Here is a 283,174-nt window from a genome sequence, read left to right on the forward strand (position 1 = left end):
TTTGCCTTTAATACTTGTAAGCATTCACTAAAGAAGAAATTTAAATGTACGAAGTCTAATTGTTTTAATATTGATATGATGAACTACCTTATTACGAACAAATACCTGTCATTTTAGTATCATTACTTGGGATTATGGAAAAATATTCAACATATACGTCACGTTTTTTCTTGGTCCAGCATGGCTTCTATTAGAAGGGTCGTGGGTTCGAATTCCCGTCACGCCAAATATGCGGAGGCGTTATAATGTGAGTGTCAATTCCACTATTCCTTAGTAAAAGAGTAGCCCAAGAGTTGGCGGTGGGTGGTGATGAGTAGCTGCCTTACCTCTAGTCTTACACTGCTAAATTAGAGACAGCTAGCTCAAAGAGCCCCAGTGTAGCTTTGCGCGAAATTCAGTTGCAAAACGTTTTGTTTTTTTTTGTGATTTAATCTTTCCGTGCAAAAAATTTAAACGTAGAATATAATTATACCTTGTAAAATCAAAACAACTAAATTCAATACTATTAAAATGTTTGAAAAGTAGTTATATAAATGTTACATAGTTTACAATAATGCGATTGAAATATTACCATATTTTAATAAATATATTTCAAATTACTACAACCTAGTAATACTATAAAACCACTTTAAATGCGACAAACTCGATTTGAATACACCAGAATTTAAAATTTTTCTTTGTAGGTACTTCCGACATGCTCCCCAGTGGCACAGCGGGATGTCTACGCAATAAACTGAGTTTTGATATCCATGGTGGGCAAAGCAGAGATAGCCCTTTCTGTAGCTTTGTGCTCAAAAACATCAACTTCTGACACATTTCGATCTCTACAAAATACGTTCTTAAAAGTGACTCCACCTTGTGTTAAACCGTAATCACAAGGCTTTGTAAAAAGGGTTTCACTTTACAGTAATTAGTTGCTACATCACTTTACAAAGAGGCTCCACTTTGTGCTTTGTCAAGAAATTAAATCCCAGAAAAAGAGCCTTCACTGTGCATTGAATTGTGATTACAATGTCAAGGAAAAAGGTCTTCACTTTGCACTAAATTATAACTTAATCGTGATTACAGTGCTCAGGAAAGGGGCTTTTCTTTTATGATAAGTGATGAAAACAATTCTCAGAAAAATGGTCTTATCTTTATTCTAAATCCTATTAAGCTCTTCAGAAAATAGAGCCTCCATTTTGAATTAAATGATGGCTACATAGCCTAGAAAATGAGACTTAACTTTAGTCTAAATGGTGAGTATAGAGTCTAAAAAATATGACTCTCCTTTGTATAAAATCGTGACTAGAGTATCCTGAAATAGGAACTCCACTTTTTTGTTTTATTATTACTACAACACAAATAACGTATGGTGAAAAAATTGTTTCTGATCAGTGGCGCTATTAATTGTTATGCGTACCGGTAAGTAAAAAACAGACGGTAAAAATTTAAAATGATACGATTTTTTGTTGTAAGCTCTAAATGTGCTCTCATGATCTACATTTTTTTTGTAGCTAAATAATCATAAAGTAGATCACTAGTACCTGGAGTTATCTTTGCTCCATGTGACAATCGTAAAGCAATCTTGTATAAATATTAACGTACGATATAATACAACTTTCAATGAAATGTTAGAAAACATTAATGACTGAACTATGCTACAGAAAGTAACATCTTAAATGAATATATCATGTTCCAAATTATAATCTTATACAACTTTTTAAAACATTGTATGATGTGAAATGTGTTTTATAGCAGAATGAGACATATATTAACTGGATATCACAATAGTTTTTTAATCGTATGTTAACTAACTTGAAAACACGCACAAAATAAATTTAAGAAGCATTATTTAGAAATATTTCTAAATTGTGTGAGAATTTACTCATTTAAGTGATTAAAGCGCCGTCCTTATCTCCCTTTGTATATTGAAATGTTTAGAAACGTCCTTTACTTTTTAAATGTGATATAATTTAGATTATATTCGAAATATTATTTCTTGATAACATTGTTCTAGGAACTAGTGCCCAGCATGGCCAGGTGGGTTAAGGCATTCGACTCGTAATCCGAGGGTCGCGGGTTCGAATCCCGGACACACAAATACATGCTCGCCCTTTCAGCCGTGGAGGCGTTATAATGTTACGGTCAATACCACTATTCGTTGGTAAAAGAGTAGCCCAAGAGTTGGCGGTGAGTGGTGATGACTAGCTGCCTTCCCTCTAGTCTTACACTGCCAAATTAGAGACGGCTAGCACAGATAGTCCTCGAGTAGCTTTGTGCGAAATTCAAAACACACAAAAAACAAAACATCTGGAAATTAATGCTTGAATACCCACGTATACTAACTACCACCCACTTTTCTTTAATTAAATCATAATAAATATAAATTAAATAAAGAAAATTTTATGGCTGTATATATGGTATTTAAGATATTAATTTCCATAACAACGTTATCAACAAATAATATTTTGAATATAATCTAAATTATATTATATTTAAAAAGTAAAGGACATTTCTAAATATCTCATTACACAATGAAAGACAAGAGTGGCGCTTTAATCGCATAAATGAGTAAAGATGGCTGTGCAGGATGAGTTGGTGTTATTAGAACGTGTGTTTCTTCGAATTGGAGCTGCAGAAACCGACGAACAGTTGCAAAACGCACTTGCTAAGTTTTTACCACCCGTTTTGCTGAAACTTTCAAGCCCTCAAGAAGGCGTTCGTAAGAAGGTTATGGAACTTTTAGTTCACATAAACAAGCGGTTAAAATCTCGACCTCTAGTTCAGCTTCCTGTTGAAGGATTGTTACTTCAGTACCAAGATCCTGCTGCTACGTCTTTTATTGTTAACTTTACCATAATTTACATCAAAATGGGTTACCCCCGGCTTGAAATCAATAAGCAGATCGAAATGTTATCAGGTTTACTTAGCAGTTTAGAAAACAAACCAGAAATGCATCAAGATAGTATCTTATTGATGTTGATGCCTGTATTACCCCATGTAACGATACCAAGTGATGCAGAAAAGTGCAAGGTTCTGTTTGGACTGAGAGATAAACCAAAGGTAGCAAAACTACTACTGGATTATCTTTTGGACTTTCTTTTGATTCCCTATGGATTTGCAAGATCCAGTTCAGCTACTACCCATTCAGGGGAAACTAGTACTCCTCCTCCTGGTTTGAGTGAGCATGCACTGAAACGTACAGTTGGAGATGAAGCAATGCCCCCTGAAAACCTTGAGAAAATTAAATTGGGAGCAGTGAGATTTTTAGCATGTGGTGTGTACCCAGAACAAGATATAGTTGTTCACTTGATTGTGGCTGCTTCAGATACTCGTCATAGTGTGGCTAGCATCGCTGATCAAGAACTCCGGAAGATATCCGGTGTTGTTGACTGGAATGATACATCATTAGCAGATAATTTATTTTCTTTGTTTCTAGGCTCAAATTATATCAGAGACAAAAAATCAACAGTGAAACCTGAACACAAGCGATCACCTACTAACACTCGCATTCGTCTCAAAATTTTTCCTAACATCTTGAAATCATCCACAGCCTCCACTCAATTCCCAGGAGCTGTTCAAATTGTTTTTGATGCATTATTTGGTAACAACACTAATGTGAAATTGAAGTCTATGGCAGTGCAGTTTGTTAATTCAATATGTAACAACTGCACTGAAAAGCAAATTTTGCCAGTTGGAAAAGTACTTATTTCAGGCATGCAGAAACTGATAGCAGATCCAAATGAAGATTCTAAGATACGTAATCAAGCATATGTTGCAGTTGGTATGCTGGGGATGAAACTTCCACATCTTATCACTGAAGATTTAAACATTGTTAATTCCTTTTTCGATGCACTTGTAAATGAAGATCAAGATGGCAAGATTGCTATTCAGGAATCACTTGGACTTCTGTCTAAGGCATTTTGTAATCTGGAACCAAGTCTGCGTGGTATCATGGAAGCCCTTATAATGTCCAAAATAGAAAGCCCTGTAAGTCAGGTAAGACTGATAGCTGTGAATTATGCAGCATCAATTTTTGACGATGATCACATTCCTTCACAGTACATTTTAATGTTGGCTGCAGGTGATTCAAAAGATGAGATACGAACCGAAGCAAGGAAGATATTGCGATCACTAAGAAAAGGGGAAAAAAAACTTCCACCATTTCCAGATGTTGTTCATTACATCACTAAGAAAGCAGATCAAAGAATGAAAACAAAAGACAAATATGTTGTAGGAAAAACTTCTATGGCCTTTAATCCTGAAACATATTTAGAAATGCTGCTGTATTTAAGAAGATGTCTAGTAAGCAGTGCTGATGTTCCTAAAGAGCTACAGTTTGATGATATAGATCAAGAGCAATCACCATACATTTCAAAGTATATAAGAAGACTATTTCTTTCAAATACTGATAAAGAGAGTAATGCTGTGAACAGCTACATAGCCTTAAACAAGCAGTATTTACAAGCTTTTGCTGATGCACATGTTGTTTACATTCTTTTAGAAGTTGTTGCTGGTGTTCCAGACATCTTACCGAAAGAGTTTGCTGCTCACATGTCTTTGGTTAAAAGTCTAATGATGTCAGCTAAAGAAGATGTGAGAGAACATTCGGCCAAACTGTTTGCTGTTATTATTGCTCATGATAGTGAAAATGTATTTGTGAACTCTGTTGAGGAGCTTTTAAAAAATCTGAACAACAACAATCTGGAATCTCAGCATGGTTCTTTGATAAGTTTGGGGTATGCTATTGGGTTTTGGTTTCAGCAGATGAAAACACATGCCAATTATGCTGCTAAGAAAGAGGAATTTATGAAAATTGTATACAAAACTGTATCGACAATGTTGTCATACTTGAAAAATAACAATTTCCTGTTGACATCAGCAGTTTGTCTTGGAATTGGTGAGATTGGAAGAAATGGTCCTTTGCATACTTATTTTGAAATGTCAGGTGCGTCACAAAGTGATGTTAGTTCTACAAATATTGATGGAAAATTAGAAAGTAAGTTATCAGTCAAAGAGCTTGGAGACATTGCATGTTCAGAAAAATATCCTGTTAAGTGCAGAGAGCGTGCAATTCAAGCTTTAGGATACATTTGTGTTGGTGATCCTACATTTCCACATTGTAGGCTAATCATGGAAAAGCTTCTTCAAGTTGCTTTCGAGAAATCAGATGTAGACCTTCATTTTACAGTAGGAGATGCTTTGTGTTGTGCAGTACTTGGGCCCTCCTCCTCAGCTGCAAGGAACTTTTGGGTTGAACTGAAAGACGATTTCAGGTCTAAAGAAACAATGTTGAAAGAAGAAGAAATGAAATGGGTTATTAAAGAAATACTAAACAAGTTTGTCATTCATACAAAACCTGCTGTTAGACAGGCTTCTGCAGTTTGGTTGATTAGTATTTTGAAAGACTGTGGAAACCACAGCATTGTCAAATCATCTTTTAAAAGTATACAGAATGCTCTATTAAATTTGCTTGCTGACAACAGTGAGATTACTCAAGATATTGCATCTAAAGGTTTAAACCTTATATATGAACTGGGAGAGGAGAAAGATAAGAATGAACTTGTAAATCTTCTCCTGGAAACTTTGACTTCAGGCAGAAAATCTGTTGTTGCTGTATCAGATGACACTAAATTGTTTGAAGAAGGAATTTTGGGTAAATCACCAACAGGAGGTGGGATCAGTACTTACAAGGAACTTTGTTCTTTGGCATCAGACTTGAACCAACCAGATCTTGTGTACAAATTTATGCACTTGGCTAATCATCATACTCTCTGGAATTCAAGAAAAGGTGCTGCTTTTGGGTTTGGGAAGATTGCAGAAAAGGCTGGAAAACAGTTGTCAGAACACTTGTCTAAAATTGTTCCAAAATTGTACAGATATCAATTTGATCCAAATACTGCTACCAGACAATCATTCATAACCATCTGGAATTCGGTTGTTTCTGAGCCACAAAAAACAATAGATCTTTATCTGGCAACAATTCTTGATGACCTGTTAGAGAACTTGACCAATCCCCAGTGGCGTGTGAGGGAATCAAGCTGTTATGCTGTTAGTGATTTGATGAGAGGTCGAGATTTAACGGAGGTTATTGGTTACTTACCGTCTTTGTGGGAAACTTTGTTTCTGGTAAGAGATGACATCAAAGAATCAGTGCGGAATGCTGCTGAATCAGCTCTTAAGGTTCTTAGCAAAGTTTCAGTGAAGCTTTGTGATTCTACTAGTGGAAAAACAGGGGAACAAGCTTTACAATTAATTATTATGTGTTTGGTCAAGAAGGGATTATGTAGTCGAGTGTCAGAAGTCAGAAGTGTAAGTCTTTTGACAATTGTTCAGGTGAGCAAGAATGCTGGTCCTTTGTTAAAACCACATATACCATTATTAGTGATATCACTGCTAGAAGCTATCAGTGATCTTGAACCTGAGGCAGTAAATTATCTTAGTGTTAAGTTGGGATCAGAACAAGATACTCAAGAGAAGATAGATAATGCACGTATTGCAGCTTCACGGTCCTCACCAATGATGGAGACTGTGAATCACTGTGTGCAGTATATAGATAAACAAGTCATGGAAGAGTTAGTTCCAAGGCTGGTCGATTTAATTCGTAGTTCAGTCGGGTTAGGTACTAAAACAGGATGTTCACATTTAATATCAAATCTTACTTTCCAGTGTCCGAGGGAATTAGAGCCATATGCTGGAAAACTACTGGCAGCATTTCTTAATGGACTCGGGGATAGAAATGCTGCTGTTAGAAAAAGTTATGGAAGTGCTATTGGTCATCTCGTTAAAGTTGCTAAAGACAGCAGTGTAGAAAAAGTATTGGTGAAAATCCACAATCTGTATCTTGAAAAGGAAGAAGCCCCAGCAAGGTCAGCATGTGGGTACACTGTTCAAGCAATGGCAAAATACAGTCCTGACGTACTTCGTGCACATAGTTCTCAAGTTTTACCATTAGTGTTCCTGGCAATGTTTGAAAAAGCATACAAAGGAGAGAAAAAAGCTGATGTTTCCAATCCATGGGAAGAAGTCTGGCTGGAATTTACCACAGGATATGAAACTGCAATTCGTTTATATTTAACTGAAATAGTAAGTCTAATTCAAAAAGGCTTAGAATCTCAGTCATGGCTTATGAAAGAACAAGCAGCCACAGCTGTTGCAATGATGGCAACAAAACTAGGAGGAATGTTAAAACAGCCTTATCTTGGAATTTTGCTGAAGACTTTATTATCTGGACTGTCAGGAAGGACGTGGACAGGAAAAGAGTCACTAATGAATGCATTATCTTTGATTTGTGTCAATTCAATGGATAAAATCTCAGAAACTGAAGATGAAATTTCTGTTTATCAGATTATTCAAGTTTTAGTGAAAGAATGTAAAAAAGAAAATTTAAAATATAAGGAAGCAGCTATAAAAAGTTTAGCAGCAGTCTTGGAAAAACATCAGTTGGACTATTTTAGTGATCTCTACAATATCTTGGTACCCATTCTGGAAAAGAACAGTAGTTACTCTCAGAATAATCAACATAGCAGTAGTGAGGAAGAAGACAGTAGGGAAAACTTTAATTTCCAGATTGTAGCATTTGAAGCATTAGGACATGCATGGCCTTCTGTTCCTGAAACTCAGAAAAAATACCAGACTTCTTTCTGTCATCTTATGACATCTAACTTTCCAGTTAGCACATGGAAAGTGCAGCTGTCAATCTTGAAGGCATTAAATTGTTTTATCAAGAATACTGTTTTACAAAATGAAATAGTGGAGAATGATAGAAGCAGTCCATTCTCTCCTTCAGTGGTTGAACAGATTCTGAAAGTTGTGTCATCAGCTTTTAGTGTGGTGAAGTACAGTACTTTGAGAATGGAAGCTCTGGAGGTGACAGAGAAGCTGTTATTGAAGATAAATAAGGATGATTTAAACCCTGAAAGTGTTAAACATCTCTGCAGATCTTTGACTTCTCTCATAGAAAACTGTAGTCCAGCAATGAAGGAAAAGGCTTCAAAAATTCTTATAACTCTTAAATGAAGCACAAAAAGTGCTCAGAAATACGTGTGCTGACCCTATTATAGTATATACTTGTCATCTATGATTATTTCTGTACCATAACAAAGCACATAAACATCTAAAAACTTGATATTCCAAAAGTCTACACTAGTTCATTTCATGTAAAGATGTGACGAATATAAACTATTTACTGCATTCATTAAATGTATGAATTGTATAGTGTTCTGTGATATTATGGTACTTTAAAATAATAATTTTATGTAGGTAAGATTTGAAGACTTATGTTTCGAATTACTCAAAATATTAACTGTTCAAATTTGTGTGAACTTCAATAACTCATGAAAATTTTAATCTAACATATTTGTTAATAATTACAGTTGATTCTCCACAAAGTATGTTTGTTAGTTTACTTCTAGAGGTCAGTGGAAGTCCTATTCATAAACACAATAGCTTCTGCTTCACTAAAGTTACCTAGTTTTTAATTTCTAGGAACTATTTCCATTTAACTTAAATACTTGAAATTAGTGAGAAAACTGATGTTATACTTTCATTGAACATTCTGTAAGATATTAATTTGCAAGAAGTGTAATGTACAGTTTTGGATTGTTTTTGATATTAGTAAAATTGCTTCTCAAAAAGGAACATTCTCTTTGTTATTGATTTTTTACACAGGTTTATTAAAATATCCAAATGAATTGTAAACACAGTGCCAGAATAATGAAAAAACAAGTGAAACTTCATCTCTGTGCCATAACTAGGCTTAATCCTGGTTCATTAATTTAGCTAAGTTGTTATAAACATGTATACAAAGTAACAGTAAGCAAGTTAGTTACTTTAAAGGAAAGTAAAATAAACATATTCAGTGTAATGGATAGTGTTAAACAGTTTGCTTAATATAATGGAAATAATTTAGTTACAGTAATGGAAAGCGATAGTAGATGTTTGATATAAAAGAGCTTATTTTATAAAAAGTAGTGTTTATTATAATGGGGAATAGTCACAAACACTATGTTAATAAAACAGGTTGATAGATATAAAGGGAAGTTTTTATAAATATTCTTAGTTTACGTAATTGGACATTGTGGTAAAGAAGTTGGTTACTGTAATGGAAAGTAGTAGAAAACAGATTTAATATAATGGGACTTAGTGATAAAAAGTTTAACTAATGTAACTATGAGTCATAGTAAAAAAGCTGGTTACAGATTGATTAATAAAATGGAAACACAGTGATGAAAATGTTGGCCAATATAATTATAAGTAGTGATAAACTAGACTGCTTAAAATATTCTAAGGTGGCGGTAACATCAACCCATTTTAATGACTTAGGTTTAGCCTAATTTGAATCCGTTTTTAGATCTACAACTGTAAATAAAGGTATTCTGAATGAACGTGAATTTAACAACCCTTGTTTGGATGGTTAGTAAGAAACAATATTAAAATTATAAATAAAAATTATAATTTCGAGGTGATTATATTTCTTTAATTAAAACAATTCATAAATATAAGAATTGCAAAAAGTTAACGTGATTATATTTTTACTCTTGAAACAAAAAATTCATGGGTAACTGAAACAGGTGCCTTGATAGAAAACTTTAGCTTTCTACAAAATTAATGTTATTTATTTGAGTTTAACAGGAGTACTGTTTTACATCTTTCGTGTTACATCTATAAGATTGTATACCATACATAAAATGTGATAATGTATAACCTACAGAATATTTTATATCGTATATATTATTAAGTTGTTATTTCATTATTCTGGTAAAATCACATTTATATCAGTAGGTTAGATCCTATATTAGGAAACTTTCCAGCTTTTAAAAACATTTTCTGCATTTCAAATATTCAACAAGATGTTATATGCACGCTGTTGAATCTTTATCTCTTACTGCGAGTACTATTACTAGAAAATCATAAGTTCATAGGTGGTTAAACTTAACGTGAATTATAGTTTGTTTTCGCAATATTATAGCAGTATTATTTTGCTCAAGAACTTTTGGTCTGTGCCATTGTAAAATATGTTTTTTGATTACACGATATGTACACTGATAACACGAATAAAGGGTTAGCGATAATTTTAGAGGCTAAAATCTAGGATTGGATTGTTTATGGTAAATAGGATTGAGAATCATTGGGTAACCTTATGCTAAATCAAATAGACTGAAAGCTATTACCTTCCCTACTTACATTTATTCTATTAAATGACAAGTTTTCAAATGTTTTTTTCCAATAAATTTAACATTATAATAACAGCACTTGAAGTATTAGATTTGTAAGATTACATTATTAGTATGAAATCAGGTATTCAATGTCAAAAAATAGAAAATAGTATACCTAAAAGCACAGTATTTAGCTATTTATAAAAAATAACTGTTTTCTACCCTAAGTAGGTGCGAGTGAAAATCTAAGCAAGAACAGGTATCTGTATTCCCTGAAATAAATAGTAAATAGAGGCCTACGTTTTTTAAACTGTTTGCGTTTTATCTAATTAAAAGTTCTTCCTAAAACTGAAAGTATTTTGAAGACATTTCATACCTGTTTTTTTGTGAGTGTTTAGACTTTTGTTTGGGGAGGTTTCTAAGTAAACAATATATATGTGCAGTTTTTATAACTAATTAAACCATTTTGTTGTTATGTAGAACTGTGACGTGTTTTGAAACACGATTTTACTTGTAATCTCACAGTGTTGTGCGACACGTCTTTTAAATACGAAACTATTTAGCTCGACAGTTTTAATCAAGAAAACTACTTTAATTGAATATGGAATAAGATCTGAATCACGTTAAAGTATATTGTTTAAAACCGCTATTTTTTTGTACATTTATATGAAAAGTGGCGCGTCTTCAGTGTATGATGCTTTATGAAATAAACAATAATTGGCTAATCATATTTTTTAGAGGTTTCCCCATTTGTTGCCTGACTGTTATTGGTCAAGATAGTTGTGTTGATCTTTACTATTGTTTGTTTGTTTGTTTTGAATTTCGTACAAAGCTACATGAGGGCTATCTGCACTCGCCGTTCCTAATTTAGCAGTGTACCACTAGAGGGAATGCAGCTAGTCATCAACACCCACCGCCAACTCTTGGGCTACTCTTTTAGCAAAGAATAGTGGGATTGAACGTAACATTATAACGCCCCCACGGCTTAAAGAGCGAGCATGTTTGGATTCGAACCCGCGACCCTCGGATTACGAGTCGAACGCCTTAACACGCTTGGCCATGCCGAGCCTAGCAAGCTTACTCATCCTTACAGCCGTAGGAGCTTTGTAATATTATGGTCAATCCCAGTATTTGTTGGTAAAAAAGTAGCCCAAGAGTTGGCGGTGGATGGTGATGACTAAATGTCTTCCCTCTAGTCCTACACTGCTAAATTAGAAACGGCTAGCGCTCATGTAGCTTTGCGCGAAATAAAAAAATAACAACAAACGGCTTTACGTTTTCTTTGTTGTTTCTAATTTCACATCTCATTCTTTCAATTTTCTGTTTTTTTATTCTAAATATTTTCTTAATAATTTCATCTTCTCGATTAATGCTTTTCTGTCCATCCTTGACGGTCAGTAAATTACTTAAATTTGCCAATGATACTAAAAAGGCTTTTAAAATAAAACTACATATTAAACTTTAAATACAACTAAAAGTTAACTTTTTTTTAGACAGAAATGTAGCAGCAGTCAAAAGCATTAAAAAAGTAAAACAAATAACCAAACATTAATACATGTATAACTAATAACGTTTAAAATAAACTCGAACATTTTCAATCATGTTAAAAGCGTATACTTGTTCAAAAGATTTACTTTGGCAACATTACATGTACATGTAAAAAGAAAACATACAATAAGAAATAAAAGCAAAATGCCAAGTTGTATACATTAATTTTAATTAAAGCATACAAGTCTGGTCAAGGCGTTGCTTTTACTCACCTTGAACCCTAATAACAAATCTTCGAGAGCAGCTTTCGCTTAAAGGCATTTTTTCCAGTTATAAGTTTAATATTAGTTTTTGGTGTGAATTACTTATAGCTTGTATTACATCTACGGTCTTGGTCGTTGGCAAAACTATTGCCTAGTAGTGATTATCCTGCAAGGTGGTGCCATCTAGTAGTCGCCAAACTGACTCAGCTTTCATTTCAGACATTACAAAATAAATACACATTGGCAGAATTCAGCTAAAGTAAGACATTTCTTCTTATATTCTCACTAGCAATGAGTAATATCCGTATTTGTTAATATCTTTATTGCTACAAACTCAGTGAAGTACATTGGCCACGTGACCCTAAAGTTTCCATACTACTCTTTTAACATGTTTATATGTCTTTACAACATTTTCTAGCGTTTAGTAAACATTCCGATTTCTTTTCTATAAACAAAAACAAACTTTGCCTGAGAATATGTATGAAGTCAGTGTTGACTGTTTTACGTGCAAAGTGATTTTCCTATCAATATTAAAAATACTCTTCATCGTGTGAAAAATTTTAAATTTCATTTGGTTGATCTCTTAAAAACCTCATAGATAAATGTCAAACATTTTGTTTTCGGGGAAACTGCATTCTATTTGTTATTTTCTCTCCCCTAACTTTATAGAGGGTCGTCCAGTTTCACGGACCTCATAGTCACCATAAAACTTTAAAGGTTGAAAAATGCGAAATAAGCTGAGTAGTACTGTTGTAGCCTCTTTAGTATTTCCAACGAACTTACAAACTGCTTTCCATGAGAATTTCTACCTCTATCTTTTTCACTTCTTTTTTACTAAGTTTATTTCCCTCTTAGCAGTTGAAGCAGAAAAATGTCGATCGTAAATCAATGAATTACCAGTTCTGTCATTAGACTATTTACGTCGGTTGCAGAAAAGAGCATATGGTACAGTTACCAAAACTTTTTTATAGAATTTATCATAACCCTCAAAGCTCAATGGGAAATAATTTATTGTCTTGTTTATAGTACAGTGGTTGTAGTGATAAGTGTCTAACGTCAAAGAAAAGTGCGAGAATATATTTATGTTAAGGGTTTATGTGAAGTCCGACCTCATCCTATAAAGTTGGTAGGTATTTGGATATTAATTATCCTCTTAGGGTGTTCGGAATTTACTGGTGTAGGTGTACAAAGTGTGTAAGTGTTTATGAACGTGTGTATATATATATATATATATATGAGCAACTCATTGTAATGCCACCCTCGACTAGGGGATTGACTACTTGTTTGAATGTCGAAGTCTTCAAGTATTTCCATTTCTCTGGACCCACAACATCTGCAGCACCTCAGCCAAGTCAAACATGGTCCCAGAACTTGCAATGGAGAGGCTTTGGCCAACACCACAGGTTCCTATGAGTAAAACCAAGTAGATTTCGCTCCTAGTGTTCAAAGGTGCAGCTAAATAATATCTGGACCATTTATGAAATGCTGTAAGTAGGTAAATATATGGAATGTTTGGATTCAAACACCAAATCCTGAGCTTAGATTGTCCATCTCTAATTTCCATTGACAATTTGAACAAGGTGTAGTTGAGTTGTGGCACAGCTTCAACTCAGTAAAGAAATGAATAATCCATTGAGTCAAACATAAAGTTTAGTAAAGGAAGATTACCAAGGAACTGGCTGCTTGTGGAGATGGTCTGTTATGTAGTAATATGGAAACAGTAATTAAAGAGAAACATTTGATGTGACTATTCCTGAGAAGGAAATCCTTCTCAGATACGTTCATTATGCTGACGATGAACCAGAAACCAATATTTCTGTGCTACAAAGCAACCACACTCGTTGCCGTCAACTTATCCACTGGTTGATAAATTGGCACTGATATGTTAGCATGGACAACATGGTTTGGAGCACCAAAAGAGATCCACATGGATAAGTGAAGTAACATAAAAAGTTTATTTTACGCTGGGGTTTATAAAGTGTTATGTTTCACAGAGATTAGCACTTTGCCTTATCACGCCCAGTCACATGGTTTAGCCGAAGAAATAATACAAACCAAATACATGCTTGCCACATTCGTGATTCCCAGCTAAACCAACTTAGAGGAATGCTTACTGTACATTATGATGACATACAGGGTAACTGAAGAGATGGCTATACGCTAAGCTATTTGCTAAACATATGCATGCAGGTGTAAAATACTACTTCCTGTTGGTGTGATGAATAGTTCCCCCACATGAACAAGGCATACTAAATATTTCACTGAAATCCACATAATAGTTCAATTTTTATTATTCAGTGCACATAAATATGCTCATTAAGAACTTCAAAAAGCAACTCGATGCTAGAAGACAAGATATTTAAAAAATTGATACATCAGTGTAAAGACTGAGCCAGCGTCCATTTTGATTGGTCCATCCCTTGAACTTTGACAGATTAGCCTGTCAATTTATAGGCAAAAATATATACATGTTATGAGGCTCCTTGAAAAGCTGCAGGATAGTTGTTTAATTATGAAGTTAAGGCAATCGGAATAGGTAAATATAATACATAGTAAGTAACAATTTGTATAACTAAAAATGGTAGCTAAAAATTTCAAAATTTAGCTTAGCTGAAAGATGCTTTTTAACACTACTTCTGAGCTATCAGATGGTATTCAATGGTATCGTGTATGAACTACATTTGTGACTGCCACTTGATTTTCTTCATAAGCTAGAATGGTCATGTAGTTGACAAATAAATGACTGAAAGGTCATGACAACCCCTTGATTTCTGAACAACTGATTGAATTTCCTAATCATTCACTTGATCTGGCTGATTGGCAAGATCAAGTGGTACATGTCACGTCATCTTTGAGAGTTATTTTCAAATTTTAATTAGACAATTTTGTCATCATTTAATTCAATAAAACAGGCAAAATAATTTAGTTTATAATTTTTATTTTAATATTACATTGCTTAGTTTATATTTTATTATGCCTACCCTGCAACGTTTATAGTAGTAACGAATTAGAAACTCCAGCTTCACATATTTATAAACTACAAAATAAAACAAGAAATTCATCTTCTTTATTTACTGAAGTACCAATATCTTTTTGAAACCTTCAAGGTCAGCAATGCCCGCCCACTACACCATTCTTTCGAAACCTTTTATTAACTCAAGCTTACTTCCATTAAATAGATGGTTATAATCTGTACTCGAAATGGAGAGTAATATGAGGTGTACCCCCACTTTTCTAATTTTTGAATACTTCTATTTCTTGTGTATCTTGATTATTAATTCCAAATAAAGAAAAACATTATCACTTCGAGCACTATAACCAATAGAAAGCGTACATTCCAAACTACGTAAATCTGACAGTTATTTGTAATTGGCTTGTGTCTTGCTGGTAAATTTGAAGTCTATTTGGTGAATAATTGTTCTGAACAGAAATGGATTTTTTTAATCCACATATAGATTGGTTAAAAAGCCAAATAAATTACAGTGGTTTTATGTGCACCAGTATAGTAATATGATAATTGTTTTGGTATTCTAAGATACGTCTTTTAAATCTGTAAAAATGAATCTCTCTTTCCCTTCCTTTTGAGAGAATAAGGGAGGCTAACAGCGAGTATGATACACGAATAGAAAATAGTTTTGTAATGTCGTAACTTCTAGACATCATTGTCTTTCTCTATAATTTTTATTTGTTGTTTTATGTTTTAAGAAAGCATAACTGAAAATTAACCGTTTAGTGGTATATAGTAATGATATATATATTTATTTAATTACTTATATACAGCATTTAGGTCATTCCCCAAATAAAATAACAAGGGTTGTAACCTCGATTTGCCAATGGAGAAAACTGATGCCAATCTTCATGTACAAAGTGAAAATGTACAACTATTTTTCACACAGGCAGAAAAGGCGTTACTTCAAGCGAATGACACAGAACAACAAATAGCTAGATTAAGAGAAACATTTTATTTTGAAATAAGGAGGTAGAAAACACATGGTATGCCTTTGTACTATATAGTCCGGCATAGCCAGGTGATCAAGGTACTTGATTCATAATCTGAGGGTCGCAGGTTCGAATCCCCGTCATACCAAATATGCTCGCTCTTTCAGCCATGGGGGCGTTATAATGTGACGGTCAGTACCACTATTCGTTGGTAAAAGAGCAGCCTAAGAGCTGGCGGTGGGTGGTGTTGACTAGCAGCCTTTCCTCTAGTCTTACACTGCTAAATTAGGGACGGCTAGCGCAGATAGCTCTCGAGTAGATTTGCACGAAATTCAAAACAAACCGAACTTAAGCCTAGTAAATGTTCACTTTCTACACGTGGAGGTGACTAAAAATGACAGTTTTAATGTATTTTACACTTAGGTTATCATTATTTCAGAAAAAGGTGTTATTACATTTTGTTTTAACCGTGTTATTCATTCTACTCAATGACGCATAACACGGATGTTACAGAGGTGACAAGTATAACGTATTCTTTAGACTTGCACTTAAAACAAAAACTTGGAATTAGGGGCATGAAGCAAAAAGGCTTTATCAGAATGTTTCCATTTGGGAAAATAAGAATCGGGTAAGCTTATCTAAAGTGATAAAAACTAAAAATACAAAAAGTGCGAGCGTTTGACAGTTTGCGTCCTTGTGGTATTTCCAGGATAAAACCTACTAGTCTTACACTACTAAATTAGGAACGGCTAGTGCAGATAGCGAGTAGTTTTGCGCGAAATTTATCTATTTATCGATTTATCCTGTCATATCTACCTGTCACATTCTCTCTTTTAAAATTTTCCAAAATGTTTCCATGATGTCCACCCTCGTACTTATAATTAATAGAAAGCCTATATTTCAACCAATCAACTGCCATATTTTTTAGAACTCAGAGTTTGTTCGTTGTTTCGTTTTGAATTTTGCGCAAAGCTACTCGAGGGCTATCTGTGCTAGCCGTCCCTAATTTAGCAGTGTACCACTAGAGGGAAGGCAGCTAGTCATCACCACCCACCGCCAGCTCTTAGGCTGCTCTTTTACCAACGAATAGTGGTACTGACCGTCACATTATAACGCCCCATGGCTGAAAGGGCGAGCATGTTTGGTGCGACCGGGATTCGAACCCGCGACCCTCAACTTACGAACGCCTAAACCGACCTGGCCATGCCGGGCCAGAACTCAGAGAGCTAGAAAAATCGTGACAGTTACACAAAATGTTCAACCTTTTTTTTTTACATTACTCCACTACAGATTTTTTTTTCCTTGCAGAACCTATGAAACCAGCGCATGGAACTTGCAATGGGATATCTATGCATTTCCTGAACTTGGGAATCTAACCCCGGGTTTTAGCGTTGTAAATCTGTAAATTTACCGCTGACCAACTGGGGACAGTTATAAATGTAAAACGTAGTATAATACAGAAGTAAAGAGTGATTATTAGAATTACACAAACAGTGGCATGGCGAAGCGCGTAAGGCGTGCGACTCGTAATCCGAGGGTCGCGGGTTCGCGCCCGAGTCGCGCTAAACATGCTCGCCCTCCCAGCCGTGAGGGCGTATAATGTTACGGTCAATCCCACTATTCGTTGGTAAAAGAGTAGCCCAAAAGTTAGCGGTGGGTTGTGATGACTAGCTGCCTTCCCTCTAGTCTTACACTGCTAAATTAGGGACGGCTAGCACAGATAGTCCTCGAGTAGCTTTGTGCGAAATTCCAAAAAACAAACAAACACAAACAGTGTAAAGTCAGACATTCGGTCTTGAATTCTTCTTACAGTACAAGTCTGCAGAAATAGAATAAACATGTTTACTAAAGTAGAAAAAGTAAGACCAATGAGTATGAAAGACAATAATTTTAAAAAAAGGAAAACGGTGAAAGCTTGTTGACAGGGTAGATATTTCCAACTGAAGAGAAAAGACTATAATTTCTTTTAGCGTCAGTAGCTTGAGAGGAAGTACTGCATCCAACGGATGCTGTCTCATGCTGATTGGCTGCTTCAAAAGAGGGGATAATGCCATCAAAGATGACGAGGTCATAATTCCAAGTTCTGTCTTCAGCACAGGCGACAAAGTTAGATTACATACTTCACAAAGTAGAGAACGTATTTTTAGTCTGCCATGAGTCATATAATACATGTCTTACCATGTCGATAAATAATTAACAAAATCGTCCTAACAGGGACGCTTAAAACAAATTCATTTATAATTAATTCATCCTAAAGAGGATGCTTAACACTAATTTATCGGTTAAATAAATCTCCTTTTCTGAAAGGACTTTATCCTAATGAGGTGGTTAAAAATTTTCAGCGATATAGTAAAGTGTCAAAAACAATATTTAAAGTAGCGTGATCATAATTATACATGTTTTACCATACACATAATATATATGTGTAGGTTTAACTCATCCTAAAAACGGCTATATCATTCAGTAATTAAAATTTTTTACTCTATACATTAATGTACATCGTCAATAAAACGTTTATTATACAATCATAATTTTATTTATTTGTAACAAAATAATTTACACATGTTTTACAAAGGTGGACTTTCACATATTTCAATTATTATTATTACCATAAGATTTTAACAAGTATACTGTGACAGTACTTCTAAAAGTAACTAGTATATAGGTTTGATTATGTTACCTGTGCTAAAGATAATGAATGATTGACTTACCTCTCCCAGTTTCTATGAGATATAGCTATTTATTACTGATAAATACACATAAAACTTGTGAAATTATGAAATACATAACTTCTTTGAATATTCTTTCGGACACTTAATGCTTCATAAACCATGTATAACTAATAATCGCCCTACAGCTAAATGAATGACTTACTGCTTACCAATATTTAAAATAATCTTCAGACTGTGGGCGTTTTCTTATAGCAAAACCACAGCGGGCTATCTACTAAGCCCACCGAAGGGAATTAAACTCCTGATTTTAACGTTGTAAATCCGTAAACACACCGCTGTACTAGCAGGGGCCATTCATACTGTCCCTCATGAAACACACATACAAATTTCTACATGTTATTTATATTATACCATCATAAAAGTAATGAGCCATATTTGAACATGGACATAGAGAGTTATTGCGACAACGCGTAATCAAATATACAGCTTTCTTTTACAGTACCTTGGAGATACTGATGTCACCAACAATACAGTTTATTATGTGTGATGTCACCAACAATACAGTTTATTATGTGTGATGTCACCAACAATACAGTTTTTTATGTGTGATGTCATTGAAGGACATCGACGATCTTGGTTAGGAAATATAGAAGTTCAGAAAAAATCGTTAGCTTAGAAGTGTCAAACCATAATCCTGTTTAACTTCATTTCACACACATACAATCTGGATGCAAAATTATAAAGGTCACTAAGTGGTCACACAGACGCATAGAGTACACAAACTCACTATTGAAACACTGACGTCATTATTGTTTATACTTGAAACAGGTTGAGAAGAAAAGGTGATCATCATAGTCAGAACTGTTTGATATGCAGAGCCACAGACTGTCTTGGTTAAGAAAATATACAAAATTAGAAAAACCATAGGATTTGTATGACCGACCTTATTTCACAATAACTGGCAAGATATTCCAATGACCAAGTGTTTGGTGACATGAATTATATAATTTATTGTTTGACATATACATGTTTAACATCAGTCACTACAATTATTTTATAATAAAAATATTCACTTTTGCAAATTTCTCGATATAATCAATTAGACCATAAAATATATTCAATACACAATGTATTCAGTAATGAACTCTACATATATAGATTATATTTTCATTAATGAAATTTCTTTATGTAACATTTAAGTTAATCAGAACGTTTCAGTCCATTTAGAATAAAATGAAAGTTCTAGTTAAATATGATACAGAGACAATCAGCTGTGTGAAAGAATGAATATTTTGTAGAACTACACAGTTAGTTCAAACACGAAATAATTAAAGTTTTGATAGCAATTCTGTGTTTGTAACAAAAACATTAGTTAATATAATAATTTTATAATATAATCTTTGATTAATATTCACTTTACACGAGTAATCAAAGTTTTCTTTATTTTAAAAATATTTGAAAACTAAATCAGTCATGCACTTTACTTACAGTTTAAAACTGACCTCAAATATACAAACCAAGACTCGTAAACTGCTAACCAAACATTAGGGAAAGTTTAATGCCACACATATGACGGTGTAAATAACACAAACATATTAAAGACATATAGACAGGGAACATTACAAAAATAATATGTATTACAAAAAACAACAACAATCGTTTATACAAAATGGGCAAACAACCTAGAAATTCTATTTCAAATTTCTTATTATAAAATATAATACATATCTTTAATCTCACGCTGTATAAATCCAGTATATTTACAATCCAAATAAGCTTTACGTCCATTATACTAAGTTTCGATCGAGAACCCGCATATTTCTCCTTTAAATATAACATACAAACTTAGATAAGCTTGTTTGTTTGTTTTGAATTTCGCGCAAAGCTACTCGAGGGCTATCTGCGCTAGCCGTTCCTAATTTAGCAGTGTAAGACTAGAGGGAAGGCAGCTAGTCATCACCACCCACCGCCAGCTCTTGGGCTACTCTTTTACCAACGAATAGTGGTTGACTGGAGAGCATAATTGGTGCGACCCGGATTCGAACCCGCGACCATCGGATTACGAGCCCGAACGCCTTAACACACTTGGCCATGGCGGGCCCGTTAGATAAGTTGTCTTAACTTCTTGTAGGTGTAATAATTTAAGCGCAGAAAGAAGTGTCGGTATCGTCCATCTTGCACTTTAGGCCGTTTTCATCTGACATTGAGAGTATGGAATACATAGATTATTCAGTGTTTCACAAATGATACATGTTATTTGAATGAGACAGTAATTATAATATAAACAATATTAGTCCTACCACTAAATATAATATATTAGCGACTTACTGTTTACTAATATTTAAAATATTAGAACTTTCAGACTGGCTAAAGGTAAGACTAATAGAAAATCGCACACATACAATATGGAAACAAGAATTACAAAAGTCAGATACAACCAGTGTTGTCACCGACGTCAAGACAATATTGTTTGGAGGGTGTTACGTGGTCACACGTACAGTGTTGAGCTGTGAGATATTTCAACTTTATCAGTCAATGAACTTCGCTCATTAATCACATTGAAAATAATATTACATGTTCCTTTCTACATTTTTCAAAACATTATATACATTTAAACTTCGTTGTTTTTCAAATATACAAAAAATCACTGTTGTTATAATTTTACAATATATTTAATAATGAACTCTACATACGTACCTTATACTCTATAATTAAAATTTAATTACTGAAATTTAAAAGTTATTTACATAACGTTCAAATGATTGATTTATTACTCAGCATAGATTATTACACACTGTGTCCGAAAAGCTATCAGTGTTTTAGTCCGTTTAGAATAAAACGTAAGTTTTGTTTAAACATTCGACATTTATACTTTCGGAAAATTTTCATTAAAATGAAAGTTAATTATATCACATTGTTGCTATCGAGATACTGCTCTATACTTACGTAGTTATTATAGTAAGTATATTTTTTTAAACATTCAGACATAACGATACAAAAAACAGAGTAATGACACACATGAGAAATGTTATTTCTCAATTGAGAGTCTATTTCGCAATACACAGCTGAACCTGGAATCTCGACTATATATAAACAGCTCTCAATTCATATATATAAAAATCCTGTACCTTCCATCACTAGTAATCAGAACGATGCAGTTCTATTACATGTAAGAAAGTAAGACGAACCAGTCTTTAAATGTAAGTATATCGTTACATAGATTTCTTAGCTTATAAATCTAATTTCTGTGTTTCTTTGACATAGTAATGATCATTTTGACCATAATAAATAAAGTTGATGTGATTTACTGTTTTATATTTTAGACTATTGTAAAGAAAAACAAATGTTGTTTACAGTAACGAAAGGTTAAATAGGTCACATTCAGCAGCGAAGAACTAGTAAAACAGGAAAAAAAAACAACTACATTTAGGTTCCTGTACTATTATTCAACATGAAGAAACATCTAATTCATCTAATGGCTATCACATTGGGAATGATTGTTACATTACCCTATCCACTTACAAGAATAATTTGGATGTTTATATTACACAGTTCAAGGACTTTGGAAAAGAAAAACTATATCCAACCGAGGAAGGTATCAACAGAATAAGAGATTTTTAAACAGTGGATTTCAAGTAGTAGTGGTGTCTTTCAGAGCAAAACTGAATAATATTTTCATCTAGAAAGACAGAATCGTATAATACGTGTTACATGTGATAATAATGTTCCCTCAACGCTGTTTACGTATCGATTTGATTATCATGTTATTGATGTGTTATCTTATAAAACTTATAAAATTCCCAATAGCATAATTTATGTACAAAAACGTCTCGTGTTGATATTTATTTAAATAGTATACTTCATAATGAAAACATAACTGAATAACTAGGCTGTGTACCTTAATTTACAACTAATAAAGAAAGAAATCAACGATTTTACAGAAGCACATCATTCTTGTAGCACACTAATTCATGAAATCAATGTTAATAAGAATGAATATTTATTGGTCAGTCTATAATCAAGTAGTCATAGTTATCAAATAAACTATCTCAGATACTATAAAGAAAGACTTTAACCAAGAATTATCAAATATTATATCTTTGAAAACATAATCTTTCAAGAAAAAAACAAAAAAATATCGAAAGTAGCACAATTTAACCAGGAGTTATCATATAGTATGTCCTTGAAAAAAGAACAAACAAAATATGTATAGTAACAGTTTAATCAATAGTTATAATATACCTTTGAAGTAAGAACAAACGAAATATGTAAAGTAACACTTTAACCATGAAAACCTGCGCAAAATACAACATGCGCATAGTCGTCCGTAATTCTGAATCGACAGAATAGAAGAAAACTTGTCAAAGCACCCGCCACATTGCACGTAACAATCTTAGCACTTATGTTTTCAGCAGAAATAGAAGAAAAAAGAACGCAAAAAATATATAAATGATTTATATATTCAATAATTTATTTCTTAATGTTATTTGTACCGCCTATTTGTAAGCTTTCAAATGTACATCATGCATACAGCCATTATGTTACGTCCATGCCTGTTAAAATATTTACTTGTTTTTTTTTAAATAGACATTTTTTATACACAAAAACTAGAAAAAAAGGTGCCAAACTGGAAATAAAGTTTCACAATAAACATGTCTTAAGTTACATACTGAAGCTATAAATTCTTATAACGTTGAAACGTACGGGATATCAAGGATCTCAGAGGGAGCCACCGTCTTGAAATAGATTATTTGAATAATCAGCCTTTTGTTTGTTTGTTTTTTTCTGAATTTCGCGCAAAGCTACGCGAGGGCTATCTGCACTAGCCGTCCCTAATTTAGCAGTGTAAGACTAGAGGGAAGGCAGCTAGTCTTCACCACTTACCGCCAACTCCTGGGTTACTCTTTTACCAACGAATAGTGGGATTGATCGTTAATTATAAAACCTCCACTGCTGAAAGGATACGACGTAGATTCGAACCCGCGACCCTCAATTTACGAGTCGAACGCCTTAACCCACCTGGCCATGCTGGGTCTAATCAGTCTTTCACTTCGACGTACATTGATTGTTTCATTTGAGGTAAGAAGTGCTTGATATAAGACGTTGAGAATCCAAATAGATGAAGGTAAGCTGTACAGTACAAAAATGTCGAGATAGAAATAACATATACTAAAAACACAATGAAAGACAAGATAATCTAGGAACAATATTTCAAACGAGTCTTTCCTGGTAGCATCCTATTTTGTTTTATCTCATTTACTTTTGTTTGTTTTTTCATTACATCTCTTACTACCAGCCTCTCTTATAAGAATTATCCTTTTTATTGTTTCAAACACTCACTCAACATATTACCTCACACTTTTTTTTTTTGCTTGGCGCTTCCAATTCCATCTTAACATGTTAAAAAACATTCCATTGCAACTGCTTTCTGGTATGCAAAGTAATTGAAGCAACCTAGAGCACAAGTTTAGACTTATCACATTCCCCTTTCTTATTTGGAAAAACTGTTCAGTCAGTTTTTTTATTCCTGACAAAGAAAAAAGTTCCTTATATTTCCAAAATACCCGTCTCAAACAATGGTCATCAATACTGTTGTTTTTGTAGAGGGCGTAAACTCGAATGCTACTGATTTATACGAATATAATATTTTAATTAGTGTTTGCTAATATCGCGAATGACCGCCTACCACTTTACACTACGTAATTTTAGCTTAGATGCACCAAAATGAATATTATAACATTGTACTATTCATATTTTCCTTGATAGTACCACTGGAAAGCAGAGGCTGGTTTTACTGTTCTGATATCTTGGTACCTTAAGTGCAATTTCTCCATGCAGACCTATTTACGATCAAATTTAAAATAAACTTTCAACACTAAAGAAAAAAACGTCCAACTATGCCAAATGTCCGTTAAATTCTTAATTAGGACATAAAGGAGATGCCATTATTGCAAAATAACTTTTAGCGCTTTTTAAAATTAGCAACCCGGCTACAGGTAAAATAGGCCTAGTAGTTAAGCTATTTATTCCCCAAAACGTGAAATCCTACAGAAAACTTACAGCAAATTATTAAATAAATCTCACGTCATAGGGACGACTATACATCACCTTTTCTTTCTAGAAATAGCACTAAAACATTTATTTAGTTGCCAAACAAAACAAGGCTCATGAAAAAACACTCCTTCCATAGATAAGGACACTCTTCATTTTATAATTTGCCTCTAGTGGCTCAGCTGTACGTCTGTAGATTTATGATGCTAAAGAATCACATTTCGATACCCGTTGTTAGCACAGTACAAACAGCTCATCGTGAAGTTTTTGCGCTTAGCTACAACAAAACCACTCTATAATCGGTTCTCTTGTAGCCAGCAACTAAAAAATTTAACTTAAATGTAGAGAAACAAGCACGGAAGCGAAGACAGAAATAATTCTATTCAACTCAAAACTTACTTCACTTAAAACTGTATTTAGTCTTAAACTATATCAAAATTTGATTTTTGGAACAATGACTTATACAAATAAATCTACTTTAACGCTTCTTATAAATACTTCACTTTGATTATTAAAAAAATATTTTTAAATGGCGGTGACAGTAAAAACGAAACAAAGCTCATTTTCAGAGTAGAAAAATATGTCTAATTCGTAAAAGGCTTACCCCAAGACCATCACGAAGTATATAGACTCTATATTATAGAGGATAACAGTTGGTGTGTTTTTTTTCAACATTTTGTTCAACCACAGCACTCTACAGTAGAATCTAAATAATTAGAAATTATTCTCAAATTACAACTCACTCACTGAAACTGAAAATCAAAAAATAAAAGAACATTTACATTAAAAGTTAATGATGGCTGAGAAACAAGAGATGTTGGTTTTCGTAATCCTACCTTCTGCGTGTACCAATTAGCGGAGGCCTAAACAACCAAGTGAACGAGAGTAAAAATCTTGATATTAGCTGGTGACGCACAAAATGTTTGAAACTTACAAATAAAAAATGTTTATTTTAAATGTACTTCAGCGTCGATTAGACATTTGAAATAGTTTAACCTTACTCGCTAAACAGTTTCACGTCCTCAGAAGTAACCTATTGCAAAAAAAAATTGAGCAAATATCAAAATATCATTTTCACCAACAAAGAGTTTCCCTTGCGGCTTAATGATAAACTGAAGTGTTACCATGTAAGAATTTGAACATCGAATCGCCAGTGGCTGAACAGTCAGACTTGAAAGTTTATAATATCAGAATTAGAAGTTCAATCTGAGCAGTTAATCATTTATGTAGGTTTGTTTTAAATCAGACTTGTCAAAAATATATGTTCAAGAATCATGCGATAAAAAACGAAGTAGATGGTAAAATGTATGCCTGATATGTTTATCTATGTTATTAGGTTTGATATTTATAATACCAATAAAAATTATGTATTATTTAAAATTTTATGTCACAAAGTAAGCCCCAAAAACTAGTTTACCTTTAGTCTTGCTCTTAAAATAGGTCCGATATGGCCAGGTGGGGGTTTAGGCGTTCGACTCGTAATCTGAAGGTCGCGAGTTCCAATCCCCGTCACACCAAACATGCTTGCCCTTTCAGTCGTGGGAGCATTATAATGTGACCATCAATCTCACTATTCAGTGATGTCGAGAAAACCCACTTGTAGAGAAATATATATGCAAAAACGGCTCGTTTGGGTTCTAGAAAATATTTTACATAGAAGAGCGAACAACGTTTCGACCTTCTTCGGTCATCGTCAGGTTCAATATTTTCTCAACCCAAACGAGCCGTTTTTGCATATATATAATCCCACTATTCGTTGGTAAAAGAGTAGCTCAAGAGTTGGCGGTGGGTGGTGATGAGTAACTGCCTTCCCTCTAGTCTTACACTGCTAAATTAGGGACGGCTAGCACAGATAGCCCTCGTGTTGCTTTGCGCGAAATTCCAAAACAATTACATCTTATTCATTTACAGATCATTACCAACATAAGTATTTTATTGGTTCCCCTATGCTAAACTTTGTTTTGTGAAGTAATATTTTATCTCCTACAAGATTCTAACAGTTCCCAATCAGTTATCAAATATAGGAAACTAGGGAGTTTTTAAGTGTGAATGACAGAATCTCGTATTCTGCACCTATCACATGACACTTTGATGGAACCTGTAATATTTTGTTTCACGTAATTTTAGTAAATTAATTAGCGCCCACAAAAGAACAAAAACCAGGTGAAATTATTTTTCTTTGTTGGTAATTGAGCACAAAGCTACACAATGGGCTATCTGTGTTCTGCCCAGCATGAGTGTTGAAACCTGGTTTCTCGTGATATAAGTCCGCAGGTATGAAGCTGTGCCTCTGGGGGCATGAAACTATGTGTTTCAACAATTGTAGTCAGTCTTAAACACGGCATTTTTAATACCAGAAAAATGTATGTCATCCTGGTCCCCCGCTAGTACAGCGGTAAGTCTACGGATTTACAACGCTAAAATCAGGGGCTAGATTCCCCTCGGTGGGCTCAGCAGATAGCCCGATGTGGCTTTGCTGTAAGAAAACACTCACCTACATCCCGATAGGGTTTCTCAAAACACACTTGTTACGGAAGTTATCGCACCATTTCTCTTCTGATTGAATTAAAAGACTAGTTGCTATTTGTCACTTGAATATCAATATAAGTATTTTATAAACGTTCCCACCTTCAAGTTGATTTTAAAATTTATTTTTATAGACTGATTGCCCAACATGAACCCAGAAGGGAGAAAACAAAAACAGTGGCTAGTCTGTGTTGAATGTACTTGTAATCGTAAGTATTCGTGTCTACAAAAACTTCTTGTTCCCACGTGATTATGTGAAACAATCACAACTGCTGAGTACTGAAAAAAATGTTATATATTCTTCAGAGATACTCTAGCTGTTTGTATGCAGAGTTACTCTGCTAGAAACCGGATTTTGATCCTGTAGTGGACAGAGCACAGATAATGCTTGGTATCGTGTATAAAATAGTTATATTTATTGAAAAAGAAATTAATTTTTTTTATAAAGAGTATTACTTGAAGACAAATAAAGCAGTTTTTGTAACAATAATGGGTCAGGCGTGACTTATTTATCTACGTAGCAAGCTGGTTCTTAAGTAACACATCCAAATATAAGGAATTTTTTAGTGTTATTTACTGTAGATGATACAAAAGCATGCTCGGAGCCACAATTTCATACTTTGTTAGATCATCCGAACTGATAAAAAGTATAAAATCAACCCTAATATCCAAGTAGAAGCCACTTTCATAAATAATTTATGGTGTAGTTTAATACAATGTATTATGGTTAAGCCTACTATACTATTGTTTGTGTTTTATGTATAACTAGCGATACATGTAGAGCACCTTCAATGAGTTTGTGTTTTGTGTATTAGTAACTATGTGTGGGCCCGGCATGGCTAGGTGGTTATGGATCCACTCGTAATCCGAGGGTCGCGGGTTCGAATTCCCATCACACCAAACATGTTCACCCTTTCAGCTGTGGGGACGTTATAATGTGACAATCAATCCCACTATTTATTGGTAAAAGAGTAGCCCAAGAGTTGGCGGTGGGTGGTGATGACTAGCTGCCTTCCCTCTAGTGTTATACTGCTAAATTAGGGACGGCTAGTGCAGATAGCCCTCGTGTAGCTTTGTGCGAAATTCAAAAAACAAAACAAACAAACAAGTATGTGTAAGTTTGTGTTTTCCTTACGTAGTAGTGTTACTAATAAATTATAAGAATTCTCTGATGGTCAGTCTTAAATCTTACTGTTTTTAATATTAAACTTAATACCTCGGCAGAAGTTAAAATTTGTTCAGAGTCTTTAGCATAATTAACATGATTAATTCTCATCGAATATATTTCTGAATTACAGAAAAATTATTGAATATTCTGGAACACTCATGATTTAGGCCTAGAAATCTACAAAGTGCCGACACTGTCTTGAATGCAGATTGGAGGTCAGCGAACTTTCAAGAATCGAACTTTCCAAAGAGGATGTGATAGCACTCACGTGCGAAAGTTTTTACAGTCTAGAAGTTTCTAGAGTTCTATGATAGTATACAAATCTCGCTGAGGATGGTGTGAAGTTAATACTTTGTACGAAGATCTAACCAACTGCTTAAAGTCATCACACTCGAGCTCTTAACAAATTTGAAATTGTGTGTGATGTTTAAAAACAAACTGTAATTGTATTTTACGATGAACTTGGACTTTCTAAGGCATAATTGTATCAAGAAATTCTTGATTCTGACTAGGCCAGTTAATGTTTATTATTTTAGTAATTATGTCAACATTGATTCATAATTGTGTAAATATTGTTAGACTAATAATTCTTTAAACATCATCACTGTAAAATTATTTATTAAATGTGTAAATAAATATTATTGCAAAGTTGCTTTGTAGTTTTTACAGGTGTCACGATCGCTAATTTCTACCGTAACAGTTTTATGCATAGAAACCTATGTGAAACCCATTTACCGAGTTTGTTTTGTTTATATCAGGTAGGCGATAACACTGCCTATGTATGAATAACTTGGATTGTTACTATCTTGTTTGTGCTGTTTTTGAATAATTAATATTAGCCATTCTTACATTTACTTTGTTTTTTTAACTTTTGTTTCACTTGTAAATATCGTTCTATGTAGGTCACTTTTACTGAGTTCGTGTTTTGTGAATAAATAACGGCCCATATATGGCACCTTTACTGAGTCTATGTTTTATGTAAGTTTAAACAATAAACACATTGTTTGATATTCGTAAATGAATATCAAAACCTCGAGTAACAATTTACGTAAAAATTATGACACTGTTTTACTCTACAGATTGTGAAAACAAATAGTAGCAACAATATTCATTAGCCTTCAACTACAGGTGCACACGAACCAAGAGACTAGATGAAAACCACGTGACTTTTATTGTGTGAACGTACAGTCAGATTTGACTGTCACGCTTATAACTCACCTATGGTCTAAAGTGCAGTGCGCGAATTTTTAAAATTATCATTTTATTTTTCTGCAGTCAGGGCACAAAGTAGAGAAGTGCGTCGTGGTCGAATCATTTCAGTAGGAAAAATTTGTATTTCTAGAAATTTCTTTAAAACGTTAATCGTTTATTAATCCATGTGGTAGAAGTCAATATTTATGATGATACCATAATTTACAGTATATATATATATGTGTTTAATATACTTCTTGCTTTAGAACAGAAGTCTTGTGTAATTTAAGATGATTTGAAATGTTTTTTCTACCATTAGCTTCCTATTAAAAACAACGTTCTGCTATATTTCTCTCTCTTTTTCTGGTGTCTCAAAATCACACGAAATTTATGTTTAACTGATTTTGTTCTCATATTTAAATAATAGTCAGTTGTATTTCTTAAATTAATCATTTTGTATCACTGAAAAGGAAAGTGGCTTATAATGTCTTCAGAATTTTAAACTTTTGGGTATTACAAATATATAGTCCAGACATGGCCATTTGGTTGGGGCTGATCTGAGGACCGAAGGTTTGAATACCCGTCCCATCAAATAAGCTGGCCCTTTCAGACTTGGGGCTGTTATGATATACGGTTAATAATCCTATCCGTTAGTACAAGAGTAGCTCAAGAATTGGCGGTGGATAGTGAGTGAGTTGCCTTCCTTCTAGTTTTGCACTGCTAAATTAGAGACGGTTAGCGTAGTTATCCTCCGTGTCGCTTTGCGTGAAATATGAAACCAAACAGTTATAATACGCTGTATCCTGCACGTCTGGAACTAAATGTAGGAAAATTTAGATTTAAACTTTTTTTATTATGACGGTTGGTACCTCGGTTGGACAGTGGTAAGTCTTCGGATTTACAACGCTAACAACAGGGTTTCCATTCCTCTCACTGGATACGGCAGATCGCCCGCTGTGATTTTGCTCCGAGAAAAAAACACAGACACAGAAGTTTTGGTTTTTTGAAATAGCGATTGATCTTTTAATTTCACATAAGTAAGTAAATATCTATCGTTTTCAGTTTACTTACTGATTATATAAACATTTTTTAATTATTGTCAAAGATGTAACTTGTCACAAAACAATCACTTTATATGGTTTAAAACGCCCTCTGGAGGTGGTGCTGCAGGCTAACTGATTGTCCTCCTTCCTAGTGAATCCCACTATTCGTTGGTAAAAGAGTAGCCCAAGAGTTGGCAGTGGGTGGTGGTGACTGGCTGCCTTCCCTCTAGTCTTACACTGTTAAATGAAGTACGGCTAGCACAGATAGACCTCGAGTAGCTTTGCGAGAAATTCAAAAAAAACAAACAAACAAACAACAACCTCTGGTCAGTACAAAACTAAAAACAGCTCTATCTGATTTCTAAGAGATTCTGAACTGGCCACTCAACTCGCGTGCGCATCAGATAAATCGCATTCATTTTTTTTCCAAATATGTTTATTATGTAAACAACTGTGAGACATTTTTGTTTGAACGTACAATTCATCAATCGTTGTTCTTTAGCTTTCAAATCAACATATTGGTGTGACTTTTTAATTAGGTTCTTTGATTTGACATTTGACAAGTATAAAATATTACGTTTTTTTTCAACATTTATTAATTTACTACATGAAAGTTTTAGAGTTCCTCAATTTGCAAACACGGAAGAGCATTTACGAACGTTTAGAAATCCAGGATTTCGTTTCACCATTAGTTGAAAACCGAAACTTTAACAAAAGCCATACAATGGTCTTTTTTTTTTTCCTGCTGTTATTGTCACCGGATACCATTCTCTAATTCCTTTTTTTTTTACGTCACGACAAGCAAATCCCATTTGTTTTATGTTCTAGCGTCTTAACACACGCTAAGAGCTGCGAGAAGACAGTTCAAAACAGTGCTGTACATGAGGTAAGATTCTCTCATGTTTGCAATACGATACGTAATGGAGATAGGCATGCATGTATAAAACGCACGCACGTACAGCAACCATATCAGATTCTTTATGTTTGTTGAAGAAAATAGGCTTAAATTTACCCATATGTACATACCATTGAAGGTCTTGGGTAAAGTAATATATGTATTTTAGAGACAAACATTGCATTTTAATTTTATTTAGGAGCTGATTTACGTTAACCAAACATAAAGTTTTATGATTTTTCATATTAAAGGAAGAATTGGTTTGTTGTCAAACAAACACAATGTGATTTGAACTTAATAAAAATATATTGATATTTTCCTGAAGGATGTGAAAGTAGAACACCTTGTAGAAATTTGAGTAGAAATCCACAGCTAAACTCAAAACTATCCTCTAACAACTTTTTCTCAACATATTGAGTGTAAGAAACGAAACACCTCTAAACGTAAGTTACAAATAAAATTATTCAATACAAGACTTCTTTAAATAATTATTATTTATGGATGTAACAGTAGAAAGACAGAGAGACAAAGGAACAGTCACGTTACTGTTATAAAATAATTCTTCCAGACTCTTATAAAAACATTTTTATGTGCGAATAAAAACCAAAACAAAAACATATAAGCTCGTTCTATCTATTAGAAAGAGTTCCAGCGTGAAAACTCCCTTCTTACGTAACTTTAAATTAACATTTAGCAAAAGACAAGACCAGAGCCTTATTTAAAATCATTTCATTAGTTTCGAGTGAAATTTCGGGTCTTTAACTAGCACTAGAGTAAGCCGAAATAAAACGTGTTGCTGGAGCCATTTTTTAACCTTTTATTAAACCATTGAAATATTACCACATATGTAACCACAGAGAAAGTAAATCACGCTAATGAAGTCTTAGTCAACCAACAGAGTTAGATAATTAAACGTCTCCTACTAAATGGTCCTAAAGTAAATAAACTGAAGTAAAAACATGCTTTAAAGTGAAATGTTCTTTTCTTACGTAACGATAGCGAAATCTGAAGTAAAAGTATATTGTGAAGTTCAGGCAAAGATACACGAGGGCTATCTGCGATAACTGATTAGTGAAGGACAAGAATGAAGGCACTTAGTCAACCCCACCCACCACTAGCTCCGAAATACCCACAAATAGTGTGATGGACCGTAACTTATAACGACCCCACGTCTAAAGAGGCCAACAATATTAGTGGGACAGGGATTCAAACCCGCGACCCTAAGATTGCGCGTCGAACTCCCCTAACCGCCTTGCCATACTGGGTCTTGTTAATGTATTTTCAAATTAAACCTTTTATGCATATCGAGACAAGGTTGAAGTGAAAGACGCCATGAAAGTCAAGGAAACCTTATTAAAAACGATGAAGTTAGTTTATTTAATTATTTTCAGTACATTTTATCTAGTTCAGCTCACATCTAGTCTAGAAGCCTATCAGTAACGTAGCTCCGAACAGTTAATTTCCTGCCAAAAAAATCTCCTAAGTTTCTTACTTCTGTATATGCGATAAAAAATGGCTGAATTTCTTCATCACAACTTGCTAATTTCCTGTTCCTTATTCATCTTCTTGCTTGTTGGTTTCCGATTAAAAGTTTTCAATTTGATAAAAGATTGAAACCTAAAGCAATTTTTAACTAATTTCAGGAAACTGACACGGAACTGTCTGTATTCGTTGAAAAAAGTCACGTGATTTGATCTATACTAGGAAAATAAAGTATACTTAAGCAAGTGACATTTCGTAAGTGTATTTTCAGATTATTTGCTCGAAGGAAAACTGAAGGCCGCTGGAAGGGGTCAGTTTTTTTTTGCCACTCGCGCCATTTTATAATAGTGTGTTGACCGTCAGTCAGTAGACATTAAAATGATGTCACATAAGGAACCCTTAACGTTGCATTTTGTACTTTTGGTTTTATTTACTTTTGAGACAGGACACTTTTGAGGATCTTGCAAAAGTACATTTATACAACTATTGTAGTAAAATAATGTTATTTTTAAATACTTAACAATAAAAGCATAATTGAAAATGTTACTTGATGTTCAAACAGTAGCGTTATTGAGGCTTTATATAAACTTGTACTGTGCATCAGTGTTTATATTACGAGTCATTTCAAAAATTGTCTACCTGTTTTACTATTATTATGTGTAAGGATAAGTTGAAGGCGCTAGTGTGTATATGTATGGCAAAATATTGAGGTGTCAGGCCTGTTATCCGGAGTGAAACAAAACTACAGTTAAAAGCACTTGAAGTTTGTTGTTGTAGACGAATGCTAAAAGATAATCTACATATACAAAAATACCATTGAAAAATATCGTAACGTACAAAAACAAAAAGACGACTACTGGGTATATATAGGAAAAGAAAGCTGATCTGCAGTTAGGGAGTATAATTACATCTGAGGGAGAGTTGGCAAAAACCTGTTGGTTAATATAGAAGAAAGAGATTGAAGCAAGTAGATACTCATCTGTCTAAACCACATTAGAATAAAAATTAGAGAAGACAAACTTGAATTAGGAATGTTAGTGTATGTAGTGATGAAAAAAAGATCAAAGAAGAACCATAATCGTGAACATTTAAAATCTGAGAAGACACCATGATTGATCGATATATACGTTACATAAGGTCGTGGTTACTTAAGATAGATTATACAACTGACTGCCTATTTTATCAGTGTACTGGCCGGGGAGGAGATTTGGTAATGCACTGGATTACTGGAGTTAGGAGATGAAATTTCAACTTTTCTTCTTTTTTTTTTCCTTTTTTTTCTCCAGTTTTTATCGAATTTGTCATATTTACTTGCATCACACAATTGATCTGACCAGTTTTTCGGAAATACGTTTTTGTTGTTTTTGTTTTTTTGTAATTTTAGTTGCCATAATATTTGCGACTGGCTCAGAGTCATCGTTGTCCAAAAGGATGGCAGCCCTTAAGGTAAGACCATCAACTGGATGTATTTACAAAACCATGCAAGGTAAAGTCAAATGAGGAAGCTGATAAGAGAAGCTTCACATATATTGGCAGAATGTCAACCACATCTGTAAAAATGGCAACTCTGAAAGGTCTTCAGCGATATTCAGAGGCAATTAGACTACGAGTTGAACATGGTGCCGTATGGTGTAGTTAAGCGTAGCAAACGATAAAGAATCAGAAGTACAGCAAACAACTACAGGGTTTTCGGAAAGTCACTGTGCAGTTTTGTAATCATATTTTATTCAGTCTATTTTAAGCCAGCAACTGATATTGGTGTTTAGAAACAAAATAAGAAGGATCCAAGCCTGTATTGATGCCAACGGGGGTCACTTTCAACATTGTTTATAACTGTCATTCATATTTACCTCGTGAATTCTATATTGAAACATGTCTGTTAATAAATATATAAATGCACAGTGACTTTCCAAACACCCTGTAGTTTAGTGATAAGGTTAGTAAAGAAATTTTATTTCATCTCCTGCTAGGTACTTGATCTTCACACGACCCATGTGGGATAATCACTCGTGGCAATTCAACTTATTTTGTCCCTTTTTATTAGTATGTTTTATTTATATTCACTTTTTCTTTCCTCACCTGCAATCAGCTATTCTCCCACACACGCGTTGCAAATGACAAATACTACTTTTAAATGTTGGACATTATGGACTTGAAATCCCATATTTGCTCATGATCGTTATATCATACTTTCAATTTGACACGCAAGTCTTACCAGAAAAAGTTAGATCTCATAGATGGTGTGTCCTAATTATGCAGACACCTCTTCTCCTAAGATATAGTGCACCATTTCCACTCTGATCTTTGGATACTTGTTTTATTTATCACACACCCACACACATAGATATACACGAAACTATACAATTTAGCCTTATGTATTTGAAATAAAAGGCCAGGTGGATAAGGCACTCGACTCGTAATTTGAGGGTCGCGGGTTCGAATCCCCTTTATACCAAGCATGCTTGCCCTTCAGCCGAGGAGGACGTTATAATGTGACGGTCAATCCCACTATTCGTTGATAAAAGAGTAGCCCAAGAGTTGGCAGTGGGTGGTGATGACTAGCTGCCTTCTCTTTAGTCATACACTACTAAATTAGGGACGGCTAGTGCAGATAGTCCCCAAGTACCTTTGCGCGAAATTCAAAACAAACCAAACCACTTGAAATAAAAAAGTCATCACAGTTAATATTGTTGTATTTCCCACTCGTTCATTTAGCCCATAAAGTTAGCATAACTACTGTTTTATACATGTGTGTGTGTGATTGCTTACGATATATAAAGACAATGTTATTGATATAAATAATATATTCGTAACACAATAATCTAACTTTCAGTTTTTAGTATGTTTCACAGGATACAGCATTTTGCAATGTAAACTTAGATCGAATTTCTGTCATATTTTCACTTTGTCTCTGAAAATTCGGCAGTAAAACCATGTTTTATGGGCGTTAATGGACCAGTGATTTTGTCTTGTTTTTCTCTCCAATAAACCACCATAAAGAGCTATTGCTCTGGAACTAAACACATAATTCGCTCTCCGTGAACTTCTTACATTTCACATCTAGGCCAAATTTCCTGGAGCTTTAATCACAGACAGACGAGTCCAACTGATCTTATCCAACGTTCAATCGATCACAATAAAAGCAACTGCATCTGCGCAGTAGACACAGTGTGTAGTGCGCTCGTTTGGTCGCAGTCAATCCGGTGATTCTCACTGCTCGAGTTAACATAGTGAGTCGAAAAAAAAGAAGTCTTAGTTTTAATGTTTGACTTAAAGCATGATCTCCTAACGTTTACACCGAGATTGAATGTGGGTCACGTATTTTTTTTTCAAGAATACCCGCCCTCGCATAGAATGTTGCGGTAACAAACTCTGATGGCAATTTTTAGTCCTGCAGCTTGCCTGTCTTTTTTCGGGGCAGAGACACGTCTTGATCTCAGGTCGATCATAGCGGCCCTTTTACACAGGAAACATGTTTCGAGTACCGTTGATGTTGCTCTTCATTTTCATCTACATCAGCTGGACCATCCAGGTAGCCGCAGTGACTCTTCCTCTTTTGGCTGTCTTCCCGTCAGATTCTGCATCCTTACTTGGCCAAGCTCTTCGACGGAAAATGGGTGAAGTTGAAAATCGCTTGGCAAAGAGAAACTTCACTTTCCTAACCAGCTGGGTGGCATTGCCAAATGACACAGAAAAAGTGATAAACGAGTCGTGCCAAATAATAGAAAGTGTCCAACCTCTTCTGGTGTTGAATTTTCTAAACAGACCCTTTTCGTTTTTTCTATCATTGATTGCTGGTTATACCGGGATTGCGGAGATTGGCTATGCATTACAGTACAGTGACCAAGCATCTCAGGTAGGTTTGAAGTAGTTGTTGGTGGACATAACTCTGATTTGTGGTTTACTAGTCGTTAAAACAGGAGTGTTAGAATAAATGTATTCAGTCTTGAAAGATGTACGAATATAAAGAAATAAAAAAAGTCTTATTTTGATAAGATATGTCTGAAGAGCAAAACTTTCATCAGGAAACCGGATAAACACTTTATTGTAAAGCTGATTACAAACTTGGACTCTTTGATTCCTTTATGTGTTAGCCTACTGTTTATAATCAACAAAGATATTTTTGTAAGTCTGATGTAAAAATTAGCGACCTTAAAGGACATTGTTTAGTAATTATAAAGAGTTGCAAATAAAAATAGAATAAATGTTGACTTACAATGGTTAACGTCGAGCTTCAATATTAAATATATTGAAATAATATAGCCTTTATTAGATACATCGAAGTGGAAGTCATTTTAAGTATGGTTTGATTAAAATTTTTATTGTTATTTTTTACTTGTCTAAAAATATACCAGAAAATTTAAGAAAATCGTGGTTGAAAAACAAGGAAAGAAGTAGGTTTAGCACTTTCTCACACTCTTAACTCAAGCTATGATAATTTGGTTTTAACCAACAGTACTGAAATTTGACGGAAAATTAAAATTTCTTTAACATTCTAATTTGGGGTCTGGCATGGCGAGGTGGGTTAAAGCGTTCGACTCGTAATCTGAGGGTCGCGGGTTCGAATCCCCGTCACACTAAACATGCTCGCTCTTTCAGCCGTGGGGGTGTTATAATGTAAAGGTCAATCCCATTATTCGTTGGTAAAAGAGTAGTCCAAGAGTTAGCGGTGGGTGGTGATGACTAGCTGCCTTTCCTGTAGCCTTGCATTGCTTTATTAGGGACGGCTAGAGCAGATAGCTCTCGAGTAGCTTTGAACGAAATTCAAAACAAACAAACATTCCAATTAAGAGGTAATAGAAATAAAGGTTGTTGTGGAGATTCCAGTTTGACTGTACTATCTTAGATATAAAGATTGATTTAAAAATATAATTATTGAGACCAAAACTCAAATATATTAGATCTAAAGGTCAGTAATAAAGTGCAAGTGTTGAGACTATAGCTTGAATATATTAGATTAGACTCGCTTCTCCTTATCGGGTTTTTGGTCTTGTAGATGTAAAGTTTTGTTCGTTTGTTTTGAATTTCGCGCAAAGCTACACTAGGACTAATTGCGCTAGCCGTCTCTAATTTAGTAGTGCAGGACTAGAGTGAAGGCAGCTAGTTATCACCACCCACTGCCAACTCTTGGTCTATTTTTTTACCAACGAACAGTGGGATTGATATTCACTATTAATGCCCTCACGACTGAAAGGGCGAATATGTTTGGTGTGACGGGGATTCAAACTCGCGACCTTCAGATTGAGAGTCGAATACCATAACCACCTGCCCATGAAGACTGGTATACAAATACCGATGTTAACCCCAGGTAGAATCTACCACCTTTCGTATTCCACAGATTGATGTATCCCACTTAAAAAAGAAACTTTGCAGTTAAATTAAAGATAAAATAATTGAAACTCAATGGACCTGTATAGCTCACAGCCTAATGATTTAACACATAAATCATTTGTCAGAGTCAAATAAGCCTAACCTGAACGAGGAGTTTTTTTTTCATTATTACTAAAGTTGTAATATAAATAATAATAATATGTTCTGATCAAACACCCCTGAGGCCCGGCATGGCCAGGTGGTTAAGGCATTCAACTTGTAATCCAAGGGTCGCGAGTTCGAATCCCCGTCACACCAAACATGCTCGCCCTTTTAGCCGTGGGAGCGTTATAATGTGACGGTCAATCCCACTATTCGTTGGCAAAAAAGTAGCCCAAGAGTTGGCGGTGGGTGGTGATGATTAGCTGTCTTCACTCTAGTCTTACACTGCTGACTTAGGGACGGCTAGCATAGATAGCCCTCGAGTAGTTTTGTGCGAAATTCAAAAACAAACAAACAAACAAACTAGTACAAGTTGTATATTGTTACTGCTTTAATAACGTAAAGGTTATCAGGCCATTGATTTCGTCACGGATTTGAATCCTCATCCCACCAAACATGCTCACCTTTATAATGTAATGGTCAATCCCAGAATTCTTTGGTAAAAGAGTAGCCAAAGAGTTGCGGGGGGTTGTGATGGCTAGCTGCCCTCTCTCTAGTCTTTCACTGCTAAATTAGAGACGGCTAGCGCTGTTAGCCCTTGTGTAGCTTTGGGCGAAATTCAAACCAAAACATTGATTTCGATAATAATTATTATCGTGATGGATCTGTAGATTTCTTAATATAACTGATTTTGCATATTCCAATCACATTCGCAGTTTTGAGGGCTCGAGTGAAAAGACTAATGCAATTAAAGTATAATTTAAAATAAGATAAAGGTTTTACGGCACATTTTCTCGACACATGTTGCAATCGTTCACTTTAAGAAAACCGAAGTTGGAAGTTTAATTTATTATTCATAATATCTTTCTTGTGTTTAAACAATGAAAGAAAAAAGCTGCAGCACGTTAGAAATATTTCCATATTTCATATGCGTGCATTATTTTGCACATATGTGTATTATAACCGTAATTTTTAAGCTAAAACAAAGCACACCAAAAATAAACCAAATACGCTGCATTTAAAAAAAAAAATGATCATAGGGTACAAGCTACAACGTGGGATTATGAAATGTATTCCAGGTTTTGGAGGTGACTTAAGAAGTATGACCCGCATTGCGGTGGGGATACACCGTCTATCAGGCTTAACCTCCAATAAGCTAGTCTCACATAAGAAATAGACGCAGTGAGACTAGAAATTAGGAGAGCGAGATGTGGGTGCTCAAGCCCACAACGTCTCACATCTATATCACCCTGCAGACAGTTGTGGGAAAGTGACTGCTCTCCCAAGTTAATATAAGAATAATAAAAAGATAAACATAAAAAATAAGGAAATGAGGTACTATCTCTTGAAGTTAGCATTCCTGTTCCCAAAATGGTAGATGCACAAATTAACACGACATTGAACCATATCACTATACTAAGTTTACTGTGACTGTCGTGCTTTTATATGCTGTTCAAGGTGTACATCCGCATAAAGTAGTGCCAAGTTCTTAAATGACTTTATTTTAACTAAAAATAATTATTTGTAGTTTTAGTAACTTTATTTACTTTATATTTCACTATAATATATCAATACATATATGTTGATATAACAACATTGTACCACTTTTCAGACTAAATTAGGATACACTGTGTGTAGACCATTTTGACTGCCTATTAGAATTTTATCTTCTGATCGTCCGTGAAATCTAAGGCATATGTGATTTAGTTCTTAGATATATCTCAGGGCAGCTGTAAGCTATAGAAATGTCACCTAGCGTTAAGCTCGTATTGGTAATCGTGCAAGTGCTAAACTTTTCTGATATGGATTCTCCAAAGTTATATTAATCGGTTATCTTTTCTAATTATGTAATTGTTATACACTCGTCACTCAGAACTATCTCTCTTTCTGCCACTTGTATGTGTGTGTGTTTGATTCTGTCTGGTATTAACACTGAAAAAAAACAAAAACAGTACTGGTCATTCCGACGTGTGCATAACAATTCTTGTCGCAAAATGATATTGGTCAACCATTATTTGTGCAGATCTGTTCTTTCTAAAGAACAGTAAGGGTCAGCGTGACCTTGTTATTGCTGGAGGATAGTATCGGTTGGTCATGCCGTGTTAGGTTTGTTCTTATTGGAGGTATTACTGGCTAGCCATGGTTTGCGCAGATGTGTTCGTTTTAGACAATAGCGGTGTTCAGCCATGATACATGCAGATTTGTTCTTATTATAAATTGTTATTTTTTATGAGAGTTCTAGAATTTATATGTAGTTCTTAGATATTTGTTACTCCTGATATATACTGTTAAATCCGATGGACTGATATACGTATATCCAAAGTACACATTTCTTTAACATCCAGCAATATAACATCACTCGAGCTAAATCTCAGTGTGATACGCGTCTTGACTTGTCACCAAACACTCTGTCGGTACACATCCAAAATCATTAGCGTACTTAGCTATCCAGTGACGAAACTCTAATTTGTATGTGTCGCAGCAGGATATCTGGACGTCCATATACTTCGTTCGAATTAGACCAGTCGTGCGCACGTGACAAATCCATGCGATGCTCACGAATCATAAGATACCATTCGTTTCCACTAGGCAGTATGTTACGCTAGTTAACCACTGCAATTACACGTTCGTATTTGACATAACATCTCTGTAATTGTCTTTTTCATAACCACATCTTTGCTGTATACTGTTACCTAGTTAAGTAGACTAGCTGAATCATGACAAAGTTAAAAGCCATCAGATTTGTCTCTCTAATACGTCATCTAACCTACCGTTTATGCCGTAGAGTTAGAACCATACGCGTCGGCAGAAACAAGGAATCAGTGCGTAAGCATTGATTCTCTGCGAGTGTGTGGTGTATTATACTAATCGACACGAGGCTTAAGTTTTAGTTTTAAAATGACTATTTGCTGGAATTATTTTTGAAAGGAATGAGCCAGAGAAGTTATCTACTTTTTGCCGTTCCAAAACTGCGCTTAACTTATACGTTTGTTAATTTATTTAATATGCAGAAAATCTAACATTTGAAATTCTTGAACCAAAGTCGAGTACGATACGAGACCTAAACAAATGTTGCCATGGCAACATTCAATGCAGTTTATGTGATATGTAACGTGTGACTACATCCCGCAACATACGCGGTGAAAGGGCACGCACTATTTGTTTCGTTTTCTCCTCATAAATGCACGTACACACGTGACTCTAAAAGTCGTACATTTAAAATAATCAAAAAGCCCTAATCTTCTTTTGTAGCTTAACTAAGAAGTTATAGTTAATTCATCTTATAATTTTCATAAGTACCGAAAATGCTACAAAGCTACATCAATATTTTGTTTGTGATATTTTCGTTAATTATGAGATTAATAGTCTAAAGATGTATGCGTTGCGTCCGAAACTACGGGTTCGTTTCCTAAACAGTGAATTTATTGATACATTTCTTATCTCTTTTGGTATACAAAGTTTAAAATAAAGCCTCCTTGACAATTTCCATGTTTTTGTATGTGTTCATGAACACAATTTAGGCTCGGCCAAGCGTGTTAAGGCGTTCGACTCGTATTCCGAAAGTGACGGGTTCAAATCCCGGTCGCACCAAACATGCTCGCCCTTTCAGCCGTGGTCAATAATATGACGGTCAATCCCACTATTTGTTGGTAAAAGAGTAGTCCAAGAGTTGGCGGTGGGTGGTGATCACTAGCTGCCTTCCCTCTAGCCTTATATTGCTAAATTAGGGACGGCTAGCGCAGATAGCCCTCGAGTAGCTTAGCGCGAAACTCAAAATAACAAACAATGGACACAATTTTTTTCTTGAACTGCAGTAAGTTTTTGTTTTTTATTTTAAACGAAGAAACACATCTGCCCACATTTTAATACATCGTTAAAACATTTTTGTGTCAATTTTTTACGAGTCCAGAATATTTTAGGACTTTTTTAGAGTGTATCTCTTGCGTTGACGATTAGAAATATTGCAGAAATTTGTGTCTAGAAACAATAAGCTTGGTAATTTTTTTAATTTTTTTATCATCTCAAAAACAACATATGATGTTATGTTCGCAAAACAAAAAGTTCATTTACTGAAATTTTTATATAAAAACCCAAAGAATTTATTTGGAAATATAATATGTTTGTTTTTCAATGTCTTTCCTCCATCAAAAACAGCGGAAAGTCCGTTGTGCAGCTCTACACTAAAGCAAACATACAAAAATGAATGTCCAAGAGCAAATGCATATTATTTCTTTATTTTTCTTGTGTAAAAAAACGATGTCTGAAAACATGAACAAACGTGAAAAACTTTGAATGTCCACGAGCAAAGAACCTATCAAGGATGTTTGTTTCCATGTTCGAGAACAAAGAGCTATTTTCTGACCATATTAAAAAATGCTTTTTATATCCTGTGCCTACTTATAAAAGTCCAAAGATGTTTTTTTGAAGATAACAAAACATTTTATAATCGTAAACGAGGCGGCTTAAGACGAAAATGTTATTGCTCATTATAAGCAATAGAAAAATGAATAATCAATTATGTATCCTACAGTTTTTAAGATTGTGGACTTTCGATAACATACATAAAAACTAATCAATGTTTATGCATCCAGAATAAAATCGTCTCTTGTCGTATAGAGGGTATGCTACGCTTCTTCTATTTTGGGATCAACGGTTGGAGATATTTCAAATATATAATTTCTAGTTATGTTGGACTTAGACCAAACTCCCCAGACACTCCGAATAAGCCTCATAGCTCAGAGTAATAATTCTGCTTCATGATATAATTCCCTTCTAATGGTTTAATACTAAGTAGTAAATTCGATAAGTAAATGTTCATTTTAAGTTCGTTAACTGATCTGCACATATTTATCAAAAGGATTCAGGTAAACCATTAACTGTTGTAATTCTACGTAAGACGAGTGAATTATAGCTAAAGCTGCGAAGTTTATACCATTAACAGTAGTTTTCAGTATATGGAACAACTCGCTCGAACTGTAACTTCTTTTTAATAAAGAATTCATCAGTTTCATTTCTCCATCTCTTGAAATCTCAAACATTAGAGAGACTATCCAGACCCCAGAAGATCTTTCATACTGTCTTTTCTACTGGCAAAAGGATCTTTATTCTAGATAAACAATATATAGCTTGGAGTTGAAAAACTATAACATTTTAATTAAATGCTGGGTGAAGGTCACATGCTCAGAGTAATATATGTGTGGTACAAAAATATAGAAGTTGAAGAGCTGGGACAGGTTTAGTTGGAAATTGTAATTTCTAAAAGTGAGGTAGTTTACGTTCAGTGTTTAGAACAAACAAAAAAGACGTCTTAACAGCTGTGAGCTTCCGTTTATGAGAATGTAACGATTCATTTAATTATTGTGTGTGTATATATATATGTGAAAGATATTTTTTGAATTAAACAGTTGGTTCTCTGCATAACATTCAACAATTAATTCGAGAAAATGTCATGAAATTATTTGTACACCTAAATTAACTTAGGTTACTATACGGTGAAGTAAAATACAATCAAAACCATGTAGATAATTCAATTAATTGTTGGAATAACCAAAGACAAGCATTATCTGAATATTGTATAGTTTGGTTGCGATCAGGTGAGTTACAAAAAAAATAAAATTTTATTTCTTATTTTCTAATATATATATGCGTATTTTCACTTTCATTTAAATCAGTAGGTGACGAGAAGAAGATAGAATATTTTTAGTTTTTGACGATGCAGACAGAAAGACTTAGATGTGTTCCACCAGTAGAAGTGTAGACCGCTTTAACTTTTATCGTTCTTAAAGACACTGAGAAAATAATTTTACAGTTTGAAACAGAATTACGTGAAAAACAAACAAACAATAACAAAAATATCGCTGCTTTATTTTCAGAGTTAGGGTTAAAAAGATGATAGAGGGTAAGTATGGAGAGATTAATCGTGTATATGTGTATTCAAAAACTATCAAAATAACACTTTTGTGTAACACACCCGAAAGTGTGTAAGTAAAGGGATATTGTTATAGTAGACGCTCCAGACTACGCATAAATGTAAACGGAAAAAGTAATAGGCGATAAAAATCGATATTTTGGACATTTCGTATCACGTTATCTTTCCTCCGCTGTAGATCTAAGAAACCATGCTTTCATGAGAAAAAAACGAACAATCGTTGAAAAACTAAATAATAAAAAAACCCCAGAGGGAACAATTTTTGTAACTAAATTAATAAATATGGCACAAATTACTCCAATCTAACCCGAATATTTGAGTTATGGCTGTAACACAATAAAGAGGGAATAAGTTGTTATGATATATTAACACTTTCTCGAACTGTTTACAAAGAAACATAAATAAGTGGAACAAACAAATGTTCGAGATTGTCGTGACAAAACTGCATTAGTAGATTTTAACGCTTTGAGCATTGAACCTATATGGTTGGACACAACAGTCTCAACTTGTTTAACAAAGGGAAAGATCACATGCACATAGTAATGTGGTATTCAAATTGCTATCAGTTACTTAACGCCATAAACCCAAATTTTTTGTGGAAACATTTGTAAATCAACAAAAACCGACAGTACATAAACGAACAGATCTACCAGCCACTACAACTGTATGGTGTAATGAATTTATGAGTTTTCAAGATATTAATGAAAACTTTATTTCCTAATATTATTTTATTTTGTGACTCCTGCACGTGCCATAAAATTATTCTCACTTTATAAAATAACACGTGGTCCGCGTATGACTCCTGCAAAGTGCTCCTTGCGTTGGTGTCATGAGTATATTATAAGACTGACCACCATGAGATGGTGGTGTGCGCTATAGGCCATCTACCTTCCCTTTATCACTTCAAGGTTATATTCAATTACGCATGTAGTATAAATTTTTTTTTTTCAGAGAAAAGCGTATTGTGACAAGTACGTCGCATAATATTATGCAGCGAGAATGAGAGACAGCACACAGATACACTGGATACATAAGATATATGGATAGGTAGGGACTTACGGGCCACCCTGTATTTTACGAAACACAAGTATCTTGATTATTGTTGCCAACTGGGCTTTCGAGAATCTTACCCTAAAAGTTTATAAATCCATATTACACTCTTTCTTTGTATATTATAAACCTCCGAAATTGATAACTCTGATATATGCTTATTAATCGGGAAACTATTGATATTTGATCAGGAACTTTTATAGAGTTCGAACATTACGAAATGTTTAACCTAATGAAATAATTTCGTACCTTAGTATTTCTACCAGGATATTAGATATATTCGTTGGCGGTCTGGCACGGGCAGGTGGTTAGGGCGTTCGACTCGTAATCTCAGGGTCGTGGGTTCGAATCCCCGTCACGCCAAACATGCTTGCTCTTTCAGCAGTGTAGGCGTTATAATGTGATGGTCAATCCCGTTTTATGCGTTGGTAAAAGAGTAGCCCAAGATTTGGTGTTGGGTAGTGGTGATTAGCGTCCTTCCGTACAGTTTAACACTGCTAAATTAGGGTCGGAAAAAAAGTCAGCTTGTAAACTGCGTAAGACCAGCCAAGAAGAGAGAGCTAGTTACTAATCGAAGAGTAACAATATCAACTCAGAATTATTTTGCTCATCGTGAACCGTGAATAAAACAATCAGTTACAGACCAGATACAAGAGTCACTATTGTTTATAAGACCACCAAATGAACCAGTTCAAGAGGACTGGGCTGTAGTTTATCAAATCGTTGCTCCCAAAGCATATTGTTCTGAAAGATTGAAAGTTGATTGTCAACAAGACGTTTGATAAAATGGTGAGACATTTATTTTGGGCAAGATTATTCAATTTTTATAAAGTTTATCATACCTATCAACTGGTCGGTAAACCTAACCAGAAAATTCCCGTTGCTTCTTTGAAACCTCTCCCAGCTTTTGAAGAACCCTTCAGTCGTATGGTTATTGATTTTGTTTAGCCAATAGGAAAACATTTGAGTTTAAATGCTTTCCCCTGCTATGCAATTTTATGATTATAAAATTATTTGTATTGATTATATTATATACTGTCAGGATTCTTTATGTTGTATAATTCTTTCACAATGTATTATTTCTAATGAATTGTTCACATTGTGTATGTATGTATAATATCTTAGTGTGTGTTTTTCTTATAGCAAAGCCACATTGGGCCATCTGATGAGTCCACCGAGGGGGATCGAACCGTTGATTCTTAGCGTGCGATCATTCTCAAATACAGTAAAGAAAAAATAATTACATTCATAAAATGAATAACTGTGTACTTGATAATATCAATGAACGAAACTTCATACCACCACTAAAAACTAATGAACGAAACTTCATACCACCACTAAAAACTAATGAACGAACTTCATACCAACACTAAAAACTAATGAACGAAACTTCATACCACCACTAAAATCTAATGAACGAAACTTCATACCACCACTAAAAACTAATGAACGAAACTTCATACCACCACTAAAAACTAATGAACGAAACTTCATACCACCACTAAAAACTAATGAACGAAACTTCATACCATCACTAAAAACTAATGAACGAAACTTCATACCATCACTAAAAACTAATGAACGAAACTTCATACCATCACTAAAAACTAATGAACGAAACTTCATACCACCACTAAAAACTAGTGAACGAACTTCATACCACCACTAAAAAAACTAATGAACGAAACTTCATACCACCACTAAAACTAATGAACGAAACTTCATACCATCACTAAAAACTAATGAACGAAACTTCATACCATCACTAAAAACTAATGAACGAAACTTCATACCACCACTAAAAACTAATGAACGAAACTTCGTACCATCACTAAAAACTAATGAACGAAACTTCATACCACCACTAAAATCTAATGAACGAAACTTCATACCACCACTAAAAACTAATGAACGAAACTTCATACCACCACTAAAAACTAATGAACGAAACTTCATACCACCACTAAAAACTAATGAACGAAACTTCATACCATCACTAAAAACTAATGAACGAAACTTCATACCATCACTAAAAACTAATGAACGAAACTTCATACCATCACTAAAAACTAATGAACGAAACTTCATACCACCACTAAAAACTAGTGAACGAACTTCATACCACCACTAAAAACTAATGAACGAAACTTCATACCACCACTAAAAACTAATGAACGAAACTTCATACCATCACTAAAAACTAATGAACGAAACTTCATACCATCACTAAAAACTAATGAACGAAACTTCATACCACCACTAAAAACTAATGAACGAAACTTCATACCATCACTAAAAACTAATGAACGAAACTTCATACCACCACTAAAAACTAATGAACGAAACTTCATACCACCACTAAAAACTAATCTCACTTACTGTAAAAGCTGTATATTCTAAAAATATAATGCTACGATTTGTGCCTAAAGAGTATAAAACTCATATAAATATTACATACACATTACCGTTGTAACGGGGTAACTGGATATCTTTGGTTTGCTTAGCCAGTTTGTGCTGATAAGCATTGAATAGGCGATACTACAATGCACAACAAAGGGTACAGCCGAACAGAGAGAGCATTAGACCTCTACGTCACAGGTTCTCTTTTCAATTTTACACCTGGTGAGAATGAACTGAAATCTGTAACATATATATATATAATATATATATAGAATGTACAGAATAGGCCGTTCATCTGCGTTGAATAAGTGAAACATACATGAACTTACCATTGAGTGATAACTACCAGCACTCTGAATAAATTCGTATACTAATTGAAAATTCATGTTTCGTGGTGTTTATCAAATATCACAATTATATTATCTGTTTCTCCGTTGTTAATCAGAAAGCCCAGCGAGACTAATCACCACTGTATCTAGTTTAGCTGCTGTTCTGTAATGAAACCACAGAGTTTGTTGTACTAATCACCACTGTATCTAGTTCAGCTGCTGTTCAGTAATGAAACCGTAGAGTCTGTTCTACTAATCACCACTGTATCTAGTTTAGGTGCAGTCTCAAACCATAGAGTCTGTTGTACTAATCACCACTGTAACTACTTTAGCTGCTGTTCAGTAATGAAACCATAGAGTTTGTTGTACTAATCACCTGTGTAGCTAGTTTAGTTGCTGTTCAGTAATGAAACCGTAGAGTCTGTTCTACTAATAACCACTGTATCTAGTTTAGCTGCTGTTCAGTAATGAAACCGTAGAGTCTGTTTTACTAATCACTACTGTAACTAGTTTAGCTGCTGTTCAGTAATGAAACCAGAGAGTCTGTTGTACTGGTCACATCTGTAACTAGTTTAGCTGCTGTTCAGTAATGAAACCAGAGAGTCTGTTGTACTGGTCACATCTGTAACTAGTTTAGCTGCTGTACAGTAATGAAACTATACAATCTGTTGTACTAATCACAACTGTAACTAGTTTAGGTGCAATACAGTGCTAAAACCAGGGACGTAGATTCTGGGGGGATGGGGGACAAATCCCTCCTTCATTTTAGATGGGGGTATGATGCATACAATCATTCCCCTACAGTTTGGTCTGTTAAATTGTTTTATTGCATAACAGGCCTACAAATTGTGTGTTTGTTCTTGTGATTCTCGTGTTCTTACCAATAGAATTACATAATTAGGCCTAGATGTAGGCTTTTTGAGTAGCCGAAATGTTCATCTTTAATATAGGCGTGCTTCTAAGCTTTTCGATCTAAGCGATAGTTCGTAAGTATCAGTCAGTAGGTTTAAGTATACATACAAGTGCTTGCAAGCACTATCACAGAATCTACCTACGTTTTGTACGTAGTGTAAAATTAAGTAAAATTTTGATCACAACAGATTGAACAGAGCATGAAATTCGAAAATATTACTCCCAAGCGTAAACTCCTGTGATCTAGATCTGGCAGGCCATTTGTATATTGTGCGGTTTTCCTACGCCATTTGTTCTTATGCATGTCAAGCCGGTTTTATTGTCGAACGCCTTACTCTCCTTAGCTGCCGAAGTCGCTGATCATAGTGTATGTTTAGTGTACAGTTAACGACAGGCTCGGGCCGCTCGGATCTAGACGCGCCCTACATCACCCCCCTCCGCTCCCTTTAGTCTGAGCCTCGATTTTACAACAGGGCTCATTAGACCTGTGTTTGTGGCCCTCATTAATCCATGAAATTTCAAATTATCACCGCCCTCTAATAAAGAGCTGGTGCTTTATGGTAAAAGAACAATATATTTTCTTATCATAGATAGTAAAAATATTATATTTTCTTGTATAATTAGAACACAAAAGGAGCGATTTCAACGGTCTGAAGCCTCTACTCGAATTGTATTGCTAGTTTTGTTTAGGTGTTTTTATTTAATAGACGTGCTTATAGACATTATAACACAACGTGTTTGACTTTTGATGAGCTTTAACAGGAATATAATATATTTGTGATTGTTTAAGTATTTTTCGAGACACTTGCAAACACTTGTGTTGTAACTAGCACACATTATTGTCCCAGCGATGTCCAGGCGGTCAGTCGGCTCGGTAGTCACTGTGAGGTTCGCGCGTTCGACTTAAACACAGAGTACAGTTCAGCCCGTTTCCTCCCACAGCTAAATTTCCGTTTCATAGGATCTATAGATCCCAGCCCTGAAAAGAGGTCCGTTACATTAGTTCATAAATTTTATATGTTTAATGTCCAGTTTATCAGTGTCATGAGTCTTAACCATGTCAGCGTACTGTGTTTACATCTCTCTGCTCCCTTCACTTTGAAATCATACCAGGTAATTCTTCGGACGCTTGTGAATGTTGTGCTGAACCTTTTCCCTTCATTCTTCGTTTTCTCTCCGGCTCGCCGGCCTGCTTCTCAGCTGTTTCCTGATGCTCCTCACTTAGATACACAAATCAGTCATCTTCAAGGTTATCAGTGACCATTGCTCTTGATAAATAACTAACAAGCCACTCCAATTCACTTAATCATCTCCGTGATCAGTTGACTAATTTATTTTTGCCTTGTGTGGGGTGAAGAAAAACAATAGTTTCTGACCGCCCCTGGTTATTTTTCGTTCACATTTGGAGAACGAAATGATAATTTAACCTAAATACCTATCAAGTATTTCCTTCCTTCCTTCCTACTTCCATTATGTTCTATCTTCGTTCATTGTACGTTAGAGTTTTTCAATAAAGACTGTATTTTAGCTTGTTGAGTCATCTGGGAAACAGATTCCAATTATGACAAGCAAGCGTCCGAAACTTTCCGATATTAGACAGTTTTACAAGCCAGTTACTAGTACTACAAGTGACAATGTAGATGTAGATAATCCAACAACCTCAAGCAGAGGAATAGAAACTTGCCATACAGAGGAAATACCATGTTCATCGGAGGACGAGTCTGAAAATGCTTGTGCAACTATTGCACATCATGAACCACCAGATAGTTGTGAAACAAGTTTGTGCAGTAATGAAAAATCTGACATTCCACAGATACAGTGTGAAAAGTCATATCATCCAGAAGCACAACTAATACCACACAGAAAGCAAAATCTCAAAATATCAACTTCCAGGGCAAGTGGTTTGATGAGTTCCCATGGCTGCACTTCGACAATCAGACTCAAAAAGTCATATACTTTCATTGTGCCAAGGCAGAAAATAGAGGCCTTTTTACAGGGAAATTGGAGAGGCCAGTGGAGTATACCTTCATATCCACCGGTTTTTTGCAACTGGAAAAAGGCAAAACAGAAATTCAACGAACACCAATCCTCCTCTCAGCACAGATTTGCTATACCTCCAGAAGGTTCATTTGATGTAACTCCAGTGATTGTCCAGCTATATGATGGAAAAAGGAAGCAGCAGGAAGATTGCAAAAGAAATCTAGCCAAACTATTCAGAAGTTTACGTTTCTTACTGCGTCAAGGTTTAGCATTACGTGGACACACTGATACGGAGAGGAACTACCTGCAGTTAATGAAGCTTCTGAAAGAGGAAGATCCTGAAGTGACGACCTACTTGTCAAAGAAAACCACATTCACATCACCCCAGGCTCGGAATGAAATAATGGATGTGTTCAGCCATCAAATACTGAGGAACATAGCACACGAAATGCAGCAAGTAAATTTTTGCATTAATGGTTGATGGCACTCAAGATGTTACAGGTGCCGAACAGGAAGCAATATGTGTACGATACGTAGATGAGAACCTTGACGTCCATGAGACATTTCTTGGTTTGTACAATGTTTCCAATACATCTGGTGAAACAATATCATCGACCATACTTGATGTACTGACTTGACTTAATTTACCACAGTCACGATTAAGAGCACAAACGTATGATGAAGCCGCTAACATAAGTGGTGCTTACAGTGGATGCCAGGCAAAAGTAAAAGAGAAGCAACCGTCAGCTTTGTTTTTTCACTGCGGAGCACACAAGGCTAATTTAATAATGTAACATGCAGTTGAAGGTTGTGAATGTGTTCGAGATTCTATCCAGTGGGTACATGAACTTGGTGTCTTGCTTCAGAGGTCAGGCAAATACAAGACAATCTTTGAAAGTATTGTATCGTCAGACAGCCACGATGGTCCAGTTAAATACATCCGCCCACTGTGTCCAACACGCTGGTTGTGCCGCCTATCTGCAATTACACGTGCTAATGATCCCTACAGTGACATTGTTGATTCTTTGTCTGAATTAGCAAATGAAAAATCAGATGTAGCAGTGAAAGCACGAGGTTTGCTGGACAGATTTGACAAAGGAAAGACAGTTTTAGGATTGTTGATGGCTCAGTATCCATTAGCTGCATTAGAGGAACTAAACCATGCATTCCAAGCACAATCAGCGACAGTATCTGACATGATTGAAGCATCTGCAATGACAGTTGAGCAATTGCGGGAATTGCGAACAGAGGAAAATTACAAGATATTTGATGAAGCTGAGAAAAAGGTAACTTCTCTAGATCTGGTGCCTATTGAATTACCACGCATTCGCAGACTCCCCAGAAGGATCACAGGTAATGGCTCAGCACACCATTCTGCAACAGCTAGAGATTACTACAGAAGCCAATATTTTGAGTTTGTGGATAAAATCATAGAACATCGGACCACTAGATTCAATGCATACAACAATGACTTAGGCAATACCTAGCACTTGAGAACATGATCACATCTGGCAAGATTGACAACTCGGTTATAAACTTCTATCCAGAAGTCTCTGCACAACGGCTCGAGTTTCAGTTGCCCATGTTCAAAGGAACAACAACAGCAGTATCTCTGAAAGATGCGAAGGATGCTTACTGTAAAATGCATAAAACAACCAGCAGATGTTTAGTGAAGTGTTTCTTCTCATGAAAATTTTGCTTGTATGTCCAGTATCCAGCTGCGAATGTGAACGCAGCTTTTCTCATTAAGACGGTTGAAGACGTGGTTAAGGTCAACTATGTCTCAGTGCCGCCTCAACCATGTGGCAGTTTGTCACACTCACAAAGATGAGGTCGACAAGATAAATATAGAAGAGCTTATGAAAGAATTCATAAACAGATCATCACAAAGGAGGATTACGTTTGGGAACATGTAGACTAGAGGACTAAATGAATCTTACTTCAATGAAAAGTATGTGCTACATTGTACTGATGTGTAATTTTCAAGAGTTCGCAAAAACATTTTAATTATTTTTATCAAACAACATGAACAGTTTTTCAGTATATATAAACTTATCAAGGGTAATTACTAGTTTTATTAATATTTGAAACCGTAATTTATGCAATGAAAGTTATTAGTAACCTTGTCAAGTGTAATGGCCATCTTTTATACTGTGCAGTGTGCAGGAATAACTTCATGTGGCAGTTAATTTATGACACATTTGTCTTTATTCTATTAACATTTTGAAAACTGTTCACAACACCTCACTCATACAAACCTACATGGAAACCTTGAAGTATCGTGGCAACAAGATTACTCTATGACTGCATGTTTACAGCTTTCAGGCTCATGTAATCAGATATTACCAATTTGTAAATTGAACAGTCCACATAAGTGGTTGCAAAAATCAACCCCCCCATCGGGTGTAAAAAAAATCTACGCCCCTGGCTCAAACCAAAGGGTCTGTTGTACTAATCACCACTGTACCTAGTTTAGCTGCTGTACAGTGCTGAAACCATAGAGTCTGTTGTACTAGTCACCACAGTAACTTGTTTAGCTGCTGTACAGTGCTGAAACCATAGAGTCTGTTGTACTAGTCACCACAGTAACTTGTTTAGCTGCTGTACAGTGCTGAAACCATAGAGTCTGTTGTTCTAACCTCCACAGTAACTAGATTAGCTGCTGTACAGTAATGAAACCATACAGTAGGTTGTACTAACCTCCACAGTAACTTGTTTAGCTGCTGTACAGTGCTGAAACCATAGAGACTGTTGTACGAGTCACCACAGTAACTTGTTTAGCTGCTGTACAGTGCTGAAACCATAGAGAATGTTGTACTAACCTCCACAGTAACTAGTTTAGCTGCTGTACAGTAATGAAACCATAGAGTCTGCTGTACTAATCTCCACAGTAACTTGTTTAGCTGCTGTACAGTGCTGAAACCATAGAGACTGTTGTACTAACCTCCACAGTAACTTGTTTAGCTGCTGTACAGTGCTGAAACCATAGAGTCTGTTGTACTAGTCACCACAGTAACTAGATTAGCTGCTGTACAGTAATGAAACCATACAGTAGGTTGTACTAACCTCCACAGTAACTTGTTTAGCTGCTGTACAGTGCTGAAACCATAGAGAATGTTGTACTAACCTCCACAGTAACTAGTTTAGCTGCTGTACAGTAATGAAACCATAGAGTCTGCTGTACTAACCTCCACAGTAACTTGTTTAGCTGCTGTACAGTGCTGAAACCATAGAGACTATTGTACTAACCTCCACAGTAACTTGTTTAGCTGCTGTACAGTGCTGAAACCATAGAGACTGTTGTACTAGTCACCACAGTAACTTGTTTAGCTGCTGTACAGTGCTGAAACCATAGAGTCTGTTGTACTAGTCACTACAGTAACTTGTTTAGCTGCTGTACAGTGCTGAAACCATAGAGACTGTTGTACTAGTCACCACAGTAACTTGTTTAGCTGCTGTACAGTGCTGAAACCATAGAGACTGTTGTACTAACCTCCACAGTAACTTGTTTAGCTGTTGTACAGTGCTGAAACCATAGAGTCTGTTGTACTAGTCACCACAGTAACTTGTTTAGCTGCTGTACAGTGCTGAAACCATAGAGACTGTTGTACTAATCTCTACAGTAACTAGTTTAGCTGCTGTACAGTGCTGAAACCATAGAGTCTGTTGTACTAACCTCCACAGTAACTTGTTTAGCTGCTGTACAGTGCTGAAACCATAGAGACTATTGTACTAACCTCCACAGTAACTTGTTTAGCTGCTGTACAGTGCTGAAACCATAGAGACTGTTGTACTAGTCACTACAGTAACTTGTTTAGCTGCTGTACAGTGCTGAAACCATAGAGACTGTTGTACTAGTCACCACAGTAACTTGTTTAGCTGCTGTACAGTGCTGAAACCATAGAGACTGTTGTACTAACCTCCACAGTAACTTGTTTAGCTGTTGTACAGTGCTGAAACCATAGAGTCTGTTGTACTAGTCACCACAGTAACTTGTTTAGCTGCTGTACAGTGCTGAAACCATAGAGACTGTTGTACTAGTCACCACAGTAACTAGATTAGCTGCTGTACAGTAATGAAACCATACAGTAGGTTGTACTAACCTCCACAGTAACTTGTTTAGCTGCTGTACAGTGCTGAAACCATAGAGAATGTTGTACTAACCTCCACAGTAACTAGTTTAGCTGCTGTACAGTAATGAAACCATAGAGTCTGCTGTACTAACCTCCACAGTAACTTGTTTAGCTGCTGTACAGTGCTGAAACCATAGAGACTATTGTACTAACCTCCACAGTAACTTGTAACTTGTTTAGCTGCTGTACAGTGCTGAAACCATAGAGTCTGTTGTACTAGTCACTACAGTAACTTGTTTAGCTGCTGTACAGTGCTGAAACCATAGAGACTGTTGTACTAGTCACCACAGTAACTTGTTTAGCTGCTGTACAGTGCTGAAACCATAGAGACTGTTGTACTAACCTCCACAGTAACTTGTTTAGCTGTTGTACAGTGCTGAAACCATAGAGTCTGTTGTACTAGTCACCACAGTAACTTGTTTAGCTGCTGTACAGTGCTGAAACCATAGAGACTGTTGTACTAATCTCTACAGTAACTAGTTTAGCTGCTGTACAGTGCTGAAACCATAGAGTCTGTTGTACTAGTCACCACAGTAACTTGTTTAGCTGCTGTACAGTGCTGAAACCATAGAGACTGTTGTACAAATCTCTACAGTAACTAGTTTAGCTGCTGTACAGTAATGAAACCATAGCGTCTGTTGTACTAGTACTATTTTAACCAGAATATAAATTGTATTTTATTCACCATCGTGAACCGATATTTTTATTATACTTAAAGAATATGTGCTACTGGTTTATTCTGTGAAAAGTGTTGAACCGAATGACAGCTTGGAGTAGATATTTTTCTCTAGTATTTTAGAACGGTTTTTCAAATGAATAAATCTTAAGAAATTTCATTCTGTCATTATTTAGATTTTTGAGGACCAATGATGAAAAGTAGATAATCTTCAGCTGTTTTCTCTCCAAGAGATAGTGACTAAAATTGGTGTTTTGTTTCTTTACTTTGTAAGGTTGATGGTTATAGATGTAGTTTATTGGATACTAGCTGGAGTACCCGTACCCTAAATGGAAAATTATTACTTTCTTGAATAAAAAGATTATCTCATGACAGTAAAAGTTGCTTGCTTCTCTTATACGTAATTCTTAATAGTTCCAGAAAAGAGAAAACGTCCATACTAACCGTTGAACGCAAAACTGAAAATTTGTATGTAACTTTCCGTGGATCCAGCAAACCTTCATGACAATTCTGATGAAGATCCGTCTGCAGGTGTTGAAGTGGTGGTAAAAACCGCACAAGGCAAAACTGGAAATTTGCCTGTAGTTCTGTATTTACTTAATGAACGTCCAAACTAATTTTGGTGAAGATCCATCTACACCCTGCGAAGTAGTTACATGAACGTACAACAGATAGCACTATTACATTTATATACTGGAATCCTCAATCTCCATTCAAATCGCGAAAATATAGAATATCATAATAATCATATTCAATATTACAACTTTGATCCACAAAATTTCAGCAAAAGCTGTATGAACTTGTGTTGGAAACAGTGTCCTTCCTTCATTTATTACCTGGGTGAATTTGTTAAACTACAGTTTAGTATGCAGAGAGTGAATATACATACTCTTACTGCTTAAATATTTGGTACACTCGTAACTCTGATTACTACGAGATACAAGAAAATTCCAAAATTAATGAAATATTTACAAAAAAATAAAAAAATAAAATGTATCTTAGGACATACGCTCTTTCGTTGTTATGAGTTGGTAAGTCAACGGTAAGTTTAGGAGCTTACAACGCTATAATCCGGTGTTCGATTCCCACTTATAACCTACTGTAGCTATGTACTAAAACAAACTGGCATGATTTAAACAATAATAAATAGACTTTATGAAAAATAAATAAGATTATTTAAATTTCCATAATTTTGTATTAAATAAAAACAATCTCTCAGCTAAACTGTATTCTGTTCGTTCTGGAAAACAATTCATTATTGTAAGACAACAGTAGAACTTTCTAAAGGTATAATCCTCCAATGTCCGTAGTACCGTCTTCTGTTTACGAAATTCATATGCTTATCTTATTGAGTTTTTACTTTGATTAACGCTTTTCAGAAATACATGAAAATGAGAAGTTGTCGTTTTTTTGTTTTCCACTGGTTTCGTGCGATAATCCGTTGGAACTCCAAACGTTTCGTCTTTTATTAGCCTTTGTATTAGAAATAAACTCTATTAGATTTGATAACTCTTGAACTGAAAAATCAATTCATAGATCACAAAAAGAAAGTTCTAGAAGAGTTGTCATATATGAACCGAAAGCACTCAACGACTTTCTCGTTTGAAAGCTAAAGTGTAAAAATAATTTATTATTGTATTGTGATTTTTCGTAAAACAAAATTGAGCGTATTCGAGATCAGGTTATACGTATTATATTTCAGTTGAAATAAAAGATGTTTGAGTGAAAGACACGTTTTTTGTAGCTAACTTTTCTGTGTTTCAAAATCTTAGCAAAAATTTGCACAGAGCATTCACTAATTTTCAACTGGTAGACTAAAAGAGAGGTAAAAATTTGCACAGAGCATTCACTAATTTTCAACTGGTAGACTAAAAGAGAGGTAAAAATCTGCACAGAGCATTCACTAATTTTCAACTGATAGACTAAAAGAGAGGTATGTAGTATATAGCATCCACCGCCAAACCTTTAATTACTTTTGTCTGAACGCATATTCCATTTGATCTTCGTTATTATAACGCTTTCACGGCTACTGAGTGCGTTTTTGTGTCAATTGGCGATGAACCTTGCATCATTATATTCACAGTCTAAACACCCTAATCACTGCTCTGCACAAAGCCTTTTCAATTCATCTTATCACATCTTCACGAGAAATAACAATATTTAACGCGAGTAAATATAAAAAAAGATAATTAAACCTTATCCAATTTATCTGAATAGCAACTTGTATTTCATGTTACGTGCGCAGTTGAAAAAATAAAACCAGTAGAATTACCAAGTGTCACAGAATATAAAAATTAAGCAGACAAAAAATACATAACTTTGTTTGTTTTTTTAAATAAGAAGAATTATTGTATTCATATAATCACATCCTAGGGCTTTATTTTGAGCTGAGCGAGGCATTGTAGTTATCGTGCAAGCCTTTGTATAAGAAGGTCTGAGTTTTGTTTTTTGAATTTCGCGCAAAGCTACTCGAGAGCTGTCTGCGTTAGCCGACCGTAATTTTGCAGTGTAAGACTAGAGGGAAGGCAGCTAGTCATCACCACCCACCGCCAACTCTTGGGCTACTCTTTTACCAACAAATAGTGGGATTGACTGTCACATTATAATGCCCCCACGGTTGAAAGGGCGAGCCTTTTTGGTGCGACCGGGATTCGAACCCGGGATTATAACGCTCCCACGACTGAAAGAGCAAGCAAGTTTGGTGCGACGGATATTCGAACCCGCGACCCTCAGGTTACGAGTCGAACACCTTAACCCACCTGGCCATGCCAGGCCTTCGTATTAGAAAGTCCGAGGTTCGAGGTACTGAATATCCTTGGTAATTTCTGGTATGGACATATTATAAATGTGATATTCGATCCCGCTATTAGTTTTCAGAAGCCAGATACAGCTCTCTCGGCGGTGGGTACTGTTTACTGCCCGCTCTCCCACTTGTTATTAATTCAAAATTACAGACAAACGGCTACATCGTGGTTGGTTTTTGAAATGACAGTTTAGCCCTTTCACGTCTAAGGTACTTTCGAGGTTAAAAATACCAATACCCAGTCACTTTGGTCTGTCACATCTTTAGTATTGGTTTACATCGGGTCCAGGCGCGATTGGTAAATAATGTAATCTATAATGAAAACATTTAATTGCTAATAAAATAAAAAAAGATGACATGCCCCTATCTTTCTCCAATAAATTACGTTTATGTTTATATAAGTGATATTAAATACACACTGCTGAAAAAAAGTCACAAATTGAATTCATCAGTTACCATCATTTAGCGAGACTGACTGAGGCTGGTTCTTCAAGTGTAATTCAAACATTCAAAACATGTCTGATAAATAGTGAAAATATAGTCTACATGCAGCAGTTTCAGTTGTTATAAAACAGGAAATAAAAATCACGTTTTGCATCTAACGCACAATTGTTTCTTTAAAAATCATAAATAAATAAAAAAGAGTTGAATACAACAATTAGCACTAGCGAGTACAAATTGTTAGAATGGAGTACAGGACTCAATTTCGAATTTTAAGAGTAAAAATTAAACGTTAAAAACATTCTATCTAATAGTTAAGGGTAACTTAATACCAACTTAGCTCTAAGTCTAACTATTTCCAATAAAACTAAGTTTCTGCTTATTTAAGTTGTTTATAAACTCTCTACGTATCACCCTTTCAAGTTATAGGAGTTGCAGGGGTTATAGGAGTTGAATAACAACTTGTATTTCATGTTTCATGTTTTCAAAGTGCTCAGCACTTCTTATCCTCAACTACATTTTAGACGTTTGTTTGGGAGCACTTCACTGTAGTTATTCACTGATCAGGGGCGTAGATCCTGGGGTAGGATGGTGGGATACATCCCCCCTTCATTGTATGGTGCATACAATAATTCCCCTATACAGTTTGGTCTGTTGAATTGTTTCATTGCATCACAGGCCTACAAATTGTGTTTGGTCTTATGATTCTCGTGTTTTTACCAATAGAATTACATAATTAGGCCTAGATATAGGCTTTTTCAGTAGCCGAAATGTACATCTTTAATAAGGGCGTGCTTCTAAGCTTTTCTATCTAAGCGATAGTTCATAAGTATTAGTCAGTAGGCCTAAGTATACATGCAAGGCTTGCAAGCACTATCACAGAATCTACATACGTCTTGTACGTAGTGTAAGATTAAGTAAAAGTTTCATCACAACAGATTGAACAGTTCACATAAGTGATTGCAAAAATCCTACCCCCCATCGGGTGTAAAAAATCTACGCCCCTGTCACTGATCAATATAATATAGTTTTTGTGTGATAATAATTAGTCAAACGATTAAAAATATATCACTTTTGTGTTTTCCAACGATCATCAATGTATTTTTATAAAACAACGACCGTTTTAAAAACTACTGTTTGCAGCCCCTACACAAATGAAAGTCAAAAAATAGACGCGAGAAAATTTTATTAAATAGTTTGTTTATAATTAAGTTCAAAATTACACAATAGACTATATATATATATATATGTCCTGTCCCCTATCGGTATCAAAACCTTCTTTCTAGCATTGTAAATCCGCAGACCTTGTGCTGTGCCATTGGAGAGCTGAGAGAGGGAGGCACTAAAAATAGGAGAAGAAATGAACAATTATTTCAGGTAAACTGGAATAAAATATCAGTTTGTTTCCAAACAGTTAACAAGTATCGACAACAGCAAGTGTGAAAAAAGACTTGTAATATAGAGTTATCTCTCTATATATATGTGTTTGGGTATATAGATTTGTACACCCGGGAGGGTCAGGCACACTAGACCTCTTTCTCCTTTTGTTAGAGTGGACTTGTTAGTATATTTAAAGTAAATACATAAGAGTCAGAGTGGTAAGCATAACTTATATAGAGTTAAGAAACTGTTTGTTTAATTTTTGAATTTTGCGCAAAGCTACTCGAGGGCTATCTGTATTAGTCGTCCCTAATTTAGCAGTGTAACACTAGAGAGAAGTCAGTTAGTCATCACCATCCATCGCCAACTCTTGGGCTACTCTTTTACCAACGAATAGTGAGATTGACCATCACATTATAACGCCTCCACGGCTGAAAGAACGAGCATGTTTGGTGTGACGGAGATTTGAACCCGCGGCCCTCGGATTACGAGTCAAGTGCCCTAACCACCTGGTCATGCCGGGAGTAGTTGAGAAATGAACGAATAAAATACTGAGTTATGGAAAAATAAAAATAAAGAGCAGAACTTAGAATGAAGAGGGTTAGAGGGTTGTAAGAGTAAAATAAAATATTATAAAAAGTGTTTTATATCTAAGTATTTGAATAATAAGACCCTTAAAAGGGAGAGAGATAATTATAATTATCAAACTTAGCAAACAGCTATCAGGAAAACTCAGAACGTAGGCAATTAGGACATTTAATAAAATTCCTGATTTCATCATGAGAGTGGATTCAAATTCCGCCCGTTTTTGGGTTTCATTTTTGTTCATCAGAACTGTGCTACAAAATATCAACATGTACCACAAAACGTTGGGGTAGAATCGCGATGTTACATGTTATTTTATATACAAGTTATAAGAAGACTGAATTTGTGTTCAAGAAGAAATAACTTAGAAAAATTAAACATGGAATATAGAACAAGCATTTAGTAAGAGGTTCAACGTGGGAACATACATGAAACATAGAGGTTCAACGTGGAAACATACATGGAACATAGAGGTTCAACGTGGAAACATACATGGAACATAGAGGTTCAACGTGGAAACATTCATGGAACATAGAGTTTCAACGTGGAAACATATATGAAACATAGAAATGAGCAATGTTAATGGAAAATTATTTGTACACAGAGAAAAAGACTACGGGCCGAGTAAATACATTAAAGTTTAGGCTTTCTGTAAGACCTAAGAGGAAATCAACCCTGATGCAGAAAATTTGAAAATAAAAATTACGTCTATGGTATTTTGAGTTGTATTTCACTCACCACTGCGAACCTGTATTTATATAGAATACAAAGAATGAATAGCACTGGTTCTACTGATATATTCTTCTGAATTATTCAGCGGACAAGCAGTTCGAAATACTAGAAATAAATGTTAAGCTCAATCTATCATTTGATTCACTACTTGTCATTGAGTTATATCAGTTTGGAGGAAGCCCACCCCTCATCAGTAACTCTTGACAAATGGAAGAAACAACAACAAAATATGCTAAAAATGCATTGTAATAAGATCACAGTAAAAACAAATATCGCAAGTGGTATATCGAATGACAAATTAGATTTCATATTTATTGTTGTTATTTTTAACAAAATTCGTGTTCCATTTGACGGACAGGTATTTACTACAGGATAATCTGTTTCTGTAAACAAAGTAGATTTACACCCAGTCATGTTTTATGTATTGAATGATTAAAAAGTAGTGGTTTACTGTATAGAAATATATCTGATCTGGGTTAAGACGTTCGACTCGTAATCCGAGGGTCGCGGGTTCGAATTCCCGTCGTACCAAACATGCTCGCCCTTTCAGCCGTGGGGACGTTATAATGTGACAGTCAATCCCACTATTCATTAGTAAAAGAGTAGCCCAAGAGATGGCGGTGGGTGGTGAAGACTTGCTGCCTTCTCTCTAATCTTAACTGCTAAATTCGGGACGGCTAGCACAGATAGCCCTCGAGTAGCTTTGTGCGAAATTAAAAAAACAAACAAACAAATATATGTGATCAGCTTGAAACACGACAATTCGACTCCGAAATAATCACGTTGATTGGGCAGAATATAAATTGGCATATAACATTGATTTTGATGAAAGTAGAGAAATTGGATGGGTAGTTGTCAGAACGTAAGAGCAAAGCAAATACCAGGATATAGAAGTTCCAAAATAAAGACTGATTATCTAAAAATTCTACACAAATAATATTACAACAAATATTCACAATTCAATTCAAAATAAGTAAACAGAATATGAACAAAAAATTTGATTCATTCGATAGAAAACCAGGTTAATAAATAAGCATTATAAATTGATTGGTTATTTGAAACTAAACACAAAGCTGCACAATGGGCCATTTGTGATTTGTCTACCACAGGTATCGAAGCCCGGTTTCTGGCAGTTTAAGTCCGCAGACATACCGCTGTATTACTGTGTGGAGGCGTTAGGAAGGATAAATAGATAATGAAAGATACTACAAAATACTATTCGGTAAAGAAAAATTCACGTGGAAAAAATGAAGTTGATAAAAGGATAGGTCATTTCATAACAATTAAAGCTCTCAATACTCATTAGTTAAAAAGAAAATATGAAAATTATGAACACAGGAGAAGGATGAATTATTGTCATATTTTAATAATTCGCAGAAGCGTCGCTGAGCATTGGCACACGTGACCCGTTTTCCAATACTGTTTGGTAGTGCCCCAAATCCCCAGTTGGTTCTTGAAAAATCATAATGGAAATTCGTGATCAATATCACACTGAAAATCCCCGTCACACCAAACATGCTCGTCCTTTCAGCTGTGGGGGTGTTATAAAGTAACAATCAATCCCACAATTCGTTGGTAAAAGAGTAGCCCAAGAGTTGACGGTGGGTGGTGATGACTAGCTGTCTTTCCTCTCGTCCTACACTGCAAAAATAGAGACGGCTAGCTCAGATAGCTCTTTGTGTAGCTTCGCGCGAAATTCAAAAACCAAAACTACTGTAATGGGCTTTGACTGCATGAATTTGGATTCTACGCCTGATAAACAAGCAGATGATTTAGATAGAACTTCTAAGGTAGCCAATGCATTGTTTGCGTGACAAATGTTTGAAATAAGTAAGGTAAGCCTAATCTTTCTACGGTTTAAATAGAAACAATAATGTTTTTAATACTTTAGGTCTTATGTTAAATAAAGACAAAACTAAAGTACTGTGTATAGGAAGACCAATAAACATCTCACATAATGATGAAATTATTAATTAAGAAATATTTATATAAAATTTATCGTAAAAGTAATCACCTTAATAAGTTTAACATACTATAGGTAAAACAATATAAAATGCATTACTTTAAAAATGCAACTGAAAATTGTCTGCCATACAAATCTCAGGTATTATTTTAACAAAAAGTCTTTTGTGTTTGAACGTTTTACTTAAAACTATGATTGAATAAAACATCAAATGTATTTAGATCGTTTTCAAACAATGTCTGTAAAAACTGTTTCCTTGTCGGTGTGAAAGGAATAGTATTTTAACATTTGGTCTGTTTGTTTGTTTATTTTTTATTTCGCGCAAAGCTACTCGAGGGCTATCTGCGCTAGCCGTCCCTAATTTAGCAGTGTAAGACTGGAGGGAACGCAGCTAGTTATTACCACCCACCGCCAACTCTTGGGCTACTCTTTTTACCAACAAATAGTGGGATTGACCGTCATATTATAACGCCCCCACGGCTGAAAGGGGGAGCATGTTTGGTGCATCGGGATTCGAACCCACGACCCTCGGATCACGAGTCGAACGCCTTAACACGCTTGGCCATGCCGGTCCATTAACATTTGGTGTTTTCAACTTAAACCCCGTTCTAATCCCCGTCGCACCAAACATGCTCGTCCTTTCAGCCGTGGAAATGTTATAATGTGATGGTCAATCCCACTATTCGTTGGTAAAAGAGTAGCCCAAGAGTTGGCGGTGGGTGGTGATGTCTAGCTGCCTTCCCTCTTGTCTTACATTGTTAACTTAGAGACGGCTAGCGCAGATATCCCTCGAATAGCTTTGCATGAAATTAAAACAAACAAACAAATAACTTAAACGGCATCTCTTTACGACACGCCACCTAAACAGCCAGGCCAGAAACCCTTGTGGTTTAGGCATAGTTAGGATAGTTAGACGTCCCAGTTGTGCCGGGACAGTCACATTTGTTTCTGTAAGTTGTCTTATTATGTTGAGGAATTTCTTGAAATGCACAAAACCTCCAGTCTTTATTTTTATAATAAAGACATCAAACTATCTATCACATCGAATCACAAATGTAATAGGCCTACTTGCTAATTGTTGTAACACGTGCTTTTCCTTTCGCCAAAATATCTCGTAAGCTCCATCTTTTCGTGGAGAGAAACCGATGCCTGCACAGATTTTATTAGTTAGCACAGCACATATAGCTCATTTTGTAGCTTGTGCTTAATATCTAATTAAGATCCTAGAAACTACAAATTCAAATTTGGTAGCTATAAAATTGAGACATTCTAAGGATAATTTGAAAATAATGGAAGACTTAATAGGAAAATGAAACTCCAGGTAATCGTTTCTGTATCCAGTGTTGATTCTAAAATGTGTCTAAGCCTTTAATGTAAGCTAATAGGAATATCGAGTTTTAGCTAAAATCGATGAACAACTGCTTTCTTGAAGCGCTTTAACTGTAAATGTATAACTTTCCAAACAAAAGAAACACTTTAGAGATCAATCACATTAATTAATTATCGATTGTTTTAAATGAGGTTGAGTAAAGAATAATATTTAAAGTAATAAACATTTTCTTGTAGTTAGAAATCAATAAATTTGGGTCGATTTTATTGGCAATATATTTAATGAAGATGTGGAATAAAATTATGATGAGCTTTATCTTTGAGCTATATGATGAATATGATACAAACGGAATAAGATTTGAAAACAAAGGGCTTCTCGAAGTATTTATATCTTTTCAAACATTTTCCATTTGTTTTCTTCTTGGAAAGATTTTAAGTGTAAAGATTGTTAGAGATTGGTTTTAAACAAACTTTATGTGTTTTAAACAAGCTTTATGTGTTATACAACAAACTTTATGTGTTTTAAACAAGCTTTAGGTGTTTTAAACAAACTTTATGTGTTTTAAACAAGCTTTATGTGTTTTAAACAAGCTTTATGTGTTTTAAACAAACTTTATGTGTTTTAAACAAGCTTTATGTGTTTTAAACAAGATTTATGTGTTTTAAACAAACTTTGTGTTTTAAACAAGCTTTATGTGTTTTAAACAAACTTTATGTGTTTTAAACAAACTTTATAAGTTTTAAACAAACTTTATGTGTTTTAAACAAGCTTTATGTGTTATACAACAAACTTTATGTGTTTTAAACAAACTTTATGTGTTTTAAACAAGCTTTATGTGTTATACAACAAACTTTATGTGTTTTAAACAAGCTTTAGGTGTTTTAAACAAACTTTATGTGTTTTAAACAAACTTTATGTGTTTTAAACAAGCTTTAGGTGTTTTAAACAAACTTTATGTGTTTTAAACAAGCTTTATGTGTTTTAAACAAGCTTTATGTGTTTTAAACAAGCTTTATGTGTTTTAAACAAACTTTATGTGTTTTAAACAAGCTTTATGTGTTTTAAACAAACTTTATGTGTTTTAAACACGCTTTATGTGTTTTAAACAAACTTTATGTGTTTTAAACACGCTTTATGTGTTTTAAACAAACTTTATACGTTTTAAACAAACTTTATGTGTTTTAAACAAGCTTTATGTGTTTTAAACAAGCTTTATGTGTTTTAAATAACCTCTATGTGTTTTAAACAAGCTTTATGTGTTTTAAACAAGCTTTATGTGTTTTAAACAAGCTTTATGTGTTTTAAACAAACTTTATGTGTTTTAAACAAGCTTTATGTGTTATACAACAAACTTTATGTGTTTTAAACAAGCTTTAGGTGTTTTAAACAAACTTTATGTGTTTTAAACAAACTTTATGTGTTTTAAACAAGCTTTAGGTGTTTTAAACAAACTTTATGTGTTTTAAACAAGCTTTATGTGTTTTAAACAAGCTTTATGTGTTTTAAACAAACTTTATGTGTTTTAAACAAGCTTTATGTGTTTTAAACAAGCTTTATGTGTTTTAAACAAACTTTGTGTTTTAAACAAGCTTTATGTGTTTTAAACAAACTTTATGTGTTTTAAACAAACTTTATACGTTTTAAACAAACTTTATGTGTTTTAAACAAGCTTTATGTGTTTTAAACAAGCTTTATGTGTTTTAAATAACCTTTATGTGTTTTAAACAAGCTTTATGTGTTTTAAACAAGCTTTATGTGTTTTAAACAAACTTTATGTGTTTTAAACAAGCTTTATGTGTTATACAATAAACTATTTCACATAAGAAAGCAAAGTTAAGACAGAAATTTCGTAATAATATATAACCGTTTCTACTTTTCTTTCACGCCCGGTATGGCCAGGCGATTAAGGCACTCAACTCGTAATCTGAGGGTCGTGGGTTCGAATTCCGATGCACCAAACATGCTTCTCCTTTCAGTCGTGGGGGCGTTATAGTGTAACAGTCAATCCTATTATTCGTTGGTAAAAGAGTAGCCCAAGAGTTGGCGGTGGGTGGTGATGACTAGCTGCCTTCCCTCTGGTCTTACACTGCTAAATTATGGACGGCTAGAGCAGATAGCCCTTGTATAGCTTTTCCGAAATTCAAAACTAGCCAAGCCATACTATTTTTCAAGTGATACATCCACTCATGAGTCTTGAGTTGGATTTTAAATCTGGTAGACGGTGTGTCACTGCTGGTGTGTTAGTTCTACACCTCTACTGATATATTTCCCATTACAGAATAATTCTCTTCTTTTTCTTACTATGTGGTTTGTATTTGATCGAAATTTAATGTCAACAAAGGAGTGATGGCGCTGTTGTTTTATGTCGCCTTTTGTTTAGGTGGTAAATTTAATATAACTGTTATGGTAGCTTAAAATGTGGACGGACATGGCTTAGTAGTTAACATATTGAGCTGCAGTCAAAAATCCGGTGTTTACTGTGCGCTGTCGCTGATCGCGTTCCACTCTATCGTATGTAGGTATGGTATAACAGTAACAGTCAATCGCGTTATTCGGTTCAAAGCCAGAAAATTCCACGTTAGTGACAACTACACCTGAATCTTAGAGGTCTCTAACCGTTTAACCCATCTGTCCCAATAACTTTGATTATATAAATATGGACTTATAACAGGCTTCTGTTATAAGCTAGCGCAGATAGTTCTCGTGTAACTTTGTGTGAAATTCAAAACAAACAAACAAACAACTGGTTTGAAAATCATGTTACCAACTTTATATTACAGATTAATTGTTTGGTATTAACAACATAAGAATGAACTAGTCATATTGATAAATATAGTATTTATGGCCTGGTGGTAAGGGCGCTCAAATCTGTACACTTCCGGTTCGAATGCCCGTCACTAAACATGCTCGTTCTTTCAGCCGTTGACGTGTTGTAATGTTAAGGTTAATTCCATTTTTGTTGGAAAAGAAAGGCCCAAGAGTTGACAATGGATGGTGATGACTAGTTGCCTTCCCTTTAGTCTATCACTGCTGAATTAGGGACGGCTGGTACAAAAGTTAAACCAAATATTAAAAAAACAACAAATGTATTATTTTGGATAGTAAAATCACGTAAAACAAATATGTATTTTTTTTACGTAGAGAAATATATTTGTATATATATACTTAGTGGTATCGGCAATAAATGATAAAAAACAATATCTAAACACGTCCCCCAGTGACATAGCAAGCAGTATGTCTGCACACTCACGTCCCTAGAAGCCGAGTTTCGATACCTGTGGTGGGCAGAGCATAGGTAACCCGTTTTGCAGCTTTGTGTTTAATTTTAAACAAACAAACAAACAATCTAAATAATATAATTTTTTTTTCAGTGTCGTATCTGTTTGAATTTCTTTCCACATTTATTCAACTAACTCTGTAAATCGTTTGTTTGTTTTTGAACTTCGCCCAAAGCTAAAGGAGGACTATCTGCGCTCGTCGTTCCTAATTTAGCAGTGTAATACTGGAGAGAAGGCAGCTAGTCATCATCACCTACCGTCAACTTCTGGACTACTTTTTTACCAATAAATAGTGGGATTAACCGTACACCATAACTCTCCCACGACTGAAATAGCGAGCATGTTTGGTGTGACGGGGATTCAAACCCTATTGCGAGTCGCGCACCCTAACCACCTGGCCAGGCCGGGCCTAACTGCCTAAAAAGAATTACTTAACTTTAATTCTTATCATATATAGATGTAATGTATAGTGTAAAGAGTTCCTCTTTTTTAACATATATTTTTTCTAATTTGTCAAATCAGTTATTCAGAATAAATTGTTTGAACTTTGGGGGTTTCATAGAATCTTAGCTCCAGCCTGCCCTTTTGATTGATATAGTTTCTTTAAAAAAACAAGAAGCAAGACAAGGAAAGTGGGTGTTCGAAAGACGCCACTGTGTCACGAGGAAACAAAAAATTAAAAGATCAATATTTCTAGACAGAAATAAAACGATATTCTGAATAAAGAGTTGAAACCAAACATCTGAAGTTCTACAGATAATATTTTGTATCTAAACTCTTACGTTTCATAATTTCAGTTTATATTTTCTTTTGAAGGTAAAGTTAGCTTGATTAATAAACCTTTGTACAACAAAACAAAAAAATAACAACCTATGTTTCCTACAAATTTTAATCTTATGCAATGTTCTAAAAATCCAAATATAAGACTTTAAATCATTGTGGAGTTACTAAAAAAAACACAACAAAAACAACCCATAATTCTTTCATTTAAAGTCCCTGAAAAGTTTTAAAATGGTTTTTGAAAACTTGGTGAAAAATATTCAAAATCAATATGTGAAAACTACTGACAAGATTTTGAATTAGAATCTGAAATAAAATTTGATTGTGACCGAGTAAAGTGCGCATGTGCGAGTGATATATATATTGTTACAAAATTAAGATCCGCATGTTTAATGTTTGACACAGAGAAATATCTAAAAAAATATGACTTTTTTTTCTGTGTCCGCATAATCAAGTAACTACGTAAGAGGAATTACTTAACCTCAATTGTTAGCGTATGTGATGGCCAAGCAATGAGCAGGTGGTCAGGGCACTCGACTAGCAGTTTGAGGGTCGCTGGTTCGAATTTCCGCCACCCCAAATATGATAACCTTTTCAGCAATGGTGGCGTTAGTATGTTTCGGTCAATTCCACTATTCGTTGAGAAAAAGAGTAGCCCCAGAGTTGGCGGTAGGTGGTGATGACTAGCTGTCTTTCCTCTATTATTACCTACCCTGTTGAATTAGGAGTGCTAGCGCAAATATTACTGGTGTAGCTTTGCGCGAAATTCTAAAGCAACAGAAAAAAACCTATATGGAAGTAATATATAGTGTAAAAGGTGTTTAGTGGTGAATTTCAACTTCTCCGTTTATTTCACATCTGGCTAATTAAACAGTAGAACTCAACATATTTCAACAATTAATAAAAATCAATTTCATAAAATAAAGATGAGGTAGGGATGAACTGTAACTAAAAAATTAATTATTTTGTTATGCATTAATCCAGATGTTAATAATGCTATAAAGTCTTAAAATGGCTAATTCCCATGAACTTGTAACATTGACTTAGTGGTTATTTTTGTATGATTTTATGTATTCATTTCTCCCTTGTCTTTGTACTTTTGCCACTACCATAGTACATCATCCTTATTTTTCAGATTATTTACAACTTGCTTCCATTCTTTCTTTCCAAACAACACCAGTGAATATTCTACAGTGAATGTCAGTTGCTTTGAAAGCAGCAGTTTTAGCCTGACGTGATGGGTTGTCTTGATGGACCTCATGTGCTTGACGTTAGTGAAACATTACACTGCTTCTGCACTCCCATGTTAAAATGCAACATTTCGGTGTGTAAATCATCACAACAAGTTTAGTAAATGTTGAGCTAGCCCTTGTGACATCAGGATCAGAATAATCGACAACATTAAGAGCCATAGTCATCAACCATGGTAGTTTTTAAAGAAATGACTCAGTTTGATACATGCAAAAAATTGAGACAGTCCATAACATTTTATATTTCGTTGACGAAACAATATCGCTTGGCTTTTACGTAATTTTCATTATGCTATACGTAGTTTTTCTTTCTTTCTGAAAAACAAGAGATATCTTCGTTACAAATATTTGAGTTAAGTATGTGGGTCATTCAAATTCAATAGCCAGATTTCAAATGAACTTTACGTTGTAAAATAGTCTTTTTTTTAATGTGCACTTTTCAAAACGGATTTAATTCATTCATATATCAGAATCAATAATTTTACTTTTCTTTCGAATGTTAAACAGAGTTGGAAAGAGCTACCTGTAAAAAAGACATTTACATCGGCAGACAAAAAACTGCTAATTTAGTCAAGATAACAAATACGGACACCTCCCTTTAATAATGTTCTAAAAGTAATATTTAACTGTTAAGTGAGTTATTAGGACATAATTATTCTGTATACGTATACAGAGGACATTATAAATTTACTAGTTGAGGAGCAAACAGGGCACTTAATGTATGAAGATTAATCAAGTGTTTGGGAGCAGACAGGGCACTTAACTCATGAAAATTAATCAAGTGTTTAGGAGCAGATAGGACACTTAACTCATGAAGATTAATCAAGTGTTTAGGAGCAGACAGGGCACTTAACTCATGAAGATTAATCAAGTGTTTGGGAGCAGACAGGGCACTTAACTCATGAAGATTAATCAAGTGTTTAGGAGCAGACAGGGCACTTAACTCATGAAGATTAATCAAGTGTTTAGGAGCAGACAGGATACTTAACTTATGAAGATTACTAAGAGTGAAACGTTTTGAATTACTGATATAAATATCTAATTTATTATTATTGAAGTTATTTGAACTAAACAACAGAATAATAAAATATAATACTTTCATGTTCTTGTTTACATTACAGTTTAATTCTATATGTCTAAATAAATATGATTAGCGAACTTGCTTATGAAACTTGTTGAGAAAAAAACATTTGAAACTAAGAGAAGTGATATAAGAACTGTAATGACTCATTATGACCAATGAAGATAGTTGAAAACTGCTGTTCAAGGACTAAGAAATAGGCCTAGTAACGATAATTGCATGAGCTATTGTATGACACATAAGTTTAAACAGATAACTATCTCACCTTTCTCCGTAAATGTAGACAGTATGACGTAATTATTGATGGATTTCATGTCAAACTACTTATCAACAGCCACGATGTCAAAATCTAACTCAGTAACTTAATAAAACCGCATTACAAGATAGAATCAAATACCAACACGTAAGTAAAAAACAGACACGAAATAACATTAACTGTCTATATCTAAAGATAAATATAACAAACGATATTACCTCTCTCAAAATACTCATAGCTAATTAGACTTTTTTAAAAACAAAAACACTAAGCAAGTTCTCATGAAGAAAGTAAATTTACTCACTTAAACTCACGATAATAAACTCAAGTGAAGGATGCCCTTCAGAGTAACTGTACTAAATAAAAAAAAAAAATCATTGTTGTTCTCAAATATGACAAAATACCCACCCCAGATGTAGTTACAGCAACAGAAGACACACCTTAACAGAATATTACAAAGTAGCCAAAAAACAAACAACCACGAAACGTACTATATCCTCATTACAGAACCACCCTACTGGAAACACTAGAAACACTGTAACTGTTCTACCAGTAAACTGAAGTAATGCTACTGTAGTCATAGAAAAAAATGAATACAGTATACAGCTCTGAACTCCAGTTAAAGATGGCTGCTACAAGACTGATAACAGTAAAATGTAACGAGGAAATCATTAACAAGCTCTTCTAAAACGAAATATCAGACACCTAACGGTGCATTACACCTACTGATTTCACTTCACACTTACCTACAAGTGTTCACCTTAACTAATTATATTGTGGACATAATATGATCATTAACTTGCAGAGTATTCTAATATGGGAAACAACTCGGTCAGCTTTATAAATACCATCAAAACAACTTCACAAGATACAATAACCAGTTTTTATGTAGCTAATTTCTTCATGCCCTGGTGGTTAGAGCATTTGAATCGCAAACTGTGGGTGGCAGGATCAAATTATGTTAACGAACATACTCACCTTTGTGTCATGAGGGTGTTTCAATGGTACAACCAATCTAACTATTTGTTAGTTAAGAGTAGCCAAACACGCTCACCCTTTCAGTCGTGGGACTATTGTAATGTGACGATCAATCCCATTATTTGTTGGTAAAAAAGTAGCCCAAGAATTGGCAGTGGGTGGTGATGACTAGCTGCCTTTCCCCTAGTCTTACATTACTAAATTAGAGACGGCTAGCGCAGACAGCCCTCGTGTAGTTTTGCGCGAAATTCAAAACAAACCAAAACTAAACCGTTTTCCTTCTAGTGCTTAATTTCAAAATTACGGATGGCTAGCGCAGATATCCCTCAAGTAGCTTTACATGAAAATTCAATAAACACACGAACAAATTTGTTCGCTAACGTATTAGCTCAATATTACAGATACTCACCCAACTGACAGCCTCCACGATAATAGAACTCAGAACTGTTTGTATCAATTAAACGTGCTTCCAACAACAACAACAAAATACTACCAATAAGAAGGCCTAACGCTGGGTTCATCCCTATCAACAGTAATTAGTCGTCTCTTAAAGAAACATTTAGAAAGTAACGAGAAAACAACACTCATCACTGCAAGTATCCTTCACATTGGATGACTTGAACACTTGCTAAAAAACAAAATGAAGAAAACAACTCTCATCACTGCAAGTATCCTTCACATTGGATGACTTGAACACTTGCTAAAAAACAAAATGAAGAAAACAAACACTGAGAATAAGAAGGAAAAAACTGTATACGACCCCCAGTGGCACAGCGGAATGTCTACGGACTTATACTGTTAGAAACCGGATTTTGATGCCCGCTGTGGACATAGCACAGATACTCCTTTGTGTGACTTGTGCTTAATAACAAACAACAAAGCAAAACTGCATTACATGTAACCGGCCCTGCATGACTAGGTGATTAGGGTGCTCGACTTGTAATTTGAGGGTCGCGGGTTCAAATCCCCGTCACACAAAATACGCTCGCTCTTTCAGCCGTGGGGGCATTGTAATGTGGTGGTCAACCACCCTATTCGTTGGTAAAAGAGTAGCCCAAGAGTTGGCTATGAGTGGTGATGACTAGCTGTTTTCCCTCCGGTCTTACACTGTTAAATTAGGAACGGCTAGTGCAGATAGCCCTCATGTAGCCTTGAGCGAAATTAGAAAAGAAACAAACAAATACATGTAACTGTGTTTCCTATTTCAAAATATTATAACTACAAAGTATTCTCTAAAGGTATGTGAATGGTATACATTCAGAGCAGTATACAAAGCCACAACATAAATACGATCGCAAAGTATTCCACACCAAACTATATAAAAACCCATTAAAGAACAAAAACACTGTTTACAACGTGTCTTTCACGATACTCTAGGAGAACAAAATACAAGATGTCCGAAAATGAATATACAAAAATAAAGTTGAATAACTTTATCGTTAGTTGAGATAACAACAAAAATTAAATATAAAGACAAGTAGTAGATTTGTAAGTTTCAGTCGTAATACTTAATGGACTTCTACATGTCTTCCATAATTCACTTTAATTAGTCTTATTTGCATTAAAATTCTGATAAAACATTTTCTAACACAGCACTAGGGATGGATAACATAGTATCATGAATTTGATGTTTCATTTTTTTAAATGTCGTTTGGTTTCTTATGATTGTCTTTTGTTTTCAAAAAGTCCTTGTGTGGGCTATTTTATAGGTCCTTCTCTACCAGTCCAACGCTCTGGAAAAGTATGGTTTAAAAACTCTTTCAAAATTTGAGCAAAATGTGGTAGCGCTCCATTCTGTTGGAAGATAGCTCACCATAACAAGCCAGGAGTTTCTCTGAGTTCTGAAATAAAGAAATTTTGTAACATGTGTAGATACGAAATTCCAGTAACAGTTTGTTCGTCAAAAACAAGAACAAAACAAAAATAAAGTAAACAAAACAAAACTTCCAAGATTTTGTATTTACATTCAATTGTCGTTGTTATATCAAATAACAATAAAGTTATTCAACTATATTTTTGGTATATTCGTTTTCAGACACCCCTGTATCAACAACAGTCAGAGGGTAAAAACATCGAATACTCTGCAGTATTATAAACCATTATGCTAAAGATCACAGAATAAAATTAGATAACCCTAAAGTAATAACATAAAAATTACACATTATGTTACAGATCACAGAATAAAATTAGATAACTCTAAAGTAATAGGATAGAAATCACACAACAAAAAAATTAAAGTAGCCTTTTTTTACATTCAGCTAACTGATAACATCTATGAACAAACAAGATGTTATTACAACCCCGGAAGAATACTACGAGGTATCCCAGAAAGACACGAAATGTATATCTCTTATAGAACATTTAGAAATTAACGCTTTTAAAACAGTTATAAAATTGCTAAAAAGAAGAAAACAGCACTCATCACTGCAAATATCCTTCATGATGGATGATTTAACACTTGCTAAAAAATGAAGAAAACAAGCACCGAGAATAAGAAGAGAAACAACTGTATGCGTCCCCTAGTGTCAGACGTTTGGTGACAGGGTTTGATCCCGTGGCTTGCGATTCAAGCTCCCTAACCACCAGGACATGAAAAATGAAGTGCACTATCAACGTTCATTATTGTACCTTGTGAAGTTGTTTTGATAGGATTGGATTATATTGTTGTCTTCTGATGTTTGATATCGTAGAACTGAAAATGTTTTTTTATTTAATATCACAACGTTGGAACATGTTTTTTTTTTTTAATCATTAGTATCATAGTAAAAGCAGAATGCCCGTCTTGAAACTATTCAAACAGTTACTCAGTTTTAGTATATCTAAGGGTTTAGTTGTTTTGATTGTTAGTACTGAGCAGAATATTTAATATTTAATTCAGATTTTCATTATTGTAAATGTTTTTTTATATATATCTGTTATTCTTCTAACTTTCAATATCATGGTATTGGATTACATTGTTGAGTCTTCTGACGTTTTACATTTTGGAACTGAAGCATGTCTTTTGTTTTCTTAATTTAATAGCACAACACTGGAACATGTTTTATTCATTCTTCTATTGTTTAGCATCATAGTATTGGATTATATTGTTCTGTACTAAGTTTTTTATTTTTCTAGAATAACTTGTTTATATATACAGCTTATATAATCGCTGTGTTTGTTGTGTACCAGCCGAACTGATGAGCTCTGTATTGAGGGGGAAAACGTCGTCGGCAATGAACAGGAGAGACATAGTGTTGTTGAAATACTCTTCTTTTTTTTTTCGAAAAACCTTGCGAGACTGAATAAAGAATGTAGTGTTAGAAATATAATAGGTTTTATACCAATATCTTATGACACGCATAATTAATTGTAATAATGCTTCAACAGCTAAGAAATGGTTTAAACACCATAAAAGTCATTGTAACAAACAATTTATATAAATAATGTTCCAATGACTCGCTTCCCAATTTTCTTGGGGTTCTCCAGTTTGCCCCACATCTAAAATTTGGCATCTGATTTATAGATCCGCCCTGAATGATCCGAAGTCGGATATCGGCCATTGATTTTGTGATATTTACGCACTTCGGTTGCACGTTCTTGGTTTTTTCGGCTTGTTTGTTACCACAACGTCATTACGAGTATCATTTGTATCAACACGAATTTCTTTATTTTTTATCCTTTTTACTGTCTATTTATATTTTTATATTTTAATAAAATTTTATCCTTTTTTATTTTTTTTTTACTTTTTTTTCAGATTTGCTCGGGTTGCTCGATCTAATTCTCCAATCAAGAGTGGGGCGAAGAGAAAGTATCTTTCTGAGCACCCCACGGTTATCCCTAGTTCCTTAGGGGACTGGAAATTTTAATCTGAAACAACTGTCAGTATTTTGTTTGTTTGAATCCGTACACCTCCGACTAACCCTTTCTCGCTGATCAAATTCCCAAAAGTTTACAAAGACTACCCACACACTTCAAGTGGTCCCACCAGCTGGGCCTTCCTTCTTCTTCACGTTAACTATGCCCTGACTGACCCCAAGTCTCGGCCCAACATCGGCCGTTGATTTTGTGATATTCACAAGTATCGGATGCACGTTGTTGGCTTTTCGCTCATTTTTGCTTGCTTACTATCACGATTTCAATATCATAATTTTCATCATTAGTTTTTATTTTATTTCATGACTGTTTTTTTTTAGGGGGGTCGCCTGATCTAATTCGTAATCCAGGAGTGGGGTGAACATAAAGTACTTTTCTGAGCAAACCCGGTTATCTCTATTTTCAACCCAAGGGGACAGAGATATTCAAACTGAAACACCTGTTAGTATTTTGGCTTTTATATTTTGCTGTGTTTGCAACCGCAGACATGCCGCTGTTTATGAAGCTATATTTCAAGCCTACAACCGAAAACGCATTACAGTAGCGGCATTTCTGGACGTTGAGCGTTCGTTCGATTCTGTTTAACAGGATTCCCTTCTATATACATTTTCACAGATTAATATTCCTACAATATTCATACGTTAGATAACTGGATTTCTTCGAAATAGTGTAGTCAGTATTAAAATTACTAACGTTTTCTCGGAATAGCTTCATTTGGAAGAAGGTGTACATTAAGGGTCAGTCATCAGTCCACTACTTTGCATAATTTTTGAAAATGAGATACCGTTCCCCAAGCTAAATGGAACACAGAGAGCACGTCAAGACGCCCAGTAGCCGAGGCACGTAAACTACAGACAGTCGCTAGTGCAGTCACTGGCTGGTGCAATTTGTGGTGTGTCGTTCTCAACGCACAAAAACACGGACCATAACATTTTATAGATGCCTCAAATGAAAAAAGAATAAAAAATCCCAAGTCCGACTGTATCTACACAATACGGAAGTAATATTCACAAAACGTATAAAGTTCCTAAGCGTCACCTTCAATCGAAACCTAACATGGAGAACAGATATTTAAAACGTCAGCACTAGAATAAGCCAAAGATTATATTATCTTATAAGAATCGGGGTTTTCTAAAAGGTTACTCCCCAGCCACTATGCAAAATGCGCATACGACCTATCGCGGAATATGGCAATATGGTCCTATGTAACATGTCAGATAATTTATCCAGTAAACTCGAAGTACATTAAAACACAGCCCTAATAATAGCATACAGACTATTAATACAAACTCCTGTTTCATATCTTGCCAACGTTGACGACATCCAAAACATTAAAGACAGAACAATGCAACTTGTTAATAGAAATTCACTAACTCAAGAATTCTCAGCTGCCCAATACACATGACAAACTCATATGTCTCCCCTGAATCTAATTAACACAACAAACCCTCAACCACGATAATGATACAAGTTGTGATCAGTTCATAACACCATTAGTGATTTAACCCAAATATAATTTTGTTTTCAACAAAGGCACTGCTCGGATAGAGTATTCGGCGTCCGAACAGTGAAAGTAGGTATTCTCCAGGTACTCCCGTTTCCCACCATATCAGATCTGTGGCATTGGATCTAATGATTTGTTTGTTTGTTTGTTTGGAAATTTCGCACAAAGCTACTCGAGGGCTATCTGTGCTAGCCGTCCCTAATTTAGCAGTGTAAGACTAGAGGGAAGGCAGCTAGTCATCACCACCCACCGCCAACTCTTGGGCTACTCTTTACCAACGAATAGTGGGATTGACCGTCACATTATACACCCCACGATGTTTAGAGCGACGCGGGCGCGAACCCGCGACCCTCGGATTACGAGTCGCACGCCTTGCGCCAGGATCTAATGATCCCAGCCGCCCTGAAGGACCAAAATTCCAAAATCGCCCATTGATTTTGTGACGGACGTCGGGGCTTGCCGTCGGTTTTCCCACTACTGCTTACTTATCTAAAGCTATTATTAAATAAAGTCCATTAAATTATTACCATTATTCTAAAAATTATTGTTATTATTTTTTATTATGTATATATATATATATATATATACTTATATCATCACCACGGGCGGGGTAAAGAGAAATAATACTTCTGAGTACCCCTGATAATATATAATTTTGAACTTTAGCTTGAGGTCAGATAATTTTAAACCGAAACTACTACCACTCTCTGCTCTGCTGCTGCATTTGTTTGTACCAGTCGGATTTATTAAGCTATGTATAGAGAAAAACGCATTGTCAGCAATGGATATGAGGGATATAGAGTTGTTGAAATACTATAATGGGTTCTTCCTTTCATTGAAAATCCCTAAGTGGCTATATGAACAATGTAGTAGGCCTAATACTTACGATAAATATAATTAATTAAGATTAAATATTACCTCGAAGTGTAGGCTAAGCATATATGTAACTATTACTGTCTTGAAAGTACGACGAGTATTTGTTATCCTACATTTTCATATTAATAACTGGGCTATCTGCTGGGCCCAACGAGGGGAATCGAACCCCTACTTTTAGCGTTGTAAATCCGAAGACATACCACTGTACTAACGGGGCGCGTATTAATAACTAATAGTGTTTTTCTTCAACAGTCTTGTTACTAACCGCACTGCCAAAGTAAGAAGCGATTTCCTTGTTTGTTTAAAACTTCGGAAAACGCAATATAATCGTCTTGTAAATTCCTTTAACGGCTGTATTTTACCCAAAAGTAAAACGCCAGAATCCACGTCGTCCTCCTGGTTGTTCGCCATCTGTCTTTCTCTGATCAATATCGATTACTTTTTGCTGGTTGTTTACGTACTCGTTAATATTCTCCGTTCCATGTAGCTTTTTAACTTCCAAGCTCAAGAAACATAATTAAAGACAGGAAACCGTATTCTACACTCTTTCAAGCTTTTAAAAAATAACATAATGGGACTAAAAGCTAGCCATGAGTTTGTAAGGAGCATCGATAGCTGTGTAAACACCTTGTAGCTAGCTAGCCTACACCATGAAATAACTTCAATGCGGATTTCAGCCATTCCTAAGATGCGTGTCTTATATAAAATTTTACTGTTTATTTTCGTCGTTATTCTTAGTAATTATCGGATTTTATCGTTTTCAAAGTTTTTCTTATTGTTTCTTATTAAGCACAAAGCAACAAAAAGGGCTATCTGTACTTTGCCCTTCAACCCGGTTTCCAGTAATATAAGTTCACAAAAATACCCCTGTGCCACTGAGGGGCTATTTTTAAAGTATATGAATATACATTTATTATTTTAAACTACAATTTAAAGTGAACGTGGATCTTTGTATATCCTCTAATCATTTGTCTTTTATAAAAATGTTCTTTACTAAACCGTTTTCGTGTTGCAACACAGACAACACTTCAGTATTTCTCCTAAATTTACGCTATATCCGAGGTAAATCTTTATATGTATGCGTAGATTAATTACAAGATTTCTCGACCATACATCACGTCAAGAAGTTTCATTTCGTGATGTAATGTAACCTCGTTGAGCTGGCACGAGCGCAGATCATTCAGCTACAAAAGCCTTCATATCAAACCCAGTGAAAAGTGAAATAGAATTTTAAGAGAAAAGAGAGATATAATGTATAGAATATGTGATCTTTATAATTCTATTACATTAAACAAAATTTGCGCTGCGAAAAATTCAGGAAATAGAGTCAACTGTTGTAGTCGCCATTTTATATTTTGATAATTTACCAAAAACTTAAACGTTTATTAACTTTGGTTATTTCTTTTATTGATTACTTTTATTGATTATTCTCGGTATTCTGTAATTTTAAAAATTACGTAAACATCTACCTAGTGATTTATTTATTTATTTATGAATTTGAGGCAAAACTAGTCGACTACAGACCCTAATGTTGAAGTAATTAGAAAAATGAAAGACGCCAGTTGAGGTGTCACTAATCAACCCCAACTTTTAGGCCACTGTTACCAACAAATAGTGAAATTGATCATCAAACTATGACGCTCTCACATAGGCGTAAACATGTTCCAATATATGATTCATATCCGTGGCTCTCAGATTGCATGTTGAGTGCTGTAATTATCAAGCCATTCTGATGATTAAAATATAAGTGTCTGAACTGGAAAAACCAGTTGTTTTTCATGGTATTTTTAGATTTTTTTCTAATCAGGTTTTCTATGAGTAGTAGCATTGTTTACTGGTCGCTCTAAACGTCTTTAAAAAATGCTGACAAATGATCAAATAGTGAACATAGTGTCTTGTTTTCTATCAGGTATCGTTTTATCAACCAAATCCTACTAAAAAAATTCAAGTAACAGATTTACTTAGTGACGAAACGATCAAACCAAGTAATAGCAGTAATATGTCCTAAGAAGATTATTGAACAATTATTTAAAAAAAAGAACACCTAAAAACACACGCCTACTAAACAAAAGCAAGATCTATGCTTCAGGATACTAGGAATTTTCATAGCAGTAATATTTTTATCGGTTTTGGATTTAGGTAACTATTTCTTTTTTTCAGGACGTCAACCCTTTCTACATCTCTCTAGATCCTTCGGTAACGGACTTAGCCGATGCAGTTTTCGAGTTTCTTCTTTTTTGTGATTGGTATGACGTTGTACTTGTAGCAGACGACGGAGAGATTGGTTCCACCCTTGTTCGCTACCTCCGGAAGCGCCTAAACACACCTCCATGGCGCCCTTTAACATTCATTTCTCTTCAAAGAACTTTGGAGGAGCGTGAAATACTGGGCAAATTAGATAAAATCACAGAAGGATATAGTCGGGTTATTCTCCTATATTGTGATGACGTCACGACTCTAAGAGTGCTCAGAATCGCTGAGAAACTAAATTTATTGAGTAACAAGTTTATTTGGATTGTACTGGAAGACAGTGTTAGCTTTGAGCAGAATCACATTGGTTCCTATCCGTCCGGTTTGTTGGCTTTCCGGCTCAGACCAATGACAGTAAGGCCTGATGACGTGTTGGCAGCAGTAAATGCTTTAGAAAGAACTCTAGAAAATGTGGGTACAAGTCCTTTTGAGAAAGATCTCGGGAGTGTATCTTTTGCCTTGAGCTGTTCCTATCCTTCGAATGATGAACATAATGTGTTTACTCGGGAAGCACACAGGTATGTTATAGAACATTTAATTAATAGTTAATCACGAACGAAAGTGTATGTTTGTGTGTGCACACATAACTTGATACCTGTAAAACATTGTTGTTTATTTCATATATGTAGTTACACTGGATATTTTAGGCACTACTAAGAGTGCTAAACATAGTTACTTACAAATGGTCAAATATATCATTAATTATACTAAAGCGAGAACGAAATCTTTAAAAAAAAAACGTGTTGGCAACCGGTATCTACAGAGTGAGGATTAAGTTAAATAATTCTTAACAATCAGTTGTTTACACTTAATATTATATATTTATCACTATATTTTGCTGTTCATTCCTCAACACTTTTCTCAAGAGAAAATATTAATAAAACTATTTCTTGTTGTTGTTGTTTTTGAGGAGGGGTGGAGAGTGCAAGCCTATAGTTTGAAATCGAGTTATACTAATGGGGTAATTTTGATGTAGAATGTAAAGTGAAGTAAACTTGCAGAAAGCCCCTGAAAAACAGCAACGTTGTTCTGAGCAAGTTAGTCCGAGGAACTAATACAGTGGGATTCAAATTTGGAAAGGCTAATAGATCATTGCTATTTTCATGAAATATTCCACCGCCAATAGAGGGATTGGCATGTTTCGGAGGCTACTATACTCGATTCGTAATCTGTGAATTCAAATTCCGTCACCGAACATGCGCTTTTTTTAAGCCGTGGGACGTTATAACGTTCAATCAATCCCACTTTTTGTTGTTAAAGAGTAGCTCAGTAGGTAACGGTGGTTGGTTAACTACACGCCTTTCCTCTAGCCTATCACTTGTAAATTAGGGACTGCTAGGGCAGATATCTCTTGTATAGTTTTGCAAGAAATTCAACAAAACAAACAAACAATCAGTAGAATAATTAATAAGATAAGTATCTAGAGATAAGCCTCACTGAAGTACTTTACAAGATTAGAGATATTAAATATCTAGAGATAAGCCTCACTGAAGTACTTTACAAGATTAGAGACAGTAAATATCTGGAGATAAACCTCACTGAAGTACTTCACAAGATTAGAGACAGTAAATATCTGGAGATAAGCCTCACTGAAGTACTTTACAAGATTAGATATAGTAAATATCTGGAGATAAACTTTATTGAAATGCTATAAATATTAACTGATATTAGATATAGAATATAATTCTGACAGACGGTTATTAAAATGCTATAGAATAATAGTGATAGTAAATAACCTGAGATAAGCTTCACTGAAGTGCTCTATAAGATAATCCTAAACGATTATAATTGATAAATTTAACAAAATTAATAAATATTAAGTATCGGCAAATAAACATAGCACACAGAGCAATAAGATACTTTACAAGCTAAGGGGATGAATAATCCTGACAAACAGTTATTAATCTGGTTACCGAAACTAACAGTAATTGTATTTTGAGAGTCAAATTTGACAAACCATCCGAAAGACTGGTCGTTTTCACATGCGTGTCATATTTAGATTTTTTAAAATATTTTCTTAAAAAACACAGCTAACAAAGCTTTTACAATGGGTAAAAATTGTTAAACTAGTTAAAAATTAGTTATAATTACTAATTTTCTTATTTATTCCTAAAGAAAAAAAAACATTATTGAAACATTGTCACTTCATATATAATTTTATCTGTATTATCCAGTTTTATGGTTGTTGTTTTTTTTTATGCGTTTTTCGGAATGTGTGTTCAGGACCCCTTTATGTGTACGTGAATAACAATTAACACCTTTTGTGATGAGCATTGTTGGCTCAGTGACGTAACGTTCCATAAACATTTTCTGACTGTTTGCTGAACGAAATTGTATAATTGAACCTAAATATATGTAATAAGAGGTAAACCTAAAGCGTTAGCCATGCTAATGTTAACCTAAAAACCCTGAAGGCTTTTTTTAAAATAGATGTTGTTGTGACACATAACAAGAAATAACAACCTTTTCAAAACAAATCAAGTATTTTGAAAAAAAAAATTATCTGAAGGGATATAAAATACTTTGAATATTACTGGTTATTTAAAGTTATTATTTGCCGATTTATTAATCACAGCCAGTCGTAGAGAATGTTATTTTTTTCTGTTTCTTCATTTTGTACCTCAACTGTATTTCTTCGTATTTCTCAACAACAAGAATGTTATTCCTGATTAAAAGTAGCAAGAACATTATAATTTCTAGTTTAGTAAGTTGACGGAAAAGAGAAATTGGTATATTAAATACAAACAGAGACATCTTTTTTTACAAGACGTAACAGAATAAGTTCAGAATGTTCTTCAGTAAGTCATAAATAAATATGCTGGGTGTGGGACGCTCAGATATGGTGGTTGATGCATATAAAAAGCAATTATATGCCTATATTTTTTTTACCTGACTCAAACAAAGCCAGTGAAATACAATTATTATAAAGATTCTTATTGATTGATTTCAATAAATTCGTTATTAAAATGTTGCACGTGGATAACTTTAAATATTTTCATTAATAAAGGAAGAAAGAATATTAAATTCTATTTTCCTCATTTATAAGTCGTAAGTGAATGTTTGGGTTCGATCTATTATGACGAATTGTCCTATTTTGATAATATTTTCAAAACGAGACCCAAAACTGGAGTGTTTTCGAATGGTTGACTATTCTTATTCAGGAGAATAAATGGTTATGTTTAATGAGTGTGATGAAATATATAGGTTCAGATGTAGATGTCACGTAAACCGGATGTTCAGCATGAGTTGGCCTTGAGAACGAACCATAACTCCAGGTTCATCATACAATTCATTGGTAAAAGAGTAGCTCAAGAGTTGGCGGTGGGTGTTGATAATTAGCTGCCTTCTCTCTAGTTTTACACTGCTAAATCAGGGACGGCTAGCGCGGAATGCCCTCGTGTATCTTTGCGCGAAATTGAAAACAAACACAAAATCCAATATTCTTTTGCAGAAGCCACGAGTTCCTTTGGAAATTTCGCCGCAGTATCTTTGCTTCTGAACCAACAAAAGAAGACAGGGAGTCAACAGCGTTCAACGCCAGTCTTGGACTGCCGTTATCTCTTTGACCTTTACTCTCACAACGCATCCTAGGCCCCAAAGTGCGGAGCGCTCTTATTTGCGGGCACGAGCTGCTATATAGTTCCGGCGCACCAAACATTTAGCCACGCCCAACCTTTAAGTAAAATGGGCAGTTTCTGTTGTTACTTAAACCTGTTTTAAAAAATATCTTTTAAAGATCATAGTAACAGTGCAAATCTTTCAATGAATATTTTACAGTACAAAAACAACGAAGACAGAAACGTATTTCTTAAAACTGAAGTTGTTTTATAATCTTATACTCTCCAAACAAAAGTGATCGAAATACAACTGTCACATAATTAACCCCATGGTGAATGATTTAAAATTAAAGTTAAAGCAATGTTCGATACTCGGTGTTAGCTATTACCACAAGGAAACGAAAGAGAGTGAATCTGTTTATTGGTTGATATAGTAGACCAATTTAGCATGCAGAGTGTAAACATATCCTAAAAAGAAACAGTTGATGGTAGTGTCTTTAAAACATACCTACTCTGTTTCTGTTGTTTGTAACATTCATTTAATTTGAATAACTCTAAACATCGTATTATAAGTATCGTATCAGAAAATTATTTTATTTTCAATGCCTAACGGCCTAATAAATCGTAGCTTATTCCTGTTTAGGCCAGACATGGCCAGGTGGGTTAAAGCGTTCGACTCGTAATCTGAGGGTTGTGGGTTCGAATCTCCGTCGCACCAAACATGCTCGCCCTTCCAGACGTGGGGGCGTTATAATGTTACGGTCAATCCCACTATTCGTTGATAAAAGAGTAGCACAAGAGTTGGTGATGGGTGGTGATGACTAGTTGCCTTCCCTCTAGTCTTACACTGCTAAATTAAGGACGGCTAGCGCAGATAGCTCTCGTGTAGCTTTGCACGAAATTCAAAAACAAACAGACAAATATTCCTATTTATTTTTACGTGTTAAATAGTGTTCGAGGTAAAGACTTGCACAACATGGCGCATCGTGAAAAATACGAAACTGTCTTTAATATCAACATCACGTACTCTTAAGACGCGGTACGTTATAAAGAAGACGCGCGTTTGTTGGAATAAGCAACGCGTGCAATTGTAAATAATCGATATTTTTTGATGTTTTAGTTTGTATATCAATATTAAACTAAGTAAAACTTGTACTTAAACTCTGCTCTAAGGTTGTTAATATATCCGAAACTTGCCCAAATTGATGTGTACAAAAATATTTTTTTCGTTAATTATTATTGGTTGCTTGTTTCTTTGAAATTAAGTACAAAGCTATCTGTGCTCAGCCTACCACGGTTATCGAAAACCGGCTTTTTTAGCGGTGTGAGTCCGCAGACATGCCGCTGTGCCACTTGGGTGTGTATGTTTACTTTTTCCTGATAAACGACGAGTGACAGGAACGACATTGTTCCCAGGGTATTATAGCGACTGAATGTTTTATTTCTTTCACATAAAGTTGTGTAAGAAAGTACCAGACTAACAATATTGTAGAATCATGCACAAATTACAAAATGACTAGCTTACATTTTTATTTTAGAAAATATTTCGAAAATCAGTGTTTCATTTCGGATTCAACATGAAAAGAAGCTATGTTCACTGTCGCTAGAATTTTCGCGCAATAACTTGCAATGACAACCATTATGAATTAAGCTAATTAATTTGAGCACCAGAACAGTACTTAATAATCAATATTGGTGTTGATGGGACGAAAGGGTTAGCTATTGTTGACGTAATAAGGGTATGCACATAACGATTAGTTTGGTTTGTTTTGAATTTCGCGCAAAGCTACACGAGCTGTCTATAATTTAACATTGTGAGACTGGAGGGAATGAAGGCAGCTAGTCAGCACCACCCACCGCCAACTCTTGGACTACTCTTTTACTAACGAATAGTGGGATTGACCATCATAGTATAACGCCCCCACGGCTAAAAGGGCGAGCATGTTTGGTGTGACGAGGATTCGAACCTGCGACCGTCGGATTACTAGTCGCGCGCCGTAACCACCTGGCCGTGCCAGGGCCTGTACAGCTGCAAAACTAGAATAAAGCGCTGTAGTGTTGTAATTTTATAAGTTATAGTTCTTGATTTTTAATTTTTTTTTTTTTAGAATTATCGCACGAAGTTACGCGATGGTCATCTTCACAAAACAATCCCAACTTCTGAGCTGACAGACAAAGGGAAGAAAGCTGGTTAATAGCACCAGCCGCCTGACTGGATTGTAAGATTTGTATATCACACTTAGAGCCGTGTTCTCTCGAGACTATCAATTCGAGCCCCTAACTAGATTAGCAGACAGTCTGAGGGCTTATAACTCTAAAAATTATGTTTCGATACCTGCGGTGGGCAGAACGCAAATAGCCCATTTCGTAGCTTCGTGCTTAAGAGTAAACAAATGAACACTTCACAGGTAGAGAGAGACAATTATTGCAGACATTCTCGTGTCACTTTGCGTGAAATTCAGCTAATCGATTTACATTATAAAATGGGTGGAAATATAATTCAAGTTAAAAATGAATTTCATAGCACTTAATACAGTTTAACTTCACTAGACATTGAGCTTCAACAGTTAGTATTACAGTTGTAATAATTATTAATTTGGCAGAGAGAAACCACACTTTTTGAATAATAATAATTCATTGGTTAAGTAGAAGGTTTTAGCTGAAATAAATGCTTTGCGCGAAATTCAAAACAAACAAAAAAAATGAGGCAACTGTTTTATTCATTAATGTTGACGAAACAAGAAGTTATGCTCTATCATAGGTCGTATTGAATATCCCACAAAGGCAGAAATATGACATTGGCGCAAACATGAGACACCACTACAAGAGCGTGTGACCTAGAATTTTGCAATTAAATAAACTTTGCACTATGTGGTGCTGTAAATTCTTGTAATTGTCCAAAAACAGTATCTAATATTTCTTAAGAGAATATATGATATTTTTGAGACATCAAAAATCTGATTGGTTATCCTGAATTATTTTGGGGATGTCTCTCTCAAGTCCCGAGTACGTGTACGACAGTGAAGCAACTGAAAGTGTAATAAACAATGAACTAGTAAAGTCGAGCACGCGACGCTATGACACTACTGACTGTTGCATTTGTTGAGAAGAGAGTTCAAAGTTGAAAATAATTGATCTGAGGTCGTCCACCTTTTAAGAGCATCTCACAAAGTTGTCGGAGAACTCGTAATAAGATTAATTAAAAACTAAATTGTCACATTTTAATAACTATATACAATAAATATGCGATAACTTATATTCATAAGTAAAACAAATTTCTCAATATTGTTTCTCAAATTCTTAACTATCATGCAGGGGTCTACAGTTTATGAATCTCAAGAAGAGCTAATCTATTTTTCTTTTTTTGTAAGCTAGTAATGCAAAAAGCATTTTAAAAAACAACAAAAGACCTAAAACATTGTTCTTATAAATTACGATTAACTTTTAGTATAACCACAAATACATAAAAAAAACATTACACTTGTATAACCGTAACTGAAAGATGCGTGTTATATACCAAAGCTAAATAGGGATATTTGCCGTGTTCACCGAGAGTTGTTTCTTGTTTTTCGCACAAAGCTACTCGAGGGCTATCTGTGCTAGCCGTCCCTCATTTAGTAGTGTAAGACTAGAGGGAAGGCAGCTAGTTATCACCACCCACCGCCAACTCTTGGGCTACTCTTTTACCAACGAATAGTGGGATTGACCGTAACATTATAACGCCCCCACGGCTGAAAGGGCGAGCATGTTTGGTGCGACCGGGATTTGAACCCGCGACCCTCGGATTACGAGTCGCACGCCTTAACCCACTTGGCCATGCCGGGCCTTTCACCGAGAAAAAACGAGCCTCTGAATTTAATTATGTAAATCTGAAGACTTACCGCTGTTTCACTGACAGCCATATGGTATAAGTTAACATTGCACAGTTTTCTTCACATAAGATGGCCATAGATCATAGTTGTATATTCAAAATAAAATCAATGTATAATACTATAACCGGTAGAGATAGCTAGCACTCTAGCTGTGTAACCAGAATAAGACAACACTGTAGCAATATAGCAAGATTAAATAGCTAAAATCATGGTTGAATAACTAATCATCGGATAAATCATTTATAGGTTCAGAATCAAACAATATACATAAATTATAGCTCTATAAACAAAATAGAATATTTGAAATCGCTTTGTATAACCAAGTGAGTTGGGATAACAACGAACATACTGTAGAAGTTATACATCAGAGTTTCTTCGACTGCACCTTTTTTGTTCCTTTCAAAATTTTCACCCTTGGTATCATCACAGCTATTTAAGTGTTTATTATTTTATTAAATTAACTTGTTTTAAAAGGCTTTTGAAAATGTACTAGTGAGACATAATGTACAAGTTTGAAGGTTTTTGTCCACGTGTATTTTGATAAAAAATGTGTGCGTTTTTTTGTTATAAATTGGTAATGTTTATTATACTTCGACAATTTATTTTCTACAGGTCTCTGAAACGTGAATTAACATCTAAGAGATTTTTACAAGGGAACACAAACAGCTACAACTCAAACATATTTCCGGTGTTTGACATACTGAATCTAGTACATTCTATGGGTGGCTGGAAAGTCCTGGGAAATGTAAGTGCTTCATCCGTCCATCTAGATACCGTCCTTTGGCTAGGAGCACAGAGAACAGCTTCTTGGCCTCTAGGAAAGCAAAGGTTCCGGGTGGTCACTGCCTTTGCCCCGCCGTTTGTTCAAGAGTCCACGAGAGTAAGCAGTGGCAGTTGTCTGATGGGAACACCGTGCTTACAGGTGACCACAAATCGCAAAGAGGAACTGGTAACAATCTTCGCCGACTACGCTCAAGGTAAATCTGAAGGCATCCGGTACAACATTACCTGTTGTGCAGGAATTACCATGGACCTACTAACCGACATAGCTCGTGACTTGCACTTCGACTACGACTTGTATCTAGTATCCGACGGAATGTTCGGCACCAACAGAGGGAAAGGATGGAACGGAATAACCGCGGACTTGATCAGCGGCGCTGCCCACCTGACCTTTTCATCGTACAGCGTCAATAGCCTCACTATTCAGGATGTGGACTTCACCGTCCCGTACTTTCACTCGGGGGTGTCATGCCTGGCACCTTCTAAATTGCACGCAGTTCCACTGTCTGCCTTTTTGGAGCCTTTTAGTATCCAACTTTGGGTAGCTATATTTGTTAGCCTGAATGTTACTGCTATTGTTGCAGCTATCTATGAATGGGTAAGTCCGTTCGGTCTGAACCCATGGGGCAGACAACGTGTCAAGAATTTCAGTTTAGCCTCAGCTCTTTGGGTCATGTGGTCCTTACTCTTTAGCCACCTCGTGGCCTTTAAAGCTCCCAAATCCTGGCCCAATAAGGTACTTATTAACGTGTGGGGCTGCTTCAGCGTCATATTCCTTGCCAGCTATACAGCTAAGTACGCGGCCCTCTTTGCAGGACTGTTCTTTCAACTACGTGTGGATGACTTATACGATTCCAACGTAAGTACAAGCTTTAAAACGTTACTGTTTATTGATAATTAAAGCTCAGATATTTTAACCACGTTCTGGTTCTTATAACTTAAACGTGACTTCTGTGTTAAATATTTTATTCAAAGCACCTGATGTATTTGGAATGTTTGATTTTGATTTATATTTGTAGATTGATAATATGTGTAATCACATGTCAACGTATTCTAACTAAACCAGTACAGTTTAAAACGACACAACTTACTTCGTTCCATAAAAGCAAAACAATACTGTCACACGTATTAGAAAGTAAAGTGAAGTCTGCCGTTGTTAAATAAATGAAAGTAACAAATTATATTTGAAAAATAAAATATTAATAATACATAAACAATTAATGGACGTTAAACTATTAAGTTACATGAATCGACTAAAGCTGTATGTAGTCCATCAGCAACTCCTACGTTAAATAAAGACTAAAAGCAACCGCATTCGACGCTCGACAATTAAAGTCTCGACTTATTCAAGTAATCTAGTAATTAATATTTTTCTGCATGGCAAGACGGTTAAAGCACTCGACTTGTAATCCGAGGATAGCGGGTTCGAAACCCTGTCGCATCAAACATGCTCGCCTTTTCAGCCTTCGGCACGTTATAATGTGACGGTCACTCCCACTGTTCGTTAGTAAAAGAATAGCTCAAGAGTTGACGGTGGTGGTGATGAGTAGCCGCCTTCCCTCTAGTCTTACACTGCTAAATTAGGGACAGCTAGCGCAGATAACCCTCGTGTAGCTTTACGCGAAAAACACACAATATTTTTTTGCATTTACCTAAACCTAATCCTGCATAGCTCGCACGTCGATCGAGCGTTTTCCACAGCAACTGCTGATAAAGCACTTTTATTTTTAACTACTTAAACTATATATCTAAGTCAGCCGTTGGCAGTTCATAAAGATGACGTGGAAGTCAAGCTGAACAAGCTCAGCTGCGGTTCGTTATCAATATCTTCATGTTACTTGGAAAGTAATCTCAACTGTAAGCCGATAGTCCTTGCCTTCCCTCTAGCGTTACACTGCTAAATTAGTGACGGCTAGCGCAGATAGCCCTCGTGTAGCTTTGCGCGAAATTCTAAAAAAAACCAAAAAAACAGAACTGTTGGACAGCGGTAAACACTTAATGCTTAAGTTAGTTAGTAAAGAACATAAACGCATTTCCACAACATGCAAAGAAATTTAGTTGTCTCTAATCTTACGGAAGTTCTTTGAAAGCAGTAACAAAGAGTCCGGCATAACAAGTTTTCTCTACTATTACGATAACTATCAATTGAAATGTCTAAGAAACGCTTCCGTTACTTCAATGATGGCCAATGTTCGATTAGTTCTGTTCTGCTTTAAGTCAATGAAGGTTACTATTTACAATAACGTTTGATAACTAGTGGTAGTACCTGAGTTAACACTGGAAGAATCACAACAGCTGTAATGTAGTAATCCGCTAAGTTGTTTCTTCTTCTTTCTACATCTTTTCTTTTTTCGTCGAATGAATACATCTTTAACTTTTTATTTCTGACGATTTGCAACTGTTTAACAATTTGAATTTAACTTACAGAAATATTTTTCATAATGGTAAAATTTTGTTAATTAACTAACGTTAAGATGACTAAATTGTTACTCATTTCCAGTTATTTCAAACAGCAAGCACGTGCTCATTTTAGTAGACTTCACACTTGTGAGAACCAATAAGCTATATACATAGATCTTAAAGATGAGCGCCTATAGCAGACACTTTCGCTTGGCATGGGCAGATGGGTAAGGGTTCTGACTCCTAATCTGTGAACCGCGAGATCGAACCCCGTTTATAATATGACGCTTAATCCCACTTGTCGTTGGTAAAGAGTTAGCCTAAGTCTTGACGGTAGTTAACCTTGATGACGAAAACCCACTTGAAGTAAAAATGTATTCCAAAGATTGCTGGTATGGATATTAAAACTTTAATTAAAGAACAACAATGTTAATCTGAAGATGACCTAAGAGGTCAAATCGTTGCCTCTATTTTATTTTCATTAAATTTTTAATACCTAAACCAGCCGTCTTTAGAATACATTTTGAAGATAGTTAGTATTGACTAGCTGCCTTCCCTCTGGTCTATAACCAAAGTCAAACTTAGGGACGGATAGCGCAGATAATCCTCGTATCTTTTTGCGCGAAATTCAACTGCCATTTCTTGATCTACATTTTACCAACGAATAGTGCGATTGACCATAATACAATAACGCCCCCACGGTTAAAAGGAGAGCATGTTCGCTGGCAGGATTCGAGTGTCCTAACAACCAGCTCGTGATGTCAGTAGGAAACAAATGTATACTTCAAGAACTTTGACACCTTTCGGAACTATCTGACATAAAAGACTATTATTAGAAAATTTCAAAAGAATATCCCATAACACGCAGTGTAATATTTTGGGCTCGGCATGACCAGGTGGGTTAAGGCGTTCGACTCGTAATCTGAGGGTCGTGGGTTTGAATCCCGATCACACCAAACATGCTCGCCCTTTCAGCCGTGTAGGCGTTATAATGTGTCGGTCAATCCCACTATTTGTTGGTAAAAGAATAGCCAAAGAGTTGGCGGTGGGTGGTGATGACTAGCTGCCTTCTCTCTAGTCTTACATTGTTAAATTCGGGACGGCTAGCGCAGATAGCCCTTGTGCAGCTTTGCCCGAAATTCAAAAAACAAACAAACTGTAATTTTTTTGAACATGTACCATAACGCCATTTTTTAATTAATATAAGTAAACTATTTCAGTTACTAAACCAGCGAACCAGTACAGTTCAAGGAAGTGCAGCCGAAGGTTACGTATTCCGAGAGTACCCCCGACTTTGGGAACACATAAAAAAATACGAAGTCGAAACAATAGAAGATGGACTGGAAAAACTCAGGTGAAAAGGGAAATCGATTTTTAACATATCGCTAATTAGAAGCACACATAACAAAGTTATTGAAATATCTACATAAGTACTTTGTTTTTAACATAATAATTAAAACACCTAAATATAATTTGTAACGTTTAAAGTATCAACTGAAACTTGATAATAATTAACTTAGTAACTTTAGTTATAAAGACAGTTCAGTTTGGTTAAAATTTATCCCACTTTTATTTTTATTCTTTTGCGTGTGTGTGTCTCATAGTTTTCTAAACAAATAAGTATAGAAATAGAAATTTGTTCTCTAGTGGGACGGCGGTAAGTCTTCGGATTTATAACGCGAAAATCAGCAGTTCAATTCCTCCTGGTGGACACAGCAGATAGCCTGATGTGACTATACTATAAGAAAAATACAGACACTACGAGCTGTTTTTAATAACAAATTGTCATCAACATAAATGTTGTTTCATTTTCATCTCTAGGTATATGTTTTATCTACTCTTCTTTTGCCGAGGTTTCAGAATATTTAAAAACTGAGAACTAAGTGTTTAGCTCCATGCTGAGGCCTTCATTAGTTCTATATCTTGGAAGAGGATATCTCGTATGATTGTTTTTTTTTTTAATTTCGCACAAAGCTACTCGAGGGCTATTTGTGCTAGCCGTCCCTAATTTAGCAGTGTAAGACTAGAGGGAAGGCAACTAGTCATCACCACCCACCGCCAACTCTTGGGCTACTCTTTTACCAACGAATAGTGGGATTGAACGTAACATTATAACGTCCCCACGGCTGAAAGGGCGAGCATGTTTGGCGGGACGAGGATGCGGCCCCGCGACCCTCAGATTACGAATCGCACGTCTTAACACGCTTGGCCATGCCGGGCCTATTTCGTATGACACTAGCGTAGCCGTAAAGAGTGTTTCAGCTGTAATGAATTTTAATTAATTATCGTGAATGTTGTGCTGTTTTTGAAAGAAAAATAAAACGGGGGACTCCACCTGGATTCCAAAATGTCGACTCAAAATTAAGAAAAAATAGCAGAAAAAATTCGCAGAATTCCTGTCTAGATATTGAACACATGACCAAAACTCTTTAAAATAAGAACTGTTCTTCTGTTGGAAGCACGTTCAATAAAACAAAAGAAAAAAAATACCGCTGATCCTAATTTTACGATGTTCTTTCCTTAGAAGAGTCTTTTGGAATCTCTTAAATATTGGTATAAAATACATAGAATATTGGCATTGCTATAGAATTTTAGAAACTAACAATGATTCTGTAACTGATATTTCATTGTGCTCGTCCGGTATTAAACAATAACAATTTGTACATTTTAAAGTTTACATTCAAAGACGTTATAATCACTAAGTTTCCACTGTAGCATGACTCTACCATTAGTTTCTGTCTTCTTGTAATATTATGGTATTTATGTTAAATGTATTATTTACTCTGTATATGTGTAGTTCGCACCTAACGTATGGTTGAGGAAGCAGATAAGTTGATTTTGTTCTGAGCTTCTTATATTCCTTAGTAATTATCGAAGTGGATACTACTTGATAATACATTTTAGAACCGGCAAAGATATTGAGCAATAATGTACGTTGTAAATTATGTTGGCAGCATTGTCCTTCAGTGGTTGTTCAGGTGATATCTAGAGATAGTAATAAGAATGGCCATTCACGTGGTAGCGTTAGTCACCCTTTGTTAGTTTGTTTGGACCATCATTTTAAGTGAGAAGAGTCCAAAGATTAACAATTTAAAATAAAAACTATCCAGACAGTGGGTTGTCTGTCAAATTTAATATTATAGGCAGTACATACACACTGTATTTATGTATTATAAACACTATGCATTTAGTTTTTCTTTTCTTTCCAGTCTCAATTATTTGATTTTACATCGTTTCAGTTCGTAAGAGACATAGCATTGCTCTGCAAACTAAAGCTTAAATGAATCACCTGTAATCTGTCTTATCTACCCAATATAGCTCTAATGTTAATCTCATTTAAATACGTCACACCACACACTACCTATATGTATCTAAGTTTGCGGTAAGCATATAATATCTTATTTTTTCATAGAACAAAAGGAAAAAACTAGGAAGTAATCTTATAAATAATCATTATTAACCATTTTAAAGATTCAGTATAACAGTGGGTTAACTCTTATAAATGTAATTTGGTACAGGTCATGAACTAACACACGTGTACCATTAGGAAAAAAGGAAATCTAGTTCCCAAAATTTCTGAAACAATTTTATACAAGTAACGGTCGAAAACCTAAAGACTATTTAAACATTAAAAAAATTTTAATGCGAATTTTCTTGTCAACAGAAGATTTAGGTCTGAAACGTATACTAAGTTCTAACCACACTTTTTGAGAGTGATGTTCCATGTTTGAAATTACACCCTTCATTAATTATTGTGATCAGTCTAGCGTCCGTGATTACGCACTATTGTCCATCGTCATGGTCTCTATCTTAACAAGCTTCAATGATAGACAACAAAGTCACTCTTAAAACACACAACTTAATAAGTCTTCCAAAGACTTTACGTTATCTTTCAAGATATTGTTTATGCAGACCAAGGACGCAAAAGCGTATTAGAGCTTCATTGATCATACAGACATGCCTTTGATTATAATGGATTGCTGTGGTTCCAATATATTTGGCAGACATTTTCATAAAATTAGTCGTTGATTTCGACATCTACAAACTTACAAACCTTTGTCAACTTCAAACCCTTGTTTGCTTCTTGTTAACGTCACCAGTAAATATGCCCAGTCATATCATCATGATTTTTTGGGTTGTCATGATAATCTTTACTGCTCATTGCCCTCATTTAGTAAGTTGGATTGGGTTGTGGTTTTGGAGTAAGACGCCCCTGCCGAAATAAAGAATCCATATTAGGTTAGTTTTCTTTGCTCTTTCCAAGCCTTTTGTAAAATAACACTCCTGTATCGGTGTTGCATTTTGAAATGTCATTCATTCATCATAGACCAAACAAGATGCTAGACGTATCGTTAATGGAGCCACTATTCGTATTTGCAGCAACATGATACTGTATTAGCATAAGCAAATCGCTTTTATAAAGTTTCATTAATCTTCTGTACTTTTACAAGTTTTATGGGTTTTTTTTTCCACACAATGGGCATAAAGATATGAGTGTCAAATGAGATTTTGTTAGAAGAGCAAAATTTGTATCCAACTACAGTCGTTTCTCTGCTATTCCATGTGTGTTTTTGTGTATGTGTTTTTCTTATAGCAAAGCCACATCGAGCTATCTGCTGTGACTAACAAGGTGAATCGAACTCCTGATTTTAGCGTTGTAGATCCATAGACTTACCGCTATCCCAGCTGGGGACATGTTATTTCATAACATCACATTGATATAAACTTCTCACTATTTTCACGTAGCTAGATTTATACAGTTCTTATCCTTGGACATAAACATTTTGTCAGTTCTAAAAGTAACATTTGTAGATGTACAGTTACTCATAAAATGTTTGACCATAAGAATTTACAGTAAAATTATTTTTAAATTTCCAAAGGAATATCATGTTATAATACCAAAGTTTATAATTTCCCAGAAAAAACAAAAACAGTTCCAAAGAAATCAGTTTGGAAAATTATGGTAATATATTTTTCTTTTTTTGACTTTTGAAGTCATGAAGCTTGATCCGTTTATATTTTAAAAAAAATCAGTGGTTACTGCTTCAGGTTATTCAATAATCAAATATTTAATAAAAAAAACACAATAAATATGATTTTACTAAGATAAAGTAATTACAAGGCTATAATAATTGTAAATTCATTGTACACTAGATGAATGCATGGTAAAAACAAAATATTTACAAAGCTTTTTCTTTCTTTTCTCTTGTTGCTTAGTAACAAAAAATGAACTATGAAAATTGTGAAAATTGATATTATAATATTTTAAGAAATGGAGAACTCGATGTGCTGATTGGTGACACCGCAGTCTTGAATTACTACCGGGGAAATGAACGGGGATGTAACCTTCAACTATTAGGAGACCCTATTTTTGAAGATTCCTATGCAGTTGGAATGCAACAGGGATTCCCGTTAAAGGTAGTTTAACATAGAGCGGAGATCTCAATGTTTGACACTAATGATTTTGTTTGTTATTACTTTTTTATTTCGTGCAAAGCTACACGAGGGCTATCTGCGCTAGGCATCCTTCATTAAACTATGTAAGACTAGAAGAAAGGCAGCCAGTTACCACCACCCACCTTTAACTCTTGGGCAACTATTTTGCCAACGAATAGTGCGATTGACCGTAATTGTATAACGCCCCCGCGGCTGAAAAGGCAAGCACGTTTAGTGTGAGCAGGATTCGAACCCGCGACCCTCAGCTGACGAGTCGAGCGCCATCAAGTGCCTGGCGATGCTGGACCTTGACACCAACGATCAGAATGTGTGCTACAAACTTGAGCTTGTATACATAATTTATTGTTTTGAAAACCTACGAGTTCTTCGATTTAAAAAAGAAGTGGTTAGCTAAAACCTTACAGTAGGTTTTAAAACTTTTAAGAGGAGGGCATAACGTGCTGGGCTGTAAAATGAAGATGAACATAAGGCTAAATGAGGGTAGGACTTCCAAATGCCTCCCGGTGGGACAACGGTATAAGTGTTTACAGATTTATAATGCTAAAATCCTGAGTTCGATTCCATGCGGTAGGCATAGCAGATAACCCACTGTGGTTTTTCTCTAAAACAAACAGAGTAGCAGACTTTCAGTTATAGGCGTGTTGTAAGTATGACAGTCAATCCCGATATTTGGTTGAAAGAGTCAAACAAATTCCTTTTAGCGGTGAGTTATGCTGGTCGGCTGCCTTCTTTTAGGTAAGTATGACAGTTCAAAATTATGAACAGTCGTAAATGTATCCTAGGAGCCTCTGCTCTAACAATTTAAACCCCGCACATAAAAGGTGTTTCTCAGATTAAATTCTTCAATTCTAGATGATTGTAGAGATATTAAGTTTAACGACAAAATCGAAAATTAGAATATGAAGTTATTCCAAATAAAATAGTTTCAATTTTTTTTTTTTTTTTTTAATTTATGAAATCTTGAATGGTTCTACATGGTTTGTATGCACGTGATATATGTATATATACTCTACAAGCTCAACAAAAACAGTTAATTATGTGGTTTAAAAACTCGATGAAAAATAACGAAATATACCTTTAAGAATGTTTTGTTTTATGCCGGTTAAATATAGAAGGTAATGTGTGTGCAAAAATAAAATTTGTGTGTTTGTCGTCGTATTTTATGCTCGACGTCATTGTATGAGAGAATCCAAGAGATGTAGTTAGCTAATCTATTTTTAAATAAATTAATAGAGCTAGAATATTTTGTGGGAAAATAAAAATGTGATATTCACTTAAGAATATTAACCAACAGATTAAAAACATCCGAGATGGCGGGACAAAACTAACGAAAATTTATTACCGAGACTTCCTTTATTTCCAGTTTTGTAGACGCCATGGTTGGTGTTTGGAGTCTCAATTCTGAGTTAAATATTCTATGTTGAGTTAGACGTTAAATACGAATTCATTGAAAATAAGTCATGCAGCGTCTTTTATAAATGAATGTAAGTGAAAATTGGAAATATATTTATTTTACAGGATGCAATTTCCAGTTTGATTCTTCAGTATAATGAAGCGGGCTATATTGACCAACTGCAACAAAAGTGGTATGGAAGAGTTCCATGCTTTGAAGAATCAGTACACGGCTTAACCAAGCCCATGGGCCTGAGTGTACGAGCAGTTTCCGGTGTGTTTATAATGCTTAGCGTAGGCCACTTGGTAGCCATTTGTACTTTGATCCTAGAACATTTAATATTCCGGTACCTGGTACCGGTAGTACGAGAAAAGCCTAAGAACACCGTTTGGAAAAGTCCACACTTAATGTTTTTTAGTCAGGTAAGTCAAGTAAAAACAAACAATAATTAAAAACTGTAATAAAGGCCAAGCTACAATGTTGTCATAAGCCTAATTATGGTAACTGTGTTACAAAAATGATCAGCCGAATTATGTAATAAAAATTTTATCTTTCAATGTGTCTAAAAACGTCATTTTTGTTTGGTTTTTTTACTCGTAAACTCTATAACTTTAAACTTGCATTTTGCAGTAGGAATATATATATATACATTTACGTTACACTTGAATTATATATATATTAATGGAAATCCTAAGGCCTTATTAATAATTCACCTAATAAGGAAACAAACTTTCTGTTTCTGAGTTGTTAAATGAACAATATAAATGTCATTTGTACTTTTTAAAAACTTACTAGAAGTTTCGTTAGTAAAATGAACGTCTATACTACACATTAAATGTATCTCCAACAAGATATTTTTGACTAATGACCAAATTCCTTTTGTGGTTAATAAAATCCCATAACTTTCTCTATAACCTTATATGATGTCCATGCTTCTGCGCTAACAAGTGTTAGAAAGTCATTATTAATCTTAAATAAAATTTATAAGAAATTGAATATCATATCTAAAAAAAAAAATTGTTATAGGGTCACATACGACATTTGTCTTACGTTTAGTGCTTAAGACAAATGTTTCTGTGCAGTACTAATATCACTAATTTTAAGATATGTTTTATAACTCAAGAAATACGAAAATCCTATACACTTGCGTAGTTGAGTGTGTACGTATACTCTTAAAATTTATTGTATTCACATAAGAATGAAGGTATGTGAATATTTGTTTCAATCTGGATTGCTGTAAATACCTATCAAACTTTAACGGATTAAATTTAAAAACTTCGAAATATTTGTTACGACTTACTTGAAACTTAGGAAAATCTAAAAATTTATTGTAATTGTATTACAATTCCATTCTCATCTATAGGTAGAAATATATTTAAATTTCTTAAACGCAGCTTCAAATGACAGTTTATTTGTTTTGAACTAAGCTACAGAAGACTCTTTATAAGACTAAGTCGTATTAAACAACAGATAGAATGGCAGTATATTGCTTCATTTTTCTTTTCATCAAATCAAATATCATGCTGATTCCGTTAAGTCGTCGTGCTATGCCTAAAACAGGCTTTAATGCCCTTCAGTAAGCTAAGCAATACTTCTTAAATCCAGGAAAGGAACTGAAAATGTTTGCACAGTTTCTCCCTTAGGAGGGCCAATATTGTCAAATCACATCTTCAATGCGAAATATATTTGAAATTATGAAATAAATAATTAGTTGTCACTCTCCAGGACCTGATAAATGAATCTTGAAAATAACTAGTCCATCTAAAACAAGTCAAAACTAAGAAAATAGTAATGTATTACGCGAAAAATACATACACACACAAACAACAAAAAACGGATTCTCCCTTACATTTTATCAGACATTAACAGGTTGTTATTAAACTCCATTTGTCATGTACACTTTACCTTTTAAACTATGACTAATGTTCTTTCTGTGAAACTGAAACTTTTTGTTTATCACTATAAACGCATTTAATAATTCTTACGAGCTACAGCTAAATATGCATTTGAAAGGTTTTTTTATATTTAAAAGTTAAGTTTACTCATGTGTTACGTCCATACTTTCAGTCCTACTTTTGTACACAAACAATTTTTCCGGTGCCAAGTTTTTTTTTGATTAACAATAAAACAAATCTATTATTTCATAATTTATCTGAAGCATAGGGATTTTGGAAAAAAAAACTCGTCATTTAAAGTAGCACGAAGTTTAAAAAATAATAATTCATAAACTTAGAAAAATCTCGGTAAATTTTTCGGTATACATTTTTGTGTAAAAACTATATAAGAAACTAATAGTGCCTTCATTCTTTATCCAAGACGTTACGAAAAAAGAAAGCTATTATTTTAAATCAAGAGAAACATCTAGTTCAACTATCCAGAGCACTGGATAAGCTACGATATAATTTCTATAGAAACGCCCTTTCTCAGTGGCGCAGTAGTATTTCTGCGAGCTTACAACGCTAGAAACCGGGTTTCAGTACCCGTAGTAGAGAGAGCACAGTTCGCTAATTGTGTAGCTTTGCGCTTAACTACAAATAAGCATGCCTATAGAAAGATGGGGTATTTTATACAGAATGCTATAAATATAGTTTCTTTTACAAAAGAAAAAATGTATATTATTTATATATCGTTTTGTTATTGTAATGTTTTTCTTACGATTTTAAAGCTCCTACAGCCAACACTAAAAATGATCGTTATGATTTTAACTCTTTTTAACGTCCATACAACTAACACTAAAAATGATCTTTACGATCTTAACTCTTTTTAACGTCCGTACAGCCAACACTGAAATGATCGTTACGATTTTAACGTTTTTTAACGTCCTTACAGCTAATACGAAAAATGATCGTTATGATTTTATCTCTTTTTAACGTCCATACAACTAACACTAAAAATGATCTTTACGATCTTAACTCTTTTTAACGTCCGTACAGCCAACACTGAAATGATCGTTACAATTTTAACGTTTTTTAACGTCCTTACAGCTAATACGAAAAATGATCGTTATGATTTTAACTCTTTTTAACGTCTGTATAGCTAATACTAAAAATGAGGTTTAGAATTTTTCACTCCTATTAATGTTTTTACTCGTGAGATAAAATGTTTCTAAAATACAGATTAAAATCGACTCGATAAAGGTATAACATTGTTTAAAACTAATTAAACGCGTGTGCGTGTGTAGAATCATGTTACGCGCATGCCAAAGTTATTAAGGAATGTTATTGTAAGTTATTTAATGTTTTCAAATCCAGTCGGAAAATTAAACAATACCGTAACAATAGTTGGCTCATGCACAACAGCAAAACTCAAGTAATTATTAGCTCTTGAGATACTGGATATTATTACGTTAGTGAATTTCTGACACATGTGAAGATAAAATTTGATTTATCTAACTTTATATTTTTCTTTGAAATATAAAAGTAAAATTTTATTATATATATTACGTTTATTTAACAAAATTTATTTCAGAAAACTTGTCCGAATAGATGCATTTATTCAATCATATTTTGTAATCCCAAATGACACAGCGGTAAGTCTGAAAACTTAGAGCACTAAAAACCGAGTTTCGATACCCCTGGTGACCGTAGCAGAGATAGCCTAATGTGTAATATTGTGTTTAAAAACAAACTTTATAGTATCAAGCCCATTGTAATTTTAACATTGCATTCTTTATTTAAAAGGCGCGATAACTAAGAATACTGAAAGTAAAATTAAATATAACATTCAATACTAAATAACATACCGTCATTAAAAGAAAAAGTTGTTGACAGATGGTTATAATTATGTCTGTTTATAATTAAGCACAAACTTACACTACACAGTAGACTATCTATGCTGTGACCACCACAAGTATTGATTTTGAAGATACTACTCAGGGAGGGTGGAACTATGTGACTCGAATATAGTGAGTTAGTAAATGACCTTATATACTGTATAATTATTATGGGTTTCCAAACAAGTATGCTAATTATAGTAATATTTATATTACGTTTAACATTTTGTATATTAGCTTCTTACGTAATGGGCACCAATAAATGTTAGGGTAATATTTTTTGTGTTTTTTTTTCTTTATAAAACAAGCTTTTTGGTAAGTTTAGAAGTCATGTTTCATTTATGTCTGTTTATATCACTAAGAATAAAGATAAAACTTGTAACAATTCTTTGTTCATAAGTTCAATCTATAAGTGTATCAGCCATTCCTCATTGGCTAAGTAAAGTTGTTTGTCTTGTTGAAACCATCTGTATGTTTTTGCCTTTTTGTTCTCATCAGGTTCAAAGACCCTTAAACAACAGTGGCTTAAAGTCACCGCATAGTCTTAAAATGTTTTATTTTCTGTTAATGTTAAGAAACAAACCAAGTCGTTTGTGTTGAATACATACGAAAAGCAAGTCTGCCTGTTTAAATGAGTGTTTCGGTTATGAAGAATTACTTTAAGATGGTATAGCCTATACGTAAATAAAAGTATGTCTTTAAGCCTTTTCTCGTATGTTGACTATTTAATTTTACTTGCATATTTTCAAGCAAAATCTTACTAAATATGTAAACAAAATGACTTCAAATAAGTCTAAAATCAATAATATAATAATATTTTTAAGTTTTCTTTATATTCTAAGAGAGGATTTTCAAGAAAATGAAATTTTTTTTTTAGAAACGTCGCCTTCTGTTTCTTTATTTTTCAGAAATTGCACCGTTTTATCAACACTGTCAGGCTTGTGTCCCCTCACCATTCGATCAAGGAAATAGCCAGCAATCTAAAAAAAGGCCAGATTTTTAGTTTGTTCCAGAAAAGTGTGAAAAGGGTAAAGATCTTAACTCGTCAACTTATATACTAGAAACTAAAAATGTATTTTTACCTATATTACCATTCACAAGATTTGAACGAGTTAATGCATAAGAAATATCCTAATTCATAAAGTTACATATCAAAAGGGCCTGGCATGGGTGCTCAACTCGTAATCTGAGAGTCGCCGGTTGGAATCCCCGTTACACAAAACATGTCCTTTCATCAGTGGGAGCGTTATAATGTGACAGTCAGTAGCACAATTCATTGGTAAAAGAGTAGCCCAAGAGTTCGCGGTGGGTGGTGATGACTAGCTGCCTTCTCTCTAGTCTTACACTGCTAAATTAGGGACGGCTAACGCAGATAGCTCTCGTGTAGCTTTGCGCGAAATTTAAAACAAACAAACTACATAACAAAAGTTGAATACAAAATTTTAATGATGTTTATATAGTCACTAGACTTGGGCAATATTGGGGAATTTTGACAATGGGAAGGAGCTGTACATTTGTTGTAAGTTTTGTGTTTCACTTTGCAAATAAAGATTTTTAAAGCAACTATTGATCTCGTCAATAATAAAAGTATGTTCTTAGAGCTACCAAATGCAATAAACACTACATGATTTGTAGATACATGCAAGTAGCATTTCCTATAGTTTCATCCCCCCAGTGGTTCAGAGTTAAGACCGAAGACTTATAATGCTAAAATCCGGGTATCGATATCCGTGGTAGGTGGCACAGCACAGATAACCCATTGTGTTATTTGTGCTTTACAACAAACAAACTTGTAGATCTTTGACTGCCATCTACATCCCAAGTTATAGTCTCAAACGGAGGATGTCTTGGAGAATAACTGTGGTATAAGGTAACCAGATCATGGATGCTACTTTCACACATTTCTATTTCAAACCCATATTGGGCAAATTAAGGGTAGCGTAACAAAAAAAACCGTTTATGATAATATTTTATAAGGCGTAATAATCTTCGTGGTTTTGTCAGCTAAAGCATTTTTTACACTACAGTTCACAACAAGTTTTATTCTCGGTATTTCACAGTGGAATCTTTCATAGTGGAATGTGAAGCTGGTTAGATAAAGGTACTCTTGATCATAGGTTTCTACTCTTTTTCTTCTGTGAAACTTTGCAGTAAAAGGAGATATTATATAAGTCAATGCAGTGGTATTATCTTATTCATTTCATATCTCTAAATGTGGCACCATTTATTCTCATGTATCGTCAAACTGGCTACATAAAAACTGCGAACAGATATTTGTGTAAAAACACAAAAAGATTTTATGATGCTAAACGGCTAACTATCTTATACTAGATTATTCCATAAACCTTAGCACCTCAGTGTATGGCCCAGCGTGGTCAAGTGTGTTAAGACGTTCGACTCGTAATCCGAGGGTCGTGGGTTCGAATCCCGGTCGCACCAAATATACTCGCCCTTTCATCCGTGGGGACGTTATAATGTGACGGTCAATCCCACTATTCGTTAGTAAAAGAGTAGCCCAAGAGTTGGTGGTGGATGGTAATGACTAACTGCCTTCCCTTTTAGTCTTACACTGCTCAATTAGGGACGGCTAGTGCAGATAGCCATCGAGTAGCTTTGCGCGAAAATTCAAAACAAACAAACAAAGCACCTCAGTGACACAGCGGTACATCTGCGGACATACAATGCGAGAAATCCGGTTTCAATAGTCGTGGTGGGCAGAGCAGAGATAGCCAATCATTCCACAAGCTTTGTGCTTAATTACGAGCAACAACATTAAATCTTAATACATTTTTTTTCGGTATCTTATTAGATCACTCTGACAGAACCATTCTTGTAAAAGGGATTAACAGTGAAATTTTACGAACGGAGCAAACTATGTGTAAACATTGTAAGGTGTATAAATTCCAAGCTTTCCAGAGTCACCAATGCCCTTAGACTATTTTCAGAATGTTTAAAGCAAATCTCACATAAGTCTACTTTAGATATTCAGCTGTAAATTAAATCGGTTTTCACGTCAGATTGGGTCACAATTTCCTTTCTAAAATGTAGAGTGTGAATTTTATCATTCCACTTTGCACTCTCATGGAAGTAATTTTTTATAACAACTGCTATAAAAAAGAGAATATAATTTCTTATAGAAGAAAAGGTTTTATCATCCTCATGGCATACGTGGGAGTTGATATTCGTACTGGGAACATTTCTTCTTATCTGCGGCTACCATTTCAATTTATTCCATCGAACGATCACGAAGACCTCTGAAAAGTGCCATTGTATTACTTGTAAAAGAATTACTTTGGGAACGGGTAGAGCAACGATAAAGTATCTTTTAACGTTATTGAGACCAATTCTTCCAACGTACAATGTACATCATTGGCTGAATGAATCTCACAGTTCGTAGTTCTGCTTCCCTACAATGGTGTATAGAGTGAAAAAAAAAAAGTCTTATAGAAATTGTATCGATTTTTTTAAAATTCGTTTTTGGGGGATTGCAGACCTAACTTGGTGATTTTTGTTTATAGTTGAAAGAGCTCGGCAATATATATTTACTATAAACATTTTTTTTTATATTAAGTAAATTATCATCAGGACACGCTTAAAATTTTTTGTAATCGTAACTGATGTCTCCATCAGGATTTAGCAATGTTTCAACAAAATTAATGTGAGCTTCCTCAGAGAGAAATAGAAAGAGCAAAAAGGGGGGGGGGTTGTTTTTCAACATATAATGGAACCCCTCTAAAGCAGCCACCATCGGGACTAAGACAAACTGGCCTGATTAGAGGGGTTCCACTGTATTAGATCTTTTTTAATCCAATGATCAAACAGAAGAAATGTTTTTCACTTTTAGTCGAGCTATTAGGCCCGACTTCAGCTCCTCTACCTGGAGAAGGGGAGGAGATACACGGAAACTCTTCTTGACTCCTTTTAGCAATTTAAAGAATCGTACGATTTTATAAAACGTTGAGCGTGCTTTTTAAACCGGTAGAAAGAATGAACTTGGGTTGGCCAGAGTGAAATCTAGAGATCCACGACCCTTCCCTAGCACTCCACACCGCCTGCCCTCTGAGCTGTTTTCATGGTTTAATCAAAATAATATTCTACGAAAAGTGTAATAGGTACTTTTTTATCACAGTCTGTTATCAGGTATTTAATAAATCAAACAGTAATTTTGTTATCTCTCAGTTACTGTTTTTGAATTTCGCATGAAGCTACACGAGGGCTATCTGCGCTAGCCGTCCCTAATTTAACAGTGTAAGACTAGAGGGAAGGCAGCTTGTCATCACCACCCACCGCCAACTCTTGGGTTACTCTTTTACCAATGAATAATGGGATTGACCATTACATTATAAGTCTCCTACCGTTGAAAGGGCGAGCATGTTTGGTGCGACAGGATTCAAACCCGCGACTCTTAGATTACGAGTCGAGCGCCTTACCCACCTGGCCATGCCAGGGCCCTGATTACTTAATGATCGAAGCAGGCATTTTAGTCTATTACAGTGTGTGATTACTTGCTGACCCAAAGACCTACCTAGGTTTACTACAGACTTTGGTAACTTAAAGATCAAAACAACTGTCAATGTTCTACAGACTGTGGTTAATTAATGACAGCAGCAACCATTTTAGTATATTACAGTATGTGATTACTAAATGATTTAAACCCCTGCCGAGGTTTACTACAGACTTAGGTAGCTTGATTATCGCTGCAACCATTTTGACCTACAACAGTTTGTGGTCATTTAAGATCGAAGAAGCCGCCTCAGCCTAATATAGATTATGTTTAGTTGACAACTGAAGCCGTCGTTTTGATTTACGGGCGGTTTTAACTCTCTGGTTACTTGACGACTGGGACAACCATTTTTGTCAGCTACAAAGTATAGTTACATAGTGAAAGAAGCAAACACCTCGTCAACTAAAGAAGTGGTTACCTTATGGACGAATCAATGAGCTTAGCCTTCTACTGAACGTGGGTTCTTGATGGCTGAAGCAACCCTCTAGGGATATGCATAGCGTCATTATTTGATGATCATCTCTGTCTATTGCAGTGATTTATTAATTTATAAAACTGAAGCAACTATATTCGCCTGTTGCAGGTTATGGTTACCTGGTGATCAAAGTTCTAATCTCTGTTTCCTGGAAAATGTGGTTACTTGATGACTGAAGTAACCATCTTGGTTTTGCTGGGAGAGTTGATACTTTATGCCTGAAGCAACTATCTCGGTTTACTTAGAAGTGTGTTTACACTTAAAATCCTTCTCAGACCCAGAATGATCAATGTTTTTTTTTTTTTTTTTTTTATAGTGTGATGGTGAGTTTCTACTTAAAGTATTCAAGAAGTTTACAGAGTTATTGACCCAAAACCGCGAAAATATCCTCTCTCCACATTATAAATGCTTCAAAGTGATCCAGACTACGGATCTGGATTAAATTTTTGAGGACTCTCCCATACTGTCTTATGTAAGATTTTCGTTTATATTAGTTTTTTGAGATACGCATGCGGAAACACAGACAGACAGACAAGCTCCCAGTAGCACAGCGGTATGTCTGCAGACTCACACTGCTAAAAATAGGGTTTTGATAGCCGTGGTGCCCAGAGCACAGATTGTCCATTGTGTAGCTTTGTGTTTAATTCTAAAAACAAAAAACAACAGACACATATACCCGACTACAATATATTCGCCTTCTCCCTAAGTAAGTCAAGTAATAGCGAGCAATCTATCAAACAGTTGTACCTGCTTGACCTTATTGGCTCATCAATTCAGCTTAGAGCCATATTTATTGTGAAAAGAACATTCTGGAAAGCTTCTATGATTGAATACCACCACGTGAAACAGTCAGATACACTATTAGCGTTTCCAGCGTCCTTGAGTGGGCTTTATCGATGTTTTATATTCTGCTGCAATGACACACAGTATTTTTTCTGATGATAATATGTTTACATAATTATTTATTCAAACTTATAACCATTCCTAACTAAAACTATAATTATACACCAGTCTAGTCTAAACAGTGTCTTCTAAACATGTGTCACTCAAATTGAGTTTCTTAGTTAAGGGCAGTAGCGGACAAGGCTCCTTTTAGAGCACTAAGAAAGGCTTATTAGAACACTCCATTGATGACCTAATACTTTGTGAAAATTGTATCAAATTACACTGCATATTGTACATACATATCAGACTATGAGTTATCAATTGATAACTAGAAGAAATAAAACTCCTGCTATAATAATTTTGTTTATTTTAAAAACAATCCTTAACTCTTGATTTCAAATATAAAACATTTTATTATATTAGTATATTCAGTGGTGTATTATACTATAATAGATATCTTGCTTATATGATACTGGAAAAACTTTTTATTATGCAATATGCAATCCCCAACTTCGCGAAATTTTTATCCTGTGTGCATGTATATTTGCAATAAGGGTCACAATTTTCCCGTTTCGCCTTTGTCTCCTGTCACTGAGAACTTTATTTTTCTTCACTGAATACGTCACGCGTGGATCTATTGCAATGGCGCCACGGGTAATAAGTTAGTGTAAATAATGTGCAAAAGTATAGTTCCTCATAGAAATCTGGTGTGTATAAAAATTAAACTACGTGTATATATGTGCGTAACACATACATGAAATAATACATATAAGTGTCCAGTGTTTGTGTAAGTTAACAGTATCTGAAAATCTGAATTCATTACACCGGCAGTTGTTTGAGTTCATCAGATGGTTTTGAGAGTGTGTCTATAGTTTTACTGGTGCCTCAGCTAGAAAGCTGGTTTCAGTGCTTATGAACATGAGGGCTTCAAGAAGCGGTCAGCAGGCTCCTCACTCTTGTTTTTATTATTTTTACTTTCTAGAAACACCTCTCACGGTGGAATTGAGTGGCGGATAGTGCCATAAATTAGTGAAACACTATATAGTTCCCAAGCAACTAATAAGAAAGCACTTATTAAACAACGTTTGCACCTATGGAAAACTTTGCGCGAAGGAACGTCCGCACTTTATCTCCTCCCTTGACCACTACCTCCTCCAAGGTACTGTACTAAACTTTGACTTAGCTTCAGATATACACTTACAAAATGTTCCAGTTCATATCTTTCCTTTGTAAGATGTAGGTGTGGTATGAGCTGACCTATCTTATTCAGTGACCCAGCAGGTAGACCCCTTTCTTATGTCAGTAAAACTCTTTGGGTTAAAACAGTGTCATCATACATCTAACTATGTTTTATAAAACGTTAGACTTCCTATTGTTTGATCAAATATCACGTTGAGAGTATCAATCCTGTTTATAATCATGGGTGATGTAGTTACATCAACTTCTAGAGACCTCGTTTCATGTGACAACTTGACTTCATCACATTCCTCAACATTTAGCAGACTTGGTCAGTTAACGATGCCCAAAATGTCGTTCATTTGTCTGACAAGTTCGTCTGCTCTTGCAACAACGCTTTTCATGTCGTCCCTCAGTGCTCTCAGTTGTACTGTACACTGTTATATTTACCTTCAAACATGAATTAAATTAAGTCCACTTGTTAAAAAGCATTCTGATACAGGTGTGATATAATTGAAAATTGACATAAATCTATGAATGGTCAAAACTGTTTCATATCCCAGAAAGCCCTCTAGCGTCCATCTAGCCTCTGTTCTCGCGGCAGTATCATGACTTTAAATGGTATAATTTAACAAGCTTAAGAGTTGTTTGAAGGTGGCCCGAACACAACTTATAATGCACCTAATTTTTCTTACCATAATGTTTTCGATTCCCTCTTTTCCGCAGTATTATATCATTATACAACTCGAAGACCTACAAGTTTCACATAATACTGATAGCACTATAGCAGTTGTAGCTGACAATTTCGATTATTTTATTTGAAAAACTTACTTTGCCATGTAGGCCTGCAAAAATGTAAATATTAGCAAAAGTAAACTACCGTTATTACTTCTTTATTGTAAAATAATTATGTAATGAAATTTATATAAGCAAAACTAAACTTTAGTATAGAATTTTACTCACAGATCATTTTTTTTTTCCAAAATTGTTCCTTATTATCTAACTGTTCACTTTGAAAAGAATATACTGAATCAATATTTTTAGTGATCGTTGCAGAATTCTGGAAATTTATCATTTCACAAGATTTGGACTTTTGGCATCCACGAGTTGTCTTCTGATTTTCCGATATTATTTACTCTTAACTTATGGAATCTACAGACTGTTATCAACTATAAACAATAGACCAAGAATTTACTTGTAGTATGCAGTCATTTCGTGATTTTAAAATTATTTTTTTTACAAAACACAAGGCTATGAAGTAGTGGCTAGTAGAGTAATGTGGTGCTGTAACTTGTATGTATGCTTTCTCAGCACGCATGAACAGATCTACACACATATCTAGACCTATACGTATAATGTTACTGAGCATCTCTTGTCTATTGCATAAGTATAATTCGAAAAAATAGACAAGTGGTTCACAGAACACGAGCATTTAGCTGTTCAAAATGCTTCCATTGAGAAATTGCTTCACTGAATGAATAGCGGCGTAAAAAATGTGATGCTCCTAATGCCATCACATTATATTTACTTGTGGCAAGGCCTACAAGAAAGGATACAAAAATTAGCTGTATATTGTAAAGCTAAATGTATTCGGTGTTTATTATAGTGTTCTACATCAATTTAACTATTTGCGATAGATAAAGGAAACTGGTTTGCATTTATGAAGTCGAGCTGGTTTAAATATTATTTAGTGGTAAACTCTAAAATTGAGAGGACACCACTAGTCGGGTTCTAGGAGAGCCAACTGGTATTTTGTCCGATTATCCGACGGGCCAGTTTGCCACTGGCGAAAAGTCAACTGAAATGTTCGAGAAAATGAAAATTTAGTATCTTTAAGGCTTAAAAACAAGCGAAACTAGGTTTAGAAGTTATTTTATTAGTCCATTGGAGATATTACCTCCAGTTGCAGGAGATACATCGTTTTTCCTTACTTATACTATTGAATATGTCTTACTGTCACATATCACAAACTTACAACTTTTTATAAATTATTTATCAAGATTTTTCAATGTCTTTCAACACAATGATGAATCATTTAGTATCGTTCTACAAAACCATTTGCTATTCTGCTGTATAAAGACTAACAGAATATTGAGTTAACCCTACTAAACATGATTATCCACTTTTTTTTTGTATAATAGAATAATCATATTTTTGTCTAAACAATAATATTTCACTAAATGTTCATGACCTTTCAAATCTCAAATCTTCAGAAAAGCTTATGAATAAAATCTACGATTAATTTCATATCTTAAAGCATAATCTACCCAGCCTCGGAAATCTACAGTAATTATAACGTTACTGAACATAACAGAAAAGGACAAAAGAAATTCCTCCTAGTTTGAATTTGAGAGTGTTGTTTTCATCTCTAAACAATAGCGTGTAGTTTTGGGAAAGGTACTGCAAGACCTAAGTTAATGTTTATAGCAAATCAATAGTCCCGGCTTGGCCAAGTGTGTTAAGACGTTCGACTCGTGATCCGAGGGTCGCGGATTCGAATTCCGGTCGCACCAAACATGCCCTTTCAGCCGTGGGGGTGTTATAATGTGGCGGTCAATCCCACTATTCGTTGGTAAAAGAGTAGCCCAACAGTTGGCGGTGGGCGGTGATGACTAACTGCCTTTCCTCTAGTCTTACACTGCTAAATTAGGAACGGCTAGCGCAGATAGCCCTCGAGTAGCTTTGCGCGAAATTCACAAAACAAACAAACAAGCAAATCAATATTTGAAGGGGCCTGTGAAAAAAGGTTTCAGTTTTGTTTCTTAAATTACTTTCAACGAAGTTACTCTTACTGAATGAGAAAATGGCGCTTTTTTTTTTCAAAAAAATCAAATTTTCAATTTCAGTTTATGAATTTTCAGTATGTTTTCTTTGTTTCACAGAAAGCAAGGGAAGACGCAAGAAAAAGTAAAACTAAAGCCCAGTTCTTTCAACTTATCCAAGATATTCGAAATGTGTGAGTATAAACGAAGTTTGTGAAACATGTTCTTCTCGATAGAAACATTTTCTGACAATATTACTTCAGTATCAGAGTCTAGTTTTAGTTTTAAATAGACATTAATTTATTACGTCCATGTCAAGAGTTTGAACGAAAATTAGAAATATACAAATATTTCGTTGATGAGTCGTTACGAATATTTTCATTTTAGAAGCGGGAGCTCTGGGAGCTCCCCGAAAAATTACTTAAAATCAAGGAGAGAAATATACAATTTACAATAATCTTCAAAGAAAGCTTACTTGAAGTAAAATAAATAAAAATCTCACACATTTTTTTCATAGAAACACATAGATTTAAAAACCAACTACAAATTTACAGTGAAGGCTGATGTGGGGGAACATTCGATATTTGATACGTCTTTTTACTCAGACTATATTTAGAGATAAAACAAACGATTCCCTCATCCCAAATCATTTTGTTTCGTTGGTAACACAGGTCTGCAATGGTTTTATTGTCTTGAAATGTTTATATGTTTTACAGTGATTCCTGTACGCTGAATCCTAAAACGATATCCATCTTTCTCCATCACGTGCAGATGTTTCACAAAACGTCATGTGCACTTTTGCATAAGTGAATCATTTTTAGATAATTTTATCAAGCGTTATAGAACCCACGAGGAACACACCGTTCGTATATGAACTGTTAACAGGTCGCATGACATGTCATTTCTGGATAATATTTTTTTTTTTTGTGCGTGCATTATTTTTTCTACCCAATATTATTTAATCGTCGCTATGCAACAAGATGTTGTATGAATGACTCAAAGCGATTCTCTTACAATTGTGATAAATCTGTCGTAAATTTAATATAAGTAAGAGCTTTTTACTTCTTCCCAATTTAGGCCCGGCATAGCCAAGTGGTTAAGGCGCTCCGAGGGTTGCGGGTTTGAATCCCCGTCACACCAAACATGCTCGCCCTTTCATCCGTGGAGGGCATTATAATGTGACGGTCAATCTCTATTCGTTGGTAAAAGAGTAGCTCAAGAGTTGGCGGTAGGTGGTGATTGCTAGGTGCCTTCCCTCTAGTCTTACACTGCTAAATTAGGGACGACTAGCGCAGATAGCCCTGGTGTAGCTTTGCGCGAAATTCAAAAACAAAACAATCTTTCCGATTTGTAAAAAATCCTTACGTGTTAGGGAAAAAATGAATATTATTTTCGACACATACAGAGCTGAATTATGGAAAATCCGAAATTAAAACCAGAATAACCTTTATATATTATCGACTTTCTCCAACAATAAGTAGCTTCTAAACGTGATTACAGTAAAAAATAAAACGTAAATAAAAATTAGTGGCTCATACTTACCAATATTTCAAGACATCTGGAAATTGTGATAGTTAAGGTAATTTAAGAAAACAACTATAACTGTTGTTATTCCAGATCCAGAATCTTGATATTTTACCTGAATATTTACGTTGTTGCATTAGCCACTTACTTCAGCTTGTAATTCTAGTTGACGTTAACAATTGAATATGCAATGCAATGTCATTCAACACATAAAACCATTATTATTACTCAATCTGGATAGATACATCAAAGGATAAGTGGAAACAAACCTTTATACAGCCATTGCATGATACCATAATATGTTAGTTCAATGTACGACGTTGGTCATGTCAATTAGTTTTGAAACAAATAGATGTTAATGTAGTATATGTTTAAAACAAAATGTATCGCAGAAATTGGTCCATGAAAAGCTGTTAAATTTTTTGTATGTTTTAATTGTTATAAGGGTCCAAGAAGAACATGAAAAACGAACGTTAGCTTCGTTTGACAACACTGGGATCGACACTTCAGTTGAGATGAACCCAGTCAATCAGATTTTAGAAGACAGCTCTTCGGCTGCCCAAAAAAGAAAACGTTTCAAACAAACTGGACTCAGCTCCGCAGAAAGCGATTCGGTAAATGATCCTTATGTACCAATTAGAAAGATTCTACTTGATAGTTCTCAAAGTAAACTGCTACACAAGTTTCCTTCCAGTTCCCTCTCCCAACAAGAATCAGAGTACGAACCATCCAGTTCATCAAGCAGGTCGTCAGCCAGTTCAACTTCTTCGTTATCGAGAACCCACGAACGAGTATTCAGTTCTAGTTTCAATGAACTTTTCTCACTCGAAATCCAGAACGATCCTACGGACAAAAAATATTACTACCTAGCTACAACAGACGAGCGCGCTTGGTCGTTTTCCGACTTAAGGACATTGAAAACATCGGTTTTCAAGACTAATTCGGAAATCATGGAAAGCGAAATTCCGAAAGAGTGTCATTATTTATCTGACGCTTTTTCCAGACGTCAAAAAATGAGTACTAAGCTATGTTCGAAGGAACATGTGGAAGAACTTAAACTTTATTCTATGACGAAAGAAGAGATCATTAGTAGATGGAAGGCATCTGAGAACGAACTTCGAAGTGTTCTTAAACAGGCGTTACGCTATAATAAAGAACTTGAGGAAAAACTAATGTTCTTGCAAAAAACTTCCATCACACTACAGAAATTAAAAAAAATACAGACATTTTACTGAAGTAAGTAAATGACGTTCTCGCTTAATTTGCACATTATAAACACGCGTGCTTCAAATATGTGTCAATTTTCATCCATAGACGAAGAAATACGAACTTTACTGTAGAAATCGACACAACTCATCGATTAAGGAGGCCTTTTGGTTGTTTAAAAAAATGTTTAAGAATTTTTACACTATATGCATAGGACCAAATTTCTTATAGTTGTGAGGTTATGCGACTTGTATGCTTTTAACAGCACACCTATTTAACTTTATATTTCAGGAAAAAATCTAGTCTGCTATAGATCTTGTAAAGTAACTTTACTGTAGTTGTTGTATATGCTGAGATCTGTCTTTTAGAAAGACAATAGTATACTATATATGTATTAAACGTATTACAATATGTTTTTGTTCATTTTTATGTGGTCGTATAAGTAAAGGCGTAAGTTTATTATTAGGTGTTTTTTAGGAGTGTAAAAATATACGTGGAAACTACTTTTTAACGAAACATGGAAAGGATTATTGCTCGACAAATGGTGATAGTTTGTGTTTGATTGCTGAGAATATTCATTTAAAATGAAAAATGGTAAAAGCCCAATTTAGGCAACATTTCAGAAAGCTGTTCACCTTAGTTATAACGTTATAACATTTTAAAGTAACATGGTTCTAAAGTAACATCACTTTCTTTCTGTAAAATACTATGCGCTAAAAAATTCTACCAGTTTCGAACTACTGATAGGAATAGATCAAGTGATGTAATAATCATTTATTTTAAATATTTGTTTACATTTTAAGAACAATACTTCCTGGTTAATCTGTCCTTTGAATTTACTACTGTTAATACTTGATGAAGTTTAATGAAATTGTCTTAAACTTTTTGCGTAGACTAATTAACGTAAGTCTTGGGAAAAATTCCTTTTATTTTTAAATTAAAACTAGGTTATCAATTATAAAAAAAGTTCACGAGTTCGTTGTTTTTAAAGAAATTGAAAACTAATGGCAAAATTTGCTGCCACGCTGACAAATATTTCAATGTCGTGTTTTTTCCTCCAATGTAAATGGGTGATCACGTTTGAAATTCCGAAATCACTTGTAACAATATTTCCTGTAATAACAGTAACATTGTCAATTGACGAGGTTTCCCCTCGCCCGCTTTGATTCGTTTGGAATTCAGAACAAACCTACACAATAGGCTATCGGAGCACTGTCCACAGCAAGTATGGGAATCCGGTTTTTGATGGTGCAAGTCTATTGGGGGAATTTTTTTATTTTTTTTTTCTGCTAGTGCAAGGCATTCCTACTCTCAAGACCGTTTTAAAATTATGACAATCTAAACAATTATGACAATTTTTGCACGTGCAAAACTGATGAATAATTCGATTTCATTGAAATAACTTTAATAAAACTTCCTGGTCGTATAATAATTTGTGCATAATTAGTCAAAAATATTATTTTAATAAAACAAAGGATTTTAGACAATAAATAGTTACGAAATAATTTAACTGTGTTACAATAAGTAATATTTCAGTCTCAAGAATTAATACAAATAACTTGTTTCATTGCGAAAAGGTAAATCGGTAATTTTCCACTTTTGCTTTGTTATTTATTGGTGTTACAAAGAAATCATAAATTTCGAAAATCCCAGCTTATATCAATTGATAGACTGATTAGAAACAACATAATACGTGTAAGTTTATATACATTTATTGTAATATATACTGTTAATCAATAAAGAAACTAGATAAAAGCAGAATTTGTTGAAAATCTTTTACCCTGAAATGCTAGTTTTGCGTTTGATCAAGTATTTAATTTATAATATGAAGAATTTGCTTTTTCTTAACGTGAACACAGATCAATCAATTTGAAAATCATATGCAATAGACATGGATACATTAAGTGAACATTTCTATAAAAACTTTATAAATAACTAGAAAACTACAATTTCTTAATTCAAGTCGCATGATTTGCAATGCTCGAGTCCCAGTAAAAGACGTTCTCGAATGTATCTGTTAATTTCAACAGCAATTAAAGATTAATTTATAATAACGTACTGCTAGCATGTATATAAAGTGAACGAAAAGTAAAATAAAACAACAAAATATTAGAACAATAATGAAACAGAAACTAAAATTCAACAAAAGTATTTAAAAATTAGCTACATTGGAAAACTATGGTTTATATTAGGAAGACATTTTTCAACATATTATCCTCTGTTATTATCACTTAATAAACTCTGTTGTAGAAATGATCTGCTAGGTCGTAAATAATAATAATAATCCAATACACTTTGGGTTCTAAAACAGACAAGAATGAAGGATATATACAATACGGTGTTGTTGCTTGGTTATATTACTTTATTTAATTAAAATATGGAGGCCCGTTTATTTATTAAGTTGCTTTAACATCATGAGACCCGACATGGCCAGATGGGTTAAAGCGTTCGACTCGTAATCTGAGGGTCGCGGGTTCGAATCACGGTCGCACCAAACATCCTCGCCCTTTCAGCCGTGGGGGCGTTAAAATGTTACGGTCAATCCTATTATTCGTTGGTAAAAGAATTGGCGGTGGGTGGTGATAACTAGCTGCCTTCCCTCTAGTCTTACATATCTAAATTATTGACGACTAGCGCAGGTAGCCATCGTGTAGCTTTGCGCGAAATTCAAAAACAAAGCATTCACATCATGTAAAAAGAGATAAAAATGAAAAATATATACAATACGGTTTTGTTGCTTGCTTCACCAAGGGTTATATTACTTCATTTAATTAAAAGACGGGGGCCGTTTATTTATTTATTTGCTCTTTTAACATGCACTGTTTATCGAGCCTTAAGGGAAGAGTAAATTGAATCACAGAAGACAACTGACGAATATTATACACGCAGCAAATTGACTGAATTAGCTGACGGTTCATTCCGTTTTATTCTTAGACAGTATGTTGGTTATCGCAACATCTCACAACGAGGCGACGCCACGACTCGAACATTGATTATTTAAGTAATAAAGCATCCAGTACTGCTGTCTTCGCAAGTTAAATCAGCAAGTAACTTCAAACTAAAGAAAGAAAAGAATTTGATGTGAGAGGATTCATTCACCACATTCAAGTTCCCACAATCGGAGAACTCCAATGCTGTATCAACTGATAAACTATATATAATAATGGCCTATTTTAAAAGAAACGCTTCACAAATTTACACACCTTTATCATATTCCAATAAATTATCTGAACAAAAAAGGCCTTTGTACCTCTTACCCCAAAGTCTGTACACTTAAAATGAAATTAAAACAATATGCAAAGATAAAATTAAACCATTACCTCTTGTAAAGCAGATAATAATGTGGCACTCGAACATACGCAGACTATTGCATGGATAATGGAAAATGATAACGAATAAAAAAACTGATAGAGTTTCTATGCCTCTTTTACATATCGAGTTACGCAAGAGATAAGTTTCGTGTTTGCGTAGAAATTAACCTACTAATTTAGAATTATTATGTTGAATATTTAAAATGATATAATTATTTTGCTTTACGGCTTTCTTTCAATTCAAAAACAACACAAGAACCAACTGAGGAAACTACTAAAGTTTTATTCTAATTGAAACCTGGCCCGGCATGGCCTAGCGCGTAAGGCGTGCGACTCGTAATCCGAGGGTCGCGGGTTCGCGCCCGCGTCGCGCTGATCATGCTCGCCCTCCCAGCCGTGGGGGTGTATAATGTGACGGTCAATCCCACTATTCGTTGGTAAAGAGTAGCCCAAGAGTTGGCGGTGGGTGGTGATGACTAGCTGCCTTCCCTCTAGTCTTACACTGCTAAATTAGGGACGGCTAGCACAGATAGCCCTCGAGTAGCTTTGTGCGAAATTCCCAAACAAACAATCTAATTGAAACCAAGCAGAAAATAACATAGTTTACGAGTACACAAATGCGAGCGTAAATATCAATATAAGAATATTTTCTTTCAAATAGAGAAAAAAGAAAACAACGAACAAAATTGTCTCTGATGGGTAAAACAGCATTCGATGTTAAGCCTTAAATTACACTACAAAGTCGAACAAATGCCATAAAATATTGTTGAACTACAAAAGCGCGAAATGGACACGATCAAGAGGTATAGTGAATTTAAAATGTGATTTCCAAAAATCATTAAAGAAGTCATACTTTAATATAAATATATGATTGAAACACAGTAAACTGTATTTCCTAACCGAGGCTACACAAAAGGCTCTTTCTAAAGTTGTGTATTATGTGGATGAACCTCAGCAAAATCCTTGAAGAAACGTTATTTTCACGTAATTCACATTATTGGCCGATCATTATTGGTTGTTGGTTGTTTTTAAAGTTTGCGCAAAGCTACACGAGGGCTATCTGCGGTAGCCGTCCCTAATTTAGCAGTGTAAGACTAGAGGGAAGGCAGCTAGTCATCACCACCCACCGCCAACTCTTGGGCTACTCTTTTACCAACGAATAGTGGGATTTATCGTAAAATTATACCGCCCCCATGGGTGAAAGGGGTGAGTATGTTTGGTGTGACGGGGATCAAACTCTCAAATCTGGGAAAGTTGGATTTAAATTAATGATAAAAAAAAACCCATAATATATATATTAAACATAGACTTATGGTAAGAGCGTCGCTAGACACTTGCATACGAGACCATTATCCTGATATTATTTGACAGTGCCCCGAATCCATAGTTGGTGTCTCGACAAAACAGAATAGAAAATTATGATCATTATCACAGAGACAAGCTCAAAATTTTTACAGCTACAACCCTACGTTTCAAATCTTTTGAGTACCTATCTAAGTTTCTGATTCATAGACATGAAAGCTGCACAAAATTATTTGTTTATTTATTGTTAAGTGCAAAACTGCACAATGGACTACCTTAGATTTTTACGCGAGTGGGACAGCGGTAAGTTTCGAACTTACAACGCTAAATGTCAGGGTGCGATTCTCCCGCAGGGTTCAGGGCGAAGAAAGCTCATAATGTAGCTATGCACTTACAAACAACCAAACTAGTTCGTTACATACTGACGTAATTCCGATAACCTAAATGAACTTTGTTTTGTTCTTCTCAGAAATAGTTTGTTTACATTGATAAAGTGCTGAGGCAAGATTACGACACAAATTTGACTTCTGTTGGAGTAGAATCGATTATCATCAAATCAGCTCAATCTTTTATTATTTAAAAATAAAAATGTTTTATTACTCTTTTGATTAACCAGAAATTCGCAGAGACTGTTCTTCTTCTGACAGCTTATATCCATTGCTCTGTTTAATGTTTCAAATTTTTGGTCAATTTAAGAAGTAGTGGTCAATCCCACCATTCATTATTAAAATAGTGGCCCAACATTTGGCAGTGGGTGGTGGTGTATAGCTGCCTTCCCTCTATAGTCTTTCACTGGTAAGTTAGGGACAGCTAGCGTAGATAGCCTAGCGCGAAATTCAAAACAAGCGAACAGACTTAATACAATGAATCTAATAAAGGAACATCCTTGTGCTTGCCAGGGAGTTTGACCACCTAAAAACACTTTTTAATCTATCTCTATCCTCAGGATACATCCCAGTTTCTTGGAAGCTCGCTAATATATTAATGTTCCATAAGGAAGGAAAGCCAGCAAATAAACCGAACAACTACCGACCAATTAGCCTAACCAGCTGTGTTGACAAAATTCTCGAAAGAATAATCAATAATAGACTCTCCATATTCTTGGAAATAAAATCAAAATTACTAAAAGAACAAAATGGATTCAGGAAATTTAGACAAACGACAGGCCACCTGATCAGATTAACCGAAACTATAATAAATAGTTTCAATAAAAAAAAAATGCACTGTCGCTTGTTTCTTTGATATCGAGAAAGCATTCGGCACTGTATGGCACGATGGTCTAAGATTCGTAATAAATGAAATGGGATTACCGCGTGGAATTATTCGCTGGCTATCTAACTTTTTAGAAAATAGAAATTGTAGAGTGAATGTTGAGGGTACCTTTTCTGAGTATTTTACTCCAGAAGCTGGAGTCACTCAGGGAGGGGTGGTTCGCCTTTAATTGCTTCATCGTGTATGTAAACAATATGCCATTAAAGGATCCAAGTCATGGATTCTCTTCACAGTTCGCAGATGATGTGTCAGTCTGGAAAAGTGCCGCAACACCAACGATAGCAACCACCAACATACAACCGCAAGCTAAATAGAATAAGTGAATACTGTCAAAAATATAGAATAAAATTAAACACAGCAAAAATACAGCTCGTAGTCTGTACGAAATTGACAAAACACAAAAAACAACAGCCAGAATTATATATGAATGACACACTACTTCAGACTGCTCCATCGGCAAAATTTTTAGGTCTGACCTATGATTCAAAACTAACTTGGATCAATCATGTGAACGAAATTAAAAATAAAGTCTGGCGAAGAACTAACTATGCTAGGAGTCCAACTGGTAAAAACAGTGGAGCATCTACAGACAACATACTAAAAATCTACAAAACATATATTAGACCAGTAATAGACTACGCAGCTCCAGCATGGATAACTGTAAGCAATAAAATAATTAAAACCAAACTACAAGCAATACAAAACACACTCCTCACAACAGCATACAGAGTTCCAAGAACTACATCATCTCAATTCACACACAAATATTTGAACATACCAACCATACCAGATAGACTCCTACATAGTACAACAACATAGTTCGATAAAAATTGGATGAAAAAAGAACCTCTATGCGAACTAGATAGGTACCTCATACATGATGAAGTTAGTCCTAAACATATCTCCCCAGTCAATTTATATTTTAAACATAAAAATAAATAAATACATAAAATAATAATAATAAATATTAAATAATAATAATAATAATAAATATTAAATAATTACAATGATAAATATTAAATAATAATAATAATAAATATTAAATAATAATAATAATAAATATTAAATAATAATAATAATAAATATTAAATAATAATAACAATAAAAGTACCACCAACAAACTTGACATTCTGCTGATAGAGCAAAATAATAACTATATATGTACCACAATACATGGACATTGCCCTGAGAAGGATCAGAATACTATTCAGCTCAATAATTACAAATTCCAATACTGCAAGACCATAAGTACGGGAAGGAGAAAGAGGTCAAAGAGAACCTGACCCTACAGGGTATGAACATATCTTACCCAAACACCGAGAGAGAGATAATGAATCTGAGGTCAAAGAGAACCTTACCCTTCAGGGTATGAACATATCTTACCCAAACACCGAGAGAGAGAGATAACGAATCTGAGGTCAAAGAGAACCTGACCCTCCAGGGTATGAACATATCATACCCAAACACCGAGAGAGAGATATAATGAATCTCACGTGAAAAGTGATCTTTCTTTGATATTATATTTTGTTGTAGTTAAAACAGAAAGTTTAAATTAATTTTATATCGATATTTAAAGAAAGCGAGAATGTTTAACTATTTTAACTGAAAAAAGAAGTATTTTTTTATATAAAGTTGTATGTGAATGACAGTGGGTAGGGTATTCTACTTACTTTTACCTACCACTAGAAAACACGTGCAAAAAATAAATTCAACGCCAAGATTATTTACATTATCACTAGAAAGCTAATGTCAAAATGAGCGTACAACTACATGTTGCCAAGTTCATGAAATATTCTGAAATACATAAATCAGCAAAATAATTTTTGCCATAATTCTACATGCTAATTTTCACAGAATTATTGGAAAAAATCGTAACGATAGAGCACCTATATTACTAACGTTTGAAAAAGAAACCATACTTCTATTCTCCCTTTAGTTTGTATTACGTACAGTTTTTACGTATTCATGTACTTACATAAATATTGAGTCATCATCATGATAAAGCGCATATAGGAAGTGAGTGAGGGAAGGGGATATATATATATTTACTGCATACAACTGGGTTGGAAGATTAAAAACCTTATAAGTAAAAGTGCATTTTCGTTCAGGCCCGGCATGGCCAGATGGGTTAAAGCGTTCGACTCGTAATCTGAGGGTCGTGGGTGCGAATCCCCTCGCACCAAACGTGCTCGCCTTTTCAGCCATGGAGGCGTTATAATGTTACGGTTATCCCCACTATTCGTTGGTAAAAGAACAGCCCAAGAGTTGGCAGTGGGTAGGTGGTGATGACTAGTTGCCTTCTCTCTACTCTTACACTTCAAAATCAGAGACGGCTAGCGCAGGTAGCCCTCGTGTAACTTTGCGCGAAATAAAAAAAACAAAACAAACAAATACAGAAGCCTTTTCGTTCAATAAAAACTCTTATATAAATATTCTCACTTTCGCGAAGCATAGGTTTGACAAACTCGAGGATGCTAGAAATGTTTAAAGGTAGTTTATAACTGTTTCATAATTCATCAAATCTCACATTCAATCTTCACATGGATCTCAAGTTGACCTTAATTTGTGTTTAACCCCAATACTCGCTAAGAAATAGGCTTAAGATAATTTCAGGTGATCTATTTTTATGGAAGATTAAACACTAGAAAAACAGAAGTATCATATACCATCTGTCTGAAAATACTCCAAATAAGAACATGGGCGCCCGCAGAAAGGGACAGAAGAAAAATTTGCCCCCCTTGCATTAAAAACAAACAAACATGCTCGTATTCTGATGTAAACTTAACATTAAACTGCAAATTTGTTTGTGTTTAAGCATATATCACATATTTGTGATTAGTCTGTTGACTTACAGTCTAAAAGCTTATCTCCTACATAGATGTTTTGCTCATTCTCCTTTAAAATATTTCTGTGGACTCCCATGAATAAAAATATGAATCGTGCAACAATACATTAATTCATAAATATGTGATAAAATTAACTGAAACACGAAATTAAGCTCATCTTTTAAAAGCTTATATTTCAGTACGAGATACTAAAATAGTATTTAAAACTTATTTGTGGATTTTAGCTACTGATGTGTGTATAACGCATTAGAAGAAAATAACAAACTACTAATCATACTGGATTGGGTGTGGTCCAGTAATTAACGTTCCGGAATATAAATTCGAGGGTGTAGTTCGTTCCACAACATCATGGATCCGTGATTACGTTCTAAGACGAAGACTGTTTTCTGAATTTCACGTAAAGCTACTCGAGGGCTACATGCGCTAGCCGTCCCTAATTTAGAAGTGTAAGACTAGAGGAGAGGCAGCTAGTCATTACCACCCACCGGCAACTCTTGGTCTACTCTTTTACCAACGAATAGTTGGATTGACCGTACATTATAACGCCCCTACAGATAAAAGGGCAAGCATGTTTGGCGCGACGGGGATGCGAACCCGCGACCCTCAGATTACGACTCGCACGCCTTAACCCACCTGGCAATGCCGGGCCTAAGACGAAGACTCTAAGTTACTATGCGATTAGAGTATCTCAAGCGTTGGCGGTCGCTGATGTTGACAAGCAGCCTACTTTATAGCAAAGTTAAGGACTGTTTGCGATGGTAACTCTTGTATAGCTTTATACGAATAGCTGAAATAAACACACCGACTAAGTAACTTGTATTATCTAAATATGCCATCAGAAATTAAAGAAAAATGAATCACAAGACTCGGATAACAAGTATGAAACTTGACTGGTTTATTTAAATTTTGTACCCAGAAAATAGGCAATTGTTCTGTAAAATTGAATTACATTTTGAATTTGGAAATACGATTTTAACGTTTATAGAAATTTATATTCGAATAAAAGTACAACTAAAAATATGAATTGTTGTAAGCTTCTCAAGTTTGCATGTTGACATTTATATCTTTTGTGATTCTATCTTCATGAGGTAAAAGGAACATTAACTGTTAATATTATTGATAAAATATAATGTACACAACTTTAATTTTGTTAATATGTTTTAACGTAGTCATGTATAACTTCATATACTTATTTTATTTTTCCACAAAAGTGTCGCTTCGTAATTATAAATAATTCATTAACTAAGAACAACAACAAAAAAGCAAGCAATAATAGGTCCGTGGGAGAAAAGATAATCATATATATTATATACAATCGACTTTAAAATTGTAGAAGATAAATGTTGGATAAACCTTTCCCATTTAAATCTAAAATAAATTAATTTTAGTGAAAATGTACGGACTGGGAAAAATAAGAACTGTTCATAAACTAAATTATCTGTTAAAAGAAAAAGTTTAGCTCCGTCTAAAAGTCTTGTTATTGTACTTTAAATATCTATAGAGTTATTGACGCCAACGCTTCCGTCATTGTATATTACACCCTCTTTAGGGTTTATGACACATAATAAGCTTCAATTACTTTTAAAAGCTGCTCTTAAAGAGCAGAAACAAGAGACAAATGACGAGTGCCATTATAACGATATATAACAACAATTTAAGGGCTATTCAAATGAAAATACGCTGGGTTAAGGAACAACAAATTATATAAATATTGTAATTTGAAAGCATTACTGTAGGCTTAACTGTTAAAGCTTGACTACTATTTTATTTTCAAAGTTAGCCACTGTGTGGCGCAGTGAAGCACCCTTTGTTTTCCACAGTTTCTTTTATAGGTGAACAGGGATGAGATAAGTTAGTTCTGCTGTTATGCGATAAGGTTGAAAAATAGGTTTTGATAATTTGCAGGTGTATCAAGTTAACGGTAGAAAAGTTTCTGGTGCATTCGTATTGTTAAAATAAGTAGAGCTATTAGTAAGTTACAAAATAGTAGCTCTCTATCTCAGTTGTGATCAATTCAATGCCAACTTTGCGAGAGAAAGTTGTTGAATTCCTAAGACAAGCTTCTTCTGGGTCAGGAAGAGAATGCGACGTAAACACCAGTTGTACATCTACTTCGGGAACTTTCATTCAGAAATATTTAAGCGGGTGAGGACGCCCAGAAGTTAAATTTCGTTCTTTTAAAGTTAAACTAGGTGACGTGAGGGTAATAAGTAACTTTGAGGACACTTTGTTCTTCAAGCAACAAAAATCAGCATTATGTTATTTTTAAGTAGTTTCCATGTTCATAAGTCTATTGACCAAAATCAATAAGAAATCACTTATATTGTCATTCACTATCAGATATTTAAAACATTTTGTACTTACATTATTATGTCTGAACAATACTTCTGAGACCTAAATTATTTATTTTCAGAATGTAATTGTTAACATTTTTTTATTATTAATTCAGAGTATTATTTGGTATTAGTAAAAGCTGTTAAAAATCAATGTTCTCAACACTCATTGTGTAATGTTTGATTAAATTATTACAAATTTGGATTGGCCTTTAAGAAAACTGGTTGCCTTATTTACACACAATAATAAGTAACTATTATAAGAAACTTGCTCAAAATACCTGAGAGGCATTATGAACTTAATTTTAAATATAGTTTTGTGGAAGAAATTGAAATGTTTGAAATCTTTTGTGAGATTCAGTTTTTCTACCAAACTTTGTTCTATCCAACTAAACAGTTTGTACCTAGTGTATATTATACGTTTAAAAAATATGGATCAAAATTTAATTTCAATTGGAAACATTTGTGTGACTTTCATTGTTTTATTGAAGTTGATTTACTTTCACCAAATGTTTACACACACACACACACACACACACACACACACACATATATATATATATATTAGAACTCTAAGTTTAAGCTAATGATTATAGTTCTCTGTACTATTTCACATCAGTTCTTTAACTGTGCTGCTTTATTCCTAAAGTGATTTCCACCTCTTGAAATAACCCAAGCCTCATGTATCGGCACAAATCACTTCAAGGATTGTGCTTTTTCATCTGACATTATGTTTACATGTTTGTTTATTTTTGTTTGATGATGGTTAGAATATTTGCAATAATAAATTGATAATGAATTATTTTTAAATTAATAAATATCTTTTGTTTTATGCTTTCATGTTAGCTGTTATTTATGTGTAGTAAAAGCTTTTACCTGTGGTTGTTGTTGTTAGATTGATACTGGTTTTCAGTCAGTTTAACAAAATACAAGTTTTTTAATGTACTTGTAAGATATACTGTACAAGTACTTTGTTTTGATTTATAGATGATTTAAGTGCTTTCATAATATTGTAAATTATGAAAAACATCTGGACTGTGTTGGGAGATACAACAATTGTTGGAAAAATTTATTCCATTTTTTTTAATCTGTACTATCCTATAGATCATTTCAGTAATGGGTTGTTGCATAGCTAGTGATGCATTGTCATGTTTGTTTAACTATCCTTTATATTGTATATAGTGTTGTGCCCAAAATGCAGGTATCTCATGCTTTTTAAGTGTATTGCTTGAAAATGGTACCATGCGGATTAATTGGCACACTTGTAATCTTGATGGCAAATGTGCATTTTCATAAGTAGGCCCATATTTTATCAAACAAGTTGTTTTTGTACTCATGTTTTAATTAATAAATTTGACTAAATTTATTTCATCTTTTACCATTTACAAGGCCATTACCATAATATTGTATGAAATTCAAAGTGAGACTAGGAGATATTCCTGGATACTGCAGAAGAAGTAAAATATTTGTTAGCTGTGGGGTAAATGAATCTTATAGTCAGTGGGTATAAATGTTTATTTGGATATATCAGACTAATGCAGCAAAAGGGTTGATACGAGAAGACATGGGTCCTTAACATGTAGAACCTAGGAGCAACACTGGTGATATGAACAAGGATCTTATTTGTGTCTGCACAGCAGGAGTGGAAGAATTTCAGGACTATCATGTGAAATAATAATATTTCTTACTTTGCTCAAAACATTTGTTCCCAAAATGTACATGTAGCTTAAATAAAACTGATAGTATAAAATCTTATAACAGCATCATTTGAAAAAAATGTTTCATTAAGTACATAGTTGATTATAATATATACATCTATCTCAATTGTCTAATGTAATTGCTTATGCATGCTTGCTACTGGAAACTTATACAATCTGTATTAATAATCTCTTTAACAAAATGTCATGTTATTTACAAATATTTTACAAGAATACATTAGTAGTATGTATACAGATAAATATTCAATAGCTGGCAAAGCATCAGAAACCAGCAGACCCAAAATTTCTGATGAAAATAAACTAAACCACAGACATTTTTTTCCATGCTCCTCAGAATTTTGATACAAGGAGACAGTGGTCCCATAAGCAGTGGAACATAGGAAAAACACTGAAGAAAAAAGCAAAGATCTTATTTGCATATGTGTATCAAAGTTAACATGGAGAGGGGGGCATCTCCCAGTTACGTGATAATAGTTTACTACAACAAAAATAATGCAGGCAGGAAAATGTGTCTTGAATTCTGAATAACCATTTCATTTTCTCAGTAGAAAACCATTGTATTGTTAAAAAAGATGGGAAAGTTGTTGCTGGGAAGTAAGATCCCAGGAACATATCCTTGATTACAACTGGAATTTTATTTTGCTGAGTATGTTGGTTGGCTTCTCAAAATAATTAGTATGTGAAACTATCTCATAAGTGTATGGTAATTTGTTTTATTCCTACCTTCTATAAAATTTCATTACCAAGTTAAAAGTTACAGTTTTAATGCTAGTATTAAAAAAAATCCAGTTATTTTGAGACTATGGAATGTTAGTTTTATGAGCATGCTTTATTGCTGCTATTTAAAATATATGATTAATACTTGAACATTAAGGGTACTGTGATGCACAGGATATATAGATAAATGTCTTTCCACTGGGATTGTTGAGATGTAGTTGTTTTGTCACTGGTGGAGAATGAAAGTGTTTTATAAGTTGTAGAAAACATGTTTCAGGTGTGATACCAGTCGTCACTGTACAATCATGTAGTGTTTGTTACTTCTGATTTTAGAAAATGAAATGCAACATTAAGTTGCACAAGAAATACAGGGAGAATAAGATATATTTAGTTGTTCACAAGAATATTTTATTGAAGAGGTGTAAATGCATTAAACTTGTATTCTAAGCATTTTTTTACTACAAATATAGTTAAAGCAAGTCATGTATCTCGTTTTTATGGTTGTATGGAAGTAGTCATGTCATATAAAACACTGCTGTGTTAGTACTTGTAATTTAACTTTAGCCTGTAATATTGTCAGTAAATTCATTTAATCTTTAAATCAGTTTTATTTTAACTATGAAAACTTGTTGATGGATGTTTAAGGTTGTTATCTCCAGCAATGGTTCTCAGCCATTTTTAACTCGTAGCCCCTTCATGTATCAAACTTGCAGACTACCATATTTAGATATGCCTATATGTGAAAACTGATTTTGTAAGATAGAAAAATGATGCTGAAGGAAATATCCAAGGTAATAAAATTTTGAATTAAAATATTATTTTCATTTAATCAAACATAGTGTATATTTTGTAAAACTCAGTCGGGACTGAGTAACAATTTTGTAACATTGAAACTCAGTTGGGACTTTTAGAAATTTTCAGATCACATTTTGGGAACTGTGGCCATAGCATTTTTTTTTACTAAATCAGAGTGTTAGAGTTTTTAAAATAATTTTCCAAAATATCTTGCACAAAAATTAGTTCTGTTTTGTTTTAGTTCTTTCAGAGACTAAGAGTATGGTAGCTGTATTGATTAACTAATGTTAAGCTGAAGACACACATATTTATTAGCATTACAATCTCATTTTATAGCCTTTATTAACAGAGGAAATTTTTAAAAAATAAGGTAAATTTTCCAACACTTTTCAGAGAATCAAGAAAACAGCAACCAGAAATTTTCTTTGGAAAATCCTGCTATGACTTGCCAGTTAAAGAAATTGGTAAACTGTCTGACAGTGTTGTGGCAGCCTTCACTGGTCCATCTGGAGGTCTGACCAAGGTGAACAGGATTCAAAGAGCTTTTCACTCATCAGAACCAGATGTTGACTTTATAGATGAAGACTACATAGATAATTGTGATAATATTAAAAACCTGGTCCAAGATAATATACAAAACACAAATGGAGTCCATCCAGAAGGTAAAAATTTCAGCCCTGTTTATCTGAACTTATTTTGTAGAGCTTTTCAAAATTATTAGTATCATTTTCTTTCTTATGTAGGATTTTTATTTATTTGTGTTTTATGTAATACTTTTTTCATCTCATCTTGAACCATTGAAAGTTTTGGAAAAGGAATGAAAATTGACTATTAACAGGTACAAAACTTCTGCTGAAATAAGAAAATGTTGAGGTGTTAATTACTAGTCTTTGAAAAGAAAGTTATAAACTATTACAAAAGCTCCAACTGAGAAATAAGTAGATGTGTAATTTGTCTACATTTTTGAGCAGCAAATTCCATTACCAGGTCTGTCCTTGGTGAGAGTCCAACTGCCTGGTGAAAGTGTGTCATTAATTCTGCGGTTGGGTGATTAGTGAAATTTGATAATTGGTTAATCATCACATTTAGTAATCATGTACATTCAACTAACTGGTTATTTCTCATGAGACAGTTAGGATAATTATAAATAATAATTAGAAAGACTAATTTGATTAGTTCATTATTTTCATGATTCACGAAACTAATTGATTGAATGTTAAGTAATCAAAAATAATAACAAGAAATCATAATGGCAACATTTTGGGTAGTTGGAATAATTGGAAACTAATTTTGTTTAATTATTTATTGTGGCACTAATTGAAGTAATTGATTAGGTCATGGAATTAATTGACCAGCTCTATTTTATTTATATGAATCTGTTTCATATCCATATAGTTGTATCTTCCATATAATGGAATCAGTTTTCATACCATTATGTTTTTTCAAACAGTCTTATACTTTAGGCCTTTTTTACAACTTTGTCTCCTTTCATCATGTTTACTAACATGAAATTACCACTTAAAGTCCAGTTTTCCAGTCAGCTTATTTTCTATGTTTTATTGTGAGACATGATTTGTTTTGGTTCCTGCTTTTTAATTTTACCAGTGAAATTATTCCAATTTCTAATATTGAATACTTTTATGTTCTTTCCCAATATTGATCAAAATGTCTTTTCATCCTTCTGATCTTATTTTAGCTCTGTGTTCTCCTGGTAACCCTATTCTTTAGCACTTTCAGTTTATTTTTCTGCTGTATCTTAGAGTAATAACTAACATTAGTGGTTTATATACATATTACCATCATTATATATTTTTTCTCTCTTCTTCAACATGTTAGCCTTCTGAATTTTTTTTATGCTATTTATTACTTTCTAAAATGCTCGTAATAAATATTGCTAGATACTGGTATAGACTTCTATGAGTGAAACCATAAAAAAGATTTCTGTTATAAGTTGAAATTTTAATTGGTGTTTTTCAAATAATTCAGTTTTAATAGTTTTGTCCCAACTGTCTACATTTCAACTAAACAATACATATTGTACATATTTATCAGACTGTTTTTGTTTTTTATCCAAAAAACTTCTTAGTACCTGTCTCCATATTGTTACTTACATCATCATCCCTGTCTCCATATTGTTAATTACATCATCATCCCTGTCTCCATATTGTTAATTACATCATCATCCCTGTCTCCATATTGTTAATTACATCATCATCCCTGTCTCCATATTGTTACTTACATCATCATCCCTGTCTCCATATTGTTACTTACATCATCATACCTGTCTTTAGTGCTCTTTTTCCACCCAAGCCTTGCCAACTATTAAGAGTTTGTATTTGCATGTTAGTTGAAATAGATCATCAACTGGAGCATGGATTCCAAAACTGGGGTATGGGAAGCCACAAGAAGATGTTGGGGAAGCCATAGTGTATGTGCAAGATGTACAATGTTATTAAGTTACTCGGTATCTATAGGATCATGGTATGAAGGACCTCAATCAGGATATGTAATGTTTTGTAAAGCCTTGGGATGAGAAAATTTAGAAGTCTTTGAATATAGTGTTAAATTCAGTCTTTCAAATTTGTTGATTTTTGTGTGGATTTTGATTGCAAAGTATTTTGTGTGTTCTTTACACATTGGTTGCACATTTTTGTTATAACTAACAAATAGTTATTATTACATTAAAAATATATAATTTTACTGGTAATGTATACTTACTAGCATTCTAATGACTCTTGGGCAACTTTATTATTCATTGTTTTAAAGTAATTATTGGTAGTTAAGTATTATTCAAAATTACTGTAAGTTTTATTATTTAAATGTTGATAAGTTAAACTACTGTTGAATAGTAATAGAGCATTTAATACTCTACAAAAGTAATAAAACATGTGCTGAGTTAATGTTTACAATAGTAAGATACTAAACTTAACACAATAGTTATTCAAAAAATAATTTTTGTTGTACTTCATTATTAGTATTGACATTAATTTAAAATGGGAACTTGTGATTTTCTATTTTTCTAAAAGTAATTGATTAACAATGTGTTGAACATTGGTCAACCATGATCACAAATGTCTGTAACATTTAAACAAAAATAAATTGTTTTTATATGACTTTTAAAAACTGGCTTTAACTATTGTTGTAGATTTTTGTTTTAGTATTGTTACAAATTTCATCCATCTCTTTAGCTGGTTTGGACTTACTTCCATGTCAGATACTCAAAGCATAACATCCTATGTGAATGCATCAGTAACCCAGACTACTTTTAGAGGATGTCTCTTGGATCGTTTTATATAATGCAAACTTGTATGTTAAAAGATTACACTATTCATGTAGAAGGTGAAGGGAGGCTAAAGTTAGCAAAAGCTCCATTGCTGAGGAGAGTGACACACAAAAGCATTGCTGTCATGTTAGAGCAGTAAATCTCTTTCGCTATGAATCAGCAGGTCCATCCTCTAGAATGTTTCATGTAAATAATTTAGTCTACAGATTCCTTTCTGTACCAAACAGATTTTACAGCCCTTTATTTATTTTTTTGTCAGTATCATAAGTCTGTAGGTGGGAAATCAAAGAAAAGAGACTTCTTGTGTTTGCAGTTTTCAGAATGTGTGTGTGTCCATGTATATTGCGTAAAGTGCAAGTTTATTACAATTTTTAAAGGCTTAAGGATTTGCTTCCCTTCAGAGTACGTGACGAAAGAAACCTATTGCTTTATTCTCAAAAGTCATTGTAAATATTCAGAAGAAAATGCATTCCTGGGGAACCTAATTCAAGGATAATTATCTTTTACAGTAATTAGAAGTTTGTGCCTCTTTGTTATATTTTCTAAATGCAAATTGAAGACTAGAGTTAAACTTCTGTGGACACTATGTAATTGTCTTGTTAGTTCTCTTGAAGTAACTGCCATTTTTCTTGCTGTAAACAACTTTATCTGTTACACTACAAGTAACATTACAATACTTTTCCTTTCATAATCTCATGTATTTTTTCAGCCTTTTGTTTATTTGTTGTTACACAATTTGAGTTGGTGTAATAGTTATGAAATTTACAACTGTTTCATCTTTTTGATTACATCTACCAATTTGAACCTTTAATAATATCTTTTAGATGAGTTTATAGTTGATACCAGTTTAGGAGTTTATAGCTTGACATGTATGTATACTTGATTGTAGTTGACCAAAGTTTTGGTTATGTTCACTATACCTCTATCATATACTGCTCTTACCATCAATTTACACACATAGTTTTGCTGTTCTGTTGTTTTAAAAGGCAACAAACCTTTTTCAGTTCTAAACTTAAATAATGTAGAGTTTATGAGATATAAATACTTTAAAATGGTGCTATAGTGTTTTTACTTCATCAAGTTACAATAGTGTTCTTTATCATATTTATCATAAACTATTTTATTTACATTTTGATAACATTTTCTGACTGGGACAAGACTAGGCCTTCTGTTAGCTTTGGGTCTGTTAACACTTGAGCATTTGATAGTTTTCGTGTTACGATATCTCATTAGCTTATTTACTGCAATTATTCTGAAGTTATTCATATAACTAGCATTGAATATATAAATTTTGCCACAGTACTTACAGTTTAGTCTTGTTTTTTATTATTATTGATGTGAGGTGGTTCCTAACTTGTTCTCTGCTCTTTTTGAATGATTAGTATTATACTTTACAGCTACTTAATTCACTGAACAACACAAACTACAGTGCTGACTCCTAGAGTTTGACAATTAATGATTCAGCTCCAGTAATTGAATACATTTAATTAATTGGTTAATACAGTGTTCCTAATATTATGGTACCTACAAGCAAAACACAAAGTAATTGACTATGAGGTATTCACCAATGGCCTTCCCTTTAGTGACCAGTTTAAGAACCATAACAAAAGGTGTTGGTTAAATACTAAGTAATAAGCAGGAAATCTAATTCTGATTAGTTGATTATTTTCATGGTGGTTGATTTAGGCATAATTCAGATTGTTTAATTAGTTTCCATGACACTAATTATAATTGCTAATTGGCTAAATCATGCATCTGTATTGATTGCACTTCTTTTTAATCACTAATTAAATTACAACAACTAAAACACCTCTTTTTACAGTTAAAAGCACAAAGGTATAAAACATTTTGAAAGTTGCTAGACCATTTCTGTGGGCCTAGACATAGTCACAAAATATGAACTAGAATATTCAGAGCAGTTTACTCTGGTTGAATATTGGTGTCATCTAGTGATTATTTAATGAAAGCAGTTTGGTGAGTATCCACATAACTGATTACTGATACTGACTCTTATACCACCGTATCTATTGAATGTAGTCTTAGTCCTAATCTGTGATATGGGATATACAAGTTTAAGAGAGAAATAAATGCTATCCTGGTAAGGTAGCATGGTTTACACATAATTCTGCTTAAATAAAACAAAACAGTAAGTAATGTTAGTAGATAACATCCTGTTTATAAGAGCCATCAGTTTAAAGATATCACAGGTTTGTAATTATATTCATGTGAATTAGTATAACTGGTTTCTTATTCTAACTGTAGCCTTAAAAATAAGCCTTTATAAATATTCAGAATGTGAAGAATATTTTGGTCTCTGAAATGTAAAACTGTTTTGCTAGTTAGGAATGTTTTTATCTTACATGTAACATGTTTTAGTCAATCACCTAAAAGCTTCACAGGTCTGTGTTATTTTCATGTAGATGAAGTCTATTTCATTGTTAAGCCAGAAGTTTTGTTTGAAACTTGTGTTTGGACACTTATTTTACAGTAACAAAATGCATTATGAATTCACAATTGAAGGAGGAAAATATCCATTATATTCTAATTGTTTACAAGGAATAATACCATTTTGTTAAATTGTTTTTATGTCTATAGTTAGGATAAGAACGAAGTTATATTAATTCTGATATGCCTAATCAGAAATGTCTATATACATGCACTTTTCTGACCCTTGTAAGCTGATTGCTGTCATAAACAGGTTGTGTATTATATCACTTTCATTATTTACTTTATTTTTAGAGGGGGGGGGAATTAGAAGATGTATAAATTTACACACCTGTAACTGAGAATGTTTATCAGTGATTTCCTCAAGAAGTTTACAGAAAATTTACTTGTCAGTTTTTAGCCACGAAAAATGTTTACAAGGGTCAGACATAGGAATTAAACATTGGTAGTTAAACCTGGGTAATTATTGAAGAAATTGCATTGTCATTCTCAGCAGAATAGAACTTTATTGGAATACAGATGTTGGCTCCATTATACTGTGTGCAAAATATTCTGCTTAAAAGTACAATGAGTACTTGAAGGCTAATCAGTGAGTAATTCACATGTTTATCAATTTCAACTAATCAGTAGATTTGGAAAAAGTAAAATTAAGTGTCAATTTTTTGTATTTGATTTTTGAAGTTTTTATTCTTAAAGCAGTATTTGCTATTACAATATTGTTTCCCAACTTTGTTTGTTTGTAATGTACTATTGGTAGTATTTCATTCATAGATAGCATTTATTCGTTGTCTATTTGTCACAAAGATTTAGAGAAAAGAAAGAATGAAGATAATCAAAATGGAGACATAACTTCAGAACAGGACTTTCCTAGAGAGGAAGAGGAGATTGCTGGTCTGAAAAACTGGAATAAACCATCCAGTGAAGCCTATGGCATAGCTACAACACTATACGAATGTCACCCTGTCACAAAACAAAATGCAGGTAAGGTATAAATGATTTTCTTTAATAAGTACAGTATACAGTACAATGACCAGGGTTATTATTGTGCCAATAAGGTGTATTGATAACTGTAATAAAGCTACATCTATAACAAGAAAGCTGAAAAACTAGTGCAAAGAACAGTGTGCTTTATTTACTTCACAGAAATGCTAAATGTTAAAGATACTTTTGTGTTATTCTTCTGCTGTAAACAAAACAAAAACGTCTACTGGACAGTAGTTCTCAAACTTTGTAATGGTATTGTTTTTTACCTAGAACCCTAAATATATCATTTTTGCCAAAACCCAACATTAAAAAATGATAAAAATGTAATCCCCTATTTCTTGTTTTTGTTTTTTTCTGTTTTATTTTCTTATCCATTGTGTATTTTATTTATCAGTTTTTAATGGAAGTTTTGCATTTTTACCTGCAGGTGTTATGGTTTACCTTCAAGTTTTATACTTTATCAACACTCCATGCATCATGGGGTGCTATATAATTTTTTAAAATTTTCATTGTGTAGTATGTTACTTATTAGTAAACAGTAATTGTCACCATTTCTTGTTGTAGATGTAGACTTTAATTCTTAGTGTTGTACAACTTACTGTTTAAAGTATTAGTTGAAAGGTTGTGTAACAGGTCTGTAAATGAGCACTTTACCACAGTTTGCTCTTTCTTTCTTTTTTTTAAATTAAAACACAGGTGAACCAATTGCTGATGCATTTGGAGTGTGTTTGCGAGAAAACAATGCTCTTCTAGTGTTAGCTGATGGGGTGAACTGGGGGGAAAAGTCTTGTCTTGCTGCAAGATGTGGTGTTCATGGTTGCATAGATTACCTCAATAAAGCTCTGTATCGTAAAGGAGGGAAAGTAGAAACCACCTTGGTAAGACTATTTGAATATCTAGTGGTATATCATAATTTTAACATGTACTACTAGAGTGTTTACTTGAAAATGGAACTTTCTGGAATTCCAGGCTGCTTAGACATTGCAACCCCATCTATTATTGGATTAGTGCACTGTTCCTCAAACCTCAGTCAGCACATTCAGGCAAAAACAAGTTAGAAGTTCAGATAGGAAAACAAACAGAATATTGGGGATGGATGCTGCCAATCAGTTACCTTTGTAGTAATCACTTTAAAAAGAAAAAAAACATTTTAGCAACAGGTGCTGCCAAACAATTACCGTCACTCTAATCAGCAGCTCAAAATTATTCATAGTGGCACATAGCATTAATAGCTTTGACATAACAAAAATAGAATGAGCAAGTAGGTAATAATGGCTACTTGTCTTTATTTATTTAATCTTCACACACACACACATTGTCAAGGATCTGTTTACATTGGAGAGGGGCAATACTTTATGAATTATGACTTTCATTCTTACTTTATATTCTTGAGAACTAAATTGTACCTTGTTTGTGTTAAGTAATAAATCAAATAGGTGACATGTAACACTTTGTACATGTATCATCATGTAACACTTTGTATATGTATCATCATGTAACACTTTGTACATGTATCATCATGTAACACTTTGTACATGTATCATCATGTAACGCACACTTTGTACATGTATCATCATGTAACACACACTTTGTACATGTATCATGGTACACTTACTGACCATTTTATTATGGCTGTCTATGCACTTTTATTGAACACTAATTTGCATATGAATAATAGACTTTACAATTTAATTATTTCAGTTGATTGTTTTAGCTCTGTAGTTATATTGTAATGTTATTAGTTTGAGAGTCAGCGCATAAGAGCAGAGACTTCTGACTTTGTTAAGAGTGATTTGTAGTGTTCAGCAGCTGAAGAGTCATTATCATAGACTTTTTTATTAGACCAACTGGACAAAAATATCTGTCATCAAAATATATGAACAATAAAAATTGAAATAAAACGTATCTTACACTAAGAAAATTGTGACCAACAAGTGCTGAAAACTGTTTGAAAGGAATAATTGAAAAGACTTGTGAAGAGCAACAGATATTGGACAATATTTTAACAGCTTACCATAATCGGAAAGGGTTATTTCAAGATAGATATGCAATAATAAATTATACACAGTACTCACTGTAATTGGTTCAGAGAGCATGACAATGACTCCGTTCACTTTCTTTTCCAGTATAATCACTGGATGTCAACCTGGATAAGTGAATGTATACTTGGAATGAACTTTTAACATCAGAGTTACTAGTCTTCTGCCAACATTTGTGAAATATTTTCAGTTCATACTTCACAACAACTATTTGTAGGCTAGTATGAAAGAAACAAAAACATTTTTGTATCTTTTAGAACCTATACTACAGTCAATCTGTGTTATTATGATTAAAGTATCACATAGGGGGCTCTTAATAAAGTAGTCATTCACTACGAATCAAACAGTTTTCGAGCTATTTCATGTTCATATTATAAATAATATTAGACAACTGTAATATTACACATTGTTTGTAAGCCTCTAGCAAAATTTTTATCTATAAAAATATGAATAAATTATAATGTTTCTGTTAATTAATCTTATTTAATTTTCAAATCACTCACGTGATTTATAAATGGGGTTTACGCTAATAATTTGTAATCATCATAATCGGCATTAAGTAAACACAAAAAGTCATTAACTGTAGGACCTGAAACATGTTGAAGACGGTTGTCACAATCTTTATAGAGTTACATTAAAATTTCAGCTGAACAATATTATCCTCAGTTTATTTCAATAAGCTGACATTAAAACATAAGCATAGATTATAGTTCATCATTTGATGTTATCTTACTTTTAACTTCTTACTTTCAAAAGGAAATAATTAATTTTCAATCAGCACTTCTCTTGCAGCAATCTGTTACTTCCCATGTGAGATAAGGTACAAAAGTTCGGTATCAAAACCTTAAAATTAAAAGAAGATAAATGAAAAAGATGGGAAACTTAAGCTGTTTGGACAAATAATTGTAACTGTCTGTTGTGAACTGCTGTGAGTCTAGATAGTATGGTATTTATTTTATTTCATATTTTTCAATGTTTCATTTCACTTTACATTATTAGTAACAGTTAGTGTTAACACAGAGAAAATAAGAGATAAAATATGAAGTTTTACTTAAAAATTAGCCCTTGATAATCATTGAGGAAATTTTTAAAGGTTAAGTAAATGAAATGAAAACTGTAAGATTGAAAGGAATACTTTTTTATGACCATAAAAATCAAGTTTCACTGAAACTGGCTTTGTAAACTGACAGGTAAATCTTTAGTAAAAATATTGATTTTGTGTGTACAACAAACTCCTAGTGTTTAAAATAATGCTAATGTTTAGCTACCAGTTCTCAATTACAATACTTCATGTTTAGTTCCATCCATCTGTACATCTATTCTAACACATATTGTACATTATAGTTTTTAGTCCTATACTTACAGGCTTGCCAGATTTTGTGAAGGTACACATAGCATATTTGTAGTTATTGTTTATAGTTTCATGGATGCATGCTGGTTATAAGATCAGTAAAGTTGACCAAGCCTGTAAGTATAGGATTCAAAAATATAATGTACTAGATGTGTTTAGAATAGACATACAAATGCATGGAACTAAACATGAAATATTGTAATTGAGAATTGGTAGCTAAATGTAAGCATTATTTTAAACAAAATATTTTAAACTTTGAAAGTTTATATAAAAATCATTAAAGAAACAGCAAACAGTTATTGTAGCAGATAATAAAAGAAAGACATTGTTATATATTTGGTTTGTTTTTTCTGCAGTTCTAGAAAGGCTTAAAAGTTTAACAATAATTTGCAGTTTTATAACATGACTTTAATTATATACGTCTATAATATTCTATTTTTGAATCACAGGATATTTTTATTTGCCTCCTGCGGTCCTTCCATGCAGCTCATAATTTGATTCTTCAAGAAGGTGGCATGCTAACAACCTTATGTGCTGCTATTATTTGTGAAATGAAGAATTCCAACAAATTTATTGTTTGTACTTGTAATGTAGGTGACAGCCTTGCCTATGTATACAGCAAAGAGTTTGGTGTACGAGAAATCACTCAAGGTAAGAAGTCACCAAATTATTTGTTTTTCTAGAACTTTGTTAAATAATATACATGTCACCTGTAACTAAATATCTCCATTATTTTTCCTTGTTGAAAATACCTAATTTGCTTAACAAATAATTACAGTTAAGCTATTATTACAAATCTTGTTTAATCTTATTTGGTCTTGTCTATAGTTATATATGATTATATCAGCCAATAAGATGTTTCATTTCCTTTTAGTTTCTTCTCTAGTTCTTAGGAAAACATGTTGATTACAGCTTTTTAATACTGTTAAAATTGTGTATTTTAGTTCTGGTAGGTAAGCTTGTGTAATGTACTGTGTTAAATGGTCAATGTTCTTTGGGATCCTCCCAGGTCAGAACATTACTGATACACTTGTGAGATATAGTATATTTGAAACAAAAATTTGATGCCTTATAACTCAAGTGATTTTGAAAGGTGGACCTTTCTTCTTTAGGGACAAGCTGAAAGAGAAATGTTTACATTTTGAAAGAGTTCAGGTTATAGAGAATCAAATATTTGTTGAAAACTCATTTCTTGAATTTTCCATGTTTTTCTAACATTTTGAATATATTGTCTGTTTGTATCATTGCTTGATGAACATACTTGCTATCAACTGTCAGGTTGTTTGTTTTTATTTCCACATCAGTTAACTTGTACAATAACCAGAGAAATTAGTTCATTTGTCAGACTTTTATTCATAGGTACATTCTCATTACCCAAGTTCTTAGAAAGTTGTTTCAAGTAACGTATCATAACAGTCATGTTTAAAAATTGAGTTTGGTATCTTAATTTAGTAAAGAATGGGGTTTGAATACTGTTATTTATGGTATGAATAAAATGGAGAAGATCCTATAAAGCACCTGGATATTTGGGTAAAGAAACCCAAACAGTGAAGTCACTGAGGTCTTATGAATGTACAAAATAGTATGTTATTGTTAATCACTCCTTAATTGGAAACAGCATTTAATTAATATTTGAAACTTAACATTGTAGAAGATATAACTCTTCAACTGACTTGTTTTTATGGTGTCTTAGTATCTGAGGACCAATAGCATTGGTCTAGTCATATTTATTCTTGGGTGAAAGAAACTGTTATTTTATTATGCTCTTAATAGTTCTTAACATATTGTAGTTTTTAGTTATTGGATAATATCTATTCTTATGGTAGTGTAAAGCAACCAGTATATCTGTCAGTGCTTGGCATTATTTACTAATTTAACTGTGTAGTAAGGTTTTTGGTGTGGAATAAGTTAATATAGATAGCTGGACAGAACAAGAAGTTGACATAAAACTTTTCTCTCTTTTTTTTTTATTTTTAGGATCTCATGACATCTATTCAATGCGAGATATGAGAGATGCTCTTGGTGCTCTTGGGCCTGTTGATGGACAGAATCCTGAACTTAGTAACTTGACTGTTGCCATGACAACAGTTGACCCTGGTGATATAGTGTTTTTAACAAGTGATGGGATTTCTGATAATTTTGACCCTGTGGTTGGAAAATTTGCTCTTCCAAAAAAGACTGAAAGAAATGCACCAGTGGCAACAGTAGAGGGAAGCCTTGATGAGAGCCAAAACCAGAAAGAAAAGATGCTGCAGAAATCATTTAGTAATGGCAATGAGAAGCACTGCCCCCCAACAGAAATAACCTCGCCAATGGTTGAGGCCCATCAGCGGCACGAACTCACACTGCTTCGCATGGAAGATCTCCTTACGTTTGGAGTGAACAAAGGTGATGGGCTTTGCGAAACTGCTCGTCAGCTTTGTGAACAGTTGATTGATTTTGCTACCAAGTTGACAGTAGCTAAGAGAAGGATTTTGGAAGATCCTGAACTTTACAAAGATAGTGCTGCTGCTTTGAATCAATTCGAACAACGTAAGCGCCGTCAAAAAGTTGGGGGAAAGCTAGCAATGGTTCCTGGCAAACTAGATCATGCCACAGTTGTCGCTTGTAAGGTCATAACCAAAACCTCATCATCAACTGTAGTTCCTCTGGATTACAGAAATGCAGCCATGTGAAAGTAGTTGGCAGTGGTTTAGATGCATTTTGGTGAATAAATGCTTTAGTGTGTGCTTGTATAGCCATTTATTTTAGGCTGTTTCATTTAAACTTACATGGTGATATTGAGATACAGGATCATATAGTTTCTGCTAAACCCTTTATGTATATTAGACAATTGCATGATTTTGTTTACACAACTTGCTTTCCTCAAACTTCTAGGATCATTTAATGAATTTTCAGGGATATTAATATTTATAAAGATAGAAAGACTTAAGTGTTTGTACCTTTAATTTTATTACCAACATTTTGTAGTTATTTAGAGTAACAAAGTAGACCAATGATTGTTGTTAGTGGGATTTCGTACATAAAATACCTTGTGTTATATTATGATTTTCCATGATTCTTTAGAATAAGAGTGTATTAAATGGGCTTTGTCTTTAAATATCACAGTTACATCTGTTTACTCTGTAAGGATTAGTAGGAACTGAAATGTACCAAGGGAAGTCTGATGTGCAATTCCATAGATACAAGAACTATTTGTTATGTTAACCATGGACTGATAGTTAATTCATTGAGATGGAGTTTTTTAGATTGTTGCTGTGGGTATATGAAATTTCTGACGTGGCTTGCGACACAACTGGAGTACTTTCATGGACTCAGGTTTGAGAAACATTACTTTATGGTACTTTGTATTTTCCTACATAATTTATTACTGTCATATATAATTGGTTGAACTGTGTAATTCATAGAAAGAAAAGAAAATATTTTTAGATTTTTTTTCTATTTGAAATTACCCTTTTCAGCTTTACAAATCAACTAAAAATTAATTTTGTTCCTGTATTTTAAACAAGTCTAAAAGAGAAAGTTAGTACAAGTCTAATAACTCAATAATAAAGGTGAAGACAGTTGACAAAACACAAAATATTTTATTTACAAGGTTTGAACATTTTGGAATATACGTTTGACCTTTGGTGAAATCTGAAAACAGTGTTACAAAGATATTTATTAACTACATTACGATTAATCACTAGTTACTAAGTAATTGAGTAAAGTGGTAAAGGAAAAAAAAAAATAAAAATATTGTTGTGAAATAGCTGAATTTGTGTGTAAGTTTGGAATAATTTTAGGTCTAAAGAGGTTTGTAAGTCCTTAAAAGTAAGGGTGGTCTTTAATGTAGAGGTCAAGGTCAGAACATCCTTTAGTAATGATAGAGAAATTGTTATAGTACACATTGTGACATGGTTTTAACATGTGAGCAAATGGATGAGTGGCTAGGTTTAAGTAGTGGAAGGTTGGTTCTATTAGCTACTCCTAAATGTTCACAGACTCTAGTTTTTAAGTTTTGTTTTGCCAATACAAGTGACTATGTTCACGACACATCTACTGATATCTAATCCATGAACAAAGAAGTTTAGGTAGTTAATATTTTTATTAAAATGAGTGTTTAATGTGGATGCTAGGTCTACATATTAGTTTGAGCTGAATATGATGATAGAAGTTTTGTTAAAGAGAAGCGTTTTTTTTAATTTGCAAGGACTGTCAGCCCATGAAAAGAACTAAGATAATGATGGGAAATGACAGTGTGTACAGTTACAGAAACTTGTGTGTAATGTTTTTGAAAGTTATTTCGACAGGCATTATTAAGCAGGCATTTGTGCAGAAATGTAATTTCTTCATGTAAAATGGAGTAATTCAAGTAGATTAAAAATTCTGTGACATGTCTAGACAATGTTTGAAGAAGTTGGGGATAAAACTATGAAAAATAATATACAAGCCTTTAAAAGTACTTTCACAATAAACAGACGTAGAAAAGTGTTTACCTTCTTTGGTAATCTTGACATTTAGGAAAGGTAAATATTCATTGGATGTGACCTTGATGTTGGGTGTTTATTATTAGACTTCTTTCACTCATCATAACTTCTTATTTACATTATAATAAAATTATCACAAAGTTTAAATGGAACTTATTGATAGTAAAAAAATAAGTAAATATTGACACAAGAGAGGATCTGATAGAAACAGGAAACAAGACAATCATTCTGGTGACATGGCAATACTTAATTTGGGTCTTTTTATAAGTTTTTCTGTATGGTGCAAAATACTAAACAGTACACACACATACAAAACATAAATAAAATTCTGATTCAGATAGTTGTTGTACATGCAGTCCTTACTAATTACAAAAGATATATACTTTATTACCTTCATTGTAGAAGATTTACGTATCGAGAACATTCACATAAACTATTTTGTTTAAGCTTCACTTTACTGCCATTACAAATTTAATACATGTATAATTGATTGGTTTGTATTATTACATGTGTTCAGTGAGATGGGGCCCTGTGGTTTGTATTTCAAACACTGTAGCTATGGGTGCTTTATAACAATTAAGGCTAGGAGGTAGGACCAAAAAATCTTTCTGAACTTCTATAACTATGCTGCTTACAAAATATTTTTAACAATTTTGTCTATATGCAGTATAGACAATGTGGTAACTTGATGCAGTACATTAAGTTAAATAAATCATTTTTCTATATCTTCATGAAGGTTCTACACAAATAAAGAAATATTCCAGCTGTTTATGTTTAAAATACTAGTGTAAAAAGTAAGTTGGAACTCAGTTGTTTTGTGAAACATACAATTTTATTACAGTTTAGTTATATACCTTCATACAAACTTATTTAGTTGTGTGTCTTTATGGAAATCAGCCATACGTAAACTTATTTCCATACTTTTCAAGAAATGAGAAGTAAAGTATAGGATGCATATTTGAAACTTACAAATATATTTGTAAAATTCACTTCAGTTATATTAATTTGTGAATATAATCTGTGAATTACAACTCGAGTATTTTATGAAAAGTGAAGAGTAAATTTCATTAAGTTTCTGAAGTACGTTATAGATATTATTTTTATCTGCTGCTAAAATAAGTTTTACATCATATAATAAATAATGAAAGATTATCTTTGATTAATTCCAACTTCAGACTTCTCAATAAAGTAATAAAGGAAACACCTATTTGTTCATCTTTTTCCAGTTTGTGGTGTGAAAGGTATTCTGCATAATAGTGACTGTCTTGATATAAGGAGGTTTAGAGTTCAGTGTTTAATGATCAGTATCTGAAAGTTTGGTCTGATTAATGTTTAAGTAGAAATTAAATGTAATTATTTGATTTATGATACATATAGCCTACTTAGAGTTAATACTATCCATGTGTATAGAAACTTGGAAATAGCACCAAACACAGCACGAGCTATTAATAAATCCTTAGTTCCATGGTTTGAACTAATGCTATTTTATGTTTTAAACTATTTTCACCCTTGTAGAAAATGTTTTTGAAACTGGTCAATAAAGAAGACACCCATTATAAAGCACCCCCTCATCACCTAAATATAGTTTAGTTTGCTTTTTAGGGTTGGTAATTTGTAGTATGACACATATTCATGGATATTTTTTAATGCAGTTTAATAAAAAAAAATATTTTTTTTGCAATTGGTGTTTCTCAATTGTGTTTGAGTATTTCTCTACAGGAAATTGTTATACGTTAAAAAAATATAGGTACCATTAAAGTTAATAATTTCCAAAGACTTTAATCACAGGCTTTATGATGTTATAATTTACTCTTTGACAAACTTGTTTCTAAATGCATTCAGCATAGTATGGAAAATGTCTCATATTTCTGTCCTTGTATATAAACTTGTAAAAACACAATACGAATGTATATGTACATGTTATTTCTACTTTTGTAAAAAGATTATTTTGATGTAAACTTTCAAATAAATCATTTATCATTATTGAGTTTACATTTTTAAATGTATGTTTACAGTTATATTTACAGTATGTACAACTTGTACATAATTGTATTCCCTCGTTGTATTCTTAGTTATTTTGTTTTCATTGTAATTTAAAATATTTAGAGATTTGTAAAAAACTGAAGACACTGTTTTGTGTGGGCTAAATCTTCCATCTTGTTACAGAAATGAAAGTATTTTGGTCTTAAAAAAAAAGTGAACTGTGTGTAGAATGTGGTTGGTGTAAACTGGTGCTCTAAATAAATGTGAGAAAACATAAATCACTAGTAGCATGTTTTCTATTTCTCCTTAATATAAAAAATCACAAAAAAGTTATTCAAGAAACAAAATGATGAATATTACTGTAAAAAGTATTTAGTCAGATAACATTCTTGACTGTAAAATTTAATTATTTAACAAACAGCACTTATCCCAGTAAGAAGTACTGAAGTAACTTGAAAGGATTTTCAAGGCTTAAGTTATATATTCACCAATTAAATATACATTTCATTTGTTAATTTAGAAACAGATACTAAAATGATTTTATAGTAACTGTATTTAATTTAAATATACATAAGCAAAAAAAAAGTTTTAAGGCATTATATAGCATCTTCACATTCCAAAACAAACATTTTCAATTTTAATGTGAAAGTTGTATTAAAAGTTTCAAGAACTTGTTTCATAATCTGTTTGACAATGACTTTATATTTTTATTAAATTCATCTTGTGATGTACAACAGTTAGATACATAACTAGGAATTGTTTGTAAGTTTGGATTTCTGTTTTTAAATGTTTACTTAATTACCTGAATTTTTTAGGTTTAGACACCCCTACTCTGTAATGTAGTTTACAATAAATTATCTACAACTATTTCATTTTCTTAAGAAAAGTTAAAAGCAGCATAAAATTTAAAAACTGATAATTTCATGTTTCAAAATGCAAGTTTTATGTCAAGAACATTCACATAAACTAATTTGTTTAAAACTCTCATTACTGCTATTACAAATATAATACGGGTGATATTGTACGTCTCGAGTGAAGTGTGGCCATCTAGTTTGCATTGCATACCCTGTAGCTATGGGTGCATTATAAAAGTGACAGTCATATTCCATCTATCTAGTCTGGTAAGAGGGGATGGTGTTGACTAACTGTCTTTGCCTTCTTTTTATATTATCACTTAAGGATAGCTATCATAGATAGCCTTATGCAAATTCAACAAACAATGTGTTTTGTTGCTTCTTACAAATTTGGATCTACATTCAATAAGTGAAATGTACAGTAAAAATGACAGCAGACTGCTTAAATGTTGTTATTGTTATTGATGTTTAGTTTGATTATTTCTTTGTAATTATCTCCACAGTAGTAAGTATGGAGACTTGTAACACTCAAAACTGGGTTTTGATTCTCATGGTGCATACAACACAGCCCATTGTGCAGGTTTGTGACGAACTACAAACAAGTCTTTCCAATCAAGTTAAAATTTAGTAATTTATAATTATTTACTAATATTGTCACATTGTGTCTGTTGTTAAATCCAATTTACTGGAATGGCAGTTTGATTTAAACAGAATTTTAGCTTTTCTAATCAAATTCAAATATAGGAATTCATCACTAATTTTATAACATATATTACATGTTCTGGGTTCATTTTGTTTAGAAATTGTTTTAAAATGTTTTTACTTGTATGTGATTTTAAGATCTTGTGACATAACCATCAGTACTTTTTTGTGTGATAAATATATCGGTTTTATATTTTTAATATAATAATAATTTCATTAAAAAAAATAAATTATGTGAACTATTCAAAAAAAGACTATTCCAACCCTACCAAACATAAATTAATTTTAAATTTACTGTAATTGAAGAAAATATTGTTTCAGTGCAGAGATATTTATATAATGAACTTCAAGTAGCAAAAATGTTTACTTTAGGCTAATTGTGAAACATTCATTTTACAAACTACACTCGTCTCAGGAATAATAATTAAACTCTTACTGACAATCTCAGTTTACTTTATGAATTGTAACTATTTTATATGCATTTAACAAACCAACTGGATTCAGCAGCCTTGCTGGTTATCAATAGCTTCTGACAAAAGTTGTAGTAGCAAAAAATATTAAGCAAATAAAGTTAAATCTAGAGATACAAGTCATAATATAGATTTAACAATATACTTCAGGTTACATAAAAAAAACAGTTAAGACTAAAACCCTCTACTATTTTATTCTACTTAAGTGTATAATAGTCCTGCCTTTAGAGGCTGGTACATAAACACTACCAAGAACTATGTAATCAAAAGACTAATGTTAAGTGAATGGTTTAGTAATTATTCAAATTTATAATTGTACACCTGAACAATTCTGCATCTACCATTATTCTACAAGAATGAACTACGATAGTAAACTTCTTGCTGATTTCTATTAAATCCTGAATACATTTCTGACAGATAAGTACCTTCAAAGTCAACAAAACCAATCATAACCTATACTGGCTTTAAACTTAATATGAATCTATCCATTTTCTTTCTAATATTAGGCTAGGCATGTCCTAGTGGTTAGCATGCTGAACTGTGGATTGAAGAGGTAATTATTTGTGTCCTGTTTCCAAAAATAATTTCATTGCTTTGTTGAAGAGCGATGTTTAAAGTTTTTGTTTAACAGTAAGATTAATGATGACCAATACATAATGTGTAGTTTTGCACACTTGAGAAACTGAACAAACTTCAAAGACTTAAATTATTATATATTTTCTATTCTGGAGTAAATATAATGACTGAAAAATTAACATTTTATTGGAAACATCTACAGTGAAGAAACTGTATACAAGTTACCTAAACTCACTATGAGACCTTCAACATTTATCCCCTAGAATGGGTTTGCAAATTAAATGTTTTTTTTTAGTTCAGTTAATTGTAATATTTTGTAAAATAATGACAGTTCACTGCTTGCATAAAGTAAGTTAATCACACTGAACTCAAACTTCTATCAAGTATAAATTTTATTGACATATAAAAAAAACAAATGTTTAAAAAACTCAAAATCCTTTGGTATGCCCTTATATAGTCTGACTAGTCAACTTATAAAAACGATGAAGTTTCAGCAAATAGTTTCTCACAAATAATAACATTGGCACCTTATACATTCTTAGAGTGGAATACAAAAAATAGCACATGTTAAATCATTGCATAAATAAAAAAAATGGCATATTAAAGCAGATGAACTGTCAATTACCAAGTGCTCTGAATGTCAAAGTGAAAAAATTCAACCAAGTGCTGGCAAACTGCAGGTGTAACTATGATTCTCTTAAGGTAGCCAAATGCTTCATCATCTAATTAGTGATGTGCCTGAATAGATTAACGACATTCTCACTGTCCCTATCTACTATCTAGCAAAATCACAGTCAAGGGAATGGGCTTGGAGAAATCAGGTAAGAACTATTGTGAGATTCATGAAATGTACAGTTTACTCCTCTGTATAGGTAAAGTTTTGTTTATATACAGAGTGGAGTATACATTATTGTACCATTGGTATAAAAGCAATTAGTACAGAAACAATTAAAAACCAATACAATTAATGTTTATTTCTAATAAGACAGAGATTGAACTGTGTTCTTCATGAAACATTTCTACAGTCACCTTTTCACCACCAAGTAGATATGCCTTCAAAACAGTTTGAGGATCAAGTTACTTGTAAGGATGAATCACCACCAAGTAGATATACCTTCAAAACAGTTTGAGGATCAAGTTACTTGTAAGGATGAATCACCACCAAGTAGATATACCTTCAAAACAGTTTGAGGATCAAGTTACTTGTAAGGATGAATCACCACCAAGTAGATATACCTTCAAAACAGTTTGAGGATCAAGTTACTTGTAAGGATGAATCACCACCAAGTAGATATGCCTTCAAAACAGTTTGAGGATCAAGTTACTTGTAAGGATGAATCACCACCAAGTAGGTATACCTTCAAAACAGTTTGAGGATCAAGTTACTTGTAAGGATGAATCACCACCAAGTAGGTATACCTTCAAAACAGTTTGAGGATCAAGTTACTTGTAAGGATGAATCACCACCAAGTAGGTATACCTTCAAAACAGTTTGAGGATCAAGTTACTTGTAAGGATGACAAATTCCATTTTCTTCATAGCAGCTGCCTCAAAAAATACCTATATTTAGTTCACAAAAAGTACTTTTTTTCTTTTCAGCGTATGCCAAATTTTTGTTGACATTTAGAATTTCTCAAGATTATTCTTAAGTAGTAAAGATATATTGCCAAGATCCACACAATTTACACTAATTGCCACTATATTATAGTATTTTTAAAAGTTTCTATTCTACCACAAAATGTAGCTGCATTAAAAGAGAAAGTAAATGTATTTTTCTCTTATATACCCTCTGCTATAGTGCATCCACAATCAATGTTCAATTAATAAATGAAACTTTTGTTTTGTTCAGTGTAATATAATAGAAATGGTTTTTGTTGTGATCCCGGTGGTGAATTGTACTGTTAGAAAAGGCCTATTAACTCAGTTAGCAGCATCAGCCTCAAAAGTTCTGTGAACTGAACGGATTTAGTTTCAAGATTAATTACCTTTCACCTACTGTGGATCACTACAATCAACATATACATTTCTCATTTGTTCTAGTGGTTAAGATAATATTTTTTACAATTCCTCACTATATATATATGCACATACACAAACAAAGCTTCAAATTATTTTTCAAACAGTTTTCATCAGGAGATACAAAACATTTACTCTGGATACCAGTGTTTTCTTTACTAAGAAAAGATGTTATTTACACACCTTTTTATTTGGAAACTAAATTATTCACTTTTAGCTATCTCAAGTTATTAAATCTTAAACCACCACACATGTTGGGATATGTACATTTGAAAGAGAATGAATTTATATTTATAAATAATATTACAGGTGAAAGGCAATCTCAAAATGTAAATTTATAATACATTCATTTTTGGTAAACAATTAATCTCTGGTTCCTAGTCATGGAATAATATGTAATTTCAGATCATATAAAACACTTCCATAAATGTATGATAGGGGGAGTCATTCTACCCTAAAACTGTCTTGACCATAACACCCCTTAGTAAAACAGTTTATAGTTCAGACTTATAAAGTTACATAGTGTAACAACTGTTACAAAAATCATGAGCACAGTTATATAGTTTCACACATATTATCAAACCTAAGTAGCCAACAAAACTTCCAATTTTTAAAAAATAAACATGCAGTACTTTATCCATAACTCCAAGTTATTACATCAGAAAGTACTGGTGATAGCTTACAAATACATTATTGTAAAAAATTATAAACTGTTTAAAATAAATATAAATCAACATTGTAGCTGTGCCACAAACACAACAGGTAAAATTCTTATACTGCTATCATAATTAATTTTAATGAAATAGTAAAGTCATTACAACAGGCAACTTGAATCTTCCTGAATATACTCACATAAAGTACAGGAATATGTTTTCTTCAGGTATATTACTTATAACTTGCCAAATATATCTATTTTTTTTAAAGTAAAGTGTCTAGTAAAGGAAGGACAACAAACTTATAGTCTTCAGCAAATGCATTCAAACAATTAACTTTCAAATTTTGTTTTACCAGTCTTTGTTTTTAATGTGTAAAACAGAAAAGGTTATATACTTTTCTGAATTTGAAATGACACACATAAAAGTTAAAAAGAATTTTCTGAAACTTTATCAATTTATAGAAAATACTGCAAAATAACCCTAAAAACACTTTCAGTCTATTGTAAAGGTAATAATTTTCATAAAGAACATTGTGAATATTTCTTTCAATTATTAATTCTATTGATTTTTAAAATCTTATGGAACAATAAAAATGTTAATTCCAATTGTATTTACATTAATACCATATTCAAGGTTTAAACTTTAGTATTTTTGAAATAAAAACAAACTTAGCATTTCATACTATGTATACACATTAGTGCCAATTTCAGTTTTCGTACCTTATACTAAGTCACAGAACTAATAAATATATAGTAAGTTATCACCAGTAACATATGTTTTAATACAAAAAAACCAAAAAAAATATTAACTTATAAATCATTTAATGTACATTTTTATTTTAGATTTTCTAACAGAGAAATACAAAAGGTTAAAGCTAAGACACATTCTGAGAGATGCAGTGAAAATGCCTACTCTTACTACTTACCAAGTTAACAGGAACCTAAAAAGGTTTTTTTTGCCATTAAAATTCCACCAGACACTACTATTTTACGTCCAGTGTGATATTTAAAATATGATTTAAAATGAGAATTCTACAAGAAAAGTAGCAGTAAAGAGACTTTAGTAAAACCACTTTAAAGTTTGCTTAGCATTTATAGTTGTCTCACATCTTACGGATAGCATGGAAATGCTATATTCATGCAAGGAAAACATTCACGTAATGTATAGTGAACTAAGGTTAGAAAGCCTCAAATCTGCTATGTAATGTTAGCATTAAAAATAGTGGTTAGAAATGTTTTATATATAATTTTAATTTAAACCTAGTGAACTGGGTATACAACAACAACAACATGAAATATATACTCTTGCTTTGAAATGCAATATTCCAGAAATCCAGGATCACATTTAAAATAATTCAAACTATTTTAAAACTACTATTCAGTTCATTTTTTCTTATACTTAATTCCTTTCTTTTAATACCAATAAGTTTAACACTTTTCTAAAATATATTTGTTTACCAGAAAATTTAGATAGACGAATCATCTCCAAATATGCAAATGAAGTCCATTAGAGCTTTTCTCAAGAAATATAGTTTGCACAATTTAATCTGACAATTATGAATCTCAAACACTTCATTGAGATTAATGTTTCACTTTTCAATGAATTTAAAAGGTACTTGAAAACTTGTAAGGCACCACTTATTTAAAAACATAGTACCATCTAACAAACACAACCTAGTTTGTTGTTATATTTTTGTTACTTTCACCAAGAACTGGCATTGTGACCAGCTACATATGAAGTTAAATTACACATTGGTCACTTTTTCAGGAGCTACTGCCACTTTGTGAGGATTATGTTGCACTGCAGAATCTACCATCTTCATTACTGGTGTATCTGACCCTGTTGTTTGTAAAACTGAAAAACATTCTGAAGAAGAACCACAAGACACCTTCTGGCTTGGAGTAGTAAAGGGTCTTGCCATAGAACTACTCATATTTGTTGAAGCAGTATTACTATTCATTGCTGAGCAGCTATGATGATTACCATTATGCTTTTTTCCTGAATGCATTACACTCAAAGCCTGTGTGTGCATGGCTTGCCAGGAGCATAAGCGAGCATGTAGCTCTTTGAAAGAAGGTCTACGAAAAGGGTTTTCATGCCAACACTCTACCATCATGGCATAAATATGGGGAGGGCAGTCTTCTGGACATGAGAGGAGCTGTCTTGACCTAATCATGTCAATTACTTCCTGGTTATTGTAACCATAGAAAGGCTGCAGCCCAAAACTAAAGGTTTCCCACAAAACCACTCCAAATGACCACACATCACTTTCTGAAGTAAACTTTCCATATAAAATGGATTCTGGAGGCATCCATCTGACAGGCAACAAAGATTTAGACTGAATTCTGTAATAATCAGAAGAGTATATGTCCCGAGAAAGGCCAAAATCAGAAATTTTTACCACAAAACCATCTCCAACTAAACAGTTCCTAGCTGACAGGTCCCGGTGAACATAATGATTCCCAGCAAGATATTCCATTCCACCTGCAATCTGCCGTGTAATATGAAGGAAGTCTGATAATTCCAAAACATGGCATGTTTCATCCTCATTGCATCCAACATCTCGCTGGGGAGAATGCAAGATTAGATACTCATGAAGATCTCCCTGTGACATAAATTCAAACAACATACAGAATGGTTCCTCTCTTGTGCAAACCCCCAGCAAGCATACAATATTAGGATGGTGTAAATCTGACATCAAGTTTGCTTCTCGTAAGAAGTCCTGTCTAGTTTTCAGTGTGGCATTTTCTTTCAAGGTTTTGATAGCAACAGGTGTAACACTTCCAGCTCCATGTATACCCATTAATTCTCCATGATAAACTTTACCAAATGCTCCTTCTCCTATTTCTTGAAGAAACTGGATGGCAGAGATAGGAAATTCAGTTGCCCTAGTCTGTGCTCTTGGTAACAATGCATTCATCTCCACCTGCTGACTCAAAGGTCTTGCAACAGTCTTTGGTGGTTTGATAACTGATGAATTAGATTTTGTTCTTTGCCTCATACACCAAATCCCAAGCAATAATCCAATAAGTGCTACCATGACAATGCTTGGAAGAAGAATGTACAACCACAGATAATCCACTGAAAAGTAAATTCAAAAAGAATTATAAAAAAAAAACAAGTTGATGTTAATCAAGCATTCACAACAGCTAAAATTAATATTCTTTCATGCCTACATTTTTTTATGCAAAAGCTATTCCATTAAAGTATACCTAAAGCAAAGTTACGAGTTCAGCATTTTTACCACCATTTTCACTGCTAATACAAAAACAGTAAAGGAGTTTCCTAACAAAATGCCCACAAATCAGTATTGTAGAAACAAAATACAGACATACCCCTCAAGAATAAAACAATTATATTTCTCTATGACCAAACAATAATACTAGTTACCTAATGGTTAACAGTTGTATTTCACACATATCATATAGCTTTCTGGACAACGCTTGAAATATGGATAGAAAAAAAAAAGCCACTAAAATCATCAAAAATTTCCTTAAACCAAGATTTATTTATTGGAAAATGCAATACTATCAAATGGCACATTTTACAAAATTCAGTTTTTTTGTTGTTGTTTCAATTATTTGGTATAAACATATAAAAATTCAAACATTTTAAGCATTAACCAGAGAATTTCATATCACTTTTTATGTCTCTATAGGTCAGATTTGTGTTCAGTCTTGGGCTCTTTACCTAAGAAAGGACAATGAATTGTCCAAAAAAGTTCAGAGGATGGTTACTAAAATGATGCTTGGGCTGGAGGATTTGTTATATTAAGGATTAATACTTCTAAAATTGTTTTCTCTTAAAAGATTTAGAGGAGAACTAATTGAGGTGATCAAGAATTTAAAGAGAACTGATAATGTTGATGTATCATCTTTTTTCACACTTAACAATGAGAACAGTAGGACTAGAGAATATAAACATAAATCTTGGCAAGATAAAAGTAATCTTTGCCTAAAACACTTTTATTTTTCTAAACAGGGTGGTTGGCCCCTGGAATGGGTTGCCTTCAAATGTGGTGGAGGCAGTAAATTTCAATTTGAGAGAAAACTTGGTAACTATATGAATTATAAGGACAGGACAAAATCAATCAAGAGGTTCCCTGTCATCCTTAAACAACGTAAAAACTTTAGATATCACGACTGATTTACTATTATATATTTATTATAATACTGATGTCTGTTTCAGTAAAGCATATATTTAGAAATGCATGTAACTTATACTGTTAAACCTGTATTGTGAAATTCTCTCCTGTTCGCTAACACATAATGATATCAATCAACAAATCTTAAAACTAATCAGTAATTGCAATATAAAAATCTTTATGTCAATGATTAACATTGCTCTCTCTCCTATTAGAGCAAATGCTGAAAAAAGGCTTGTTAATGCATCACTTCCACCTGGTAAACCATGGCCTTCCAATTCATTACCTTAAACATACTTATTATTGTGTATAAAGTAAACTCTTACCCACGATAAAACGATGAACATTTGCTTGTGAGTAACATCTGTGATGAATTGTGTATATCTTTGTGAATTGAGTGTGCCTCTGTTGTATAAGTTACAACCAAGTCTTCAGAAATGAAAACAGAAAAGAAACTTGCTTTCATGCTTTAGAGCTGGCATGCCTTTTGGCAGATGCAAAACCTTTCTTTGTTCCAAATGAATAGTAAGTATCATTGTGTGAGTGATGTCAAAATAAACATATGGAGAATATATATTTGATATCTACAAAAATGAATATAAACTAATACTGAAAAAAACAGTAAATTATTACATATAATCTTGAAAAAAAAACAACTTTATTTTGAACTCACAAATTAGATTACCAGACTGTTATTACAATGATTCCTATTAATATATCATAGGTAATAGCAAAATCCCATAAATTATCCCAAACTTTTATTTATTTATTTTCATAATCTTGACTGAAAGCAGTCAGCAACTATAAAACAATGTGGTGAAAATATAAAATATGAAAATACAATCCAAATACATGCAAAACACAGATATAAGAATAAATACTGAAAGTCAAAACATGTTGAACATAATCCGTTTCTTCAATTACACGTTGATACAGATGAGAATCTGTTCTGCATCAACAGATGAACAAAATTAAAACTGTTTGGGGTCAGATTCAGATACTTAATTTAAACCTAATTATATATCCAGTCTACAGTCAGTAATGCAGTTATTACCTAGTAATAAAATCAAAAGACAAAACATCACAACTATATGTAAACTTAAACATTTCTTAATAAAAATAAGAAAAACAATATATACATGATAAAAAATAAAAAGAAATAAAAGTACATTCTCTAACAATACACAATCAAAAGCAATTAATCCCCCCTTATATATGAAGTGAAAAGAAATGTGTCAAAGAAGAGGGCAACACCACATAGCTGAGAATAAAAGGAAAAAATAATTAAAACAACATAAATTTATGAAAAGTTTCATTAAGTCTTACACATGAGTAATCTGAAATATCTTTCACTCACTGAAAAGTTGGTCTTTCAGATTTACTTGCATTAGAAAGTACAATTTAAAAATGAATATAAAATAATAAGATCATACCTGTTCTTGAGACTATAGAATTGGAAGAATTAATTGAAAGTGAATAACAGAATGGGACGTAGAGTTACATAACATGTGGTCAATGCCAGTTAAGGTGACAGAGGTCAGCAAGTTTAAGACTAGGAAGGACTGTATTTGTAGCAGAATATATCTTTTAGAATAGAGTTAAAAACATATTTATGTAATATAATGTTAAATTTATTGAAAAATAACCTGTAAACTTTCATTACAGTGGGAAAGCTATAATTATTAATTTCGAGTTTTCCACTAAAAACTTAACATGAAATGTTTTGACTATGTACTGTTGGGAAATGTAAACTATTTATTTTTTATTCACTTTTCACACCTTGTCAGTTATTTCCTTACTATTGTTGTTCTTCAGGCTTACATACTGACAGGTTTGTTTATTCACTTTTGTTATTGAACAACTACTGCTCATTACTGGCTGCAGACAATAAATGTGTAGTAGATTCATGACATTATAGCATCAGGCATCTTAACCTGGCCCTCTAATGATTTCAGTTTTTTTCATCTCACTCACATGGTTATTTGTATAATTTAAAAATGAACTATCTTCACTTTTATAATACTAAGACACAGTTATACACCACTTATGATTTACGGTTTTTTTATTTTTATTTCTGTATGTTTTGACTTTGCTTATTTTTTTTTAATTTCACGCAAAGCTACACAAGGGATATCTGCACTAGCCATGCCTAATTTAGCAGTGTAAGACTAGATGGAAGGCAGCTAGTCATCACTACCCACCACCAATTCTTAAGCTACTCTTTTACCAACGAATAGTGGGATTGACTGTCACATTATAACTCTCCCACGACTGAAAGGGCGAGTATGTTTGGTGTGATGGGGATTAGAACCCACGACCCTCAGATTACGAGTTGAGTGCCTTAACCCACTTGGCCGTGCTGAGCCAATTTTCGACTTTGTACATGTATAGATTAAACTTTTATATGTGATAATCTGATATATCTATATAATGATAAGTGTAAAATTTAAGACACTGAACTTGTTATGGTGGTATTTTCATAAGTCTCTATGTAATTTAAATGCATAGTCAAAGGATTTTATCCAACTTTGCTTTTCCTTTTATTGAAAGTTAGAGCACATAAGATTGGTACTCAATGCAAGTCAAACATATGGCACTATAAAATGTTTACTAAGTCCTTACTGGCAAAAATTATAAGCATAATTAAGAACTTTATAATCCTTTTTTTTTAAATAATAGTTTTAAAAACAAACTTTCCAAGCTCTAGCAACTCATCTGCACCTTCTTAAAATTAAATGTACAGTACAATATAAATGAATTGCTCACCACATTTGGGTATTTCACACATCTCCTTTTGAACCTGTTGGTCTGCAACAAAACACCATGGTTGGCTCTCCATTCCACCTGGGTTACGGCAGTAGTTGTGACCACCAATCAGTTCTGGGTAGTCCGAAGTGTGGTAGAAGATCTGATGACTCCAGTGTTGACATTTGTAACCAGATACGGTGTGAGATATTACCCCTCTGTAGTCTTCTCCTGTTCCAACATAACAAGTCTGTTCTGAAAGAAAAACAACAGCTCTGGGTGTTAAACATTACTGAAAATGTATCTCTAATGAAACAAAGCTACTCGGAACAAGCAATCATAATTTTGTAATAATATTACATCAAAACAACTAATAAATACCTGTCTTAAACAAGTTATCTAATATTATGTAGATGAGAAATAAAGTTGTTAGAAAAACAAAATGTCTAGAAACTCTTATGCCCAACATCACATGTCACCACTAAACTTATCTTCATAATTAAAATATACAACTTGTGTCCAAGTCTTTGTTCTTAGAAAACATTGAAAACAGTAGTATCAAACAACTGTAGAAAATGTCTCTATATTTAATTATATTTTAGTAGAATGTTCAAGGTGGTAATAAGCCATTTTAAAACTTCCTCATCTGGACTTTACTTATTTTGAAAATATTTTAGTTTACAACAAACTGCTTCAGTATATTGACCATTACTGTTTTACCTCCCATTTGCTGAAACTATGTAATTAGTATCAGTTGTATAACAATTCCATATATAATTACACTATTACATCGTTAGTTTAGTTACACTAACTTCTGATGATTACTACTATCTTTGCTATATTAAAGAGAAGTGCAATCTTCATTTCTATATACTCACTATTACTGAATTCTCTAGGGACTTGTAATGTTTACATTTTAACTCATAAAAACAATTTAGTTTTCTTTATTACTTCTTATTGCCTGCTGTGTGTTTATTGAGTGACAGAAGTTAAAGTGGCCATGTTTGAGAGTCAATGCATTAAATCATTGTTTAATTATATATTTTTTACCATCAAAACCAACAGGTCTGGGCCATTACTAAAAAGAAACATTTCCTGATTCACCTTTGCAAACATTTACTCAAAACTTAAAGCACTGATCCCTGCAAGTCTTTAAAATTATTTTATATTTAACATTTAAAGGTATTCCTTATTTACATATTTTAAACAAGTTGTAGTTACAGAGGCTACAATTTACGTTGGTAATTACATTGAATGTATATATATATACACTTACGCTCATTTTTTTGAATGGAATTAGGGACTCCAAGTCTCAAACAAGTTTGACTTGCTTCGGAACCAAATGGAGGCAGGTCTTCACACGCTGGGAGAATCTTCTTTTGACCAATTAGTGGATGACGTTTGGCAATAGAATATTCTAATCGACAAATGCTGTTTTCTAACACCTCGCATTCATCTCGACAAACCTGGCGTGGCTTAGAAACGGACGAGTTCTCAACACATGGTGGAAAAGCATAGTAGCAAAGTGAAGGAATAGCAAACTTGTGACACTCCACTGAAACATCTTGTGAAGAGGCGATCACCGAAAACGCTGCTGCTAATTTTTCTTCCATTATCCCCTGGCTGTGAATTGAACTCACAAAAACTGTTTTGTTGGCAAGAAACTTTGAACACGTAGCACTACGGTATACTTGACACATTCCTTCATTACCTATGCTATCCTCATCATCAAGATGAGGAAAACTGTCACATAAATAAAACAAAAGCATCCAGTAAATAAACAGATAAACCTAGTCTGATAACACAATATCGACGTGATATTTGTCGCAGTTTATACATTTGGTAGATGTTTCAAGTTACCAACATAATTACTCATAACATGGTGTACAAAAGTTCCAAAACGAAGTGATAATATTTTAATAATTTCTGAATATCTAATAATCTATTTCAGAAAGCTTATACAAACACCTCATTCCCAAGTACGTCCTCCCCTGCTTCATGAACCATTCCTAAACTCATACATTTCTGAATCTCACAATTCTTTAAGTTAATATTAATTTAAGATTCACATTTATTGCACAGAACAAAATTACAAACCTGTGATGTGTTCTTGATGTTTGATTGGATTCAAAAGGCGTAACCATTACCACAAAAAAAGAAATAACAATTGCTACGGTATACGCCATGATGAAGGATAAATATTAACGGGTGGCTAGAGGTTAATACAAAGCTTTTACATATGGTACAACCATCTGTCACTAGTAAGGGAGGTGAACTGAGTAGGAAGGAGGTCGTTGCTCTGGTAACACATGTCGAAGGTGGCTTGCTGGTATACCGGAAACACGTGAAGTTAAGCATGAATCTAGCATACTCCATTTATCGTTTTTTTTTTTACATATTTTTCCACCAGAATTTAATGTCGCGTTTTTCGTTACCAGTTCGAATTTACACATTTCTTTCAAAATATAATAAATATCAAGACGAAAACTATACATTGCGGATAGTGCATCATATAATTCAAGTTTGAAATGTGTGCTACATTTTAAAACATTGTATTGTAATGCCACCTAGTAGCACTTATAATTCTTAAAAATTTGGATCTTCTAGTCCATTGCTTATACATTGTGCAGATAATAAAAATATTGTTTCTTGGGGAACGTTTCTCTATAAACTGTAAAACTATATATATATTCCAAAATCCTAATTATCATTACAATTTCGCAATTAGAGTAATGTATGAAGCACGGCTTTCTTGTAATAAACTTTAATTACCCTCATTCATTTTGACCTACCTATTTCATAACTAAATCAGTTGAACTGTTTGTTTGGTTTGTTTTTGTTATACTTAGAAATAAAAACATCTTTATAGCAGTGCAACACTAAAACATTGTTTTTAATAAATATATTATTTATGAAGTTAGGTATAGTTAAACTTTGACCCAAGAAACACATCCACACGTCTATATAAATATAACAGTACTGTTTGTTGTATGTCCATGTAGCTACTTCGCAGAGTTTAGATGGATATTCACCCAAATTTGTTTGGAGGTTCATTACAAAGTTTGATGTTTGAATTTTGCGTTTTTGGTTTTTTTTTTTTTTAACATAACTTCCTTACAGGGGATGGGTATCCCAACTAGTTTCTTAATAAAATAAAATACCAAACAATAAAATGTGTGCACTGGCACAAATTATTGTAAATCCAAATTACAAAGAACATAAAACAAATTACCTTACTGGCATAAAGTAACTCCTCAAGTACAATAGTAATCGCATACCTAAATACTTATGAAAAATACAGACAGATTCAGTTCTCTATCACTTCTTAAAATAACTTTTAATTCTCTTAAATATATCTTTTACTATTTTTAATGCACTTTTTAACTCACCAGTTGATGTGTCACGGTACATGGTATTTATTATCTACACTTGTTCTAGATATTTCTAGAACTTTCTTGATCTTAACATCTTACGTCCTATAGCTAACATTTCAATTAAACAAATTACAACACTAAAAGTATAGTTTACAACAATCTCTTCGATAAAAGAAACAACTATTTAAATACTTTGCACACGGATTACGAGTCGAGCGCCTGAACCCCCTGGCCATGCCGAGCTAAATAAATAATATGTACATTATAGCAATAAATATAGATTGAATATATTCAAATTACAAATGTAAATAAAACATTAACCTAAGAAATCAATGTATCAGTTAAGAACCAGAATGAAAGTATATATATATATATATGTGTGCAGGAAATCTAACATATTATTTTTTAAATTACTGTTCATTGAAGCTATGTATATTATTTTGTTTTCAGAAAGTAAGGAGGATACACCATCAGTTCAACGAGATCTACACACACTTCACACTGTTGTGGCAATATTTTATAATATATATAACAAAAATATTGTTTACGACTGAATTTAAGAAATAAAATAAAAACGATGAAGCTGTATGTTTGTCTAAAGTCTCAAAAATTGTTTACATCTGAAAGTTTTGTGATGAACAAATCTTCCAACTCTTTTTTAAAAGTTTACATTCTGCCGAATAGAGGGCACCACAGGCGTGTAGTTCATTGTGCCAATTTTCGAGATTCTGTCGTCAGATAGCCAGTATCTGTTATACATTTAAAGCTCTGAAAAACTAAATTATAATTAGTGGAAACCATAAATATTGAATCAATGATATATAATACAAAGAATAACGCAAGGCTTGCAGACTTGATATGTTGAGATTCGATATACCTTCACGTATAAAAGAGAGACATACGCAAAACGAGATATTGACATACGCTTCCCCGTCGTACCAAACATCCTCGCCCTTTAAGCAGTGAGGGCATTATAATGTGATGGTCAATCACACTATACTTCGGTAAAAGAGTAACCCAAAAGTTGGCGGTGAGTGGTGATGACTAGTTGCTTTCCCTCTAGTCTTACACTGCTAAATTAGGGACGGCTAGTGCAGATAGCCCTCGAGTAGCTTTGCGCGAAATTCCAAAAAACAACAACGACATACGTTTCTATAAAAATATACAGGAGACTATTCACGATTACTTGATGTTGTTGATTGCTGAATTTCGCGCAAAGCTACACGAGAGCTATCTGCGCTAGCCGTCCCTAATTTAGCAGTGTAACACTAGAGGGAAGGCAGCTAGTTATCACCAACCACCGCCAACTCTTGGGCTACTCTTATAGCAACGAATAGTGGGATTGACTGTGACATTATAACACCCCCACGGCTGAAAGGACGAGCATGTTTGGTGTGACGGGAATTTGAACCCGCGAGATTATTTGATACTTTTGTTTTAATATCAAGAATTATATGAAGTATAGCATTACTATTTATGTTTGGGCGTGTGTGTGCGTGCGCATATAGAAAAAATACTTTCTAAATAAAACACATTATATGATTTTCAAGGGAAACGAAAGCTGATATTGTTGTTTGTTTTTTATTGAGACTGAATGGTAACAAAATTAATCCAGCTTTTAAATTATTAAAAAAAGTTATTACAACCGTTACAGCTATAACTGTTATACACAATAAACACAGAACATAAATTTCACGTATTAAACAAAACTAGTAAGCGAACAAACAGATCGTTCTAAATTCCAGGCACTAAAAGAAAAGAAAAAAAAAACTTAAGAAATAACTTCCCATACTGTGGAGCATCTTTTCTCAATATTTTATGTTATACGTTAGATTCTACAAAGGCAAATACCATACTTTAACCCTATTAAACTAGAATATGAGCTTCTTTCACTATTGAAACACAGAAATCTGCAAATAATAGAAAGATTGAAAAAAAATGTTAAAGCTAAAGCAAATATCACACGAAAAGACCCACTCGAACACACCCATCCTTAGGGAAAAGGTTTCGCGTGCCAGAATATTCTATAAAATTAGATAGGTCGCAATACTTTTCAAATTACAATTTTTTGTGTGTCCTCTGAAAATAAGCAAAATGGGATTAATATTCGATAGATTTTTGATACATGTATATAAAATACCTCTAATATTATGAATTTATATTTCACGTTATCCCAGGCCCGGCATGGCCTCACGTTCCGAGGGTCGCCGCCCGCGTCGCGCTAAACATGCTCGCCCTCCCACCGTTATAATGTGACGGTCAATCCCACTATTCGTTGGTAAAAGTAGCCCAAGAGTTGGCGGTGGGTGGTGATGACTAGCTGCCTCAGTCTTACACTGCTAAATTAACGGCCTAGCCCTTGAATAGCTTTGTGCGAAATTCCAAAACAAACAAAAAACACGTTATCCCTAACGTTAGTACAAAGTTTAAAATATTTGTCACTTTACTCGCTTTAAGCCTTATCATTCCGCCAAGTCTGATTAACACCCGGAAGGTGCTAAATTACTGATTTGTTCTAATTACTTTACGTCCCCACTTCTCTCCAAGGGACACACAGGTGTCAGAAATGGTTTACATTACACCTACATCCGGGAAGATCTGGGAAAAAAAAATACTCCCAAAAGTTTCTGATATAAATCCAGTCATTTCCGAACTTTTTGTAACATAATTGAATGTGATCAACACCATGAATCCGCAGAACAAAAAATAGTCCTTTCACAGTTCTAGAACTACTTTTAATTGGCATTGACCCTTGTGCTTATCTATTTTGTAGTAGTACCTGAAAGTTTCATTCCATAAGATAAAACTAGACATATATAAGTTTTAAAAATCAATCAAGATAGTGCACAAAGCATTGTGGACATACATTCGTTCAAGTATTTCCATAACAGCCACGTGAACCCCATTAACAAAAGAAAGGAAAAATAACCATGCATCAGGACGTCTGGTTAAAGCTACTTAATCGAAAACACTATAGATGTGAAAAAAGTGTGGCCAAAAAAGGATTCAATGTTTGTCTTAAAGGAACGAAAATCAAAACTGGTTGCCATACTGGTAGCTACATTTATAAAATTGATAATGGTTTTACAGCAAGTATTCATTCATCAGTTGGACAGGCAGTGTTTTTTTGTTCAATTTGAAACACGATGGTTAATAAAAGCAAATACTTTACTCTACTTAAATTACTATATTTTACAGAACCAACCAAATTATTTATAAAAAAAATGCCCGGCATGGCCAAGCGTGTTAAAGCGTGCGACTCGTAATCTGAGGGTCGCGGGTTCGCATCCCCCTCGCGCCAAACACGCTCGCCATTTCAGCTGTGGGGGCGTTATAATGTGACAATCAATCCCACTATTTGTTGGTAAAAGAGTATCCCAAGAGTTGGCGGTGATGACTACCTGCCTTCCCTCTCGTCTTACACTGCTAAATTAGGGACGACTAGCACAGATAGCCCGCGAGTAGCTTTGTGCGAAATTCAAAAGCAAACAAACAAATCTTTATAAAATAGATGGTGGTAATTTTCTCTCTATCCTCATTGTCTTAGATAGTGTTAATAACGTAATTTATAGTAACGCCACGGAATCTAACTAAACAGTTTCTTGTCATCAATCTTTTGAAAACTTAAGCTAGATTCTGCTAATCTAGTTCGAATAGCCTAACCAGTATTTATGTTTCTGCGTGTGTGTGTGTGTTTCTTATAGCAAAGCTACACCTGGCTATGTGCTGTGTTCACCTGGAAGAATCGAACACCTGAATTTAACGTTGTAAATCCGTAGACTTAACGCTGTTCCAGTGGGGGACTTATATTTTTGTATGAAGGCTACAGGCCTAGAGGTGATTTTCACCTTAACTTATCATCAGTTCCTGTTATCCACCTTAACTTATCACCAGTTCCTGTTATCCACCTTAACTTATCATCAGTATGAAACGGGGTCACAAAATACTTTAGTACCACGCTCTTCTTCTACACTGTCACAAAACTAAAAAGGAAAAATACTGTTTAGAAACTATAGAAATCGGCAACGAAAATGGCCACTCACTAAATAGTATTTGGCAAGGTCTATTCGCCGTTCATACACTTGACCTCTCCCTACATTCTGTCACCTTCTTACATAATTTCTGTCACATTTAACCTTTGTTGTCTTTGTAACAAAATATAGCCTTAAGTTGTTTAGTACTGGTCATACATGTAATATGTTCCACCATTAATAAAACTTTGTTCCCCAGTAGCATAACAGTATGTCTGCGGACTTACAACGAGATAAACCGGGTTTCGATGCCTTTAATGGGCAAAGCACAGGTAGCCCATTGTGTAGCTTTGTGTTTAACTTCAAAACAATCAATAAAACTCAGTATTATAAATAGTCGTTTGCAAACCTATAATTATATTAGCATGATGTGCTTTCTTATTCAAGTATCTGCACGTGCATTCCCCCTATAGTTTTCCTGTTGTAAATCAGTCATCTTTAAACCGAATGACAAAAAATCAGTCAACTTTCATTCTTAGGTGAAGCTGCAGTAAAGTTTTCAGACAGATAGTTCACGTGATGTTTTGCGTAGGCGTGCACAAAAAATCTGATCAAAATTAAGTGGTTTATGTTGAATAACTTTATACACGTGGCTTACATTTAACACTCCTACGAAAAGTGGGGCCTAATAGGCCCCAGAGCAACTTGAAAGGTTATTAATATTAGGCTAATAATTTTGTATTTAAATGAAATTGCCATTTAAATCCATTAATGAATGGATTAACGAGATTCCCACTGTCCCTATCTACTATCTAGCGAAACCACAGCCAGGGGAACGGGCTTGGAGAAATCAGGACTAGAAACGTCTTTTCGTAGGAGTGTTAAACCAAATCTAACAACTAACTGTATGTTGTAAAAATCTGTCAATGTAACATAAGTGGAAAAAATAAATCCATGAAAGTTAAGTATGTTTTTCTGTCATATAAAGTTTTCGTACTTTGAGCACGAACTAAAAAAATAGGAAAAATACAATCAAAATTATATATTTTATATCTCATGTATTTCGTAAAGTATTGCTTTGAAATCTGTGATATGAAGTAAGGGTTCTAATTGGGCACATCCACTGAAAATATTTAATACTTTGGATTATCATAACCCGAGATATAAAAAGTGGAAAATTGCTAAACTATTACAGTGTGTCCTGCAGGTTGGTTGAATCACACGTCTTATTACTGTGTATTGGTTCATATGCTAGAGTAGATAATGTAAACCCATCACGTAATAGCAATTTGTTTGTTTCGGAGTAAAGCGACATTGGGCTATCTGCTGTGACCACCGTGGGGAATCGAACCCTTAAATTAGTAAGTGGATAAACTTACTGCTGTGCCCACCGGGAACGCGGGATAGTAATAAACAAGCAGTTTTTACTCTATAAAACTGTCACAAATTTGATAATTTTTATGTATGTGTATTTGGGTTTGAGAAACTTCTGTATAAACTATGACAAGTGGGATCAGAATGATACAAACTTCAAGATTATTTTGATCAAAGTTATGAATAAATATGTAAAGAGAATAAAGAGCCAGAGAGACAAAAACAAAACAAAATTAATGTGTAAACAGTACGTGTATTTACCATTTCAAATAGATATTTATAAAATTTAACAAATCCTTATTACTGTTATTAGCTAGTTCACAGCACTGCAACATACTGTTTGCAAACACGTGTCCCTATTTTTAGTTATTGTACATTTGTTTCTTAATCCTGTCTATTGTGTAGCTTTGTGTTTAATTCAAAACAACAACTTATAAATTTGTGGGTTAAGGCGTTCGACTCGTAATCCGAGAGTCTCGGGTTCGAATCCCGATCACACCAAACATGTTCCCCCTTTCAGCCGTGGGGGTGTTATAATGTTCGGTCAATCCCACTATTCGTTGGTAAAAGAGTAGCCCAAGAGTTGGCGGTGGGTGGTGATGACTAGCTGCCTTCCCCATAGTCTTACACTGCTAAATTAAGGACGGCTAGCGCAGATAGCCCTTGAGTAGCTTTGCGCGAAAATCAAAAAAAAAAAAAAATTAATCATGCCCTCAAAGGAACAAAGGTAAGTTCGTAGTTAAGCAACTAATTAATAATTTGCTTTCGGTGAAAAAAATAGTCAAACAGTTCATGTGAAAGCAAATACTTTAAAAATATTATTATTGAAAACATGGCCATTACGTTTTTTTTGTTATTAAGCACAAAGCTACACAATGGGCTATCTGTGCTCTGCTCACCAGAAGTATCAAAACCCGGTTTATAGCATTGTAAGTCCGCAGACATATCACTGTGCCACCTGTGGTGAGTACAGTAAATCTAGCTCATTGTGCAATTTTACGCTTAACAACAACAACAAAAAAAAACTAATACTAAAATTCGCATTGCAAGCTCCACCAAATTGTTTAAAATGAACTATATCAAGAAGTTTTGTTGTTGTTGTTATACAGAAAATACTGTTTACTGCAATTACTCACACTCTTTCTCTTCTATATAATGTTAATCATACTAACAGTGAAGACACTGCCTTATGAATTGACACATGGAAAGAATCAGTATACAAAATGAGAAATTCTTTAACAAAATTTGTTTGTTTATTTGTTTGAAATTTCGCGCAAAGCTACTCAAGGGCTATCTGCGCTAGCCGTCCCTAATTTACCAGTGTAAGACTAGAGGGAAGGAAGCTAGTCATCACCACCCACCGTCAACTCTTGGGCTACTCTTTTACCAACTAATAGTGGGATTGACCGTCACATTATAACGTCCCCACGGCTGAAAGGGCGAGCATGTTTGGTGAGACTTGGATTCGAGCTCGCGACCCTCAGATTACGAGTCGAGTGCCTAAACTCACCTGGCCATGCTGGGCCCTTTGACAAGAACAGTCCACAATGGATTCTGTTCCTATAACTTTCGTGGTCATAACTAGTACTTCCTTTCCACTATTTCCTTATTGGTGTTGAGAATCTCTAGATAAGATCAGAACGAATAACAACTGAGTTGTTTGGTCTATCCACCCTATGGTAGATCAAAAACAAAAAGAACAAAAGTAAGGGGTGTGCCACTCAACATTGTTGTTTGAGGATCATTATATTGTTAAGTATGATGCTTTACATGTCTGGAATAATTACGTGTATCGTGTGGTAAGCGGATAAGTATTATTATATTAATACACAAGAACGCAGCATCTGTTGTTACGTAATGTAGTGAAAGACGAATAAAATGTCTGGTTAGCGTTAAACGCAACGCTTGTAACTGGCTGTATGCACTCTGCCAGTTCTGATATCGAACTCGGATTTTAACTTTACAAGCCTTTATGGTGATTCACCGAGTGTCCAGAGTGAGTAATATAATTAGTTCTCTGGACCATAAAGTAACAACATGTACTAGATTTTCAATTAAATAAGTTGTTCCTAGTGAAATCTTTACTCTGCAAAAGGCAGGTGTAAGCTTAAATAATGGGTGTAGCTACATATGGGATTCGAGGGTGTGGGTGACGTTGAAAGCAATTTTCATAATTTCAAATTTAATTGTTACAAATAATTTGTTACACATTTTGAATTCAAATAACTCGTACGATTTTTGGTTTGATTGTTATGGAGCAAAGCCACACTAAGCTATCTGCTGTGTACACCGCGGGGAATCGAATTCAGGATTTTAACGTTGTAAGTCCATAAACTCCCGTTATCCAACTGGGGGACAATTCGTATGAGTAATGTCTTAAAATTACAGATTTGTCTACGTTTATTGATATTTAAAATACACGTGGGTCTTCACTACATACTGTTTAACAATTTAGACCCCTCTTACTATAATTTCTTCACTGCGCCCATGACCAAATATTGACGACCGTTTTTTTAAAGAATGCATAATGAAAAGCACATTTAATATAAGATGGAAAATCATGCTATCGTCTGCTGCAATAAAACTGGAGTAAAATCATAAACAGTTTCGTAACTGCTGGAACGAAGAATGTGTATTTTCACATACGTCATCGTTACTGATAATAAACTAGTCATGATTTCATCTTAAGCTGAGACCATTAACTGGGGTCGGTCAGAAGTACATGCACTTCATTGTTCTCATTGTTTTATTTCTCGTTTTCACCCTTTACTTTGTCATTGTAACTCTGTATACTTGTCGCTGACTCTACGAGGGGACCAGGAATGTACCTGTAAAGGCTTAGAATTTTGGTTGATCCTTTTGTACTTTAATCAAAATAAGCATTTTCTTTAGTTTTTCACGTCAAATTTTGGCTCAATAACTCACCGAAGTTCATGATAGGTACATTTCATACAAATAATCCACCCTCCTTAATTTCCGATTACCTTTTTACACCTCTGATATTTAGACCCTTGATTATAACTTTAATAAACTATCAGGAAAAGTATAATCTAGAACCGAAACAACTGCTTATAAGTTTGTGTTGTTTAGATTTTCATATTTTCAAATTTTAGCAGTATTTAATGGATTATTATAACTATCAGCCTAGACCTTATGATAAGGGTACTTAACAGTTTTCTGTTCACATCTACTATCTTAAAGGCAAGAAATTATAATACACAATACTCAACATTCTCCTCTCTACAGCTGCGACATTAAAGCCAAGAAGAGGTAATGATACACAATATTCAACATCCTTCCGTTTACAGCTGCCATCTTAAAGCCAAGAGGTTATGATACACAATACTCAACATTCTCCAGTCTACAGCTGCCACCTTAAAGCCATGACGTTATGATAACACAATACTCAACATTCTCCAGTCTACAGCTGCCATCTTAAAGTCAAGAGGTTATGATACACAATACTGAACATTCTCCAGTCTACAGCTGCCATCTTAAAGTCAAGAGGTTATGATACACAATACTGAACATTCTCCTATCTACAGTTGCCATATGATAGCCAGGAGGTTATGATACACAATACTCAACATTCTCCAGTCTACAGCTGCCATCTTAAAGTCAAGAGGTTATGATACACAATACTGAACATTTTCCTATCTACAGTTGCCATATGATAGCCAGGAGGTTATGATACACAATACTCAACATTCTCCAGTCTACAGCTGCCATCTTAATGTCAAGAGGTTATGATACACAATACTGAACATTTTCCTATCTACAGTTGCCATATGATAGCCAGGAGGTTATGATACACAATACTCAACATTCTCCAGTCTACAGCTGCCATCTTAAAGTCAAGAGGTTATGATACACAATACTGAACATTTTCCTATCTACAGTTGCCATATGATAGCCAGGAGGTTATGATACACAATACTCAACATTCTCCAGTCTACAGCTGCCATCTTAATGTCAAGAGGTTATGATACACAATACTGAACATTTTCCTATCTACAGTTGCCATATGATAGCCAGGAGGTTATGATACACAATACTCAACATTCTCCAGTCTACAGCTGCCATCTTAATGTCAAGAGGTTATGATACACAATACTGAACATTTTCCTATCTACAGTTGCCATATGATAGCCAGGAGGTTATGATACACAATACTCAACATTCTCCAGTCTACAGCTGCCATCTTAAAGCTAAGAGGTAACGATACACAATACTGAACATCCTTCTATTTACAGCCCGGCATGGTCATGTGGATAGGGCGCTCGTCTCGTAATACTCCCGTCACACCAAATATGCTCGCCCTTTCAGCTGGGGATAGGGGGGGGGGGCTATAATGCACAGTCAATCTCACTATTCGTTGGTAAACGAGTTAGCTATGGGTGGTGATGACTAGCTGCCTTCCATCTAGTCTTATACTGCTAAACTACGGACAGGTAGCGCGGATATCCTTCGTGTAGTTTTTCGCAAAATTAAAAAACAAACAAACAAACCTGTTTACAGCTGCAATCTTACGGCTAAAACGTTAATATATGGCATTCAACTCCTCTCTATTTACAACTGTCGTCATGCATCCAAGATGTTATGAGACACGGTATTTAAGTCTTTTGCTCACAACTATCATCATGCATCCAAGATGTTATGAGACACGGTATTTAACTGCCTTTTGTTTACAACTATTATCATACATCCAAGGCGTTATGAGACACGGTATTTAACTACCTTTTGTTTACAACTATTACTCTACATCCAAGGTGTTTTGATAAATGATACTCAACTGTCTCACGTTTATAAATGTCATACTGCACCAAAGATGTTACGATACACGATATACACCTGCCTTCTTTTTTTTTTTTTTTTTAAAGAGGGAAGCCGAAACGAATATGATAACATTTTAAAGCATGCCAACTTACAACTCTCCAGATTCGGAACGGAAACGAGAGAAAATAAAATGTTTCAAGATTTCAAGACAGAAAAAATGTTAACTCTAAACTTAAGAAAAATAAAAACACCAAAAAAACAAAGTCAACACGCACACACGTATATATAGCATACTTTAGAAGCAAGATGAAGCTAGCAAGACCGAACCCGCTAATATTACAGAAGAGTGCAAAGTTAAATCCATTAACATGTTTTAAGTTTAAGCCAACTTCGCATCTGGCTTCGTCTATTTATAAGGATGGTTTAATTATAGTTTCTAGATAAGCAGCTGTTATATAGAATAACATTTCATTTGACTAAAACATGAATCTATGGTGACCTCAAAAACAACAGTATCAGTATGTTTTAATCATCTGTTGTCACTGGTTTTGTTTATTTGTTATTGTTGGGTATTCATGGTTTTTTTTGGGGGGGGAGGGCTGTCTGTTCTTTAAGTTCTCGAGAAATGCCATATCACAAACTCCAAATCCGAATGGTAGTACATTATGAACACATTCAAAAATTAGAGAAATATTAAAATAAAAGATGAAATAGAAGAAAAACACAACAAAAAGTATTGTGGAAGGAGAAAGGCTTGAAAAATCATCAAATGTGAAAAAACAATTCATGAAAACGTTTCAATTCACTAATTCTACAAAGTGAAACACGAGAAACTGGCACGAGCGTTGCAAACTTCAATTTCACCTCGTTTCTCGGACCTACCATGTCGTTCTTCCTTTCCTGTACTTGGTGTTCATTGTATGCGAATGAGAGATAAAATAAAAGTTTGTTTTTCCTGAAAAATCCCAAAGAGCATTTTCTATTTTCCCTCTCCGTCACCAAACATGCTCGCTCTTTCAATCGCGGGGCGTTATAATGTGATAGTTAATCCATTATTCGTTGGTAAAAGAGTAGCCCAAGAGTTGGCGGTGAATGATGATGACTAGTTGCCTTCCCTCTAGTCTTACACTACTAAATTATGGACAGCTAACACAAACAATCCTATTCTCCAAAACTGGCATTTTATTATAACTTACTGTGTATCTTTTTAGTCGTGACCAGCTTTTGTTTGTTTTGTTTTTGAATTTCGCACAAAGCTACTCGAGGGCTATCTGCGCTAGCCGTCCCTAATTTAGCAGTGTAAAACTAGAAGGAAGACAGCTAGTTATCACCACCCACCGCCAACTCTTGGGTTACTCTTTTACCAACGAATAGTAGGATTGACCATCACATTATAACGCCCCCACGGCTGAAAGGGCGAGTATGTTTTGGTGCGACCGGGATTCGAACCCGCGACCCTCGGATTACGAGTCGAACGCCTTAACACGCTTGGCCATGCCGGGCCCTTTTTATTATAATTAATTTGGTTTGATTCGGTTCGAATTTAGCGCAAAATTACACAAGGGCCATCTGCTTCAGCCGTCCCTAATTTAGTGGTGAAAAACCCAGCGCCAATGAACAGTGGGAATAAACAAACTTTATACCCACACACACAGACAGCTGAAAGGACGAGCATGATTGGTGGATCGGGGATTCATCTCGCGACCCTCAGATTGATTATTACATACTGTTCGGAAAGTCACTGTGCAGTTTTGTATTCAGCATTCATTCAGTCTATTTAAGCCAGCAACTGATAGCGGTGTTTAGAAACAAAATAAGAAGGATCCAAGCCTGTATTGATGCCAATGGGGGTCACTTCAACATTGTTTATAATTGTCATTCATATTTACCTCCTGTACTCTATATTGAAACATAATAAATATATAAGTGCACAGTGACTTTTCGAACACCCTGTGTTAATAAACGATACGTTGAACAAACAATTCTAATTTCATGTTAGTTAGAATTGATAAAAGTTATTCATTTACACTCCCGAAAATATTTGCTGTTGTTGTTATTGTTTTGAATTAAGCACAAAGCTACACAATGGGTTATCTGTGCTCTGCTCACCACGGGTATCGAAATCCGGTTTTTAGCAGTATGTCTGCGGAGCTACTGGGGGGCGAAAATATTTGCATCGGTCATGTTTCCATGCGCAGTATATAGTCATTATAATGTGTCAAGAGATATTTCCTCCGTTTGTTTAAAGTTCTCTAGGCTTTTATATCAACTATAAAGTTTCAGGCTACGCCGTTTGGCATGCAGATTTTATTTTGACTGTAGTATGGCTATTATGAATGTCTACATGTGCCAGTAAATCGCCCAAAATAATCTTGTCATGTGGGATTTCAAGCTTTCTCATTAAAACCTTATTTGTTTTATGTTATTTTATGAGAGTTAAAAAGAACCACATGTCTGTTGGCGTGTTCCGTTCTGGGCGTTATATTACCAAGTTTCTTTACAAAATAAATATAATCTCAACACGCGCATTTCCTTACATGTTGTGCCTTAAGGCTAATATGCACATGTAAGCTCGAGCTAGTTCAATCATATGCATGTGAAGATTAGATTACAAGAGTTCCTACAATATATTTTTGCTCTCTTTAGGAAAAGATAAACAAAACTAGGTTCTATCAACACTCAACAGTAATGACACGTTTTGTCAGGGCAGTTCAATTTTATGTACCTTTAGAGAAACAGGAAAAAAAATATGTAATTATGTATTATTGTAATCAATAACTCAAATTATTCTGTTTGCAAAAAACTTTTATATGGAGGAAAGAAATGAAACAAAACAATAAATTACAGTGTGTCAATAAGACATTAAATTTAAAAAAACAACACCTATTTTTCGAAATGTTGCTGTTATTTCCAAATGTAGTGGACTATGCGTTTAACATATTTTACTACAGACCATTTATTGTCACACAGAAAAACTCGTAAAAATTACATCCTTACCCGTGATTAATCCTAAATGGTTAGTCCCAACATTAAGGGACATCGATGTTAAAACGGGTAATTCTGACTGACTGATTAGTCATAACGGCATTTGAAATTGTTGTTATGTAAGCCTAACTGACTAATAAGTCAATAAGAGATCAGGTGGTACTGCTTAGTTAGGCAATCTCAACTGATCGTTTACTAATAACAACAGCAGTATTGTTTCTAATAGTTATGTTTGTTTAATCATACGACATTGAACAGCATTGTAACTTCGTCAGTTAATTCTAAATTACTTATTGATGCAAGGAAAAAATAATTTAGGGTTACTTATTGGTTATAACAACTTTGATAATATTGTTATGTCGAGTAATATTAAGTACTTTAGTGCTAACGATATTGGATAGAACTGTTATATAGCAACTGCAGAAATTTGGTTACTAGATAGGTTGAGTTACGAAGGTTTCAGTTTCCTCAAATACATAAAATAGACCAGCTGGAAATTTAACAATTATATACATGTTTCAAGTTTAATATCTACGTAAAAATTTCCTATTCAAACGCCACAAAAATATTAGCATGTTACTTGTGACAGATAATGCAGGCTAAATTTGAGAGCGGTTATCGCTTTCGGATACAAAGATTCGACGCCTAAGTTCGAAAATTCATTTATCGAAACATTCATGATATATGAGACACATACTGCATTCATTGTTATGAAACATTACCTTGTCGCAAAATATTACTTTAAAAGTAGATTCGATCGATACTTTTCACGTCGAACTAAATATTTTCCTGTCATATCAAAGGTTCAATTAGTATGTAAAAGTAGGGTTCCTATAAAACAGTTACTATCGGAGTATGCACCAGCACTCTCTACGTAGGGATGGCAAAGATGACTGTATTGAAGCAAATACAAAAGTCATCTGAATTTTCTTCTCTACAAGTCATTAGAAGCTGGGTAGGCAGGGCTATCTGGCATAGTCACTCTATCTAAGGTATAGTGATAAAAGCTGAGCTTCTATTCAAACACCAAACTTTCGATAGACAAAGTGAGAAGCCAGTAAGTAACGTATGGATTTTATTCTCCAAGTAATATCGAGACAGCTTAGTTTCCTATGTGATTATTAGCCGATCAAGTGATACATACGCCCTATACTGTTGGATGCGTATTGCGCAAATCCCGCCTGTTCTCTAAATTTGTAGAACGTTCTTCAAAGCAAGAATTAACAATATGTGGTTTATGTGTTTTCAAATACTGTTGAATGTTCTAAAATCTCGCTTGAAACTAAATAAGCCAACCCGCGAAGAGTGACAGTCATTATATTACAAGCGTTGGAAGCAATAATTGTGATTAACGCTTATTAACCGGAAACTACAACATTTGACCAGAAACGTTTATAGATTTTGAACGTCACAAACAGTTCAACTTCAGTGTAATATTTCGAATGTTATTGTTCTATGAAGACATTAAATGTTGTCGTTATTGAAAAGTTATGGGTGCTTAAGCTAGCTAGCTGTCAAGGAAGAAATCTGCCTTCGGTGAACATCGATAAATAATTCAGTACTAGACCCAGTACAAGAATCATTACTGTCTGTACGTTTGTAAAACTGTCGTACATAAATCATTATTTGTGATAACCGTTATTATAAGTCGTATTGTTGTTTGTATATTAAAATATATTTGTTAAGAGAGAAGATAATTTGTACGAATCTTCATGACAAGTATCATAAATTTATTACATATCAACATTTAATCAAGTTCTAAATTGAAATTAAGATTTCTGGATATACGAAACTGTAATACGTAACTTTATCAGTCGTGATGGATGGGGGGGCGTTATAATATGACGGTCAATCCCACTATTCGTTGGTAAAAGAGCAGCCCAAGAGTTGGCGGTGGGTGGTGATGACTAGCTGCCTTCTCTCTAGCCAAATTTTATAACGCCCCCACGGATGAAAGGGCGAGCATGTTTGGTGTCAAGGGGAATCGAAATCGCAACCCTCAGATTACGAGTCAAATGTCTTATTCACCTAGCCATGCCGGGCCATCTCAAAATGAAAATCACAATAGATAAATAATTATTTTTTAGACTTAATGATATAACTTATATAAATTATTTACTGATTATTTCTGTTATTAAACTATATTGGGACGAGTAAAAGGTTTTACATTTGTGAATCTAGAGTTTAGCAAGTGGAATGTGGGAGAAAAACAATTTACAATTGAAAACAACAGAAAAAATACACCTCTACGTATTTTACTGCTGTATTTTGTTATTAAGTTATCGTGTAGTATTTACTTCAAGTGGATATCGTCTCTAAGCCTGACAACTTTCAGTAATTCCAGTTTACTTATTAAAGTAAATAAACGTTAAACGTACTCTTATTTAAACGATACAATTTTATTTATGTACTTAACTTGGAATGGGGGGGGCACTGCTCTTACGGGCAGGGAAAGACGTTTAGCTGCCTCTGTAAGCAGACGTTCGTCGTAACCCATAAGCTTGTTTTCACTCCTTATAATGCAGAATCACTTTCTACGTGGTATTATTTCATCTGTCCCTGTGCGATATGCCTTTTGTTTACACGATATCCCATAGAGTGCTGTCTTAAAGCTACTTGTTTTCCATCCAATTACCATTATTTTCCTTTTTCTAGTCACTTTAGTCTTACGTTGACTAACTACAGGCTACACTACTCTCTGTACGATTATTCAAACTTTAAGCAAAATGCAAGAAACATTCGCGGTCTTTTTCCCATCGCCCCCTGGCAGCATTTTTTTTGTATTATAAATGATATCTACTTCTTTTTTTCGAAAAGAAAACCACAGCAGCCAAGCGTTCTGGCGATGAAACACTTACGCTCTGTTTATTGAATGATGTAGCCAACTTCTGTTTTGAACACACACCAACAGTTACCATTGTCATCTCGTGGAGCTAAGAATTTATTTATTTATTTTAAGTAAAAAAAATATCTCATAGTTTTCGAAAAATATACCTATACTAACTTTAAATTGCAGCAGGACTGCGTGAACTTCGAGTAACAGATGTTTCTCAAAACAACTCTTGTATATTGTGTTATTGAATCTATTTTGGGATCTCAAAGTTCAAAGTACTTACGTTTTTATTGTACTGTTCCTTATTATCGTAAGGTTATGTGAAATTTGGTTTATAGGTCTTTGGCCATAACGGTAGAAACTTGTCAGATAAACAAGTTCACATTAATAAAATTAATTCATAAAATTTGACACTTGTGCTCTTTGGCCATAACGGTAGAAACTTGTCAAATAAACAAGTTCACATTAATAAAATTAATTCATAAAATTTGACACTTGTGCTCTTTGGCCATAACGGTAGAAACTTGTCAAATAAACAAGTTCACATTAATAAAATTAATTCATAAAATTTAACACTTGTACTCTTTGGCCATAACGGTAGAAACTTGTCAAATAAACAAGTTCACATTAATAAAATTAATTCATAAAATTTAACACTTGTACTCTTTGGCCATAACGGTAGAAACTTGTCAAATAAACAAGTTCACATTAATAAAATTAATTCATAAAATTTAACACTTGTACTCTTTGGCCATAACGGTAGAAACTTGTCAGATAAACAAGTTCACATTAATAAAATTAATTCATAAAATTTGACACTTGTGCTCTTTGGCCATAACGGTAGAAACTTGTCAAATAAACAAGTTCACATTAATAAAATTAATTCATAAAATTTGACACTTGTGCTCTTCTTCTTCTGATCAATGAATGTCATTTAATATTGGAAAGTGTTTATATATACATGTACATACACCATGTTTGTAGTGACGCATGAAGAACTGTACCCGACATTCATTAAAAGTGATTTTCCGGTTTGCTTCATTAAATCGCACAAATACTAAAACGAAGGCAGCCAGTTAATAATGCTCACTGCTCGATCACGAGTTACCGTCGTCTAATCAAATAGAGGGATTTAATCACCACTTTTAAATCGCACCAAGAGCCGAAATTGCGGAGTGCATTTTTACGGCAAAGCCATGATTTCTAGGGTCCACAGTCCAAACATTTCCAGACATAAATAGATAAGTGATTTTTATCCACTTTAAAGTTTTGAATTACGAAAGTAGTAGAAGAGAGTTTAAGATTTGAAAACGTCTTAACTTAATGAAGGATAAATTTTAAAGTTAAATGACGGTTGTTTACAACGGGTTCATCTTTATGACCCTCTTCATTAACAATTACGTTTCAAAAGAATAACAGTGTAACAAACAACAATAAACGTTGTGAATAGTAAAATAGTGCTTGATTCGTAAAATAATTTACTTTAGCAACTAATACGTTAAGATAATGTCTCACCTTCCTCCTAACCCTGGAAAATGAGGAAAACTACCAGAATAGTCAGGCACTGAAGCTGGTGGGCGAATGATACCTGAAAGAAATGGTTTAACGAAACAGTTTGAAAACATAAAGAAATATAACTTTCAAGAAAACGTATTACCTGCCTAGTTTAGATTGTTGTCACATTGAAGTAAAAAAAAGTAAAATGTTAATTTTGAGAGTTGAGTGCGTGTGTTTTATTATAGCAAAGCCACATCGAGCTGTCGGCTGAGTCCATCGAGGGGAATCGAAATCATGATTTTAGCGTTGTAAATGCAAATACCTACCGCTGTACCAGCAGGGGAGTGGAATTATGATGCTATTGTAATCATTAAAAGTAATATTACCAAGCTGTTGTAATTGTTGGTGTGAAATATCAAGGTTACTGTCATTAGGCTACAAGTACTATAATTGCTGAGTAGTGGTTATTATAGGCATTGCGTGAATGAATTATGTTAATGTATTTTTTAAGTGAATTAAGTAATTAGGCTATAATAATCATTGAAGTGAAATAATATATTAAAATAATACAAACTATGAAAGTTTTCTTTATTAAAACAATTTTATGATCATAAAGTACGGTAGTACTTAATAGTGGGGATCGTGATGAAACAAAATGGCGGTCATAAAAATCGCTCGTTTAAAACCATTTTTAAAACTTCTGAATATTAAGAATGACTCTTACCCAGTATTGACTGAGGAAAACTAAAGTTTATTGTACTTATCAAGCCACCTACGTCGCTATATACCTGTGTATGGTGTGAATCAAAATTTCAGTATTTGAACGAATTTTCATCTCAGTAAGTAGGTGACTTTTCCAAAGAAGCATACAGAAAGAATGAAGAAACTTAGCGCTCTATCTCTTTTATGGAACTCTTCCGTCTGGGATCTCAATAATTCCTTTCTTGTACCTAGTATATATGTACCTATAATAATAAAAGAGCATGTCTCTGCACGTGTGACCGCCATAACTCCAAGAGGAAAGAATCTAGAAACGTGAACTTTTGCATCCATACTAAGTGGATCTTGAGGGTGTGCATTTTGGTAGTATTAAGTATGTAGGTGGTTCCTTATACGATAAACAGAGATAAGACAGACACATTATTTTATTATTACAGATCTTAGACTCACGTGCGCGCGCATCTTTTTAATGAAGCAAGCTAGTGAAATACGACATAAAAAATAAGTGTGACTGTCATAGATAGCTCCAAAAGGAAAAAAAAAACCTGGAAACCTGAAAATGTTCATCCATACTAAGTAGGTCCTCAAGATGTATATATGGATATACGTGGTTTCTCATATGGCAATTAGAGATAAGACAAACATGTTCTTTCATTATTACAGATATTAGAAAATATTTAAGTAGAAATCACAGACAAAAATTCTTTTATTATTATATTTAACTCAATGATAAAGTTTTTGATAATACGTTCCCCGCTGGTAGAGCGGTAAGTCTACGGATTTACAACGTTAAAATTTGGGGTTCGATTCCCCTCGATGAACTCAACAGATATCCCGATGTGGCTTTGCCTTACGAAAACGCACACATTTTGTTAATAAATAATTCTTAATCTATTGTACCTCTTTATCACATTTTTATGATTCTTAGAAATAAAAATATTTTAAATATCTTTAACTGTTTTCTACAGGGTGTTCGGAAAGTCACTGTGCAGTTTTGTAATCATATTTTATTATATTTCAGATTTTGATCCCAATATGGTTTTAACAACTGAAGAACGTGTATGGCTCGTCGAACACGTATTCCAAGAAGGTGATAGATACACAGATGTGGTGCGACACCGATTTGCTGAAAAATTCCCAGATACACCTGTTCCCCATCACAATAAATATACAAGTGCACAGTGACTTTCCGAACACCCTGTATATTCTTCTACACTAAAACAGGTTCAGAAATACACGCACTGGCGCAGTCATCTAAAATATATTAGCATAATAACCGGAAAGAAGTCCTTGTAGTTTCACTGGTATATATATATATACGGACGAGGCACTGCTTTTGTAAGTGTATATATATATATATAAACTCTAGCTAGCTATAGTAATATACAAAGTCTTAATGCTGCAAAATGTATTGAAATAAGAAATTCAAAACTACTTTTTGAATTATGATTTTTTTGTTTCAATACTTTTTAAAACATTAAAACTTTGTATGTTACTAGCTAGCTAGGTTACGTATATATTGATACCTACTTGTTTAGACCTTCGGTCGCGAAAAACCGACTCAAATTTAAGTAAAAACGTTAGAGCTGAAAAACGGGTTGGAGACATCAGACTATGTAACCGTAATCCAACAATACAAGAAACTTCTTCTGATTTAATAAAAATACACACATAAGTGAAATCTGTAAAATGCCTTGCCAGGAACATAAACATAGAAAGAAAGGAGACTATGATGTTTATAGATGCTGTTTACCTTTGGATTCATACTCGAATAAAGTAAACCATATAAACCGGAAGTGAAGAAATGACGTTGCAAGTGGAGAAAGAAAAGTAATAGATGGACAAGTGTCCTGAGAGGTCAAATATCAAATTAGATTACAACAAAGCACGGTGTATGATATTAATTCTGGAAAAGATAGAAACGCTGAAACCTCTAAAACCATTACTGCTATATACAGCTGTATCTTTTTTCATACTTCATGGATTTCGAATCTAAAATGAATAGCAGAGTCAAGCAGTTTATTTCTACTAATCGGTACCTTCTGGGACATAATATTTCAACATTTGGAGCGACGCCTAGGGGGGTCGGTTTTTCGTGATCGGGAGTCTTAAATTAAACCAAAACCACAATCAGTAATGAAACATACATGCCGTCATTGGTATTCTAAGAACAATTTCCAAAAAATAATTGTTTTTGAATTTTGCGCAAAGCTACTCGAGGGCTATCTGTGCTAGCCGTCCCTAATTTAGCAGTGTAAGACTAGAGGAAAAGCAGCTAGTCATCACCACCCACCGCCAACTGTTGGGCTACTCTTTTACCAACGAATAGTGGGATTGACCGCCACATTATAACGCCCCCACGGCTGAAAGGACATGTTTGGTGCGACCGGAATTCGAATCCGCAACCCTCGGATTACGAGTCGAACGCCTTAACACACTTGGCCAAGCCGGGACTATTGATTTGCTATAAACATTAACTTAGGTCTTGCAGTATCTTTCCCAAAACTACAGAGTATACTACACGCTATTGTTTAGAGATGAAAACAACACTCTCAAATTCAAACTAGGAGGAATTTCTTATGTCCTTTTCTGTTATGTTCAGTAACGTTATAATTACTGTAGATTTCCGAGGCTGGGTAGATTATGCTTTAAGATATGAAATTAATCGTAGATTTTATTCATAAGCTTTTCTGAAGATCTGAGATCTGAAAGGTCATGAACATTTAGTGAAATATTATTGTTTAGACAAAAATATGATTATTCTATTACACACAAAAAAAGTGGATAATCATGTTTAGTAGGGTTAACTCAATATTCTGTTAGTCTTTTATGCAGCAGAATAGCAAATGGTTTTGTAGAACGATACTATATGATTCATCATTGTGTTGAAAGACATGGAAAAATCTTGATAAATAATTTATAAAAAGTTTTAAGTTTGTGATATGTGACAGTAAGACATATTCAAAAGTATAAGTAAGGAAAAACGATGTATCTCCTGCAACTGGAGGTAATATTTCCAATGGACTAATAAAATAACTTCTAAACCTAGTTTCGCTTGTTTTTAAGCCTTAAAGATACTAAATTTTCATTTTCTCGAACATTCCAGTTGACCTTTCGCCCAACTCTTGGGCTACTCTTTAACCAACGAATAGTGGGATTGACTGATCAATTTTAACGCCCCCATGGCTGAAAGGGCTATAAAATTTGGTAGGAAGAGGATTCGAAACCTTAGCCTTCAGACTGCAAGTGAAGTACTCTAACCACCTAGGTCACCAGGTTCTGTTTGTTTTTGTTCTTTTTTTAAGTTCTAGAAGAAGCTATCAACTGTTTTATCTGACATTTTCTACGCTGGAACGACGATATAACAAACGTCTCTGAATTTGGTGGTTATCATCTTATAGACATTAACCAAAATTGACACATACTTATGAGAGTGGTTAAGGGTGTTTACGTAAAAAGAGTAAACAACACATTCACTGGCTACGAGGATAATAATTAAATTTTACACATGTTTACAAGATATCCATAAAAACAAAGCTTCATATTGGGGTATGCCTTCCCATTTTACCACATTTTACTACAATTTCGACAAATAAAAATAACTTACCTGCCTTGACCTTCAGTATTCCTGTTGTTTCGGCAGTATTTTCTCCATTGTTTGCCACACATTTATAGAATGCAGAATCGAGAGGATCAAGTTGTAATAATCTAAGACGAGAACTAACATGACCTTCTCCGTGGTCAAAATTTTTTTATATCCACTCTTTCTTTGTCAACTTCTAACGGGGCTTCATTTTTGTACCATTTTATTTCAGGCCTAGGATGCCCGCGAAAAGCGCACCTCATCCTTACATTTCTACCCGGATCACGGGTAATGTTCACCAGGGGTCGTTCTAACCGAAGAAAATTGGAAACGGACCCTTGTGAAAAAAAAGACTTTTTGTAATTATTGATAAATGTTGTACACACATAAATTAAATTCCTCTACTAAACGACTGAAATGATACAATACACAAAATAAATGTCTTATTATACACACAAAATACCTTTTCTCCGCTGCAAGGTTCAAATCTCTGCTCCCCCAGATGATTTACAGAGCCTCCAGTGTAAAGATAAAATTCCTGCGTTACTTTTACTTTTAAGAAAAGTACTCATAATAAACAAACAAACTAGGACATGAATTTCAAGTTTAATCCCACTAGCTTCTAAGACGAGGGTGTTAACACAGTTTCAAAAATGTTGTCCAGATATATCAAAATTCGATGCATGATTCGATTTCAGTTCCCTGCAAACATCCTCGTAACCTCCCCCTCCCATTGATGACATTTCGCCTCATAATTGAGAGACTAAACCATAAAGATAAGGACACCGCAAGGTCGACTGCTAAGTTTTGTCCTCCTGGCTTCTAGGCTGTTGGAAGAATTTGTGGACAGTCGAGTACATAATGCAAATTAGTATAATATACTAGTAGAGCAATAAGAGTTAGTGCTCCGCTGAGTTTGTCTTTGTTACTAACTAAAAATAATTGAAAACGGTAGATATTTAAAGATAGTTTCACTAAAATTCAATTTCATTCACTCATATAACCAAAGTAGGCTTAAAAAAACAACATCTAAGTGTTTTGTGAAAATTAAGGAAGATAACATTTTTTGCGTATTTCTTATTTGTTTGTTGTTAAGCATAAATATACACAATAGATTATCTGTTCTATGCAGGTATCGTAAACCGACTTTTTGTGTTATAAGCCTTCAGTCGTACTGTTGAGACAGTGAGATGAATGTTAGTACTAAGAGCTGGAAATATTAACTTATTTGTTTATAGATAAGCACAAAGTTACACAATGGGCTATCTGTACCCTGCCCATCAGGGGTGTCGAAATCCGATTTCTAGCATTGTAAGTCCACAGACATACTGCTGGGCCACTGGGAGCAGGAGATATTAGTATATGTAGAGACAGTTGTAGATATATGTTAGTATCGTTCACACCGACTTTAAAAACCAGTCTGCAAATCAGCATGCGAAAAAATGCACATGTTAAGGATGGATTATAATACACTTAAGGACTCTGTAATATGAGACAGAAGTAAATATATTGTATAAAATCAACAAATAGGTGTAAAACAGTGAACAGAACAACGCACAAGACAAAAACACCAAATCAAAGGTCCTTTATTAACATCGAAATAAACATTTAAAATTACACGTCGTTTGTTTGAAAAAGTTACAGACCATGTCTGTTCTGGAGAAAAGTTAAACTATTTAACAAAATATAAAAGCAGATTATCGCACTTCTATTTTCACATTTGTTTGTTTAAGAACGAAAAAAGGTATAAGTTTGCTCTTTATACTGTAAAGTTTGTTACTACACAATAGGTTATCTGTGCTCTGCCCACCATGGGTATCGAAACCCGGTTTTTAGCAGTGTGAGTCCGCAGACACACCGCTCTGCCACTAAGGGGTAGTAATGTAGAAGATATTGTATGTATGAGCCTACAGTAATTGGTTGCTAAAGCAGTTTCTCAGAACCTATCCTGGTCAAACATTTATACAATCTCGAGCTTCATCTTGGCAGTCTCGTGGAAAATAAGTGTTTCAGCTTTAAAAACCACTAACATAAATGCAAGTAATACAGCTTTCCTTCATTTTTGAAAAAAATAAAATAAAATAATGGGAGAGAGTTACTGATTAAGAGCTTTCTTTTCTATTATTTTAATAAAACGGAAAACACTTCCTGTGTGTTTTTGTTTATCATTCTATTTGCTTTATAAGCGCTTTCGAATAATATCAAACGCTGAAATGTTATATTGAAAACTCTTTGTAATCTCCCCCTCCTCAGCCTCTGTATCCTGGTTAAACCACTGTCAGAAAGACGTGCTTTATGTGAAATTATGTGAAAGAGTTCTGTCTGTAGAAATCACACAAAAACCATTGACTTCAGAATGTACTTCACTTATAGATAATTTAATTTATTTTTATTTTTGAAACTGTTTCTTTTATTGGATGGGTTATTTTGAATTATCCAATAAAATGTTAATTACAGTCCACATAATCATAACGAAAGTGTTTTATTTCCTTGAGTACAAGTTCTACAACCTGAACAAGTTACCATAGCTAATGTTTGCTGGTAGGCCTAAGTTCGTAATAGAAACTAATACAACAATTCCGCTCGCAAATTTCTCCCGCACGTACAGAACTTTCTCGTGTCTCTGGTTCGTTCGCCGAAATATTAACAAAGACATTGATTAACAAAATTACCAACTCGGTAATTAATCATATTCTACTCCAAGATAACTGTGCTTTTATATAGGGTTTAATTTTTTGTCACAAACTTTCTGTCCGCTATTTTGGGTGACAATAGATCTCAGCTACACACTAAAATTAAGAGAATTTCATTGATATAACAATAATAGATTTTTCGAGCAGAGGTAACTGGGATAAAGAAAATTATTCTTTCCACTTTCCTAAAGGGAGATAGCCAGATAATTATCACAAATTCGATGAAACAAATATCTACACGTAGATCATCACCAGATCTGTTGTCGTTAATGTTAATGAGATAGCAGTTGTGTCTAAATCATAATTTTTGCTGTGTATTTCAATGCTGGTAAGTTTAAAAACCTTTCTAAATATGAAAAATTGCAAATTTTATTAGTTAATAATGATATAATACAATCATCTTACTCAATATTTACGTCTTTAAAAGTTGTGGTTCAAATGCTGAAAGCTAGTGAAGCGTTATAAACCAATAGGCCTACAATTTGTCATTAAAATCAATACATTGTGATCATTAATTACTGTAGTTGAAGCATCTGGAACCCGACTAGCAATGAGGTAAATCTACACCAATCATACACTTTATAGCCTCATTTTTTCTAGAATATGTGTTTGTGTGTGTGAGAGGGTTACAGTATATATCTTAAATATCACGACATTTCCTGTTTTTATATCTGTTAATAACTCTACATTATGACTTCATTCAATTTTATGAATGATGCACTGGTGAATTTTATCATATAACGACAATTTTGTCAAGTACCTGGCCTTTATTTCCCCGCCTGACGTATATAAATATGATTTTTGCCTGCGATTTTAAATATTTGTTTAGTTCTGTTTGCTTGTAATAAAGGATGGCGCTGTATCATACGTATTAAGACGATTATGACGTCAGTGAGAAGTTCTTTTCTTCTCAAATTATTTCCCTCATGTTCAAGGAAATTACAGACGTTAAATCACGTGCAAATTACGCGACAAAATAATACAAATGTCTATATATATATATATATGTAATCTACAACAATATATCCAGTGTTTGAAACATGTTCATGGATTCAACGTTGGATATTTGTTGAGAGAAATTGGTGGCTAAAGTAAATATAATTTAAATCTCTTACCAATGAACAACGCGTGCTTTCAGTGCAGAACACAAGTGCAAAATAATATATAAAAAAATTCTTTTGTTTGTTTGGAAATTTCGCACAAAGCTACTCGAGGGCTATCTGTGCTAGCCGTCCCTAATTTAGCAGTGTAAGACTAGAGGGAAGGCAGCTAGTCATCACCACCCACCGCCAACTCTTGGGCTACTCTTTACCAACGAATAGTGGGATTGACCGTCACATTATACACCCCCACGGCTGGGAGGGCGAGCATGTTTAGCGCGACGCGGGCGCGAACCCGCGACCCTCAGATTACGAGTCGCACGCCTTACGCGCTAGGCCATGCCGGGCCAAAAAATTCTTTACAAATCGACGAGTGTTTCATTTTGGGCATTCGACAAGATTTGGGTATTACTGACCAAGGAATATTAGAAACTGAATAATAGGTTTGAAATCGGGAGGTTTTAAACAGATAATTAGTAAAATTTCATCAAACTGATGAATTGTGTGTCTGTGTGTGTTTTTCTTATAGCAAAGCCACAAAGGGCTATCTGCTCAGCCCCTGATGAATTGTTTTAAGGTTTTACTTAATGGAACATACTGTATTTTACTGTCAATAGTATGAAGCTAATGGCTTTCATCTACATTTCTTCTACGAGTGTCTCTGTGAAGACACGTTTTTCACAGTGGCGGCGCCAAAGGGGGCTTAAGCCCCCCCCAAATGAGCCAAGCTCCCCTCAGCCCCCCAATATTGTTACCTACATATATTCATAAAATATGGAAAACACAATCGTCGTTGTTGCTTAACAATTAACATCAAAGAGACATAGATTTGTAGAACTCAACGTCTTCATTAAACGGAATTATGTGTCATGCATCCTATAGCAACGTACTGAATGCACTGAAACTCGTGCGCTGTACTGCCGCTCCCTGTGTAATGCCATTCTATCTTAAGCTTTGACGAAGATTAGACAACCACGTTGATTTCAAGTTACAACAGAACAGGCGCATTGTTTTGAAGTAATATTGACTATAAACACAACATGATGAAAGATAGTTAGCCTGATAGTGACCTTACTTCTCCTCAGAGTGTATTAACTTCACATGGGATAATTCGTTTCTGCTATGTAAACTATGTCTTTATGTTATATTTCTTTTGATTTGTAGCTTTACTCTTAATGGTATAACAAATGTTCAATGTAAGCTAATCTTAATTTTCTTTATTACTATGTATTACCTTGGGTAGTATTTAGGTGAGCTTCCTCTTTTACATACATGCATATTTTCATAAACAGATTATTTCAAATTTGTAATAATGAATTATTAATCAGAGTATGAGTTTTCAATGAAAACTGCATTGAAAACGCAGTTCAAAATAGCACACCTTTCTAAAATGTACCTTGGTATTTACATTCTTATAATTTACCATCTATACTTCATATTTATGGCATTTTCTGAAGCCCCTCTACAGTTTACCTCAGCCCCCCCAACGAAAATATCCTGGCGCCGTCACTGGTCTTTCATTTTTATATTTGATTATTTTTATATGGTTGATAAGTTGATACTTTGATCATGACTGTAATAATAAATAAACCTATTTCACACCAGCTGGGAGCAACTTAATATAATTAAATGTATACATTTTAGAAACAGTTTTACCTGTGCTTGAATTTCGTTCTTTTGGTTGAAATGTTAATAAAGTCTCCTCTTCTATCTCCACGCTGAAACAAATATTCCATATTAACAGAATAGTTGAAAACAACCATGGTTATAGTAACATACAAAGAGTACTTGAATACTTGAGTGTTTGCGTTTCAAACCGAAATGAAAAAATAAAGCATCCATTTAAACACATTACATACAGAATGGTGATGACATTTCAAGATGGGCTTAATGTTAATGTTCTCTGTTCTCTAGCAGCATATCATATAATTATTTGGAGATTATGAAGCTACTCATTTGGTGTTTTTGTTTTTTTTTCGTGTAAAGTGTGTGTGCGTGTTTGTAGTTAAGCACAAAAATGCATAGTGGGCTATCTGTGACCTGCCCACCACGAGTATCGAGACCCGTTTTCTAGTGTTATGCGGCCCGGCATGGCTAAATGGTTAGAGCGCTCAACTCGTAATCTGAGGGTTGCGCTTTTGAACTTCGCGCAAAGCTACATGAGGGTTATCTGCGCTAGCCGTTCTTAATTTATCACTAAAAGACTATAGGCAGCTAGTCATCACCACCCACCACCAACTCCCAACTCTTGGGCTACTCTTTTACCAATGAATAGTGGGATTGACCGTCACATAATAACGTTCCCACAGTTGAAATGGCAAGCATGGTTAGTGTGACAGGGATTCGAACTCGCGACTCTCAGATAGCCTTGAAGATAAATTTACGCCAGTGTATCCGAACAAACCATTAATTGAATAATTAGAATATCTTATATAAATATACACGTAAAGTCTGTTGAAAAATTCCCTTGGATATTAAAATTCTAAATCCAAATACAGATGAAATAAAATATTTTACATGGATTCGGTCAGTTCCTTTCAGTATCAGTTAAAATTGAACGTAACTTACTAGCAAGCTTGCATTGTAAACCTGAAAGTTTCAAATTCACATCTCGTTGCCGCAAATAAGGGTTCCGCACTTCATGGGACCGTGGGGGTGCCATAAGAGTGATGGCTAAATCCCACTGCTTGTGCAGGTAATAGTAAACCAAGAGTTCACAGTGAGTGGTACTTTCCTATAGTCTATCAGTTTAAATTTAAGGACGGCTAACGAAGATAGACTTCTTTGGACTTAGTATAAAAAGTCTGAAACAAATGTAATGATATATTGAATGGTAGTGAAAAATCAATTGTAGACTCCAATTTCTTTTAAGGCACTCAACTCGTAATCTGAGGGTCGCTGGTTCGATTCCCCGTCACACCAAACATGCTCGCCCTTTTAGCCGCGGGGGCGTTATAATGTTACAGTCAATCCCACTATTCGTTGGTAAAAGAGTAGCCAAAGAGTTGGCGGTGGGTGGTGATGACTAGTTCCCTTCCTTCACTCTAGTTTTACACTGCTAAATTAGGGACGGCTAGCGCAAATAGCCCTCGTGTAGCTTTGCGCGAAATTCAAACCAAACCAAACCAAACCAATTGCTTTTATCGTGAATGAAAATGTATATTTGTTCTCGTTAAAAATTTCTCCAAATTGTACTAGTAAAATATAACGTTTCTGTCTAGCCTGTCTTCCATATCGAGGTTATATTTATTTATTTACTTTCTTAACACTAATATTGTTTAACAGTTGAACAACATGGAAATGATATACTGACTTCAGTAATTTGTCAAAAGAAATTCCTAAACGATTCATAGTTTCTGAATGATTAATGTAGGTTATTTTATTTATGGCTTTAAAAAAGAGAAAATAACATTTAGCAACACGTAATAATTACATTTGTCCGAATTCTCCGAAAATAAAACAAAGATTGTTATAACTTACTTGTCTCTCCAATCTTCGTCTGCCAAATCCTCTACGAATCCAGCGCCCTCTACGTTACTCAAAGTTTTGGATATCCAAGTATCAGCTGACCGGGACATGTGTTTCTGACGAATAACTGAAAAAAAAAAAAATTGATATAGTTTATAATAATAATAAAAGTGTTAACTGGTTGCATTTTAAACTGTATAGTGCATGTTAACTACTTAATAAAATAAACGAGCATCTATATTTGCAAAATGAGAAACTGTTCTACAGGGTGTTCGGAAAGTCACTGTGCACTTATTTATTAACAAGCATGTTTCAATATAGAATACAGGAGGTAACCATGAATGACAATTATAAACAGTGTTGAAAGTGACCCCCGTTGGCATCAATACAGACCTGGATCTTTCTTATTTTGTTTCTAAACACCGCTATCAGTTGCTGACTTAAAATAGACTGAATAAAATATGATTACAAAACTGCACAGTGTCTTTCCGAACACCCTGTACAACGAATAACATGTTAACCCTTTGTCTTTCATGATGGAAATGTTGAGAGACTAAAACATTTCTTTAATGGTACTATTATCTAATAAGCAGCACCTAATTTAGTTTTGTCGTTCCATGGTCATTTGCAAAATTAGCGAATATGTCTTTGCCTTTCGTCTAGGAAATGTGAAGCAGATCTTTGAATGTACCTTCTCCTTTGTTGATATTTTAATAGCTACAAACTTACAAACCGTCATTACGTGATACTGATAATATCTCAAGCTTGCACAAACTGGTTTTGTCCCTCAATGGTGAGTTTACAAACTTACAACATTAAAATCCGGGATTCGTTTTTTCGCGGTGGACAGAACTTAGATGGCCTATTGTTTAATCTCGTGCTAAAACAAAATAACAATCACTTTGTTAAGTACTACTAGGTATTTTATAGAGGAGGGATTTTAAAACTTGGACTCTGCACTACCTACGATAAATACAAGATTAAGAAATGCCTTATTACGCATTGTTTTGTTATTGGGTATTTGCAGAGTTGGGGATTTAAAAAGACGACGAAGCGCTTTATAGAGAATTGTTGTATATGTTCACATTTGCAATTATGTGCTCATAGAGAGTTATGTTCTTCAATATATTATATTGAATATATATATATATGTACATTGTTCTTTCTATATTTTTGCAGCGTTTCTTCTTTTTACGAATCAAATGTCTGTCAATTAGCAGCATTCCCCCTCTCTCTCTGTGAATCAAATGTCCTACAGTTACCATTGTTTCTTTTATCCATAAAACAAATGTCAGTCAATTAACAATGTTTCGTCTACCTACGAAAGAAATATACGTCAGTTTGAATTGTTTCTTTTATCTACTATAACGGATTTACCATTATATGTTTATTTTAATATCTACATTTGTTTCAGATAGTTTTCGTTTTTCATGTAACGTATATTATTGAATGTGTATTGCAAAAGTCCCGTCTGTTCTCGAAATCTGTGGCAGATTCTTGAGAGTAAGAATTAACAATATTTCTTTTACGAAAATGCACCAGCGTTTTCGAACATTGTTGAAACTTCGAGAAACTTGCGTAATTCATATAAAAGCATTTAGCCGAGAGACAGATTATTATTCGCCAGCTACAGTTAGTGTAATATAAACCTCGGAAGTTATAATTGTGATTAACGCTTATTAATCGAGAAAACTATAGAATTTCACCAGGATCGATATATATTGTGAACATTACAAATCGTTCAAATTCAGTGAATTAGCTTTGGACGTTAATATTTCTACGAGGACATTAAATATCTCTTTCCGCAAAAAGTCAGCAGTGTGGGGCCAATCAAACTAGCTCGCTTAAGCGAGGTGTGACAATATCAACTCAGAATTAATTTGCTCGTTGTGGACCTGGATTGTCGATAAAATATTCAGTTCTAAACCAGATATAAGAAACAGTATTGTTTGTAAGTTCGTAAAACTCTTGTATATAAACCATCATTTGTAATAACCGTTATCATAAACTGTACTGTTTTTGCTTGTATATTACAATATATTTGTGTTAAAAAAAAAGAAAATTGTGCGTATCAAAATTAGTAATTTTACAGCAATTCATTACTTGTGAGTGTCGATTAATATAATTATTACATTTCATGATATTTAGTCTTTTTGCTTCAACTAGAGTTCATTAATTCGTCACGCTACTTTAAAAAATATTCTACTGAATTACATTTTAAATAACCAGTATAATTTGGTTTCTATGAACACCATTTTGGTCTCACATATCTTTTTTTAACAACCTTAATATGCATACTTTTCATTTGTACATTGCAGTTCTGGGGTCCTAGTGTTCGAATAAATAATGGATCCTCCTGAGAAAGTTGCACTACCATTTTTATAATCCTTCATACGGACCAGTTAAACTGTTTGCCAATTGGTTTGTTATGAATTTCGTGCAAAGCTACACGAGGATTATCTGCGCTGGCCGTCCCTAATTTATCAGTGAAAGACTAGAGGGAAGGCAGGTAGTCACCCTCACCCTCCACCAACTCTTGGGTTATTTCTTTACCAACAAATGGTGGGATTGACCGTCACACTATGACGCCTTCACGATTGAAAGAGCAAGCATGCTTTGTTGGACAGGGATTCGAACCTACAACCCTCAGATAGCAAGCCGAGCGTCCTAATTGCGTGGTCATGTAGGGTATATGTTTTTAAGTTAGCAGTGTTTCTGTTATCCACGTATAAAATCGTCGATTTTAAAATGTAAGAGAAGAATAATTTTATAACATCTACTTACCCAGCCCTTCCTACCGTCGACGTCAGCTTATATGTGTGACACTTTTTGTAACATACATGACTCAGATACAGTTGAGCTAAGTTCTTATGATATAGTTTAAAATTCAGATCAATTAATAGTGTTATGTAAATCCTATAAAGCAGCTTGTAGTATCATATATTGTTTTGTAAAATATTTTTATAAATATAATATTAGTGTCTTCGCAGCGTGCAGATGGATCTTCACCCAGGTTGGTATAAATATTCGTTAAGTCCATGTGGGAATAAATACAAATTTTTAGTTTTGAATTTTGCATATTTTATTACTACTTCACTCTCTGTTGGTGGATCGTCATCAAATTAAGCCTGAACGTTTCTTTGATTCACGTGGAGATTACGTGCAAAACTCACGATTTCACATTTTGTGTTTTGAGGTTTTATGGACGTGTTTTAAAATTACACATAAGGGAAGCAACTTTTCATGTTCTAAGGTAACCATTTACTAATGATGAATTTTCATAGCTTCCGTCCAGGGTACTTTTGATATTTTCAAATACATTACTCGGACTGCAAAATTGTAAACTTCTTCTCCGACTATATTTTCGGCAGCCTGCACTCCAACGTTGAAAATTCCAAATATTTTTTAGTTCAAGTAACTTACTTGAAAATATCAAAAGTACCCATTCTCTGGAGGGAAGTTATGGAAATTCATGATTAATAAATGGTTATCTTAGAACGTGAAAAGTAAGTGGTAAAAGACGCAAAAATTACAAAACGCCAAATTGAAAACCTTTATGTAACCCCGCATAGTCCTAATAATTATTGATAAGGAGGTTCATTAGAGCCATGCGAGGGTACATACAAATTTTCAGTTTTTGTGTTTCGTAATGTTTTTTTTTTTTACCACTATCTCACCTCCTGTGAGTGGATCTTAATCAAATGTGGTATGATCCCTCAATAGGACAGCGGTAAGGCTACAAATTTACAATGCTAAAGTCAGGTGTTCAATTTATATTCGGTGCGCACAACAGATAGTCTGGTGTGTTTTTCTTTTAGCATGGTATGAAGGTTCGTTGTATCTCTCTATAAACCCAATGAATCTCCATAACAAGTTTGGTGAAGATCCATCTAGAGGGAGAGAAAAAAACGCGAAAACGTAAGAGTAAAAAACGCAAAAACCTCCATTAAAACTGCAAAATGCAAAACCGGAAAATGGATCCAACAAATCGTCATATCAAATTTGGTGAAGATCCATTAAAAGGGGCGAAGAAGTGAAATAAAATGCCTATATAAACCTAAACATTGGTATTTCTATATGGCTCAATGGATCCATGTGGAAATATATATATATATATCTACATGGATCCATTGAGCCTCCATGTCAAATTTGGTGAGGTAGTAGTAAAAACATCCATAGAACCGTAAAAGGCAAAACAGAAGATTTCTATGTACCCCACATGGAGCCTCCATACCAATTTTGATGAAAATCCATCCTTACACTGCGAAATAGTTAAATGGAGATACAACAAGCAGTACTATTATACTTATATAGATTACAATATAAAAAGTTGTTTAGAATAACTTTAAATCGATCTAGAACCAATTCTCATATATATGGCTATACTTAGGAATAAAATCTGTAAAAATTAATGCCCCCCACAAAATAATCATAACAAAATCAGTATTCGCGAGTTTAAGATAATGTCTTTATTCTAGGTCCGGCATGGCCAAGCCTGTTAAGGCGTGCGACTCGTAATCTGAGGGTCGCGGGTTCGCATCTCCGTCGCGCCAAACATACTCGCCCTCCCAGCCGTGGGGGTGTTATAATTGTACGGTCAAGCCCACTATTCGTTGGTAAAAGAGTAGCCTAAGAGTTGGTGGTGGGTGGTAATGACTAGCTGCCTTCCCTCTAGTCTTACACTGCTAAATTAGGGACGGCTAGCGCAGATAGCCCTCGAGTAGCTTTGTGCGAAATTCAAAAACAAACAAGTCTTTAATTTTTTAAGAATTCATTGTCTAAAGTATTCATTACCTAGTTGTAATTATATTGTTCGTTTATAAATATCTTAAAAGCTAGTATATTTTTTGCACTTGAGGAAACACAAGACAACGTGAGGCTGATGACTAATTACCAAGACTGCTGACAGTTTTCCTGCTTATTGTGGGTTTTTTTTTTTCACTAATTGCTGCACGTGACATTACGTTCTTTTATTACTATAAAGCTGATTACTTCGATGTTTCAAAATACTGTATCGTTTGAGTGTATTATACGACTGAAATGTAATCTGTATGAAAGCACTCTGGGTGTAACTTCCTCCCATTCCCCTGTTCTCGTGTTTAAAGTCGCCATATTTATTTCAAGAACGCGTAAGAGAACAAGATAAGAGTAAAATGACGTTACAATAGGATTATGAGAGGGGAGAGGTAACTAAATCAAGATTTTTTTTTTATCGGCCAATATTAGTTAAACCTATCTCATCATTTCAGCTGCATTTAATCTGCTGTAAGTGATGCGGATGTAGCCAATCGTTCATCAGATCCGCGGAGTTTGTAACATGCAAAATCTTAACTTAAATGAAACACTATTTATAAGAGTAATTTATGAGACATCACGTCTTGAAGTGTATAACGCCTGAAATAATGGCCAGTGATTGACTTATTCTGAAACTTCGCCATGTAACACTACTATACCCAATATAATTATTGTTGACCACTGATTGGCTGGTAGTTAAACTTTATGATCTTGTTACACGACTATCTGTTACGATCAGCGAATAACTATTGATTGTTTGATAGAAAACTTCGTCACATAACTTCTTGTTAGCGAAATATCTTTATATGATCGACACTAGTCGTTTTTTTGATTGATTCTTAAACTTTATCCGATGTTATTGACCGCTAAGGGTGGGGTGAGGGGGTTAGAAACCCCAAGTTAGCGTAAGTTTAGAGCAGAGTCACGTTATATACTAATAAAAAATCAATATATCTTCTCTGTTTTCTAGTGTTTCTAGTGTTATAAGTCTTCAGACGTAACGTTGAGCTACTAGGGGACTCTTGTGTCGCTTTATTAAATTATTTTTCCTGATTGGTCAGATGCACATTTATCGCCTTAAAAACAAATAACTTAATTGTAACATGAGATTTTAATGTAGATCTACAATTTCAAAAGACGATTCATGGAAATCATAACTAGCACCCAAAACATGTAATAACACACTTATATGGGATAAAAATTAAACGAAAACAGGTGTGGTACATATTTCTTATGAGGGGCAAAATGACCAAAACAATAACTTAATTTTAGGTTTGTCTACCTTGGAATTATAATGCGATAAGTTCATAAAAATCACATCCACTTACCAACTGTTTTAAATCATGTATATAGGAGCATTTCACAAAATCAGTTCATGGAGATCATATCTCCTTAAGAAATGTTTCAAATCTTGGATTTAAGAAAGAAGCAAAGACGTTTGTTTGTTTGTTTTTTTTAAATAGCCTATAACATGGGAAAGGGAAACAAAAAATATATATCTCGAAATTTATTTACCTGAAACTCTCCTACACTTCTCTAACCACATAAAAATTGAAGTCATGCTTTATATAATAAATGCCATTTCAATATATATGTACATATACAATTATATAACTTGTTATTTTAACTCAAAAACAAGCCGAAACAAAATTTATCTAATTGTATAATTACTCAGAGATTTGGATTTGTTGTTTTTAACGCAGTCCTTCCTTGTGATTTTACTTATTTAATTTCATTAAAATGTAATTATTTTCACTAATATATACAATGATGTGCACCCATATATATTTAAATATTTTAAATGTTTTCTGAAAACATCCGAGTTTAAATATTATATGATATACATACTGGCTTGTTTTTGTTTATAACAAATTACCATTAGTTAGAGGTTTGGATTTGATGTTTTTAATACAGTTCTTCCTTTTGATTTTGTTTTATTTTACTTAACTATCCAGTATTAACATTCTCTTTATAGATATATCACTATGGTACTAAAGTATTCAATTTAATCGGTTTACCTGGCCTTATTTTTTATAAGTAAATTCATCCCCACAAAAGAAAGACGTGTAGTCCTGTTGCAAAGATACACATTAAAAAAGTCTTTGACACGAACAACTGGTCCAACATATTTATAGAGCTGACAGACTTTATTATGTATCATTGCTGTATACCCACGGGATTTCAGACCTTCACGTAAGTGTAGGAGTTAGATTGTGCATGTATCCAGTACTGGAATTGCTGGGGCAGGGGACGGGGGGAGATGCCATTCTCATTATTTAAAATATATGTGAATTTCATACCCACAGGTGATGGTTGTGAGTGTGAGTCTTCACTGTCTGACTAATCTCGATGGAGGCATGTACTGAACGCTTCTAGTGTCAGATATGATTTTCATCACCAAATTAAACTTCACCAATTTTAGCTGATGAGGAATACATGGGGAACTTTAGCAGTAATAGGTATCATCAATAATGTTGGTGGTAGCTTTGCTTACATTTGTTTGTGTGCGTGTGTCAACCTGCAATCAACAGAGATCTGAGCCTAAAAGCACTTTGGTGCATCAATAGTTCAGAACAAAAAAGTGTTTAACGCCGATGGTATAAAAACTACATCAACAATTTGAGAGTTATATTGAAAGATTGACTCACGTCATAATGGTTTGTTGACTACACTACATAATTTCATAAATAAAATTATAGTTTTTTATCCAAGTTGTTTCTTTGTAATTAAGTTAAAATAAGCATAATGGGCTGTCCGTGCTCTACCCATCATGGGTATCAGAATCCTGTTTTAGCGTTTTAAATCTACAGATTTACCACTGTGCCGAGTTTTTATCCAGATGTAACTGATTTAGGAAAAGGAGCCCGGAAAGGCCAAGCGTGTTAGTGCGTGCGTCTAGTAATCTGAGGGTCGCGGGTTCGCATCCCCGTCGCGCCAAACATGCTCGCCCTTTCAGCCGTGGGGGCGTTATAATGTGACAGTCAATCCCACTATTCGTTGGTAAAAGAGTAACCCAGGAGTTGGCGGTGGGTGGTGATAACTAGCTGCCTTCCCTCTAGTCTTACACTGCTAAATTAGGGACGACTAGCACAGATAGCCCTCGAGTAGCTTTGTGCGAAATTAAAACAAACAAACAAACAAAAAAACAAACTTAGGAAAAGGTGCTACGAAAAATAGTTGTTTAAAGTTTGTTTGTTTTTCCTTATTAACATTTAGAAAAATATCTTTCATTTTTTAATATTATTCAAATAATGGGCGTGGCCTAGTGATTAGAGTGTCAGATTGTGAACCCAAGAGTTACTGGTTCGTTTCCCGTGTTTGTAAAATCGCACTGCGCCGTTTATGGCCGTGGGTGTGTTATAATAGTAATGTTCAAATTTCATTACTCGATTAAAATAACCCACAGATGATGGTGAACGCTGATGATTATCTGCCTTTCCTCTAGTTTATCGATTCATAACTTAGGGTTGTTAGCCCAGTGAGCACTTGTGTACTTTTACATACTTAAGCTAAAAAGTAAATACAAACTTTAGTACTCTGCTCTGTATAACTTTCCTTAAACTCTAAGACTTGGTTCAAATTTTGTTGTTTTTCTGTACACAGTGTTAATAATATGTTACTTCACCAACCCTCAGTGGCACAGCGGTATGTCTGCGAACTCGCCCTGCTATAAACTGCGTTTCGATACCTGTGGTGGGCAGAGCACATATAGCTTAATAAACCAACGAAATAACAAACAAAGTTTATTTCAACACAGAAAATTAATTGTTAAAATAGAAACTCTGTTGTTCTTCCGCACATAATGTTAACAATATTTTTAACAAAAAATTAACTGTTAAAAGCAAGAGTTGAACATAATTCAACTTGTTGCGTGCTCTTAAGATGGTTTATAATTAAAACTCTAACATTGTGCTAAATTAATTTTGATACAATATACTATTGAACCAGTGCGTCAATGGCCACATTCACAGGTTTCATCATCAAATTTGACACAGACTTATATCAGAACATGTAATTAAATTGGCCTACTAATTACCGTTTGTAACTTCGATAAACAACTCACATTTGCATTATAGCGGCAAAGATTATTAAAATGAAGTGTACAACAAAACTATATGAACCACTTTTTTACCCATTTTCAGCTTATTAATCATTGCATATATAATGCAAATTTAATTTATTTATCCAAGTTACAAATGGTAATTAGTAGGCCTACTTATTTACGTGCCCTAATGTACGTCAGTGCCAAATTTGGGGTCTGCTTTTAGGAAATCCCTGTAAAACTGTTTTCGCGAAATACCCGGATTTCCTAAGGGGGTTAAGAGAATATTTTTTTCTTTGTGCTAACCTTGGGACCGAGATGTTTCCTTTGATACCGTTTAGAAGTCTGTGCGAAAATCTGAAATTAGAATTTTCTACCACAAAGAAATCTTATACGAGCGTTGGCTAAACGACTGGGAAAGAAATACATAATGCTCGGGCACAGCCGTCCGAAGATCAGCCCCCAGCCTCGTTTGGCCAAACAACATGATATAAAGTAACAATTACAAACTTTCAGAAAGGTTGGAATGATACGTATCCTAAACCTTATAAGCCCTTACCTTCTGGCAGTTTCCTTTGGACTACCCTTGTCAAACCGATTAGGGTAATTTGACTGTCACGCCCATAACACAATAGTGCAGAGCATCAAATTTATTTACTTTTGTTAAAAAGGGACTTGAATCATGAATCTTTGCCAGGTGGCAGTGCTCAGCTCACTGAAAGGGTGGAATTGGTTAGTGTTTAACAGATATTTCGCAAAAGATTTGTCCATTCAATAATGATGGGATTAATGTTGTAAAATCTTCTTGAGAGTGTCTAATACGTGTCAATTTTTCACAGTACTGCGGTAGTTATTGGTAAAATTATTTTATTAAAAGACCTTAGAATAACCTTTACTTTTAAGTTCTTATACAGCTCTTGAACTATCAAAAATTTCGCCCACTCTTATTTCAGGGCTAAGTCTCAGGGCTTAAAACGTTAAATATTGGGTTTTGATATCTGTGGTTGGCAGAACACATAGAGTCCATAGTGTAGCTTTTGTGCTTTACAGCAACAACAAAAACAACTCAAAACAACACCGGCTGCAAGCAAAGTCACGTCTTTTTCTAGTCTTATAGTTTTACATTGCGAGATTTTATTCTGGCAATAGATTTAAAATGCAAACAATGAGCACAGTCAAATAAATCAATTGAAAGGGTTTAGCCTCCTGAGTCCAAAACTGTAATTAGATCTCAGATCGGGCAAGAAATGACAAAGGTATGAAATAAAAAGGAAAACAAAACAAATAAATCAGAGCCGTTCTATTAGCCGCTTTGCCGCGGCTAAAAATCTTCTAAAAATTAATTTTTCCCTGCTACCATCATATTAGTTTGTTTTTTTTACTAAATTATTTTTAAATATACTTTATAATATATGTGATCTTGTTTTTTTAAAAAAAGTATTGAATTAACGTTTTTCGACCTTGAGTGCGAAACATTATGTTTTTTTATGTTTTTAGTTTGAAGGTTTGACTAATGATGTGAAACACGTGTTACTTTTCAATAGTCAGTAAATTACAAGATTTGTGACAGTTTTAAACAATAAACATTAGAAGCTTTTGTACTTAGTTTTGAACTTGGTTTAGAAGGAATCTTGCACATCATATAGACTTTTGTGCTTTTCAGCAGTACTTATGTTAGTATAATATACACTTTTAATAACACCTATAAGGTAAATTAAAAACTTGGAAATCTGAATCAGGAATAATTTGATTGTTTTATGTTTGTTTAGAATTAAGCACAAAGCTACTCAATGGGCTATTTGTGCTCTGCTCACCACGGGTATCAAAACCCGGTTTTTAGTGTGTAAGTCCGCAGACTGTGCCACTAGGGGGTAATATCGTATTCAAAATAATAATATGAAAAAGTACTACTAAGTCGGTTGAAATTATACATGTTAGTCAGCGGTACAATTGAACATGCGTCCAGTAACTCGACGTGGAATTTTCCATTTTTATTTTTCAACAGAACGATTATTATTGATCGTCAACACATTTCCAATAATTGAATTTGGAATCACCTACAATCGCCGTTCAACTAGAGGAGCCACACTTACTGGGTGTAAGTTTAACACCTTGAGAAGTTGCTGTCTCAGTTTTGTTTTTAACGTTCTAATTTCTGATTTGGGGCATTTGTTTTGAGGTCGAAGCTGAGGGCACATCTCGCACAGGAGGCACTCCTTGTTATGAAACGATATATTACCTGCTGTGTCAACCCTCTTTACATTTTTAAATGTTCGTCTGCATCTTTCGACTGCCCATTGGACAGATACAAATTACGTATGTCAATCTGTATATAAAGGTTGATGATTCCAATTAAGTCAGCGATTCCCGCGGGTTTACATATCTGTTTTTCCAGGAACACCCATTCGATGCTGCAGTTACCGCAGGCCACCCCTAGATATGCATATATAACGTAACCCTAACTAAGATTTGAGCGCTAAGGTAATAAAACTTATCATAGAGAGAACTGAAAATATACTGTAACATAGATGTCGCTGTTGCGTACTGAGCCAGGGTAAGCAGGTAGCCTCCACAACAGATGTTTTTGTGTGCGCTAATTAACATTTTTGATACTTTGTTTAAACCTATTTTTATGTTTGTTATTCGTTTTAAGCTAATTTAATGTAACGTACGTCACTGAAGACAGGTTACAGTTCAGAAATGACGATTAGTTAATACTGCCAGCGCTCATGTACAAGAATTTATCAGTATGAGGCTGTTTGCTACGTCACTCTAATGTAAACGTCACGATTCTGTGCTTACTCTAAGCCAATCATTTCGACCGCTTCACAGTAATACAAATTCACCATAATTCGAACTATTATAACATGTACAAACATGACATGCTGTAGACGATTCGTACACGACAAACCGTGTACGATTTTTTTCTTTTGTATTAGAGGTTTTACACAAGGTCACACAAAGACATATCTTCGTGTTGTCGTCTCTAGTTTTCAACAGGTAGATAGAGGGATGGTGCAGGTAAGTTGTACCTGCCGCCAACTATTCGGTTACTCTAACGGCTTCAAGGTGAGAAAAGCAGTTGTTTTTTTTTCAGTAATGTGAAAAAAAGCCAAGAACTCACGGATTCACTGTCCCTTTCGGATATATACTTTGATAAAACTTCAATTGAATCGAACCACGTGTTGGCAAACAACGTAGTCATCCATAACTACTCGTTAGAAAAGAAATAAATCTATAATTGATACTTGAAACCGTCGATACTTATGAAACACCGTAACTACAGAAATGAGAAAAACAAGACAACTGTAGGTATTGATGTATTGATGTATTTGTGAACCGTACAACTGTCTTTTTTTTCCCCTCAATTTTGTAATAAATAAATATGTTTAAGTGATCTCTCCATTCTAGTGGTAACGGTAAATCTGAGGGCTTATAACACCAAAATTGGGTTTCGATACCCGCTATGAGTAGAGCAAATAGTTTCTTGTGTAACAGTAAATAAAAAAAAAGACTTTAGTGAAGGACAATTAATTAATTATTCACCGCCTTTCAACCTAACAAATATGGTGTAAAGTCGAAACTAAGAAGTTTCTATCTTATCGTTTGGATTGTTCGTGGGTTATTTGGAAGCGTAAACACACAACACTGTAACTAAGCACATACCTACAAGTCCCCCGCTGATACAGCGGTAAGTCTATGGATTTACAACGCTAAAATCAGGGTTCGATTCCCCTCGGTAGACTTAGCAGATAGCCCGATGTGGCTTTGCTATAAGAAAACACACACACATGTCTACAAGCACGTGTAGCAATGTTTGTTTCTGTTGAAAACAAGTTAATCTGCTTCAACGATAATACAGCTTAGCTTCTTCTGGTGTTTACAAAAAATAAAACCTTTATATTTTTATCGTTATTTTTACCAATATATAGCCATATTAGAGAATGTGGCAACACACAAGTTAAAAGTCTTGCGCCAATGGTGAATCATTTCACAAACGTATCATGTATACTGGCCAATGGTGAATCATTTCACAAACGTATCATGTATACTGGCCAATGGTGAATCATTTCACAAACGTATCATGTATACTGGCCAATGGTGAATCATTTCACAAACGTATCATGTATACTGGCCAATGGTGAATCATTTCACAAACGTATCATGTATACTGGCCAATGGTGAATCATTTCACAAACGTATCATGTATACTGATTATATAATTACCAATCCTTCTACACACCAACCAGTCATTTTTGTTCATCTTTTGAATTTCGCGCAAAGCTACACGAGGGATATCTGCGTTAACCATCCCTAATTTAGCAGTGTAACACTAGAGAAAAGGCAGCTCACCGCCAAATTTTACCAATGGATAGAAGGATCGACCGTCACATTATAAAGACCCCACGGCTGGGAGGGCGCGCATGTTCGGTGTGACAGGAATCGAATCTGTAATCTAAGGATGAATAACTAGACATGCCAAATACGTTTTCATCTTCACTATAATAATAACTACCATTATTGCCCAGAAACGCTCTGTGCACTTCGGCTGATATTTGTGAGTAACTTAAACGTATAATCTAGTTACACTTATAGCACATACTACAACTAAGCAAGTAAAGGCTACTTCTCAATAGTATTGACTCAATACTATAAATATAAAAATGTTTTTCAGCTCAGATGCGTTTATTACTAACAAAATAACAGAGTTAATAAGGTGTATTTAGCATCTGATATAAAAAAAAATCAGTTTCTTAGGCCAAAAGATTTAAAACAAACATAAATAGGTAATTTATTTAATGTCTATGTTTACATACTTATCAACCATCTAATTAGCTACAAAAAAAAAAAACGGAATGCTTTATTTTACGAAACTTTTATGGACTCTTCGAAAATGTTCACAAAAAAATTACATATATTACAGAAGAAACTATTTTAAAGTGCATTCTGCGATCATACAAAAACTAGTAGGCCTCATTTGCTGAGAAATACTACAAATTGAAGCTGTTGTACAGCCGGACGAGGCTCGTTAGCCTCAGACACCCACGTTACGGAAATGTCTTGATGAACAAATGAAGCTGAGAGCGCGGATCTTGGCCCTCTGCCCAGTACAGTTTGCAAACGTGAATTCTGCAGGAGAAACAAAAATTAATGAGCCGTACTTTGATCGCTCAAATTAAGTAACTTTTTTTACTAATTGGGATGAAAGTTCCAAAGTTGGTCTCTTTTTATTCTTTTTCTTTTCGTCTAATTAAAACAAAACGACTGTTTGACTCAATTAACCTGAGGGTAAGTTTCATATTAATATGTCACTTCGAGGTATGTATGTACAAATACATTAGGGACATTTTACTCCTGAAGTATATTTTTACATATATGTATATGTAGAGTTGGCCCTTAACTAAATAACGTATATTTTTTCTGTTAATCTGTGGACATTACATGTTATCTTTAGAAGTGGAAGTGAACTTTTATAAGAAGGAAATGTTGTTCTGGAATTCTAGGTTTAGAGTTCGTTCCTCATATGTTTGCTATTCCAGTCTTAAAGTAACTGAAATATAACATTAGGAAAGAGTATCCTAACAAGCAACTCAGTTGAAGTGGGGAGGGGACAAAAAAAAACGAAAACAGTTTCGACGAGGACTGACTGCACTTGGTTGGACTGGCGACTCGCTGAAGTTTTAGCCAAACTTGTACCCACCCAAAAGTTGGCTGCATATGTCAGACATGATTTATTGGTACTGGTAACCCCCTCGAACACTTTGTTCCTTCCTGTGCTGATGGCTAGGCACGTGTAAGAATAACTTGCTCTCGTGCTTTCGTCTTCTCGAAGTATTTCTGTGGCGACACTGGAAGCTGGACGTAGCCACGGAACTTAGACGATTTACAACCGTTGTAAATATGTTCTCTCATTTCCACTAGAAAATACATTCGTTTGTTTTTTTCCGAACTAAAAATTCACAATTTTTCGACGTGTTTGTGGGTGGAGGGTTGTATTCTGTGTTTAGGCTACATTAAGTGTTGCCAGGAAACGGGTAATAAGTTTGTTGTGAAATTATAACGTAATTGTTTCACACTGGGAAGTGTGAAATAAACAACGATAAACAAAGAAACAGATGCGAATTTTTCTACAAAACTAAGGTTTTTCGTAATTCTTCTACAGAAGTTTGGAAAGAATAGATTCACTGTTTGTCATCCGAACCAGTTTTCTCAACAGTTTTTCTTTCTCTTTTAAACAATATTTATGTTTATGACCTGTAATTCTGACCGATATAAAACACCCAATTTCGCTTGTAAATCTAACTCTTGCTACATGTTATTTGACAAAAATTGGAAACAGAAAGAAGCAGTTTAAAAACCTCCTGGTTGATTTTGACCATTTAAGATCAAGAAACACCAGTTTTGGTTTTGGTTTTATTTAACGAACGTTTCTGAAAAAAACTGTAAAGCGAAACGTTGAATGTCTAATTAAATAAAAACAACATTTTAGTATTATAAGATCGTTTATTTCTAGTATTAATGTGTATTATATACACTATCATGTACTAAAGAAATAAAATAATGAGTGAACTGAGCATTATGTCACTGCTCAGTTGACTCATTATTTTATATATATTGCTATTTCAGCAATATATTAAAGCAATCTAAATTGTATATCACCTGAGTAACACTTGTGTTAAATCAGACCCAAAGTTTTCAAGTCCTTGATTCCATATACTACAAGAGGCCCAGAACGGCCAGGTAAGTTAAGGCGTTCGACTCGTAATCCGAGAGTCGCGGGTTCGAATCCCGATCGTACCAAACGTGCTCGCCCTTTCAGCCGTGGGGGCGTTATAATGTGACGGTCTGGTGATGACTAGCTGTCTTCCCTCTAGTCTTGCACTGCTAAATTATGGACGGCTAGCGCAGATGGCTCTCGAGTAGCTTTGCGCGAAATTCAAAAACAAACCATATACTACATAAATACTCATGTGAACAATCATGTCAACTACCTAGATATTACTGCTAGAGCGTAGGCAAAATTTATTTAAAATGTAAGGCTACATTTGGTTAAGTAACTAATCATAAGTCTATTTCAAACATTCAGAACCTTAAAATGTCTATGGAATTGCATTTAAGCATTTCAAAATAAAAATACGCGATTAGGCTAAGAAGCATTACCAATAAATAAATTAATCGTACTGTTTTTGCCATAAGAATAACATAGTCAATACATTTATATTAAAGTTAAAATAATGATTAAAACCGTGTAAGCATATAACTGGATGTATGTACGATTACGTCCAACTCGTTTTGTGTAGATGTGTGATTTTCTAGTGTTTATTACTTTACGAATCTAAACGTCGATTTTCTTTTTTAATTGTTAGTGACAGAAGTGTCGGTCAAGCATGGCCGTTTGTTTAGGGTGATTGGCTCTAAATCTGAGGGTTGCGTATTCGAATCCCTGTCACAAACAAAAGTGTCTTAAAGGAGCTCATATGTCTCTACAAATGCGTGATTTCTCCCAACCGTTCCAAAAGTTATAAGTAGCTAGCCACAGTTTTCATAGAAGAAACCATTCCATTGTTTGCATCGGGTTCACCATAAACTTGTATGTATATTTCAACCTAACACTTTGATACATGAAATATTTTTTAGTTTTATTGGTTGTCGGGTGATCTTATTGCAAGCTTTTAATACTGTGGAATGACTCTGTTGAATTGTAGAGAAGACATTTATTGTAATTTCGGTATCAATAAAACGATGCATAATACAACGAATAAGTTAAACAGGTAAGTCAGAGATCGCTAGAACTCAGATATATAGACTTCCCTAATTCTAAAATACTAACGAGATGGTAGTCGGTCAGCCAATAACAGTCATCATCACTGGAGCTTTGTCCAGGACCCTCAGTGGCTCAACGGTATGTCTGTGATCTTACAACGCTAAAAACCGGGTTTCGATACCCGTGGTGGGCAGGTCACAGATAGCCCATTGTGTAGTTTTGTGCTTAATTCAAAACAACAAGCTTTGTCCAGCCCTTTCAATAAAATAACTCCCCGTCTGATATTGGGGAGAGGGTTCAGTAGCATCACAGCTCAAACTTTGGACCCTTCTATTCGCATTATGGCCCTGTTAAAAAGGGAAATTTTTTAACAGTGTTGCATTTATGAATTTATGGCTATCAGCCTAATGTTTTCAGCACTTATAAATCATTAATTTACACATTTTGTTGTCTCTTACAAGTCTGTAAAACCGACGAGTGTACCTAATGTTATTTTACATTATTTCGGCGTTAAATGCCGCTCGAAAACTATGAAAAGAAGCGGTGGGGTCTTTGTGTAGTTAGCAGACTCAGTTGTATAAAGTACTTAACAAAGAAAATTGAAACTGGTCTGATAATATAAGGTTCGAATAAATAGATTATTAACGCTAAGAACAAACTGCAGTTCTTCAGGATGACTATTGTGACATCGAAAGTATTGATTGAAACTTTGATTTTAGTAGCAGTATTTAAAAATTGGATCATTTGTAGAAACATACAACTAACAAAAAGTAGCTTATATTTACTGTACGGTCTATTTACTGGAAGCTTACATTGGTATAATGCGATTAAAATGATATGCTATATAATTCAGTGTAAATCGGCGCCGGAAGCATAGCCCAACGCTTGGCGTGAGGGGTTGCATAACGGAAGATCCAAGGTTCGAGCAGCGGTGTATCATTAAACATATTTCGCACTCTCAGCTGTGAGATGGTTATAAATGTGACATTCAACCCCTATTATTTGATAAATAACAGCCATTTCGTCTGTATGCCACATAAAGTCTTGCTCAAGTTAAAAATATCCAACATCGTGACATAACTCACATTCATTATTCTTTTAGGTTCAGCTGAAAAGTTTTTCTTCAGATAACTTTGCCCCATAAAACGCCAAACCAACCAACCTTTAGAAAGATGCTTATTTAATGTTTTCAAACTCTTACTCGTGTGAGGAGTTTCCATGGTGATGTTGGGCCGAGCGCAACACAAACGTTAGTGGGTAGGATTGTGGAGCTGAGGTTCCACCATTCGCATCTCGCTACCGAAACAAAAACAGACAAACAAAATCATTTAACGTAGAAACATGCAAAATACATTTTAGGCTCATTGTGGATGTGAATTTGTTCCAATCATTTCCAACCTCAACAGTTAATACAAATCTAAAGTGTATATAGAGATTACTCAGTCTTTGTTTCAAAATATTATTTTTAGCCGTGGCTTATAAAATGGCTATGACTTTCTCAGATTACAAATTTTTAGCTCATATATCCGTCATTTCTTGACTGATTTGGGATCTAATTACAGTTTTGGACTCAGAAGGTAAAACTCTTTCGATTGATATATTTGACCACACCCAGGGTATCGTACATTGATTTACAGTAATATTGTCAAAAATAATTTCAATTTAAGGGTAGGCTGGTACAGACTAATGAGTATTATTTATTTGTTTGTTTTATATTTCCCGCAAAGCTACACGAGGGCTATCTGCGCTAGCCGTCCCTAATTTAGCAGTGTAAGACTAGAGGGAAGGCAGCCAGTCATCACCACTCCCCGCCAATTCTTGGGCTACTCTTTTACCAACGAATAGTGGGATTGATAGTTACATTGTAACGCCCCCATAGCTGAGAGCGAGCATGTTTGGTGTGGCTGGAATTCGAACCCGCAACCCTCAGATTACGAGTCGAGCGCCCTAACCACGCCAGGCCTCCTGATGAGTAAGTAATAAACTTGAATCGGGTATATGCGCTCTCTAAGTAGTGTGTTGCTAGTGCAGAAAAATATTACTAATAAAAAAGAAAAAAAAAGGTTTCATACATTTCAAGTGTCGCGGTTATTAAAACTCCCTCTTGTTTATCAATCAAATTAAGTAAAATGCTGTCTCTTGACTCTTGAACATAATATAATTATTTATTGTTTACGTTAAAAGAATTACAGAAATAATTCTCAGTTTAAGTTTTTCGATGTTCTGTTTATTAATTGTTTAGTAAAATAAAATTATTACATTTTTATGAAATAAATCGGTAATTGGCGGGGTTAGTTATTTTATGTGTGATAAAAATAAAATAGTCGATATACTAAATTACAACGTACTTTCAAAAAAACAATGAAGAAATTCACGATTATGATACAATGATTAACACAGAATTATACAAACCACTATTTATAAAAATCAGTAGGTTAACAAATATTAAGTTTCGTAGAAGTACAAATATGGAATTATAAGAAAAGAAAATAGATCTAATTAACTTTAGCAACTCGAAATTCAGTAATTAGTTATTTTAAATTTAAAACGATAAGATTTGTTTCTTATGTTTTTATTTATAATATATAATTCTGAAAGTTGGTGGTCGTGGAGTTAGTTTGCTTTTTTATTAAATACACACTCGAAAAGCATTTTTATTTCTTATTTTTCTTGTTTGATTGTTGTTATTCCTTTAATAATTTGTAATACGTGGCACGTGAGTAAAAAGAAAATCAAATCTAATATACTATATCACTTGAATGAGTAAGGCCTAGCTATGTCTTAAATGTTGACTATGTCACTTGAACTAAGTAAGGCCTTACGATATCTTAAATGAGATGTATCACATGAACTGGAACTCAGTAAGACCTAATTATGTCTTCAGTGTTTGCAATATCACTTGAGCTAAGTATGGATGCATATATAAATATATATATATATATATACACTGCTGACCAAAATCGTAAGGCCAATGAACATAACGAAAAATATGCACTTTGCGTTGTTAGATTCAACCACTTATTTGAGTAGAGCTTCGAAAGATGATAATAAGAAATTTAAGCTAATTTCAGTGTTCACATTTTTTCTATTAAATGCTAAAAGTTTTTTTTTTTATTTACCCTTCTCTTATTTTCATCTTTCGAAGCTCTACTCAAAAAAGTGGTTGAGTATGACAACGCAAAATGCATATTTTTTCTTTATGATCATTGGCCTTAAGATTTTGGCCGGCAGTGTATATAATGGTTTTTAAAACTATGCTCTGCGGAGCCCTTGGACTCCGCCAGATTTATCTGGCGCTCCGCGAGGAAATATTAAAATGTTAATATTTTTTCCTGAAACTATAAAATTGAATCAGAATACGTTGTATAAAAAAATAAAATCTATCTTTAATACAGCACGTTTATCGCATATTGGGCCTTTTAATATTTTATATTGCCTAACGTCAGACAATTTTATTTAGCTTAGGGGAAATTCTCGCGGTGTAAGTATTAACACAATCTCAATTAACTTCGACAGTGGTACCACTGGTTGCAAGTAGATATGGCATCATGTCAAGATCTCATGCATCATTGGCGATGCAAGATAGCATAGAAATTTTCGAATGAAATATCGGTCAACCCTGGGTAGTGATGCCAAATGTCATTTAAAGGCCAGATCTGGATTAGCGGAAGTTGTGTAGTTGAGTGTAGGAATGTAGAGGGCGTGCTTAGAAGTTTGATTATATTTATTGATATAGGTATAAAGGTGTTCCTTTGCATTGGTTTATTTTGGACTTGAGTTTTTGTATAAGTAAGGCTTCTTTTATTTTGTGTTTGTTTATGTTTGCTTCTTTATTTAGTATTTGGGTGTTTTTTATGGTTACGTTTATTTGATTTGCAATGTTCGAAAAGAGGTACTGGATGATGTCATAATAGTTAATTTTATAAAATCAAGACCACTCGATGTGAAGATATGAGAAGTTTACATAAAAATTTGTTGCTTCATACTGGAGTCCGATAGCTTTCTCGGGGAAAAGTGCTTGCTCGATTTTACGAACTGCGTGAGGAGATAGGTTGCTTTTTATCTGAATGCCATTTTGAATTTCCATAAAAATTAAGGGACAAATGCTGGATACAGAAAGTGGTTTACCTTTCGGACGTATTTGCCTATCTAAATTAAGTAAATGCTACAATGCAGGGTACCAGGGTAACGTACTATAAAGCTCAGAGTAAAATGGACGCGTTTCAACGTAAGCTAAAACTTTGGGGTGAATGTATATTTATGGAAGAACTTGATTACTTCGAAAATCTCAGTGGTTTTTTACTAATGAAAGAAATTTCCTTAAGTGAAGATGCAAAAGTTTCAGTCTTGCAGCACATATCTGATTTGTGTATAACTACTGGGGAGTACTTCCCTTCTCATTTAGAAAAAATTACTGTGGATTCAAATTCCCTTTGTTGACTTTGCAAATACCAACGATTTACCTTTGAAAGAAAAAGAACAGCTTATAGAAATTTCAACTGATTACACTCTAAAAACAAAATTTCAGCAGGAGGAAATTACAGTTTTAGATTCAAATGGTGATGGATTACCCTGAAATAAGTAACAGGGCTTTGAAAATTTTGATACATTTTCCAACAACATATCTTTGTGAGCAAACATTTTCACTGTATATAACTACAAAGACCAAATTTAGAAACAGGCTAAGTATTGAAGATGATTTGCGCTTACAGGTAACAACCATAACTCCGAATATTGAACTACTTTGTGAACAAAATCCAGTCCATCCGAGCCACTAATAAATAAGTACACTGTACTTTTACTGATATAAATTTTGCAAGCAGAAAGTTTGAACGAGTAGAAGTAAAAATTTTTCTTTAAATTTTGATATTTTTAATAAATTTATATTCTAAAAGCTTGAAGTAAACTTTATCTAGTGCTAGTGACCGATTGTTTATATTTTTTCTTTCTGATGTGAAGCTACACAGGTCTGGTCTAAAAAGTTTGGGAACCCCTGATCTATATGATCTGCTCTGGAGTTTAAGCGAGGCTTAACTGTGCCTTGACGTTTTCTGTGGCTCAACTAGCATACCATTTAAATATTTTGACTCCACACTTATTAGTTCTGAATTACTACAGCATAAACACTGCAAAGGTAACCATGAACTTTCTGCGCTTGCGCATGTGAAACTAGAACCTCAGAGGTGTCACAGAATCATTAGTATATGCCATTATATTGCATCCGGTATTATTTTATGGACTATATTATTACAACCAGTAGGAAGTATGGATTGCGTTACTGCGTCAACGGATCGACAACCACGAATTCTGGGATTTAAAGTCTAGGCACACTAACCACTCGACAGTGTCCGATCCGGAGAGGTCCTGAAAATAGATGACTGATAATTTGCCCCTGTTTGGTTATAATATTTATAAGCAAATGTTTCGGTAAGTTTTGAATAGTAAACTTTACAATATGAGCGTTGCGTAATACCGTCAGTTTGTAATAAATATAACTGAGTTAGCGCTATTTCATTCTTTGAACCAAACCAGGTGAATTCTGACGAACGCTGTATTGAAAAAGTACATAGGCGGTCTGAGTTTTTGTCGTAAATCACGGGCCTCACGAGGACCTGCCTTTTTCTTCTAACAAGAACATGATTCCTTACGGTTCTTGGACATGTGGAGTGTAATAACAACCGTCTGCCTGTAACAGCGTGGCGGCTGTTCGAGGAAATGAAATAATGAAAACTGTCTTTTTGTAACATATATCAATTTCTATAACCCTCAATCAACACCATCTATGTTCTAAAAACAGAGCTAGAAATAAAATAAGACTTCAGGTTTTTGTTTAAAGACATCGAATAATAGTTTATAATAACATTAACTTTTCTTTCTTTCTTTTTCTAATTAGGTATCCTAGCGGTGTGAGATACTAGGAGATATTTCTAATGGAAATACAAGAGAAGCTTGTTTTACACTAGCAAACCACAAATACAACAGCGTTGTTAGACGAACTTAGTGTCAAATACAGCACTATTGTTAGACGAGCTTAGAGTTAACTACAACAGTGTTGTTAGTCGAGTTTAGAGTGTGGTACAACATCGTTGTTAGACGACATTAGCGCTAGGTACAACAGATGTTATTAGACGAAGTTAAATATGGTAGCATCACTAGACCGAGTAAAATATAAATAAATATTATTAGCTGAAATCAGAGTCAAATACAGCAGTGTTACTGAACAAAGTAAAAGTTACATATAACAAAGTCATCACACCATTAGTACAAATTACATAATGGCTATTTGTGCTGTATTCACAACGGCTATTGAAACCCAGTTCTGAGCATGATAAGTCATTAGACTTACCGCTGAGCTACAGGGTGGAGCTCGTGGACAGAACGGGTAACACCTTCCGTGGAGAACAAAGAAACGAAACAGCGAGAGCGGGGTAATATGGTAATGTAACACAGAAACTAAGTAAGCGAAAGTATTTTAAAATTTATATATGACTAAAGCAGGTAAAAAATGCAAGTATGATATGTATGCATATCACAAAGGCAGACTTTTAATACGACTAGTGAATTCAAGTTAACTTCTGAAATACTAAATGTTGTTCAGGTAAGTTTTCAAAACCCAACTCTGTGTAGAAACGGAAAGTGTAGTCACAAGGACAAGTTTTCGAAATATATATGTTTAATGCAATCATATATACAAGTTAAAACTAATATCTTAAAACCAAAAACGAAACATTAACATTACGTGACATAATAGAATAAAGTGACCCTATATATATTAAACATAATAGGGGGGTGAACATTCATGAACTGTCAGTTTCTCTGATCACGCGAGAATACCAAGTATCTGAACATATATATGTATATATATTCTAGAGGAAAGAAGGCATACATTTATACAATTGAAATAATAGAAAAATTATCCTCGATTCTGAAGTGGAACTCGTACATATAACCTCTAAGCCGGTAACTCATTAGCTTTTGTTGGTTTAGTTTCCACGTAAGGATATGATTGGTAAATAAATATTACAGAGATAACGTTAAGTATTATAATTTATCTCGGACGAGTCTCCGATTTATTATGTTACATATTACGATTTCAAATAGTCGAAAATTTGAATCTAGAAGTTAATCAAATGTCGATATGTATTAAACTTATGTTTGCCAACAATACTAACACACACAATCTTCTTTTTTAACACAAATATATTTTAATGTACAAACAACACTACAATTTATATTAACGGTTATTACAAATAATTATCACAACTTCATCGACGATTTACGAAGAGTGAATAAATTCTAATTTATGGGCAAAAGTTTTACAAACTTACAAACAGTATTGAGTCCTGTATTTGGTCTGGAACTGAATATTTTATCGACTTTCTAGGTCCACGATGAGCGAATTAATTTTATGTTAATATACACATACACTTCATTTGACGGGAATGGGAGCTGGCTCTGTTCTTGTTTGGCCCAACGCGGTTTAGAAGCTTACTTTTCACAGAAGAAGACAGATATCTAATCTCCATAGAAATACTAAAGTCCGAAGTTAATTCTCTGAAGTTGAACGGTCCGTAATGTTTGAAATCTATAAAAGTTTCTGGTCAAATATCTGTAGTTTTCCGACTAATAAGCGTTTATTCAAAATTATAGCTTCCGAGGCTTTTTGTATACTGAATGTAGCTGACCAACAATATTCTATGACTGTCTCTCGGCGTGTCGATTTATAAACTTTAAGGCGACATTCTTGAAAGTTTAACAATATTCGAAGATACACTAGCATTTTCAAAAACCATATATTGTTGATTCTTATTCCTGAGAATCTTCTACAAACTTAGAGAACGGGCAGGACTTGTGCAATACACATTTAATCATATACGTTACATGCATTAAACTGAAACAAAGTGAAATAAACGTATTAGAGTGAATCCGCTAAAGAAACAGAAAGTTATGTTACGAAACTCAAGTTCAAAATGTTGGTAACGAAAACAAAAATAGCAACAACAAAAAACAAAACGCTACTGGGGTAGTGGGGAAGGAAAGGAGTCCGCTACTATTACGCAAACCGTGTAACATAATTTGAAATAAAGTTTAAATCCACACAAACGGAAAATACCAAACACTGGATTGGGAGAGGACGTGTAAAATGTCAAAAGTAGTTTCCATTTAAATTTGGTATTGTTCCACTGGTGTGGATTTCAGCGTTATAGTACATAAAGCTAAGGTGCAGAGGCCTAGAATACTTTCCAGAGAAACGTAATTTTAAGTAATTTTTTTAAATAGCTACAAAACACACAAAATCAAGGTGCACAAACAGGAAAAATACTTTCTGGATGTACAACTTAAAGAAAATCTTTCAAACGTAATGGTTATAAGACACTGTTTTGTTCTTTACAAACCGCAAATAAATAATGTGGACTCCAAATATTTTAATCCAGGTACATTATCTCACAAACACACGTTCTCATTTTTAATAGGCGACAATGAAGTTTCGCATTTAAGTGAGGATACAACTATAACTTATAATGTTCTAAAACTGAAGGGCATGAACTGTCTTTAGCCTCCATTTAAAACTGATTAATAAGTCTCAAATAAAAATAATCATTAGGCTTACGTTATGTAAAGGTGTATTCGAACCAGATTTAAATTAACGTGGATGAAACTCAAAAAGAAAGACAGGAGTTTCTGGATACAATATTCATTGTCTCTCACCATTAAGTTCTGGAAAAATTACCGGCGAAAAATCCATTAGAAGAAATTATAATAATTTGGAGATAAATTCGATCGCCAACAAATTAACGAACTCACGATAGGCAGAACGAGTACAGGTGGTGCCTTCGTATATCCATATCAATTATCCTAAAATATCTATTATAATTACATGAAAATAGGGCGTGGTATCCTCATCACATTGAGGAATTTGCATAAAATTACCAACATTAAGTTTTGTATCTCGAACCAACTAAAGAAAATAATGAAAAACAAAATTTTCTTCTCGTTAAAAGTTAAATATTATTTATTTATTGTCTTCAGAAACTGTTGATAATTCTCGTAGTGTGAAGCAAATTTTAAAAATTATAAAATTATCAAACATACGACGTAACAACCTTCATTACATCAGTATATTCATGTCCTTGTTTCTAACATTGAAGATTTAGTGCACGCTCCACGGAGGTACAGTTGAAGATTTAGTGCACGCTTCTCGGAGGTACAGTTGAAGATTTAGTGCACGCTCCACGGAGGTACAGTTGAAGATTTAGTGCACGCTTCACGGAGGTACAGTTGAAGATTTAGTGCACGCTCCATGGAGGTACAGTTGAAGATTTAGTGCACGCTTTACGGAGGTACAGTTGAAGATTTAGTGCACGCTTCACGGAGGTACAGTTGAAGATTTAGTGCACGCTTCACGGAGGTACAGTTGAAGATTTAGAGCACGCTCCACGGAGGTACAGTTGAAGATTTAGTGCACGCTTCACGGAGGTACAGTTGAAGATTTACTGCACGCTCCACGGAGGTACAGTTAAAGATTTAGTGCACGCATCACGGAGATACAGTTGAAGATTTAGTGCACGCTCCATGGAGGTACAGTTGAAGATTTAGTGCACGCTTCACGGAGGTACAGTTGAAGATTTAGTGCACGCTTCACGGAGGTACAGTTGAAAATTTAGTGCACGCTCCATGGAGGTACAGTTGAAGATTTACTGCACGCTCCACGGAGATACAGTTGAAGATTTAGTGCACGCTTCACGGAGGTACAGTTGAAGATTTAGTGCACGCTTCACGGAGGTACAGTTGAAGATTTAGTGCACACTTCACGGAGGTACAGTTGAAGATTTAGTGCACGCTTCACGGAGGTACAGTTGAAGATTTAGTGCACGCTTCACGGAGGTACAGTTAAAGATTTAGTGCACGCATCACGGAGATACAGTTGAAGATTTAGTGCACGCTCCATGGAGGTACAGTTGAAGATTTAGTGCACGCTCCATGGAGGTACAGTTGAAGATTTAGTGCACGCTCCATGGAGGTACAGTTGAAGATTTAGTGCACGCTCCATGGAGGTACAGTTGAAGATTTAGTGCACACTTCACGGAGGTACAGTTGAAGATTTAGTGCACGCTTCACGGAGGTACAGTTGAAGATTTAGTGCACGCTTCACGGAGATACAGTTGAAGATTTAGTGCACGCTTCACGGAGATACAGTTGAAGATTTAGTGCACGCTCCATGGAGGTACAGTTAAAGATTTAGTGCACGCTTCACGGAGGTACAGTTGAAGATTTAGTGCACGCTTCACGGAGGTACAGTTGAAGATTTAGTGCACGCTTCACGGAGGTACAGTTGAAGATTTAGTGCACGCTCCATGGAGGTACAGTTTGATGTATTGTAAAAAAAGGAAAGAAAGAACTGTCTTGATTGTTAGCTAAATCACATTAAACAGTGCGCATGATCTGGACTTATTTTTCAACCGAAACGGTGGGTACTAGAGCAAAACACTTCAATCGAAACGGTGGGTACTAGAGCAAAACACTTCAATGCTGTGACTCTAGAGGTATAATCTATATTTTGGTAATAATAAAGTATCGAACTGTGCAGCTTCATATGTCAACAACTTATTTCAACGAAAGTCTTCTTGCAGTCTTTAATTGATTATTCGATATGAATTCATGGTGGCATGCTAAGTTTAAAGCATACAGCAATACAGGTCTATAGGTGTATTAAAAGTAAAGGAAGATTAGGGTTTTTGTTTGTAGGTTTGAAAAGTAACAGTTGTTATAAGTTCTTTTTAAGAGTTTGGTTTGGTTTGTTCTGAATTTCGCGCAAAGCTATACGAGGGCTATCTGCGCAAGCCGTCCCTAATTTGGCAGTTTAAGACTAAAAGGAAGACAGCTAGTCATCACCACCCACCGCCAACTCTTGGGCTACTCTTTTATCAATGAATAGTGGGATTGACTGTAACATTATAACGCCCCCACGGCTAAAAGGGCAAGCATGTTTGGTGTGACGAGGATTAGAACTCACAACACTCGGATTACGAGTCGAGTGCCTTAACCATCTGGCCATGCCGGGGCCTTTTTAATAGAACGTAACCAACGTTTTACACTTTTTTATCTTCAAAAAGTGAAGTAACGATCATATTAGTTTTATCCACGAATTTCAAATATTACAAGATATTTTGCGCTTTAGAATACTACTGAAATATACAAATTATAAGAACGTTTGAGTAAAAACAAATGAGAATATATATAACAATATATTTTCCGAAGAGGTCTTTCGTCAATACAAGGATTCCTAGGCCGGTTGGAATATGACAAACACAGTTTAATGTGTATGTGCGTGTTATTTTATATGAAAAGCTATACAGTAGCATATCTCAGCTATGATCATTCCGAGGAATTGAGCCCCGAAATTTAAGTGAAGTAAATCCGTTTATGTCCCGCTGACCCATTGGGAACGACACAACACTGGTTATGGCTATTTATATTATTAAACTGCCTAAACAACAACCTTTGTGGTGTGAAACAGATAAGTTGGCGAAGTGTTTGATCGATACAATATCTGTCACAGAAAACGTCATCAGAACACTTGACTGTAAGTGCACACGAAAGTGAAACTCTACCCAATCATTCTACAGCCATTGTTTTCAAACTCTATAACTTGATACAAAGAAATCCATACCAGCTTCGAACACTGATTCCTCTTTCTGCGCCCATTTTAAAAAAGAGAAATACACGAACGTGCAAGATAGTGTAGAAACTTATATGAGTTTTATGTGGTTAATAATGTACAAAATCTCTGCAACATGTTTTTGTAGTAGCGCTAACTGCTGAGGTAAGGTTTCCAAATCATATAACTGTAGAACTGACGATGTAACTTTTCTAAATTATATCATTGTAGAACTGGTGATGTATCGCACATCTTTATAAATCACAGCTTTGTTGCTAACTTTCGGTCTAAGTCCTGTCTATATTAAACGTTTGGTTGGTCTGGTGGTTAGGGCCCTTGACTCATAATCTGCAGGGTCGCGGGTTCGAATCCCATCACCGAACATGCTCGCCCTTTCATCTATATAGGTATTATAATGTTACAATTAATCCCACTATTCAGTTAGAGTAGCCCGAAAGTTGGAGATGGGTGGCGATGACTATCTGCCTTCTTTCCTGTCTATCACTTGAAAATGAGGGACAGCTACTTCAGGCAGTCCTTGAGTAATACAAGAACAGAAAGAACAAACTATATCAAATAAAGTTCATCGTCCTGTCTGGCCCGACGTGGCCAAGTGGTTAGGGCGCTCGAATTCCCGTAACACCAAACATGCTCGCTCTCAGCTATGGGGGCGTTACAATGTAACTATCAATCCCACTATTCGTTGGTAAAAGAGTAGCCCAAGAATTGGCGGGGAGTGGTGATGACTGGCTGCCTTCCCTCTAGTCTTACACTGCTAAATTAGGGACGGCTAGCACAAATAACCCTCGTGTAGCTTTGCGCGAAATTTAAAAACAAAGAAACAACCAAAACCGTCTACCTTATGTTTATATCATCAACGTGTTTTATGGTGAGCGTGTTTCATGCCTCCCTTGTATTTAGCTTTCAGGTGTAATATAGAAAATTCGTTAATCAGTGATGACGAGAAACCCACTTGTTGAGAAATTTTATATGCAAAAACGGCTCGTTTGGGCTGAGAAAACACTTTACATAGAAGAGCGAACAACGTTTCGACCTTCTTCGGTCATCGTCAGGTTCACAACGTTGTTCGCTCTTCTATGTAAAGTGTTTTCTCAGCCCAAACGAGCCGTTTTTGCATATAGAAAATTCGTTACTTGACGTACAGGTTAACATACGTTTCCGAACGTTTATCTTCCACACAGTTCGGTAATGAAGGACTACAACACAACTTTAAAGTACAATTGTAGAATAAACGATGATATTTGTGAACTAGTTGCTGTACTACAAATACAAGCCATACACGAAATCAAACAGACGGGTATGAAATATTTACTTCTACTGTTTTGTTACCAGCATAAGATTTAGAGAGATACTTCTAACGGGAACTACTGCTAACAGGAAGGAATGGTCAGCCTACACTAGCTTACGCTTCAGAACAAAGAACACTCGTGTAAACTGACACAAGTATCCGCGCGAGGGACCTATGTTAAACGTTAAATTCAGTCATCACGCGCGCGTGTAAACTTCGAGTCATTGAAATGAGTCTTAACTTTAAGTACATTTGTAGGTGGTAAAGCGTGTAAAAACAAGCTCTTTGAATTTTACTTTTTTTTATGTTACTTATACAACGAATCCTCTCGTTTAGCTTTTTGTCATATAAATAAAAATATAATGTTAAAAGCCTGAAACCTGTCAAACTTCTGATTAAATATAGCCCTATATGGGAAGAGGTGTAACATTATTAATTAAAAGAAAGTCAAATCAACTTCATACAAAAACACTGTAAAATAAAGTGTTAAAGTAGATAGATCTTCACAATAATTTTTAGTTTACGAAGACAACTACAGGAAGATGTGGGGAACCTAACGGCTACTGGAATAAAAGCACAAATCTGCGAAATGAGCTATTCGTGGCGTGTCCACCACGGGTATCGGAACCCAGATTTTAGAGTTATAAGCCCTGAGACGTACTGCCGAGTCACCGGGAGCACAGAGAGAAATGTCTGAAGGCCTTGTATACGATTTTGGCAAAGAACCCTATGCTAATTACCAACCTAAAATAACTTGATTTATACAGTGTAGCTCGTTCAATACACCTGCCTAACTAGGGGTATCTAGTGCCCTGAAACAAAATATTCTAATGAGACTAGAATACATTAATTCACCAATTGCGTACTCTCGTTATCGGTCATATTTTCGTTGCAACCTTAAGAACATTTGAAGAAGTTGGCCAGCATATGGGATTTTGGCTAGTCCTAAATCCACGTATTATAATACCAACAATATAAGTTGGACCTTATAATGAAAAAATATATGTACTAGAAACACGAAAAGTAGATTATTCTTTGCTTTACTTTTAATATAATTAGGTGCATAACTGTGATAAATATATGCGTATTTAAGTGTGTCATTACCAGAATTTGTAAGTAGAAATTCTATTTCTTGTAGATTTAATAACAAATGTGTTTATGCGATTATCTTAAATCCATCAGATGATGTAGTTCGAAACTCGGTTGTTACGATCACTTAAACATTTTGTCTCTGGTGCTTCCTAAATTCGCGAGTACAGAATAGTTACGTATGTTTCGAATATCGTCTTGTTAGCTTAGCTAATCTCTTAAGATGCCCGAACATCTAGAAATGTTACTGACTTGTTACTTAAGGCCGCAAATATCAATAACATTGGCGGTGCTCAACTAATAAAACAATGCATTTTAATATTTCTGATTAAGAACAATATATTTAATTAGTTTTAATAAAGAAACTCTATACCTTAGTTTACAGTGATTGTTTCATGGCTAGGGAGAGACATAATATGAACTTTTATACTGAATATTTCATCGTTTCACGGATAGGGAGAGATTTAATACGAAACTGTATAACAAACGTTACAGAAATTGTTTATTCAACTGAACTGAATTAATCTAGTTTTGCTTATTTTTATGTGTCTCAAACAGCAAAAGATATATCAAACAAGAAAAGAATTCCTCACAGATATTTGTAATATTTGTTTAAAGGCTTTACTCATTTTAATGTGACGGTCAATCCCACTATTCGTTGGTAAAAGAGTAGCCCAAGAGTTGGTGGTGGGTGGTGATGACTAGCTGCCTTCCCTCTAGTCTTACACTGCTAAATTATGGAACGGCTAGCGCAGATAGCCCTCGAGTAGCTTTGCGCGAAATTAAAAAAACAACAACAAAATATTCAGAACTTGACAGAACAAATAGGCAGAATACTTACTGTACGGGATATCAGAAAACAGGGTGTCATAAAATTACACAATATTTTATGTTCCAATTTGAGAAAAAGACAATACTGTATTTATTTGTATACGCAGGGAATCGAGCTCCGGATTTTAGCGTTTTAAGTCCGTAGACTTATTGCAGAAGACAACACACATAGTAAACGAAGTGAACTGTCAGAAGAAACCACTTGCGACACATTCGTGACGGTCAATCCTACTATTCGTTGGTAAAAGAGTAGCCCAAGAGTTGGCGGTGGGTGGTGCTGACTAGCTGCCTTCCCTCTAGTCTTACACTGCTAAATTAGGGACGGCTAGCACAGATAGCCCTCGAGTAGCTTTGTGCGAAATCCAAAAACAAAAAAACAAAAAACAAACCGTATTTCCTAACGTTGAACTGCTTAAACCAAAATATCGATAATTATACAAACTAGGTTCTAACATACAGCTTTCAGTGACTACTTCCTGAAACAGAAATACAAAAAAAACACTCATTTGTACATAGTTTAAGTCACTTTCAAAACACTAGTTCAGAACTCAGGTATAAACAATATCAAATATTGTATTTAATCTTTAACTTCAAAATATTCAACATTCGCTTACCGTGAAATGAGGTGCCAGGTAGGCTTGGATCACTAGTCCCGGACAGTACTAACCTTTTGACAGTCAGTAACAGAACCAGTGCCGCTAGCCAAACAAACTTTTGATCTCTTGCTGTCATGACGTGGTAACCGTTTATATTTTGTAAGCTTTACACTATTATTTTATGTAATATTGAAGTAATAATAGGATAAACTGTTCCAAAGACTTTTGTAGTAGAAATTTGCATGACTACACAACGCTTACATGTACAGTGATTTCATTTATCTAGTCGTGTGCACAACGTGTATAGAAATCCACACAACGATATGCTTGTTCTTAATGTACAGCACTGGTGTATATTTAACCTTCGAGAAGTAGCGAATTGCTCTCGAACTAGTATAACACTTAATAAAAAATTCTGACATTCACTGAACGTTATCCACGTATCATATCCTACACTATCCACGTATCATATCCTACACTATCCACTTCACATGGAAAACACAGTAAAAGGGCGTTGCGTGGTGCTAGTTAGAGAATAAGTTATATGTTTGTGTCTACTTCACAAGTATTTCTGCCTAGAGTCTCTACCGATCATCCGGGTTTTTTTATAAGTTATTCTTCAAATTACCGGAATTAATACATACTCGCTTTCTTATACTGAACTTTATCTCTGCTTACGAATTTCCAAACTGAACTGCCCCCCCAAAAAACCAGCAATGGCCCACACGCTGGCTTAGTCATTCATTGAGCACATTTTTTTTTTAGTGAGGAGCGCCTTTGCGCACAAAGACCCAGTTGTGTTACCGCTCAACTTACAGGCTGGACCTCGTTAAAAGAGCGTCTCACCCGCACCGCTTCAGTGCTACGCGTTTAACACCGCGCTCGTGAAAGGTTCACCAAGGTCTAACCATTCCAGACGAGGGGACAACGTAACTTTCTTCTCGGGCGGCACCATTCATCATTAGTGACCGAATAAATATATGACAGACTCACACACACAAAAGCTAGTTTCCCGTGCCTTCTGGTTGTCATAGCTACTGAGATTAACTAGCTGATCAGGTCAATAGGTTTTCTGTCAATTATAAAAGCACAAAAAGAATAGAAAAAACAAACAAACTCGAACTGCTTGGAAGTTTCCAAATAGCGACTTTGTGTAAAATGTTCTTGCTTCGAAGAGAATCGTATGTTAATACATGCTCCAAACTACCATCATAATATAATATGCAGGTTTATGCATGCTGAAATCGACATAAAAAGATTACGAAAAGAAAAAAATGCCTTTGATTAACCACAGCTTAACAACCGAGACCGTCTCCAAACTTTATGCTGTTAAAAGTGCCTAAGTAATGTATTCTATTATATCTATTTAGTATCTCATAAAGCACAATGCTTATCTACAGAGAATTTCCTTGCAATAACACTGGTATTCAAAACTACTAGCACTCAATCGGTTTGATGACACAGAACAAAATTACAATATTAGAGAAAGATAGTGTAGCTTATCAGAGTATTGTATAACATACTATAATTTAGCGTAGTATTGTATAAAATAAAATAGTAAAATACAGTACAATATAGTATACCATAACAATACAGTACGATGTAGTATACTATAACAATACAGTACAATGTAGTATACTATAACAATACAGTACAATGTAGTATACTATAACAATACAGTACAATGTAGTACACCATAACAATACAGTACAATGTAGTATACTATAACAATACAGTACAATGTAGTATACTATAACAATACAGTACAATGTAGTATACCATAACAATACAGTATAATGTAGTTTATGGAACTCAGAAACCCACATATAACATTTCAACGAAATCAGGCATTTCTTTTTTTTTATTTCATTTTAATTAATTAAATAAAAATTCATGTAATATAAAACATTTTACGTTGATGGTTTACAAGTAGCAGTATCATAACTAGAGTTATGTATCTTACCAGAATTACAAGCAATGTGGTTCGAATGGTTAGTATTACAAGTGAAATAATTTTATTTTATAATTAAATTAAGATATTTTAAAATACGTTGTAATTAAGTACTTTTCGTTGTACTACATGCACAAGCTCGTGCGTTTTAAACTTTTTTAAATAACATATTGATGTGATGGACCGTGCAACGTTGTTTCTCATTTTTAGAAATGTTTTTCACGTGCATGCTTGCTACAAAATATTTAATAAATGGTTAGTGTGAAGTTTGATTGCACGAGAAGGTCTTCCAGCTCTGTAATCCATTTATCATGTATTTACACTTTCACACACTATTTATAGAAGTATTGTTACCTACACTCAAATCACTAGCCCATCAAATGTTTGTTAGAATATCTTCTCGTATTTTATTAGAGAACCTTTTCATATCTTTGTTACAATACTCTATCATATCTTTGTTAGAATAGCTTATCATATGTATGTTACAATACTTTATCATATCTTTGTTAGAATAGCTTATCATATCTTTGTTACAATACTTTATCATATCTTTGTTAGAATACCTTATCATATGTTTGTTATAATAACTTATCACATATGTTACAATAATTTATCACAATTATTATTTGTTACAACAATTTATCACATGTTTGTTATAAAGCTTACCTTATGTTTGTTACAATAACTTCTCACATGTGTTCTTTGTTACAATAACTTATCACATGTATTGTTTTTACAATAATATATCACATGTATTGTTTGTTACAGTAACTTATCACATGTATTCTTTCTTGCAACAATTTATCACATGTTGTTTGTTAGAACAATTTATCACATGTATTGTTTGTTACAATAATTTATCAGATGTATTTTTGTTACAGAAATGTATGACATCTATTACTCTATGTAACACAAATTTTGTTCCTGGATAGTATGTGTTATTTGTTAATTGCTTACGTTGTAAAGGTACAGAAAATGGCCATTATTTCCTTCAAACTTTGCTTGTGTAACCTGGATAATGAAATTTAAAAGTTAACCCATTTTCTATTTAAAACGGGGAAATTCGCACATTTTCATTTATATAAGGTCTAAATAAAACAACATATGAATAAATATTTACATGTATTTATACAAAATGAACAAAAGTGTTTAGAAGTGAGTAGTTTTTTTCGAGATTTGTGACTTTAATGTAATTTTGAAGTCTCCGGTAACCTCAGAGCCATACTCATCATATTTCAAGGTTTCTAGCAAGAACTTGATGCTGCTGTATTGCTCTCTGAGGTGCAAAATGAGCCAGGGAAAGAGACGGATACTTATTCCCGTTGTGGAGCAGCACAGCTCTGAGACTATTGGATCAGCTATCAATGAAGAGACGCCACTCGTTCGGGTTACAGGCAATTCCAATTGCCTCGCACAGACCGGATACATTGTGGCAGAAGCAGAGCACATCTTGACGAGTAAAGAAGCTTGAAAAATGTCAGTGCCGCTTCCTCTGAGTTGCGACTTTCATCTAACAAATCCCACTCCTTGAACCTACATGTCAAAAGCTCGGCATTCGTCTTTGTTAGACCAAGATCTCTGATCATGTCATTTAGGTCTCTTTAGTTGTGGTAGTATGGGTTTCTCTCACCAGCTGCACCTCTGAAATTGTAATTTGGATCTTCAACGTCTACCTCCTCTTCGGATTTGCTGCTCTCTTCTGAGGATGGCTGCTTTCTCTCTGGCGGAGTGGGTGCAGAGAGCTCAAGGGGGTGTGGAGCATGGGCGGTGGATGATGGAAGGTCCGGATACATGACAGCAATTGCATTCTTGCCAGCCCGACATTTGTAAGGGTCCACCTTGTAGAAGTAGCAATTGCTTGAATGGTCAGTGGGTTAACGTCAAATTCTTGGAATAGCGAACTTCATGGCTCTCTTTTCCCCTCTGTACCATCCTACAAAAAAGCAAAATAAAATTATTATGAAGAATAAATTTATTTCATCAACAACTAATGTGTAAGAGGTTCATGCAAAATATTTTATATGTGATATTTTTCTATACAATTGGACATTTTTAAAAAGTAAACGATATTTAAATTTTAAAAGGTCTAAAATTTGTATAATATAAAATCTTACTATTTAAGCAAGCAATAATTGTCCGTCTTACCTTTTAGAGTTTTCTTTGCAGTGGTCACAGATAAAATGAGGTGCTCAGGGTTTGTCTTGACCTCTGACAGGTATGCCAAAATATGTCTTCACACATTTTAGCAGATGCTGTCACAGAGTACTTTTTGCTCTTGTCTTGATAAATTGGCCACATACATAGCAGAATGCGTTTGGAAAATGCTTGCAGCTTTTTGATGTCATCTCTGATAAAATCAGATACGTATATGTGTCACTTAGACAGCTAGAACTAAGCTGAAATGGTGAGTGTTGAACCCCTGTATATATATATATTACTACGGAAAGTTCAGAAAATTCTAAAAGATTCTTGAAAATTCTCGTAAATTCTACAACATACTAGAAATTTTTTGTAAGCTCTACAACATTCTAGAAAGTTCTTGAAAATTCTTGTAAGTTCGAGAAATTTCTCTGTCAGCTGCTCAGCACTGAATCTACCTGGAATGTTCTGGAAAGTGGGTAAATTTGTAAATTTCACTACCCAGGTCACAAAAGCAAAATTTGAAGAGAAAAATAGGTCTTTTTCCATTTACTTTAGACATAAGCAATTGGGAAATAGCACTTCTGCCCAGGAACAAAAAAAAAGTAAAAATTTTGTTACATAGTGTTATTTTGTTGTTAAAATAATATATGACTAAATAGTTTGTATTGCATAAATTGTTTGGTCTTGTTTTTTACAATAACTTATCGCATGTATTGTTTGTTAAAATAATTTGTGGCGTATGTTCTTTCTTATAATACTTTATCACATGTATTGCTTGCTAGAATAAATTATCACGTGTTTGTTACAATAATTTATCACATATATATCTCTTACGATGACATATCACATATATTTTTTGTTACAATAAGTTACACATATATTGTCTGTTACACCAATTTATAACATGTTATTTGTTACAACAATTTACCCCATGTATTGTTTGTAACAATAATTTATCACATACATTGTTTGTTAAAATAATTTATCACATGTGTTGTTTCTTACAAAATTTTATCACATATATTGCTTATCACAATAATATATGACGTTTTTTTTAATTATCACGTGTTCTTTCTTACATCAATTTATCATATGTATACTTTGTTACAATATATCACATGTGTTGTTTGTTAGAATAATTTATTACATGTATTGTTTGTTACAATAATTTACTGCATGCATTCTTTGTTACAAAGCTTATCTTATGTTTGTTACAATAACTTCTCACGTGTATTGTTTGTTACAATAATTTATCACATGTATTTTTGTTACAATAACTTATCATATGTATTGTTTGTTACAACAATTTATCACTTATACTGTTTGTTAAAACAAGTTATCATGTGTTGTTTGTTACAATAATTTATCACATGTATTGTTTGTTCGAATAATTTATCACATGTGTTGTTTGTTACGATAACTTATCCCATGTATATTTTGCTCCAATAATTTTTCACGTGTATTGTTTGTTAGAAAGTTTATCTTATGTTTGTTAAACACAATTTATCACATATATTTTTGTTACAATAAGTTATCACATGTATTGTTTGTTATAACAATTTATCACATGTTGTTTGATACAAAAATTTATCACGTGTATTGTTGGCTAAAACAATTTATCAGATGTTGTTTGTTACAACAATTTATGATATGTATCGTTTGTTAAAATTATTTATCACATGTATTGTTTGTTAGAGTAACCATAACATGTATTTTTTGTGACAATACTTCATCGCATGTATTTGTTATTACAATAATTTTTCACATACATTGTTTGTTACAATAATTTATCATATGTGCTGTTTGTTACAACAATTTATCACATGTATCGTTTGTTAAAATTATTTATCACATGTATTGTTTGTTAGAGTAACCATAACATGTATTTTTTGTGACAATACTTCATCGCATGTATTTGTTATTACAATAATTTTTCACATACATTGTTTGTTACAATAATTTATCATATGTGCTGTTTGTTACAACAATTTATCACATGCATTGTTTGTTCGAATAATTTATCACATGTATTGTTTGTTACAGTAACCATAACATGTATTTTTTGTGACAATACTTCATCGCATGTATTTGTTATTACAATAATTTTTCACATACATTGTTTGTTACAATAATTTATCATATGTGCTGTTTGTTACAACAATTTATCACATGCATTATTTGATACAATAACTTATCACATGTATTGTTTGTTACAATAACTTATCACATGTATTATTTGTTACAATAACTTATCACATGTATTATTTGTTACAATAACTTATCACATGTATTATTTGTTACAATAACTTATCACGTGTATTGCTTTGTTAAAATAATTGATCACATATGTTTTTGTCACAAGAGTTTATCACATTATTTTTTCTTACAATAATTTATCATATGTATTGTTCATTCTATCATGTAAATACCAGAAAGAATTATATTTGTATAATTTTATTACAAAATTCGTTATGAAATGACCTTAAAATAAAGGTACGTGTATATAAAGTTCGATGCATATTATTCCTGGAACGCCCTCTGTTATTTTGATAGAGAAGTAATGACTAAGGCTTGCAGAATGTGGTTGAAGCAAGGGGTTAATAAGTGAGAATGTACTATACTACGAGTATAGGTTCATACATTGTCAAATTCGTAAATTTAAAACAAAATATATTGAAATATCAAAACATAATCTCATTGAAACGTAGAAAATTGATGTGCAAAAAGTAACAACATTAAATTACCTTTAAAAATTATGTTTTAAATAACAAATAGTTCATTATATGTGTCTACGAAACTTGACGTCTTCGTAGATAAAGTAGTCTCGTTCTCGGTGTGATTAAAAATTGAAAATTATTTGACGTTCCAATCTCCTTTAATTTATATATCCAATTTTATGAACATAAATCATTTTTCTGTGTTTTTTTTTGGCACATAAAATCACCAAGCGAAACTAGCAGATTTGTGATAGCACAATTATATTTGTACACGTTTTTTGCTTCTTTGTTTCTCTTATTTAAATATTGTTACTGTCGCAAACCCTGTTAATTTTTGGTATTCCGAGTCAACTTTGAAATTATTGAAATTATATTTTAGTTCGCAATCTATTGGAATATATATATGTGTAATGTAATTTACAAAATAATTGGATATCAGACTAAGTATTTTCTATGTTATATTGTAATTGACTTCGAAAAGTATATAACTTTTAGTTAATGAGAACGAAATTATAATATCAACACATTTATGCTATTAATATTAACTTCTAAGAAAGTTTACTTTATACATCAGGTCAAAATAAATTCAGCCTAGTACTGAATATAGTTAATTATATAGATATAATGCTGAGTTTGTTTGTGTTTTCTTATAGCAATCCCGGTCGCACCAAACATGCTCGCCCTTTCAGCCGTGTGGGCGTTATAATGTCACAGTCAATCCCACTATTCGTTTATAAAAGAGTAGCCCAAGAGTTGGCGGAGGGTGGTGATGACTAGCTGCCTTCCCTCTAGTCTTACACCGCCAAATTAGGGTGTGCAAAGCTCGATGTGGCTTTGCTATAAGATTGTTTGTTTGTTTTGAATTTCGCGCAAAGCCACATCGAGCTATCAGTTGAGTCCACATATAACTGTATAGGTTAGTCCTAATAATGCAGAATAATCTTTATAATAAATAGGTTCGTTAAGCATTCTGAGCAATAATGTCATTGAAAGAAATATTAAAGACAGAATACCGTATAACTTACTGACATGTTCACTGACTAGTGTTAGTTTTTCGATGGTAGATCAACAGTTGCTGTCATATAAAAAGAATGGTGCCAGCATTGTTATTCGCAGCAACAATAAGAACTTTAGGTTCCACAACTGAAACAGATTTATTTTGTTTATACTATTCAATATCCGTAAATATTCTTAATATATATTTCTACTGTAATCGTATTTGAAATTGTAAAATCAGAATGGTCGCCAGTAGATATAAAAACATTACATTTATATCTGTGACGAAGATTTTTTTTCTCTCTGGCGTAAGCTTTTAAAAAGACTAAAAAAAGAATATAACACTGTATAGTTTTATATTTCATTGGTATATGAAATATTAAATGCTTTCGAGTCTTAAGTTTGTTTGGCACAGAGCTATACGATGAAACATCTGTGCTGTTTCAACCGCATATATCTAAACCCGAATTTTGACGTTATAAACCCCCAGACCTGCTCGGTCATTAGGGTTTTATGGATTGCGGAAAACGTCATTAAAACACTGAAAGTATCGAAAATAAACAAAACATTTACGATTTTAATTTTTTTTTTAACTATTTGGAGTGTGATTGGAGAGAGAAACTAAACACAGACTGAAAGGTCACACAGAAGAGCCCAGACCTTGTCATGCAGGGTTCACCATATTCGACTGTCAAAAAAAAAACAACGAACATGTGTCCTTCGTTATGAAAGGACACGGACGATTTTAGGCAGAACAATGAGGAATAATATCCTACATAGATTCACCAAGGTTCATCAAAATATGGTAATTTTTTACTGAGTTACAGAGCAAAAGTAGTGTGAAAAATTGATTTCCATGTTTATTAGATAGCAATCTTTTTATTTTATTGACCTAAAACATCTAAAAATTAATCGCTTCTAAGTTTGGTCATAGCTCAAACGTGTACAACCTTTCGTCCAAATCCATTCACTTTGTGTTTTCGAGAAATCTTGTTGACAAACAAATACAAAGGGAATGAACATAACTTTCGGCAGCGGAGGTAGAAAAATAAAATAATTAAAATAATAATATTTCAATTTGGAAGACAAATTATTCTATGAATTTAAAAAGAAATATTGACTAAATTATAATACACATACATATATATATATAAATTACTTAGATCTGTAAATGATATTAAAGTCCTGGTGTTACTATCTGTAAAGACACTACTGATTTACAAAATAATTTAACTCATTTAGTGAATGGAACAAATTAATGGCAGATGTGTTTTTAATTATAATAAATGCAAAATAATGCATGTAGGTTATTATAGCCCCCCGCTAGTACAGCGGTATGTGTCCGGATTTACAACGCTAAAATCAGGGGTTCGATTCCCCTCGGTGGGCTGAGCAGATAGCCCTTTGTGGCTTTGCTATACGAAAAGCACACACAGGTTATTATAATTTGAATTATAAGTGTAATTTTAATGGAAATAACTTTAAGAGTATTGAGAAAAAAAATAGATCTTTGTGTAAAAGTTGATCAGCCTCTGAAGCCATCCAAGCAGTGTGCTTATTGTAAGTGGATCCAAGCAGTGTGCTACTGTAAGTGGTAGCACAAATAGGACTTTAGGTTGTATCTACAGAAATACTGAATTAAAGTCTAAAGACATTCTAATTTCGTTGTATAGGTCATTGCTTAGGCCACATTTGGAATATTGTGTTCAGTCTCAGGTTTCTTTCTTTATGACAGACATTTAATTGTTGGAAAAGGTTCAGAGAATGATTATAAGAAGGGTGCCTGGGATGGAGGTGGGGGTTCTTTTTTCTCTCAAGATAAAACAATTTCAGGCGAATTTGGTTGAAATCATTATTATTGTAAAGGGAGTTGATAGTGTTGATGCATCATTTTTCATACTTAACAGTGAGAACATTAGGACTAAAGGACACAAATATAGGTTTTGGCAGTATAGGAATCATCTTCAATTAATACAGTTTTATTTTTAACAGGGTAGTTGGCCTTTGAAATGGATTGCCTTCGGATGTTGTGGAAACAGTAAATTTTTTCGTTTCTATGTTTAGAATTAGGCACAAATCTACACAATGGGCTATCAGTGCTTTGCCAACCACAGGTATCAAAACCCCGGGCCCGGCATGAGCAGGTGGTTAAGGTGCTCGACTCGTAATCTGAGGGTTGCGGGTTCGAATCCTCGTCATACTAAACGCGCTCACCCTTTCAGCCGTGGGGACATTATAATTTCACGGTCAATCCCACTATTCGTTGATAAAAGAGTAGCCCAAGAGTTGGCGGTGGGCGGTGATGACTAACTGCCTTTCCTCTAGTCTTACACTGCTAAATTAGGGACGGTTAGCGCAGATAGCTCTCGTGTAGCTTTGCGCGATATTAAAAACAAACCAAACCAATCAAAGCCCGGTTTTTAGCGGTATAAGTCCCCAGACATGCCGCTTTGCTACCGGGGGACAAGAACAAATTTAAGTGAATTTAAGATAAAGTTTGATAAATATATTAATGATAATGGTTATCTTTAAGATTTAAAAAAAAAAAATTAGTTATTACTAGTTTCAGTTTAGTTTAGATGATGGAACAGCCAAAACAGAGCAGTAGGTCTCAAGCTGTAGTAAATCCTCATGTCATATAAAAATATAGGGATAAAATAAAAAATATAAAACTAATTTTTTATTATATTTAATAAAATTATTTTCAGAAAGAATGCTATCTTTTGAGTATAACGAGACAGGATTTGTTGAGCAAGAAAAATATTAACACTGGTTTAGAAACATAATTTACTGTTTCTCATTTTATTAAACGATTCTACTACACGTGATTTTACTTTAGGTTGAAGAAATTAGATAACAAAATTATCGTTTGTTGTTTTGTTACAATTAGATTATAGTTAGCCAGACCCGAAGTCTATAAGAACACATAAAATTAAATTCTGACAAATAAAATTGCCCACTCTTATTTCTCGTGCATGAAGTTTATTAATAAGCCTCCTGGTATTCACATGACGCACGCACATTCGAACACGCAAAAATTTGATTGGTGATGGAAACTCTGCGGTCATACGTTTTCTACAAACGTCACATCATTTCACTTTTAGAACATGTAGTTGCAGCAGCACGGTTTCCTCACGCTTCAAATTATTTAAATAGTTATTGACTTTTTATCAGAATATTGAAATTTAAACATGGAATTTATCAGCACCATCTTGAAAATTTTATTTATATTAAATGACGAACATCGTCCCAGGAGGGGTTTGATTTGTTTTGAATTTCTCGCAAAGCTACAATAGAGCTATCTGCGCTAGCTGTCACTAATTTAGCAGTGTAAGTCCAGAGGGAAGGCAGCTAGTTATCACCACCCACCGCCAACTCTTGGGCTACTCTTTTTACCAACGATTGATCGTAACATTATAACACCCCTACGGCTGAAAGGGCGAGCATGTTTTGTGTGACGGGGACTCGAACCAGGAACCCTCACATTACGAATCGAGTGCCTTATCCACCTGGCCATGGCGGCCCTCCCCAGGATGGGACGGACAAACGAGGTTTATGTTTTACTTCTGCGAATTTTGTTCACGAAGGCGCGTGTTAGATTCGAAAAGAATTAGACCTTGGAAAATGTTTAAAAGAAATATGAAGCACTACAGCTGTGTATTGAGTCGTGAAATCAAAATTGCTGAGGCTCGATTTTCAAGGGATACTGGACATCGAATTAAGTTGGAGAGTAGAAACAGTTCGTGCCGCATTATGTCACGTGAAAAATTAGTTCGGGTTGGAGGGTTATAAGTAGTTCCATAGAATGGTGATTTTTCGTGTAATATTTTTGAAGGCCCATATGCAAATAACGTGTATTTGTTTGCTTTTGAACTTCGCGCAAAGCTACTCGAGGGTTGTCTGCGTTAGCCGTCCATAATTTAGCAGTGTAAGGCTAACCACCCACAGCCAACTCTTGGGCTAGTCTTTTACCAACGAATAGTGGGATTGATCGTAACATTATAACGCCCCCACGGCTAAAAGGGGCGAGCATGTTTGGTGTGATGGGGATTCGAACCCACGAGCCTCAGATTACGGGTCGAGTGCCTTAACCACCTGGCCATGCCGGGCTAACATGTATTTCAACCTTTCATTTATGTCACAACGTTAAGTATAATTAATTTCCTCTGTAAATAATATGATTTCGTGTAGCCTAATTCTACTCGAACAGGTAATCTCTGTTTATATGCCACATCCAACTTGTCCATTTAATTAATTAAGTTTGGTGGGGGCATGCTTGATTCACGATAAAGGCGGTTTTTGTTGACTATATAACACCAGAGTGAAGTAGTGTAGCATTGAAATAGATAGTACGTAACTTATTATTGAGTTGATCTTGTAACTGTAGTGCTGTTGGACATATTACTCTCCTGTATAAAATTCACTAAGCCAACGAATGTGATCAAGCAAGTCGATCATAGTTTCTTATCCTGCTGGAAAATTTGTGAAAAAGTACATTGAAACGATCTTCTTCATATAAAATGCGTAAAGCAACAAGTTTTCAAACTTACTACTACATATTTTTTATGCGTAAAGTACTTGTCATGGATCTTATTTTGTTAATTAAAATAAGATTGTAATTTAATTTACATAACAAGACCCGTAATATTACTTATTTGCTCCATGCCTTGCCAACAGATGGCGGGACAGAGAAAGTAACTAAATAGGTAAGCGTTCACTTGAAGTTTGAAGTTAGCAAAGAGGATGAAACCATTTATGGCAGAACAGGCACATACATACTTCACCTTCGTAAGATTTCTGACGGTTTCCATGGACACAGAAAACATGACATTTCCTGAAAAATCTTGTCTGATGTATTTGATTTAATATACCGTAATTTAACGCTACAGACCACTCCATAACTGTTTAAATCTCAAGTCAAAATAATTTTCAGTAATCTGGTAATCGAACTAATTGTATTTTATTCAACACCAACTGAAATGGAACATAACTTTAAGTTGACGGTATTAGAAGAAAAGTGTTAAAAACGAACGATCAAAGGAATTATAATTATGAGGTTTCCGTAAATATTCTCATAGAAATAGTAAAGAATATATGAAAATTTCCCACTTTCCAGGAATTCTAATCCAGTATTCACATAATCTGTTACTTTATTTTTACATTTCAATAAGTTTCATAAGAACTGTGAATTATTCATTGAGTACATATATGTGTACTACTTTTTAACATACACTTAACGTGGTATTGTTTTATGATTCGTGAAACTTATAAATTCTCCCTCCGTTAACTTTTGTTTGTTTTGTTTGTTTGGGAATTTCGCACAAAGCTACTCGAGGGCTATTTGTGCTAGCCGTCCCTAATTTAGCAGTGTAAGACTAGAGGGAAGGAAGCTAGTCATCACCACCCACCGCCAACTCTTGGGCTACTCTTTTACCAACGAATAGTGGGATTGACCGTCACATTATACACCCCCACGGCTGGGAGGGCGAGCATGTTTAGCGCGACGCGGGCACGAACCCGCGACCCTCGGATTACGAGTCGCACGCCTTACGCGCTAGGCCATGCCGGGCCCCCTCCGTTAACTACGGATTATTTGTAATGTTACTGTTATTATTTATATATATTGTTCACTGAATGGATTGTTTTGAATTTCGCACAAACCTACAGAAGGACTATCTGTGCTAGCTGCCCCGAATTTTAGCAGTGTAAAACTAGAGGGAAGGCAGCTAGTCTTAACCACCCACCGCCAACTCTTGGGCTATTCTTTTATCAACGAATTGTGGGATTATCCATAACGTTATAACACACCCACGTCTGAAAGGACGAGCATGTTTTGTGTGACGGGGATTCGAACCCGCGACCCTCGGATGACGAGTCGAGTGTCTTAACCACGTGGCCATGCCAGCCGTTCAGTGAGTAGATATACAATCAATAGTTCGATTGTTTCATGCACCAGTCGTTTAAGCAAATGATATTAATTGTTAATTACAGAATCACACGAAACTTCAGAGTTAACTTTTGTGTTTTTTAAACCCATCTTTAACAGGTCATCATATTGAGTGTTTACAATGTGCTGATCTACTATGTTGTTTTTTTGAAACTGGTTACGTATTTATACAAGTTATTTAAATGTGTATCACTTAAAGTAAAATCCAGGAATCTAGTCTGTTAAAATGCTCATGTCATGAGGTCTTTAGGGATTGTATACAGTAAATATACATATATATTAAATATTAGGCTAGCGTTTCACTTAGAGTGTGTGTGTATATCTGGCAGATACATAAACAGACGATTCTGAGGTGGATGAGCAAAGTAGAAACATTTTTTATTTAACAATCTCTACTCTCGATATCACCAATTAAATTAATCTCAAACGATGATTTCTCTCTTTTTATTCTTTTTTGTACAATTCATATGCTTATTTCTTTAATTTCATCTATAAAATAAAGCCACCTATTGGCAAGAATTAAAGTTTATTGTATTGTTGTGATTAATAAATTGTGAAGACACTCTATCGAATGCTACTACTAAATTGTATGCACTTACAAATCTTGTTACATATGTGTTTGAATGCAACTATCTAAACAAAAAGTTCCTTAAATAAAATAAAATACATTACCTTTTTTATCGACTGATACTTATCGATAACTTCCAAATAATTGTTTTTAATTAGAATTGTCTTAATGGTATATAGGCCACTACCAAACAAACAAACAAAAACTTGCCAGTAATATTGTGTCACGGGAGATAACCAAATACTTGAAATTCGCACAGCTGTATCATGTTTTTTGTGGTTTCTGGGCAACCTGTACAGTAGCGCACAATTTGCAAGCTAACATAGCGTCCACCGACAGGATATGGCTGGACACAACTGAAGGTCACAGGAACGGCCGAAATTCCTCCTCCGACGTGTTGATCGCAAAGCGGATTTTGGTCGAAAAGTTTTCCCACATCTTTAGGAGGAACATTTCCAACACGGAGCTCAAAATCGTGTAGCCGATATTCTGTAACAGTAATATATACGTGTATATCAGAGATAGCTTGTTTTCGATTTCTTACGCAAAGATACAGCGGGTTATCTGCGCTTAGCTAACCCTGATTTTGAAATGACAGACTCGTGGAAAAGCAACTAGTCAACAGCTCTCATCGCCAACCCTTGGGCTACTTTTGTGTCATCTTGTTGTGAGATGTGACCATCCCTCTTATAGCACGTCCATGGTTCTGAAGTACGGAGCGTGTTTTCGTGGTAATTCGTCGCAAATCTCGTATTCACAGCCTACATACGCTAAAAACTAAGCTCCACTCAGCGCTTAAAAATCATTATCAGTTTAATTTTTGTTTTGCAAAACAACACCAAATTCAGCGTCGCGCCAAGTAAAATTATATAAACTTTCTTCATAATGGACCGTACATGGCCAGATGGTAAAGGCGCTCGACTCTAATCTGAGGGTCGCCGTTCCTAATTTTGCAGTATAAGACTAGAAGGAAGGCAACTAGTCATCACCACCCACCGCCAACTCTTGGGCTACTCTTTTATCAACTAATAGTGAAATTGAACATAACATTATAACGCCCTCATTACTGAAAGATTGAGCATTTTTGGTAAGACGGGAATTCGAACCCGCGACCTTCAGATTACAATTTAAGCGCGCCAACCACTCGACCATGCCAGGCCCTTTGGCACTGGACTTTCAACCTGAATAGTATTTTACGCAACACATTGGCCATAAAAGAGCCAGATTAGAAATTTCTTAGAACTTAGGAATAAGTAATTTATGCCTGTTGATTAGAGGCAAGACAATCCTTAAACAACACAAAATAGCAGTATTGACTGTCTTACTTATGACACAGCTGAAGCGTGTAAACTAGCACACGGTGGTTCGAATCTCGTCCTTAGTGATCTACAACTTAAAGCTTTAACCACTAAAAAACGTTTCCTTTGCTCTCAGAATGTCTGAAATTGGTTCGAAGCACTAAACAGTGACATCGTTCGCTTTCCTCAGCTATAAGATGGCTGAATGTTTTGTGTTTGTGCATGTGATCATCCTAAATATTAATTTAACCAGCGGAATTATCTACCTACATCTACAAAGTGATGCTGGTCCATGCTAGTCAAGGAGTAGATTGCAATGGAGAACAACGCCTTCACTTCTGCTCACTTCCATGTCGAGTCTACGTTAATCATCACGACAAAAGCTGGTTCTCTCCATTAAGAGTTGAAAAAAAAAAAAAAGAGATCCAAATATAAAGCACCCAAACAATCTAATTCGTTAAGATATATACATAATATAACTGGAGATAATGACAAAACTTCTTTTATTTCGTGTGCTGTTTTGTTTTGTTTTTCTTATTGCAGAGCCATATCAGGTTATCTGCTGTGTCTACTGAGAGGGATAGAATCGCCTAATTTTGGAGCTGTAAATCAGAAAACTTATCACTCTCCGAGAGATAGACCTTTTACTTGAAATTTCTATAACATATTATTCAAAATTTCGTCTACGTAAAGTGTGTTAGTCTGACTTCCCAGAAAGAACTATTGCGATTTTCTTTCGTGTAAAGTGTGTTATTTTCAGTTCCTACAAATAACGTTTATGATTTTCTCTTGTGTAAAGTGTGTTATTTTGAGCTCCACAAAGAGCAATTATGATTTTCTCTTGTGTAAAGTGTGATAATTTAACTTCCCACAAAGAACTACTATGATTTTCTCCCGAGTGAAATGTGTTATTTTGAGTTCATACAAAGAACTATTACGATTTTATCCCGTGTGAAGTGTGTTATTTTTAGTTCCTACAAAGAACTATTATGATTTTATCCCGTATGAAGTGTGTTATTTTGAATTTCTACCATTACTCTTAAGTTTTCAACTTACGTGCCGTATCTTTTCTGTTCCATACGACAATCTTTCTCACAATATAGATGTCGCCTAAGTCCACGTACCACCAAGGAAACTTCTCGAATGACGTCATGCTGATGGCAGTTGATGGACACGTCATTTGGTTGTCCACTGGCCAGTGTGCTAGTCTTATTGAATCATAATTAGTACTGTGTCGAGCAGTTTTTCCAATTGCAACGTTTATCGAGGCTAGATAAACAAAATTAAAGTCTAGATCAAGAAAAGCAACAACTTTGATAAATAATTATAACAAAATCAAACAACACTGGGATGCTTGTTTGTTGTTTTGTGTTTTCAAAAATGAATAAAAATTAGAACATATCAAGTTAACACTTAACCTCGTGGAGCCTTAGAAACAATAAGTTAAGGAATTGTTACATGTCTTGGAAATCTTATCCCTAAACTGTAATAACCAAAATAATTTATAACTGCTATTGATGACACGCTGGCTGTCAGTTTAACGTTTACATTTGCGATACCATCTATTTTATTGACTTCATGATCTTCACAGAGTAGAATTTAAGAATGATTGTTTGTTTGTTTTGAATTTCGCGCAAAGCTACTCGAGGGCTATCTGCGCTAGCCGTCCCTAATTTAGCAGTGCAAGACTAGAGGGAAGGCAACTAGTCATCACCACCCACCGCCAACTCTTGGGCTACTCTTTTACCAACGAATAGTGGGATTGACCGTAACATTATAACGCCCCCACGGTTGGGAGGGCGAGCATGTTTGCTGCGATCGGGATTCGAACCCGCTACCCTCGGATTACGAGTCGAACGCCTTAACACGCGTGGCCATGCCGGGCCTTTTAAGAATGAAGAAATATAAGTTGTGTGAAGACGAAATTATTGAAGAACAGGAGGTATTATAACTTACCGAGTTAAAACATAATGGACTTGGTAAAAGGATTTCTAAATGTAATTATGATAAATCCTAGCTCTGAGTGTTTAATTTTCATTCCAATGTTTAATGGATGAGATTGACCAAAGATCCCTTGTCGTCTTTAGTTAATATGTGTGTATATAAATACCTGAAGTCTTCACACCTCAAATTATTAAGTATAAATTATTCTTTTCTTTTAAATTCTGATAGCGCTAATAATATTATGAAAAGTATTAAATCAGCAAATTTCGTTGTTGAAGATTATGATAATTGTCTAAAACATGACTGTGATTCATGTAATACTCATTCAACTGTGTTCGAAGGCTCTGATTATGAATCTGTAAGATGGATGTCCGTAGTATTTCATTCAACACGGTTTTAGCAAAGAATAGCAGTCCCCCTCCCGAAAAAACAAAACAGACAACAATACATGCAGGGTGATAAGACACAATTACGAGGTAAACCTTTTATGTCTAAATGTATAATATAATAATATAGTATGCAGATTTTATTTTTCTGAGAAAACGTTGCCACACAAACGTCACGTTTTGTAAAGATATGCCACACGCATGCACAAACCTGTATATAAAACATGCCAAGTTTTCTTCTTCCTCACTCACCCTACAGTGTTAGGCCTTTTCCTATTCCATTTACAACTCAAGACATGCCAAATAAAGTTAAGATTGTTTCTAGTTATAGGTTCGTCCATAATTTACTGTCCTTAAAGTTCCTACATAGAGAAGAATTTACTTTAACGAAACAAAGGAAATGTATCTGAGATGTATTTTACACAATGCAAATCTGACTGTTTTATCCACACATTTATAAAAACTTACCTTCTTCTTTCCAAAGATCCATCTGAAATTAAAAATAAAACAATATAACAATACATAAATCGCATTTAATGATAATATATTTAGAACCCCTTTAGGGGATAATCTTTCATCAAATACGGATAAATTTGAACAAAGTAACAAGTTTTGACAAGTATGTGTTGAATATAAATTAATAATTCAAATTTTTATTTTAAAATTTAAATTAAGAAAGATATTTTAACCTGTAATAAAAACATTTCTTTCAGGTATAACATAGAACTATCAAAATATAAACTTCTTTTGATGACTAGAGCAATTTTGAAATTAGTAAATCTTTAAATCATTTTATAATAAACATTATAGCTCATTATGAAATATCGCTTTTACAAATAGAATTATTTCCAACATGGAATTTTAACATTGTAAAAGTCGCCAGTGATTTAGAAACTAGCGGTATTGACAATAAAAGTCAGAATGCCGGCGTCCGAAAGGTGACTTTGAGACAATTGAACCTGACAAAGTTTACGTAAAGTTATTTAAAAGATTAGGTTCATGTAAGTGTGGTAGTAGGGATACCAGAACAATAGCTGTAGGTTTATAACTTGAGTACCATGGCCGAAGATATTTTTAATTTCCTTTGTTCTGTTACAATTTTCCTGGCGCGATCGGGTATTTATAGGCGAGTACTTTAAAATAAATGTTCTTTTTTACATAATTATCTTGTCAAGGCTGTCTAGAGATGAGTAATCGCTTGTACGTTTTTGATGTAATACAGATAATTGCAAAATATATATACATATATGTGTGTGTATAGGAGTGTATTTACTTGTAGTATATATATTTATGTGTGTATATAAATATATGTATATTAAATTATGTATGCGTGCGTGTATACGTATATGAATATATACATATATGTGTATAAAAATAATTTGAAAATAAATCTTTCTATACACTAGTACAGTTACTTTGTTCTATACACTAGTACAGTTACTTTGAACATAACTTGTAACTTACAGTAACACAGCTTCTGACTATAGAAACAGAAGTCTCAATGCTAGTATGAGGCAACGTAGATTTAATTTAATACTTATATTTTAGACTTGCACAGAAGGTATGTATGCCTTTAATTTTAAGTAGAATTATCTATATCTTAGTCATAAGTAGCAAATGCCAATATCTTAGGCTTAGACAGAAGAACCTATATCTTAATTTTGTACAAAATATACATATATTGTAGGTTTAACTCACTGGTTTGAGGTAATACGTAGAACTAGGTAAGGAATCACCAAGGATAAGCAATACACATTTGTTATCAAGATCGAATCTATAAAACAATTAAAAAAAATTAAATGTTATTTTTTTCGGAAATATCATAATATGAATAAATAGTTCAGTGTTTAAAAGTGGACGCAGGCTACCTAAATTAATCATTAAAAAATCAACAAGAAACAAAAGCAAAAACCATATTCTGAAACCTTCAACAGCTTCTTTGTATTTAATATGGTTATTTTGGAACATTGTGGATGTCCACTAACGGGAAAGCGATATGTGTTCACGCTTACAACGCTAACATCCGGGATTCAATTCCTCCCTTCGGTAAACATAGTGCAAATTTCCAGCGTGTAACTGCATCAAAATATGTATATTGGAACTTATTTTAAGTATTTACTGAACTAAATAGATTTAGAAGTAATATTTTCGTTTTAAGTAATGAAATCCATCATTACTGTTGAAATATCAGAAGATTGTTGCTACTATTATAAGAGAAACAATAATTCAGTTTAATGACTAAGTTTATACACTTCCTGTACCAGTGTCGGCAGAAATAAAAGAGGATATCAGATTGTTATAATGAAAGAACTGAGAATGAAAAAAATACAAATATCATAATGGTATTCTTATCTGTACTCTTACTGTACAATAGTACAACTAATTTAAACATAACTTTTACCATGTAATACAACAACTACTTTGAAGAGAATTCTTACTGTTCAGTAGTTCATACGTTTAAGCACAATTATTCCAATACCATAGATTACAATATCATATGTACCCCGCTGGTACAGCGGTAAGTCTACTGATTTACAACGCCAATATGACGAGCTTGATTCCCATCGGTGGACTCAGAAAATAGCCCAATGTGGCTTTGCTATAAGAAAATCGCACACAATGTCACACTTTTCGAAGCCATTACCTGAGAAAGAGGCTTCTTTGAGTTACTACATGTAATATAAAGTGACTCTGCCTATTTAGCAGCTTCCATCCAACTAATAGTACAGTTTCTTCAGTAGAAAGTTCTAAGACTGTATGTAGTGCATGTGTCTATTAGATTCACCAGAAGTAAAATAATTACCTGATATGCAGGCGAAGCACTTAAGTTATTTAAGAGCTATTGTGTTGCATAAATACTGAGTCATGCGTGTTGTTGTTTTTTTCTGTAACGCGATCAGGATGTTTCTTATTGAAATCTGATATTTACGTTCCAGCTAATTAAACGGAGAAATCTCGTTAATGTCATAATTCATTCTTAGAATTAAGAAGCAGGTTTACTCACGTAAATCCATAGCAGGTGTTGTCCTGCTGGCATTTAACTCCACACTCTATGGGAAGGAGTCTGGGTACCGGAAGAGTACCTTCCTTCGTAAAGTAAGTATTAGAAATTCCTGATGTCACACGCATCAAGCAAGTCAGTATTAGTATATTCGACCAAGAGAATCCACATTTATCTTCCATGCTGTCAATATAAAGGAAGTAGAATTATTATTTCATGACGCAGTATTTTTATGGCACTTCATATCGTGCATATATAAGTATTCAGGTTTTTTTATTAACTAGGCTAAAAATTAGGGTTCAATCTCTGCAATAAATACAGCATAAATAGCCCATTGTGTAGCTCGGTTTGAACTAAAATAGAAAAAAATTATTCTTTATTCGTGTTGCGTGGAAATGTTCTTTTTTTTTTGCGCCTCGCGAATTTTAGATGTGTTATGTTACAATAGCCTTAAAACTATTATATATGTATGGGTTTATATAAAACTGTAAAGTTTCGTACCTCAAAAATTTACTACAAATATAATAAATATAACTACAGTTTTGTATACGATGGAGAATATAGCAGCATCAGTGTAACAGATAGAGAAATCATCTTGTTCGGACTAAGGTATATTATTCTACTTAAATACAACAGGAAGAGATAAATATAATGTTATATACCTAATGCGAAACTTACATATGCTAAAAACAAACAAGGTTATAGACATACCGAAATGTCTAAAAGCGACAAAAGAGACATTTTTTTAATACTTACACAAAGTTACAAAAGAGTTATCTGCTGGATGCATAATTAATTCTAGACTGAGGGACTAGAGAAAAGCTAGAATCTACCGCCAATTCTTGGAATATGGAATAGCGAGTTTTGATTTATACCCTAATCTCAAAATGGGATTGTTTTCATATTTGTTTTTGATATCCTGGTTTTGGCGTCAATATATTTATAATCATAATACATGAAAACTAAAATGCTTTATAATTAATTAGCATATTTACCTGGCTTCGCTCGGATTATTAACTAATTTTATTATGAAAATATAACCTATATACTCTTGTTGCTAAACAACACGACATAAAAACCATTGTTGTAACGCAATGTAATCAAAATGCACTGACTTTTCTACATATTATAAATTCTTATTAAAGGAAACACGTTTCTGTTATACTTTTATGCTAAAATGGACTCAGAATACACACTCGCACACTATAAACTTAATAACCGGAACGAAGCCAAGTACATTCGTTGATAATTAACAATACATAACAACTACAGTGTTTTATCAATACACACCTACAGCTGTGTGGAATGCAATTACAATAAGACACGAACCATCAAATCTCGAATTTACACTTCGGCACTCTAACCACACACTTATGTTCGTACTCAAAATAGACGAAAGTTTTGTGACGTTGTGGTCAAACTCGAACCAGACAGTAAAATCTTTAATTCAATGTACTTAGGGACATAAATTTTACTTGAAATAAATTAACTTAGAATAAATAGTTTATCACTCAGTAAAAGTGTATGTTTATATTGTTGAAGAATTGTTGGTCTGGAGTTAAAAATCTGATCTCGTGATTTTATCACTTTCAGAATTTCCCCAAGTGGAATTTGTATTTTTTGCAAGCTATACTAAGGCTATCTGCCACAGTCCGTAATTTCAAACTACTGACCAAAGGGATGTCATCTAGCAACACCTATCATCACCCATCATCCACGCAAATGGATTGATTGATACAGTGGTACCTCGGTTCTCAAACTTAATCCGTTCCAGAAGGCTGTTCGAAAACCGAATCAATTTTCCCTTAAGAAATACTGTAAGTTAAATTAATCCGTTACAGACCTCGAAAAATTACGCATTATGAAGCATTTTAAGTTAAAATATTCCTTATTTATACCTGTATAATAATACTTACATGCATAAAGTCAACCACAAAAACTATAAACACAATAAAAAAATAAATGAAAATTTAACTGCACTTTACTTGTGCTGAGGAGAGCTGATGACGTAAGTAAAAGGTGGTGAGGAACGTGGAGAGTAGGAGGGTTATTATTGTTTGGAAGGGGAGTCACTTTCCATAAAAACGTCAAGTAACTCTCCTTCTGGGGTTCTTTCTCTTTTCTGTCTCTTTGCACCGTTACAACCTGCTTGAGACTCACTGGACCTATTTTTCACTAAAACCTTGTCTAATGAGGCTTGTTTCTGTCTGCATTTTAAAATGTTTCTGAAGTAAGACATGGCATTGTCATTGAAAAGCTTTATTCTACGGTTTGCTACAGCTTTGTCAGGGTGAAATTTTTCCACAAAACTTTGTAACTCTCCCCTTTCCACACATTTCCTTGATTAGTGAACTAGGAACATCCTCCCTTCCCTCCTCCTCATCTGACGACACTTCCTCAATTGCCTTTTGTTGATGCTCCTTCTGAAGGTCTTGGAGTTCTTCCGTGGTGAGCTCAGTGTTGTTGTCTTCCACCAACACATCCACATCATCACCACTCACATTCAAGCCCATACACTTGCCTAGTGAGACAATACCCTCGACAACAGGGTCAGCCTCAAAGCCTTCAAAGTCTCTATTTGCTACTGAGTCTGGCCACAATTTCTTCCAGGCTGAGTTCATTGTCCTCAAAGACACTTCCATCCAGGTTTTCTTTATGATCCTCAAGCAATGGAAGATATTAAAGTGATTTTTCCAGAACTCTCTGAGGGTTAACTCTGAGTCAGAGGTCACTTCAAAGCACCTTTGAAACAGTGCTTTGGTGTAGAGTTTCTTAAAGTTCGATATGACCTGCTGGTCCATGGGCTGAATGAGAGGAGTAGTGTTAGGGGACAAGAACTTCACTGCAATGAAACTGTACTCCTCCACCAACCCGTCTTCCAAGTCTGGTGGGTGAGCAGGTGCATTGACCATCACAAGAAGGGCCTTGAGTGGCATCTGTTTTTCCGTAATTCTTTACACTTGGGGCAAACACTTCATGGACCCACTCCATAAAAAATTGCCTGGTTACCCATGCTTTACTATTAGCCCTCCACATGACATTTAGTTTACTTTTCAGGACATTATTTTTCTTAAAAACCTTCGGGTTCTCAGAATGGTACACAAGCAAAGGCTTAAGTTTAAGGTCCCCTCTTGCATTACTACATAACAATAGAGTTAGCCTGTCCTTCATTGGCTTGTGTCCTAGCAGTGACTTTTCCTCCTTGGTGATGTAGGTCCTCTTTGGCATTTTCTTCCAAAAGAGGCCTGTCTCATCACAGTTGAACAGTTGTTGGGGAATAAAACCCTCAGCTTCTATATAGTCCTTAAATTCCCTAACAAATTTATCAGTAGCGTCTTTGTTAGAACTGGCAGCCTCCCCATGTCTCACCACACTATGTATGCCACTTCTCTTCCTAAATTTTTCAAACCACCCCTACTAGCCTTAAGGGCATCATTCGTATCAGCACTCGTTCCAGGGGTGGTTTCCAGGAGGTCAGCATGCAACTGCTTTGCTTTCTCACAAATGATGGTCTCAGAAATGCTACCACCAGCTATCTGTTTTTCATTTACCCAAATCAACAACAGTTTTTTCTACCTCTTCCATTGTTTGTGATCTTTGTTTCGTAAGCACTGTCACTCCTTTTGCAACATCAGCTCCTTTGATGACCTCTTTATTTTTCAGTATGGTGCAGACATACCAAACCAAACTGTGTAACAAGGTCAGACACGCGAACACCATTCTCATACTTCGCTATGAGTTCTTTTTTCACCTCTATTGCGGCTCTAACAACTTTTCTTTTTGGTTTGCTGCTTTCATTATTTTTCTTTGACCCCATGGTGGCTTATTTAATCAGAATATTTGGAAAAGCAAAAAAACAAACAAAAAGAAAAACGAGAACGTTCACAGCAGATTTTAGCGGGGGTGTGGACTGAGCGACAGGTGCAGGTAAAATGTTTTGGGCAAGCTTGGGCCGAAAATGGTCGAAGGGTCGTTCGGGTCATTAGTCGTGTTATTTCGGGAGATTGGGCCACGACAACTTGGTTCGGGAATCGAGATTATGTTCGAGAACCGAGGTATCACTGTCTCTTATGATGCATCCACAGTTTAAACCGCAGGGGATGTTTTATGACTATTACTAGTATAAAAGCTCTTGAAATATGACAAAAACGTTATTGAATTATTAACGAAACTTATCGAATTTAACTAACACGAATTTGTTTGCGCCTCCGAAATGCACCTACCCTTCACTTATTTCATCAGCGTCTAAGTAATTCTTTAATCACCCTGTTTATAGTAAAACCTACACACAAAAGACTTGGCATAGATAAGTGGTTAGAGCGCTTGAGTTGTAACGTGAGAGTTGCAGGTTCTAATCTCCGTTACATCAAACATGTTGTGTGAGCGTTATATGTGACGGTCAATCCACGATTTATAAGTAAAAGAGTTAGCGATGAGTGCTGATAACTAGTTGCCTTCCCTCTAGTCTTCCACTGCTAAATTAGGGACAGCTGGTACAGATAGTCCTCGTACGGCTTCGCGAGAAATTCAAAACAAGAAGCTCACAGAAGGAACAAAAAAAAAAAAAAAGTCCGACATGGCCAGGTGGTTAAGGCACTCGACTTGTAATCTGATAGTCGCGTGTTCGAATCCCCGTTATACCAAACATGCTAGCCCTTTCAGCCGTGGGGACGTTATAATGTGATGTTCAATCCCGCTATTCGTTGGTAAAAGAGAAGCCCAAGAGCTGGCGATGGGTGGTGATGACTAGCTGCTTTCCCTCTAGTCTTACACTGCTAAATAGGGACGGCTAGCGCAGATAGCCCTCGAGTAGCTTTACGCGAAATTCAAAACAAACAAAACAGGAAAATAAAAACAAATATATATATATATATGTTTAACAAAAGTAGGTTGCACTTTTGAGTTTTTCACCGTATTTTTGACTGTACATAGGGTAAAACATATTTGGTGATGACAAACGTTTATTTTTTATGTTTTAAGGACAAGTATATAATATAGGTGTTAAAATAGCAAAATAATATTTGTTAATAAACGTTTTTTCACCACTTGAAACTTTTTAAACATGACTCTATAACGATAGAAATAGTATGCCTCTATGTAATCTAATTTAATACATTACACACAATTTAAGGCTTAGCTCAAACATTACTTGGTAAATTTTATTTTGCTTGGACTACATAAAACTCCGGAATGAAACTATTTTGCTGTTGTATTACCTGGCTAAGCAAGAAATAAAAATAAGAAAAAACATTTCTAAGAAATCAACATGAATATTGAGTACGTTTAAATAACAGACTGAACAATCGCCAAGCTTTTGTATTTTGTTTTGAAAGGATGACGTTTCGAGCTCGCGCTTCATCTGATCGTCCAGTTCTTAAATATTGTAAAATTTTATCTTTCTTTAGGCCCGGCATGGCCAGGTGGGTTAAGGCGTGCGACTCGTAATCTGAAGGTCGCGGGTTCGCATCACCGTCGCACCAAACATGCTCGCCCTTTCAGCCGTGGGGGCGTTATAAAGTGACCGTCAATCCCACTATTCGTTGGTAAAAGAGTATCCCAAGAGTTGACGGTGGGTGGTGATGACTAGGTGCCTTCCCTCTAGTTTCACACTGCTAAATTAGGGACGGCTAGCGCAGATAGCCCTCGAGTAGCTTTGGGTGAAATTCAAAAACAAACAAACATCCTTCTTTAAATAACAATATACAAAAACTTTGCAATTATCTAGCCTTCTATGAGTTAGAAACTCACGTAGCTTCAAGAAGACTTGATAGAAATTTATTTAATTTTGATATTTTCATGGCCTATGCGTTTTTCTAAACTATATTTGTATGAATACTGAGCATTCAACATAAATACCGAAGGTGGCTTAACAACAATGAGGTGATAATTTTGTTGCTAGGTAACGATATATTTTGTTGAGCATTTTAAGTATTACACTTTGAAATAGCCTGAAACCGAGTTAAATTATAATTTAGATTTAGAAGTTATATAAATGGTGGCTTATGATACTCGCCACCACAATTCATACACAATTCTCTTTTTTTTAATACAAATATGTTTTTGTATTAAAACTATAGCACAATTTATATTAACTGTTATTACAAATAGTTATTCCAAATAATGATCTATGTACAAAGGTCTTACAAACTTACAAACAATGCTGAATCTTTTTGGTCTGGAATTTCTATGATATCTTTTCAAGGATTCAAGATGAGCGAATTAATTTGTAATTAATGTAAATACAATTCCTTCAACAGGTGTCTAGTTAGCTCTGCCTATGTATCATTCATTCTTGAAGTTATATGAAGTTATATGTCTTCGTTAAAATACTAACGTCTGATGTGAATTCACTGAAGCTAAATGGTTTGTAACGTTTAAAATTTATAAACGTTCCTGGGCAAATATCTGATGTTTCCTGATTAATGAGCGCTTATCTCATTTATAACTTTCGAGGTTTATAATACACAAACTGTAGCAAAACAATAATATATACTGTTTCTTGGCGTGTCCAGTTGGTTATATTTATAGGCGTGAGGAGAACTTTTAGAAATTTTAGTCTGCACAACAATACTAACGATGAACTAATGTTTATGTGCACAGATATATTATTGGTTCTTACACTAGAGAATCATCTGCAACTTTAGTGAATAGGTGGGCATTTCGTAGCACAGACTTAACAGTTTAAATACTGTACATTTTTAAATATAAATGTAACTTAAATAAACATCGATATTAAAATAGATATATTATAGCAAATCCGCCATAAGTATTACCAAAAAAAAAAAAAAGGAGCGTGAAAGCGTTCTCGACAGACAGACAAAGGGATTTGTTTGTTTGTTTTGGAATTTCGCACAAAGCTACTCGAGGGCTATCTGTGCTAGCCGTCCCTAATTTAGCAGTGTAAGACTAGAGGGAAGGCAGCTAGTCATCACCACCCACCGCCAACTCTTGGGCTACTCTTTTACCAACGAAAGGATTGACCGTCACATTATAACGCCCCCACGGCTGGGAGGGCGAGCATGTTTGGCGCGACTCGGGCGCGAACCCGCGACCCTCAGATTACGAAGCACACGCCTTAACGCGCTTGGCCATGCCAGGCCCAGACAAAGGGAATAAGCAATATTGAACAATTGGAACACGGCTTGTTTGCTTCGAAATTCAAAGCTATACCACAGGAACATCCACCCCACTGAATTTAATACCCTTAGAATTAGATACTGTAATAAGCTCTTATTCAATATTGAGTAATTTAATATTATACAACGTCCGCATTTAATATCTTATTTGTTTTCTTAAACTTAAATTATTATTTTAAAATCATACAAGCACAGAATAAAATGGCAATAAATTGAGTTGCAGGTTTCAACATTATGGAATCAAGTATCAGGTCATCCCATAAGTAAGGTCCGAAAATTTAATACAGAAATTACATCATCATTTCTGTCTTTGTAGAAGGCTTTAACGACTAAAATATGTAGTAGAACGTGTATAAAAAGTTCAGACAAATAAAAGAAACTAACCCAACTCCACTTCTTCAGATCATTAACCAAATAAACCCTTATGAAGATGGATGTGTCTGTGAAGCACATTAGGTATATAGTTTGCTTTATGAGTTTAAAAAAGGCAATGGTGTAGCAGAAACTACACGAAATATTCAAGGTGTTTATGGTGCAGAGTCTCTCAATGTAAGAAAATGTCGGTGGTATTCAGAAGTTCAGATCAGTTGACTACAGCTTAAGTGATGCGCCACGTTCAGGTCGTCCTGTTGAGTTTAATGACGACTTGCTGCTGGCTGCACTTGATGAAGATTATGCTGTAACAGCTAAAGAACTAGCACAGAAGCTTAATTCAACCCATTCAACAGTTTACTGTCATCTGCAACAGCTTGGAAATGTGTCAAAACTTGGAAAATGGGTCCCTCGTGATTTGACAGAAGCCAACCTTAGAGCAAGAGTGGACATTTGCACTTCTCTGCACTCTGGTGAACGTAACTCATTATTTTTTGGACAGGTAAGTGACTAGAGATGAAAAATGGATATCTTATAAAAATGTTAAGCGCCGCAAACAATGGATCTGTGCATGTAAAGTGGCTAAAGCCCAGCCCAAAATGGACCTTCACCTCACCCTAGGAAAGTCTTCTTAAGTGTTTGGTGTGATGCACTTTGAGTTGCTGCCATTCTGGAACAATTATACCAGACTTCTGTTGTAAACAGTTAGAGCGCCTGGATGTTCCACTGAAAGAAAAGAGGCATGCTTTGATCAGTCGTAAAGGTATTGTGTTACACCAGGATAATGCACAGTCTCATACAGCAAGGATTACATCTGCAAAGATTGAAGAGCTATACTGGGAAACACTTCCACATCCTCCTTATTCTTCAGACCTTGCTCCATCTGATTATCATCTTTTCCAAAGTTTGCAGAACTATATCGATTGAAAAGTGCTTGGAACACATGAAGATGTCAAAACTACCCTCTCTACATTATTTTCCTCCAAACTACAATAATTTCATAGAAGTGTCGTTGTGAATCATTGGCAGGAAGTAATTAATAATAATGAAACATGCATTATTGATCAAATAACATTAAAAGTATTTGAAATCCTTTGTCTTTTTCTAAACCTAAGATCGGACATTACTTATGGGATGGCCAGATAGTTAGATGTAGCCATAACAATAATTTTGCTACTACTATGCCTTGGCAACTTAAGTGTAACACATGTTCGGAATGTCTTGGCAACGATTTCTGGCTGTGAGTACCTAGTCCAAGTAAATGGTTAGTTTATCTACTTGTATTATCCCACTATTCGGCCTGAAACATCTAAAAGTTAGTTTATTCACTTCTTATTTAGTGTCTATTATCCCACTATTCAGCCTGTACCTGGACCATCTGAAAGTTAGTTTATTCACTTCTTATTTAGTGTCTATTATCCCACTATTCAGCCTGTACCTGAAACACCTAAAAGTTAGTTTATTCACTTATTATTTAGTGTCTATTATCCCACTATTCAGCCTGTACCTGGACCATCTGAAAGTTAGTTTATTCACTTCTTATTTAGTGTCTATTATCCCACTATTCAGCCTGTACCTGAAACACCTAAAAGTTAGTTTATTCACTTCTTATTTAGTGTCTATTATCCCACTATTCAGCCTGTACCTGGAACACCTAAAAGTTAGTTTATTCACTTCTTATTTAGTGTCTATTATCCCACTATTCAGCCTGTACCTGAAACACCTAAAAGTTAGTTTATTCACTTCTTATTTAGTGTCTATTATCCCACTATTCAGCCTGTACCTGGAACACCTAAAAGTTAGTTTATTCACTTCTTATTTAGTGTCTATTATCCCACTATTCAGCCTGTACCTGAAACACCTAAAAGTTAGTTTATTCACTTCTTATTTAGTGTCTATTATCCCACTATTCAGCCTGTACCTGGAACACCTAAAAGTTAGTTTATTCACTTCTTATTTAGTGTCTATTATCCCACTATTCAGCCTGTACCTGGAACACCTAAAAGTTAGTTTATTCACTTCTTATTTAGTGTCTATTATCCCACTATTCAGCCTGTACCTGGAACACCTAAAAGTTAGTTTATTCACTTCTTATTTAGTGTCTATTATCCCACTATTCAGCCTGTACCTGAAACACCTAAAAGTTAGTTTATTCACTTCTTATTTAGTGTCTATTATCCCACTATTCAGCCTGTACCTGGAACACCTAAAAGTTAGTTTATTCACTTCTCATTTAGTGTCTATTATCCCACTATTCAGCCTGTACCTGAAACACCTAAAAGTTAGTTTATTCACTTCTTATTTAGTGTCTATTATCCCACTATTCAGCCTGTACCTGAAACACCTAAAAGTTAGTTTATTCACTTCTTATTTAGTGTCTATTATCCCACTATTCAGCCTGTACCTGAAACACCTAAAAGTTAGTTTATTCACTTCTTATTTAGTGTCTATTATCCCACTATTCAGCCTGTACCTGAAACACCTAAAAGTTAGTTTATTCACTTCTTATTTAGTGTCTATTATCCCACTATTCAGCCTGTACCTGAAACACCTAAAAGTTAGTTTATTCACTTCTTATTTAGTGTCTATTATCCCACTATTCAGCCTGTACCTGAAACACCTAAAAGTTAGTTTATTCACTTCTTATTCAGTGTCTATTATCCCACTATTCAGCCTGTACCTGGAACACCTAAAAGTTAGTTTATTCACTTCTCATTTAGTGTCTATTATCCCACTATTCAGCCTGTACCTGAAACACCTAAAAGTTAGTTTATTCACTTCTTATTTAGTGTCTATTATCCCACTATTCAGCCTGTACCTGAAACACCTAAAAGTTAGTTTATTCACTTCTTATTTAGTGTCTATTATCCCACTATTCAGCCTGTACCTGAAACACCTAAAAGTTAGTTTATTCACTTCTTATTTAGTGTCTATTATCCCACTATTCAGCCTGTACCTGAAACACCTAAAAGTTAGTTTATTCACTTCTTATTTAGTGTCTATTATCCCACTATTCAGCCTGTACCTGAAACACCTAAAAGTTAGTTTATTCATTTCTTATTTAGTGTGTATTATCCCACTATTCAGCCTGTACCTGAAACACCTAAAAGTTAGTTTATTCACTTCTTATTTAGTGTCTATTATCCCACTATTCAGCCTGTACCTGAAACACCTAAAAGTTAGTTTATTCACTTCTTATTCAGTGTCTATTATCCCACTATTCAGCCTGTACCTGGAACACCTAAAAGTTAGTTTATTCACTTCTCATTTAGTGTCTATTATCCCACTATTCAGCCTGTACCTGGAACACCTAAAAGTTAGTTTATTCACTTCTTATTTAGTGTCTATTATCCCACTATTCAGCCTGTACCTGAAACACCTAAAAGTTAGTTTATTCACTTCTTATTTAGTGTCTATTATCCCACTATTCAGCCTGTACCTGAAACACCTAAAAGTTAGTTTATTCACTTCTTATTTAGTGTCTATTATCCCACTATTCAGCCTGTACCTGAAACACCTAAAAGTTAGTTTATTCACTTCTTATTTAGTGTCTATTATCCCACTATTCAGCCTGTACCTGGAACACCTAAAAGTTAGTTTATTCACTTCTCATTTAGTGTCTATTATCCCACTATTCAGCCTGTACCTGGAACACCTAAAAGTTAGTTTATTCACTTCTTATTTAGTGTCTATTATCCCACTATTCAGCCTGTACCTGAAACACCTAAAAGTTAGTTTATTCACTTCTTATTTAGTGTCTATTATCCCACTATTCAGCCTGTACCTGGACCACCTAAAAGTTAGTTTATTCACTTCTTATTTAGTGTCTATTATCCCACTATTCAGCCTGTACCTGAAACACCTAAAAGTTAGTTTATTCACTTCTTATTCAGTGTCTATTATCCCACTATTCAGCCTGTACCTGGAACACCTAAAAGTTAGTTTATTCACTTCTCATTTAGTGTCTATTATCCCACTATTCAGCCTGTACCTGAAACACCTAAAGTTAGTTTATTCACTTCTCATTTAGTGTCTATTATCCCACTATTCAGCCTGTACCTGGAACACCTAAAAGTTAGTTTATTCACTTCTTATTTAGTGTCTATTATCCCACTATTCAGCCTGTACCTGAAACACCTAAAAGTTAGTTTATTCACTTCTTATTCAGTGTCTATTATCCCACTATTCAGCCTGTACCTGGAACACCTAAAAGTTAGTTTATTCACTTCTCATTTAGTGTCTATTATCCCACTATTCAGCCTGTACCTGGAACACCTAAAAGTTAGTTTATTCACTTCTTATTTAGTGTCTATTATCCCACTATTCAGCCTGTACCTGAAACACCTAAAAGTTAGTTTATTCACTTCTTATTTAGTGTCTATTATCCCACTATTCAGCCTGTACCTGGAACACCTAAAAGTTAGTTTATTCACTTCTTATTTAGTGTCTATTATCCCACTATTCAGCCTGTACCTGGAACACCTAAAAGTTAGTTTATTCACTTCTTATTTAGTGTCTATTATCCCACTATTCAGCCTGTACCTGGAACACCTAAAAGTTAGTTTATTCACTTCTTATTTAGTGTCTATTATCCCACTATTCAGCCTGTACCTGAAACACCTAAAAGTTAGTTTATTCACTTCTTATTTAGTGTCTATTATCCCACTATTCAGCCTGTACCTGGAACACCTAAAAGTTAGTTTATTCACTTCTCATTTAGTGTCTATTATCCCACTATTCAGCCTGTACCTGAAACACCTAAAAGTTAGTTTATTCACTTCTTATTTAGTGTCTATTATCCCACTATTCAGCCTGTACCTGAAACACCTAAAAGTTAGTTTATTCACTTCTTATTTAGTGTCTATTATCCCACTATTCAGCCTGTACCTGAAACACCTAAAAGTTAGTTTATTCACTTCTTATTTAGTGTCTATTATCCCACTATTCAGCCTGTACCTGAAACACCTAAAAGTTAGTTTATTCACTTCTTATTTAGTGTCTATTATCCCACTATTCAGCCTGTACCTGAAACACCTAAAAGTTAGTTTATTCACTTCTTATTTAGTGTCTATTATCCCACTATTCAGCCTGTACCTGGAACACCTAAAAGTTAGTTTATTCACTTCTCATTTAGTGTCTATTATCCCACTATTCAGCCTGTACCTGGAACACCTAAAAGTTAGTTTATTCACTTCTTATTTAGTGTCTATTATCCCACTATTCAGCCTGTACCTGAAACACCTAAAAGTTAGTTTATTCACTTCTTATTTAGTGTCTATTATCCCACTATTCAGCCTGTACCTGAAACACCTAAAAGTTAGTTTATTCACTTCTTATTTAGTGTCTATTATCCCACTATTCAGCCTGTACCTGGAACACCTAAAAGTTAGTTTATTCACTTCTTATTTAGTGTCTATTATCCCACTATTCAGCCTGTACCTGAAACACCTAAAAGTTAGTTTATTCACTTCTTATTTAGTGTCTATTATCCCACTATTCAGCCTGTACCTGGAACACCTAAAAGTTAGTTTATTCACTTCTCATTTAGTGTCTATTATCCCACTATTCAGCCTGTACCTGAAACACCTAAAAGTTAGTTTATTCACTTCTTATTTAGTGTCTATTATCCCACTATTCAGCCTGTACCTGAAACACCTAAAAGTTAGTTTATTCACTTCTTATTTAGTGTCTATTATCCCACTATTCAGCCTGTACCTGAAACACCTAAAAGTTAGTTTATTCACTTCTTATTTAGTGTCTATTATCCCACTATTCAGCCTGTACCTGAAACACCTAAAAGTTAGTTTATTCACTTCTTATTTAGTGTCTATTATCCCACTATTCAGCCTGTACCTGGAACACCTAAAAGTTAGTTTATTCACTTCTTATTTAGTGTCTATTATCCCACTATTCAGCCTGTACCTGAAACACCTAAAAGTTAGTTTATTCACTTCTTATTTAGTGTCTATTATCCCACTATTCAGCCTGTACCTGAAACACCTAAAAGTTAGTTTATTCACTTCTTATTCAGTGTCTATTATCCCACTATTCAGCCTGTACCTGGAACACCTAAAAGTTAGTTTATTCACTTCTCATTTAGTGTCTATTATCCCACTATTCAGCCTGTACCTGAAACACCTAAAAGTTAGTTTATTCACTTCTTATTTAGTGTCTATTATCCCACTATTCAGCCTGTACCTGAAACACCTAAAAGTTAGTTTATTCACTTCTTATTTAGTGTCTATTATCCCACTATTCAGCCTGTACCTGAAACACCTAAAAGTTAGTTTATTCACTTCTTATTTAGTGTCTATTATCCCACTATTCAGCCTGTACCTGAAACACCTAAAAGTTAGTTTATTCACTTCTTATTTAGTGTCTATTATCCCACTATTCAGCCTGTACCTGGAACACCTAAAAGTTAGTTTATTCACTTCTCATTTAGTGTCTATTATCCCACTATTCAGCCTGTACCTGGAACACCTAAAAGTTAGTTTATTCACTTCTTATTTAGTGTCTATTATCCCACTATTCAGCCTGTACCTGGAACACCTAAAAGTTAGTTTATTCACTTCTTATTTAGTGTCTATTATCCCACTATTCAGCCTGTACCTGAAACACCTAAAAGTTAGTTTATTCACTTCTTATTTAGTGTCTATTATCCCACTATTCAGCCTGTACCTGGAACACCTAAAAGTTAGTTTATTCACTTCTCATTTAGTGTCTATTATCCCACTATTCAGCCTGTACCTGGAACACCTAAAAGTTAGTTTATTCACTTCTTATTTAGTGTCTATTATCCCACTATTCAGCCTGTACCTGAAACACCTAAAAGTTAGTTTATTCACTTCTTATTTAGTGTCTATTATCCCACTATTCAGCCTGTACCTGGAACACCTAAAAGTTAGTTTATTCACTTCTTATTTAGTGTCTATTATCCCACTATTCAGCCTGTACCTGAAACACCTAAAAGTTAGTTTATTCACTTCTTATTTAGTGTCTATTATCCCACTATTCAGCCTGTACCTGAAACACCTAAAAGTTAGTTTATTCACTTCTTATTTAGTGTCTATTATCCCACTATTCAGCCTGTACCTGGAACACCTAAAAGTTAGTTTATTCACTTCTTATTTAGTGTCTATTATCCCACTATTCAGCCTGTACCTGAAACACCTAAAAGTTAGTTTATTCACTTCTTATTTAGTGTCTATTATCCCACTATTCAGCCTGTACCTGGAACACCTAAAAGTTAGTTTATTCACTTCTCATTTAGTGTCTATTATCCCACTATTCAGCCTGTACCTGAAACACCTAAAAGTTAGTTTATTCACTTCTTATTTAGTGTCTATTATCCCACTATTCAGCCTGTACCTGAAACACCTAAAAGTTAGTTTATTCACTTCTTATTTAGTGTCTATTATCCCACTATTCAGCCTGTACCTGAAACACCTAAAAGTTAGTTTATTCACTTCTTATTTAGTGTCTATTATCCCACTATTCAGCCTGTACCTGAAACACCTAAAAGTTAGTTTATTCACTTCTTATTTAGTGTCTATTATCCCACTATTCAGCCTGTACCTGAAACACCTAAAAGTTAGTTTATTCACTTCTTATTTAGTGTCTATTATCCCACTATTCAGCCTGTACCTGAAACACCTAAAAGTTAGTTTATTCACTTCTTATTTAGTGTCTATTATCCCACTATTCAGCCTGTACCTGGAACACCTAAAAGTTAGTTTATTCACTTCTCATTTAGTGTCTATTATCCCACTATTCAGCCTGTACCTGGAACACCTAAAAGTTAGTTTATTCACTTCTTATTTAGTGTCTATTATCCCACTATTCAGCCTGTACCTGAAACACCTAAAAGTTAGTTTATTCACTTCTTATTTAGTGTCTATTATCCCACTATTCAGCCTGTACCTGAAACACCTAAAAGTTAGTTTATTCACTTCTTATTTAGTGTCTATTATCCCACTATTCAGCCTGTACCTGAAACACCTAAAAGTTAGTTTATTCACTTCTTATTTAGTGTCTATTATCCCACTATTCAGCCTGTACCTGGAACACCTAAAAGTTAGTTTATTCACTTCTTATTTAGTGTCTATTATCCCACTATTCAGCCTGTACCTGAAACACCTAAAAGTTAGTTTATTCACTTCTTATTTAGTGTCTATTATCCCACTATTCAGCCTGTACCTGAAACACCTAAAAGTTAGTTTATTCACTTCTTATTTAGTGTCTATTATCCCACTATTCAGCCTGTACCTGGAACACCTAAAAGTTAGTTTATTCACTTCTTATTTAGTGTCTATTATCCCACTATTCAGCCTGTACCTGAAACACCTAAAAGTTAGTTTATTCACTTCTTATTTAGTGTCTATTATCCCACTATTCAGCCTGTACCTGAAACACCTAAAAGTTAGTTTATTCACTTCTTATTTAGTGTCTATTATCCCACTATTCAGCCTGTACCTGGAACACCTAAAAGTTAGTTTATTCACTTCTCATTTAGTGTCTATTATCCCACTATTCAGCCTGTACCTGAAACACCTAAAAGTTAGTTTATTCACTTCTTATTTAGTGTCTATTATCCCACTATTCAGCCTGTACCTGAAACACCTAAAAGTTAGTTTATTCACTTCTTATTTAGTGTCTATTATCCCACTATTCAGCCTGTACCTGAAACACCTAAAAGTTAGTTTATTCACTTCTTATTTAGTGTCTATTATCCCACTATTCAGCCTGTACCTGGAACACCTAAAAGTTAGTTTATTCACTTCTTATTTAGTGTCTATTATCCCACTATTCAGCCTGTACCTGAAACACCTAAAAGTTAGTTTATTCACTTCTTATTTAGTGTCTATTATCCCACTATTCAGCCTGTACCTGGAACACCTAAAAGTTAGTTTATTCACTTCTCATTTAGTGTCTATTATCCCACTATTCAGCCTGTACCTGAAACACCTAAAAGTTAGTTTATTCACTTCTTATTTAGTGTCTATTATCCCACTATTCAGCCTGTACCTGGAACACCTAAAAGTTAGTTTATTCACTTCTTATTTAGTGTCTATTATCCCACTATTCAGCCTGTACCTGGAACACCTAAAAGTTAGTTTATTCACTTCTCATTTAGTGTCTATTATCCCACTATTCAGCCTGTACCTGGAACACCTAAAAGTTAGTTTATTCACTTCTTATTTAGTGTCTATTATCCCACTATTCAGCCTGTACCTGAAACACCTAAAAGTTAGTTTATTCACTTCTTATTTAGTGTCTATTATCCCACTATTCAGCCTGTACCTGGAACACCTAAAAGTTAGTTTATTCACTTCTCATTTAGTGTCTATTATCCCACTATTCAGCCTGTACCTGGAACACCTAAAAGTTAGTTTATTCACTTCTTATTTAGTGTCTATTATCCCACTATTCAGCCTGTACCTGGAACACCTAAAAGTTAGTTTATTCACTTCTTATTTAGTGTCTATTATCCCACTATTCAGCCTGTACCTGGAACACCTAAAAGTTAGTTTATTCACTTCTTATTTAGTGTCTATTATCCCACTATTCAGCCTGTACCTGAAACACCTAAAAGTTAGTTTATTCACTTCTTATTTAGTGTCTATTATCCCACTATTCAGCCTGTACCTGGAACACCTAAAAGTTAGTTTATTCACTTCTCATTTAGTGTCTATTATCCCACTATTCAGCCTGTACCTGGAACACCTAAAAGTTAGTTTATTCACTTCTTATTTAGTGTCTATTATCCCACTATTCAGCCTGTACCTGAAACACCTAAAAGTTAGTTTATTCACTTCTTATTTAGTGTCTATTATCCCACTATTCAGCCTGTACCTGGAACACCTAAAAGTTAGTTTATTCACTTCTTATTTAGTGTCTATTATCCCACTATTCAGCCTGTACCTGAAACACCTAAAAGTTAGTTTATTCACTTCTTATTTAGTGTCTATTATCCCACTATTCAGCCTGTACCTGGAACACCTAAAAGTTAGTTTATTCACTTCTTATTTAGTGTCTATTATCCCACTATTCAGCCTGTACCTGAAACACCTAAAAGTTAGTTTATTCACTTCTTATTTAGTGTCTATTATCCCACTATTCAGCCTGTACCTGAAACACCTAAAAGTTAGTTTATTCACTTCTTATTTAGTGTCTATTATCCCACTATTCAGCCTGTACCTGGAACACCTAAAAGTTAGTTTATTCACTTCTCATTTAGTGTCTATTATCCCACTATTCAGCCTGTACCTGGAAACACCTAAAAGTTAGTTTATTCACTTCTTATTTAGTGTCTATTATCCCACTATTCAGCCTGTACCTGGAACACCTAAAAGTTAGTTTATTCACTTCTCATTTAGTGTCTATTATCCCACTATTCAGCCTGTACCTGGAACACCTAAAAGTTAGTTTATTCACTTCTTATTTAGTGTCTATTATCCCACTATTCAGCCTGTACCTGAAACACCTAAAAGTTAGTTTATTCACTTCTTATTTAGTGTCTATTATCCCACTATTCAGCCTGTACCTGGAACACCTAAAAGTTAGTTTATTCACTTCTCATTTAGTGTCTATTATCCCACTATTCAGCCTGTACCTGGAACACCTAAAAGTTAGTTTATTCACTTCTTATTTAGTGTCTATTATCCCACTATTCAGCCTGTACCTGAAACACCTAAAAGTTAGTTTATTCACTTCTTATTTAGTGTCTATTATCCCACTATTCAGCCTGTACCTGAAACACCTAAAAGTTAGTTTATTCACTTCTTATTTAGTGTCTATTATCCCACTATTCAGCCTGTACCTGGAACACCTAAAAGTTAGTTTATTCACTTCTTATTTAGTGTCTATTATCCCACTATTCAGCCTGTACCTGAAACACCTAAAAGTTAGTTTATTCACTTCTTATTTAGTGTCTATTATCCCACTATTCAGCCTGTACCTGGAACACCTAAAAGTTAGTTTATTCACTTCTTATTTAGTGTCTATTATCCCACTATTCAGCCTGTACCTGGAACACCTAAAAGTTAGTTTATTCACTTCTTATTTAGTGTCTATTATCCCACTATTCAGCCTGTACCTGGAACACCTAAAAGTTAGTTTATTCACTTCTTATTTAGTGTCTATTATCCCACTATTCAGCCTGTACCTGAAACACCTAAAAGTTAGTTTATTCACTTCTTATTTAGTGTCTATTATCCCACTATTCAGCCTGTACCTGGAACACCTAAAAGTTAGTTTATTCACTTCTTATTTAGTGTCTATTATCCCACTATTCAGCCTGTACCTGAAACACCTAAAAGTTAGTTTATTCACTTCTTATTTAGTGTCTATTATCCCACTATTCAGCCTGTACCTGAAACACCTAAAAGTTAGTTTATTCACTTCTTATTTAGTGTCTATTATCCCACTATTCAGCCTGTACCTGGAACACCTAAAAGTTAGTTTATTCACTTCTTATTTAGTGTCTATTATCCCACTATTCAGCCTGTACCTGAAACACCTAAAAGTTAGTTTATTCACTTCTTATTTAGTGTCTATTATCCCACTATTCAGCCTGTACCTGGAACACCTAAAAGTTAGTTTATTCACTTCTCATTTAGTGTCTATTATCCCACTATTCAGCCTGTACCTGGAACACCTAAAAGTTAGTTTATTCACTTCTCATTTAGTGTCTATTATCCCACTATTCAGCCTGTACCTGGAACACCTAAAAGTTAGTTTATTCACTTCTTATTTAGTGTCTATTATCCCACTATTCAGCCTGTACCTGAAACACCTAAAAGTTAGTTTATTCACTTCTTATTTAGTGTCTATTATCCCACTATTCAGCCTGTACCTGGAACACCTAAAAGTTAGTTTATTCACTTCTCATTTAGTGTCTATTATCCCACTATTCAGCCTGTACCTGAAACACCTAAAAGTTAGTTTATTCACTTCTTATTTAGTGTCTATTATCCCACTATTCAGCCTGTACCTGAAACACCTAAAAGTTAGTTTATTCACTTCTTATTTAGTGTCTATTATCCCACTATTCAGCCTGTACCTGGAACACCTAAAAGTTAGTTTATTCACTTCTTATTTAGTGTCTATTATCCCACTATTCAGCCTGTACCTGAAACACCTAAAAGTTAGTTTATTCACTTCTTATTTAGTGTCTATTATCCCACTATTCAGCCTGTACCTGAAACACCTAAAAGTTAGTTTATTCACTTCTTATTTAGTGTCTATTATCCCACTATTCAGCCTGTACCTGGAACACCTAAAAGTTAGTTTATTCACTTCTTATTTAGTGTCTATTATCCCACTATTCAGCCTGTACCTGAAACACCTAAAAGTTAGTTTATTCACTTCTTATTTAGTGTCTATTATCCCACTATTCAGCCTGTACCTGGAACACCTAAAAGTTAGTTTATTCACTTCTTATTTAGTGTCTATTATCCCACTATTCAGCCTGTACCTGGAACACCTAAAAGTTAGTTTATTCACTTCTCATTTAGTGTCTATTATCCCACTATTCAGCCTGTACCTGGAACACCTAAAAGTTAGTTTATTCACTTCTTATTTAGTGTCTATTATCCCACTATTCAGCCTGTACCTGAAACACCTAAAAGTTAGTTTATTCACTTCTTATTTAGTGTCTATTATCCCACTATTCAGCCTGTACCTGGAACACCTAAAAGTTAGTTTATTCACTTCTCATTTAGTGTCTATTATCCCACTATTCAGCCTGTACCTGAAACACCTAAAAGTTAGTTTATTCACTTCTTATTTAGTGTCTATTATCCCACTATTCAGCCTGTACCTGAAACACCTAAAAGTTAGTTTATTCACTTCTTATTTAGTGTCTATTATCCCACTATTCAGCCTGTACCTGGAAACACCTAAAAGTTAGTTTATTCACTTCTTATTTAGTGTCTATTATCCCACTATTCAGCCTGTACCTGGAACACCTAAAAGTTAGTTTATTCACTTCTTATTTAGTGTCTATTATCCCACTATTCAGCCTGTACCTGAAACACCTAAAAGTTAGTTTATTCACTTCTTATTTAGTGTCTATTATCCCACTATTCAGCCTGTACCTGGAACACCTAAAAGTTAGTTTATTCACTTCTTATTTAGTGTCTATTATCCCACTATTCAGCCTGTACCTGAAACACCTAAAAGTTAGTTTATTCACTTCTTATTTAGTGTCTATTATCCCACTATTCAGCCTGTACCTGGAACACCTAAAAGTTAGTTTATTCACTTCTTATTTAGTGTCTATTATCCCACTATTCAGCCTGTACCTGAAACACCTAAAAGTTAGTTTATTCACTTCTTATTTAGTGTCTATTATCCCACTATTCAGCCTGTACCTGAACACCTAAAAGTTAGTTTATTCACTTCTTATTTAGTGTCTATTATCCCACTATTCAGCCTGTACCTGAAACACCTAAAAGTTAGTTTATTCACTTCTTATTTAGTGTCTATTATCCCACTATTCAGCCTGTACCTGGAACACCTAAAAGTTAGTTTATTCACTTCTTATTTAGTGTCTATTATCCCACTTTCAGCCTGTACCTGGAACACCTAAAAGTTAGTTTATTCACTTCTTATTTAGTGTCTATTATCCCACTATTCAGCCTGTACCTGAAACACCTAAAAGTTAGTTTATTCACTTCTTATTTAGTGTCTATTATCCCACTATTCAGCCTGTACCTGAAACACCTAAAAGTTAGTTTATTCACTTCTTATTTAGTGTCTATTATCCCACTATTCAGCCTGTACCTGAAACACCTAAAAGTTAGTTTATTCACTTCTTATTTAGTGTCTATTATCCCACTATTCAGCCTGTACCTGAAACACCTAAAAGTTAGTTTATTCACTTCTTATTTAGTGTCTATTATCCCACTATTCAGCCTGTACCTGAAACACCTAAAAGTTAGTTTATTCACTTCTTATTTAGTGTCTATTATCCCACTATTCAGCCTGTACCTGAAACACCTAAAAGTTAGTTTATTCACTTCTTATTTAGTGTCTATTATCCCACTATTCAGCCTGTACCTGAAACACCTAAAAGTTAGTTTATTCACTTCTTATTTAGTGTCTATTATCCCACTATTCAGCCTGTACCTGAAACACCTAAAAGTTAGTTTATTCACTTCTTATTTAGTGTCTATTATCCCACTATTCAGCCTGTACCTGAAACACCTAAAAGTTAGTTTATTCACTTCTTATTTAGTGTCTATTATCCCACTATTCAGCCTGTACCTGAAACACCTAAAAGTTAGTTTATTCACTTCTTATTTAGTGTCTATTATCCCACTATTCAGCCTGTACCTGGAAACACCTAAAAGTTAGTTTATTCACTTCTTATTTAGTGTCTATTATCCCACTATTCAGCCTGTACCTGAAACACCTAAAAGTTAGTTTATTCACTTCTTATTTAGTGTCTATTATCCCACTATTCAGCCTGTACCTGGAACACCTAAAAGTTAGTTTATTCACTTCTTATTTAGTGTCTATTATCCCACTATTCAGCCTGTACCTGAAACACCTAAAAGTTAGTTTATTCACTTCTTATTTAGTGTCTATTATCCCACTATTCAGCCTGTACCTGAAACACCTAAAAGTTAGTTTATTCACTTCTTATTTAGTGTCTATTATCCCACTATTCAGCCTGTACCTGGAACACCTAAAAGTTAGTTTATTCACTTCTTATTTAGTGTCTATTATCCCACTATTCAGCCTGTACCTGAAACACCTAAAAGTTAGTTTATTCACTTCTTATTTAGTGTCTATTATCCCACTATTCAGCCTGTACCTGGAACACCTAAAAGTTAGTTTATTCACTTCTTATTTAGTGTCTATTATCCCACTATTCAGCCTGTACCTGAAACACCTAAAAGTTAGTTTATTCACTTCTTATTTAGTGTCTATTATCCCACTATTCAGCCTGTACCTGAAACACCTAAAAGTTAGTTTATTCACTTCTTATTTAGTGTCTATTATCCCACTATTCAGCCTGTACCTGAAACACCTAAAAGTTAGTTTATTCACTTCTTATTTAGTGTCTATTATCCCACTATTCAGCCTGTACCTGGAAACACCTAAAAGTTAGTTTATTCACTTCTTATTTAGTGTCTATTATCCCACTATTCAGCCTGTACCTGAAACACCTAAAAGTTAGTTTATTCACTTCTTATTTAGTGTCTATTATCCCACTATTCAGCCTGTACCTGAAACACCTAAAAGTTAGTTTATTCACTTCTTATTTAGTGTCTATTATCCCACTATTCAGCCTGTACCTGAAACACCTAAAAGTTAGTTTATTCACTTCTTATTTAGTGTCTATTATCCCACTATTCAGCCTGTACCTGGAACACCTAAAAGTTAGTTTATTCACTTCTTATTTAGTGTCTATTATCCCACTATTCAGCCTGTACCTGAAACACCTAAAAGTTAGTTTATTCACTTCTTATTTAGTGTCTATTATCCCACTATTCAGCCTGTACCTGAAACACCTAAAAGTTAGTTTATTCACTTCTTATTTAGTGTCTATTATCCCACTATTCAGCCTGTACCTGGAACACCTAAAAGTTAGTTTATTCACTTCTTATTTAGTGTCTATTATCCCACTATTCAGCCTGTACCTGAAACACCTAAAAGTTAGTTTATTCACTTCTTATTTAGTGTCTATTATCCCACTATTCAGCCTGTACCTGGAACACCTAAAAGTTAGTTTATTCACTTCTCATTTAGTGTCTATTATCCCACTATTCAGCCTGTACCTGGAACACCTAAAAGTTAGTTTATTCACTTCTTATTTAGTGTCTATTATCCCACTATTCAGCCTGTACCTGGAACACCTAAAAGTTAGTTTATTCACTTCTTATTTAGTGTCTATTATCCCACTATTCAGCCTGTACCTGAAACACCTAAAAGTTAGTTTATTCACTTCTTATTTAGTGTCTATTATCCCACTATTCAGCCTGTACCTGGAACACCTAAAAGTTAGTTTATTCACTTCTTATTTAGTGTCTATTATCCCACTATTCAGCCTGTACCTGGAAACACCTAAAAGTTAGTTTATTCACTTCTTATTTAGTGTCTATTATCCCACTATTCAGCCTGTACCTGAAACACCTAAAAGTTAGTTTATTCACTTCTTATTTAGTGTCTATTATCCCACTATTCAGCCTGTACCTGGAACACCTAAAAGTTAGTTTATTCACTGTGTCTATTATCCCACTATTCAGCCTGTACCTGAAACACCTAAAAGTTAGTTTATTCACTTCTTATTTAGTGTCTATTATCCCACTATTCAGCCTGTACCTGAAACACCTAAAAGTTAGTTTATTCACTTCTTATTTAGTGTCTATTATCCCACTATTCAGCCTGTACCTGGAACACCTAAAAGTTAGTTTATTCACTTCTTATTTAGTGTCTATTATCCCACTATTCAGCCTGTACCTGAAACACCTAAAAGTTAGTTTATTCACTTCTTATTTAGTGTCTATTATCCCACTATTCAGCCTGTACCTGAAACACCTAAAAGTTAGTTTATTCACTTCTTATTTAGTGTCTATTATCCCACTATTCAGCCTGTACCTGAAACACCTAAAAGTTAGTTTATTCACTTCTTATTTAGTGTCTATTATCCCACTATTCAGCCTGTACCTGAAACACCTAAAAGTTAGTTTATTCACTTCTTATTTAGTGTCTATTATCCCACTATTCAGCCTGTACCTGAAACACCTAAAAGTTAGTTTATTCACTTCTTATTTAGTGTCTATTATCCCACTATTCAGCCTGTACCTGAAACACCTAAAAGTTAGTTTATTCACTTCTTATTTAGTGTCTATTATCCCACTATTCAGCCTGTACCTGAAACACCTAAAAGTTAGTTTATTCACTTCTTATTTAGTGTCTATTATCCCACTATTCAGCCTGTACCTGAAACACCTAAAAGTTAGTTTATTCACTTCTTATTTAGTGTCTATTATCCCACTATTCAGCCTGTACCTGGAACACCTAAAAGTTAGTTTATTCACTTCTTATTTAGTGTCTATTATCCCACTATTCAGCCTGTACCTGGAACACCTAAAAGTTAGTTTATTCACTTCTTATTTAGTGTCTATTATCCCACTATTCAGCCTGTACCTGAAACACCTAAAAGTTAGTTTATTCACTTCTTATTTAGTGTCTATTATCCCACTATTCAGCCTGTACCTGAAACACCTAAAAGTTAGTTTATTCACTTCTTATTTAGTGTCTATTATCCCACTATTCAGCCTGTACCTGAAACACCTAAAAGTTAGTTTATTCACTTCTTATTTAGTGTCTATTATCCCACTATTCAGCCTGTACCTGAAACACCTAAAAGTTAGTTTATTCACTTCTTATTTAGTGTCTATTATCCCACTATTCAGCCTGTACCTGAAACACCTAAAAGTTAGTTTATTCACTTCTTATTTAGTGTCTATTATCCCACTATTCAGCCTGTACCTGGAAACACCTAAAAGTTAGTTTATTCACTTCTTATTTAGTGTCTATTATCCCACTATTCAGCCTGTACCTGAAACACCTAAAAGTTAGTTTATTCACTTCTTATTTAGTGTCTATTATCCCACTATTCAGCCTGTACCTGGAACACCTAAAAGTTAGTTTATTCACTTCTTATTTAGTGTCTATTATCCCACTATTCAGCCTGTACCTGAAACACCTAAAAGTTAGTTTATTCACTTCTTATTTAGTGTCTATTATCCCACTATTCAGCCTGTACCTGGAACACCTAAAAGTTAGTTTATTCACTTCTTATTTAGTGTCTATTATCCCACTATTCAGCCTGTACCTGAAACACCTAAAAGTTAGTTTATTCACTTCTTATTTAGTGTCTATTATCCCACTATTCAGCCTGTACCTGGAACACCTAAAAGTTAGTTTATTCACTTCTCATTTAGTGTCTATTATCCCACTATTCAGCCTGTACCTGAAACACCTAAAAGTTAGTTTATTCACTTCTTATTTAGTGTCTATTATCCCACTATTCAGCCTGTACCTGAAACACCTAAAAGTTAGTTTATTCACTTCTTATTTAGTGTCTATTATCCCACTATTCAGCCTGTACCTGAAACACCTAAAAGTTAGTTTATTCACTTCTTATTTAGTGTCTATTATCCCACTATTCAGCCTGTACCTGGAACACCTAAAAGTTAGTTTATTCACTTCTTTTAGTGTCTATTATCCCACTATTCAGCCTGTACCTGGAACACCTAAAAGTTAGTTTATTCACTTCTTATTTAGTGTCTATTATCCCACTATTCAGCCTGTACCTGAAACACCTAAAAGTTAGTTTATTCACTTCTTATTTAGTGTCTATTATCCCACTATTCAGCCTGTACCTGAAACACCTAAAAGTTAGTTTATTCACTTCTTATTTAGTGTCTATTATCCCACTATTCAGCCTGTACCTGAAACACCTAAAAGTTAGTTTATTCACTTCTTATTTAGTGTCTATTATCCCACTATTCAGCCTGTACCTGAAACACCTAAAAGTTAGTTTATTCACTTCTTATTTAGTGTCTATTATCCCACTATTCAGCCTGTACCTGGAACACCTAAAAGTTAGTTTATTCACTTCTTATTTAGTGTCTATTATCCCACTATTCAGCCTGTACCTGAAACACCTAAAAGTTAGTTTATTCACTTCTTATTTAGTGTCTATTATCCCACTATTCAGCCTGTACCTGGAACACCTAAAAGTTAGTTTATTCACTTCTCATTTAGTGTCTATTATCCCACTATTCAGCCTGTACCTGAAACACCTAAAAGTTAGTTTATTCACTTCTTATTTAGTGTCTATTATCCCACTATTCAGCCTGTACCTGGAACACCTAAAAGTTAGTTTATTCACTTCTTATTTAGTGTCTATTATCCCACTATTCAGCCTGTACCTGAAACACCTAAAAGTTAGTTTATTCACTTCTTATTTAGTGTCTATTATCCCACTATTCAGCCTGTACCTGAAACACCTAAAAGTTAGTTTATTCACTTCTTATTTAGTGTCTATTATCCCACTATTCAGCCTGTACCTGAAACACCTAAAAGTTAGTTTATTCACTTCTTATTTAGTGTCTATTATCCCACTATTCAGCCTGTACCTGGAACACCTAAAAGTTAGTTTATTCACTTCTTATTTAGTGTCTATTATCCCACTATTCAGCCTGTACCTGAAACACCTAAAAGTTAGTTTATTCACTTCTTATTTAGTGTCTATTATCCCACTATTCAGCCTGTACCTGAAACACCTAAAAGTTAGTTTATTCACTTCTCATTTAGTGTCTATTATCCCACTATTCAGCCTGTACCTGGAACACCTAAAAGTTAGTTTATTCACTTCTCATTTAGTGTCTATTATCCCACTATTCAGCCTGTACCTGGAACACCTAAAAGTTAGTTTATTCACTTCTTATTTAGTGTCTATTATCCCACTATTCAGCCTGTACCTGAACACCTAAAAGTTAGTTTATTCACTTCTTATTTAGTGTCTATTATCCCACTATTCAGCCTGTACCTGAAACACCTAAAAGTTAGTTTATTCACTCTTATTTAGTGTCTATTATCCCACTATTCAGCCTGTACCTGAAACACCTAAAAGTTAGTTTATTCACTTCTCATTTAGTGTCTATTATCCCACTATTCAGCCTGTACCTGGAAACACCTAAAAGTTAGTTTATTCACTTCTTATTTAGTGTCTATTATCCCACTATTCAGCCTGTACCTGGAACACCTAAAAGTTAGTTTATTCACTTCTTATTTAGTGTCTATTATCCCACTATTCAGCCTGTACCTGAAACACCTAAAAGTTAGTTTATTCACTTCTTATTTAGTGTCTATTATCCCACTATTCAGCCTGTACCTGGAACACCTAAAAGTTAGTTTATTCACTTCTTATTTAGTGTCTATTATCCCACTATTCAGCCTGTACCTGAAACACCTAAAAGTTAGTTTATTCACTTCTTATTTAGTGTCTATTATCCCACTATTCAGCCTGTACCTGGAACACCTAAAAGTTAGTTTATTCACTTCTTATTTAGTGTCTATTATCCCACTATTCAGCCTGTACCTGGAACACCTAAAAGTTAGTTTATTCACTTCTTATTTAGTGTCTATTATCCCACTATTCAGCCTGTACCTGAAACACCTAAAAGTTAGTTTATTCACTTCTTATTTAGTGTCTATTATCCCACTATTCAGCCTGTACCTGGAACACCTAAAAGTTAGTTTATTCACTTCTTATTTAGTGTCTATTATCCCACTATTCAGCCTGTACCTGAAACACCTAAAAGTTAGTTTATTCACTTCTTATTTAGTGTCTATTATCCCACTATTCAGCCTGTACCTGAAACACCTAAAAGTTAGTTTATTCACTTCTTATTTAGTGTCTATTATCCCACTATTCAGCCTGTACCTGGAACACCTAAAAGTTAGTTTATTCACTTCTTATTTAGTGTCTATTATCCCACTATTCAGCCTGTACCTGAAACACCTAAAAGTTAGTTTATTCACTTCTTATTTAGTGTCTATTATCCCACTATTCAGCCTGTACCTGAAACACCTAAAAGTTAGTTTATTCACTTCTCTTATTTAGTGTCTATTATCCCACTATTCAGCCTGTACCTGAAACACCTAAAAGTTAGTTTATTCACTTCTTATTTAGTGTCTATTATCCCACTATTCAGCCTGTACCTGAAACACCTAAAAGTTAGTTTATTCACTTCTTATTTAGTGTCTATTATCCCACTATTCAGCCTGTACCTGAAACACCTAAAAGTTAGTTTATTCACTTCTTATTTAGTGTCTATTATCCCACTATTCAGCCTGTACCTGAAACACCTAAAAGTTAGTTTATTCACTTCTTATTTAGTGTCTATTATCCCACTATTCAGCCTGTACCTGAAACACCTAAAAGTTAGTTTATTCACTTCTTATTTAGTGTCTATTATCCCACTATTCAGCCTGTACCTGAAACACCTAAAAGTTAGTTTATTCACTTCTTATTTAGTGTCTATTATCCCACTATTCAGCCTGTACCTGGAACACCTAAAAGTTAGTTTATTCACTTCTCATTTAGTGTCTATTATCCCACTATTCAGCCTGTACCTGGAACACCTAAAAGTTAGTTTATTCACTTCTTATTTAGTGTCTATTATCCCACTATTCAGCCTGTACCTGAAACACCTAAAAGTTAGTTTATTCACTTCTTATTTAGTGTCTATTATCCCACTATTCAGCCTGTACCTGAAACACCTAAAAGTTAGTTTATTCACTTCTTATTTAGTGTCTATTATCCCACTATTCAGCCTGTACCTGGAACACCTAAAAGTTAGTTTATTCACTTCTTATTTAGTGTCTATTATCCCACTATTCAGCCTGTACCTGAAACACCTAAAAGTTAGTTTATTCACTTCTTATTTAGTGTCTATTATCCCACTATTCAGCCTGTACCTGGAACACCTAAAAGTTAGTTTATTCACTTCTTTATTTAGTGTCTATTATCCCACTATTCAGCCTGTACCTGAAACACCTAAAAGTTAGTTTATTCACTTCTTATTTAGTGTCTATTATCCCACTATTCAGCCTGTACCTGAAACACCTAAAAGTTAGTTTATTCACTTCTTATTTAGTGTCTATTATCCCACTATTCAGCCTGTACCTGAAACACCTAAAAGTTAGTTTATTCACTTCTTATTTAGTGTCTATTATCCCACTATTCAGCCTGTACCTGGAACACCTAAAAGTTAGTTTATTCACTTCTTATTTAGTGTCTATTATCCCACTATTCAGCCTGTACCTGGAACACCTAAAAGTTAGTTTATTCACTTCTCATTTAGTGTCTATTATCCCACTATTCAGCCTGTACCTGGAAACACCTAAAAGTTAGTTTATTCACTTCTTATTTAGTGTCTATTATCCCACTATTCAGCCTGTACCTGAAACACCTAAAAGTTAGTTTATTCACTTCTTATTTAGTGTCTATTATCCCACTATTCAGCCTGTACCTGGAACACCTAAAAGTTAGTTTATTCACTTCTCATTTAGTGTCTATTATCCCACTATTCAGCCTGTACCTGGAACACCTAAAAGTTAGTTTATTCACTTCTTATTTAGTGTCTATTATCCCACTATTCAGCCTGTACCTGAAACACCTAAAAGTTAGTTTATTCACTTCTTATTTAGTGTCTATTATCCCACTATTCAGCCTGTACCTGGAACACCTAAAAGTTAGTTTATTCACTTCTTATTTAGTGTCTATTATCCCACTATTCAGCCTGTACCTGTAAAAGTTAGTTTATTCACTTCTTATTTAGTGTCTATTATCCCACTATTCAGCCTGTACCTGAAACACCTAAAAGTTAGTTTATTCACTTCTTATTTAGTGTCTATTATCCCACTATTCAGCCTGTACCTGGAACACCTAAAAGTTAGTTTATTCACTTCTTATTTAGTGTCTATTATCCCACTATTCAGCCTGTACCTGAAACACCTAAAAGTTAGTTTATTCACTTCTTATTTAGTGTCTATTATCCCACTATTCAGCCTGTACCTGGAACACCTAAAAGTTAGTTTATTCACTTCTCATTTAGTGTCTATTATCCCACTATTCAGCCTGTACCTGAAACACCTAAAAGTTAGTTTATTCACTTCTTATTTAGTGTCTATTATCCCACTATTCAGCCTGTACCTGAAACACCTAAAAGTTAGTTTATTCACTTCTTATTTAGTGTCTATTATCCCACTATTCAGCCTGTACCTGAAACACCTAAAAGTTAGTTTATTCACTTCTTATTTAGTGTCTATTATCCCACTATTCAGCCTGTACCTGGAAACACCTAAAAGTTAGTTTATTCACTTCTTATTTAGTGTCTATTATCCCACTATTCAGCCTGTACCTGAAACACCTAAAAGTTAGTTTATTCACTTCTTATTTAGTGTCTATTATCCCACTATTCAGCCTGTACCTGAAACACCTAAAAGTTAGTTTATTCACTTCTTATTTAGTGTCTATTATCCCACTATTCAGCCTGTACCTGAAACACCTAAAAGTTAGTTTATTCACTTCTTATTTAGTGTCTATTATCCCACTATTCAGCCTGTACCTGGAACACCTAAAAGTTAGTTTATTCACTTCTTATTTAGTGTCTATTATCCCACTATTCAGCCTGTACCTGAAACACCTAAAAGTTAGTTTATTCACTTCTTATTTAGTGTCTATTATCCCACTATTCAGCCTGTACCTGGAACACCTAAAAGTTAGTTTATTCACTTCTTATTTAGTGTCTATTATCCCACTATTCAGCCTGTACCTGAAACACCTAAAAGTTAGTTTATTCACTTCTTATTTAGTGTCTATTATCCCACTATTCAGCCTGTACCTGGAACACCTAAAAGTTAGTTTATTCACTTCTTATTTAGTGTCTATTATCCCACTATTCAGCCTGTACCTGAAACACCTAAAAGTTAGTTTATTCACTTCTTATTTAGTGTCTATTATCCCACTATTCAGCCTGTACCTGAAACACCTAAAAGTTAGTTTATTCACTTCTTATTTAGTGTCTATTATCCCACTATTCAGCCTGTACCTGGAACACCTAAAAGTTAGTTTATTCACTTCTTATTTAGTGTCTATTATCCCACTATTCAGCCTGTACCTGAAACACCTAAAAGTTAGTTTATTCACTTCTTATTTAGTGTCTATTATCCCACTATTCAGCCTGTACCTGAAACACCTAAAAGTTAGTTTATTCACTTCTTATTTAGTGTCTATTATCCCACTATTCAGCCTGTACCTGGAACACCTAAAAGTTAGTTTATTCACTTCTCATTTAGTGTCTATTATCCCACTATTCAGCCTGTACCTGAAACACCTAAAAGTTAGTTTATTCACTTCTTATTTAGTGTCTATTATCCCACTATTCAGCCTGTACCTGAAACACCTAAAAGTTAGTTTATTCACTTCTTATTTAGTGTCTATTATCCCACTATTCAGCCTGTACCTGAAACACCTAAAAGTTAGTTTATTCACTTCTTATTTAGTGTCTATTATCCCACTATTCAGCCTGTACCTGAAACACCTAAAAGTTAGTTTATTCACTTCTTATTTAGTGTCTATTATCCCACTATTCAGCCTGTACCTGAAACACCTAAAAGTTAGTTTATTCACTTCTTATTTAGTGTCTATTATCCCACTATTCAGCCTGTACCTGGAACACCTAAAAGTTAGTTTATTCACTTCTTATTTAGTGTCTATTATCCCACTATTCAGCCTGTACCTGAAACACCTAAAAGTTAGTTTATTCACTTCTTATTTAGTGTCTATTATCCCACTATTCAGCCTGTACCTGAAACACCTAAAAGTTAGTTTATTCACTTCTTATTTAGTGTCTATTATCCCACTATTCAGCCTGTACCTGAAACACCTAAAAGTTAGTTTATTCACTTCTTATTTAGTGTCTATTATCCCACTATTCAGCCTGTACCTGGAACACCTAAAAGTTAGTTTATTCACTTCTCATTTAGTGTCTATTATCCCACTATTCAGCCTGTACCTGAAACACCTAAAAGTTAGTTTATTCACTTCTTATTTAGTGTCTATTATCCCACTATTCAGCCTGTACCTGGAACACCTAAAAGTTAGTTTATTCACTTCTTATTTAGTGTCTATTATCCCACTATTCAGCCTGTACCTGAAACACCTAAAAGTTAGTTTATTCACTTCTTATTTAGTGTCTATTATCCCACTATTCAGCCTGTACCTGGAACACCTAAAAGTTAGTTTATTCACTTCTTATTTAGTGTCTATTATCCCACTATTCAGCCTGTACCTGGAACACCTAAAAGTTAGTTTATTCACTTCTTATTTAGTGTCTATTATCCCACTATTCAGCCTGTACCTGAAACACCTAAAAGTTAGTTTATTCACTTCTTATTTAGTGTCTATTATCCCACTATTCAGCCTGTACCTGAAACACCTAAAAGTTAGTTTATTCACTTCTTATTTAGTGTCTATTATCCCACTATTCAGCCTGTACCTGAAACACCTAAAAGTTAGTTTATTCACTTCTTATTTAGTGTCTATTATCCCACTATTCAGCCTGTACCTGAAACACCTAAAAGTTAGTTTATTCACTTCTTATTTAGTGTCTATTATCCCACTATTCAGCCTGTACCTGGAACACCTAAAAGTTAGTTTATTCACTTCTTATTTAGTGTCTATTATCCCACTATTCAGCCTGTACCTGAAACACCTAAAAGTTAGTTTATTCACTTCTTATTTAGTGTCTATTATCCCACTATTCAGCCTGTACCTGAAACACCTAAAAGTTAGTTTATTCACTTCTTATTTAGTGTCTATTATCCCACTATTCAGCCTGTACCTGAAACACCTAAAAGTTAGTTTATTCACTTCTTATTTAGTGTCTATTATCCCACTATTCAGCCTGTACCTGGAACACCTAAAAGTTAGTTTATTCACTTCTTATTTAGTGTCTATTATCCCACTATTCAGCCTGTACCTGAAACACCTAAAAGTTAGTTTATTCACTTCTTATTTAGTGTCTATTATCCCACTATTCAGCCTGTACCTGGAACACCTAAAAGTTAGTTTATTCACTTCTCATTTAGTGTCTATTATCCCACTATTCAGCCTGTACCTGGAACACCTAAAAGTTAGTTTATTCACTTCTCATTTAGTGTCTATTATCCCACTATTCAGCCTGTACCTGGAACACCTAAAAGTTAGTTTATTCACTTCTTATTTAGTGTCTATTATCCCACTATTCAGCCTGTACCTGAAACACCTAAAAGTTAGTTTATTCACTTCTTATTTAGTGTCTATTATCCCACTATTCAGCCTGTACCTGGAACACCTAAAAGTTAGTTTATTCACTTCTCATTTAGTGTCTATTATCCCACTATTCAGCCTGTACCTGGAACACCTAAAAGTTAGTTTATTCACTTCTTATTTAGTGTCTATTATCCCACTATTCAGCCTGTACCTGAAACACCTAAAAGTTAGTTTATTCACTTCTTATTTAGTGTCTATTATCCCACTATTCAGCCTGTACCTGAAACACCTAAAAGTTAGTTTATTCACTTCATTTAGTGTCTATTATCCCACTATTCAGCCTGTACCTGGAAACACCTAAAAGTTAGTTTATTCACTTCTTATTTAGTGTCTATTATCCCACTATTCAGCCTGTACCTGAAACACCTAAAAGTTAGTTTATTCACTTCTTATTTAGTGTCTATTATCCCACTATTCAGCCTGTACCTGGAACACCTAAAAGTTAGTTTATTCACTTCTTATTTAGTGTCTATTATCCCACTATTCAGCCTGTACCTGAAACACCTAAAAGTTAGTTTATTCACTTCTTATTTAGTGTCTATTATCCCACTATTCAGCCTGTACCTGCCTGTACCTGAAACACCTAAAAGTTAGTTTATTCACTTCTTATTTAGTGTCTATTATCCCACTATTCAGCCTGTACCTGGAAACACCTAAAAGTTAGTTTATTCACTTCTTATTTAGTGTCTATTATCCCACTATTCAGCCTGTACCTGAAACACCTAAAAGTTAGTTTATTCACTTCTTATTTAGTGTCTATTATCCCACTATTCAGCCTGTACCTGGAACACCTAAAAGTTAGTTTATTCACTTCTTATTTAGTGTCTATTATCCCACTATTCAGCCTGTACCTGAAACACCTAAAAGTTAGTTTATTCACTTCTTATTTAGTGTCTATTATCCCACTATTCAGCCTGTACCTGAAACACCTAAAAGTTAGTTTATTCACTTCTTATTTAGTGTCTATTATCCCACTATTCAGCCTGTACCTGGAACACCTAAAAGTTAGTTTATTCACTTCTTATTTAGTGTCTATTATCCCACTATTCAGCCTGTACCTGGAACACCTAAAAGTTAGTTTATTCACTTCTTATTTAGTGTCTATTATCCCACTATTCAGCCTGTACCTGAAACACCTAAAAGTTAGTTTATTCACTTCTTATTTAGTGTCTATTATCCCACTATTCAGCCTGTACCTGAAACACCTAAAAGTTAGTTTATTCACTTCTTATTTAGTGTCTATTATCCCACTATTCAGCCTGTACCTGAAACACCTAAAAGTTAGTTTATTCACTTCTTATTTAGTGTCTATTATCCCACTATTCAGCCTGTACCTGGAACACCTAAAAGTTAGTTTATTCACTTCTTATTTAGTGTCTATTATCCCACTATTCAGCCTGTACCTGGAACACCTAAAAGTTAGTTTATTCACTTCTTATTTAGTGTCTATTATCCCACTATTCAGCCTGTACCTGAAACACCTAAAAGTTAGTTTATTCACTTCTTATTTAGTGTCTATTATCCCACTATTCAGCCTGTACCTGGAACACCTAAAAGTTAGTTTATTCACTTCTTATTTAGTGTCTATTATCCCACTATTCAGCCTGTACCTGAAACACCTAAAAGTTAGTTTATTCACTTCTTATTTAGTGTCTATTATCCCACTATTCAGCCTGTACCTGGAACACCTAAAAGTTAGTTTATTCACTTCTCATTTAGTGTCTATTATCCCACTATTCAGCCTGTACCTGGAACACCTAAAAGTTAGTTTATTCACTTCTCATTTAGTGTCTATTATCCCACTATTCAGCCTGTACCTGAAACACCTAAAAGTTAGTTTATTCACTTCTTATTTAGTGTCTATTATCCCACTATTCAGCCTGTACCTGAAACACCTAAAAGTTAGTTTATTCACTTCTTATTTAGTGTCTATTATCCCACTATTCAGCCTGTACCTGAAACACCTAAAAGTTAGTTTATTCACTTCTTATTTAGTGTCTATTATCCCACTATTCAGCCTGTACCTGGAACACCTAAAAGTTAGTTTATTCACTTCTTATTTAGTGTCTATTATCCCACTATTCAGCCTGTACCTGAAACACCTAAAAGTTAGTTTATTCACTTCTTATTTAGTGTCTATTATCCCACTATTCAGCCTGTACCTGAAACACCTAAAAGTTAGTTTATTCACTTCTTATTTAGTGTCTATTATCCCACTATTCAGCCTGTACCTGAAACACCTAAAAGTTAGTTTATTCACTTCTTATTTAGTGTCTATTATCCCACTATTCAGCCTGTACCTGGAACACCTAAAAGTTAGTTTATTCACTTCTCATTTAGTGTCTATTATCCCACTATTCAGCCTGTACCTGAAACACCTAAAAGTTAATTCACTTCTTATTTAGTGTCTATTATCCCACTATTCAGCCTGTACCTGGAACACCTAAAAGTTAGTTTATTCACTTCTTATTTAGTGTCTATTATCCCACTATTCAGCCTGTACCTGAAACACCTAAAAGTTAGTTTATTCACTTCTTATTTAGTGTCTATTATCCCACTATTCAGCCTGTACCTGGAACACCTAAAAGTTAGTTTATTCACTTCTCATTTAGTGTCTATTATCCCACTATTCAGCCTGTACCTGAAACACCTAAAAGTTAGTTTATTCACTTCTTATTTAGTGTCTATTATCCCACTATTCAGCCTGTACCTGAAACACCTAAAAGTTAGTTTATTCACTTCTCATTTAGTGTCTATTATCCCACTATTCAGCCTGTACCTGAAACACCTAAAAGTTAGTTTATTCACTTCTTATTTAGTGTCTATTATCCCACTATTCAGCCTGTACCTGGAACACCTAAAAGTTAGTTTATTCACTTCTTATTTAGTGTCTATTATCCCACTATTCAGCCTGTACCTGGAACACCTAAAAGTTAGTTTATTCACTTCTTATTTAGTGTCTATTATCCCACTATTCAGCCTGTACCTGGAACACCTAAAAGTTAGTTTATTCACTTCTTATTTAGTGTCTATTATCCCACTATTCAGCCTGTACCTGGAACACCTAAAAGTTAGTTTATTCACTTCTTATTTAGTGTCTATTATCCCACTATTCAGCCTGTACCTGAAACACCTAAAAGTTAGTTTATTCACTTCTTATTTAGTGTCTATTATCCCACTATTCAGCCTGTACCTGGAACACCTAAAAGTTAGTTTATTCACTTCTTATTTAGTGTCTATTATCCCACTATTCAGCCTGTACCTGAAACACCTAAAAGTTAGTTTATTCACTTCTTATTTAGTGTCTATTATCCCACTATTCAGCCTGTACCTGAAACACCTAAAAGTTAGTTTATTCACTTCTTATTTAGTGTCTATTATCCCACTATTCAGCCTGTACCTGGAACACCTAAAAGTTAGTTTATTCACTTCTTATTTAGTGTCTATTATCCCACTATTCAGCCTGTACCTGAAACACCTAAAAGTTAGTTTATTCACTTCTTATTTAGTGTCTATTATCCCACTATTCAGCCTGTACCTGGAACACCTAAAAGTTAGTTTATTCACTTCTCATTTAGTGTCTATTATCCCACTATTCAGCCTGTACCTGAAACACCTAAAAGTTAGTTTATTCACTTCTTATTTAGTGTCTATTATCCCACTATTCAGCCTGTACCTGAAACACCTAAAAGTTAGTTTATTCACTTCTTATTTAGTGTCTATTATCCCACTATTCAGCCTGTACCTGAAACACCTAAAAGTTAGTTTATTCACTTCTTATTTAGTGTCTATTATCCCACTATTCAGCCTGTACCTGAAACACCTAAAAGTTAGTTTATTCACTTCTTATTTAGTGTCTATTATCCCACTATTCAGCCTGTACCTGAAACACCTAAAAGTTAGTTTATTCACTTCTTATTTAGTGTCTATTATCCCACTATTCAGCCTGTACCTGAAACACCTAAAAGTTAGTTTATTCACTTCTTATTTAGTGTCTATTATCCCACTATTCAGCCTGTACCTGGAACACCTAAAAGTTAGTTTATTCACTTCTCATTTAGTGTCTATTATCCCACTATTCAGCCTGTACCTGGAACACCTAAAAGTTAGTTTATTCACTTCTTATTTAGTGTCTATTATCCCACTATTCAGCCTGTACCTGAAACACCTAAAAGTTAGTTTATTCACTTCTTATTTAGTGTCTATTATCCCACTATTCAGCCTGTACCTGAAACACCTAAAAGTTAGTTTATTCACTTCTTATTTAGTGTCTATTATCCCACTATTCAGCCTGTACCTGAAACACCTAAAAGTTAGTTTATTCACTTCTTATTTAGTGTCTATTATCCCACTATTCAGCCTGTACCTGAAACACCTAAAAGTTAGTTTATTCACTTCTTATTTAGTGTCTATTATCCCACTATTCAGCCTGTACCTGGAACACCTAAAAGTTAGTTTATTCACTTCTTATTTAGTGTCTATTATCCCACTATTCAGCCTGTACCTGAAACACCTAAAAGTTAGTTTATTCACTTCTTATTTAGTGTCTATTATCCCACTATTCAGCCTGTACCTGAAACACCTAAAAGTTAGTTTATTCACTTCTTATTTAGTGTCTATTATCCCACTATTCAGCCTGTACCTGGAAACACCTAAAAGTTAGTTTATTCACTTCTTATTTAGTGTCTATTATCCCACTATTCAGCCTGTACCTGGAAACACCTAAAAGTTAGTTTATTCACTTCTTATTTAGTGTCTATTATCCCACTATTCAGCCTGTACCTGGAACACCTAAAAGTTAGTTTATTCACTTCTCATTTAGTGTCTATTATCCCACTATTCAGCCTGTACCTGGAACACCTAAAAGTTAGTTTATTCACTTCTTATTTAGTGTCTATTATCCCACTATTCAGCCTGTACCTGAAACACCTAAAAGTTAGTTTATTCACTTCTTATTTAGTGTCTATTATCCCACTATTCAGCCTGTACCTGAAACACCTAAAAGTTAGTTTATTCACTTCTTATTTAGTGTCTATTATCCCACTATTCAGCCTGTACCTGGAAACACCTAAAAGTTAGTTTATTCACTTCTCATTTAGTGTCTATTATCCCACTATTCAGCCTGTACCTGGAACACCTAAAAGTTAGTTTATTCACTTCTCATTTAGTGTCTATTATCCCACTATTCAGCCTGTACCTGAAACACCTAAAAGTTAGTTTATTCACTTCTTATTTAGTGTCTATTATCCCACTATTCAGCCTGTACCTGAAACACCTAAAAGTTAGTTTATTCACTTCTTATTTAGTGTCTATTATCCCACTATTCAGCCTGTACCTGAAAACACCTAAAAGTTAGTTTATTCACTTCTTATTTAGTGTCTATTATCCCACTATTCAGCCTGTACCTGAAACACCTAAAAGTTAGTTTATTCACTTCTTATTTAGTGTCTATTATCCCACTATTCAGCCTGTACCTGGAACACCTAAAAGTTAGTTTATTCACTTCATATTTAGTGTCTATTATCCCACTATTCAGCCTGTACCTGAAACACCTAAAAGTTAGTTTATTCACTTCTTATTTAGTGTCTATTATCCCACTATTCAGCCTGTACCTGAAACACCTAAAAGTTAGTTTATTCACTTCTCATTTAGTGTCTATTATCCCACTATTCAGCCTGTACCTGAAACACCTAAAAGTTAGTTTATTCACTTCTTATTTAGTGTCTATTATCCCACTATTCAGCCTGTACCTGGAAACACCTAAAAGTTAGTTTATTCACTTCTTATTTAGTGTCTATTATCCCACTATTCAGCCTGTACCTGAAACACCTAAAAGTTAGTTTATTCACTTCTTATTTAGTGTCTATTATCCCACTATTCAGCCTGTACCTGGAAACACCTAAAAGTTAGTTTATTCACTTCTTATTTAGTGTCTATTATCCCACTATTCAGCCTGTACCTGGAAACACCTAAAAGTTAGTTTATTCACTTCTTATTTAGTGTCTATTATCCCACTATTCAGCCTGTACCTGAAACACCTAAAAGTTAGTTTATTCACTTCTTATTCAGTGTCTATTATCCCACTATTCAGCCTGTACCTGGAACACCTAAAAGTTAGTTTATTCACTTCTCATTTAGTGTCTATTATCCCACTATTCAGCCTGTACCTGAAACACCTAAAAGTTAGTTTATTCACTTCTTATTTAGTGTCTATTATCCCACTATTCAGCCTGTACCTGGAACACCTAAAAGTTAGTTTATTCACTTCTTATTTAGTGTCTATTATCCCACTATTCAGCCTGTACCTGGAAACACCTAAAAGTTAGTTTATTCACTTCTTATTTAGTGTCTATTATCCCACTATTCAGCCTGTACCTGAAACACCTAAAAGTTAGTTTATTCACTTCTTATTTAGTGTCTATTATCCCACTATTCAGCCTGTACCTGAAACACCTAAAAGTTAGTTTATTCACTTTTATTCAGTGTCTATTATCCCA

At 34.3% G+C, this 283,174-nt stretch overlaps 4 protein-coding genes and 1 pseudogene across 5 annotated transcripts; 3 read left to right on the forward strand and 2 right to left on the reverse strand.

The window, feature by feature from the left end:
* Window positions 1–2,537: 2,537 nt before the first annotated feature.
* LOC143245137 (proteasome adapter and scaffold protein ECM29) lies at window positions 2,538–8,618 on the forward strand. Its single transcript, XM_076491074.1, has one exon. The coding sequence runs from the start codon at window positions 2,560–2,562 to the stop codon at window positions 7,999–8,001; it is 5,442 nt and encodes a 1,813-aa protein (XP_076347189.1). The 5' UTR covers window positions 2,538–2,559; the 3' UTR covers window positions 8,002–8,618.
* Window positions 8,619–36,078: 27,460 nt separating this feature from the next.
* LOC143245138 (glutamate receptor ionotropic, NMDA 3A-like) lies at window positions 36,079–116,556 on the forward strand. Its single transcript, XM_076491075.1, has 9 exons — window positions 36,079–36,713; window positions 80,988–81,595; window positions 89,119–90,145; window positions 92,907–93,040; window positions 96,957–97,104; window positions 98,662–98,958; window positions 103,217–103,336; window positions 112,231–112,304; window positions 114,080–116,556. Exons 1-9 carry the CDS (start codon window positions 36,330–36,332, stop codon window positions 114,867–114,869), a joined length of 3,582 nt encoding a protein of 1,193 aa, XP_076347190.1. The 5' UTR covers window positions 36,079–36,329; the 3' UTR covers window positions 114,870–116,556.
* An 8,817-nt stretch (window positions 116,557–125,373) lies between these two features.
* On the forward strand, window positions 125,374–145,966 carry LOC143245139 (PP2C-like domain-containing protein CG9801). Its single transcript, XM_076491076.1, has 6 exons — window positions 125,374–125,716; window positions 129,528–129,796; window positions 135,667–135,843; window positions 136,543–136,724; window positions 139,686–139,887; window positions 141,214–145,966. The coding sequence occupies exons 1-6, from the start codon at window positions 125,589–125,591 to the stop codon at window positions 141,909–141,911; spliced, it is 1,656 nt and encodes a 551-aa protein (XP_076347191.1). The 5' UTR covers window positions 125,374–125,588; the 3' UTR covers window positions 141,912–145,966.
* Window positions 145,967–148,671: 2,705 nt separating this feature from the next.
* LOC143245140 (inactive tyrosine-protein kinase transmembrane receptor ROR1-like) lies at window positions 148,672–223,192 on the reverse strand (annotated as a pseudogene). The gene is made up of 8 exons (XR_013025483.1): window positions 222,329–223,192; window positions 190,238–190,352; window positions 188,414–188,475; window positions 182,989–183,301; window positions 178,680–178,752; window positions 159,128–159,594; window positions 157,873–158,106; window positions 148,672–154,043 (listed from the first exon to the last, which is right to left on the reverse strand). The product of XR_013025483.1 is annotated as an inactive tyrosine-protein kinase transmembrane receptor ROR1-like (transcript).
* A 13,272-nt stretch (window positions 223,193–236,464) lies between these two features.
* On the reverse strand, window positions 236,465–243,423 carry LOC143236597 (fucolectin-5-like). The gene is made up of 5 exons (XM_076474901.1): window positions 243,264–243,423; window positions 241,958–242,033; window positions 240,728–240,749; window positions 238,986–239,198; window positions 236,465–237,120 (listed from the first exon to the last, which is right to left on the reverse strand). The coding sequence occupies exons 1-5, from the start codon at window positions 243,386–243,388 to the stop codon at window positions 236,855–236,857; spliced, it is 702 nt and encodes a 233-aa protein (XP_076331016.1). The 5' UTR covers window positions 243,389–243,423; the 3' UTR covers window positions 236,465–236,854.
* Window positions 243,424–283,174: the final 39,751 nt, after the last annotated feature.

This window comes from Tachypleus tridentatus, chromosome 2, assembly GCF_004210375.1.
Source record: "Tachypleus tridentatus isolate NWPU-2018 chromosome 2, ASM421037v1, whole genome shotgun sequence".
NCBI lineage: Eukaryota > Metazoa > Arthropoda > Merostomata > Xiphosura > Limulidae > Tachypleus > Tachypleus tridentatus.

What these genes read in the sequence shown, in the direction of transcription:
- LOC143245138 (XM_076491075.1), top strand. Translation starts at nt 36,330, where the DNA reads ATGTTTCGAGTACCGTTGATGTTGCTCTTCATTTTCATCTACATCAGC. An exon ending in TTTACTCGGGAAGCACACAG is followed by an intron (nt 81,596 to 89,118) that starts GTATGTTATAGA and finishes TATTTTCTACAG; the next exon opens with GTCTCTGAAACGTGAATTAA. An exon ending in ATCCAAGATATTCGAAATGT is followed by an intron (nt 112,305 to 114,079) that starts GTGAGTATAAAC and finishes AATTGTTATAAG; the next exon opens with GGTCCAAGAAGAACATGAAA.
- LOC143245139 (XM_076491076.1), top strand. Translation starts at nt 125,589, where the DNA reads ATGCCAACTTTGCGAGAGAAAGTTGTTGAATTCCTAAGACAAGCTTCT. An exon ending in GGAAAGTAGAAACCACCTTG is followed by an intron (nt 136,725 to 139,685) that starts GTAAGACTATTT and finishes TTTGAATCACAG; the next exon opens with GATATTTTTATTTGCCTCCT. An exon ending in TGTACGAGAAATCACTCAAG is followed by an intron (nt 139,888 to 141,213) that starts GTAAGAAGTCAC and finishes TTTTATTTTTAG; the next exon opens with GATCTCATGACATCTATTCA.
- LOC143245137 (XM_076491074.1), top strand. Translation starts at nt 2,560, where the DNA reads ATGGCTGTGCAGGATGAGTTGGTGTTATTAGAACGTGTGTTTCTTCGA.
- LOC143236597 (XM_076474901.1), bottom strand. Translation starts at nt 243,388, where the DNA reads ATGCGTGTGACATCAGGAATTTCTAATACTTACTTTACGAAGGAAGGT. An exon ending in CTACGTATTACCTCAAACCA is followed by an intron (nt 240,750 to 241,957) that starts GTGAGTTAAACC and finishes TTTTAATTTCAG; the next exon opens with ATGGATCTTTGGAAAGAAGA. An exon ending in GAACAGAAAAGATACGGCAC is followed by an intron (nt 237,121 to 238,985) that starts GTAAGTTGAAAA and finishes TTACTGTTACAG; the next exon opens with AATATCGGCTACACGATTTT.